Raw genomic sequence first — 288,358 nt, 5'->3', positions numbered from 1 at the left:
AAATGCACAAATGGCTAATCAAGTGGAGACACTACCAAAACCCTCCTGTTGGAGTAACATCAGAAATTATCCTCAGTTACATTATGTATTTTCAGAATAGGCCCACATCTGCACCGAAGCCAGCATTAACGGTCTCCAATGCCAAGGCAGAGCTGCCACTGCTTCAAAACTCTGTCTTTAATTTGGCTTAAGCGCAAATCTCTGTTCTGTTAACTACAACGTCTGGCGGCTTGGTGGTGAACCAACATTTCTCTGTACTTAAGTGCCATATTGGACTGGGATTTGAAATTTTAGTCTGTTATTATTATATAGGCAAGATGAACCTATTTGAGAAACTAGTTTACCCGTAGAGACAAAGATGAATACTAGCTCATTTCAGCTCTAGAAGATTAATTAAGCAATCTCACATTAGTAAGAAGGGGTGTATTTTCCACACTGGTACCACACTCACTATCTCAGTGTGCAATACTACAAGTGAGATGATGCCTTGGATCTTTCCACAGTTCTTTGCGTTGTAAAAAACCACACTGTTAGCTAGACTAAAGTATCACCAAGTCCACTTCATTCTTTTTACTACTATTATTCTTCTGAAGAAATGTATCTTGGCCACTGTGCATATTAATCTAATCTACTATGAGCTAGGTAAGTGAGCTCTGTATCATGATGACTTCAAAAGGCTTTTGAGAGATTGAAGAGACCACAGCATAACAGTGCTGACTTGAACATCCACACTTAATTCTTTATATAATGTGTAACTATGACATCTGCAGCTGTGAAATTGTCTGAATAACCACCAGTCTACATTTTAGGTGCCTTTTATTGATTTATTCTCTTCTTAGTATCAAATTTTATCCATTTTCTCTTCTGAACTTATCACTGCACTTAAACTAGCCAGCAGAACTAACTTTTCTCTTTGTCCGTTATCTCAATTTCATTAACTGTCATTCTATCATTCCCCATATCATCTCTTTTCTTGCGGAGTTTTAAAGTGTTACCTTCCGAACTTAATATAGTATTTCAAGCAACGTAAAATCCATGAAGACCGGATCTTAGCTGCCTATAACAGGAAAGGTACTTAAATCCCAAATTGAAACTCCTTACTGATGTAGCCCATAGTCCTCAAGAGACCTTATTTCTCCCAAACTTTTTCTTTTTAGATGCAAAATAATACTTCAAATAGAGACTTCACTCTCCAGTGAATCTAGGTTTTTTTCCTCACAGTCTCATTGCTTTGCCAGTGTTCATCTCCACTCACCAAGCAGCCTAGAGCTTGGTGAGAGAAGAGTCTTTTGACAGAAGAAAAAAAATACAAAGCAGGTTTCTCAGCAGCTCCTTTAGTGCTTGACCAAGTGAGCTATCATGCCATCTGTCACTCGGAGGAGAAGAGGATGGACAAAATATTAAAACTAAATTATTGCTGTCCTGGTAATTTTCCCTGGGGCAGAACCAGCAACCTTTCTTATCCCTGAGGTTTCACAATTCAGCTACTGAAGCATTTAATGTCAGCTATGAGATGTCTTCTCAGAAGATGTTTTGGACTCCTGACTCTGAAGCTACATCTATACTACTAAATCAAACAGTGCCCAAGGATAGTCATTCCTAAGCAGTCATGTGGTCCTGGGCTTGCTTTTGGCTAATTAACACTCTCCCAAGCAATTCCCAAACATCATTCCCAACAAACAGCAGTGTACCCAGAGCCTCTGCTTTGGAAAAGGGAGCATCAAGGTGTACTCCATCCCACCCTAGTTGGCCCAGGGCCATTTAATTTACCAAAGTGTAAATTACGTCCTTCAGCTTACAGGTGCGGCCTAGATGGAAAGTTCTCGTCTCTCCTATGGAGCAGAGAGGGCACCAAAAGCAAATGGTTTAAGATTTAGTGAGGAAATGACCACGAGTGTGCATGGAAGAAATTTCTCACTCTCTCACTGGCCAGGCTACTCAGCCCATCGTGAAGCCCATACCTCCTTCCAGCCACAGTGATGTCCAGCACAGGACGCAGGATTATACTGAAAGGGGCAGCAAATATCTAAGAGTTTGCAGTGTCTACATCTTTTGTAAGGTCATGCTCCATCAAGCCCCATGTAAAAAGCTCCAAAGCTTAATTATCTTCACTTTTAAATACACTCTTATATCTAGTCTGAATCTGTGCAACTCCTTGTTTCCAATTATTGTATCATATTATGCCTTTGCCAGTCTAACTCACAAACCAGTACACAGAATAAATACTCTAGCAGGAGCTGCTATAATGAGAAACTTAGGACTAAACTGAGATAATTTTTTTCTGGAAACACTTAACAATTCTGATTTCCACTTTCTTAAAGGAAAGAATCAAAAACCCACTAACACTAGCCAAAATGTGGCTAGTGCATGAATACTTCAGAGGATTTTTTTTTATTTGAATAGAAACAGCTGATTATTACACTGAATGCTATGAGCAGGAGGAACTGTGTTTTATTTTTCATAAGCACTGACTATGGATGAATTTGGTACAGTCAAGCAACCTGTTCTGCTTTCTCTGTAGTTCCTTTCCCAAAGGAATTGCCTTTGGGAGTGCCACATCTGGTAGCAAAGACTTCTGAAGAGGCAGTGAGCAGGAGTTCAAAAAGCGTAGTAGATAAGAGACCCAGCTATCTCGTGAAAAGGTCTCTAAACTAAACCTTCCATTTTTATAGGACATAAAGAGGACAAAGCAGATTTATTACGATTTGTAATTTGTGGTGAAAAATATCACAGAAAAAAATTAAAAAACTTGGAAGTAGGAATAAAGCTAATATAAGATACTGACTTCACATACAAATACTGTCTAATTTTTCATCTTGAAAAAACTGAATTTATGCATCTAATGAATATAATCAAGTAAAGCAGGTCTGGCTAATTGACCATAGGTTGCTAATACCCATGCTGTTACACAGTTTGCTGCAAAGCATCAACATCAGAGAGCTAGCGACTAGAATAAGAAGGGCCAATGTGCAGGGAAGGGGAAGGGCACTGAATTTTTATCCTACACAGGGAACTATCACACCTAGAGAAATGCAGAGGCTTCATATTTGTAGTCTGAAGAGAAAAGTTTAAAGAGAATTTTCTATGACCCCTTTTTCTGCTCTGCTTCAACCTGCAGAGCAGGCTGTCCTCATGGTGAGATGCAAAAATCTCCAGCAAGTAAATTCCCTATGTAGATTTCTAGTCTGTGGTCACAGCATTTCTATAAAATCCTCAGCATACTTGAAAGGACTTCTATGAAGTAACCAATTCGATGTCACTATGAAATGATTTACAGCCTTTCAGGCATAATTGAGGGTGATGCACTCAAAGGGTTGACTATATTTCTAAATCCGACACATCCCTATTACACTGTGAGCATTTCCATTGAACTGGTAGCTTTCAGAACTTTCAGTCCTCATTAGGGCCTTACTGGAGGTACTACGGAGGTATGCAATCCCTTTGCGCTTCCCTCAACTTACGCAGCCAGAAAGCCTTAGTTCACCAGTGGCCTATGGATCGTCTGCAAATTAGCTTCCCTGCTGGAATTAAAACAAAGGCCACATTCTTAGAAGACGTCTGTATAAGATCTCTAGAGCCTTTTTTTCCTTCCAGATGAATACGACGATGTTAGTAGGAAACTTCCCCTTTGGAAACCTCGATAGGAGTTTCCCTTCTCCTTCTCTGCTCCTTCTATCTCCTGCACTCTGACTGCTCCCTCCGTTAAGGCTTCTTGCAGGACTCTTACGTCTTTTCATATACAAGGGGTGGCACAGGTTGCTAATTTGCTGGACTGAGAGATCCTAAGGGGCTCCTAACAGTTTTACAGCAGCATATGTTTTACAGTAAGCCAAGGAAGACTGTAAGCAAGGGAAAGAGCTTGGCAGGTTTTGCACATTTTTGTGTTTCATCATGTCTATTTCTGTCTTTGCACCACTTACAATAGCAAAAATTTATGGGACCTAGGAGTAAATACAATGGGAGCTGTTCAACTTTGTGCCTCACATCACCGCAAGTGTTTGCACTTAAGTGTGGGGCTTTTAATGTGAAAGGTAACAACAAAAATTGTTTCACCCCTTTGTGTTTAGCCATCATTTTGACACATTTTTGAGTTACTTGTTTAACTAAAATGGCCCTTGTCTGTAATCTGCAGGGTGTACTGGATGATGAACATTTTCAAATTACATGGTTTGCAGTTCCTAGTTCCACTGAATTTACAGCTGCTTTCAGACTCAGTGAACTGCATTTGATAAGGCTGTATTCAGTCCAGAACCTTTCTTTAGGTACATAATTGAAACTATTCTACCAAATCTGTTTCACTTAGACTATAATCATATTCTGCCAGCCACTCAAAAATCCCCCATCCTGCCATGAGCAGTTAGTGGTGGGTGTATAATGCCATTTAATCATTTCTCTCTCAAGCTCTGGCACACGTGAATTTCATAATGATAGTCAGGTATGCGTCCAAGCAGAGGCACCGGGTATCCCAGCACGTGCGATCTCGTGGTGTGGCAGTTATAAATTCAGGGACACAGATGTCACGTTAAGGGACAGTCCTGACTTTCTGCTGCCATTTAGACACAGGCAGGTGTCTTGTAAAAGACTCAGAGGAGTCCTCCATCTGTTTGACCATCTACAGCCTGTACGCTGAGCAGCTCTCCCCTTCTAACAGGGGTATTACAGGGTTTTTAAAGTCTTTATTGCGATAAAAAGGGTCTACAAACATAATTTCTGCTTATACATTCTCAAAGGGGGTTTTGTTTACGTATTCCTCCCCTCTGTCACACTATAGAAATGCATTTAGCTTCAAAGTTTACTGTGGTGCTATGTAAAAGATACATCTACCCTAGGTGATGTCCAGTTCTCTTCCAGTAACAGTTTTTAGCCAAAAAAGAAAAAAAAATCCACTGCTATTCTCTGTATTATAGAGAAATCAATAAAATAAAGCTTAGTAGGTGTTTCCTTTCCCCCCTCCCCCATTTTGTGTGATCTCCTAATTAAGATACATAAAGAAAAGTGGAATATGACTTTATAGGCAATGAAGAACCTATGAAGCTATCTTTGGATGATGATTGTTAGAAATATTATAGCAGAACAAGGAACAATCTTCTGAGTTCTAAATGGGAGTCCTAGAAGCCTAATTCTGCCTTCTATTTTAAGAACACTGATACTGCTTTTATTCAATTTTAAAAATATCCTTTTATTCATAAGTGAGTTAAAGCAGCTCAGCTGGTCTACTACTTAAAAGGCAAGGACACGAGACATGTTCCTGCAGCACCACTAGTTTTATGCTCTTACATGCTGTCATAACCAGAAAACATTTATTGTTTAATCCAAAGTCATTTGAGTTTATTGTTTTGTGGGGTATGGAGGGATTTGCAAGAATCCCTAACCCATTTCGAACCTAGCTGTTATGTGGCAGACCTGTTACCAGCAACAGCCATTCTGCTGGTGGCGGCTTTCTTTAGGGGAGACCTGAATGGTGCTGAGCTCCTCCAAAGAACAGCTGGGCCTTTTCCGCAGGAAAAGACGGTGGCCTAGATTCTGGATAGATGAATGTGCCCAGCCTCTGGGGACAGAGGGACTTATTACACCTTCTGCTGAGTAATGCCAGAAGATGAGCAACAGGTTACCGACATATTTGAGCCTGCTGTTAATATGAACTTTACAGGACACCTAGACATGTCACCATGGTTGATGATGCCACTTCAGGGTATTAGGCACTTAAAAGTTAGGACTTCAGGCACAAGCATCCTTTGCTGGCTCTATTGCCTGTTAGTGAATTTCTTCAGTGAAGTTGGCAGGGTCAAATAGCCCTTGAGCACTGCGTGCACGTGCTACTTAGAGCTATGATTTCATGTTCTTTCTGTTCCTTGGCTCCAGTAAGTAAACGGAGCAATCAGAACAACAAATGATGTAACTGAAAGGATAATTTTCCATTTGCTTTTTGCAAACATGAAAATATTTGATCTTTAAAAAAAGATTAAATCAAAAGATCTTTACCACTATCTCAGAGTATTTGGGGTGATAAAGCCTAATTGTTGTAATAGTTGTGGAAGAAGAGAAAAGGTCTGAAAATCAATTCAAACTGAAATTTTACTTTTATTTTTAAACACACCTCTATATACTAGATGGCTGGTCTGGTACCACTCCAGCTAACAGTTTTCAGTCTATGAATCACCAGTGTTCTGCAAAGATTTTCATTCTCTCAATAGCAAGCCATTTTGAGATAGATAAAACAGAAGGTTGGAAAATGAAAGGACCTTTTGCAAATTTGCTCACAACGTTAAAATGTCATTCCCCTTAAACACCCTCTCCCTACTCCATTCACTGAGTTGTATCATGTTGATTGTGTTGTATCATGCACTGCCTTTCTCATGTGTGGTATACAAGGAATAAAGCCCCGTCAATTCCCCTACCAAATTCCCTAGGTCCTATTCCAAACATAAGTGTGGCTCAACATAATTCCTGCTGTAGTGAGTAAAAGGGTAGATTAGTATGCAGAAGAATGCAGCAGGCCAAACGCAAAGGCAGAGAAAAAGTGCACCCAAAAAAAGGTTTCTGCAATGTAACCACACTGGGGAAGAGCAAAGGCAGGACTAGGACTCTCAGAGGCATCAGCATTTCCTGGGGCTCCTCTGGACTACGATCAGCTTTGTGCCCATTAATACAAGGATTAGACAGTAAAAGTAGATATAGATAGAAAGACACACACATATGCACGCACACACGTTTAAGCAACATGCAATTCTGAGGAATTTCTTACCAAACCTTTTTTTGGTCAATCTTAACAGGAATACCCGCTGAAAGGAAACGTAACAGATCTGTCAGATGCTTCCTTCCACAGCAAGCAAAAAAAAAAAAAAAAAAAAAAAATCAGGCCTTGGATATTACCTTTTACATAAGTTTCACAAACATTCCCATGCATTCATTACATTATATCACAGGAATGACATCTACAGACTTTGGGGCAAGGGTGAAGAAGGTGGCAAAGGGCAAGGGAGATTGATTGAGCATTTGGAAAGTGGGAAGTAGGATTTGATTGTTTTACTAGAGAGAAGGTTAGGGGTTATAAGACAGGGAGAAGAGATAGTTCCTCCGATGGGAAATGAAGAGCCACAGAGTCAATTAAGTGTGTGGAGGAATTTCCAGATGGGAGGTTGAGCAGCAGAGGAGCCTCATGCTATAAATGGGAGGCAAAGGAGGGCGAGGGCTCGTGATGAGCTCAGCAGCAAGAGCGAGGAATACAGTACTGCAAATCACAGGCATGGCCTTGCTTCCATAGAAAAGTAAAAGAAGACAAGGTCAGTTGTTTGCTTCACTTGGGGTTACACATGCCCTGTTACCTTTGGTTATCTGTTGGATCTAGAAACAAAGCAGCTGTTAGAGTGCAAACTTTGGGACAAGGCTATAAGGCCAGCTTTTGCTCTGACATTAACGGAGAGTAGGCTGAGGCCAAGAGGAAAAGCGTAAGGCACATACAGGGCTCATAAGAATCTTGGGAGAGGAGATGCAACATCTCCTCTTTTTAATAATTAAAAACCCAACATTTTCACTCAGATTAAAAAAGAACCTAAGATATATCTTGACTCGCTAGCTTTGGGAGCTTCAGCCTTAATGTTTATAGCCTTCGTTTTATCTTTTAAAAATGGGTCTATACAGGATACAGCGGGGAGCTGAAATAAATCTGAATAAATAAATAAATACAACAGTATAGTCATGATCACCTGTGTGTGTTACTGCCCCATAGGGAGACTCTGTATTTTTGGCAGAGCTCCTTGTGTCTGACAGTGTTACCCCTGTGGAGCAGTAACGTGTTCAGGTAGTCATGACTATACCTAATAAAAAACGCTAAAAAACAACATTATTTCTGAAAAATTAATCCTGGCCCCAACACCAAGCGGAAAACAAAAATAAAATATACTCCTACTAATAAGGTGAGTCTCTAGCTCTGTGTGTGTTAGGAGCATCCCATGTGAATATGAATCAGTTTGGGAAAACAACCACCAGGTTAGATACCCTTTGCGCATTAGTATAACGTCAAAAAAGCAATAATCTAGAAATCCTGGAAAGGTCAGAGCCTGTCTTCTTAGGCTGAAGGTGTTTCCCCCCAAGTTTTTTAACGTCTGAGCAACGCCAATATGCTTCTGATTGCTCTGAACCTCTAGAGGCAAAGTATCAGCTACCAGTTCTGACTACTTCCTATGTAAAACCTCCCTCCTTTGGGTACAGCCATTTAAAGAGAACAGAGACAGGCATTACAAAAATACATGGTCTTGATAAGAAAATACTAATAAATTAAAAATAAAGCATTTATTTAGGTTAACATATGGAACCTCTAGCTGAGATCAGTGAGTCTAATGTTAATTCAAACGCATTTCTGGTCACGTGAAGTAGAAAGCGTTTGGGACTGGTCAGCATAGATTTACCTTTACCATACTTGAACAACCTGATTGCTTCTGGGATAAAATGACAGGATTTGCAGACAAGTAGAAAGCAGCAGAAGCAAAGCTTTCGACACTATCTCCCATAATACTCTTGTATCTAAGGTGGGCTGTTATGGTCTGGATGGGTGGAAAACCAGATGGATGAAACACTGGATGATCGGGCTCAGAGGGCAGTGATTAACGGGGTTGTAAAATGCCTGGAGGCTGGTAACAAGCGGGGTACTGCAGGGCTCTGTGCTGGCATATGCCCTGTTTAACATCTTTGCGGGCTGGAGGAGGTGAGGGAGTGCACTCTCATCAAGAAAGTAGATGACACAAAAGATAAGAGGGAGACCGTCAATAAGCTTGAGGGCAGGGCTGCCACCCAGAGGGACCCGACAGGCTAGAGGAAGGGGCCAAAGAAATTCTTAAGAAATTCAGTAAGGACAAATGCCAAGTCCTGCCCCTAGGAAGGGATAACCCCTGCAATGATGCAGGCTGGGGACGGACTAACTGGGAGCAGCTAGGCAGGAAAGGCCCCAAGGGTCCTGGTGGGCAGCAAGCTGAGCACAAGCCAGCAGTGTGCCTTGGCAGCAATGAAGGCCAGCTGCCTCCTGGGCTGTATGAACAGGAGCATGACCAGGTTATCAAGGGACAGGATTGTCCCCCTCTGATTAGCACTCATTAGGCCACGTCGAGATTTTGCATTCAGTTTTGGGCTCCTCAGTACAGGAAATACATCCATAAACTGAAATGAGTTCAGTAGAGGGCCACCGAGACGGTGGGGGCTGGAGCCCTCGCCCTCCATGGAGAGGCTGAGGCTGGTCCAGCCTGGAGCAGGGACAGATCTGAGGGCACCTAACAGCAGCCCCCAGCACCTACCAGCGTTATCAGGAGGAGAGAACCGCACTCTTCCCAACAGCCTGTGGTGGGAGGGTGAGGGATGACAGGCAGAAGCTAGGACAGGAGAGGGTCAGCCCGGAGCAAGGAGCCCTTCTCCCTTCTGGGGAAGCCAGGCGGGGCGCAGGCAGCCCAGGGAGGCTGGGCAGCTTCCTCCCTTCTCAGGGGCTTCTAGCCTCGACAGGACAAAGCTTTGAGCCACCTGGTCAGGCCTCAGGGCTGACCCTGCAGTGAGCAGCAGGTTGGGCCAGAGACCTACCGAGGGCCCTTCCTACATGAGTTATCCTGTGATTCCTAATGCGGCCACAAAATTGCTCATTTCTTATAATTTAAAAAGCTTGGCTGAAGAAGGTAATTCTGTAGAGTTAGTAGACTTAGACTTTAAGTGTCAGGCTTAAGACTGAATGAAATTCTGATAAAATATACCATGTCAACACAGTAACAGTACACGGTATCAGTAAATAACAATCAACAGCCATAGATCACCTAACTGGAAGGGATATTAGCAACAAAATAATTTCAATAAAATCCAGTGAAAAAACACTTATCTAGCGGAGAAAAGGCACTGTCATAAGAACGGGCAGCTATATTCTTGAAAGCAGTGATCTGAAAGGATTTAAAGGTCATAGCAGACAAACAGCTCCACGTGAACTTCTACAGCTTAAAGTCTAAGGTGATATTTGGATGTACAAGCAGGGAAATAAAACTAGGAGGAATAAGAAAGACGTGTTAACCTCTCTGTGTGGCATATAACAGTACTGTCCAGGATTATTATAAACAGGGCTTTCTCCATAGCTTTAAAAATATATAGAAAATTGGAAAGGGCAAAAAATTATTCTCCAGAGCCAGGGTAAATGTGTTTTGGCAAGAAACTTGCAGAGCTTAATCTGTTTGCTTTACCGTATCAATGAAGAGACAGCTTGATTATGCTACATAAATGTTTCAGGGGGGACAAAATACCTGAAACTAAAGAGCTATTTAAACTAGTTACGAAGTGCATAACAGGAGCAAATGGCTGGAAGTTAAAGTCAGTCTCATTCACATGACTAATATGGCACATTTTTAAATGACACTGATTATCCATTAAAATAATCTACTGGGAAAAGTTACAGATTCTCTATATTTGAGTGAAGAGTGATGCCTTTCTGGAAAAATGTGTTGAGTTTATTAATCTGATTGCAGATGTGAGAGGTAGGAGAAATTTAGAGAAATCAGCAGCATTTGCCTGGAAGGTGTACTGACAGTAACTAAGCCTGCATTCAGGCCAGTTTGTTGCAAATGTGAAGTAAAATGACTAACCTAAGGTGCTGCAATGGAGAAGAATCATACACATATTTTAACTGAGGGGATGATGGCTTCTTAAAATGAGCTAACTCAAACATTTGTAACAGTGTGAGCATACTCTCAGTTAAACACATCTTTAATAGCTTCAGTTCAGTAGGAATCAGATGAAGTGTAATGGACAAGCAGCCAGATGGTATAATGATCCCTTCTGGTCTTAAAACTTCTGAATTTGCAAAAAATATACTACAGTACCTATGCTTTAGCTTAGCCATCTGTAAAAGCACGTTATGCCTAGCACAGGGATGTAAGATTTATTTAATGTATGTGAAGTCATTAGAGAATTTGGGATGAAGACTAATGCATCAGTATTATGGTTACCACAAATGATCTATCTGGGCCAAGCAAATCCCAGATGACACCATGCAGTCACAGTAGGAGTTTGCTGGTTTTCCGAGTCTATTTTTTTTGTTCACATCGTTACCCAGAGCATCTCAATAAGCAAATCACTCCTGCTAAGGCAGCAGTTTTCCAGGCAGGCTCGTGCGAGACCTCTACAAGGAGAAGAAATAGGAACTACACAGCCCAAGGAGGCTATTTGTCACTAGCCATCCTTGAGAGCTGTGGGTTTTGTGCTGCCAAGCTTGAGAGGGAGCACCATCAGCCCCTCTGGCTTAAGGATCTGTAGCAGCACTGCTGAACATCACAACAAGAAGGCCATGACAGAAAACGTATTTGGAGAAAGACTGTTCACAGATTACGCTTATTAATCTAAGAAGTATAAGCTAATTCATCATTATGGTACATTATTTGCATTGGTCAGATAAATTTTACCAAATAGCAGGAAAAGAACTGTGACCCTGTTATGATTTAAGAAAGAGGGAGAATGTCCAGCTGTGATAACAAGCATGAGGACTGGAAGGCAGAAGCCACAACGGAAGTGCTAGAATACAAAGGCATGTTTGGATGTGCATTAAAGACAGAGTCTAACTCCAAGACCCAGGAGAAGCTCTCAGCTGGGCTCCCAGGTAGCTAAAACATTGGTGTTTGTGCCTTCTCTTAAATCCATTCATATCCTTTCTATGGTGCCTGCTTCAGGCAGTGACATCCTTTGCCATTTGGAAAACTGATACCTTCTCGTTCCCACCCCACACTTTTGTTTTACATAGTCAAACATTATTTACTGGAAACCGCGCCATACATGGGCACAGAGCTGGTAGGAGGGCTCCTGGTGCCTCACACATCTTTGCAGAGAGCAAGGCACAGTACTAATAAAGGCAACTGCCTGATTTACAGCTTGTGTGTGAGACCAGTGCAAGTTCTCATTCCAGCTGAGAGAGTTTGCCTGTCCCTGGTAATAGTGCCCAAGAGATTTGAAAACCTAAAGTCTGTTTCCAAACTCCAATTTTTCATTTTGCTACAGACTTGCTGGCTTGTTATGTGGGCTGATCTTGTATTAAGGCTACTGCTTTTGGTTTTTGTTTTTTTGAACTATTATTTGTGCTGAAATAAACCCATAAAAAATTTAAAAAAATAAAGCCATACAAATAAATGATTTTTTTTTTAAAAAGAACATTGGGACATTTACATTCTTATTATAGTTCTGTTTTATACTGGAAGACTTTTACTCAGTTTTGCCCAACAGAAGATCTTAGTTAAAGTTGTACCATAGATATGCTTTCTGCTCAAACCAACACTAAATAGCCATTGTAGAAATATTTAGGATCAAGTAGAGAATTAAAGAAAAATAGTTTCCAAACATCACACTTTAAACAGCAGGTATATTGATTTTCCCCTTGACTTCTATTTTGTGTTACTAATACAAATTTACAAATGGTAGAGCTGAATATTTTACTACCAGCAGAGTGACTTTACTGCTTCTGCTAAATAAAAGGAATCAGAGAGCCAAGCTACGTTACATTTGCAATTTTAAGAAATTCAAATTCACATTTTGACCTTTTAGGTACTTTAATGCCCTGGTTAACATATGACAGTGATTATGTTTCATAGGATGTTAAAAGTAATTCACAAAGGTTATGTAGATAGCGCTTTTTAAAGTAACCTAGTGGATAATACTCAGCATATACGACATTTTAATCAACTTCAGCCTGCCTAATGGAAGTGTAACAATGTCTGCCCCTTCTGCTATTTGAATTAGCAGAAAAAGGGGGAAAGTGCTAGAAGCACTTTGCCATTCGGCTGTTAGCTTCCCTCTCTTCTCGGCTAATGCACTTGAACCCTAACCTGCAGTAATCGCCGGGTGCCCGCTGAGAAGGTAATGGAGTTTCTCTCCATTCAAGGTCACTGTTCATCCCTCGTCCTACCTGACATAACCTGGTGTTTTAGAGGTGCAGACACATGGCTGTAGAAGGCAAAATGAAGATGCGATGGATTTATTGCTGGTGGAGTAAGTTTCCTCCGTGAAGATTATATCATACATTTGGATTTAATCATAAAAGGATTTAAACACATTGAACTGTTGTCGTGATATGGAACTATAAACCTTCTGATCTTTTCAGGAAGCTGAAATGGCTTTAGAGGAAGAGAGCAGGGCAGATTCCTGCACTCAGACAAAATACCCAGAGAACATACTCTGCGTTTCATAAGAACATAGCCACCTCACTTAGCAGCTGGTCAGTGCTGCAGCTTTGCTTTCTGAATAGAGCCACCACAAAAAGGAAAAAAAAAACCCACAAACCAAAAAAACTCGACACCATTCATTTTTAAGGAAGCGTTTTTAAAAAAGTATTACTGGGGCATATGATAGTGATGAAATCTAACATATTGCTAATGAAAAAGAAGAGGAAATTTAGCAACAAACACATAAAGGAAGTTTTAGATTTTTCCTTCTCCTCCTTGCTTTATTTCTAGAGCATATCACAGCGTGAAGCAGCCATACCCTGAAAATGGCACAAAGAGGTTTAGCGGTGGCATTTTAACAAGCCTAAATGATTTAGAGGCTGTACTGCTCTTGTTATTTGATTGGACACAATTAGTATGAGAGAGGCATGCTTGAGTGCACTGAGTTGTGAACTCTAATGGTCTGATCCGTTAAGGGACTTCGCTAGGTACTGTATGCTGCTATGCTGTGGGCAAACAGGGCAGTCAATGATTTCAGCTATATCACTGGAAAAGGCAAGAGGTAGGAGGTACCCAGGTGACGCTGGCTTTCCCTTTCCCCACTGTGACTTTAATCTCTTCTGACTGTTTACATGAAATCCATGAATAGAGAGAGCTGGCAAAAACACAGCTGTAGTCAGAATCATGAGAAAAGGTGAATAGAGCAGCTTATAGAAAACCGTATCATTATGCAGCAGATAGAAACAGGAAGCCAGCTTGGTAAAAACCGGAATTCTTCTTCCTTGATTTCATCCTAGCCAGTGCCTTTTTCCCCCCCTCTTTTTGTTTTGAGAAGTCCAAAACTGAAAGCATTAAAATGTATCCAATCTGTTTTCTTTGCATTGCATGTCAAAGGCCAGAAAAAAAAAACCAAACCAGACTTACTGAGCAACATGAATCTTATGAGATTTCTCAGCCCAGTTCTGTGGATTCCGAAGTACAAACAGTTTGCTTCAACTGATAGGTGGTTATTGCACTGAAACAGTTGCCTGCTCAGAGTCCTGTGCTCCTCATCAGTCTCTATCAAGTTCCTGTCTCGTGAAGATGAGAGCGAGCCAATTTAGGCAAAGTCTGGTTTTTAATGAACTTCCGAAAATGGTATTTGAATCAGCCAAGGGTGTAAATTTATATATTCTGATATTCTTATTGATCATCTGTGGCTTCCAAATACATTTAAACAAACAAAATGATGCTCATTATTCTACTTTTCTTAAGCAACACACAAATGTCATTAAAGACTATAACAAAGGTTTTTCTCTGATTTGTACCATAGAGATCCCTGTGAATAATCAGAATTACTCCTAGCTTATATTGCTCTTAGTATGAATAGCATCACAGCTACCGGTCTTGCTGCCGCTATTCTCCTTAGCACTTGTACTTGTGTCTGTGTGTGCACGTTTCTATTAAGCTATAGCTGTAGGAGGCATTAACTGGTTCTTCCCAAAAGCACCTGACCAAAGTAATTACAGTGCCTCAGAGCCTCCATGGACAGAGAGAAATATCCACTGTCATGACCGTGATGCTGCTGGATTGCTGGTTTAAAGTAATCAAAGCTGGGGGTTGGTTCCTTCAACTAGGATCACTCTTGCAAATTATGAGCAGTGGAGAGGGTGGAAAAAAGTCAAGAAACAAATCCCTGAACCTGAGCCAATTTCACGATAGTCTAAAAAATGAACAAATAGCTTCAAATACTGACTTCTGAAAGAGCCAGAATTAAACCTCATCAGAGCAATTATTTTTCCAGTCAGAAGAAGTCATTCAGCTCAAACAGAAGTTTCTGGAAGGCGACTACATTCTGACATTGCTTACAGCGAGATCTCAAAATGCTGTGAGAAAGGAAACTTGCTGTAGACAGCAGTCATGCAAAGTTTGTGGCTGAATTTTAAAAAAAAGGGATATCAACTAGGGCAATCCAAAATAATTCCCAGCTCCTTGGAAAAGACGCAGGAGTTGTGAGGGATCAGTACAATATGCAAAATTTGACAAGGTCGCCCACACGCGCTGCACGGACAACCACAAGCTGGGATGAATTCGCCACAGGCACGCTGGATAAGTTTACGACAAAAGGCGATTGGACCGTCAGCCTAAAAGCAACTGGCACATTTATTAATTTTAAGATGGACGCAAAACAGCACGTTGGTAGGAAGGCATATTAGCGTTGGAGAAAAAGACATTGTATCGGAGGGCAAACAGGAGGGCAAGCTAAGTGAAGGAGAACTATAAGTATGAAGTAATATGTTAGAAAAATTTCAAGTATGTTAGAGATACAGAAAAGGAGGGGGGGTGGAAGGAAAGGGTTCATTTAGAGCTTAAAAACCAGCTACTCTCCTTGATCTTGTAAGACTGCATTTTTAGGAAGAGCAGGAAGCCAAGACCACTGAGGAAAAGTTAGAAGATGCCTTATGGGAAAGGACCGATTCTCAGGTGAATGTTGCTAGGACATTCTGCTATCGGAATATTTACAGGACTTGTAAATGGGGGTTTTATTAATAACATGCATTTACATGACTTGTGTTGATAGGTTTTGGCTCAGAAAGTAAGATGTGGTAATGGGGACCATGACTTGAACGAGCTTTCCAGAGAACGCCTGGGCAAGCGCTGCTGTTCCGCTCAGCCAGCTGGACACCGCGGCCGTCTAGGTGCAAATCCCTGCCAGAGCACCTGGGAATTGCAGGGAAAGTACAGAGCACCCCTCCGCCCAGGCTGGTGGGGGAGTTGGGGGGGGGGGGTACCATCAAGAACCTCCTCGGTCTCCTCTCCTGACTGAGCCAGCAACAGTACACAACCGCAAGCTTTTAATCAGGGCATACGGGTATCTCAGAACTGAGCTTTGTGTTATGTTGTCAGGGAAGCAATGAAACAGCCAGATGGAGCAGCAGAAAAATATCCATTACACAGATGTGAAACAAGCCAAAATGAAAGGTCTATGTACAAGAAAGAAGAATAAAATAGGAAAAAGCTGGCAATTAAAGGAAAAAAAGAATCTATAAAACTTAATACGTCACAGCAGATACGTAATACTGAGAAACCATGCCAGAGTCTGAAGAAGGTGTTTGAGAAACAAGTGAGAAACCAAAGTGACTGATTTCTGAACCTGATAGAGCTTTAAAGTATTAACACATTTCCATTTCATTTGTAGAACTCTTCAGCACCGTTCCAGTGATATCTGTGGAGGTTTGCCCAACAGAGAATGATATAATTCAGAAATTTGCTTTGGTAAGACTATAGTTATTGCTTGGAAGATTCTGAGGGAGAACTGGAGGGGAACTAGTTTTAATAAGATATCGTAATTACCACAAACATTTTGCAAAAACCTGGGCCATGGGTTTAAGCAGACCCTGTGCACCCTGCAGACCTTAATGTTTCCCATTATTTGAAGGGGGAATATTACTTTGATTTGTTTTTGATACATTTTTTATAAGTAATTACTTTGAATAGCTTTGCAGTAGGGAACTTTTATGGATGGTGACTCATTTGGATCCTGAAAGTCTCCCCTGGATCCTACGAGACTCCTAGGGGAACATGAGTATCTGGTTGGTTGTGTTATTAATATTTGATTTTTCTCTATAAAATGGTAATGCTGGCTTGGGTGATTTCTATGAATATTTGAGTCCTCAGCAGAACATAAAAAACAAATCTGTTATACATGAATTAGAAGACATTTTCTGCTTTAAAAACCAAGCAGCACATCAACCAATTTATTGCAAAAAACAGTTTTCTAACCCCCATTGTACTTTCCTTGTCCCTGCATCATACCAAAAGGAGCAGTGTTTATTCAGGCTCTTAGATTCATCATCAATTAAAAAAAAAAAAAAAGTCATATATGTGAAAAATTGGGTATACTTTGAAGTAATTGCATCAGGCACATTTGCTACATTCCTATTGATACAGTAACCAGCCCTGTGTAACCATTTAACAAATTATCCATACATTTTTTTCAGCTGATTCATCTTACATAGTTCTCATATAGCTCATATATTAAAAAGGACAAAAGACAGTTGATAATTTTATCTATTGGAAATGGGAAGTAGATCGCTATTTGGCAGGGTGCCTCCTTTATTCCAAGGAGCTGACAAGATGCCAATACTGAAAGCGCACCTTTGCTAACGTCCCTGCCTATCCCATATGTGTCTGCAGAATATCTATATTTCTTCTGTGCCTAGTTCACTGGAAAGGACATTTTCACTGAAATATTCATACAGTAAAGCATTATTTTCCCCTTGCAGTTCTGCAAAGCCCCAAAGTCATTATAATGCTAATGCATCCTTTCATCATTGCATATGTAAAACACTTAAATTAGGTCCTGGACAACTTTCACAGTGGCAAAGCAATGCCATTAATTTATGGCAAGAAGAGTTATGTAAGAGAGTACCTACTAAATACCCACCACGTTGACCTATTCATTTGTTCTTTGGAAGAAAAATAAAAGCTTTATAAATGCCCTATTTTCACACTATGGGCCTTCTTCTCTGATAAGCCAAACAATGTCAGAGAGCCTTTTTTCATGTGGGCTACATTAAGAGTCCATAGGTAATATCAGTAAATACTATCTAGAATCATCCCAGCTAAAGTAAAAAGTATCAAAACGAAGCCATATGACTCTCCTGACAGAGACATCTATCTCACGGATGCTTTGACAGTTCCTACGGGTCAGTTATCTTTAAGTCTAATCTCAGCCATTTTGTTAATCATCTCAGGGTTGTGAATACATGCTGTGGTGTCCATCACAACTGTCTTCTGTTTGACATTCCTTTGACAGAAGGTAAGACAGAAAGTAATAACTCTTCATTTTTTGATAAGGCTTAACAGCGTCAGTTTTCCCATCTAAATTCATCATTCATGCATAAAAAATAAAAGAGGCCTTTATTTTCTGAAAATAATATGAAATTAAATGCGCAGTCTAATATTTATATAAGCAATCATGCACAAACGTCTTTCAGCACCAAAGGCAACATAACCCCAATCTGTTCACAAGGGCACACAATTGTAAGGTCACATCTGCATGCCCAGCGGTTGAAGGTGTCGTGCTCCTCTCTCAGTATTAACCTGAGCTTTTTCGGCAGTTCCCCTGCAGCTGACACCTGCCTGGAAGCACAGTAGGGCATTTTTGGAGGAAAAAGGAGCACCCCTGGACCTGCAACATCCACAATCACTGCTTCTGCCCCCAGCTTCAGCAGATCTGGCATTCCCAAAGGACCTCGCGACTATGCGACCTACCAGTTACGTTCCTTATTTTTAACCTACTGTTTCCATTAAGTGTTTGAGTGCATTTGGACTAGGATTTCAGGTGCAATTTCCTTTGAAAACAGTATGTACCGTTCCTGTCAAACTTTCAAACTGTACCACTTTGAAAGCTGGTGTGTACCAACCAACACATGGTAGGTAGCAAGATCTGGAAAATTGTTACAAAACCATATTACTCTGCTAAACTGAATGAAGCCAATGAAGTCCACCAGGACCAATTACACTCAGCCTAACCCAAAACTCATTAAAGGATGAAGAATGAAAACTCTTGCGAGTTTTTTGTTGTATCACAGCATCAGCCATTGACTCACTGGCTTTCGAGCGCTCCCAGTTGCCCCAGAGAGAATTTTTTCTGCTACTCAGCATCAAACAGAGAGGGAAGTAGCAACCTGAGTGTCAATGAAGGAAAAGCAAAATAAGAAATAAATGGTGTGAAACAAAACAGATACCTCACAGTGTATACTGCAGTTGTACTGCAGCATATGAATTTGTTGTCCACTCCCATCAGGGCACGCCTTGGCAGCCAGGAGACTGATCAGCTGTCTGGCAAACAGCCTGTCCACAACCTGCGTCAGGAGTGAGCAAACACTGAGAAAAATTTTTCCTTTACTTCATATGAACCCGGACCTTTAAGTAGACTTTTCTTTTTTTTAAAGGTACCTTTAGTCTACTCCATCATTTAGTACTTAATAAGCAGGTTTCCTGGACACCTATGCTCTGTGCAGTCATCAGAAATTGTAGGGAAACAACCTAGAAGAGGCTCGAGCCCCAAATCCAATAATCCGATCAGAACGCCTTTTGGTTCATGACAGAGTTATAAGCAATTGATGCCGTTCACAATTACTGAAAAACGGCTCGGTGAAAGGCACGATATTGCTGTCCCTACATACTCCAAACAGTAGTTACCAAGTTTAAAGCCTGTCTCAGGTGTTTTCTTTTCCGCTCTTACTGGGGTTTATCATCCCACAGTAAAGCTTGTGGAAAGGTCACATCTCAAACATTCCCAGTCAGCTTCCGATGTCTCAGAGCTCTGGCTATGATACACTATGGAACAGAATTAGGCATCTGCAGCAGCTCCTGCCCCAATCCACGATTTGCTGAGTTACCCCTGCCTAGGCATCCTTTTAAAGGGAGAGACAGCTGACTTTTTTAATGCACCGGATTCACCAAAGCTCATCTGTCAAGGGCCTGATTGCCATGGCAACCAGTATCATTAATAACCAAGAATTAGAAAAACGAAAAGGGTTAATCCAGTTGGAATTATTTAGTGCTTGCTGAAAGATTAGAGTAGGTGCAGAGACGATTTCTGTAGATCAACCAAAATGTAGTAACCAAGTTCATTACTTCTGCACAGCCCTCAGCAAGGGACCCAAGGAGCTGGGGTCCTACAAGCTGTCCTGGGACTTTCAAATAAACCTGTACTGCCCAAGAGATTTTTACTTGCCCTCTCATTTTTGCTTTCTAGAATCCAAAGGAAAAACACTTTTCTAGTTGTCACATTCCCTTCCATTTTTGTTCCAGACAATGAAGATCAAACTGCATACAATTGCATTCAAACTTAATCAAAGGTTGAATATTTCTGAAAACACTCAGCATTTCTGTAATCGAAGTTGAGGAAAGTGAAACTGAAGAACATCTTGTTTTAATAAGACATCTGGCACATTGTAAAAGCTTGAGTCAGTTTATAGGATGTGAATTCTATGCCTATACCTATTTTATACCTACATCTAGCATATTCTGCCTTCCTAAAGCACATGGCAAAAAATACTAGATATGTAGTCTTGGCTATTTGGGGGAACATGCCTTTAGACTTACCTTCCCCCCCCCCCCCCAGCAAAGGTATTAGATGGGTAACAGTGATGAACACCACCACAACCAGGATGCAAACCAACAAAACTCCAGAGTTTAGGAAAGTCTTTTATTTGTTGTTGTTGATTTAAAGCTTTAAAGGGGACATTATGATGACCTTGTGTCTTCTGCAAAGTGAGAATTATGTATTCATCACTGGTGTGCAAAAACACCAACTCAGAAATGAGTACAGTTGATATTTGTCCTTAGTTTTGATTAAAAGTGTATAAAAATAGCTAAATATATATAAATATATATGCATGCATACACAACTGACTGGCCTGAAGTATTTTGGCAGAAATTGTAAACAGATTCAAAATATAATTGGAAATAGTCATTCCATCACAATTCCTCATTCTGTTCAATATGAGGTTTGTATCTCAAATTACAAACTGATCTACCCTAAACTACATATGAATATGATGCATTTAAGAAACATGACTTTTCACTAAGAAATGTATTCAACAGCAATACATATATGCTTTGCACTGTTTTGACTGACCTGGTAAAGCAGAAGGCCTTTCTTTCTCTTCATGCTCCTCTCAGAGCTTTCAGCAAGTAGTAAAAAAGGGTGTAAAGCTTGCTTAATACAGCTAACCCTGTCATCACCTTATGGACATTGTCATGAAAACCACACATGATCAGGTTATTAAAGCGTGTGAAAAAACAAATAAAGGAGACAAGAAATCCCTCGGTGCTCTGGTTACATTGCTGCTATTGTCCCGCTGCACTGGCGCAGAGCATTTGGGTGCTCTGAACATTAACCAGACGCTCTAGCAGACCCACAATATTCTCTTTCAGTCTGATTTTGCAGACAATTGTGCTAGCTGCGAGAGGGAAGAAGGGAGAGTGAAAGAGAAAGACAGACACTCTACATGCTGTCATCATCTGTTTTTTCTGTGGCTGTATCTACAGAAATGTAGAGCACTAGTAGCACCTGCTCATTTGATTAAATTCATCCTAATGCCAACACAGAAACACATGCAATCTGTTTGGCTTCAAATACAGATATAGAAACTAAGCCCTGACAATCTTAACTAACTTGGTCATTATGCACAAAACATACAGATATGGTGAAAAATAATTGTCTTATTGGAAAGCAAAATATTAGCACAGCTGAAAATTTCCAAAAGCCAAGAAAACCAATGACATTTAAACTGAAATATTGCTACAGACAGGTTGATGATGTATTGCTCACTATTTTCCAGATAACAAGGTATACCTTGTCTGCACCTCCCAGGAAGAGAATTCTGCCTTCTCAATATTTCTTATTTAGGTTTCAAATTATTTCTGTCTTCCATACATAAGGTATTGATGCTAATTGAATAGCCACCCCAAAATATGATGTAATAAACAGATCTGTGAAAAGCATATTATTCCCTTCCTCTAGTATTAGCTGCAGATTCTGACTGGTGTATATGAATGCGTGTGCATTTATTTTACTGGATCTAAACCAATTTCTAGCAGCTGAGGAGATGGCCCCTTCTTCTCTTTCAATACAAGTCGCATTATTTGGCCATTCAATAACGGAAGCAGAAGAGCTATCATCCAAAAAGCATAACCAGATATTTGATATGGATGATTATGCTAGGAAGTCCAGATTAGCAACTCATTTTCTCTCAATGTGTGTGCACAAAAGCAAAGTGTAATTTTCCCACATGAAAAGCTTTGAAGGTCACTCACTTTTTATAACATTTAATGCCTCAATAAACTAAGCGTTAAGTTTGCCAGTATTCCCTACATCTCTCTTTTATTCCCCAGAAATATGCATTACAGCAAAATAAGAATGAATTTTTAGAATTTATATATCAAAAACAACCAACTGAAAAGTGATAAGGATGAAATAAAAAAAACTCTCTCTATTAGGGAAAAAAAATCTCATACTTAAGGGAGAAAGAGATGCTGACACAGCCTTATCAATCCTGTTTGCCTGGGGATTCTAACAGCCATGAAATTTTACTTGGGTTGAAACATGGTTTGTGAGGATTTGCAAGCCAGTTAAAAATTGAGATTTGAAATTTTAAGCATAAGTGACCTGCTGACAAAGCCCTGAACACGCCTTGAGGAGATTCAGTCTGAATAATAATGACCCCTGGTAAAACAAGGCAGATCCGGAAAGCAGACCTGCTCCCATTACACTGCAGCCTGTGTTTAGTGGAAAAAAAGGCACCATCTGTATCCCTGTGAAGCACCACTGAAGCCTGGAGACTTCGCATGACAGGAGAACTAGCAAGAAGCAAGGAAACCGGGTACGGGAGAGCACGTGAGGGGAAGGGGTCAACATCGACTGAGGAACGAGGAGGGTTTGTCAGGGCTGCACCACACCAACGAAGGCCATAGGGAGAGGTGAACAACAATTCAATGTTTGTTTCAGCAACATTATGTTGCTGAACTAAAAGGCGTGCAAGGCAGAAAAGAAAAGGACAGGGGAGCTGTGATAGCTTCCCTAAAAGTCTCTGCGTTCCTAAAATTAATTCATATGTGGATATTGCTCAGGTATATGTCTTAAGTTAATTCTCTCTGTGAGTAGTTAATAATTACCGAGCTGACCATGATTACACATGCTTTGTAACTTTTCTCAGTGTTAGTCTGATAGGATGTTTGCTGCCTGGGCAAGATACTAATATGCAAGAATCCTGTTACATGACAAAACAGCATATTCTTAGCTATACTCTGCATTTGAAAAGCTCATTGAGATATTCGTCTATGCAACCAATAAAGTTGTAACGATCTTCTGGGCAGAGCAATGAAGATAAACTCTTACCACTGATGAAGCAGAGAGGATGAGGACTTTATTTTCATAGATTGAGGAAGAAAAAAAAAAAAAAAAAAAGATTTTAAACACAGAATTTAATCCCATTCCAGCAGAACTCACTGAAACATTTTTACATGATTAAAATGTTTTGATTTGCTTAATTTAGGGGGATTTGGCTATGAAGAAGCATTTTTGAGGTTAGTTAACTTGTATAATTAAAAATAAGGGCACCTGGGGATTTTTTTTTTCCCCCAGATGTAGCTATCTCAAACTTACTCATAAAGAAAGAAAATAAATTGTTTAGGCGTCACCACTGCAGAGAACTTGGACTCCACTACTACTGCTCTGTTGGACCCCACACGCTTCACATTTTGATAGGAAAGGAGGAAAAGAAAGTAAAATCCAACTGTGACAGCAGCACAGCATTTCTACTGCAAGACATTATGACGCTGCTGGAAGGCGGTTGCAAGCCTGACCATGGAGTCAGCATAACCAGAGCAAGTCATTTGGGTACCTATTAGGGAAATTAAGAACGTATTTATCCACGGTTACTAGCACTTTGGCATCCACTTTCAAATACTGAATGAGATGAAAAATGAGCATTTGGAATGGGTAGCAGATAACTAGCTCATTATACGACAAATATTTGGGACTCTCCTCTTATTCTACTGGTTGTTATGCAGGAGAAGCTACTAATTATGGTGGTCTAGATAAATGAATACTGTCTAGCGTTCAGCTCCAGACAGCTTATAGGAGTATTTAGAGAGATATTAATTCACTCTCTTCAGAAAAAAAAAAAGTGAATAAGACAGCAGACTTACTTATGGATATATAAAAACAATTTACCAAAACACTATCTTGTAAGTTCTATCTTTATCGGAAGCTCAGCGTGAGATCCAGAAAACTGACAATTTTTGAACCTTATTTAAAACAGTACTCCAGACTACTACCTTATTAAAATATAAGTTGTATTTCAGTCAATTTTCGAAGACAAAGAAGCCAGCTGGAGGTTTACTCACTTACTAATACAGCCAGTGGAAGAGTGTGTTTCTGAAAATTTTTACTCAAACATTTTATCCTTTTAGGAATCATGCTATTTTTAAAATGCCATTTCCCATCTATTGGAAAGTCCAGGAAGCTATTGCATTAATTAGCTCGTTTTAAAATTAAACCTATTCCTTATTATAACCTGTTTTCTCTCGAGAGTTTCATCTGCAGTTCAAGTAAAACAAAGAAATCTTGGTTATAAGACAAATAGGGAACTAGTCAATTGTAATGAACTCAGACAATCATATAGTTACTATTTTTTTTCCTCCTTGAGAAACTATTGCTGACCACCTAAAACTCTGTTCTCATTCTCTCATCCAGAAGTGTGTAAAGCCTGAATAGCTCTTCTCACTGAACAAAAACACCAGCTGTGGCTCAGCTTGTGGGATCTAGGGTCCAAAATACACATGGCTGTGTTGGCTGCTGCTGCTAGCCTGTATAATTGGACATGGATAAGTTCCACAAATTTATGAGCCTTGCCTCACTGATGAAAAGGAGGAGGAATTAATGGCAATGTAAGAATTTCCCATGACTAATCAAAGTTAAAAATAACAAATTAATAAAAATTAATGTTGCATTAATAAAATAAGGAAATGAGCAGCCTTGAATGTTTTCAGCATCATGTCCCTCTGAACGTACACAATTTCATAGGCCTATGCAAATGGAGTGATGACTGGCAGTGAAGAAGGAAGTATCTGGCTTGTTTGTCCTGCATAGATGGATAATAATGGGGAAAGCTATACTGGAAGACTCAGTCTTCCTCATTTACAGCTAAGCCTGGAAAAGACTTGAATTAATGATGCTCATGCCCTTGCCTTTCAGCACACAGTAAATGGAATATACACTTCCTTGCTTTTTGAGGTTTGCATGTACATATAGATGCATGACTGGGATATACCCAAGGATGCTGAGGGAGCCGATTTTATTGTGAGGTTTCATCATTGAAAGGGCATGTGATCAGCAGAAATCCCAAGTGAGTGGAAAGAGACAAATGTGAGAGAAGGACCTGGGACCCTACAGGCCAGTCAGTCTCAGTTTAAGCTCTGTCCCTAGGAAAATTAGTAGTCCTCATAGAAGCCATTTCCAAACACACAAAGGACAAGCCTGAACTTACCAAGGACATACAGTGTTTGACCAACCCGATTGCCTTCTAAAGATAAAATGGCTGGCTCTGTGAATAAGGGGAGCACAGGATGTCAGTTATCTTCCTTTTAGCAAGGCTTCCAACATAGGATCGTGGTAGTCATTTTGAAGAGATGCAGCGTACAAGGTGGGTGAAAAAACTGCTGAGCATTTGAGTCTAAAGAGTAGTGTGACTGGCAGCTGGTTATGGTACTGTTTGGCATCTTCTCCAATGACCCGGACAAGCATCAAATTGACCTCATCAAATTGACACCAAATTGGGGGAGGAAAGGAGCACTGACATATAAAACCTTGGAGCTACTAATCAGTGGGGCCTCAATAAGCTGGAGGCAAGTTCAGTTACAACAAAGTGAAGTTCTCGACCTGGGATGGAGCAACTCCAACCATCAGTACAAGCTGGGAAAGTGATTATTTCCCTCTATTTGGCATTGACAAGGCCGCATCTGTGTCCAGTTTTAGACTTCATTGTGCAAATAAACTGGAGTGAGTCCAGTGAAGGGCCGCTATAACGGTTAGGAGTCTGGAGCAGATGGCATATGGGGAGAGGCTAAGGGAATTGGGCTTGTTTCACCCAGAAAGCAGCAGCAAGGGGGAGCTAATTGCAATCGTCCTTTACCTACAGCTGGGGGAGTTGAGGCTTAGAGAAAAAATGGAGCCAGACTCTTCTCAGCGCTGCACAGCAAAGAACAAGAGGCAATAAGCAAGTTGTGACATGGGAAATTTTAAATGCATTTAAGGAAACACCTTTTACAGGGAAAGTGGTTAAGCATAGAAACAAGTTGCTCAGAGAGGCCCTGACATCTTCATCCTTGGAGACTTCTAAGGCCTGACTGGATACAGCTGGGGCCACCTGCTCTAGCTTTGATTTTAGCCTTGCTTTTGAGACAGGACAGCTGATCTCCAGATGCCCCTTCCAACGTAAATTTTTCTGTGGTCTTATTGATCGACAGTAAGATGCGTACATGAAGTACATTACAACCCAGTTCTCTGACCACAATGTGTGCACAAATACTTGCTCCTGATGAGCAGAACCCACACCAGCTTATCAGTGTGTAGGATCCACCCTGGTGATGCTACACCATGGTGCAGGGTGAGGTTGCACAAGGGAATCTGAGGCGCATGACCCTTTGAGAAGTCATTTCAGTAGGCTTGGGTTTACTTGCTCTCACCAGCTCTGGAGTTGAACCACGACAAGGCAGTACCTCAGAAAGGAATGAGAAACAGGTAAGAGGGCAGAAAAGATTGGTGGTCTCTAAAAGGGACTGAGACACTGAAAGGAGAACTTCTGTGAGGCATAGGACATTGCCAAATTTGGCTCTCTCCAGAAGAGCTGGGAACAGGCACAATACCTGCTGCTTATTCATATTATAACAACTACTTTTGAACACTAATGTTTTGATCATGTGTACTTTACTGATACTTAAATATAGGAAAAAAGTCTGTAATGTATCTGCACTAACTGCTAACAAAAAGCTATCTTTTGGTAGGCCCCTACCAAGGAGTTCACAGAAACTAGGTGTTTTTTTTTTTAGGTTCTTGAAAAACAATATACATTTTGTTATGGTTCCCTTCTTTTCTAAATCAAGTACCTGATTGTTAGATTATGTACTAGCTTAATGCACTTTTAGAACCGAAAGGACTGCGAGTAAAGTGCATATAATTTTGATTATGAAATGGAGATACTTCTAAACTATAAACTGGATCACATAGTATAACATGCTGGTAATATCATGAACTTAAACAAATAACATAGCTTATGCTTTCATTTTGTAATGATCAATAAGAAAAGATAGTGTTTAGAAGGTTGGAAGTGGAAAAATGAGTAATTTAAGTTTGAGTGTTTGGGGAATAAACAAGAAGTTCATGTCATAATGAAGTAGGTCACCAAATCAAGACGCTGTCTATGACAAAGATGTCATGACCTCTAAAGTCATTAAATCTCATTTCTTGCTGTTTGAGATTGAGATGAGAAACACAAGCTGAAATAAACTAATGAGCTTTGAAAGTTTCTCTGGAGGCTTAATGAACTCAAGGAGAGGAAAGGACATTTCAGAATTTTTATAGCTCAAGTATTAAAGTTTATATATAATACACTTACTCCTTTAACCAGAAAGCCCAATAAAGAGTCCCAATGCACAGCAGAATTGTAATTCTATTATATAGATAAACTCAAATAGTACGTCATTTCGATGATAAATGGGCACTTCAGCAGACTAACCATTCCAGAGAACCTCCTCGTGAAGGAAACAGATGCCACAGAATCCTTATCTCAATTGCTTCTTTAAGGTTGTGTTCCTACCCCAGTCCCTCACCTGGATAATCCCCGTGTACACATGTGTATGCAGCATGCAGCGTCAAAGAACTCGTTTAGTCTCCAGTAACCACTTCACTAGAGGTCTACAGGGAACTCTCACTGTGCCCCTTATCTGGGTTTCAGCCACACAACTTTTTCTTTTAATAAGTTAAGGGTGGCTTTTTTGTTCTTTGCTGCTTCGATCTGACAGTGCCCCAGCTCACATAAGTATGTGACCAATATTTATCATCAGGATTAGGTTTCTTTCCCTGAATCTTCATCTGCCCTGAGCTTGCAGGGTCCAAGATAAGCATTAGCCTCTACAGCTGTTAGATCCTCCACAAGACAATCCAGACTGGACCCAGCATAGAATCAAAATTACGTTTCTTCTTTCCAGAACTCCAGCATTGAAGCTTTCTAATAGCCTCTGGATGTAAGAATCAGGGATGTCTAAACCACTTTTTTTTTTTTTTTTTTTAAATCTACTATAGGCAAGACTTACTGCAGCACTGGACTTTGAGGATTTTATTATGATTAGAGCTTCCCTTCTTCAAAAGCTATGGAATTCAATATGCAAAAGGTTTCTATTTTACTTCAATGGGCTCTGGACAAGGCTCTCCAAGATGAAAGCGTTGTTTTTTGTTTTGTTTTTTTAATGCCTTAGTCCTAGCTAACGTTAAAACAAAACGCTTCATCCAAGTTGTTATCGGATGCTGTAGTTAGGAGTAAAAGATGCAACACAGAAGATGCCGTTTTTATTACTGACATTTTCAGGAAGACTGATGCCTTTCCCCCGCCTTTTTCATTGCTTTCATCCTTTCTGTGATGGCAATGCCTTTTCCTACTTCTATTCATACCCTGCTCTAGCCGCAGTATTTGTTCCCTGCTTTGTCTAGATTGCAACATTTGCTCTTTCCCCTGTTGTGCTAATAGTGGAAGAGTGTTAAATACTGTATGCAGCTGCTGCTGCTCCTATTACAGCATTGGCTCTGACCTCTTTTGTTCTTTTACTGTATCTGATGGTCACGCTCTTGCATCTTCTGCTGTCACCCTTCCCTATGGCTGTACCATGACAATCTGATCCTTCCTCACCTTCTGCTATGACTCAAACAAAAGGATTTGTAGAAAATTAAATGAGACTAGCAAAGAGGTGAGAAATTTTCCTGTACTTCGCTGCTCAGCTTCCACTTCCATATAGTTTGAGTGCCCTGTGTCTAGCACAGGAATTTTATAATTTTTTAAAATAGAAAACCAGATAGTAACAACCCCAGCTCCCTTTTCCTTTGTTTAGATATACATACATACGCATATATATATCACACACATATATAATTTCAACATTCAGTTAAGAGTTTCTGAAAGTTCTTTTAACATTTTTATGAAAACTAAACTCTTTAAAGCTTTTCAAAACAAATATTTCTTCCAGTGAATCAAAAATTTTGCAGAAACATTGTGAGAAACTTTACTTGTAATTACAAGTCTTCAATTCCTACTGGCATATTCACGTCTTATTTTCACTTGCATAACCCCAACTGAATTAATGACGTTGAGCAGTCACATATGAGAGCAAAATTCAGCCCAATATGTTTAACTGGAATAAAAAAAAAGCAAGTTAAGATTAAACATATTCAGCTAATTCTACTTTCTACCTATGCTCATAAAAACCCTGTGGGACTAATAGGGTTGAACAGATATAAATAGGAACAAGAATCGGTCCAGTATATTTAATTACAATTTGTCACCTTTTCCTAAACATCCACCTGGATAGTGGGGAATCAGAATTAACTGAGAAGAACACCCTGCAGGGTTCCTGTCTGTTACAGGTCTATTTAGGCTCTGTTGTAATATTATACTGCAAGAAGAAGAAAAAGGGGGGAAAAGAAACACCCCCAAAAAACATAATTGCTGTGTGTAAGCCATCACTCATAAAATAAAGACTGTTAGATCTGAAAGATCTTCTGTGTCATAGATTAGTGTCAAAGACTGCACTATCTTTACTGAAACACAGTTCTTTAAAAAGATTGCTCATATGAAAAAAAGTTCACGGGGGCAAGTTTTGCTTATAATGTGAATTCACCAGAACTGAAGTTAATTGAATCTGAGAAGTGCTAGACACCACTAAATATAGGCAAGACCAGCCATTGAAGGCTTTTCAAGCTGAAAATCAGCCTAAAGTTAAAGTGGATTCAGTTTATAAATATAGGCATTTTAACTTGCAATATAAAAAACAAGGAAAGGAGAAAAAGACGCTTCAATCAGCAGCTGGCTTAAAGATTTGATAGGCACTCATTGCATTAAACTGAATTATGAAAACATTGCTTTCCTCCTGCTTAGAGAGTGCCATGAGAAAGAGCTTGAGTTAATAATTAGTATAATACCTAGAAAACTAATACTAGAACATAAAGGAAGTTTATTAAACCCTGTAGAATTCTCTGAATCTTGTAGGTCTATAAAATAGACTTTCTCTGGTTTTGACTTGTGATTTTTCCCGCAAATCAGTGGGAATTCTTTGCATCCTGCAGGATGCAACAACTAATAGGGGAAAACAGCGCCAGCCAGATTCATTCTGTGGAAACCTTTTTCCTTGCGTTGAGTTTTGCCTTCCGCCTGAGGTTGTGCTGAGTGCCTACACATTGATTAGAAGTTAACACAGCTCCTGCAGAGTATTGCACTGTGACAAACATGAAGCCTGCTCCTCTTTTCCATATTAGTTCACCACACTCTAATCCACCCACCAATCTCTCCTACCTGTTGTTTAGAGCAAATGGGGATGGATACAGAGACAAGAGCACACTTAACCAATGAAAGTTTACGTAATATAGATTTGATATTGCAGCAGTGGAAGCCTTCAGTTTGGATGGCTGGATTCCATGTCATTTGGTTTCAGTGCTATAAAAAACATCCATTATGGAAGGAAGATTTTACCACATATAATATTTTACATATATTGTATTTTTAAAACAGGGAAGATAATTTCAAAGTGACCAGGAAACTAATTCAATTTACATATTTTGCATATTCTGTTTTCCTTCTAGAGCCATATTTCCTACTAGAACAATATTATCGTAGATTAGCAAGGCCAGCATCAACTAACTTCACAGTACATGAATTTCAAAATGTGTTATTACAAACCTGCTACGTCATTCCCTGCGAGTCAATGCGTTTTCAGCATCATGGGTGGATTCGGTCAGAATCTTTGGGATGCTAAAAGCACCTGGCTTATATGGTAAACGCCCTAGGGTTTTTTGTCAGGTCTGAGAGAAAACGATTGTAGTAAGGTAAGATGTATTGCAAACCACTATAGATAGAAGAAAGTGATTAAGCAATATCAGAAAGATATATATTTTTTTACGTCCTAGTGATTCACAACCGCTCAGACCTCCAAGTCACATAAATCTGATCACTATCTCGCCTGCCTTTATTTTCAGCCTTGACCTAATTTCAGCAGAGGCTGTCTCAATTTGCAGGGAGCAGGTTAACAGCAGTGCTCCCTCCCACCTTACAGAAAGGGATCGCTCTCATTCCTATATATATAGGCCAGGGACCCAACTATTAGCATATCCATTAGACAATGCGACCAACTATAAACACACTTGTAAGAAGACACCTTAAGAGAGGAAAGAATATTTTCTTTTACTTAAATCAGATGTGTATATACATAAAGCCAAGAGTAAAAGACTGTGGAAAGACCAAATCTAATGAGCTATATTTATTGCTGGAACAAATGTTTCACACACTTCTAATATATGTTAGCAATATGGCAATAGTAATGTAGTGATGAAGGAAAGAACTGTGAGATTGCCTAACCTTAGCGCTCATCACTCATGACCTAATCAGATGAAATTCTTGCCCTTGCCTGTATCATTGAATCCTGACTGAATGGTTCACCTAGCCCTGTGCTTGCACAGCTATTTCCAGCTGGTTACTCAATGATACGTGAACCTAGAGGAGGCAGAGGAAGAAGAGCAGCTATACATTTTGAATCTGATCTCATATATAAGAAAAGCCTGTTTCAGGGGGAAAAAAAGAATCATTCAAGTATATGCACTACTTGTGAGAATCCCCATTAAGAGCCAATATAGGAACCACGATGGTCTGCAGGTCTACACAAGTAGGTTGGCAAGGACTTCCTGTCAGAGCTAACTCAGCTGGAAAGAGGCTTCATTAATTTATGGCGTTCATAGACTTTTGAAGCCAGGCAGACCATACTTTCAATATTTTCTGCTATTCTCTATCGTGACTAGTAAACTCCCCCCTATGACGATATTAGATTGAAGTCTCTCAGGTTAGGTCAAAGATCTGCTGCCAAAGTGTTCAATCTAATATCGTCATAGGACTTAATCCTGTTAATGTTTTTGTTTAACTCCTATGAAGGACGACTACCACACATCAAAAGATATGATACACTATCACTAAAGAATAAGGTTGACTTTGAATCTGATCCTTCAACTCTCTTCGTGTAGGAAGGCAGAGAAGATTCACTGTTAAATCATTCCCTTCCTTGTAACGCACAGAAGCCACAGGGCCAGGAGTCTTGAAAAGGTACTACTTTACTACAAGTGTCTCGTAACACACAAACAGGGAGTAAACACCTCAGTCTTGACAGCTTTTGTAAAAAAAACTCCACTGCAAAACTGTTCAAATATTAGATTGTGGAGTCTACTCTGGTAGAGATTGCCAACAGCTTGCAATCATTCCCAATTGTCTTTAGCCTATGACTTGCATTGTATTATTCAAAAAGTCAGCATAATCTGGCCTATGAAATAAGTGGGGAAGGCATCAGTGACCTTAACCATCTGGACATATCCTGCAGTAGTTTGCCAAATTCCTCTGAGGAGTACCCTTAGAGATGTTCTTTGGAAACGGGGTGCTTGATAATTAATGGCTTCAGTGTTCACATCAGAAAAAACTTCTTTTGCACATATAATTAACCTTTTCAATGTTCATAAATGAACGGCAGTAGTTTGAAATACTGCTGCTGGAACACCATTCCAACATCCGGGAAGGGAAAATGTATAGGTGGTAATTCGGAAAATAAGCACACCACAGAATGTTAACTGAGCAGCCACAGTTTTTCAAGCAACCGCACAGAGCAAGACATGAAGATGACTCATTTCAGCTAGTTTTGAATGGCCACTAGCATGCTTCATTACAACTAGGAAATGTGCATGTGCACAGAAATATATTGGTTAAATGGCTATTCAAGACCTACTGAACTAAAGCTAACTTTTAACTGATTAAAAAAAAAAACATAGCCCCATAGGTATTCTTTTTTAAATTAAAAGAAACTATGGAAAAAATATGCTTTTTGGGGAGAGACGTTTAAGACTTCAGTCATGAGTTTCTCTTATTTTCCCGTCACATTTTTCCTAGAACCAGACAATTTGAATTTTAAATATACCTTAAAAAAAAAGTTAAAACCCTTGAAAAGTTCATGAAAACGCAAGCTCCAGTCTTTTCCAATAGCTCCAATTTTAGGATATGCTATAGCTAGGTTCCAGGGAAGTGAAAATACTTATAGTTGCTGATGATCCTGTATCCTGGTCCCCACTTTTCTTTGCTTCTAAAATTCCTTAATAACTTAATCTCACCACCACTGACCCATTTACCTCTCCTAATTAATCTAAGTTAATACATTATCACCTTTCCCGACTGCTAAAATAGTTTTCTGAACTCACTGGAAAGAAAAGCTTTAGAAAGTTTTTAACTCCGAGATTTCACTTTTGTCCTGCGTGGCTATCAGCCCCTTAAGGCAAAAAGACAGAGTTTCTAGATGGGAAGGTTATGCATTCTCTTACCAGCCCTTTCAGCAATTTCCCTGTTTCTGCTTCGTAGGCGAATAGCAGGAAGGATGCAACCTTGCTCTGTGACATAGCTATCTACATGCATAGACTGTGAAACTCTCTAAGCGACAGCTGGAAGTAGAGGAGGCTAGAAAGGCTAAATTCAACAACACACAGGTTTGTATTACTTCCAGGTCTCTCACTGAGCTACTTTCCAGCATACTAGTAAGAGCATGGGTGAATGCCACGCACAGGTCCGCATCCCTCCTCTCTTCGGTGCCACGAATATGGCACCGTGCATCTCTTAGAGCCTGGCTCACAGGACGGAGGGTGGCATCCGGTGTGACTACTGAACAGGCTCAGAGCACGCAACTCAGAGAGGGGCTACTGTAAAAGCTTTTTGAATTACAGATGGAGGAATAAGATCAGAACTAGTACTGAATGCATTTTCTTCAGTTTTTGTGTAATCTGCATCACCTGACGTATTCAGATGCATTAGCAGACTATTGAGTCCTAAACTTCTGGTAAATGGAGGTCACCTCTTTAAATCTCTGTGTACAAAATATGCTTTGTCAGGCATTCCAATAATCCAAATCCCTTAAACTGCAGTAAGCTTAGGTTTATTCCAAATGCAAGAGCAGAAAAAGTAAAATTGATTTTTCTGGACATTAGCATTAAAGGGACGTCAAAGAATGAAATTTGTTTGAAGTTCATGTGAATAACAATTACAGCATCAAGTTTAATCTTTTTTTTTTTAAGCCCATTTACATGGAAAATGAATTTATAACAAGCTGTTAAGTCCCACAGGATAAAATACATTATTGCTTTCTCTACAGTTTTGGATGTTTTCTCACCCTCCCTTGCCTTCCATATATAACACTCATAATGTAGAGCCCCTAGTAAGTTACAAAAAGTGTAATTCCATGAAAGAAAATATTAAGTGCTGTGCCCTACGTGGGTATCAAAGGGAAACATTTTGTCAAAAATTGTCTTCCTGTTTTAGAAAAAGAACAAAGAATCATTCTAATAATTCATGGAAATGTCCCCTCAAAGCAGATTTCTTTTAGCCATCCAAATGGATGCTGAGATCAAAAGGTGAGTTGCACGCATTACAGGCAGATGTTGAGTCGGCAGCTCTTGCTTGGTCCAACAAAGGCGTATTCATGAGTGTGGGATGAAAAGGCCATTTTACACATGATTACAATCAGCGGTGGTTGAGAGTTCTTCGCATAAATAAGGACTTCCCCTCAGGCTGCATGGCAAACAGCTGGACCTGTCCAAAACAAATTTCTGAAAACCTTTCCAGAGCACTGGAACACCGTCCTGAATGAAGGTTTCTGCAGATACTGCTTTTGTCCCCTTGCTTTCTGTTTAATTAGCCCTACTGAGACCTAGAGTATACTAATCCAGGAAGAGCACCGTGTTAACATGCTGCCTTGTGATATGCAGGCATACCACAGAATAGAGAAAAAATGTCTTTTCTCCCTAAAACTAAATTCTCTGAGCTATTCATGTTCCACCGTGAATTATAAATAAGGATGACCAAGGAAAATCATGCACTCAGAGGAACACTGAATCCTTTCGGTGGAGGTAAGGACAGAGGCATTGCCCTTTTCCCTACATCCAAAAGGCCATTTAAACAGGAAGGACATGACTCTACAATTCATTTACGTTTAATTGAAAAAGCATGTTTATACTGTTTTTTACTTCTATTTGTGTTTGAAAATGCTGATTTACAGACATTTGTTAAACCAGAAGCTGCTTATTTATCTATATATGGTAGTTTTAAGGAGCACAGCAGGTCAGAGCCCCATTCTGCTAAGCACTATTTAAACTGATAGCAAATGACATTCCCCTCCCTGAAGTCGTTAGCCTCTAAAATAAATGTTAATAAAATAACCTTCTAAACACAATTTATGTGCAACAACTCAAAGCGTTCTATTTTGAGAGAGACATATGGGAAGGAAAAGATCGCTAATAAGGTTACATCTACACAGAAGGTTGCAGGAAGAGATGCATTTTCCCTGCTCCCGCTCTCAGCTGGACGTTAGCCAGCTCTGGTCTGGAAGTACCGCTCCATGCGAGCACAGTACTGCAATGTGGTAAAAACCTTCAACTCTTAGCAGGACTTACTGGCCCTGGAGCTACTGCATTTATCCAGTGCAAGGGCTGGAGCAAACCTACTCTGAGTGCTGATAAGGGCTGATTCAGGAGCTATGCATGTAAAGGTAGATTATCATAAAAAGGCTTCCTTGATATTGCTTTAACAGGAACCTTCTTACTGAAGCAGAGACCTTGTACCTGTTGTTAGGCTAGCACCAGAATACCCCCAAACTATATAATCCTATCTTCTGAGTTCTCTTTAGCAGAAGAAACAATAGTCCTCAGGAGAAGAGAATTCAGAAAAGAACATCAAAATAGTCTTTTTTTCTTTGGCCTAGCTGAGTAGTGCTTTCTAGACGGATACCTGTCCTGCATTTTTTTTTATTTTGTCTAGATACAGGCAAAGGGTTAAAATTCTGATAAATATCAGCATAATCAAAGTTGGGACTGTGCAACAAGCCATGCCTTTCTTTTCCCGGAGACATAAGAATGAATGGGATGCTCATGAAGGACAAGTTGCAGTGTCTGAGACTCTCTGCTACCATCCGTCCTCCTCCAATTCTAATTACAGATAAGGGAAAAAAACAAGGCAAAAAGGCATAGGAAATGTTCAAACAGGTAGAATGAAGCAACTGGGCTCACTACAGGAGATAGCATCCTGTGGAGATCAAACACTCAAGAAATCTATTACAAAGGTAGCAGATTGCAAAGAAATTTGCTCCCAAGGGGTCAGCAGTCCAGTACCATCATATAATTATTATTGAGAAATGTAGTGAAATGAAATCTAAAGTGACCTAACTTTACTTAGCTACAGACTTATTTGAATAGCCTGAGATCAAAGCTAATTCTAGTCTTGCAGTTCACTGAATTTGTGTCCTCCCTAGGTTAGGAAAAAGGGAGAAGGGATGCTGGTGAAAAAGGGAAAGGAATAATTTTGGTGGAAAAGGAATACAGTATATACAGGTCAGATGTTTCCCCTCCTCCTCTGCTCTTGCTCCCACAAAACAGGTGCCTTCATGTCTAGACAGAAGCAGATGCGGGGCAACACTGAGTGTAAAAAGAGAGAAAGCCAGAAAGGAAAGCACAAACACATGGCTTGTCCTTCTCTTTCCCAGTTTCCTCCTCTACTTAACTCATCATCCAAGTCTGAAGTTCTTCCTTCGGAAAATGACAAACCTCATTGCCACTCTGGGGAGTGTATCTCTCTCTTTCCTGTCATTTATCCTCCTCCTTTCCTCTTAATCCTCCTCTTTCTCTTGTGAAGACCTCTGAGGGTGGGAAGTTTGCCTAGCTGACTGTCAGCATAACAGCAGGTTATCTTAGGAACATTTTGTATTAGCCAGTGGCACCAGGCTGTCCTCTGTAACCTGGGTGTCCCTGCTGCCTTGAGTGGCAAATAAAGGTCCAGGAGGGGACCTAGATGTTATATACCCAAAACCCAAGAATTTAATCCTGATTTAGGGACAGAAGAACAGATGGATATGTTTCAGTTAGGTGAGCAGTAAAAAGCTGAGTACTTAGGCATGCAGAAGGAAACCTACTTAACCCCTCTGTGTCAGTGCTCTTTTGGGCAGTGGACTAAACCCCACCAGAAGGAATTGGGGAAGATCACCATGAGGCTTGTATCAGGATACGTTCCTCTGCACACCAAAAGATACTCTTTCTCTTACAGACACTCCCTTGCCTGCTACATCTCAAAATATTAGGAGAAATATTAAAGCAGAAAATCTAAGACAAACAAGTAAATTAACTATAGAGAAATCATGGTGCATTTTCACTGCTGCATAAAGTCACTATTGAGATTATTATCTAGAAGATCATTTGCAGGAACCTGCCTCTAAGCACCTACCTTCTGCTGAGGCAGATACGGCTGTATTCCTGGGTTTATAAGTCCAAATTTCTTCTTTAGAGACTTAGCCAAATAGGCTGTAAGTTTGCCTGATTTTCAAATGTGGAGGTTAGACCCAGAAAACTAATTTTTCATGTGCATGATCACCTAATCTGGCCATGTAATCAAAAACCTACTTTCTCTCATACAAAAAATTATCAGGTCTAGGGCCAACAACTTCAGTTAGTAAAATGAGGCCTTGCTGTCACAAAGTATATACATGATTAACAGAGACATGTCTTCTTTCAAAATCTAATCTTCAACTTTCATGTGGCCACAAGACTCAAGGGTTCAAAGAAGCTGTGAAGCCTTTTAGACACTGCTAACCATTTAGTAACCCACTCGCTCTTTTTAGTACTCACAGGTTCATTTTAATTTTGCCCCTTTCAAATTGCCAGATGACTTCACCCTCAGTCATCATGAATGCTAAGCCAGACGTAAAAAACCCAGAGATACGTAATTATTTAAAATGGTCACATTCAGCTCGAACAATTGATGGCATCAATACAAAAATCAAGAGACTTCAACTAAACAGTTATATATCATTTTTCATTTCTACTGCCTTACAGCAAAAAAAATAACATGGCAAGAGATACTGAATAAGATAAATACTTATCTTCTTCAGTTCACATTAAAAAAAGAAATTAAGTTTGATGCTGCATAGCAGTTACCTTCCTAGGTGAAAAGGTGGCAAACCACTGTTTTAATACACGGAACAGCATGAGATGAATAAGGCTGGTTTTCGTTCCAAATACAAAGATAGATGGATATTAAAAAGAGACGTATCAGACTTAGTATAATTTACTTTTCTTGAATGAAATTTCAGAAAAATATCTACTTTCTTTCACAGGAGCACTTTCATGGAAATGATGTAGGGACAGATCCTGAAATATCTTCCACAGAACCTGTTTCAAGATGCTTCCACGCTTTGCATAGTAAACTAGATTACCTCTTTACTACTACAGCATGCAGAAGCATACATCTTAGTGGCTTTGAGTAAGCCTTTTTTACTATCCTGTGTACAACAGTTAGACCCCTTACGCTATACTTTTTTTTTTTTTACTGACTTACTATGCTGCACCATGTGATTGAACTTTCGACACTTTTTGATTTTTTGTGCAAAAGGTACAAAGCAGGGCTTTTTCAAGGCCAGACGCATTTAGCTGGATAGCCATGGTTCTTGTGGGTGACAAAAGTGTTGATTTTTTTTCTATAACATTTCTAATTCAATTAATGCAGTTATGACTGAAGGCTTGCCCTCGGCATCAAAGACAAAGAGACTTTGCTCCATTGTACCCATGAGACTAGATTCTGGAGTCACTAAACACACGCACGTACATACAAAGTGTATTTTTTAATGTGTACATTTATATCTATACACACACACACCTACACATGGAAATATATATATACACACATCCTATATATACACACATGGTGTAGTACAGGTTCTGACCTATCCTTTACAGTGCACTCCAGACTAGTGTTATTTTGATATAATTTTTTTGTGACTAGGGATGAGTGAGATAGCGCGTAACACTGGGTTCATTAAGTAGTCTCAGCTACCAGTTAAGCATACTGAACAAGTGATTTACTTGAGCTGACCCTAAGGCTTTGATTAAATATCCTGTCTTTGAATGATCCTGCATGATCACAAACAAAATATGTTTTGTTATGTGAGTATATCACAAAGCAAAATAACACTCTTAAAGGGACTTTCTGGTATCTTTTCCTCCTTTTTATGAGAAGTTTAAATACTAAGAAGTAATAATTAGTACTCTCCATATTTCACAAACAATATGCAACTGACCTTTAACTGTCCTTCCTAAGTAGGTATCATTATCTGAAATGCTGAACTGCTTTAGGAACCTTTAAGGACAAACATGCCATACAACGTAGAATAAAGGTAGGTAGCTCAATTCATCTTTTTTCTCTACCTAGTCAACTCTTTTCAGAGGTGATAGCACCACTCAGTGATACATACTTTCAGAATTAACCCATTTTTCATGATGAGGCTAAAACATAGATTAAGGTGCCAAACTTCAGGGTTCTGGTTTTGTTGCCAGGTGATTCATTCCAAGCCAGAGGAGAAAGAGAGAGCGTGCCAAATGAGAAGCCCAGAGAGAAACAGCCTGGTTCCCGCTGCTGCTCTACTACCATCAGACCAATTTTTTTCTCCTGGTCTCTGGCACATAGAATTGCAACTGCTTATCCATTTAAAAATTCTGAGGAAGGAAAATACATTTATATTTGCAAGTCAAGTACAGGTGAATATTTTAGAAGCCATATCTGTGATGAAAGAGCTTTATTAACTGTTCTGCTATATACACACATGCAATGAGAAAGTCACCTTCAACGAGACAACTTGTGATTTGCTTAAAATCCTACTGGCTTGCACACTATGAAAATAAAATGTCTTCTGTTCCTCACTAGTTTATTTTCTTCTATCTTGCTTTTGTTCCCTTTTTATATGGAAATCACATTATAATCAATAGACAATGACATTTCTACAGTCACATTTACACAGAATGTGTTTGAAGCATACACAAAAAAGCTCATAACACATCAGGCACTCTAAGTACAGAAATAGCTTGGCATCAAAATAGTGAAAATAGACTCAATTCTTACATCTGTGCGCAAATTTCTAGCTGTGCTATCGCAGGCTAACTGGCTACCCAATGTCTTCTAAAGCGTGCAACATGCCTCTGGCTCAGAAGCAGAGCACTTTGAGGCTCTGCCTCTCTCAGCATCTACTACGCACCGCTGGATTTGAGGGTTTATGGCCATTATTTTCTAGCGACTCCAAACTTTTAAATAGCCCCTGGAAAGAAAGGGTATACGGGAAACAAGTTTCTCTGACATACTGTAGCAACTAACTCATCCCTATTCAGCACTGTGTTTTTCCTCTGCATTGTCTTTATGTTCCACATCAACTCCAGCAGATGTGAGAATCAATGGCTGCGTCCTAACTTTATATGCTGTCATGAAACAGAAGAAACTGTTACTTTAGTGGCAATTTGGAAGTTACAGAGAGCTGGTCAAAGGTAACAAACAGGAATTTTAGCGATTTGATCTTAACTCTGAGGGATGGAAGTATATTTAAAGGGATTTTTTTTTCCTCTGAACTCCCTCCTCCGTCTTCATTCATGATATTTCTGCACTAGTATGAAATAAGTGAGTATTTATAAAATTGTTTTCATCCAAATATTCAAGCATTGAAAAAACAGAGGCCATCAATCTATTCATTTTAAGGATCAGGCAGATGAAACAGTTTTCCAGTGATATTCTAGAAGCCTGATGTTATTTCTACTTCCATCTCTTTGAGCACATTGCCTTCTGTGCTCAAGGGACAGCCTTAATGCTGGAGACTTCACCACATTGTATGACTTTCTTTTGCGTGAATTCAGAGCTGATACAGCTGCCCTGCTCATACCTTTTAGTGACTCCCACTTATGCACGCAACACTATCATGGTACATCCCTACTGCAATCTGTACAGGAACAGGACATTTTAATCGGACAAAAAGGAAGTCTATTCTGTTATATGTGGAAGTGGATTCTGTTATAATGTGGATTTCTATTGCAGCAAATTTTTTGCAGCAAGTAAAACTTGGTGACAAAAAGGAAAGCAAAGTGCACATTACTGAGTTACGATATAAACCTACAGCACCTGTAGTCAGTGGGATCCATAAGATATCTCTGTGAATCTAGTGCTAACCAGCGATAAAACTCATGGCATTAACATCAAAGAGATTTCTCGTATCTGTGTATGCATGCCAGGTAATGAAATCATTTTAATAGGTGTGATTACTCTATGAAAAAAGGTACTGTAAAATATCACAAACTCCTTCCCTAGTTATGTATTTTATATAAGCAGGCTAATAAGTTTTTTTCCTCCTCTTCTTACCACTGAATACCAAGAACTAAAAGTGAAAAAGTTAATATTGCAGTTTCCAAACTATTCAAAAACTAGGATTGCTTAAGTGCCATTGAGGGCATAATTACAAGGTAAAAGAACTGCATAGGTGAGAATTTGTCTGGAAGCTGTTACAGCCTAGAAAAAACACACAGCTTTCTATCCCAAGCTGAATTTAACACAGACAAAAATGTGCATTTTTTTTCCTTGCTATATATCACTGTTATATATATAACAGACCAGTACTGAGTTTCATAATGTATTTGCAAGATTGTATTTCATCACATCAATGAGGATTTATGTTTGTGTGAGAGTAAGGCTGCTTTTCCTCTCATTTTGTCTTCCTAGAGAATCATCTTAAACGTATTTCTGATTTCTCTCACATTAAGGAGTCACTCCTACAAGTTCTTATTGTGCTACATACTACAAAGCTCTTCCTGCTTCATATTCTAAATTCCTTGGCCCTTTTTCTCCTGATCCCTGTAACTTTTTTCAAAAGGCTAATACTAATGAGTGTGGAGTGGTTTTTTTTTGTTTGTTTGTTTTTTAAAAAAAAGCTGTCCCAGAAAGCTGTCTTTCTGTTACTGGGCATGCTACCAGCAGTCTGGACAGTCCCTGATCAGAAGGAAGGGGAAATCAACCAGACTGTCCAAAATCTCAACCCAGAGGGGACTCAGAAGAAGGAAGAAACATTTTCTCAGATGAAAGTATACATACGCTGACTGGAAAAAAAAGTCTTTAATAAGGAGTCCAGAGTAAAAATGGGCAGGGAGAACTACTGAAAGCTCTAAAGAATAATTTCTCCCATCTACAGAAAAGCAAAAAAAAAAAAAAAAAGTAGCTTGCCAATACAGAGAAGCTTGATGAAAGAGTGAGAATATTGGTTTAATTTTTCTTGTTGTTTTGTTTCAGCTTCTCCCACACTAAGCAAGGAAAATGCAAACCTGTGTCAACATTACATCCTCAGTTTCAGCTTCTGCTGATGACCTGGAATGACAGATTAAGTGTATTTCTAAAGACCTTTTACAGAATGACTTTCAGGGCATAACATCAGTTTTAATTGGAATTCTTATGGTGTTATAACGAGGACAACTTCCCTACCTTGAAATGTTACTGGGGGGACCCTACCGATGACTTTGTTTGTCAACCGGGGCGGCTCTCCTGATCGTCTTTCACTGCAAGCTTTGATAAGCACTGACCTGCAAGTTACTGATTGATTCCGTTGAATACAATCATAAATCAGCTCTGAAAACAAGCTAGAACTTGGTGTGATTTAAATGAGACTCACTAAAGAGAGATAACGGTAGATAGATAGAAGACAAAGATAATAGCAGCTCTCCAGCCAAGTTACAAAAGAACTTAAAAACCATTAACGTGATCGTTCCTGAAGTGGTTTGCGGGAAGCCCGCATCTGTATTACATCTGCTCATTGCAATACAAAGTGCTTATAAAGCTAATACCTTGCATTTTGATAGCTTACTAATTGAAGAAACCCTTCATCTTTTAAGAATACATATTACAGCTTGATGCTATGTGCCTCATTAAACAGCAGGTGCCTGGAGGACAGTTACTTAACAGAAACCCCTTTTTAATCTCACCTCACTCTTAAATGAGCAAGTTTACACAATCTTAATGTACCCGAATGCTATAATTCTATAAGAGCCCTTCATCTGCTGGCATGACAAATTGTTTATCAGCACATAATAATTTTAGTTTGAGCATGAGCTGAGCCAGCTAGTTGACTGCGTTTCCTCAGTATGTCTAATCATATCATTTCTTTGAAAGTTGCATGTTTCACGATGTGGCACTAATTGTTCTAAAATGGCTTCATTTTAATTGCTGGCATTTCTATTTTAAGGTTAAACCAAACTATTTCCATCAGTACAAATAGCAGCTCTGTAGAAGACAATAGGACATCTCACCAAATTAGGTGAGAAAAAAAACAAACGCAAAGACAGACAACATAATTATAACAAAATAAGTTTTATGAGATACTTTAGTTTCCTATTTTATTACAGCATACCAATTGCACCTGACTTAGTGTGCCAGCTAAGTTTTTTCTTTTCTTTTAAAATCAGAAGTTAAATATATTAATGACAAAAAATGCTACATGCCAAATGAACTTACCAACCTGCTCTTGTACGCATGACTGAACAAAACATATGATCAAAACCCATAAATTGTAATAACAAAACTGGTTTTACTTCTGTGCCATAGCATGACTGAATTATGATTTCCCCCTGCAGATACTGTGGAAGTGAAATCATGTTTCCTGCTTCTCTTTCAATGAAAAAATAAGTTATATAACAAAGAAAGGGAAGTAAGATTCTTGAACACAGTTTTGAGGGTTAGACGTGTTGAACATCTGGCAGTCACCCATAGTTCACACAGTGAGAACTTCCCTTGGAGTTATATTTTAACTACATTAGATCACTTCAGTATCAGATCACTTATATTATATATTATGCTTAATGTGTGTATGTATATTTATAGTAAGTATTGCAGTTGGCTGGAAATTTTTGAACTTTTCTCAGACAATGCCATTCCATCAAAATCAAAATTTTCTACTGCCTGTTACTCAGATTAAGTGTGTTGTAGAAGGAAAACATGAAACAAAGCATTTCAGTAAGATCTTTTTTTTTTTTTTTTTCCAACCTCAGTGGAGTGAAGTGTCTTGACATCCCCCCCCCCAAACTTTCTGGAATATCTTTCTTTAAACATGAAATTATTCAAAATAGGCTGGAACTGATAATTTATGACATCAAAATGAAAAGTATTGGTAAAATGTTCAAGTGAAAATTAGCAAGAGTTTGGAGTGGTGTTCCTATTGTGTATGAAACGGAGTTTTGCATTTTAAAACAGTCTAAAACGGAAAACAGCTTCAGCTTACATTGACTGGGAATATAAAGCACGAATCCAGCCCTAAGACTGCAGCATTGCAAAGCTACCATTTTGGACTTGCAGTATTTTAAAGGAACGAAAAAAGGAAAAGGGACAACTAGCAGTAACTTTTAACTGGTTTTCCTGAGCATACAGGACCCACAGGAGTATTTTCCTCTCTGAGCTGGTCTTCCATAAACCAGTTATGCTTCAGTCTCACACACTTGAGACAGTGTGGAAAGGCCTCCTGGAATCAACATGTGGAGGAGCTTCTGCATCTCCCTTTCCAGCTGTCCAGGGGCTTTTCTGACACATTATGTTCCTTCCCACACCGCGTAGCAGAAGGATGAATGAACGTGGGGTGTTCAGTATGCCTTGCTACAGAATTGATTGCTTATTTCTGGATGTAGCGTGCCAGCCACATAATGAGGGGAAAAGATGCCCAGAAGTCTGGCATGTAAGAAAGTTCAGCTCACTGGTATAAATAGATATATGCAAACTGAAGTGTTTTATTCAGCACATCATTGAAATATCGGAGAAAGGGAACATTTCTCAATTTTAGAGCTAAGACACAACCGATTGTAAATATTAAGTCTCCTTTTACTTTGAGCTATTCATAATGGAAGGTATACAAATCTGAAGGCAGAATAACAGATTTGTTTGTTTATTTTTTTACTCAAAAGATCACACAAGGAAAAAAAAAATCTTACCATGCTCCGTTCTCCGTTTCCTTGCATTAAAAATGAATGTTCTCTCACTTTGGGGGCCAGGGGTATAAATCAGAGGAATGAATTCAACATTACACATAAACAGATTTCTAACCTCCACTTGGAAAGCGGCTCCCTGTGTGGAGGGGAACTAAAGCAATGTAAAATTTTAATGTGCACATGCTGGTGTCTTGCAGTAAAGTGCAAGTGGGAGCTGCCTTGCTAAGAGTAATAGAAGGCTGGGGGTTGAGAAGTCATATTTAATCAAAATTAATGTCAGCAAATGCTTTTAGCATGCAGGACATGTAAAAGATGGGGCACTAAAGTTCAAGCTATTTCTATTTCATTTGGGGGAGAAAAAGGTGATAGTGCATTAGGCATAAGAAAAGTTTTACGCATTTGGGTTATCCACTGAACAGACGCCGACCATGAACGTGTTAACCTTATGCTACTGTTCCCAAAGAGGGAGTCCAAGAGAATCCTACAGGAAAATAGCATGGAGAATATAGCTGGAACTGTAGGGTGTATGTCAATACACTAGTTGTAATGATAAGTTAATACTTTTAAGTCAAATTTAAAGAAAGATAGGAGAAAGTTTAACTCACCACCTAGCACTAGAAGAGAATAAAAATTTATAGCTGTGTTAATTTCAAATGCCATTACAGAACTGAACGACATTATATGTATTCTTAGGTTCCACTAAGGCAAAATTCACAACAGCATTCCTTTTGTCAATCCAAATTAAAGGACTCAAATGCTTTATGACCACCTGCTTGAATTTTCAAATTGCTGCCCTTTTATCACAGGGAAGGAACACTTTAGTAACATGCTTAACTTTATCATTGTTCACCTGCTTACATGTAAGCTAATTACAAGTTGAAAAGGCCAGTCATATAAAACAATAATTTGCACACCTCTGTGGGATCACATATTAGTTTTTCCTAATACTGCCATCTGGTCTGAGCTCCTGTAAAGTATGTCGTGGCTGATGCTGGGGTTTGCTTTTCTAAATTACTTGAAATATAGACATGAGAAGGGATCAGTAGCACTGAGATAAGGCATTAAATCATTCAAAGCCTGCTTCAGAAAGGTAAAATGGTATTACTTCTTTTCAGTCATGCAACTTATGCAATATGCAGCAATTTTACATTATAAAGCTATCTTTCTGCTAAGAGTTGCACCAGGTCAGACCAAAGGTACATATTGCTCAGTTCCCTGCCTCCAAAAGAGCTTTAAGCAACTGCATTAGAAAGGATAAGAAAGGGCAAGTACATATGATGCCTTGTTGTAACTCAGCTTGCTTCCATCGCCAACAAGTTTCAGCAAAGGAGACTGCCCGAGTCGTTCAGGAGCCTGTTTGTTTTGTAACCATGTGTGGATCCCTGTTATTTAAACTGCTTTCTCTTCCATGAGCTTATCTAGCCTGTCCTTGCACTCATTTACATAGTCTTTAAGCCTCTGCAATAATCTTTGGCAGATCACACTACCTGCTATCTATTCAACTAAGAGCCACCTTCTTTGGCTGTTGCCTGCACTGGAAACAGTGAGGGGAAAAAAAGAAAAAAAAAAAATCAATTCACTCTCCCCATGACATGATGATCTGTGGACCTGCCTCCGGAGTTCCTCCTAATCCCAGTTGGAGAGTCCCAGTTTACTCGGCCAGTCCAAATACAAAAGTTGCTCTGCACCTCTGGTCTTCCCTAGTCTCCTTTCCTAAAGTTTTCCCACTTCTGCTATATTCTCTGTTTGTTTTTAAGACAAGAGGATTACAACTGCACACACTATTCAAGCTGGAAAAATGAAGTTCTCTGTTTTGCTCTCCAAGTCTTTCCTCACAATTCCCAACCTTTCACTCTTTTTTGATCACAAAGTGGTTTTGATTATGGATATGACATTTTCATGAAACTAGATGGTATTTAGTACCTGTAAATACACATTTTAAAAATCATCTCCACGCTATGTTAAAATTTAGATTTGTTTTGAACATTCCATTACTCCACATTAGACAGCATGTCGTTAGACTGTCATAACATTTGAGCACCACATTATCAGTGTATCTATCCTTACTAATCCCTCTTAGATGGGGAAAAAAGTGTATAGATACTAGGCGAGTCATACATAGCGTTTGTAGTGGCATGCAAGATCAACACTGGATCTCTACTCTGCTGCCATGGAACTTGGAGGAAGCATTTTATGTGCACAACAGTTATTTCTTAGCCCATCTAGAACCACAACAGGCTTGCCAATGTTTAGCGGCTCAACGGCGATGTTATTTTTAAGTTTTATGGAGCTATGCAAATTATATGCTGCCGTGTCTGCTTCTCTCCAAAAAAGCAAGCAGTTCAAGGAGGCCGGCAAAACATAACCAGGTAGTGATGTGCTTTTACCCAGTATGTCAACATTTATAACAGCAATCATTCAGCATGTGATAGCCTGGAGATTATCATCTCCTTCTAACAGCCCAGACTACCTGAGCTCCCATTCTCAGCACTACAGTCAAATTATAAAGAAGTGATGGACACAGTATCCTTCAAGGACTGGATATGTGAGATTCTTACCAAGCCACTTCTGGCACAATATTACCCTGCCCCCCTACAGATCATACTACCTATGGACCGCGTGCCAAGGACAAGGGTTGAGGGCTGAAAGCACACTGAGATACAGCTATGTTTTGAAGGCATTCAGAAAGTCTACTTTCTGAGGACATGGACTCTTTAATGAAGTATATTTACAATTTTGCAAACCTCAGAGCCCCGGTCATTGTCAAGCCATGTTGTTTTAATTGCTCAATGAAAAAATCACCTCTTTCCTTCTAGAAGAGGGAAGGATCTTGTTATCCTGTTGCTTTTATCAAATGTGATGCTTGCCTTCCCCTCAGAGCTTCCCACAGAATTTCCTGTAAAGAAAGGATATTCTTTTTTTGTTTGTTTTCTTCTCTTGGCCTTTCTCTCCTTTGCTCTGGAGGCCTGACAAGCAGTCCCTAGCATGCAGTCCCAGGAGAGGACTTTGTCTCTGTGAATCCAAGCAGAGGCTTCCTCTGTTGCCCCTAGGAAGGTGCACAACCTCCAGAAGGAGCTGAATTTTAAAACAGTCATTTCCACTCAGCATTATGCTGTGGTGATTTCAAAGATTTCCTTGACCTAGTGCTAACACACCTACATTTAGGCTTTATAGCCCCATGCAATCTATTCTTGTCTTTCAGAACTGTTGATTCCAGCAGATGCTGCAGCAGCTAAACCTGCAATACTTCACACTAGATCAACCATCTTTTTATCAGTCTAGCACAACACACAAACTGTTAACCTCAGAGTCTCTTGTTTTATGCTCCAGTTATGAACCTCCTGGATGAGGACCATCCTTCTATTTGTATGGCAACCTCTGCAGGGGCTTGGGGTTCAACTGTCAGAGGTCAGTATAGACAAGAGATTAAATAGGTGCAGGGCACATCCTCACTGCCATCTGCCAAACCAGGCTCTAAAACATATTTTTAAATAATCTGTTATTTATATTCATGTTTCTGAAATACATATTCTAAATTTTTCTTCAATTAAATAAAAGCGTTGACTTTGAATCATAAGTTGGTCGTCTTCTTCCTCAAGTTTTCCTTCAGCATCCTTGTATAGATCTATACAAAGGTCAAGGAACTCTCTTTAATAAAAGTATAAATATTTATTTCTTACTATATTCATTAGTTTGCAGCATTTTATCTGGGCATCTCCAAGCGAGCAAAGGAAATGTTATTCAACTTATCAGCTAGTTTTCTTTCATAAAAGCACTGCTTTAAAACATAGCATATCTCAAGTTTCATGCCATATTTAGTTTTCAATTTAACATTAAAGTTTAACTGACATTATTACAGCCATTCTAACAGGAAGCTTTCATGTGATGTGAGGTAGCAAGAAAAATTAATCTGTTTTTATAACCTGTTTTTCTTGTAACTAATCATAATTTAATTAGTCTTGATTTACAGACAGGAGATATTACCACATGAAGTCCTATGGTTACATTCCCAATAACATTTTTTCCTGAAGCCCTAAAAAGCTGCATTTCAGGGCTTCGCTATTCAACATTTTAAACAGTTTGCATTTCTCTCTAGATTTGTATTGAGGACAAGTTAGTGATTCCTGATGTTAATGATATTAATTATTGTACATAAGAGTTTTTCCCTCCATGGCATCTTAAGCAATGGAGGAGTGTTAATATGAGTTTATGTTTTAAATTAGCTAGCAGATCAACCAATAAAGCATTTTTATGGAGAGACAATGGTTGCTGTCTCAAATTCCTTTTCTTTTATGTAACTTAATTCCCCTGTAGTGCTTTCTTATGCAAGTTTTTGCTTTGCTAAGCTACCAAACTGTCATTTATGATTAATCTTAAATTAATTTTATTTCATGCATCTCATGCTCCTGGTAGGAAAGCAGTTCAGTATTTCACAAAATCACTGACGGTCTGTACTCTGCCCTATGCCTCTCTCAAACTAAGTCCTCTACTTTTTTTTATTGGCAAGACAAAATTAAAAATAGCTCTTTACATTAGATGGTTTTTTGATGTGCATTACCACTTCTAATGTTCTATCTGCTCATTTAATTGCTTAGAAATTCAAACTTTTCTGAGCTGAGCAAGCAATCTACAGTGAACCCAAGTTTCATATTCTTAACATACATGAACTAGTAGTTTAAGTCAGAGAAGGGATAGAGCAAAAGTGGTTGAAGAAATGGGATGCAAAACATGTGACCTGCATCGCTTCAGTTTGGCAATATCTTAAGGGCAATAGGAAGGGACCACTTGGGGCCTTGAAACCAAGGGCAGATAACTTGAACTTCCTTTGGAGGGCTGAGCACCCCAGACCCATAGGTCTCCTCCTTGCGGGTCCCCCATTCTTAAGAAAGCCTTGAGATGGCAAAATAGTGTTTTTCGTCCTCCTGGGGGCCAACAGCTCAGTACAAAGCAGCCCAATCACAGAAAAACATTTAATCAAGGAGTCACCTTTCTTTGACAAAAATTACTCAAAAAAAAAAAAAAGGCTTTCCTTCCTATATTCAAAGTCCAGGCTAAACAGCATCATATGCTAATAGGATAAGGAATTTTCTGAAAGGAGGAAAAAAAACTGGCTCTGAAAGCAAATTTTTGATATTTGCTTCTGCATATGAAACTTGTTGATTAAAAAAAGCCAAACACCACCACAGGTAATTTCAGTTCTAAAAGCAAGAATCCACAAGTCAGTGATTTCCTTAATGAAGGAGCTTTAACATTTCTTGTGGGAATATCAGGCACTCGAGCTCTATTGAAACAGAATGGAATGCCACTTACAGTTTAAGGAAAATTACTGTCAAATGAATAATGGCTGCTCAAGGCACATGTTATCTATTTCTGCAATTAGCAGAGAAATCCCATTGTAGGACTCATTAAAAGCATCAATTTTACAGCTACAGGAAAGTATCAATGTGTTTTAGTTGCTTTTGGCAGTGCTGCAGTTAAAGACCTGTCAGAGTTACTGTTACAAGGCCTTATTTTGAAACTGCTGCAACTATGAGATACACATTTCCTCCAGATAAAAGTCTACATTGAGGACTTCTGCCTGGGCAGGAGTCGTCTTGCAAAAAAAAAAAATCTGTTAAAGAGGATTCTTCATCTTAAAAACAAAATTCCAAAACTTAGTATGCAATAAACTAAGCAGATGTCCGCATTCTTTCTTATATAGCGGATATTAGACATAATGACCAGACTCAGTCCCCACCTATGGTGAGCTATGTCCTGTACACTCAGTTTATTGTCTCCTACCATGACACATGCTAACAGTACCATATGCCTTAATGCTCTGCTGAGAGGTCTTCCCATAGAGAATTTGAATAAGGGGCTGAAAGGGCATAGCTGTATGTTGCAGCCAAGTATAGACACAGGTCCCCGAAAACAATCCCCAGAAATACTGGCTTTCTAAAGTAGTGGTAAAAACTGCTAGGATATCTGCTCTACTCTGATCGTTTTAGCCTAGAAATGGGAACCACCAGCATGTGCGAGCAGCATTTACATGCCAACAGCCCTGGCCTTCATTGTGCTCTTGAAAATGCATTAGGTTTTAAAACCTCTCCTCTATTACTGACTTATATATATGAAAAGAAAAAAAAAAACCCAAATCTAATGGACCTCAGAACCAATTCACAGGACAGAAGAAAAGAAACAGCCATGACTTGAGAGAAGATGTAGTTACTAACCTAAGATGCCACAGCAGTATGCTATGTCTAAAATTCTGACTCTGGATACCAGCTCAGCACCACATTTCTCCCTTCCTCCTCCATAGCATCTCCAGAACGAGTCCACAGGACAGGCATCAGTGTTTTTCCACCATGTCCCTCATCTGGCTGACTCAAAGACCAAAGAGCCAGGACATACTGCTGTCACATCAAATCAAAACCACAAAGAAAATCTGGTCTACTAATCCAAAGATTCTACCTAAAAATGAATCTTCCCCAAACAGAAAGTTTGGGGGATCTTCCTATATTTTTTGTGTGTATACATGTTTAGAGACTTCCTGAACAAGAAAGTCTCTCTGGCTTTTACCATAAATTAAGAAACAGATATTAACTTTTCAGTGTAGCTTGCAAACACCACAATTTGCTGTTTTAATGGCATTTAGTACCTGTCTGTAACATACCTAACCCAAGTCAATGCCAAATGCACTGCACTGTCTGAGAACACCGTCCAGGCCACAATGTCTTCTGTGAGCTAGCCCGGATGGAAACAGAATGCATTTAACTTGACATTATATATAATGAATAAACCTTAAGAAACGCACAGAAAACAAACTAACCTGATTGTAGAGGCAAGGTCTCCCTGCTATCAGGGCAGACAATTTCCTCCAAAGCAGTACTCTGCATACTGACATACTGTATTTCTTGTGTAATGTGGCTGACCCTTTTATCCAGCGCTCAGTGAATTACACACGCTTTTGCTTTCTTACTGTGGTTGCTGAATTGGTGTTAGCACACACTGTGCAAGCTGTTTGGTGGGACGGAGCGTGTTTGTGAGAGGCAAAGTGAGGACTGGGCATGGAGGAGAGTCTACAGCTGCGTGTTTGTACAACATCATCTTAGACATAATAAGATGTGATGTGACTTTCCCTGGGAGAAAGTCTACTGCAATGCAATGTTCTCATCTTATTAACCAACAGTATATAGTATTAGATTTTCATACAATGATGTTCACTGGCCTGGCATCAAACATTGTCTCGTATTAACTTCAATACAAATCAGATATACAGTAAGAAGAAAATCTTAAATGGTACATTTTGTCCTCTTTAAAATGAATTTCTAACATTACTCATGTCATGTTTCCTGTTCTACAGTATTGTAGCATATTCCAGCTGAACAGGCAGGTTAAAAATCAATAGCAAAATCTTTGTATATATTCCATGCATACATTCCAGTGGAATTCCTCCCCCACCCCAACAGAAGGAAGAATAAAATGCTTGCTGTTATCGTACTAATTGACTTCGAAACTCTTGCTTGTAGAGTCCAACATAGTATTAAAGTTGGAAACAGTATTTGTCACTTATTCTATAACTTGCGCACTTGTGCCACATCCTTGATAGTCGAACTTGGCATATTCTCATGGCAGAGGAAAAAGGAGAAAGTATATCAGTAGAGGGATTCAGCCCTGAGGCAGCAGAGACAGTAACTGTAAATTTGAGCGCTTTAACATGCTTTAGCTCATTTAGTACAGGCCTGGGAAGAGAATATAGACCCTGAAACAACCATAACTGTCTTTTAACAATCTCATCCCTGCAGTGATGATGAAACCTAAGCTGTCTTTTCTCTCATGGTACAACTGGCCCAATTCCAATCTTGTTTATATAAGAAACCTTTAATAAATTGAATACAGTGAATCTGAAGTCACCTTTCCCCCCTCCCATTCTTCAGAGGGGAAAAAAGTCCTTGGAGCGTGGACTGTGTGCAGGTGACATGGGGATGCGCAAGGTATAATCTTGCATTCTCTGGCATTCTCTGAACTTTTACCGTAGGCCATACGTGCCCCTCTTCCCTGCTATTCCTAGTATAAGACTGAGCCATAACAACAACCGCAAGGCTCTGTACTAATTGCACAGAAATGGTGGCTACTCAGGCCATTTGAACATTAAAACCATACTCATTTTTCCAGTATCCATTTTCTCAGCACACATTTTCCTCTGGTATCCAGGGGCAAATGAAGTATTGCTTCTGGAAGTGCCCAGCAGCGAGAACCTCTGGGGGCTGGAGACCTCACGCGAGTCCTTCACCCCAACGCAAACTCTGCCTGCAAAATCTGTGTCAGCACACAGGGAGGCCCTACATACATATGCAAGCCTCCTTCGCACAGGTCACAGAGTTATAGCGCCTGCATGAAAGCCAAGTGAACACAGAAGGAATCGGAGAAGGGGGAAGGGGTGAGCTTAATACATCTATAGGGTCAAAGTTTATGTTGTTGAAATCCCTTGATTGTGAATAGTTTCAAACAATGAAATCGCTTTAACCTTGTTTTTTGCAGGTCAATAATGGTGGGTATCTGTTGCTGCAGTTTTGCTTACCAGTTATGTATTTTTGCTAACAGGATTGGTTTGTTAATCCTGCCCCACCTCCCTCCGCCAATGAGCTGATCTACGTTGTCGGATTTAGCTTCAGAATTAGCTGAAAAATGGACTTATCAGATTGAATGTGTACTTGTTTCAAAGATATTCACTTATTTTAGCACTGAAGGAGATGAAATTAACTATTGCAACTAAGGCATTAGTTCAAATTTTGACTCTGACCCTAGCTTTTTATTTGCTGCAGGGTCACAAGCTGATCAGAAAAACAGCTTCGCTGAAGTGTGAATCTGAAGACGTATGAAGTGACACCTGTTTATGCTAGACCCCTCTTAGCCTCCCCGTTCTTTTACTCCGTGAAGTCTTTCCAGTCCAGCAAATTTGAACAGCATTAAAAGAAAAAAAAAATGTATTCTTCCTCGACAAGTGCTTTCATTTACAGGATAGCTTTCAAGTGCTGACAGGTATGCCTTTGTGCACAAATTTATTTACCCTATTTACATGCAAAGCTGCACACTGCTGCTTGGTGCTGTCTCAGGTTGAGAACTGAAAGCACGTTACATCTGGTTATTGAATTTTGACGTGGAGCCATCCATACCAGCTCAGCTTACAGACCAGGGTCCCAGAGTATCCTTTCTTCTAAGGGCTGAATAGGGCTTAACATCAAGGCTGTTGTGATTTGTACACTCCTGCTCCAAAAGCAGGAAACAGGCCAGGCTTTAACCGAACTCTATTTTTTGCAGAAGAATGTTTCAGGAAACTATTTCAAAACTCTTGTTTTGATATAAAAGCAACTTGACTCCTTGGTACTTGGAGTTCATAAACCCCACTAGCAATTTTATAAAAGATTTCCAAAATTGTCTAAGATAACTAGCTTTCTAAGAAACATAATAGGACACAGTTTAGAATACTTAGCTCTTTGTATCTTCACTGACAATAAAACAAATTAGCGTTCTCTCCACGGAAAAGAAATATGTAAAGCACATGCTTTTCTATTCTTAAAACTGTAACATAGGAATGAATTTTTCTCTTAGGGTTAGATAGATCCACTCCTGCTGAATTTCATTATATTGTTATTATAATAGCTGCTGGAGAAGGCACCAACTTCCCTGTTTATCCAGGCTGTGTCTTAGATAGAACCAGGTCATGTTTTGTTATAGACACTTTCTGCCCATTACTTGTCGCCATTGCCAGATCTTTATTCTGCCAGCCCCTATTTTTCTAACAACTCCTCCACCCCCAAAATTTTAGTAATCTTGCTTGACCCTCAGGGCACAGTAATCTCAAAAACCTTAGTCCATGTACTAGGACTCCCATTCAAGATATTTCATTCCTCTGTCCCAAAAACAGAAAACCCAAACTACTACTGTAGCTCAGGAAGGTTACATACAAGACATTTGAAAACAAAGTGAAGCTCTCAATGAGAAAATGTTTTGAAATGCTGTTGTTCCCTGTTGTTGTCTGTGATATTTCATGCACATACTTCCTTTCTAAAGGGTAATATAGAGAGGAGCCTAAAATTTCCGCAAAAAGCCAGTGAGACCCCCCTGCCAACACACAGAGCAATGTTCACGGAAAGTAAAATAGCTTATTTTATCTTCCTATCTTCCCCCTCCTTCCATTTCACCCAGCAAAACCAAGTTAAATAAAAGATGACAGAGACAGCAAGACAACCAGGGCAGAGAACAAAGAGAAAGCAAGCAGAGAAGCCTCTAAAGGAAGAACTGATGGAATAAAAAAAAACAACCACACACACAATATACCTCTCCTGAAATACCTTTCTCTAATTACTTTATCTGGTGTGTTCAGGGAGGTATATTCATTTGTATTTAGTATTTTAGGTATTGTTTTATATTGTTACCACTGTTGACTAGACACTTTTTTTTTTTTTTTTTTTTAAACTGATCACCCTCTCAGCTCTGCTATGCCGAGTGACTACGAATCAGTCTTCAAGTGAATTTGGAAGAACAGTATCATTGTAAGCAAAATGACAGGGTGCCATATAAGCCAGAGGACCGAGGAAAGTCTGTGATGAACTCTTCGGTAGTGCAGTGAGGTAATGCTACGATAATTGACACTGTGCAAATAAAAGTTCACTTTATTGTTCCAGAAAGGTCAATGGCCTAGCAAGAAAACCCACTAAAATGATCCCACTTTCATAAACTGAAACGTGGAAGCGTGATTGTAGAATTTAATACCAATATGAAATGTTCTGTTTAATGTGAAACAAAAGTGTGTTCTATTTTCAAGGCAAGATGGAAGAGTCTGCTTACTACTCTTTATAACCTCTCATTGCACATGAGCTTCACTGCACATGAGCTTCACAGTAAAACCTACTCAGCAATTTAAAAAACAACAAAAAACAAACAAAACACACACCCTTTCCCTGAATCTCTCTCCTCCTTTTTTATGGCTAGCAGTATAAATTGTCCAACTTAGAGGTGAAAAACGCTCATCTCTGGTGCAAACGCCCTTGGGAAAACAACCTCCAGAAGCTGTCTGCCTGCATTTGCCTATGAGTTGGCCAAGCATCCATCCTCAGGGTACAGAGTGAGCCCACGCTGCTGTCGTCCTTCTTCCCACTATTACTGCACAAGTGATACTGAAGGGCAACCAGCCAACCTCAAGTCAGCAGTAAGAAAGGCAAGAGAGCAGCCCCCCGCCCCCAACACACATCCTGAGTCCATTCACAGCTGCTGCAATCCATAATATGCACCTTCTTTCTCTAGCAGGTACTGGAGGACATACAATACAGAGTGAGGATTTCTTGTGTACGTACTTTTAGCATGGTCACAGCATATACTTAGTAAATCATCTTGTCAGGTGCAGGTAAGTTCGTTCATGAACTCTGCTCTAAGATTTGTGGATGCCCTCTAGCTCAGCACTGCTTTTTGCCACAATAGCTGCCCTGTGAGCACAATATTCCAGTGAGATTGATGTTCAGTGTCCACAACTCAGGACAAGGACATTGTTTTACTTTAAAGAAACAGGAAGCATTGACCCTTCTTGTGGGCAGTGACAGTCTCCCTGAAACACAAGACCATTCTTTGATAATAACCAAGGTTACTAAGGTGACCTTTTCAGCATTTATTTTTGCACTTCCTGGTCTTTTTATATACCCCGTTTTAAGTTTTCACGTATCATTTCTCCTCCTCCCGTCTCCTGCTTTCTCTGCTTTTTTAGCACAGTAAGAAGGACTTGAGCAGAGAGTACATTTTACTGCTAGCAAGCAGTTCTGCACAGATTCTGCAGTCAAATCCCAAAGTATGTTTTCATCTCTGTCATAGTATACGTTGTTCTTAGCAACCTTGTCTGAGAGGCACTGTAAAAATAAACCACGGTGTATGACATGAGACCTCAATACATTTGCAGAGGAGCAGTACCACCCTCTAGCATATGATTTCGTTCTTTGTTTTCCAAAGGCAATCAATCACACGTCAAAGAAAAGCCTCCCACCTTCCTTGATTTTGTCCTTTGTAGAATATATTAGTTAAATCTTCCACTTTGACAGCCAAAGGGAAATCTCAGGCTGAAATGGTGTGCCTAATTGAAACACAAATTTGTTATACCCTTTTAATCCTATAATGCTTATCTCCTTCACCACCTTTGGGTGGTACAGACTTTCACTATCATCAAAGTCCCAAGCCCTCTCTCCCTCGTTTCCCCATTATAATCCTATAAATAAACATTTGAAGAACAAAAAAAAAAAAAAAAAAGGACTAGTTCGTTGAGGGAAGGGGAGAGGAAGAGGAGGGGCTCCTGGATGACTTTTGAAGGGACACTACTAAGCTAATCATTTGCCTTGCATATGTGTGCCTATCTTTTTGGGCTTGCCAAAAGTTTCTTTTATTTTGTATGCTTTCATTTTGTGTCAGATTAACCCAATGAAGAGATCTGACAGCCAGATTCGGATCCAGAAGAGGCTTGTTTCATAGCCTGCAACCTCAAGTTATTTCCAGGCTTTTTCATATGTCAGCCTTTGTAAACATGCACTGAGATAACAGCAAATATCAGAGTTTTGACTGAGCAGGCATTGCAGCTCAGCACAACTTCTTGAAATGTTCATGGTTAAGGTATATGAATAATGCAATTTCATCTCCCCTCTTCCCCCACCCAACAAAACTGGTTTCATGCCTTCCAGGATGTGAAAAAAACAACAGAGGAAAAGACTTTCCTCCATGATCACTAGCATGAAGCACTGGTACTTTAAACATAAAAGGCTAGTGAGGCATATTTGACAAATACGAATCATAAGGAATTTCAAGTAGCAATTAATGTTTCCAGTCTTTTCTGTACCCTTTGTCTTTCACACAGATTTCCTCCAAAATCCTTGTTCAAACTTAGCCATTTCAGACACCGTACAGAGATAGTGTTTAAAGGTATATGCTGAGAGAGCTAATTAAGGAACTAGGCCAGAAGCTAGTATTTGGCTATTTTCAACCCAAATCCACTTACTTTCATTTTTGTGAGCTAAGCCTAGAAAAAAGTAGGAAGGTTCATCTTCTAGAGATACAATCTCACTTGAGAGATCTTTGGACTAGGCTCGAGTGATCTTTGGATTAGGCCCTAATTTTTTGAGAAACCAACCATTTGTCACAGATAATTCTAAACGTGCAGTTAAACCGCCATGAGACATCTGGTTCATCCTCTGCCATTCGTAGGTTTGGTAAAGCAGCAGATCCAAGCTGAGAATTAAAACAATAGTGCCAACTGTTTCTTGGTCGATTTGCACCAAATGCCCATTCGCAGCAATTGAGAAATTTGTGTCTGGAATTTCTTACTTAATAAATCATACTGCTAACATTGAATCCTAGCAAAGCTCTTCAGAGACTGTTCACTTGTGCACATGTGTGCACACACACATACAGTCGTATGGAGTCATCTGTGCCTGACTCAAAGGAAGAGTCGGGAAAACCAGGGCTGCAGTTGCGCAGTGAAATATCATTTAACATTACCTTACATCTTCCTGCGATACATTCAGGAAGAAGTTCAGCCTAAAGCTGTCAGTTCAAATAGCTCTTGCAATCTAATATTTCTCTATTATGGATCACAAGCCAAATTATCCCAAGAAAAGAGGGAAGAGACAAGATATCATTTATTAAATAACCTAAGATCTTCAACCACATTCCTTCCCAACAAGCCTAAAAGCTTGATGATTAGCCACCACAGAAGAAAAATACGTTAGACCAAAAAGAGCTACTTCATACACGTTTCTCTTTAACTGAAGGGAAAGAAACTTTAAAGGTGGTATTCTCTCAGCATTCAATGCTTCGCTACCAAAAGCTAAAAGGAGAATCAAACAAGGAAGCTGACCTACCGAGTTAAAGTGTGAATTTCTGAGGGAAAGTCTAAAACCTTGAAGGTTTTAGTTCTCCTGGGCATATTTTCATCATTTTCCAAACTATCAAAATAAGAAGTGTTATGTATTTTTATGGAGAAATTCTGTACCGTGTTGTGCGTTCTTCCTGTTTAAAATCTTCAGCACCCCATCAAGGGCTGAAGTATTAGCAAATGCCAGAACCAATGTCACAGTAAGCCCCTGCTTGATTAAAAATCAGAGTGCTTTGGCTGAAAAGTCAGTTTAAATAAATGTATAAACAGGATGGCTGGGCAAGATTTAAATTAGTCTCTAATTTCCAAAATGTTTATTCTCACTGAAGCCAAATCTTTTTCAACTAAAGGTGGCACTTAAATCCGAATAGTCAAGAGCTATAATAAATGAAGTGTTCCAGGTTTTACAGACAGAAGCAGAATGTATATATAGTAAAGCTGAATTTGTATTCTTGCTCTAAACACTTCTGTCTTCAGCACTTATCTCCATTTGAATGGCATTAAATTGGAATCTGGTACATGAGTCCAGATGTCTGCGGTGGTTCCATTATTTTGAAGAAAAACAATTAGGAGGGGTTTGAAAAGGTTGTGCTTTTTCATTTAATACAGTACAGCATACAAATGGATGCAATTTTAGACTTCTTGCAAACGCAGGACTGGATAGAGAAAGATCATTAAACTTACGAATTTATTAATTCATGAGTTGTATTAACATGAAATCTTTCCCTGGCATTTTGAGATGCTGCCACAAGAAGAAGTTAAAATATATAAAGTGGGAAAAGTTAACATCATGCTCGTTCATAGTTATCCTTAATCAGCTTTCTGAATCTCTAATATCCTGTTCACTTTAATGGAAATCGACATCGCCACAATAGCCTCAAACTGAGTCCATGCTAAGCCACAGAGGTGACAGACCACATTCATGTCAACAGGACATCTTCATATTTCAGTGACGGTCTTGTGACAGTACTGCAAAGTTCAAATATTATTGAGCACTGATAAATTCACCTCCTCGAAGATATATTTTGCAATAGCTTGAGTCCAAACCCACGGGGCTGTATCATAACTTTCAGGTTTGTATTTCACTGTAAGCCTAGAAAGCCTTGTGATGTTAGACTTGCAATAAAGCATCTTCTGAGCTGGTCTTTTGCTAAACTTTTGTTCTCAAACATATTAAAAACAAAAGCCAAGGCTCAAGTGCAAGCTGAATAGAGCTGACTGAAGCACTTAAAGTCAAAACCTGTAGAATGACTCCCCTCTGAGGCTAATACATTGCGGTTCTCAGAGCAGTTCCAGGTGGAGAGCTTCCTTACTACAGCCACACCGCATTGGAGCCCAGAAGGTTGATTCGCATACTTTCCAATATCACCTAATTCTGGAAGCACTTTATGGACTACAGGGTCCTCCCAGTCTTAAATTACAGAGCACTTCAATACCTCGACTCATGCGCTGCGTATCAGCCTCCTGGGGCTAAGTACCATTGGGATGTCTGCATTAGCAGACCAAAGATGATGTTTCCCAATCACAACGGTATCCAAACACATGCTTAGTTATGTGGTTAAAGTTTACCAAACTGTAATAGCGCTTAAGTACGTAGTTAAGTTTTAATGTACTGAAGTGCTTCCCTTGATAGACACATAACACTGAAGCAGGACTGTATGCAGACAGAGAACTTGCACTCCGGGGTCATTTGGAAGAGGTTCATTCTTTGGAACGAACTTCTTGGAAGAAGCTGAATTTTAACATCACATCACAACTCTGTGGTAAAGGCAAGGCTGGATCTGTGCGTTCCATGGAGGGAGATACAGATAGTGCAGACCTAAGAACATCATTGACCAATTGTATACACCATTACTCAAGAGTAGTCTTACCATTATTAAAGAGAAGTTGTTTAAAAGGTCTGAACCTATGCCTTGCATGCTTTGGAATGTAAAAAGTACATCTATTATACCTAATTATTACCTAACTTATATTCCTTTTCAATTGCCCGAATATGACAATTGTTTGTGAGCCATGCACTAAGATGTATACTCCAAGAGCAGCAGAACTTACTCTTTTGACCTAGGAAGAACAGTAAGAAAAATTGTTTTTTTTCTTCCCTGCAGTAAACCAAGAAGTTGTGACACAGGCAACACACAAGGGGCACATATCAGCAGTAACATGGCACAGCTTTCAGTCCCAGTTCTGCCTTAGCCATGTTTTGTAAGAGGCTTGTGAGAAAATTACGCCTCTTAGCTCCCCTCTTCTTTATTAAGAGGCAAAAAATGAGAAAGGGAGCAGATTCATAACAGGAAATACCAGATTTAAACAATCACTTTTAACTTTGACAAAAACTCCTGTAAGATTCTCAATTTATACTCTCCTGGGTCGGAAAGACCAAAGCGTTCACGCAAGGATTTGCAGCAGGCAAATAGGCCACAGCATTCAAACTGGATGTTAAGAAAAATGACAATAGGCCTAATTTCTCAGATTTTATTCCAATGTGTACCTAGCTAACTTTGCACAGCTTAAGAGATTTGTGTCCTAATCTATAGCAGCACTACCTCAATGCAGGTGCTGTATCCTTCTTTCACTTGTTTTGTCTACTGTATACATCCCCACGCTTCTGAACACCCTGTCAGAAACAATCATCTGCAAGTGCTTCACCTCAGCTAGCTCGCTTTCGGCCAAGTACAGTGAAAGAGCAGTCTGGAAGAACATATATGCAATTTGTCCTTCTTGTGACAGATGAATATTGCAGAAATCTCACATCTGCAGTGTTGCCAGAGGATCCTTTTTCACCTCCCGAGGTAACGCAATGCTACTGTATATTTTAAAAAGAACAGAGATCGTACAAATACAGTAAAGCAAAAAAAAGTATATTTTTAATGTTATTAACTCTAATCACTGTTACAATAATCTTTTGTATGTATTGCATTATCATATTCAAAAATGAGTAATAAGGCATCTAAAGTTAATACTAACTAAGCAGTAGTCTAGCCCAGTACTTAGATTCTAGGACAAGAATATTTTCCTAACACGCTCTCTATTGCAGAACAGCAATAGCTAAAGTAGTCCTGCTACTTTACATCCATGTTCACAACAGGCAAAGGGAGTAAGAATATATTTGTATCTCGTCTTTCCAAAAACTCTTTTAGACTGAAGTCATGTTGTAAATGGAGACAAAATAGATTTTTAGTTCTTCAGATCATTTCAATAACTTCTTCAACACCAGCTATCTACTTATGGATATGCCTTAAGTAAAGCCAAAAGAATTTGTCTGCCCCTCCAGTATGCACTCCACGAAGAGGTGGCACTCTGCAGAGCAGGGTCAGTGCTGCCAGTCTCTTGAAATTATATCCCACAATAATTAGTGGTTCCAAGCCTGTCAATGCAGCTTTCTTCAAAAGGATGAAAGGCAAAAGACCTCTATTTGGATAGACTGGTCCTATATAATTTAGGACAGTTTATATGCCGAATTGAAAATGAGGTCTCCATCCTGTTTGAAATATTGAGTAGAACAGTATTCTATGGCCATTTCCTCGTGAAGGACTTTAAAAACCATGATAAGCATTCATTCTCTAATACAGCTTAGTTCTAATTAAGACCTTAAAAATATATACCTTCACATAAATCAAATATTTTAAAACTAGGTTAAGCCTGACTGTAGTGTAATAACCATTATAAAATTTTGAGCTGAAAAATGGAACTTCAAATTAAGGTCTGACTGTTAGCACTCTCTTCTACCCCTATCCTTCCTGAAAATACAAACAATTACAAAGAGATGCCATTCTACCTTAGTCAGCATTTGCTGGGAAGATACTTTTCAGATTTATTTTGATAAGAACTTCTCCAAATGGTTCATATTAACCACCAGAACTGCTCTGAACTTTGTGTGTTTATTTATAGGAGCCCAAGGTAATTTGTTCCCTGAAAGCACTGGCTGAAAGACAGCTTTAGTGGTAAAACTGGAGTCAGGCAGCCACCTGAAAGAATCCATTACTTTTCTGTTTTCTATTAAAGGTCCTCCATGGTATCCTCAGAAGCAAATATTCTTCACATTTGAATAAGAGAAGTAGCATTGGATTACAACAGCAATAACTTTAAAAGAAAGCTCACCTCGCTGTTTTCTGCGGAAAGATTTACCTAGTTACCTTGCAGAACTGACATTCCTGTTCATCTCTCCCTTTCCTTCCCCCACCCAATTCCGGCATAGATAGAGCATCAATAGCTGTAAAAGGATTTAAAGTATGTTGGCATGCATTCTCAAAAAAACTGTTGTAAAAAACACTCCAAACAGTCCACAGATCCTGTCTTTCCTTCCAAAGTATCACAGTTAAAGAAACACAGTTTCTCTTCAGATCAAGACAACACAAGATCATCCATATAGCAAGCTATTTAAACATGCGTTTAAAAGAGCAGCTTAACTCGTAGAAGCTGCATCTAAGCACAATGGAGTAATGAAAGTCTGCCTAAGATCTGGCCTGTGGAAGACAGATGGAAAAAAGACTGAGACTTCCAACTAATCTTTCTACAGACTGCCAAGAAAAAAAAAATTACCTTTGAAGTTTCCTATCTAAGGTCAGAGGTCAAGATTAACAGATTTCATCTTGTTTCCTGATAAGGCTTGCGATTTCTGTGCTTTCAATGGGAGTTTGGTAATGGCTCAGAGCAAGCAAACACAAAGGTGGCATTCTTGAACTACATGCATGACTCAGACATAGCCAGGTTCAAGTAGTCTCTGGTACTAGCAGAAGTGGGTAGCATTGCAGGAACACCTCTGTTCTTAAGAGCAAGATTTTACTATTAATTACACCCTGACCAACTTGCTCTCAGAGTGAAAATTCATACATGGAGTCACAAATTTTGTCTTCCTCCACCAGCAGCCACGAGTGTAATCAATCACTTTGGGTTTTCATGCACAGAATAATCCAGAGCATGAGGATTTAGAGCAATCTGAAACACATATTTTGCTAGATAAACCACTATCAACAGCCTCCCACGTAGCCCTCTGAGAAGTCACCTTAGGATAGAGCTGCAGTGATACAAGGTGTTCATAAACCTCCTTTTGTGTGCTTGTCATGGGAGTATAATGGCAAATCATATAACTAAAGTCATAGCAAAGTAGGATTGCAATGTAAAAAAAAAAAAAAAAACCACACACACTTATTTTGTCTTTCCCAAGGGGTGTATCTCTCCTCCCTGCAACCCATCTTCCTGACCCCCTCCCGTCTGCATGAGCAGAGACATGAATATTTGCAGCTGTGTGCAGATTAGTAGGAACAGCTCACATTCTTGAGAGCTTCCAGATTTTGCAATGACTCTCACTTTGATGATTTTAAAGATCTCTATTTTTTCTAGTTCATTCTGTTCTGAGCTATTATACATATAGAATGACTAGAACATAAGAGATCACACCACACAAAAAACATTTGAGAGAGCACAATCTTTGTTCTTTCAGCCTTCACTGCAAGAAAGGGCTGGTTTTCAGAATAAATTAGTTAAGTGTACCACACGGAGTACCTTAAAAAGTACATTTTTCCGTTACTCAACACTTTCAAAAACATGAAGTAGGTTTTTGGTTCATAATTAAAAACTTACTGTACAAGCAGAATATTAAGAATGTTAATACAGTGTTTTCAAAACAGTTTCATTGGGTTCTGTTTGAAGAAATGATTGGTTCAAACAAACTAATTACACTTACACAAGACCCAATCACCTCTATTGTCACTTACTAATTGCATTTAAGTTTAGAACAACAGGAAACACTAGGAAATGAAAAATACAGAATTGTTTTTTCTTAAGGCTCACTTCAGAGTATATGTAATCACCAATCTTAAATAACAGGTAAAAACACTTTACTTCAATAAGAATCTGACCGAGAAAGAAAATAAATGCAGAATATTAACCAGGGAAAATTCCATCCTCAGATAACTATATCAATAATTGCTAAGCCATTATTTGTCAGGGCAAGACATCACTGAATTTCAGAAGGATTTTTCCTTAACTTACAAGTTTTTTCTCTCCCTCAAACTTTTAAGATGGGTCAATGACAAAAGCTTCAGGATTATTTGACTAACTGATTCTAAATTCCTGGTATTCCGCTCCAGAGTTCCTATCAGCTAACTATCATGAATGTTTTTCAGGTTATTACTTGATACGTCAACAGTTTTTAATGATTTCTTTGGTCTCATTTTAAAACACGGAGGTATATCAAAATATTAAATTGATGGAGGGAATACTCTGGTCTGTACACTGTCCAAATTGGGGTTTTTAATCCCTCGGGTTTTGTGCTGCAGCATATGCTCACCCTGAAGAGGCATAAAGTCCAGCAATTGTTCTTTCACTGAAGCTGTTCAAAGCATATCTAGCTTTGTACATATTTATAGCCATAGAACAAGTGCCGATGGACTGGTAATGGTGAAGAAAATGAAACCCTCATACACTAATCACAAGTAATGGACAGTTCTTAAGGTGACTATCTCCCCATTACAGATTTGCAAGCTCAGGAATGACACCGAACGTCACCCCACACTGCTCAGGCTTATGGATCAACTACTGAACAGATTTTAACTGGGAACAAAAAACAGAGAATGTTTTGAAATGCAAATTCAGATCTCATATTTTCCTTCTATACGCACTATTTAATCTCTCAAAAATGTCTGAATAAAACCACAAAACATCACAGCCCTGCTTAATTTCAAAGCACTAAATTCCTTTAATTTAAAAAGCAGCTCAATTGTTATTTGTTTATAGGGAAGCTACAAAGACACACATTATAACTGCTCACTGATTAAGTTCCAAGCATATAATTTTGTTTCTATACTTCAAAATGATGAGTAGTCCTTTCTAGCTATGGAGAATGTATTACTATTCAGTGAATATTCTCCCTTGTTCAGTATTCCCTTTTCTAGCATTTACTTAATAACAGCTAGTTAGATTCAGCTTAGTTGTGGGCTGCATTTTTTATGATTATTACTGCTCAGTTCCATGCCAACTTGCAGCAAATGTGCTCATATACTACAGATAATTATGTGTGATTTTTCTCCTTTAATGAAAGATAAATAATTTGGCAGTCCTGCCTCATGTATTTTTCTATTTCAACAACACTCATTGTTTGGACATTATCTTTTTTTGGTGTGGGTTTGCAAGCAGAATGAAACAAGTTTCTTAGATCAATTACATAGCTTTTAACGTAAGGTACTGCTATTTGTATTGGAGGTTTGCATATGATCATTAAACACAAATATTACATTACGATTTGATCATAATGATATAGCTCTTCGTTTACAAACTAAATAATTTGCTATATAGGCAGAACATTTTCAAAAGAAAGAACAGGAGGTACCCTTATAGTAACCAAATAGAATAAAAGGCACTACTCAGTTCTAATTTCCATTAGACCTTATTTCTTCTTGTCAACAAGCTTTAATGCAAAGAGACACAAGTCAGGGCAGGACAGGACTAAACAAGGACACAAAACTTTGTGTAATAATTACCATTTTCAAATCAAATTGGATTTCAAGATGTTACAATAGCTTCACAAATCTCAGGTAAAACCATTGCTACAGTTCTGGAAAACACAAAGGAAGGTTTGACAACAACAAAAAAAAAACCATTAACAAGCTCATATGTGCAGATAAATACTGTAGCCTAACAGTATTCATCACTTCTAATTTTTTAATTGCTGGGAGGAAAGTTGATAGTCTGCCAGAAGAGCCAGCCGGTCCTACTCCGGTGTTCTCCAGTGACGCTGAACGACGCACAAAGATGCTGAGAGCCACCCACAACAGGCACAAGGGGGGGAAAAAGAAAACGAGCAGCTTGGCAGTTTGGGTTTGTGCACTCCAGCAATTTCGCTGCAGAAGTGGGACACCACAAAACGAAGAGAACAAATTGAGCAGAGGGGCTAGGGCAGGGCAGAGAGCTGCCTTATGGGCCTTCAATTCTTTGACCACCAGCAGAGAGATTTATGCTGGAAAAACAAATACTGAAAGAAGGGGGAAAAAGAAGGGGAGTAAATGAGGTTCCAATTCATCTTTTGCTTAATAATCCTTGATAAGATAAATTCAGCAAGAACAACACTGGGCTCCAGTCAAAAGCGAAATTGTCACAATTAAGGAGTAATATGAGAAAATGAAAATGCTAAAAACAAGAAATTAGCTATCTGCAAGTAAAACTCATTTGAGAGGAAATGGTACATTTTAATCTAAAATTCTCCTACTTAGAAACCTCCATGAATGCAGTCTATTTTGCGTTGGCTGCTTGTTTTTCTTTAGTCTGTAGCAACTGAAGCAGGTATCACAACATTTCTGGCAGCAAAAGAAACAAGCCTACAGGTGACAGAGTGGATATGCAGCTGAATAAACCACTGGATTAGAGCACTGCTGTGCAATAGTTTTTGTACATTAAGTCAAGCTGTGTTACTCAGACTAGGAAAAGGAAATTCCAGACATGAAGCTGCCTGAGGCCACCACTGGAGTAACACATTTAGGTATGAGAAGGTCAAGGAAGAGTCAGTGAAACAAAAGCAGGAGTAACAGCTGAGGACTTGACCAACTAATGTCCTGCCAAGCTAAAACTCCTTGGCCCTGATAGGCAAGTTTAAAGCAAAATTTCAAGGAGGGCAAGACAATAAGATCTGGCCACATAAGGGAGAAAATAATTAAGTCTACAAGCCAAATTAGGATTAAAACTAGCTTTTTTTTTTTTGCCAACAGCCAAGATTAGGTCTGTCAGAAGAAAACCTGTATCTATTCTAAGTATACTTTTTAAGCAAGACATGGCTGCATAGCATGTTGTACAGGAGGAGGTATATGAAATTGTTAACAGCTGCTCTGTATCAAGCACCAAGCCTAGCAGTGCCCAGCGTGCATTTCAAACCACAGTGAAGAATGAGCACAGGTAAGTTACCTGTACGGCAGCTCTAAAGTTAAGGTAACTTACTCCAATAAAATAACGTAAATAGAAACTCTTAATTCTAATACAGCATTTGGAAGATCATATCTGTCCAGAATAATAGACACATGATAAAGACATTATGCAAATCCTATAGCATATTTTACATATTAGAGTTTGGCAGATCATATACTGACTTCATATATGAACTTTACAGGAGAGCAACTTGTATATTACACTCAGGTGTAAAAAGATACTGTTTACCTGCATTACACGGAGCATGCATGCTCTTTCAGCACAAGCATTTTGAGCATTTATAAATGAATAGAAGATACTAGCATTTCTTCACTACTATTTATATAGTTTGTTGGGAAATAATTGGAAAAAGTAGAAAGCTAGTAGTGAAAGCTCTCCTGGGGGCCCAGAAGGACATTAAGCCATCTGACTATTACAGAACTCATTAGTATTAGCCGAACCTCAGGAAAAATAGATAGACCATCAATGAACCTAACAGCTAAGAAAAATGGGGGATGGGGCTAGGGAGTAGAAAGTCAGAGAAGACTTGCATTTTCGGACCTACTGTCTCCAGTAATTTTGTTTCTCCCCAGCGTAATAAAAGTGAATTTCTTCATAATCGCAAATGCTTTCCTGTTGCCCTGAAGTCTGGAACGCTTTTCAAGAAAGGCTCATTACATTCACTTCATTGTGCCCTCTGCAAGACTGATGCTGTAGCTTGCTTCAGGAAGCAAGACCTCTCATGTTGCACAAGTTCCTGCTTTCACTGGTGTCACTATGTTACATTTCATTACTTAGACTAAAGTTTCTTATAAAGTTGCCATTCTGCTTATGTAGAAAAGTTTACCACATTTCTTTTTGCCGTATAAGAAGTGCCCTTTAAAATCATTGCAAAGTCTTATTATGCCTGAGGCTGAAGTTAGGACCAAGGAATTACAGGAAAAGATCTAAGAATAAGTACATTCAAACAGATCTCTATTTGATACAGTAATGCCTTGGGGTATGCAAACGCGATTTATGTTTTCATTGTGAACCAGAGAGTACAGATGAGCTTAGACCAATTCTGTCATATCAGTGAATTGAGCAAGTGGATTCACTGTTTTCAGAGGTAGTATTGTAAAAGACAATATTATTCCAAACAGTGTCACCACTTGTTCCTTCCATCCTGTCTGTTTCATGCCATCTTGCATCTCCCCCACTCCCAATTTTTCTTGAAAAGCCTTCCCACCTGCCCTTACCCTTTATCTTTCATCCAACAACATGTTCCTGCGGTACTTCACTACAGTAGGTCTTAAGAGCCCTGGATGGATGCTAATCCCTTTGCCACAGCTGACAAAAGTTGCAAGATGCCTGAAGCAGCTGAGCACTGATTTTGACTTAAGCATCACACTGCAACAGCAGCTGCACGGGTTCCCCTGCCTCCGGTCCTGATCCAACATGAAGTCGAGACAAGAACAGAAAGAGCCATAAACATTTCCTGTGATGAACTAAAGGTACAGAGGACTGCAGTAGGCAATATCTGGGCAAGAAAGCTCATGCTTTCAAGCAGCATTTAAACAGGACTTGGATCTTGTGCCAGTTCTCTCCACAGAAGTAAATTCTACCCGCAACAAAACATGAACAAAGATTGTGAAACAGACAGGAATGCAAATTTCTCATTATCACTGTGACACACAGCTTTCAAAAAAAGAGTTAAGGTTCCAAAAAAAGTGAATATGTGTTTCTGAGATGCAACTTTTCATTTTACACCTGAAAAGCCAGAATGTGAAATGGGATTTGCTATACCAGGAAGAATCATTTTTCTGATACTCTTAAATACTTGAAACATCCTATGTAAATTCAGGAATCATCTTGCACGCTGTAGGCTGTAATCTACCTAATAATATAAAAGAATCTACTCCTAGGCACAGCAAGGTTGGATGCATCAAGGGGGGGAAGAGGGGGGGAGGAAGGAAAGAAAGAAAGAAACCCAAAACGCAATGAACCCAACCAGTTAGGAAAAGCTGTGCTAGCAGAGGACACTGGCACATATCCTGTAGGCTTGTATAGGAAAGACGATGTGCTCCGTTTTGATATACGCCAAGCAGATTTAAAAGGACCGGATTGTGACTTTAAGATCAGGCAGGCGTGGTGTTTAAGAACATCACCTCTCCAGTACCTCAGGAGAACTATGGCTCACAGACTCCTTTGACTCTGTTCCTCTTACATTTGAATGGACAGCTTTTTGTCTTCCCCACTCTCTCTTCACAGGAGATCAAGTTCTACTTCGAGAAACCTAGGATGCAGGCAGGCAAGAGAAGCTGGGTATGTCTTTGCACACCTAGGGCATCTACAGCATGAAGCAGGAGCACTCCAAGATCCAACTCTAAATGGCTATAAATCCATCTTCTAAACATTTTACTCATTCAGTAAATCTGACTCAGAGTCAGGGTTTTGAACCCATAATTTTCCGTGACATTTGAAATGGGTTAAATAGACTTTCCTCTCAGTGAAAACCTGGCTCCCAATCATAGTCTTTAAATAAGATTGCTGTGATTATCTTTTAACCTGTACATCCACAAATTTCTTAGCATAATTTTCCACCTATTGCTTGGAAGACTACATAACACTGAGGGCTCTCTGTTCACACAGCTTATTTCAAGTTCAAAGACTTTTCAGCAACTGTTATACTGAGAATGCCTTTCCTTAAAGATTTTCATGTCATTGTTAGCAAGTGACAAGATGACCTTGAGAAATTTCACATGGCAAGGTGGTACTTTGAAGATTTACTATATTGTAGAATAGAGATTCTGAACAGATATTTATAATATTATTTCTCACACTCTCAGGCATTGAGAAAAGGAAACTGAACATTGAAAAAAAAAAAACAGTCGGCTTTCACAATCCTGTTCTTGATCACAAACTGAGTTTTTAGAAATGCTTAGGTCAGCGCGTGCTGAATTGCTGTAAACCTCTGCATGACAATGCAGATAGGAGCAAATAGAAGAAAGGCACAGTCACAGCCCTTGCGCTTGCTACAAACAGCCACCGCTACTGGATGCGCTCGCAGGGCTGCTAACTAGCCCCAACGAGAGCAGGGAGTCCTGAGGAGAAAGACAGCCACAGTTTCTACTATATCAAGCTCATGAGTCCCATCCTGCGTGGCCAAGTTCTCCCCGCAAGGAGCGCTATTAGCTCAAGAATATTAAAAATGCCAGATCCGATGACATTTTGTAAGCCAGAGGGGAAAAATAAAATTTTAGTTTCTAAACATTGCAGGAATCCCCCCAACAATACTACAATACTGTGGTGGCAACCCAGCTGTGCCACAATACATTACTATCTTAGAGCACATTCTTAACCGTCTTACTAAGTAATTCAGTGCCCTATTCCTCTCTCCATATACTTGCTCTAGATTGTTTCAAGAGTTTAGCCCTCAAGCCCACCCTACCAACCCCCCCTTCTTGTTTATAGTGCAAACAATGCCCTTCTTACAAATACAGGATGGAAAAAATCTCAACTATGTGCTTAATATGTTGGTTTTCGATTAAGTAATTCAAATAAATCAAAACTTCCTTCACAACAGCGTAACACGCAGCTTGTCGCTAATCACCATTTCCCTACCAGGTTGTATTTTTCAGTATAGCTGTGTGAGGGTTTGCAATAAAAATAAAATATTTTAGAAGTAAATGGGAAATATATATATATTATGCCTACACACACAAACACTGAAAAATATTTTCTCACCGTTCCTTGACTCAGCAAAAATCCAAACTGGTTTGCTCAGACAGACGCAAAGGATTTTTTTTTTGTTAGGATGAGGCTATGAACAACTACAGAAAACACATGGAAATCCTATCAAAATTCTGCCAGCAGAGCTGTCCCCTTAGTCCATGCCATTCAAGCAGTCTCACTTCCTTCTGCATGTTTCAAGGAAGGATTTAGCTGAATGAGTCTTCTTATTTATTATAGCCATCATTTGCAACTGAAGTGATTGCTTTTCTCCTGCTTCTCAAAACAGTAAGAACTACTTTTTCAATAATCACTGTTGCATTTTGGCTTTCTAGCTGCTGAAAAATACAACACAATAAATCATCTAGATAACACGCAAGATGAGCAAATAAGGCATTCAAAATGAGACAGGATACCAAAGTTGAGCAGAAAGCATCTTGCAAGACTCAAAGCTCTTGCAATAGTTTGGGGGAAGGTAGTGGGGAAGAAGGCAGTGAAACCTTAAGCTGAAATCCCTCATGATTTATATATACAGTATTCAATCTAAAAAAAAAATAGTGACGATTTAGCCACAAACCATGAATTTAATTAATATTTAAGGGCAGCATAAAAGGACGTGTAAGCATGGTAAACTTGCCTCTTTCAACTAACACATGACTTTTCACATACTCTACCAGTCACATTCAAAACAGAGTACAAAGCTTCCATAGATTTAAGTTTCTGACAAATCTGATATATTCAGAAGCTAACTGATGCAGGGTTATTTTGCAGATTTTTGCTTATCAATGCATGATTTTTTCCATTTAGAATTCCTCGGTCTCAGAAGAATTCTTGTCTCTTTTTCCTGGACAGTCTTTATTCTTTAGAACAGGCAAGCACTCTCCAGCCTAAACCAGAGAAACCACGTGTTTCCAGTAAGACAAAATTCTCTTTTCTATCAACTCCAGGCTCCAGCTGGCCCAGATATGATGTGATGAACCCCCAGCCTAAAAGAGGTCTTGCTGAAGGAAGCACGTTAGTATTGGAAAGACATGGCCAGAGTGGGCTAAGTTCCAGCAATCCCTAGGCAAAGATTAGCATAGGGCATGTTACAGTAGTTGCAAAAGTGCTTAAGCTACACTAAAGCACAAATTGGTGGGGGAAAACAACAAAAACACAAACGAACAACAAAACAGCACAGCCTTAGGAAGTTACAAAGAGCTTCTCTGTGGAGATTCCCTCCTATTACTCAGGTGGCCCATGTTTCCTCTATGCCATGAAAGCTACAGCTTTGACTTTAATGGGAGAAAGACAAGATCTAATTTCCTATGAAAATTTCCTCTAGTTTAAATTACTTAAATGTTCACACAGCAGTTGAATGAAATATGTTGTGAAACATGCAAATGAAACTCAGCAGTTTCCCTCTGTGCTTTTCTCCACTACACATGGTGCACTGAAATGGGTTGGGTTTTTTTTTGGTAATTTTTGGGTGTAGCTTGTATATTAGATCACGAGTTATACTGCTTTGTAATTATGTTGTGCAAATATATATGCACCTCATTTGCATTTACAATTGCAATGGAGTAAAATGTAGACATGTTTCTGATCCTTTACGTGTTCTCCCATCTCTGTTAGAAATGGAAAGCATTTTGCAGGGTGGAAACTGCATGGGTCCCAAGTAAAGATCACAGTTGCACAGCAGAGCAGAAGCAAGAGTCAGTTATTGAACCCTAACCCCTCATTACTAATAACATCTTTTTTGTGAATCTAAAAGTTATAGCTATGGGAATCAGTTTCACTTGTACAATTTTAAAGAGAAAAATTCTTTAATTCCTCTTCATAAATTTCTTGAGACATAAAGAAAACCATTCTCCACACATCAAAAAGCGTTGATTAAAAATGCTCACACTATTTTCTTCCTCAGGAGTGACATGGGAACTTGTTTTCATGGGAATATCTGCAGATTTTGTATTTCCTGGACAAAATCCAGCAGATCAGGGCTTCATATGTAATTATCTTCAATGTTAGAATAATGGTAAGTGAAGAGAAAGTTATGACAAAAAACAAATGGTTAAAGTCACTTGCATTTGTGTTGCAGAGCTCTCTGACCACTTCTCCCGCATAATGCTCCTTCTGTTTTTCATCAGAAGAACTTTCAGCATTATGTTTTTGCACAAAAGAGATTAAAAGTGTTCAGACTTCTATCTTTTTTTCTTTAAATATTTATGGAAGTTGTAGGAATATACCTATCTTTAAAGAGAGTGCTTCCCTTGCCCAGGCTCAGAGGAGCTCAGCATATTTATCCCTGAGGATTAATAAGCTCTATCTATGAATGCAAAACACAAACTCCAAGTTTAGCAATAAACATATTTGAATATAATTAAAGCATCATCTGAATCATGACTTTTCTATCTGCATACGAAAGTGCTTCAGTAAAGTAAGTTCTGTAATGCAGGACAATATTGAACACGCACACAAAAATCAAAGCAAATCTCTTTTTGCAGCTTGTGATGCTCTAATGGATCTTTCTTGCATAAAAAAGTATTTTAAATATAAAGACTAAGCCACAACAAGAAAAGCTTAGATTACTCTTATCTAGGATTCTTCTACTGCAATTAAAATCTCAACTTTGAATATAAGAGCACCGTACAGCTTCCAGGTGGCCAATTACAAGAAAATAGCCCAGGCTCTTGTCACGCTGGACAATATTAATTGTCTTATTTATGTTGTTAAGTATTTCCAACCTGGAAAAGTTTATCTTCCTACCTAGAGGTCAGTATGAGGTGAATTTGCACAGTCAAGTCATCAGTTATTTATATGGGCACTCTGACTATTGTAATACAGACAAGGCAGGATCAAGATGATTTAGTCCTCCAGTAATACTAATACAGAACTTGACTAAGCGTTTCATTGTGCTAAGGACAGAAGTAAGCCCCTCAGATTTCAGAGTCCAAGTAATACAATGTTCATAATAGTTCTCATCCATTCACAAATCACAAGACGGAGCAATAAAAGATCTAGTCTAAACCACAGACCGAGCAGCGCACTGAGGTGAAACTAGAGCTGATAGTTTTTGACATCGCTTACTCCTTACAGATCATGCAAAGTGAAGAATTCATGGCAGGAAAAAGGCAAATAAATGTTCAGTCTTACACCTTGAGAAATAGCTGGTTAAAAATTCACAAGATAGTAGCATGCTTAGGAGAATATGCATATTTCTTTCAAGTTATGAGCATTAATCAATCTGCACTGATACTGTGAGCAAAAAAAAAAAAGAGTACATTTGTCCCATTATAGAGAAAATGCGCTCTTCCATATTTAACTTCATTTCTTTTAAAACATCTTCAGCTTTGCTAACCATTCATGGAGCATACTTTTGTGAAAATAAGGTTTATTAAAACAATTCAGAGGTATAAGTGTCACTAGCTATCTGCTGTAGTTATAGGATGGTAGACAAATAGAGTTGAGGAAGTTTCTGAAGCCAACAGATGGCCCAGTCCCTACCTTAAAATTAACATCTCTTTAATATCATTCAAAAGCAGAAGGATATCAAACAAAGCCAGATTATATCTGACACAGATTTTTTTCCCTTAAGGTTAATTTGTAAATTTGCAGCTCGTAGAATCAGAATGATATCTATTAATTAAATCTACATTCTTGGCAGCGTCTGTACGATTAAAACCTCTATTGTACAGTAAAAGATATCGTGAAAATAAATGTATCACTATGCTGTAGGGTATTATCTGTCATCGATAATTTATATTTGAAGAAAGCTTTCAACAACAGAAGTATTTCACAAGTGCAGTTCTCAAACTACATGCTAAAACTGGCACCTGGATTACAACAACACGCGTTTGTTAACTGTGTTCATGGCATGTAGAATATTTGATTTTTATATGCATATATATGTTAATACACGTATACATGCACACCCACATGGCAGAGGGGTTTACAAATCCTCATAACTTTGGAGTAGTAGGACACTTCTCCAATGAAGGCTATGCAGATATATCTGAGTCAGCTTTAACCTCAGTAACCTGAGTACAGACAGTAATGTAGATATGGTAAAGGTTGTAAAATTTCCCCCAAAAAGGTACGTTATTTGGCTCCACGCAGGTTAAGGTATAATACAAGGAATACCCAGTTTAGCAACAGAAACATAGCTCCATATGGCTCTTCCAGAAGTCAGTTCACACTCAAATATCTCAGAGAAATTACTACACACAGTAATTGTCTGTCATTGATTTATAACATCAAGTCTACTTGTGACAAGCAAAGAGAATTGAAATAATAGATACAGTGATTCTTTCCTTCCTTATTCTCTCCTTTCTTCAAGTCTTCTACTGACTTCCTAGTCTGTCTACCTTATCACAAAACTGATGTGAGCACAAAGCTTAACCAAAAAAAAGTTTGCTTAAATGTTTGTGATGCTGAAAGTTAATTCAGGAATAGGGTAAACACCAACAGCTTCTTAGCAAAGGTGCTCGCTATCCAGTTTGGTTTAATGACACCCACAACAGCAGTATTCGCTATTCCAGAAGGGCTGACACGTAGACAGACTCTGATCTCTTTCATACATTCATCAGATTTTTTTGTCTTAGGCTTGAGATATCAGCCTGACAACAAAGGATGGGCAGATACCGTCTCTAAACTGTGCTTGTAAGCAAAAGTAGGTCAGAGTAGGCTGCTGTTATCACAAGCAGAAATACAAATCCAGCATACAGTACCAGAGCACAGGCAAATAAATCCATCATTTTCACATTTCTCTTTAAACATTATTACTAGTCATAAAACAGCATAAATATGTATAGTCTTCATCAAAAAAAGAAAACATATTTCCCAGTCTGAGATTAGAGAAGAAATAAAAGGCCAAAAACTAGAAAGGGGAAAATCTGAAAGACATGGAGAGAGAAGAAAGCAGGGTTGGAAAACAGCACTTCCTACTGCCATTGCTCTCTACTCTTGTAAACCTCAGCCACTTGCCCAGCTGACACACACCTGTGTCTTGCTACAAGCATATTTTTCCACACAGCTTATCAGCCACATTAGAAATTTTATCGCTCAAGCACTTTTACACCTCTTCTCTGTTGTCATCTGTACAACTGAACCCCATTAGAATGGTCTCCTACACAATTAAAAAAAAGACTTACCTGTTGCTGGACATAGCCACCACCAGGCCCGATACAGCACCTTCTGAGGTGAGCTGGTCCACACACCTGGGGTAAATTTCTAACTACAGGTCCAACAGGATTGGCTCATTCAGCTCGAGGGGTGGGAAGCTTCCCTGCAATATGTTAAGGTCCCAAGGCCAGCTGAAGATACCTGCTTAATGTGATCCTATATGGGTCTATTGCAATACCAATTTTCCACTTCTGGCTGGACAGAAAAGTTGTTAGGGTTTTGCTAAATTTCCTATCCTGGTTTTTTTAGCTCTCCCAAAAGTCCCTGTTACGTTTTTACTCCCTTCTTAACTCTTCTGGTCTTAGCACAATTACTACCTTTTTTCCATAGCATTTCATGATAAAAATAATCAAAATTTTTGCATAGTGGATGAAAAATATGTAACAGAGTATTCTAGATTAACAATATCTTTGATGATATCGTATGTCCCTGTTCATCATGAAATTATGTGGAAAAGGGCTTTTCTTAGACACACCCATGGTCTAACTGCTTCAAGATTAACAGAATAAACATCAGTAGAAAGGTGGTAAAAGAATCAGTAGGTTTGTCAAGATGGCTTAAACTCGGCTGCACCTTTCAGTAAGCATGTAACCTGTCTTCTTAGCTTTTCGGTATATATCGAAATATAATATCGGATAATGAGCAAGGCACAATATGCTTTTGATAGATTTGAGTCCTGGCAAGCGAAGAAAAATGCTAAGAAGAGGTCTGATGCCTGTGATCCCTGGTGCTACTGAACCCTGCTTTTTACCTCTAGGGAAGGTGATGAAAAGAATGATGACTGAGTGCTCTAGAAGATCAGCTGACATCTTACTTTATAAGTTGCATTCTGGAAAGAGTCTCTGAATGCATAGCAAAGAATAATTCGCTGAAGACTATGACTAAACGAAAAACAACGAGAAAATTGCAAAAACTTGTACTTGCTAACTAGATGCCATCTAATGCTGCTCAGAAAGCAGGAAGTGTTCTGACTCATATCAGTTAATGTTACACTGATTTCCTTGGAGTTTTCAGTTAATGCACACACAATGAACAATAGCAAGGGAGATAATGAAATGTATCTATGGGGATAAAAGACAATGCAGCAAGCCTGCTATGACTCTGTTCATTGACTACCTGGACGAAACACAAGAGACGTGCAATGCGAAGAATCAAAGTGGAGCAGTTAAAATGTTTTGAGTGGAAAACAAAGACGACATCTGGATTTTTCTTTTCCAAAACCGCAGTTCTGTGGTCCTCTCTACGAATGCTGTGTAGGGCCTGAGAACTGTGATTCGTGGCCATGTCGCATTATCCATAAAGGTATGGAGCCAATCCTCCTCAAAGATATGTGAGTTTGGAAGTGCAGCACAACAGAAGAGAGTGTAATCACAAGTGATGTACTAAGCTACAGGAAAGCACCACTCAGCGCTTCTCATCTTCAGCAAAAATCACTGACATTAGAAATATGCAGATATTATAAGCAAAAAATATTCAGATTAGCTTCCCTTTATTTTCCAATATAATTTTTCAGCTGACTGTAGGTTAATGTTTCAAATCAGCCTCCTATTTTGTATACATCATAGGCTAGAAGGCAATTCCAGCATTGGGTAAATGCTATGTTTAAAAAATCCAACCAAAAATATTAATATTTAGCAAATAGACTGAATTGCTATAGAACTGTATTGGCAATTAAATACATAAGATGAGCACTTTAGAAAGACGTCTAGGCGCCCTATACCTATAGTCTTACCGATCTCTCAGTACATGAAATGAATTCTTCATAAATGAGCCTCTGGGATACATAATATACAATATAATCCTTTAAAAACTAGTTCTCTGTATCTTTATCTAGTAGGAAAAAACAAGTCAACAGGAGTTAGCTGATTAGTATCTTTCCCCTTGTAGAAGGAAAATTTCAACATCTGCATCTGTTCCAAAGTGAAGACAATTAGTCTCTTCTCAGCTTCTATGCACATTAAAACACTGGTGGTCAGTGAGATATAAATGTCAGCCTGCTTGGCTTTGGTATAGTCAAAGAGTAAAAATATAGACCCAGAATACACGTGGCAAAACAACCTTTACAGGACAGACACCTCTGCTTTGCTGTAGGCAAGACCTTACACAATCAAAATACAATAAAACAGAATCATCAATTGCATACATAGTTTAGGACTGACATGATTACTGCCAATTAAGTAAGCAAAGTAAATTACGTCAGTGAAAACTGTGTGATGTAAACAAAATAGTCAAACAGCTTTCTGAGTGGCCAGCCCCAAATTATAGAAACTAAACATCATCATACCACTGCTACAATCATACATATTCTTTGGTTGAAACATGCTTTTCTGATCCTGTTTGTTCTTATATAGGCAGATATTTGTTAGTTTCTACATACAAAAATGAATATAATATTTATCATGATTCAAAGATACTGCAATATTATGGTGATGTGTACAATATACGAATTTAGAAAACAAACCAGCAAAACCCCAAATGTGAACTACAGTCACTTTTTTGGAGCGCTTTTTATAAATAAGGCTTTTACTGTCAACAAAGCCAATATATCCATATGGAAATAAGATGCGAATGTTGGCTGTTGCACATATATTTTCTGTGGATCTTCAAGAGAACATTAAATTTTACCAAAAAAGGGAGCCAAAATTGTTTATTAAAAGCTCTTTTGTCAATTTAATATATTATAAAAATACCTAGCTTTTATTTGGACTTGTCATCAACAGATTGCTACACAATCCTTTTCATTTAACAGAAAATGATGTGCATTAAATGAACGTAAAATGCAGTATTGTAGAAATCCTACCTTACATTTTTGAAGATAAGGCTTTAATTGGGTTCAAAGCTAACAACATCTCCTCCGCATTATATTGCATGCAAATTGCGGTGCAATTTGACTGAGAGAGCTTTACAGCAGTGTAAGAACACAGCAGTGAATACAGACAGAAGTGAGAACACACTTCCAGGCTTGTCCCCAAATTTATGATCTTCTGTCACAGCATCTTGTGAAATAAAATTAATTAAGGGGTGACTGAGATGTAGAAGATATCTATGAATAAAGTCCAAGCGCTCACACAAGAAAGAAATGTACAGGAAAAACTTTCACTAAAAAAAACTTTAAATAGATAAAGGTCGTGCCATGTAGGATATGGAGTCAAGTGAAACCCTCAAGGGAAGAGAAACTGTACTTGTACCCTGCATATGTATCTTATAATAGACATGAGGCAAATTAGAAATAAAGCCTTTTTATAGTAGTAAAGAAGTTACATTTCTGCTTGTTTTTATTACTTTTAAAAATCAAGCCAATATTCAGATCATAAAAGAATACTCTGAACAGTAACAAGCAAGTGTTGTGATTGTCAGTCCTCTTAAACATATTTTAGTAGGTCACATAGCTGTATATTAGAAAACTTGCAAAATGAATTGCAGCCAAAAATCTTTCAGTTCAGATTTGCAAAGAATATTAGGTACAAAGCTAATTATGTTAGCTAACACCTCAGTGACAACCTACTTTAAATATTTTACTGTTAGCCTTCTGGTAGCGGAAAATAAATAAAGAGAAAGTGGGTTGGAACAAAAACAATCCCAGAAGGAAGTTGAGGGCAAAGGCAGATCAGATGAGGCGTCACTTGCCATCATCTCACTAACCAGTGAACCTCTGTAGCATAATCATTCCTAAAGAAAGTCAAAGTAAGCTCAAACCCCAAAAGAAAATTATGTTATACACAAGATATAAATACCAGAAAATTGACCATTGTAGGTGTTTCAGCTCTCCAATATTGACCACTACTCATAGGAAGTAGCTGGAATTTGGACAAATTATTCAAGACAGGGCTAGCTGGAAAAAATATCTCCTTGACATTCAACACCCCCTGCAGTAAGACATGGAAGAAAGGCAGAAAAATTACGTAGAAAAATAAAGACTAATCAAGTCATTCCTCCATTGCAGGCTGTTAGTATTCAGCTCTCAATATTTAAGCCTTTGTTGCAAGGCAACATGTAAAGGCTTACTGGCTAGATGTTAGTTTATCATAGTTGAAATGGCCTACAAAAGGGCTTTATAGTTATCATTTTGCTTGGAAGAGGAGATGACTCAAGGAATAACAATAGCACTTTGGCCGTACTAAGACCAGATATAGGAAAACCTTTTTCCCCATGAAGACAGTCAAGCAGTGGAGCAGGCTGCCCAGCACGCTTGGATTAGAGACCTCCTGAGGTGCTATCCAACCTGAATTATCTTATGACCCTTTCACCCTGTGAGGTTCTATTCATTGCACGTGAACTGTCCGATCTCCTACTCTTCAACAGGCATGATCAGAATCCTACACAGTAAATGGTGAAAAACAAGTGCAAAACAACCACCAGTGTGACACAATCTGAGTGTCTTCTTACCAAGAGGCAGAGAGAAAAATAAAAGGATCTTCTCGTGACCTTTTATAGAAGGTTGCCACTCCATGCTAAACATTCTGGAAAAAAAATAGCTACGGGGTTAGAAACAATGATGCTGAACTTGAAAAAGCGAAAAGACTCTGGAAAAAGAGATTTTTACAGGGGCTTTAGTCTTGAACTTCCATGAGTTTTATGAAGATTTTCCGCAATTAGATTTTTTTACAACTATCTCTTTCTGATAGACCCGACTTTATTTCCTTATTTCCTTCTCTGCTCCTCTTAAAAGGCATGCAAGTTTCTAGCCCAAAAGGGTAGCTGGTTCTATTATCTTTAGGCCTGCATAAATCAATTTTATTCTCATTCAGGTTCATGGTCTTTTGCGTTTTATATATTCATGTGGATTGTATCATTCTTAAATATATTTTAACTGAAGGGTTTTATACCCAGTAAAATCACTCTGGGGTAAACTGCATTGGATGCTAGCTAACACATTAGCTTAAAGACATGTAAACGATTTATCAAGCCGATGTAGCTAACACTTTTAAAAAGTTACTGTATTTTGAAAAAGTTCAGAGAAAAATGTGTTGACAAATATATAGCCCTCCCTCCTCTTTCTTACCAGTCTTCTGTTGCTAGCTTAAATGCATACACAGATAGCTTAGAGAGACCACAACTCTTCCAATATGGTATTTCCTAAATTCACATCTGTCTAACCCAACACCTTTTTCTACAAGCGGATTGAGCCTAGCTTTATCATCACTATCAGAACCAGGATGAAAAGCAGTTGTGCCACTAGAAGAGTTACATATCTGAAAAAAAGAAGCTGCTAGCCACCAATCAGTTGCATAAACAGTTAATTTTTAATATTATAGTAGTATATAAGTATATGAGTAAGTATATAAGTGAGTATATAAGTATATAAGTAAGTATGTAAGTATACTTATAAGTATATAAGTAAGTATATAAATATACTTGTAAGTGTACTTATAAGTATATAAGTAAGTATATAAGTATATACACTAGTATATAAGCACGGCTTTAAGTTCTGTTGAATATGAATGCTCTTGTCTTTTGCTTTTCCATTACTACTGCTGCTCACCTCGTGACCCTGTCTGGAAGGCTTGTCCGCTAATACATAGTTCAGATAGATCCCTCACGTCCTGCCCCGATTGGAAAGAATGGCAAGGGAACATCTGAGAAATCAATGTAAAGGGAAACAGAAAAATAGCTAAAATCTGGACAGAAAAAAAAAAAAGTCAAACTGCCTCTTCAGGTAGCAAACCAGCTAAACTGTGGTTCAACAAGCAACCCACAACTATTCTCAGGAACAAAGGCCCAGCCACAAAACGAGAATGAGACTGCTGCTTTGGAAGAGGCAGTAAAACACAAAATGTGCAAAAGATCTGGGAAACTCCTGCTGATACAGTTAAAGGAATGAGTGAGTTTTTCCTTTCTTGTAGTTGTCTCTAGGCCTTCAAAAATGATATTATAATGCTTAACAAATGCTTACAGTAAATAATGTCATATTACGATTTGCTCAGCGCTGAAAAATATTCTAGATACATTACTGAGCAAATAAAAAGAAATGGACTGGTGCATGACCCATAAATTATGTAACCCAATTTTAGACATGATGCAGCTAGAAATAATAAAAGCCGTGTGGAGATGCTGATAGGATAGGGATGGAGAAGTTTTAGTAAAATCGCAAAGGCTAGGTCTATACCACGGGTCAGGCTTCTTCCATAGGATGTGCTGTGGAAGCATGTGCTGCAGTTTTGGTCTCTATTCACTGGGTAAAGGGAGGTGTATTTCTGAGGTCACATCCTCACATGAACCCATGACCTTAACTGAAAAACTGAAAAGATTCCCAGATTCTTACCATATAGACAGAACCATGACTATTCACTTTTTTTTCTGTGTGATGCATGAGATGTTCACTTTATCAGAACAATTAAATTTCTATGAGTACTTCAGAATTAACAGTCAAATCCAACAGACTGTAGGTGTGTGTTTCAGGGCTGCAAGATATTCTTACTACTGGTGACAGTCATGGCAAGTTTCTACTGCAACAAAATGGAAATTGTTACAAGTGACTTAAGTCACTGCATTTGGCTCAATGCAGTGACTTCCAATATTTTCTTCCAATATTAAGGAAGCTTCTGGGAGCTGAGCTGTGGTGGTCAACAAACTCAATCAATACTCAGCTTCTGTCCCCATTACCAAACTGGAAATGAGCTGCTATATCCTGGCTATTCATATAGCTTGCTATTCATTAGTTAGTACAGCTTTTACGTCTTCAGTTCAAATCTGCATGTGTCATTTCAGGACAAGGAGTAGAAACACTGGCAGTCATACTAAGCAAACGATTTTTTCACTCATTATGATTTTAGTGTAAGATGTATTTTGTCCACTTTCAGGTCAATGCTTTAAACACAAAATCACTTGTACAATTAGATATGAAGACTTCAAAAATTGTAAGATAGCTTATCATATCAGAAAAACTTCAGTTCTTTAGAATTGCCTTAGTGCCAGAAGTATTGAAATGTAAAGTAAGGAATGCCAAAAAGTTAGCTGGAGCCTTTATCTGTCATTTGGAATCAGTCTTAGCATCAAGTTTCACCAAGAAATTAAATGGCTTTGTTTTAATAGTTGAATGAAGCCCAGAGGCAATTTCTCATTTCTTCTAAGTAACTGTCCCAGTATTTCAGAAGACATTGGCTTCGGCTGCTACATTTCTTCATGCTTCGTATCATTCAGAATTTCCTTATTTCTTCTGCCAATCAAAGAGTTGCTTCTGGGGCAGCTGGAAACCCTGGCCCTAGGTGCACACCCTTGTCAGGGTGACATCCTGGCTGCATATTCCTTCCTTTTGGAAGACAACCGTTGCATGCAGGCTAGACTCTGGGAAAGAACTGTGGCACATTTCAGTAATCCTGGTTTGGATTATCAGGGGAGAAGAACTGCACAAAGCATCAGAGAGCACACCTTCACCCCAGTACAGATATCTTTAAATTCATCTCTGCCATTAAAGGTCCATATTCATTTGCTACTTTTCTCGTGCTTAGATATGGCAGTAAGAAGTTTCTAAACTTGGCTGGTTGTTAAGTGTAGATAGAAAACAAATTTTAGACTTTTTGGCATTCATCGGTTGGTAGTATGAAGTGGATGGGTGCCAAGTGCAAGGGCCTGGCATGGTGCTGAACATCAGTAATCTCCTTTTACACAGATAAAGAGTAATGAGTAGCATTATGTACCACTGTACTTAAGCTGCTGGACTAAAGAGTGACAAAGAAAGAGAGAGAAAAAGAATATGTATCCTGTCTTTCTACCTGCCTTGGTAGGCTTGCTTAATGTGGCTAAGACCTGACTTACAGTTGTAAGAGACCCAACTTACATTCTATTTTAAACAGGTAGGCATTGAACTAACTTCTGTATAGGTGAAATTGTAATGCTTGCTATTCCGACACAAAGTGCTGATAGCACTGCTGGAGGGAGAAAGCCCACGTCAGTCCTGGTGGAAATGGAGTTGGACTCAGGAAGTCATTAAGTGAAACAGTAAATGCGTCTGAGCTGCTAAAAAGAGGACATTAAAGAGACATAAGGTTTTTTTCTTTTTTTTTTTCTTTCATCTTGAGGGCTGCTGAGCAAAAAACTTGTTTAAGGTAAAGACATAGGCACGGGTCATTTAGAGAGAGGAGTGAGCTCATTTCTTGTAAAATACAGCATCCTTCTAGAAGGAATCAGAGCAATACATTGGTGTATAGACAGGTGACCTTGACTGGCAACAGACATGACCAAGAGAGAGCATCTGAGCCTTAACATATGAATTTAAGCAACTTTTCATATTCTGACATAAAGTTCCTTCCAAATTTGTCCTATTTTAGCATTTCTAGAGTGTTTTTTTTTTCTTTTTATAGTCTTCTGAAACAAATTTACTTACCATCAACGCAAACTGAACTAATTTCTTACCATCACATAGGTCTGGACCAACCATCCCTTACCAAGGCTAACATATTTAAATTTTCCCTATCAGATTCGCTCTTTTTTTTCCTCCCTGGATGTTTTCTAAGAAGTCTGGCCTAGATTTAGGTTTTGGCATTTTGGGTGATTTTACCATCCCCCTCCTCCCTATGCATCAGGCCCAAATCCATGATTTGGCTTCTGTGGAAAGAAACATTTGGGCGGACGGGCTTAGCTTGCTGTAGCCACTGAGGAAAACAGCCCCAGGTAGCCTGCAGCTGTTTGGGCCTGGAGGAGAGCAAAGGCAGGAGGGAGGCATAAGGCAGCAGTGGAGCACTGCCAGGAGGCCAGGGAGGCTCTCTGGATTTGTCCCCTCAGACTGGAAGGGCTCAGAGAAGGGTCCTGCCCCTCGCCCCCCTCCGTTGCAAGACTTCTTCCTCTTTCGTGTTACTGGAATATAATAGTTCCAGCCCCGAGGTTACAAATAAACCTGAAACTGTGTGCTTACAGTTAGAACAATAAATTGTCTTTGTAGATGTGCAAATCCAGAGATATGCAAGTTTTCAGTAAGATCCAATCCTATGTTCCACTAGTGAAAACAGTGGTGGGAAAGATGCATCAAATTATATGTCCTTAGAAGGCCAGGAGAGGTTTGTACAGCTGTGACACTATTTTATCCGTAGGTCTGTATCTGTACTACAGACCTACGGATTCTTGTGGGGAGTTGAGACTTAGTGTGTTCCATGATTTCTTTTTTATTACTTCTGTGCATTTAAGTTTAATCTTTTGTGATACTGTAGATGTGTTACTCAGGGGTGATTTCAGGGTAGCTACAGGAATTTTCCCATACTTGAGAATTAAGAAGAAAAAGTCATCCTCCTGTGAGATAAAGAATCAACTGTCAATCTGGCTTTTTGTACAAAAAGGCTACTCAGGTTGGTATTCATAGAATGATCTTCATCCAGTGCAAATATCTTTCTTCTCAAAGATGTTGACAAAATGAAAATTAGTTTTGTTTACTTTCACTAAACCTTTTCTTCAAAAATTGTTTTTTCTCAAATTGGCAAAAATATCCACTTAGTTAAAAGCCATTCAGTTGAAATAAATGGAGCATAAATCACGTAAATTCCATTAAAGTCACTGTAAACACTGAAAATATGGTCAAATGTTGTTGGTATCACATGGCTTATGTTTTTATAACTTAGCTAATATTCTCAAAAGATAGCAGTTTCAAATGCATTTTAAATAATTTATCCCCTATTTAAAAAAAAAATAATCAGAAAGCAGCTTTTATTTAAAGTCAACGTTAGGGGAGCTATGCAAAACAGCAAAATATAGGACTGAATGACCTAGAAAAAGATAAATGATTGCACTGGTTAACTCTGCTGTATGATAAATAAGGTAAATGCAGCATTACAGAACAGTGAAAGTCATCAGTATTCAACTTAACTGTGATAGTCTTAGAAACAGCTTCATTTACAGCTCCACAATTGCTGTTTTCCTTGGAAAACATCCTTCTTTATTTTGGAAATATTTTTAAAGAAATATTTATTCTTATTCAATGTGGGGGTGCCCAACAGACATATTTTCATGCATCTGACCATAAACCAACACGGTGTGTGTCAGGGGGGCCTCTCATTTTTCTACAGCAGTAAATGCGTAATAAACAGCCAACCAAAAGGGGGTTCTTATGATTTTTCATTCATTGCTTTCATCCTTCCTGAGTGTGTTAGATTCTAAGATGAACTAATTCACTATCATGCCTCACAGACTTAAAATCTTTCTTCTGAATTGCTCTACCCACTCCCTCCCAGCTGAATATCACCATAGAAGCCTTGTCCTCTTTGCATGGCTTTTTTAATACTCATATAAAGAATACATATTATAAGCTTTCTTAACTAAACAGATATTTCCTGTGGTCCCATCTAAACATGTTGGCATCCAGGACAGATGTCAGTTTAATGCCTTCTGTCTTCTCACAGCGTCCCCTAGAGCAATGGTCATGGAGAGAGCCTATATTTGTGGCCCATTGTCCGAACAGAGATTAACACAGAAAAATCAAATTCCATCAGTGTATTTGACTTACCCCCATCACAACTAATCGCTACCTGCTGCAGGGACATTCAGGTTAGCACTCTAATCCTTCCTGTGTTCTCACATGATCATGTTCTGATGGAAGTAATTTAAATTAAAAGAATTCTCAAGCATAAGCTGCATATTATATTGGATCAGTCCATTTGGGGAAGTAGGTCTAAAAATCTGATATGCATTGGAAATGGACCCCACAGGACCCTTTGGTCATGAGTGTGGCAGAACAATGCCAGGGCAGAGATGAATCTGAGAAGAAGAACTGGAAGTGTTATGGCAATGCTGTTCCAAGTTTAAACTTTTCTTCACTTCACATATATTTATTTTTATATTTATATTCCCATGCAACATACACACATACATATATAACATACTCTTTATTAAATATATATATATTTATTTTATTTTATTTTTTAATTACAGATTATCAGTTTGGGTACTCTGTCATGACAAATTCTTGTATATTGGGCATCGTCTGTTTGTATCTGACTCAAAAATACTACTAGGCAAAAGTCATTGCTTATCTAATATCAGGTTACTTGAAAAAGAATTACAGCAGGAATTAAATATGTTAGCAGAAAAATAGGTTAGTTAGTAACTCACTTCCTAAAGTATAATATTCTCAAAGTATCTAGTAAACAATTTTAAGAAAGATATAGTTGCTTGTATTATGCAAATTCAGATTTATTACTGTGGGAAATTAAAATTTAGATCTTACAGGAATATCAATTTTAACAGGTTCTGATGAAGCCTGAATAACGATATAATAGATGGCAAAATAACATTGAATGCCATATTCAAATGTGTGCCTTGGACTTTTTATTTGCTAAAGGCAGAGGGAAGAGTTTCCTAATTTTCTTTCCTATTTCCCTTGTTTAGCATCAGCTTTTATATAATGCCAGATAAATTAAATGATCTGTGCCAGCTTTTGTTATTGAACATCCAAAGGGATTAAATTTCGTATATTCAGCAATGGATTGAATGTGCCTGAAGAAAAATGTGAAACCAATAAACGACTAGATTATAGTTTATGACACCATATGTAATGTCATCAAAGTGGGTGAACAGCACTCTCTGAAATACACAGTCACAGTGCAGCAAAAGCACTACGTTCAGATGTCCAAGAACAAATGCTGGCTTTAAAACTCAGCATGAGCATCACTTCCTAGCCTGAAATCAGTCCTGCCCACCTTTTCTGAGGTCTTTGCTTTGATATCAAATAAATACAACAAAAATGTCTTTTAACATAAGCTTACTTAACCACTTATTGTTCGAGTCATCAAGACAATGATGACCCTTTAGCACCTTGGAAACAATGAAGGGAGAGTTCAACTAACGGGTATTTTAATACCTGTTACACCTAATATAGCTTACCTATACACAAGTAATCCCCCAAAATACAAAACTCCAGTAATCTGCCTCAAAACTAATGGGAATTAAACCAGTTGGACAAAACTAGGTACATTCAATATCCAGCTCAGCACCGAAAGAGAACACGGGTAACGCTTTTCCTTCTTCTGCCACAAACGATTGTGTTTTGTCCTTAGACACATGCAAAACAACTTCATTCTGTCTGCTGATCACATACGCTTCTTTACTACACACACATGAGAATTATGTTCCACATGCCACTGTTTACTTTTGTGATTTTGATTTGTCATTTATCCTATAGATAACAGATTTGCCTTTGTTCCAGAGCCATTCTACAAAAATGAAGGCAAATGAAAATGCCAGCAGTAAGGCCTGTGTAAGGGAACTGCATTAAAATGTTCATGACTTTTGCAGTCAAGTTGAAATCACTCTCTCGTTTGTTTTTTGCAATGTGTTTATTAGCTACTACTGACAGATTGTGAAATGTTTTCTTCTAAACAAAAAGGTCATTTTTCAAAATATTTTTTTCTTTAAAGGAATTTAAGTAAAACACTGACTCATATACTCTTTTTGTGCATTAGCTTAGCTAGTATCTCCAAATACTGCAGCACAACCACATCAAAGGCAGGATTAGGTTTATCCGACCTAAACCCGAACTTCTCATTCCACTGAATAGAAGGCCTAGATACAGTCAGGGATTTGATGCGACTATCCTGTTTGCTATCCATTTAATGCATTTGCTTATGCCTTTGCTTTATAGTCCCCAAATACATTTTCACTCTCCGTGGCATTCCAATTTAAATGCCAGACTTAATGAAGGAAAGTATTTATATCTTGAAAAGCTGTTCCTAATCCTTCTCTTATTCTCTTTTTTTACAGTCCTGGTAGTGATAGACCTACAGCAATACTTCAGATTATTTCCTCAAGTCATTCCAGAAAGAAAGGAGGTTGTAGATGTAGCATCAATCAACTTCTGAACTCCCCTCTGAAAATTTCGGCACTGGAATTTAGACTAAAACTGTTAGTAGAGCCTAGGAGAGCTAGATGTTTAAATCTCCCTTAGATGTGCACCTACAGCCCACGAGCATTTGAAATGCACACAGGCCTGAGCCAAACAAAGCGGAGTATGAAGAAAAGCTGTGAAGGCAGTTCTGGAAACGTACCTAACGGTGGACAACAGTCGAGTTATTATTGTAAAGGGAAAAGTCCCAAAATATTTGTTGCAGAGCTATGTTTATACTGGATTAATTATCTATGAATGTGACTCAGTTCATAAGGTCTTAGGTAAATAGCAAGAATGGCCAGAGGCCCGTGGCTTTTTCATGAGTGATAGGTCTCCTCCTCTGGCATCACTCTCTTCCTCCCTTTGACATTCTTTCATAAAATGAGTCCCTTCTTGGTTCAGCCCAGAATGAAAATGAAAGCTCTTGTTTTTCATTAAACAAATGTATTTGTTCATTCACAAGGTCATAACTGGGTTACTGACTGTGCTATCTGTCTGTTTGTTGTCTCTCATACTTAGATGCAGGAGAGACCTCCTTTTTATTAAATCCATGAATACGATAAGGGTAATGAACTTGTAATCTGATTGGCTTTCCTAGGCAGTACCAGGATATATATATAATAAAAAGTGATAGAAAAATAAGTATTGAATATATAAAATCTTGGACTTTGAAAACTGTTCAGACTAAGAACTACTGCCATGTGAGCATATTTTATACTATTTGCTGTACACTGGGATTTTTATTAAATGATGGAATTGGGATTTTTTTTACTATTAAAAATATTTTTAGATGTTAATTGAAAGTATGAAGAATACTTCCTCCCACGGAAATGACTGAAATATTTAATTACATTATTTCCCCAGTTATGTAGTACTATAAATGCACAAATTGTCAAGCAGTGGGGAATGCATCAAATGTAATGTCTGCCTTAGGAACACATCTGGACTAAAATCTCAAGCACAAGCATACCGTCAAGTATCAGTGACCAGATTCTTACATTTTAGGTACTGGCTCTGAGAGCGCTGAAGCCTTTACTGGCTGTACTTTATGTGCAACAATTTTTCCCATGCTAACAACTCTTATCTGAAGTCTTTTTTAGCTTCTTAACTCAGTTATCTAACGGGACTTTTTCATTTCAAACTTCTATGTCTTAGAGTAATGCAATTTGTAAAGGATAAGATATTAACCCCTCAGTATCAGGGTTCTTAGAAACAATGTGAGATCCAGCTTTCAATATATTGGCTGTCTTGAAAACTTATTACTGAAACCAAAAGACAGAATCACTGAAAATTACGTTCGCTAGTGACATTGAGGATTTCTTTCCAAAAACATGGAGATTTTCTGAGAACTGAAAATGATGTTTTCTTTCATTATTTTATCAGCTGTACCATTCCCCGCTATTAAAAAGAGAAATTATAGTTAGCCCATTATCAAAGCTGGGCTTGGACAGAACAGCTGAAATCCTGAAGCGGGTGTTCAACAGTAATTCCACCTCCCTCAGGAGAATATTCACAGAAAATTCTCATGGGTTATCTTTCTGGTACATTAAAGAAAAAATGGCTTTGTCCATAGGTTTGTTCAGCAGAACTCAGAACACTAGCAAGTTAATAGGCAGATTTTACTCAAGTTCAGTTTAAAAACCTGCAGCAGCTTCTCTTTACTGAAACCATTGTCACGTCCTCATACGGGAAAACATTCACAGGTAATACTTGAGAAAAAAAGGGTCAAAACACGCAACAAATTTACCATGAATTATCAAATAATTGCTGAAGATGAGTGACATAGCTTTTGATTTTTTCCACGTCAAGTTCTGCCTTTATAACAGCGATGACCCTCTGAGCATGGAAATACATACTTAGGGACATTTCAAAGCACTTGGATTAGACTTGCTAGCAGCAAACTGTTACGTTAACACATTGGCAGGGTTATTTTTAAAATGTCCTATAGCCTTTCCTTTTCCTAAAACGGGGACTTTCACCTCTGCAGGGAAAGCCTCTGGCATTTCTGAAAGAAGACCATAAAAAAAATTATATATATTTTTAGAACTCAAATATAACTCTGCAAAAATGTTACTCAAATATTTCTTTGTTTCTGATCAAACTAGAGTAACTGTTCAGATTCTAGCAGTAGAAAAGTAGAGAAACCTACTTTACAGTCCACCTCAGAGTAAAAAAAAAAAAAAAAAAAAAAGAACAAAAAAACCCACCACTTCTTTATACTAGCCAGGAAATACAATACAGTATCATTGCTTCTGGGCTCAGTTTGAAGTGTGTCCAGACCTGGTTCTTTTTCAGGTTTCTGGGTTTAGAGATGGAACAATGGCATTTGTAGTATAGTCAAAACGAAAAAGGCCATTCATAGCTATCATTTTACAGATTTCATTCACGATTTCTAGTCATTATCCCCTCCCCTCCACAAAAACATTGTTCCCGAGGTTTCCATTTCCTATATAATTAAAGGACCAAATTTATTACGTAATCATCTTTTCTTTGGACCTGTATCTGAAAACACAAACCCAACACATCATAGGAAAGAAAATATTAGATAGGCAAGGGGGGGATTTGGGAAAAGGGGGGCAGAGATGTTCATTTTGGGGAAAGGGGGAAGGAGGCTTTTCCAGATGCGTAATAAAATAATAATAGAAAGAAAGTGCAATAACAAATTTGAAAAAGTATCTTCTGGGTGACTTAACAGATTATAGATAACCTATGGCTTTGTTAGGAAGTAGGAATAGATATTTAAATATTTTCTTGTCATTTTCAATACTGCATTTGACTATTATTCTAGTAACTCAAAAAAAAAAAAGAGAGACAAAGAATAGGGAGAGAAAAAGGAAGAAAAAAGTGAAGATGAGAAAAATGCGTGAATAAGAGCCGAAAGGGAATAAAATTTGACAAAATTGCATGTTTGAATAGTTTAAGGACTAAAGAAACAACTAGGCCCTCTGCTTATCATGAGGCCGGTTTTCACTTTTTGTATGTGCTCAGGTATTACAAAGATGAGCAGTACAATAAAATCATATTGACAGACAAATAGTTGTATTTTGACGCAAACTGCAGATCATGTACAGAGTACCACTTGAATCAGTAGGAATCCTTTCTTACAGAAGATGTGAGATTTTTTCGCAGGGCTGATGTGATTCTGGTGTTAGCAACTGGAAAAAAAATGGTAACTGGAACTACTGAATGACAACCAACGGTAGCACTTCTGAGCAATTTCAGTCCATCAGCTAATGCATTTAGGCAGCTCTTTAAAAACAAGTACTCCATTATGTGTATAGTAACAGAGCAGAACAGCTCAGAAGACCCTGTCAATTAAGCGAATGTGCACATGTTTTTCATAGGATATACTTGGTAACTGCAGTAAGAAAACATCCTGCTGTCCGCATAATATCCAGTAGAAAGGAGAAACCTCTTCCTGCATCTCCTTTGCTACTTACAGAAATAAGAGAAATAAGAAATCTCTCTCATTTAATTCACATAAAACTCTTCTGGATATCTCAGGGGCTTTTCTCCACGGCAAGTAAGATTTGTCCTTGTATCTGTAATTGCTGGTCTTGCAGATCACATTGCATCTTTCCTTCTGTAGATAAGCTGGGATTTTATTTTGCTTTTGAAGAGCAGAATAATTCTCCTCATCCGCTAAACATCTGTAATGTCATGACAATTATGTCTGGAGGTTTTAATTCACCAACTAAAGAAATTCTCTCCACTTTAGTCTTTTGGAAAATGAGAGAGTGTGAATAACAATGCAATGCCAGCTTCAAAAAATCAGTTTTACTACTGGGCTAACTTCTATAAAGCGTTCTCAGGGTATTGATCCATAAGAGTCTGGAATTCTTGGCAAAGATAGATAAAGAAGCTCTGGCCCTCTACCACTCTACATCATGCCTTCTCTTGGCTACAGCAGTATAATTTCAGAGAGGCAGAAATTACAACAGCAAACAGCTCAACCAAACCAAGTCAAACAATCCAACATTTTCTTGGCTGTTCTTTTCCCCCCCATCTATTTTATGACGTAGCCTCACAGATAGTTGGGTGGACAGAAGTGTTGCATTGATGACATATTGCATGGGAATAGTTCCAGAAATTCTAGGGGTTATTAAAGCAGCTTCACCACTGAAACCAGTGTCTCATGAATTTTCTGCCTCCTCCGGCCTAGAAGGCCTTTGCCAGTTACCCTATTAATTCTAATGAGGTTACTTAGCAAGTCTAGGCTGTAAAAATTAGCATTAAATTATACTCTCAGCAAGAGAATATACGTTCCAGCAATATCATTTTTCACAAGGCTAGCAGTCAAAATATTTTGCCTCATAATCTTCATTTGTTTAAATATACCATCTCAAAGGGACTGGTTTTTTCAGACTTCTGTTCTGAAAAAATAGAAAGCGGTCATTATGCATTTGGATACAATCAACAGTTTCGATGTCTGTGTGAATAGAGGTTTATGTGTTCACAGGTTTATGCAGATATACAGTGTAAATATAGACACGCAGACTAATCTTAGGATAATGTACAAACAAGAATACTTCTTACAGTTCCCACTAGTCCTGCATCTTAACAATGGTTTTCAGGGATAATTTCAAAAAGCAGAACCTTGAAGTATCATAATAAAGTCATAATTTCTAGTCCAATGCACTTATCTTCCAGGAAAGCATACTCAACATATGTAATTTCCGCATAAATTGTATGAAATGTGTATCTGCAGCACTGCAGAAATGGCAAAGGCCCAGGTTACTGATTCTTTGCTTCACTGCTTTTAATACAAGTCATCTAACAAGGTAATGAGGTAGACGACAGAAAACTTAATATTAATTTTGCATTCAATCCTTTTTTCATAAGTCTTTTGTGGTTTTACCTAAACTAATACCATCTAGTCAGAGACATCGCTACCTGGATCTATGTACATGGAACAGTCTAACCTACTGCAGCACAGAACTTATCATATCCAAGATTATCCCTTGCCTAAAGCAAAACAATAAAATCTTGGATTTCTAAAGCAAGAGTCTTTTTATGCAATGCTGCACTTGATTTCCTTTTGTACAATTGATTTTTATTATATTCCATAGTCAAGCACTTTCAGTGAATTTAAAGATTATCTGCAATATGTATTCTTGGAATAAAACTGCTGTACTCATAGAGGGAGTTCTGCAAACTATCCCTGTAAACGCCTCTTACGATTTAACAACCTCAGATTGAAGACCGCATCACAGCATTTTATATGCTGAGAGAGGCAAAATTTTAACAAAGGATAAATCACTGATAAACGTTACATTGAGGTTTGAGAGACTACTCTACATTCAGCATTGCAGGCAATTGTACTGAATCAACTCAACTTTTTTTTTCTGGAAACCTCTTTTGAGGATTATGCTAGGGCCCTTGATTTATGCTAGGGCCCAGTCTTTATCATAAAAGCAACATTTTCAGTGACCCTTTGTTCTGCATGCAAGAGAAACCATGCGTGAACGAGGATAAGCACCAGCATTGACAGTACTTAATTTCCCATTTTAAAGCACTAAAATAGATAAATAGACTGGCATCTTGTCTGAACAATGGAAATTTGGCTAAAGTTTATTTTTACACTTCCATTCAAGCAACCACTGAAACAATGACATTTCCAGATAAACGTCCTTAGATCTGGGATAACTGTTATTTGCTACATTCGCGAGTTGCACCATAGATTTCAAAAGGTACAAAAGTTAAAGAGCTGGACAGCGGCACAAAGAGCTTGCCCGTTATAGCATAACTATTCTTCAGTACATTGCCTTGGGCTATGTTTATTTTACTTTCCTCTGAAGCTAAAGATGAAGGTGCGAAGAGGGGCCTCCTCACCATAGCGAGATCACTCACGTTCCCTGGTGGTTTGCTTGCCCCTGCCCTGCCAGTAACAGCAAACCAGTCACCCCATGCGGGAACAGCAAGGACTTACCCTTGGACTGCTTATGGGAGGCTGCTGTGCTTTCTTGCTCTTTTCTTTCCTCCTACATAAAGCACATTTCTCTTTCTACGATTAACAGATGGTGTAAATGTGGTAAAAGGACTGTGAATTTGAACCTTTTCAGTTGTATCACCTGGGCTACTAAAACCTACTACTTCACCTTACAGAGTTAACTGCTTTTATTTACTGAGATCACCGCTGCTGCAACCAAACCCTTAGTAGGATGATGTGGGCATTTTCACCTAGCAGAGCTCCTGTTCTTGCACAAGCCTAAGATGCTAGTTTAGCTGTCTTAAGACACTAGCTTAAGACACTGTCTAACACATTGGCGGCCTTGCTCTCTGTCAGTGGCACCCCACACCCTGGGGAGCCTTTTGGTATTTTGAGCCATCAAGTCTTAAGCTTGCCATAGGTCGTATAGTTGAGCTGAGGCTGTGTATTCTTGTTGGCTTTTCTGGTCTAAGCAACGGTGATCACTGAACGTACTCAGATGTATTCTAAGATGTACTCAAAGTACATACCAGATGTTTACGCACCCAGAAAAGGTGCATTCGTTTTTCGTATACTTTTTGGCACTGATGATCACCTCTTTGCAAGAAAAAAAGAAAGCACTTAGAAGATAGTTTTTTTTTTTTTTTGGAAGAAGTTTATTTAGGTATTACATTAATAATTTAGAAAATTTCCCTCATTACTCTCTTTCTGCCAGGAAGCCAAGCTTTTGCATTTATATTAATTGCAGAGGTGCTGTTTTCTCAGTTACTCAGTTCATTAGCAGTGCAAAAGACTTGAAGCTCCACCGGTTTAATTTTTTTTTTTTTTTTTTTTTTAAAGAGAGGTTCACCTTTCTCAAGGAGCAATGAAAAGGGCAAAGTCATGACATAATTTCTCATTTTATAATGGGAAATTTATGCAAGCATATTTTTGTTACCATTTATCACTAAGGACACCTTAAAATTAAATGCCTTCATTTGCACATAAGTAGCCCAGAAACTTCTTAAATTTCCATGGATCTCATTCTAGATTTTTTTTTCCTCCCACTTTTTATTTAATCTCTCAAGTCACTGGTGCAACTAGAAATATTCAGGCCCACACAATTAACAGTTATATACTCGCATACTTGAGGAATCTTTAGGTCTTTAATTAGGCATGTCAAAAGTGTAGACTAAAAATAGTCTGCTTTAAAGGTATGTTTGAGACCCCAAGGCTAAAATTAGCTTGCAGGTTGGAAAGCAATCAAACAATCCATATTTTCCTCTCCTGAATTCTTAGCAAATGGATTAATTGAAACAATTATTTTCCATTGCATGGTCTACAGAAGATGGACACTGCTTAGAATCATGAAGATTTGTTAGTGGGTGATACACAGTATCTTAAGGTGCACAGGACAGTTTCCCAGGCAGCCAGACAGACTCCATAGGCCAAATATGTTAGTAGTGCCCATATTTATATAAACATGAGCTCACATTATTGGTTGTCATATTAAGCCACTATCATAGGGGCGTTTCATTGCAATGCCAACATTAAAATGATCCTATGAAGGTGCTTTTCATTGTTTTACACATTATTTATCTGCACACAGATCTTTATTTTATAATGGCCTTTTTAAAAATAGAAACCAAAATCTATCCCTGTAGTGATTATATTCTTCTACAGTGGTTTGGTAGTGCACAGCTGGCCATAACAAGAACTGAACTATTGGCATATTAATTATAACATGAAGAATAATGATGCATTTGAGTTACTGAAGAGCTATATAAAAAGTTACTATACAGGAACATCTCAGCTACCACTAAATAGAAAAGAATGACCATAATGGCAGTCAACACCTTTACAGTCTCTGCCAGCTACAGACACGTACATCTTAGATAGGAGTTGCTCTGAATTTAGGCTCAGCAAAGAAGTGGTGGGATCCATGGGCTAGCAGCAGATTTCTTCTTTGCACCCCCTCCTTACTGCGCACAGCTGGTATCATAAATCTTTCAGTGTCTCTGTCCTGAATTGCTTTTCTCCACCTAGTTCTCTACAACAGGAGCTCCTGACTTGCCCTCAAATCCTACTAAGTTCATCCAAAGCTGAACTCGTGTAAAGGTGATGGCGATAATGGAAACTGGTGGGGGAAGAGCAAGAGAGGAGGCTACCGTTTTATGCGTGTATCTGCTTTGCATCAGCCAAAGGATCCTCAGGAGGAACGGGTTTATCACTTCCTGCCATGCATTCTAACATCAGAGTGCTTCACAGCCACCACTAGCTTTTACATTTGTGACAAGCTGTAAGGAAATCTGTCCCCCTGTGTAGCCCTTCTATATTGTATTTCACCCCATATTTATTGGGTCTATTTCTACTAATTCCCATCTGCCTTCATTTTGAAACTTTGCTCAGTGTTATGCATTTATGTCAGGCTATTGGTCTGGGTGATGCCCATTGAATCTTGCAGTTACTGCTCCATGACATTAACCTGAAGAGATGCTGCTCCTCTGAACTTTCTGAAAACTTGAGGAGGTTATAGAATTTATAATGATATTGGAGAGCATTGTGGCAAGCACATTTTTAAGTATTGATGGCATGGTGCATACTGGGGCACTGGTAGTATGTCTTTGGGTAATTGGCTCAAGAAAATCTGTAACTTTAAAAGGAATTACATCCACAGCTTTCACAACAAACCGCCTTTTGAAGCGTACACTACCTATGCACATAATTCAAAAGTATCTGCAACAACAGATGGCATTACAATGTGAGGAAAAATAGACTGAATCTTTTCTCAACTCAGAAATTAATAAGAACATAAATTCATAGGAACATTATTAAAGTAAACACTGAATCACCCAGCTCAGGAGCCTGTGCACTTTGGGGAAATGGGTGATGATAGGGGAAGCAGAATTTATCCATTTCTACTCATCTACCTCAATCATCGATGCATAATCAAGCTCTGTTTATTCAGATTAATGTCCTACTTCGCATAGGAATTATCACAGGCTTTTGTAAGTGCTGGGAATTATGTTCTATAAATCACACTAATATTTATTCTATTTTGTTAGTAAGCTGGAGCATATAACAAAGAAAAAAAATAAAGAGGAAGTGTGTGATTAACAACCAGGTCACTTTTCATTAAGACGAGCAGGCAGGAGCACTGTTATGAGCATGCAAGGAATGCACTGCTTCCCACTTTACACTCTGAGCACCAGTGGAGGGATTCACTCCACAAAGCAGGAGAGTTTCTTCTAGGAAAGTGCAGTGTCTTTTATAACCATATTTCCTGGCCAGCTGCACAATACTCTGCCTGGGAATGCCTCTGCATATCCCACTTTCCCCTCTTTCATGCCAGCTGCCCTGGAGAAGCAGGGATGCTAGCCCTGCTGGCACAGCATGCTGCTGCTCACACACATGGCTTGCCGTGGTCAGGCTGCAGGAAGCATGGGACCCCACTGTAGTCCACACAAAACTGGATTTATGCAAGGGTGGCTGACTCCAGATGCTTCTGCCACTGAAACCAGTGTGTGTGTGCGTGTGCGCGCGTGTGTAGCAGGGGAAGTCACCTCTGCTTGCCCTCATGCTTCCTTTGCGCTGTTCTCCCACAAATGTATTTCCTGGCGTTCTCCCACACTGTTCCTGTACCAGCAAGGTTTTTTTCCACTTTCGTTACACAATTCTGATTTCTTAAATCTATCTTCAATATCTATATCTTTCAGTAGTCCTTTACAGTAGGGAGACACTTCCATCCACAAAACTCTGCAGAAGGCAGCATTTTTAAGGAACTAATACAGCCTGGCATTTGTACTGTATGTACATGATGCAACTTGAGAGATCTTATTACCTTTAATTTTCTAATATCTGAATCTTTTCTTGACTTCATTTCTTCTACTTTCACACTTAATGTTGATTAACTCACTTGTGACTTGAAATGAGAAAATAACTTTATTTTAAAAGCTAAAGGTTGGATTCTGTTCTCTTTGGAGACAAAGGATGCTGCTGTTTCTAGGCAGCTTTTTGTAACACAATAAATGCAAAATAACAGTGCATGTTCTAAGTGTGAGGTTATTTTCCTTTGAGGAAGTGAATGCAGTTTGAATTTACAGATCCAAATACTGATTTTGTTCTATCTCTATAGGATCGACAGGCATCTGTCTCTTTTCTCAGAGTAGCTGCAGCTTGCAGTTCTTTTTAATCCTCATACAAATAAAATCCTCATCCAATACATTGGCTGGGTAGTCTACCGTGTCACTTGTCCCCGCAACATTTGCTTCTAGAGACCTAGATGCAAATAAACATCCTTACTCATTTCACTTGTGTATCCTAAACTCTGCAAGTGTCTGTAGAATGTCGTATCTCTTTAAAAGTTGTACTGAAATCATATCAACTTGCCTTGCCAACTTTGTGTAGTTTATTACATTGCTTATCTGAAAAACACTCCAGGTTACTCTGATAAATAGGGAGAAGATTTGTAATATATCCTTCCCTAAGTTAGCATGGCTTTTTTGTCATCATGAAAGAAAAAGGAGAAAGTAAGAGAGAAATATCAGTAAGAAAAATACATTTCAACAAGGAGCAGAGAGTTTTCAGCTGTGGACTGGAATGTAATATTTTAATGCAAACAAAAAGCAAAGGAATTTCCACGTAGGTGTAGGCAAACAGTAGCAATGCCATGACCTGGTCTTTTTTGTTTCACATGGGAAAGAAATACCAACTGTGTATATATAGACATCTGAATCTACTTACTAACATAAATAAGCATCAACTACTACTTAAAAAAAAAAAAAAAAAAAAAAAAACAACCACACACACAACCCACCACTACGTTCTTTGCTAGATTGATTTTCACAGAAAACAGTAATGGCACGTTATCTTTTAAATCCTGTCTTGCACTTCATATTCTAAGAACAAGTAAAGTGTTACTTTAAATAGCTAATTATCAGCACTGCAAAGGGATAAATTCTAAATTGACGTTTGCCCGAATGTGATGATCCAAACTGGAGCAACCTCTGCCTATGAGCCATTTGTAAAGTCTTCCCCCAAGAAGGGCAGCTGCATGTAAATCTGCTTATTAAATCAAATTGCTAGTCTAACCTGGGAACTTGCCTTTAGCTTAGAGGAGACCTCAGTTTACATCAGAGAAAACTCAGTTCCAAAATACATTTGCATAAAAGCCCACTGAGAAGTCTAGCTTGGAACTTAAAAGAGATACTCAGTGGTATACATGGGTAGTCTGATCCCCATGAAAGAGCCTGTGGCTGGATCTCACTTCAGGTTGCCACGTGCAAATTTGTAAAAATTATATTTACCTATTTCTCTTTTTATTGCTCTTCTTCTGGTTAAATAATAATAATTTCTTAGAAGGCTTAATGTTTTTCTAGTAAGAAAAAAGAAGATAAAATTAAGTCTATAATTTAAGATGATTAGGAGTTGGGCTTTTTTAAATAAAAGACTTAATAATTTTCTAAGTGTTTTCCTTTTCTGGTAGGAAGCGCTAAAATTACAATAAAGTATTCTTCTTCTACTTTTACTGTTTTCTTTCTCCTCATAATTTTTCCAATATGGAGAAAGGATATGATGATGGAAAAAAAGTAGCAAGGGTAAGAGTTTGACTATTGCAAAACAGATCAGATTTTTTTTTAAGTTAAAAATTATCTTTAAAACAAAAATATTTGTTATGCCAACTGTCTAGTACAAAATAGTACTAGAACATACTATATAAAATATACTTTTTAGAAAAATATTTTCAAATGTTTTGAGTTATATCATGATAAGTCACAAACCAGGTAGCTGAGGAGAACAGGTTCATCACAACAGCACACCGAAAGCTAGTGCTAGAATTCCCCCAAAAGAACCAAAATTAGTCCTTCTTGTTTTAAATACCTGCTCTCTTTGTACTCCCATTAAGAGACTGGAGGAGTTTTACCTACCAAGCTACTCTGCCATCCAGCATATTGAGAGATTTTTGCAATGCAACTGTTGTACTAACATACCATAAAGATGAAACAGGAAAGTAACATCCAAGCAGGAAATAAATAAATAAGAGTTTCAACACTGAGAACATGAGCTGTACAGGAAAACCATGCATTTATCTTAGCAATTCTGTTTCACTCCTTCACTTTGCTATTGTGCATTATTATACATTACTTCTCATAGTTATCATGTGATCTGAGAATTATACTCAATCTAGCATCAGTTCCCCATTTAAGGAACTTAATACCTAAGTTAAGATATCTGATAAAAAACAACACTTGCATCTCAGAAGTACTGCACCTCAGGTAAAAACCTCATCAAAATCCCCAGTATATATCTTCTGTCTGGAAGAGCAAACCTGCCTGCGCGCAATAAGTGTTTCTGACCCAATGCCACATTCCAGTAGCACAATCTCCTGTCCCAATCTAACACCTTTGGCCACTCTGAAGCCTTGACAAAATAAAAGATCAAAGCTCTGAGTCCCAGCTCCCGACAGAGATTTGTCCCAAAAGGGCTGTTTCTGTCTAGATTGCTCTGCTTCCTCCAAGCTGTTTGCCAGGTCTTGGAAGCTCTCCTTGCATCTCCTTTCCTGAGCAGGGATGACGCTGTTCCAGGTTTTCTATTTCTCTTCCACGGTAAGGAGATTCCCCACAGGACGACACTGTGTCTGGTCTGCTCGTTTTGAACTGATAACTACTCTCTCCAACAGCAGAGACAAAAATTTCTTTTCCATTGTGTGTGATGTTGTTTCTTATCACTGAAAGTCAGTTGATTGAGTGACTTTGAGACCCTGTTCCTCAGAGGCTAATACAACTGGTCCCACAGTAAAGTGGGAAGACCGGTGCTCCTTCCTTTCTTTATCTCTAACAAACCTTTGCTTTTGGAGAATGACCTGTGATACTTCACCCAAGCCCAAAAAATATTCGTATAGTCTGCTAATCATAGAGGTAAAGTAGGTAAATGCTTACACAAATCAGTCCATGCACAAGTTTCCACTTGTTTACAGTCATTGTTTCGAGCAGAATTCTTGATACAGAGATGCACCTACTTGTACCAATTTAGCATTTCAACAAAATGTCATAATGTATAAGCAATACTCTGAGAACACAGCTGAAGTTCAACTGTACAGCTCAGTGACAGCAGGAGAGTTCAGGTCATTTGTTGCAAGGCCTAAAACTGACATTTCTGAAATGGCATGGCATGAGTAAGCACCATCAAAAAAGAAACATGATTACTAGTCCCTTTCTCCCTCCATTCTTGTAAAGGAACACGAGAAAGGTAAGGGAAATGAAAAGAAGGGATATACAGCTCATTTAGAGCTTAAATATCTTGATGCATCTGTCAGGATTTTATGCATCAACCAATAATCATTGATTACACAACACTTTATTTATATTTTTACTTCATTAGAAAAATAATTATTCATCCTCTACCCTCACGTTAAAGCTTGAAACTTATTAAACACTTAGAACTAAAACTGAGATAAAAGAAAAACAACATTATGATGTTTAATATTCTCTGCTACTGTCAAAGCCTATAACTTTCATTCCTACAGAAATTGCAGAAGTGGAGGTTTGCTGCTGAAGGATTTACCAGCTGCTTCTCTTTGGGATGACTGTATTTGTAACAATTTGAAAGGAAAAAAATATGCCTTTTAGCGAACATGTAAAGCACTGTTGATGACCTACAATCATTTAAGGCACACGCAGAGCTGGGATCTAGCACCTATAAGCATCTTGAAGAGCGATATGATTACACTCTTGCGCTGCAGTTTCTACTTATTTCTAAGATTTTTTTTTTCTAGAAAACACTTCTACAGCACAGATGATGCAGAGAGGCTCCATATCCTGCAAACGAGGGCATTTAAGCTTTGAACACAGTGACTTGTGCAGGTATTGGCACATTCCTTACTTTCCAGAGCTCTTTATGCTATTTTGGCAAGTCAGAAAATACTACCTTGGTTTTATTACTATATATATTTATATACACACACATATACACACCTCTTGTACAAACATACACACACTGTGACCTTAACGGGTTAGTGTGCCTGCTGCCCATCTCAGAAGACAGAACACGGGCACCTGTGGCTCCAAAGCAAGAGTTTGCCTCCCTCCGGTTTTCTCTCAGCTACAATTTTCATGAACCTTGCAAGAACGTGATATCTTAACTTTCCCACTTTAGTTTAAATTGGCATATAATATTAGAAGTATTTGAAGACTAAACAAAAAAGATGGTTGAATAAACCTTGTTTCCTCAGGAAACCAAGAGGATTTGCCCCCCTTTGAACAGAACATAGCACAACGAAACTTTTGTTCCCTATAAAACTTTACTGCAAGAAGTAATACTCATCATAACTATGACTATTATTTACTACTGTAATTCCTCTCCTGTACAAGGAATTTTAACTCAATTTTAAATTACTATTATAACCATGTGCCTAATACTATCTATTATAAACACCTTTCAGTTCTGCTATAATTTCTCATTTTGCTTATCTATCTTTTCTACAGTAGATTAGAGAAAATATCTCAGTATATTTAAGGATAAATGTAGGCAGTCTGTTTTCAGATTTCTTCTAATTCCTTTCTGTATAAAATTTGAACTCCATTGCATAAAACCTGAATTAGGCTAGAATTTACAAAGAAAAGATGGAGGTAAATAGAGGCTAATAGAACAAAAGTTGCTTTCATTTTGTTTTTAAACACTCTTTACAAAGTGACATGAAATTTTGAAAAATCTGAAAGCATCTGAAGGAACTTCTGAAAAATCTCAGTAGGCATCCATCTATTTAAAAGTCTGGCCCCAATTTTGCATTTAACACCTTGTTGTTAGGATAAGATTTTATTTTAAATTTGTGATCTTAAATCATAATTTAGTCTATCAGCTTAAGTTTTTCTGTTCAAATGTACCTCTTATATTGTTTTTCTACACGTGTGTTTCTTTTTCAAGTGACCTACCGTGTCTGTAGTCTGAGAATGGTACTGAAAGCAGTTTTCCATAACTACACATACAATCACTTTCCCACTTAAAACAGGGAGTGAAATGCTGCTATTTCAGATTGAAATCTAACTACCCAAAAGGCAGTTTTACCCTGAACAACAATAAAGACAGACCTCCAAGACTAAGGGTGTCATTTGCTAACATTAGTTTTGCTATCAGTTCTGGCCTGAAGTATTCCCAGACCCCTGGCCTTCTCTTTCCCCTTCTTCTCCCCCCTACCAGTTTCTGCGTTCTGGCTATCGTTTCCGCTGTGCCTATCAGCGCAGGTATATTTGAGGCATTGCCTCAAATGTGCTGTCATAAATGTGCATGGGAGCCATTTTATAAAATATATATACAGCTTTTCTGCTTTTAATAAGTACACTTAAATTGGACAGCTTTTCTGAGCTCATTTGAGAAAGCAGTACATTACAGAAAAACAACAAGTGACTAAGACTACCTAAGGTCAGTACCATCATAAAGTCATCTATCATCAAATCATGGCCTCAGATTTGTTTTCATGAAGATGTTCCATAGACATGTCTGTCCACTTTATCTTTAACTCTGTACTGAGATAATTCTTTACAGAAATACTGTTAGCTTAGGGTTCTACATTGAACCAAACTTGCCTGCTACTAAAAAGAAACCCATATCTAACATATTTCTATCTCACAACAATTAATTAATAGAAATCTATTGAATGTAGAAATGACTTTATTATTTCTATGCCAAGCTTTATTCAGATTTGCAGTTTTATTATTATTGCTGCATCTATAACTGCAGTGCTGAAATCCTTATAAGCTTACAAAATAGCTAGATGACTCAGAATAAAGTAGTTCCTTTGTGCAGTTTCTTACCTGGAGCTGTTGTATTTACAGATAGTATACTTCCCTCTGCAGGATCTTCAGGCAAATAATCATTAGGCAAACTGAACTTATTATTTCATTTCAAGGCAAGTCAATTAAACACCATTACTCCAGAATACTCCTACAGTGTTATGGAAGCTTTAGTGTGTCTATGTTATCACTCTCTTAGAGGCCAACACCCTGGTCTGGGCTGCAATCTTACGAGACATTGCAGAAACTCAGGGAAACGCAGACTGATACCCAACTGATCTGGACAAACATGAAATATTTAATGCAGAAGACTTCCCTGAAACATTTCAATCTGTAAGTGTCAAATCCTTTGCTTATTTGTTTGTTTCTATCAATTTTTGCTTTCTTCATTAATACTTCATTCTGTGTAAAATGCTGCTAGTCTCTAGGTTTGGAAAAAGCACAAAATAGGTGTGCAATTCTTCCCATAGTAAAAACAAATACTTGCAAAATTAAGCTACTTTATTAACTTGTTACAGCATCTTTGTGTGATATTCCTACACAAACTTTATAGACAAAACTTTCACCACCATCAGAAAAACATACTCCCTTTCATTTATTCAAAGAATAGGAGATAGGCTTCAAAAAAAGTGTTCATGACACCATTAAAGCTAGTTGTAAATTGTATCTGAAAATACATACAGTATTTTGTGTCTGCTAGGGCAAATACAAAATGGTATTTGTGCTGTTGTATTATGCAACACTCAGCTAGAAGGTAGCTTCTTACACTCAGTAAGAAGGTAGAAAACACCTCCTATTGCTGGGTTCTGAAAGAACACTGACACCAAAACTAGACCCATGTGACAACATATTTGTTTTGAATCTCTTCAAGAAAAAGTCTTTAAGGTACTGTATCACAGGAGTGTCACAAAAGGAGAGAAGAAAGGCATCCTTGACCCAGACAGAGAAACTTCTGAGGCAATAGGACACGCTCCAGTAAACCTCTCCTGTGCTACACAAGCGATGTGTTACTGTAAATCACCATTGAAATTCACAACCTCAAATTCATGTAAAGAATTATCATACAGGTATGATAAGAAACAGGTGATATTTTTGCATTTTTTACCTCACTAGCTTAATTTTAACCCAATTATGTGATAACTTTCTTTTCCCCAAAACTGATTAGCACTAACTAGTCTTCAAATATCAGTACGTGCTCAGATAATCAAAAGATAATTTTAGAATAATATATGTTCCCAGTTAAAACGTGCGCAAACACCTACTAAAAGATGAAGCCTTATATAGTGGTTCCTAAAAAAACATTAGTAGCTACAGAACTATCCAATACCAAGAGGAAATGACTCACTTAAAATCATTTGTTTTGTCCGTAAGCCAATACAGTTTTATAACTGATCTTTTAAACTATACTGCTATGCATAATTATTGGATTATTCCATTCCATTTTGGGAACTTAATCCACTATTAAACAATTAAAGAAAGTACTTGCAAAATGAGACTGAAGTATTTAATATCTTGAAATGCTAATTAGTTCTCTGTAACATTTAAAATCTAAAGAAAATTTGTAGGGCAGTTTCTTAATAAAGATTAACCTGCTGATTAAAAACTGAAGATTACTGTTGCCGAGTGAAGTGTACTATTGCCAACCTCTGAATATGGAAAGAAAGAAGAAACGAAACAAGACATTGTTTTCCTGCAACAGACCCCTAGCATGACAAATTCAGGAAGGTGAGCGCAGGAAGAGGAGTAGACTGAGGCCTTCTCTGCAGAACAGAGTCACCAGGGCCTGCGAAGTTAGAAGTTGTAACTACCCCTTCAGGAAAGAAATATAGTAGAATACAGAACATCCGGAAAGCTCTTGGAAAGAGTCAGTGACGTATACAGCTTAAGACACAGTGTTTTTAAAGGACTGTTCTTATGTTTGATAACATAATTACCTGATTATAACAGATAGCTTAATAACAACGCTAGAGAATAAAACTCATGGTTGATTTTCCCAATTCCTTCTTTCTTTCTCTTTCTTTCCCTGTTTAAAGCAAACAAACAAAAACCACCTCGGGTCTTGTGATGAGTAAGTGATGGGGGAAAAAAGGAGAGTGAGAAAGAGTCCAGTTGCAGTGCAATTTCTTTGTCAATCATTATACTTAGAAGGTCAATATAAACAATATGTGTTGCAGAAATCTAAAATGAAAGTGAATATATATACGCAACTATATATTGCGGAAATCTCATTTTCACACCTGCTGTACTTCTAGCTAGAGTACACTGCATTCTTGTTTACTACTTGGCAACTGATTATACACTGTGCTGTACTTTTAAAAGGAAGAAGTTACATACTATGGAAAGAACTTGAAAACTGCACAGCCCACTTTACTTGCCTCTTTTCATTCTCCAAGCAGAGACTAGTAATGGATTCTCTTCCTCCACGAGCAAGGGCACCCTCACAGAAGCAGGAGTTACTAACTTAATCAGTTAGTAAATAACCTGATTTAATTTCTTCTTCTCAACATTTTCAGGATAAAATTGTTCATATTGCCATCACTATACCAAAAATTGGCAGGTTTGATAATTTTACAGACATTTGCTAAATACATTGCCAGTAAAACCACATAAGCATCTTGCGGTCAGCAAATACAGGCACAAAAGAGCTAATGCCGATTTGTGCTGGAGATGCATATATCTCTAAAGGTACAACGAGCAAAACTTTGCTCCTAAGCAGTTTTAAGCAGATGAGTTTGCTGTTAGCAATTGATTCACTTTCTGTAGGTTTTTGTTTTTTTTTTTTTAAATCATGAATCACACAGAACCTATCATGATTATCTTGCCTGTATATGTTACTTACAAATGTCTGAGTCAAGATATTTTCCTAGAATTCTTCACAGCAAAGATTTCTTCAGGTTGGGAAGGGAAGCCATACAAAACACATTAAAAGCCTGCCCCTTTACTGGCCTAGTATTATTAACTGGCCTGATACTGCCAGGACACTACTTGCTGCCAATCACAGGCCTGATTAAAGCACATAGCTACACTAAACATCATTCTTTCAGGTTAAAGAGGTAGAATATTTAAATGATCCTTAGGGCACTGATTGCTGAAAAGTAGACGCTCTTGCCACCAGGGATGGACAACCTGGCACAGCTGACGAGTACCTCAGCAGTGTGAGGAGAAGGGTTTCCCTGGTAACTGATTAAAAAAAGGTGGGAGGAGGGTTACAGAATGAATGTGTTCCAGCTGCGCATGCCTGTGAGTAAGAGTCATGGGAGAAAGCCAAGTAAACAGTAATCCTGGGATGAAGCCAGAAAACAGAACTACCTTTGAGCAGGGTTCTCGCTGGGGAAACCGAATGGGGTTTCTGAACAGGAAGCTGTCTTGTAGAGATTGTTTTTCCTGCATTCAAGGAAACAGGACTTTGTGTACACTCACTGCAATAAACAGGATAGTATCAAACCAGTACCTGTCTCCCACCATCAGTTCTTCTCCCTAAGAGAAATAAATCAGCAAAAGGAACAAACCGCTGTCTATTACTTAGGCCAACTAGAAGCACTTAATGCACAGGAGACGTTCCTGCAGATGTTATCGAGGGCGTTACATTTGAAGAGAGTGCCGGCTTGCAAATGACAGTTGCCACATAAATAAATCAACTATATTAATTCTTTCAAGCATGTAGTTGTTATTATTAATAAATCACACAAAAGTTATGAAAATACTATTACAAGTGTTAACAGCATTTACTTGAAAGGTGAAACTTTGAAAATTGCTATTGCTATTGGCGTGTCGACGTATTGTCATTCATACTGTAGCAAATGTACATAAGGACTAGAAGATTTAACAGAAATGTTATATTTAAATAATTCATTACAGTGTGGAAATTCAATGAGATTAGCAACAAGAGAAACTATTCTTAAGAACAGTGTCTCAGGCTTCTTCTTAACATAGGTCTGAGTCTTGGAAGAAGAAGAAGTTAAAATACTCAGCTGCTCGAATTTCACTGACAGTTTTGTATAACGTGCTCAAAGTAAATAATAGAATAAAGATTATGCTCAAGCAGCCCCAACAGTATGGAAGAGATGACACCTTAGAGACACCTTTTAAGAATGCTCAGTAACAGTCTAGCTAGACAAGTATTTCTATGGCAATCCCAGGGCAGGTTGTCACCTGAGCAAAATTCCTCGCTAACACAGTTATAACAGATGCAGCTGAACAGAAAAGATTTATGGAAAAGGAGTACGGAATAAGGAGCCTTAGTACACCTTGACTTTCGACCTGCAAAATATACGGAGACAATAGCATTTGCAAGAAGAAACCAAGGAGCCCTTCAGGCTGAGACATGAGAATTAAGGAGGTCAGAGACGTGTAAGGAGATTTAGTCTATTTTCCTTGTCCTTTCTACAAGAAAGCACATTGTATTTTGCTGTCTGTGTAGACTTCAAATGCAAGAATAACAGGGTCCTTTCTCTGACAGAGTGAAGGAAGATGATACGGCAGACTTACTGACAGCATATTTCATATTCTGTTTTCTCTCATGTGTTCCTACCAAGTGATTAGATGCATGGCATAGACATAACTAGAGCTAGTATTTTTGGCATGAACTCATCATTTGCACTTTATTGTGAGATCCCTAAGCCCATATACAAAAAAAAATAAAACCAGTTGCTCAGAAGTGTGGCGACAGTTATATAAAAGTAAAAATGTAGGCATAAATGAAACAAAAAATTGGATTTGACAACAACTGTCTTAGCGTTATCTTTTCTATTCTTCAAACACTCTGCTCTTGAGAATCTCTCCTATCAATGTCCCCATGCTTTACGTTGTATACTGCCCAAGACAAACATGCTTAAGTGAGGCAGAGAGAGAAGGGCCAATATTCCTCCACGCATACTTACTGCATACAATATCTGCCAGTACCTCCTAGTCAACACATGAACAAGGTACTGGAAACTTTGGGAGCTGTTTTTTTGAGCCAGAGATCTACTGTGGTCACTGTCAATCAGTTCTATTGCAGTAGCTATTACAGGCATGGAACATATTTTACTAAGCACTGCACAGACATGCAGGACATGGCATACAGTGAACTTGACAGATTATCTTGAGATCCTTTGAGTCATTAAAAGTGGGGCATGATCAAGTGGATGCACTGTGCTGCCATCCACCTGCACCCAAATTTATAACTGTATGACAGTAAGTCTTCTCCCCAGGAGGGAGCGCTCATAGGTCTTGGTAGACACTTTTATGGAGAAATATCTTCTGAAGTAAGCGCACACATACATCACCCACAGGATATACCTTTTTTTTTAAAAAAAAAAAAAAGAATAGTACTGATTATTTGTAAGGAAACTGATTTCCTGCCAGGTATCAACAGTTTCCTATGGACTTGGACTTTAAGTATAACGAAAACTAAACGCATATACATATGGGAGAACTGTTCAACAGGGAGCACGACTCATAATTCAAGGGTTTGGGATTGTTCTCTTCACCTTTTTTTCAGACAAACTAAAAACTTTTCTGAACCACTGAAATTCTGATAATCAGAGACAACAATTAAGTTATATGAAAAAACTTGAAATTAAATGCTAGTTACTTTATATAAATGTTACCCACTGCTCCACACTTATGTCCCTACATTTACCTGGTTACACCCAATACCTTGGGTCTTTTATTACATCTTTTATTACTTTTGCTGACTAATCCTTTAGTTAATCATATATCTTAGTAAAGAAGTAGTTTCTAAAAGGTATTAGACCACAGCCTTTACAGATACTTAATTCTTCTGTATTTCCTTTATTGAAACCTTCATCAGTTCATAGAATAGCTTTGTGTACATCCCATTTAACTAGTCACCATGAAGGCAGAGAGTGATATGAAGGATTAGGTTTTGCCTGTTGCAAATGAGGGAAGTGATAGAATCCTATTAAGCACAAAAAGAAAAATTTGCAGTGGCTTTCATTTGCCATATTGCCTAGTGCCTTATCACTTGTCAAATTACATGATGGGTTTTTTTTGTTTTTGGTCTTATTGATTTCTGTCTTATTACTTGTTATATTAATTGCTTTTATCTCCCATATTGACTGCTGTATTTTTTGCTGTCTGTATGTTTGTCTTTTAGCTCCCATATTGACTACTGCCTTATTACTTGTCATAGTATTTGTCTGCAATATTGTTTACTGCTGTCTTTCTACAGAATTATTTGTTGCTTTCGTACTCCTCCTATTGATCAGCTGCTATGTGTCTGATTCTGCTCTCTTTCCCCTTTGTCCTTCCACTTACCTCACATCTTTTTGCTCTTTCACTTTTACATCATTCAGGTTTCCTGTAGTTTGGCACAATGCTTTCTGGTCTGTTGATCCTTTGGGCCTATCATTACACCTCTCTACATCACCTTCCTAAGTTTCTCATGTATTTCTCCCTTTTTCTTGTACACTTTGCACTTCTCTCCCTCCCGTTTTCTTCTGTGGAGGGAACTCTGCTCCTTCAGCTTTTCTCCTAGTTTATTACATCTTCTACCTTACAAAGCAAACCTTCCTTCAGATCCTTCTTTCATCTCCACATTTTCATCAATGTCCTCATTGCTGTTCTAATAGCTGTCCAAACAATGTCTACCTTTCCTGCCTATACTGATCGTGTCCCCTCCTCTTCCTTGTTCTCCCCTTCTCCATACAAGCTTCATAATGGTCAGCTATGTTCATATTTCGGACACTCTACTTTCCAGCTCTTTGACTGATGCTTTTTAGCATTAACCTACAAGGTACTCAGGCAAACTGATGAAATCTTGCACAAGGATATTCAGATGGTTACTCTCTGTGCCCTGTTGCTCATACCCTGAGAAAAAAATACAAATACACTAAAAGTGGATAGTGACTTTATGAACTTGAAGCAAAATTAAGAAAAAGGGTAAAAATTTTTTTCCTGGGAACCCACAATTGTAGTTTTGCACATCCGGACCCTGAAAGCTCATCTGGAGAGCTGTGTGTGTGGCTCATAGAATATGGATTGTCATGAGCCCTACAGCTGGCTAATGAAGGTGGAGAGGCTTTAATCTGCCTTTGTCTGTGAGACAGCTCAGCAACACCATTTCTGTGAAACAATTCACCATGGACAAATCAGATCTGATTTTCATCATTTACAGATTAAAGACTGAAAAGTCCCTATTCTTGTAATTAAGAAAGATGTTTTAAATGTTGCAAAAGAGTTGGAAAGTATTCATTTGTATTATTTGCTTTGGCCATTTATGCCTCATTACGTTCTCTAGTTCTGGCTATACACAGCGAAATTTGGAGAATGACTATTCCTCATATCTATAATTGCAAGAATATAATATGTGAATAAGAGCATTTGCCATTCAGTATTTGTTATTCTCCTATTTAAAACATTCTATTCATCTTGGCGAGGATAGAAAGAAAATCATGTGAGTTAGGTGGCCAATTATACTCTATGGCTAATGAATAGCAAAAAAAGTCAAAGGGGAGAGTTCATAAACCATCCATTGGCTGAAATATGTTTGAACAAATTGTTCAAAGAAGCACAAATAATGAATGCATTCATTAAAAACATGATCCAAGAACAATTAACAAAACTGAAAAGAAAAAGGTTACATTCATCAGATAATGCACTGGCAGGGAAAAATTCAACCAGTTATAGTCATTGTTCAGGTCTCCCAGGCTTCTTCGTTAACTTCCTGAGAGTCTAGCATATGTGATTAGAGCAATCATTTCTCATACACTCTGTAATACCTTGGTTTGTAGTTGCTTACAAAAAAAATGTGCTTGCTTTCATTTGCGTATGTTCTTGAGATCAGTTGTGTCATTTTGCTTTGTTTATCTTTGTCATTTCCTGGCCTTTTATTAACTGTATCTTTCAAATTTGGCCTGAAACGTTTCAGTTTAGTTTCAGTATAGCAGTATGAAAGTGTCCCTTAGAATCTTGAACAATTTGAAATCACCCTGTGGATGGTGTAGTGGGGTGTAGAAATAAATCTCTGAGCTTGATTCACAAGTTCTCTAGCCATCACTTTTTACTCTTCTGAATTCTATCTGCTTATCCAGGTAATATTTCTCACAAACTTGCCATGCACTTGGCTGTATAGTGATGATAATCTGGTATATTTTTGTATTCCAATAGTACTTGTGGAAACCCTGGCACTGACCTGACCACTATGTGTTCTGATTCTGTGCAGAAGGTGGATAATAAACAGAAAGGCTTTACTTGATAAAAAGTTTAATTTAAAATGCCCTCAAATTTGTCCGTCTTTTTCATCTTCTAATTCCTCAGCCTAGGGAAAATATTACTCTTAGACTGTTTCTTCTCTTTGTGTCCATAAGAATTTGTCATGTGTCTTTGAATGCCTCCATTCACTTTCTCTTGCATTCACTCTCAAGTTCAAATCCTCATTGTCACTTTTTAACGTCCCACTCACTTCCCTTGGTCCTTGAAACAGTTTCTGCCTTTTCTTCTTCTGAGTTACCACCTACTTAGCTTGTGCTTCTGCAGCCTCCCATTCTCACCTTTTCATAGTGTTTTCAATATTTAAAACACCAATTCATTTTCTTGTGTGCCAGATTTCCATTATTTCTGTTTATCCTTTCAATGAAATAATCCATTGCACCAGTTCCTTTCTATATATGCAATATATTGCTTTTGAAATGCTAAGGAAGATCTAGTATAAAATAAACCAGTAGTAAACAATGAACAATACTAATGCTCATTTTATAATGGTAATATTAGGCACTGAGGTTTTAAACTCAACATCGTCCCTATTTAGGAACATAAATTTTCAATAGTCTTATGGGACACCAACCCTGTTTGCCACTTCACAGCTGCCTACCACATATGCAGGCTATTAGCAATCTACTGAAAAAAACTAGCTCTTTTATTTCTAAGGTAAAGAATAATCTAGAGCTCATGTTGTGAGCAGAATGATTCTGTTTACTTATGATGAAGCTTGAGCCTAAAAGCTTAATCCTTTTCTTCTAACTATGTATGCTCTATAATAAGACCTATTTCCTTGCCATATTAATCTAGGCCCTCTGCTCAATTACAAAGTTTCTTTGATCAGTCACAAACATATACAAAAAATACAAAATGATTCTGAATGATGTAGCATTGCAACATTTCAAATGATTTTATTTCTTCACCACTAATTTTTAAGTTGTTGGCAAGTTATTAATCTCAAATAACATGATTACAGACATTTGCTAAAATTACTATTTCGCTACAATCACATTCAGGGTATACTTAATCTCTATCAGACAGTTTCCTGCTCCCCTACCCCCCCCCCCATGTATGTTATTCTTGCTTTTTAGAAACATTTGAAGATAAGTGAACTCCTTAGTTTGCTGTAATTTTAGAATTTTTAGGAATTTGTATCTGATACAAATCAGGCCATGGTTGTAGTCATATACCTTAGCCTTTAGACCAGTAGATGCAGTTTAGTTTAAGATCAGGAATTACTTGGTTTTGAGAAGGTTCCCAGCAGTCCTTTACTGATTTCTGCAACATTATGCAAGACATTGAAGCCCTGCTTCACTTTTTCTGTAAATAAAATTCTTCTTATCTAACTGTCATGACCAGCTTGAAATTCCTTGTCAGTACCAAAGCATCAGTGTTGCACGGATTAATTAGTTCATTTTTGTAAATGGTTCTGAACATGAAATGCTCTATGTGTTAATCTTTTCTAATTACAAGAATCTCAGCTATCATATTATACTCTTAAAATATAAAGCTTAAGAAATGCACATCATGCTTTTATGGCTCTTTGACTTTAACAATGTTTTAATGCATGGGTCTCAGTTGCGTTATGCTGTGATGACTTTATTCTTATTATCTGATAGTTGAAGGTTTTGTCTACAGTAACGCTCATAAAATAAGGCTGATTAGAGTACGTCCTTGCAGTTTAGGATTTAAACCCATTGAGTGACTTTTGCTCTCTCAGTTACGTTACTATATGTTTGGCACTAAACAAAGAGCAAGCAGCCAAATAGCTCTCTTGCCCAGTCACTGATAGTTACATGAGGTTACAGGAGAGCTCGTGCTCATATAATAAAATACATTATTTTCATTGAAAGATTAAAAAAGGCTTTTGATCAGTTCCCCCCACTTTGCTCCCAGAGCACTGGCACTGGTGACACGCTAATTGACAGCAAGAACCAAGGGAGATCAAAGAATTCCCTTTCTTGTGGCAGGTAACAGACAAACAATTGCATTCAAATATTCAAGCACAGAACAATTCTACCTGGTCAAACTTTTTTTTTACTAGAAATATCCTTGAGGACTTGAACTCATCAAAATAAATTTGGATTTTGGAGAAAAAAAAGATACAAATTCACACAAAGAAAGCGTGTTTCCTCAGTTTATTCTCAGGCTGGCAGTCCGAGGCTTAACTCAAGCCTTAATCCCTTTTAGCTGAAAGCTCCTTTAGTTGGAAGCTCATCTGCCAGCACTCCGTCAGCCCAGCTATTTCTCATGTCAGCTGGTGATGAGCAATTACTGACATATTAATCCTGTATCACTGCCTCACTGACTGACCTTTGGCTGAGTTTCAATAGAATTAGATGAGATATATCAACTACTTTGGACTACCTGAAAAAAAAATCCCCAAACACTGAAGGAACATAAAACACTAAAAAGGACTCCGGCCTTTTTGATCATGATTTGTCAAGATCAAAAGAGACATAAACATCAACAGATTTTATAGTTTATATTGAAAAGATGGAGCTTAGTTCAGAAAATAAAAGAGTGAAAGTGTAATTTTAAAGAAAGCATTTGCAGCTAAATGGGAAGAATTATTCACAGAGATGTTCATTTCAGAATTCCATTTGCAACATTACTGTCATTCTGTCTCAGGTTTGCCATAGGTTTTCCCTTATTCTAAATATTCAAATTAAACTTGTTGCAACATTAAGAAGCATTTGTGAGCCTCAGGTTGCAAACACATCTGTACAGCTCATAAACTGGATCTTGCATTTAATTTGCAGTTATTGCAATGTTTAGGTTTTGTAAGGGATTTAATTGAAGGTGACGGTAATAAAACTGTCATCTAAAAACTGTAATGGGAATGCATCAACTTTTTCTTATTTTTTGTTCCATTAAAATGGTTAACCCACAAAATCAGATTAATGTTGTGCTGGTTATTAAAATGAGATATCAAAAATTATAGTGCCACATATATTTTATAAAGTAGTAAGGCAATATACTGCTATGACCTTTTCAATATTCTGAAATATGATTGGTTTCCTATTCCTTTCCTTCCAGTGACAAAGAAGGAGAATAGCTGAACAGTCAATATACATAATGGGTAAGGTCAGATAACAGAATCATAGCTCCAGCAAAGTGATTCTAAACTTCTACTTTGAACTAAAGATAAATATGAAGAAAAAAAGTAAAACTATCTTTTCTGGTGGAAGATACAAATAAAAATGCATTTAATGTGTTTTGGTATGTGCTTAAGGGTTAGACATGGGTAATCTTTCTTTCCCACTCTATTGTTATCACTTAGCTGCAACCACAACCAACTTTGTAGTTGACCAGCGTTTTAGTGGTATAGGTCTTCAGGTTGATTCTTTACGCTGAACAATCAAGTTATCAGCTTACAGTTTAAGACTTGATTTTCAATTGCTGTAGATCCACCAGAATCAAAGGAGCTAATATATATTGACAGTCAGATCTGATCTAGTCAATATTTAAACTACAATGGACCACTGAGAGGTCTGTCATTGTATAGATTTGGACATGTCTTTGGTGTCTGCTATGACGACGGGTACTTTCTTCATTGTCAAATGCTTTGAGCTATCTTTAGGTACTCTATGACACCAGAGGAAGATAGCATACAAGAATAATTTAGGCACCTATGATCAAAAACTTGATGAGTAAGTGGCACTGCTATAGTGACTGTTTTCACAGGGCAGGTAAAAAAATAATTTACTTAGCTTTAAAAACAGTCATATTTCTATTTCTTGAAAAGGTATGCCTGCATGTTGGTAACATTACACAATATGCTTTTATAGTGTGCCAATAAATTTATTTTAAATAATTCCCAACAGACTGGAGGAGTTTTCAAGACTTTGACCTCAATTGTGCAAAGACTTATACATCTATTTAACTTAGAATATTTGATTGGTCTATCTGAGACTACTCCTAGGCTTAAAGTCGAGTATCAAAGTAGATTAGTAGATATTTTCAGATGAAAACTTTGTTTTCTCATATACTAAACAGAACTGACAAATCAATCTCAAGTCTGAAAAGAACAATTGGAAAAAAGTTAATGTAGATTGCGCTAGCGAAAATATTTTCTACTATGGAAATCAAAATCGTGTATATAATTCTTGAAAATCTAAACAATTCATAACATTTTGGAACACTTTTCTTGCCCATTCACCCACTTTTTATTGCTTCTTTTTAATTAATGAGTCCTACTTAAATAAATATGTTGGTAAATCATGACAATCATTGCGGATAAAATTCACAAAGAGAGGTAGTCCAACATCTGAGAAATGAGCTTAAGTACTTAAATGAAAATTCAAGTGGAATTGAGGTACACAAATTCAAAATAGCAATTTTGGAAAAAGCCACACCCTTCCAACTAGAGCTAATACTACTAAGTAATAACATTGAAGATATCTGAATTTATTTCCCTGCTCAATATAAAACTCTCTTGGGTATCTAAAGTTTTATTTTTCCATGTACCAAGAACATCCTCAGTATGAGACAATATGAGCCCTGGTACTTCTAGCATAGCAGTGCACATCTGGAATTGAGGTACCAGGAGTTCCCCACCTACACACCTGGAGAAGCAGGCACACAGAGACTACGCCTGATTCATGTGCAGGCAGGAAACGTAGAAATATAACAGTGCCAAATGTCCATGCAGTGGTCACATGTCTACACTGCCCACCCCAAAAGTGGAAGACTGGCAGGCATTTATTAAGACTTAGCTACATTTCATAACTTCTTCTATAGTGACAGGCAACTTCAGACAGGCTGAGACTGTAATTTCTTCAGGAACCAAAACTGCATGCTGTAAGAGGACAAGTATCTTTATATTACATATTTACAGCCTAAATCCGCAATTCAGAGCTCTAATCTCAACTTTGGTGCCTGAATGTCAGAAATTAAACAATGCATTGCTATGCAGACCAGCAAGACAACAGGTGCTAAAATGGGATTTCTTCACTGCTACGAAGTGGAGATCTACCTAAATAGCCAATAGAGAATTCTTTAAGGCTGCACTCTCAGCCCCAAATGTAGTTATGTGCTTAATGCTGGCCTGGAGGGAGGTTTCAGTTCACTCAAGTTGCTAGCTGTAAACTTAACCATGGAATTAGGCATGCAGGAGTACCGCTCTCTTCTATTAACAGCTACAGAAAGCAACACACAGAATACAAAGAATATTTATTATTTTTTCAAAAAGTAACAGCTTCAGCAGGAGACTCTTAGCAGAGAATAATACATAGCTTAATGACTTCACATCTAGATGAGAGGGAAGTACAACCAGTAAATCCCCAGGCACTGGCCCCCAGAAGATCTTCTGTGCAAGCGCCAGCTGGTAGGACTACATTCACCTGGCCTTGCTGAGAAAAGAGACGGGGAATGCTGGGTTTGGGCCACTTCTGAACATCCTGAGATGTTCAGAACAACACTAAGAACATCCTGAGTTGGGCTGGGTTTCTTTGTGCTCCCCAGCAGAGAAACAGCTTTACCACAGGTGTAAAGACATTGAAAGATGCTCTGAGAAAATGGTAGCCATAATGCTATGTACACAAACTATGATACATACCACTGCACTCAGGTGTTTGTACTGTTTTCAGATCCAAGCTATTTTATACTATTTTGTAGTGTTTTCAGTTCTGCCTTATGTAAGTTTATTAGCATGGGTGAGGAGGTCTCTCTCCTCTTCCTCCCACTCTATTGCAAGGTATAGATAAATCTTAGTCAGAGACACAGAAAACAATTCAGCAATGTGTCTTGAGGAAGCGATGCGAGCTTAAATTTAAAAGTTAAAGCTGTAGGGGCAATTATTGTCTTATTTAGCTTTTTTTGACATCATTACATTCTTCATGACACTGTGTGGGACACCAGCAGTGGGTTATGCTTTCTGTTTAGGATGAAGTACGAAGAAGAATAGAGTGAAGAGAAAAAACAGTTGGTCACCCACAGCTCCAAAAGGTGAAAGGCCTGAGGACTCCTCCCAGAATAAAGTGCTCTTTATACATCCTCTTCAAAGAGGATGCAGCTGCATGTAGCCTATAACTTCACTTTTCTCAGGAAATATGCATGCTTTTGATTTGATATGTGGGAGTTCTAGGATTAACAATGAAGATGCTTTGCTGAAATATCCCATGAATTTAATCTTTTCAGTTCATTAATTTTAATTAAACTAAATTACTGCTCTGTGTACAAGGGGGCAAATTATAAGCCCCTGTTTTTTCTATTCTAACTTAATATTATTTTGTTTTAATATGAAAGGACATACAGGTTGAAGCATCCTAGCAGAGTGTTCTCAAAGTATATTTTAGAGCAGTTTATCGTACTGACTACTGTAATAGTTTAATCATGCATAAGCTGCAAGCTGTGAAATGGTAAAAAAATCAGAATAATTGAATATCAATAGGGATGAAAAACATATGTTTTCTCCCACATCATCAATTTACAATTTTACGTAAGAACACAAACATCAAAATTCATCTAAACAGACTGTGTTCTCAATTTCCCAGCATTTATTAGGTCAGGCATTTATCCATCATAAATATCTCAAAAGCATGCGGATCCTTCTATATCACCCCTTGCCTGCTTCCTCACATGAAAATGACATTATTCAGTGCCATAAGAATGTAGGACCACATGTTCACCCTATCTTACACATTGCTGAGTACCCCCTCACCCTAACAGCAGTTTTGTCTTCAAGCAGATCAATCGGGTAAGTAGCTGCCAAAGGTCTATAATATTACTCTTAATCAAATTTATCATTCCTTTTCTGGAGATAATTCCCTGGTACAGGTGTTTATGCTTGGCAAATGTTTATGATATAAACAGAATGTACAGAGGTAGGGCTTCTCCCTGCAGCAGAATACCCAACATATTTGGTATTCATCTTTGAATCGTTTTGAACATAAGATGGTGGCTGTGCTACATCAGCTGAAATTGTTCTGTGAGAAAATAATGCCATGCTCTCCCCTGTGCAAAATGAAATGTGCATTTTGGGGACGTAAGTCTGCGTAATCCATTTCCCTGTGAACAGAGACCTCAGTTCTTAACCTGGATATATTGCTTTCCATATGGCTCCCTGAACACAGCAATTTTTTTAATTCAGACTTTATAATAAACAGTATTCCACAGTTTGATGACAAGTGTTCAATTTGTTATGCAATTTAACTTGGAGGAAACAGTAGTAAAATTTCACATATCTATAAATAGAATCCTAAGGGAAATGGGATGCTTATGAAAAGTTTATCTTATGGGCCAGCACAGCCAGGGAAAAGTCAGGCAGCTTCATTAAATATAGCTTTGACATGTGTAAGAATTTCTTACAGAAGCTTTTTTTTTTTTTTGGAAGTTAGCATTCTCTCTGATTTTTTTCTTTTCTATCACAAGATGTTCACTGCAGAGTTCTCTGATTTTGAAGTCTGTCTAGCTCTGATTAGGTTTCATTTTCAGTATATAATGTTTCTAATACTAAAACAGAAAAAGGGCAAATAAAGGGTCTGGATAAAGGTTCAGCAGCCTGTGCATGGGAAATTCATAGGCAAAGAGTTCACAGAGTTCACTTATTCTGTTGCTGACAACAGGCTGTGAAGTTGGAGAGTCAGTGCAAAACTTTATGAAGTTTTAGGCCACAGCTCAGCAAAACTTTTCTATTCAGGACTGTGCAATAGGAACACATTTAAGTGTTTTTCTGAATTCATTTTAATTTCAATTTGTGTTTCCAAATGTCAGATCTGAAGATTTCATGGTGGCAATGTTGTGTATCATGTGGTATGACCATCCCATTATGTGGTATACCATCCCAATAATATCTCTGAACACATTTTATACATTATTTCAAAATATGTGATACAAACTGGGAGTTCATTCCATATAATATGTGCTATTCATGTGCACTATATATTACATAGGACGTATATTATGATATTATGCACTCATATGAAAAAAATTAGGGCTGTGTAATTCTATCAGAAGGCAGTTTTCTAGTAGATTTCAGGAAACTGCATGCATTTTAGAGCAACAGCTATTAAAATGCCAGCATTTTCAAAACCTCTTGAGCTGCTACAGTTCAGTCTCTCTCTCTCTGTGTAATTCTTGTAAAGATAGGTATTTTAATGGTAATCATTACCAGAATTTTAGCTACAACCCTTTAAAGAGGGCCATGAAAATTAACAAAGCAAGAATTACTAGTTGTCCAGCAGCTCATTTATCGACTATATTCAAGGTAGATAGTTAAGTCTGGCCTACTTTCCACATAGAATTTGCCTCAGAAGATATTCTCTGTGTGTGATCAAGCTCACTAAAAAAATTGGCAGCTGGCAAGCCAGAAAAGCTGCTGAACTGCACAACAAAATCGAAGTTACCAGTTTTCCCGACCATCTTGAGACCAGTGGCTGCAGACTCTGTGTGCAGCAATAACCTAGAAACTGCCAGGCCAGTTGGGTACAAATGCATCCATGGACGGCAGCAGTAAATGGGTTAAAGCCTATAATGATTCTGTTCCTTTTTTTTTTCTTTTTTTTTTTTTCCAGCTAGCTCTCTATGTGAACTGTGAATGCTGCACTACAGGGATGTCCTGTTAGTTATGACCCCATTTCAAGGACTATAATTATTTAATAACATCACAGATAACATAATTAGTTCTTCAGATCTGGGTTAGTTCCATGGCATATTTAACAGACAGCCCCAGACTAACTCTCCCCTCTGAGACACTCTGCCTTAGAAAGAAGGGAAAACATTACTATTGGGCTAAGAGCATGAATAACGTAATGCAATATTAATACAACAGTTTCTCTGGAAGTAAGTAACATATTCTAGAATTATAAAGTGTTTACGTATTGTTGTTTGTGGAATAAAGATAATTCATTAAACCAGAAATATCTATCCAGTGCAATTCATTAGTGACTTACTTGTTATGCCCTTGTTACATTCATTATACACCAGTTTCCCTTTGCATTTTTTTTTCATGATTTGTTCTTGTGGGGTTTATTAGTGTTCACCAAGTGGTTTGCATTACTCACTTTTTCTTCCCTCATTAATAAAGAGGGAGGGCCAAATTTGGCTCTCGGAAGTCAGTCACGCGTGCACCTACGCTAGGGAAAGCAGGGGAGGGGTTACTATAGTCAGGTGTATTGTCACGGCCCCACGTGGCCGGTGGCTCCCCAGGGCCTGGCAGCCTGGGCCCATTCCCCAGCCCTGAGGGAGCAGGGCCCCGGGGGCAGCCAAGGCAGCCCCAAGAGGGACATCGGGCACCGCTGTGGGTATTGGACGGGGCTGAGGCCAGGGTCGGGGTTAAGGCCTGGGCCTGGAGCTGGGGGAGCCCCGGGGGGGCAGGGACAGGCAGGGCTGTCAGTGCCCAGGGCCCTGACTATTATAATAGCGTTTATTTTGCTTTTAATGCCCTTAAATAGCTCTAGGACCTAGTTTTCCATCGCCTTTTCCATTGTCCTTTTTTTTTTTTAAATGCATGCAGAAGTGGATATCAAATGTTTCCAATTTGATGCGAGGGTAGAATTTTCTTTACCCAAGTGTATATTAAAACTACCCTGGTCCCATCATAAGACAGGAAATGTTACAAGATTCCATGTCTGCCTATCTGTCAACAGAAGGTTAGAAAACACATTGGGAAATAACATTCAAAAGCAGGTATTTATTTGTTCTGCAGGTTCAATAAAGTGCATTGTTTTGCAGTGCAAATACATGCCTTAGTACTGTTCTTCGTAGCACCTGCTTTAGAAGTTGTAAGACAACTGCAAATGAGGAGTATAACCAATGCAAGTGTTATACAAAAGATGAATAGAAATGCTGCAGGTCCATATTGACATCTGAGCTAAAATTACTTCACAAAATTTTAATAGGCCACAGCAAGTGATCCAACAAGAGTTCCATTTCTCATAAACCACCTTTGACAAAGTTACATTCCCCCATGAGAATATAGAAAATGGAACAGAAAAGCTTTCACTTAAATATATTGTACAAAGAAATTAGCATAAACACAACACACAACATGCAAAAGAGGTTTGATCTCCTTTATCCATATGACAAAACAAGTGATCTCTAGTGGGTTTTCAAAAAACAAAAACTATCCAGAAAGAGGAGAGTGTCATTCGGAAGTTACAATACCCTTTGAATTTACTTTGAATTTACTTTTAAAATTAAAATGTTCAAATTTAATTTGCAGGGGAATATAATGCTCGTGGCTAGAAGCAAGTAACTGTACAAGGTATAGTATTTATCTAGTGCAGTTAAGTGAAGACAAAAATCTCTTTGGACAGCTCACCTGGGAACCTTGTCTAGCAGCATATCTATTATGTCATTCCTGGCTCCTTGCCAGATATATTACGTATTGCCAGAGCATACATAAATTACACACTTTAAATAAATGAGAATACGTAAGACCAAACTGTTTTGTGCTTTGATACAATCATCCAACTAGCAATTTGGAAAAAAGAAAGGACAGAACATGAATATTAAAAAAAAAATCTTTGCACCCCTACAAGAACATTCACAATGTTGATCTCTGCCCATCTGAATAGCCAGTCCAAAAATCAAAAGAAAAAAAATATAGTAGAAACTAGTAATAAAAATATATGATGAGACAAAAATATAACTTCTTCTGGTTAAATTTTTATTTTAAGACAAAGAGTGTCAGGCTCCTAAAAATCTCTTTGAAAAATAGCTATTGTTACTGATCTTACACAAAAGCATTCAGATATTGTAGTAATAACTCAAATTTTAAAAAAAGCACTTATAGATAAAATGAGTTTGTGACTAATCTTCCAAATATTTAACCACAGAGATAGCAAAACCTGTAGAGAGCCCCCTAAACTCAAAAAGCAATTGTGGCTGTGGTTCTTGTGTTTTTAAAACTGCCCAAGTGCTTCAGTACTTTGCTGTCCAGAGACCAAAAAGTGAAGCTACATGTTAATGTGACAACAATCTTGTATTGTCGAGAGTGTGACCTTTCTCCTACATAAATTTAAGGAAAAATATCACTTTTTACATGAGACACACCAGTCTTACGAAGACCTAACAGGAACAGGGTTTTCTCTTTTGCCTGTGTATATGAAAGCCAGGCAAGGTATCATTATAAAACAAAATTTCAGCAGTTTCATTTTGCATGTAAATATTTAGCATATGAATCATTTTTATCATTTATACAGCATCCATGTTGCTCAGTTCTAAGTATTGTTTTGTAAAGATAACTCTTATTGAAAAAAGAAATCTCAGTGAATTTATTTAAAACTTTGTATTACATTTTTCAAATCACGGCTGAAACGAAGCAAAAAAACTGCCAACAGACATCAGAACCTGCAGGGTTTCAGAAAAAAAAAAAAAAAAAGCAGCTGCATTCCTTAAATACTGGATTACACGTAAAATAAATGCTTTAGAATATTTCCAGTGTCTTTCCAATCCCTAGGTTTTCTCTAAATATTTCCAAGCAATAATGGAAATAATTTAGTACCTTTTCAACTTTCTTTTTTTCCAAAACAGTTAAACAGATTTTTACTAGTTCAGACCAAGGGTCCACGTAATGCATTTACAGTCCAGGCTTCTCTCTTTAATTATAGATTTAGATGGATACTCAAGAAAAAGGTGGAGCAGGCCAAGTGCCGATGATAGCACCCTTCCAACAACTTTACATTCAGGAGATCTCCTGAACCTGTTAAAGCTTGTCTGTGTAGTAACCCCAAAATTACTAAATAGTAAGTACTTAACTGAGTGTCCGCTTGAACTCCTGTAAGTTTTTTGCATACACAGCATCCCTGGGCAAGGAGTTCCACCAGCTCTTATTACCTTCATTTGATGGCCCCTAGTTTTTATATTGACATAGACGGTGAAGAGTTAATTCCTATCCAAATTTCCTCATATGGAGGCTGTCCTTTACTTCAGCTCATCGTTCTTGCGCCTTTTCTGAATAAAGGTGGAGTTTAGTGACTAATGATGTCTATAGTCTTTTAAAATGTTATCCTGTTCAAGGACAAGGTCTACTATATACAGGACAGGTGCCACATAGTACAGGTAAGAGGAATTTTTTCTTGCCAGTAGCAAAGCTAATCTCTTATATATGACTCAAGGCTGAGAATAAGAAATCTGCTATGGAGAAAGAGGAAATAAACATATGCAAGATAAGTGGAGTTTTATACAGAAGTGCAAGCTCTTTGGGAAAATGGATGAATTTATTTTTTCTTCTGGCTAAAAAAAAAAAAAAAAAAAAGAAGATGCTAAACTTTGCATTGGAGTTACCCCAAAAAGGTATGCCCAACCCAAAGGAGGTATGGAGGTGTAAACAGTCCTTATTATGACTGCCTTTTTGTAGTACAGTTCTCATTCACAAACAAGACTCCTTTTTGCCTGTCTATGCCCAGAAATACTCCCTTCCGTTGCAAGTGCAGTAAACACCACAGCAAACTTATTTTATGGGAGATTATACGTTAAGCAATCTGGAGCTCTGGTTAAATATCTTTGTTATTTGAAATCTTAATGGATTATTAAGATGTGCATTTTCTGTCATTGTAAGACTTCGCTAGGAATATAGCTTTTATAAGGTCATATTATAGTACAAAGGTACAAAACTGCCATAGGCGTGTGGAAGGGAATACAATGTTGGTGTATTATATGACTGTTTCTATGTCAACTGCCTATGCCATGATTTACTCTGTGACCTTATTGATGTAAACACAGAGCTATCTGTTTCTTTTTATATATTTATTAGAATACATAATGTAGGATGTTGCACCTATAGCTATTGTTAATTTTCAAGTTCACAGTGATAATTCCTTTACGAACCCAGATGTTTCAAGAGAAGTGCATGACAATATTCTGACAATTTTTAGACCTTGTCCAACTTAATCTCACTGTTATCTTCAGCCTTCTAAACCAGGTAGAAATCATATGTTGAGAGCTACTGTTCCTTGTGTATTGTGTCTTCTTTTGGAGCCTCGCAGGCTAACACATCATCTTTTATTATTGTCCAGATTCTTACTGGAACAATCTATTTTTTCCTTTGCTTACAGTAAAGATTGATGCAAAAAGGAAAGTGAGGGAATCTCCAAGTAAATGTAGAACTGCCAGAATAATCAAATCTATTTCAATAGATCTAAACCACCTCTTCAACAAATGAATTTGATGGAACTTTACAGGCAAACATTAAAAATTCTATCTTTTAAATTCTTCTGAGAGAGAGAATAATGTGCTTGTTATAAACAGTGATAATTATATACACACTAAAAAAGAAAATATTATTATATTCAGAAACAATAAACAGCATTCACTCTATTTAAATCTAATTATATAATAAAAATGGAGCAATCTGATACATGAAAATTACATCATATAGCGCCCCATGCACTTAAACATTTAGATGTTCTTTGGAACAGACAGACAGAGACAGATAGTAATACTGATTTCCAGTAATTTCTGGCATAGATAGCTTTAAAAATTGAGGAAGTTTTCTGGAGGGAGAAAGGGAAGATAGTACTTTGTGGGGTTTAGCGTGCTCCCATAGGAGGTCAATCACAAGGCTGAATTTCTTATAAACATGGCTTTATACATTACATTACTCAATGGAACATTAACCGCATCAACACAGTTGTTTACGTTATCCACCACTTCCATAGGAATGACTGGCTAATTGAACACCGTTATTGGAGATTTGCCAGGGTACAGACTGCACACCTTACCTGTGTAGCGTTACCTTTGCTACAACCAGCTTACCTGTGTACTAATCTTGCAGCTACTTCTGTCTTGCCTTGACAGAAAAATGAATGCATATAAAAAATAAAAAGAACCGAGTGTTGCAGAGGAGCATTAACACTTGCAATGTTAGTTGTTGTGTTGTAGTCTACACAGTTTTAAATATAACACTTGTGGAACACAGAGTTTTTATTCTTTAAAATAACAGAGCTAAAATAGATGATACCACTTTTTTTTGTATCCATCACAGAATCACAGAATAATTGGGGCTGGAAGCAAACTATGGAGATCATCGGCTCCAACACCACTATTCAGCTAGAGTCAGCTAGCCCAGGTTGCCCAGGACCATGTCCAGTTCAGTTTTGAATATCTCCAAGGATGGATGGATCTCCACGACCCCTCTGGGCAACCTTTTTCAATGCTCAGCCATCCTCACAGTGACAAAGGGTTCTTATGTTCAGATGAAACTTCCTGTGTTTCAGTTTGGGTAAGGTTGTTTCACAAGGGTAAGGATTCTCAGGATCAGTTCCAAATTATAAGCAATTCTGCATAACTTAAGAATCTATTTTGCAATAGTGGCCTCATCTAAAGCAGCCAGAACAATTGCAGTTCCTCTTTCTTGTTTAAAAAAAAAATTATCCAAAGAATAACTGGGTTTGATTTTAATCTTTCAAGGGGTAGTACCCTGAAAGAAATTTAACCATGGATCCATCTTACAAATAGAAAAACTTGAAAAATTCATAAAGCAGAGAGAATCAGAAAATGGGTCAGTGTCACTGATGTATTAATTTTTCAACATAAGAATGTAATTCTCCAGCATACCCTTTTCAGGACCCTTTGAAGTAAACAGCAGTAAAACTGGAACGAGTTTGAGTTCATCATTTGCGTATTACACTTTTCAATGTTGCTGCTTTTGAGTACAAAGAAAATTAATGAGTTCTTTAAAACTACACCATTTTATGTTTTGCTTTGAACATGTGGTTACACTGAGCAGGAAGGTTTGTGCTAAACCGGAATAAACACGAAAGAGAGTAAGCGGCAATGTTTCGGCAGTTCAAAGGAATACCATGGGGAGCCTGCATCAAACCGCAAAGTCCCTATCCTTCATTACCATCATCTTTAAGCAGCTATTTGGGGTGTGTAATTATGAAGGGGGGGATTAGCTTTTCAATTTTTTAAATTATTTTCCTCTATTTGAAACCCTAACTGCATAAAGATTATGCAAATATGTAAAACCATATTTAACATTAGCTATGAACTAATTATAAGCAACCTGACCTTCAAAAAGTCATCCAAACTACAACTCGAAGAATCTTGAGATTTATAAACACAAGAGCACTACCTTCAGCACAGTCATTCTTCCAAATCATTTCTGGAAGAAGGCTACTTCTGCCCATTTCCTCACAACTATACAGACGAAGGCTCATTTTCACATACAATTTAAATAATACTGTATTAATTGTCTACTAATATTGCTCTTACAATGCTGAACACAAAAAGTCCACTTGTGGAGTTGTAAAACAACTCACGTCTGATCTGTGACACTCTTTTCCTGACCTGGAAGTGTTTTCACAATAACTGATATAAAATTAATAAAGTATTCTTAAGTTATTGGAATTTGGGGAATCAAAGAATCAAAACCAAACTAAATGTTTAAAAAAGCCTTTTTAAGAAAGCCTTTTATACATGTTTGTGAAGCAGAAAGATGCCCAGGTACAGTAACTCACTAAAGGAGACTAAAGAAAATGAAAAACGTATTTTACCTCAAGTTGCATATATTTAGTGGACAAATATGGTAACAAAAGCATCCTACAAGTAATCTCATGGAAATTGATGGATGAATAAGTAGCATGATATTTATCGTTATTTATTCACATTAATTATATACATTTAACGTGACATTATAATGAGATGTAGAAGATATTTGAGATATATTTGTATGCCGTTACAAGTAAACAAATATGACTTCATTATAATCAGTATTTCCCTTTTCTCAAGACTTTCTTGTTTATATGTGTTCTTTTCCAAAAATAACTACACTAACATCCATGTAGATACACTTTTAAAAAATGGTATGTGATCAAACCAGGACTAACAGTTTTCGCTCTCACTTTTTTTAAATCCTATTTGCATATTCACACACAATAAACAAAACTTTGGAATGGATACATGATTATGATCTGGTTTTTCATTAATAGTCACAGTGGATAAAAGGGTTGTGAGCAGATCTTACATTTCAGGCAGAATACTGTCAAGACAATTTTTCATACATGCATACAAACGCACAAAGCAGAAATATGCATATGCTTCACTAACAAAGTGTGTTAAAAGTAGTTATTAAGCTTTCCTATAAGGTCAATTTGAACAGTTTCCTGAATACTTAAATGACATTAATTTTCAACTTTCAAGAATTTATTTTTTCTTTAAAAAAATATTCCAAACCTACTTGATCACACCTTAGTATCTAGATCTTTCCCTACGTCTGTGAGCATAATTCAAGCTCAAAGCTGATATATATTTTTGCTTCCCACCTGAGGTAGCTAGTCCTGATGCCATTTAATACCAGGACTTGCATTGACTGGGTTTATTGTGTGCAAGTTGCCAACTCAGGACTAGAGAATGGACTAAAAGAGGTTTCACGGCCATCAGCCATCACTTCTATTGATTTGAGCTCACTGTGAACATAAATCTGACTCGACAGCTGATCTATGGATGAAGAACACCATACATCAGTACAAATCTCCTAGCCGTCCTCTTATTCTTTTTTCACTTATGTCATTTCTCAGGACACATGTCTTTAGACTAAAACATGGAATGGATATGTGTTGTTTACAACAACACTTTACCATGGCCTAATAATGATTATACCTTTTTGATGTATTTAACCACAGAGTAATTATATACTATTGTAATTTTTCTACAGTGTATGCAAATCCTTCCTTAAAGCTGGTTACTCCACTGCGATCTCCCAAAGGGCTATATATGTTGGATTTCATAAAATAATTCCGTATATGACAACATATCAAATATTAATGAAATTAGAGGTAAATGGTATCAAGTGCATGTTTTTCTACAGAGAAAGTAAGACCAGGGATCAGGACCTGACATTCAATTTTTTGTAGTTGCCTTTAAGTTTGTCATGCTCTTAGGCCTATAGCTATAAATCTGCAGAAAGCTGAATCACAGTTCCTCTATTTCTACAATAATTATTAGCACTTGCAGATTCCAAGTCCACATTTCACATTACAAAATTTTATACCCTAGAAACTTCATGTTGGTATGCAATGAGATATCTTTTTAATTGGTTTATCATAAAAACTCTTTAAAGTGTTGTTAAATTGTTGCAGACTAGAACAGACCAATTCACTGTTCTCTCAAAAAGTAAAAATCCAGGCCTATTGCCACTAAACACACAAACTGATGATTTAGGTAAGGCTCTGAAAACATACTAATGACAACAAGGTGGGGGCAGCTTTGTCTGATTGCTTTCTATGCTTTGTTGGTACAGCCTCTGTAGAATTGAAAGGAATATTGGTCTCCTAGGAAGAAAATCTTGACTCAGTCAAGACTGTCCTGTTCTCCCAAATGCTTAAACTGCAAGAAAAGGAATTAAATATATCACTGTGTTACCATTAAATGAATTATGCAGCATCTGTGATAAGACAGAATTTAAATTGACTGTCTTAAAAATATCTTGTCAAGTTTTGATTCTCTTTTCATGGTATGATGATTGTGAAAATAAAAGTGTAGCATATAGACCCCAATCTAAAAAGAGGAGGAAAGAGAGAGAGAAACTTTGCAACTGCACAGCCAAGGTTTGAGGTTGGGAGCACTTGCTGCAGTGGCTATGGTGGGCTGAGAGAAGAACTAGCCCGGGGGAGAGACAAGAGCGTCTCTATTCTTTTCTCTCTGTGGCTAAACTATGCCTAAATCATGCTTCACTACATATATGAATATGGATAGTATAAAGGAAATATTTTGCCTTTTTGGCAAACAGATTTGTCATTACCGTATATTTTTAAGACTCTTGGTACTTCTACCAACAACCTTATTTTCAAAGATTTATAACTTGGCCATAAAATCTCAGTCTATAATGCAATGTAATAGCAGGTAAAGCCTGCTTTTTAATCTAAGTGGAAGTAAGCAGCAAATGTTTCTAATTTTTCCTTTAGGATGGAAAATACTAATACTCTTAGAAAATTATACTTAGTTCATAATAAAAAGTTAAGCAAGCCAACATACATCAGAAGGATTCCGCTCTATATTTTATAAATTGTCTTTCCCTTCAACAGCCAAGTGAGCTTTTCATCCTAATCTATAAGTCTAAGGGGTTTACTCCAAAGGGTTCATGCTTCCAAGTCTCAGAAAATCCATATCTTGATAAGATTTACCAGGACAAAAGCTCGTTTTACAGTAGATTTATTTAAACCTTATCAACAGCTGTAAAAGAAATGTCTGTGTCAGCCAGAAAAGGAAAACAGTTTCCAATATGCAGTGAAGTGCACACAGCCAAATGTAGGGAGGGTCATAAGTCACACTTACACAACCTACTTTTTAGAAATAAAATAGTTCAAGTAAATGTGATGCAAACTCTAAGCAGTTCATACTTTGCTGTTTATTCAAGTCAACTCAAGTATTTCAAAGCCACCACCAAGATCAAACTACCATGTGAATATTGTCTTTTTTTCTCCCGTTATCCTACTTCAGAAATCTCATGTTTAATACCTTTCGTTTTGTTTATATTCATCATGTTTTTAGGGTGTAGGTAGGTATTATTCCATTTCACTAAGGCACAATGTCCAGAAGTTCATGTATGTAAGGTCTATGTGGCATAACACAGTGCCACTCTGAGTTGCTATACTCTCTGAAGCTAAGGGTGCACAGCACTGAATTCTGTTGTGCAATCTTCTCCAGAAAATTGTCATCTTAAGTTATTATCATAAAAATGGAAGAAATAGCAGTCACTTTCATATCTGAAGAAACATAATCATTCTCAACACTGCAGTATCTATGATCCTAGTTCTCGAGTTTGTAAAGCCAGTGTAGAAATTCCCATTAATTTTACCGGGAACAAGATTAGTGCTTTGTCATCTTTAACTAAATGAAGTCTAGTGCTCTACTATCACATCAATTTCTAGTGTGAGGAAAAATTAATTAAACAAATATAATCTAGCAGAAGGCCAGATGTAACTCTACAGTCAAGAAATACATTTAGACTATTTTGGCAGAATTCACACGTCTGTGAATGATACAAAAGACACTGGATGTACTCAGAAAATTATGCGCTTGGATTGTACAATGACTGCATCTCTAGCCCATTAGGTAGAACTTTTATTCTGATATTTTATGTACTTCAGCACTCACAAACTATTACTAGCAAGTCATTCTAAAAAATTAAAAATACAGACAAGCATGTTTCTTGTGCATGCAGAAATGTACTTAAGATAGGCATGAAAATAAAAAATAAGAAAATCAGAATGGACATGCTTCTGTCAGTACTTTGCATCTTTTTATTCTCAGAAACACCAATCTCAATAAATCGGGCTTTGCTTTACTATTCTTTCTGTTACCTCCACTGAGATTTATTGAGATTCATCCCACAGAAGAGACGTTATTAATTTTCAAATATCTTTCTTTCTTCTGTGCAACAAAAGGCTGGGTGCTATGCTAGGCGCATATAAGAAGTTAACGTTAATTTAAATAATGAGTGAAAAGTGGTTTTAAGATGTTCTCTGCAGAGCAGGAGACTTCATGCTATATGAAAGTTTCATATTAAAGTGTGAAAGGAAAAGGCAATGGTGACTCATCTGATGAGAGTTTCTGTGACTGTCAAATACAGTCATATTATCTCAAAACAGCAATTATGTCAACAGCCTTGTTCATACACTTTAGGAACAGGTTCCAATAAAAACATTAACATTCATTGATAGACAACCCTAGGTTTTTTTTATGTACTGTACAATACACTAAATAATCCTATTGCGTTCTTCGCAATAGGATTATTTAGGCACCCAAATCTTTCTTACATATTCTAGGCACCCAAATCTTTCTTACATATTCTAGAAGATAACAATGATTAATACACTAGAGAATCCAAGAAAATAGGTCTGTAGAGAAACCTCAGGAAGTCCAAGGAAGGATAAATGAAACCTATGTCATCTCCAGGTAGGATGTTTTCAAAAACCTCTGGTGAGCAATATTCAGCTACCTGCTTAGGCAAAGTCTCTCAGCACTTACCATCTTTACCATGCAGAAGATGGTTATCATGTCTAAATCTTCCTTCTGTAATTTTAACTTATTTTTTATTGTCCTATCCTCAGTGATCATGAAGAACACCATATATGCTTCATCTCTGAAACTATCATTATATACTTGAAGATAACCCAGACTCCTTCAATTTTTCTTCAGATATTCTATGGCCCTCCTTGGGATTCACCTAGCCCACATCTTCCCTGAAGTGTAGTTTTAAAAAAAGGCAAAAATATTGTATCTTTGGGCTCCTTGTTTTTTTGCAACAGCATGAAATGTCTGAATCACGTTCTGCTTGTGATTCACCATAAAGTGCAGATTTTCTGCACCACCTTTCTGTCTGTGTAGCAGATTATCCTGGCTAACTTTAGACATTTGCTTCTACTCTTATTAAATTTGTGCATATTTTATTTTGATTTTGCATATAACAACTATTTGCCAAATTATTTTGAATTCTAATCCTTTTCTCTAGTGTTAGCCACGGGCCCTGCATCAGCGTGAAACAATCTGCAAATGCAATATATGTACTCTCTGTCTCTCTGCCATGAGACTCGATGTCTCTCAGACTCACTGTTTGTCTCCAGGAAAAATGAAGATATACTTTATACTTATTTTGAGAAATATACTTTTTTTGAGGTGTATATAGTACCTCCGTTTAGGAAAGACTCCCATGGAGCCTTATTTACTGTATCTTTCATTTAGCAACGATCTTGTACACTACCACTCTATACTAGTTTTCATCTAAATAGTATTTTCCTGGTTTCCCCATGTGAAGAAAGCTCCTCGCCTGGAATGGAACAGAATCCTCATTTTCCTCAACCAGGTATAAAGCCATTGAAAGTTAATTGACTAAACTTGTGTTTGTGAATTCATTTCAAGGACAGATAAAATCTAATTGAAAGGGCTACTTTCCATATGACGGAGGAGAAAGAGCTAATGAGGAAGGTGGGAATGGCCTAAGCTCACTTACTGTTAAATCTACACTTACATTTTTTTATAACGTATGTTCACCTGGCACAGCCAGCAAACATACATTTTGTAAGTCAACCTTTATGCATTTTACAGCCCCTAAAATGATCATCTGGGAGTGAAACACACAAATACGGGGAGTTCACCGACAAAGAGCTGCTGAAGCAATTCTGATTTACAGAACTACTTCCAAATACAAAGTCTGCATATTACCAAAATGCCTCAAGACACTTGCATTTCTTTCTTTACAGCCTCTTTCAACATGTCTGGGTACCTCTAACTGGGCCTAGGTGGTTTAGAGAAGATCAGGGCATTGACAGAGGAAGCTTTACCATTTTAATAAATAGCATCGCTTGGCATATCCCACGATGCTCTGGAATAATTTCTGTTAGGAATATTTTTCTGAATGTTTCCACCAGTGAAGTTTGGATCTGTCCTTAAGGAACTGAACGAATCATAATTTGGCTTAAGACAACTCCTTTTAACATGGCCAGGTGACACCCCCACATAGGCAGTCCCATACAACCTTCCTGAGATAACGGATCAGCCTTATTTACTTTATTCTGTGAACGACATCCAGGCTTTTAGGAAAGAAAACAAAAAACTCTGGACTCCTGAGGCCTGCCTGAGCATCAAGCAAAGCATGATGTATCATTGTAGTGAAGAGCGAAGGGTAAAGAAGAGGTCACAGTTACCTACCCGGCTTTAAACAAACACTTGCCCAATTGCTGCCTGAGCAGCATGGTGTAACAGCAAGGCACATAAGCGATGATCCATTGCCTACCGCTTATAGTAGAAGAACTAGCTTTATTTCTCATTATCGCTTTCTCCCCAGATCCTTACTTTCACGTCTTTCTCAGAAAGAGAGGCCCTTGTACTTGGTAAAAACGAACAAGGAGAACATTAACAGAACAAAAACTAACGTCCTCCGAACGAAACACATCGACCGAGTGTGTGTCAAGGACAGCAAACGCTCCATAACCTGCATTTCCAAGTCCAAGTGCCTTCAGTTTTCCGTAGAACGACGTTTTCAGCCGAGCTACTTTAACTGGAAGCCGGGTTATGTTTACTAAGCTGTTCTATAGTACTAATTCTGAAAAACAGGGAAATACTCTACACCGCTGCATTTACCTTTTTAGAAAACGTTCTATAAAATGCCCAATTCCCAGGCCCGGGGCCCAATCCGGATCTCACCTCCGCTCGTGACTCTTGCTCCTCGTCCTGTTTGGCTGAAGCAGTAACGGCACACCTCACTCCGCCGTCACGTTCGGCCACTCTCCATCCTCCCGCCTTCCTCCTTCGGTAGCTATCGGTCGTCACCGAGACATGCAGGCATCAGGCACCAATGAAACAGTTCATTAAAACAAAACAATATCTTTCTTTGCACGCGTATTGCCACTTTCTGCTATGGGATTAAAAAGTTCAGTCAGGGCAAAGAGTTTGGCCAAACTCTTTGGTCAGAGAGTTTACGTGATGAAGCCGGTGGTCACCAGCATGAGCACAGTTTTTCAAGATGGAGTAGGCAGTAGGAGCGGGAGCTGTTCCCGAGATCTACAAACCACACAAAATTAGCAACGGGGTTTCCAGAGATGACTAAAAAAGCACCAGCTTTCCCTTTCTTCCAACTACGTGACGTAAAGACTCGTCACAGGGCCGTCGGCATCCCGCTGCTTCTGCCGCCGGAGGCGCCACGGAACGTGCCGGAAGGGCCCGCAGCCGCCGCTGGCGCGTCACCACCTGCAGTGCTCCGAGGCTTTAGTTCAGCGAGTTTGCAGTCCTTCGGCTCTTGCCGATTACGTAGAGAGACTTCATGGCTGTAAGACATGAGGGGAGCTAGACCGTCTGCCCCCGCCGGACGCCTGGCTGGAGGTCGTGAGCACGCGCGGCTCCGCTATTGCCGGGGGCTGGCTGCCTCCGGCGGGCGGATGCGCCAGGCACATCTCTTCTCAGAGACACCTACGGCTGTATTGGTAAGAACGGCAACGACTCTCTCCAGAAGAAGGGAAGCCGCTTCCAAGCTTTTATCCATCAAATTACACATATATATGGTTTGGGTTTTTTTTTTTTTTCCTCACTGTTTGGTTCTGTCTTTCTGCATTTTCAATGCTATTCGACTGGTGGTTTAGGTCACGGTGCCGCACAGCCAGTGGCTCCCCAGGGCTGGTAGCATTGGCAGCCCAGGCCTGTCCCCCCACCCCGAGGGAACAGAGCCCCGGGGGCGGCCAGCGCCGCCGTGGGGATCAGCTGGGGCCATGGAGGGCCTGGAGTGGGGCAGGGACTGACGGCTCCGAGATGGGGCCGGGGCTGGGGAGGAAGGCTGTCGTGGGGGGTTAGGGACCGGCAGGGCTGGCGGTGCCCTCAGGGCCCAGACATGTTCGAGCACGCATATAGTCAAAAGCATTTCGTCGGTGTCATAGCTGACATTCTGCCTAGTGGAATTATACGAGAGAAAGCAAGTTAACTTTACAATTTAGTAAATATATATATATTTTTTAAATTGTGAAGATTTTTTTAGAGTGTTTGTGTAGCTTTAACAAAACTGACATACCAAAATGAGGATCGCTCTTTAAGCAGCAGGGAGAGAAAAACAGGCAGTGGGGCAGGGAGAGAAAAACACAAACAGAGTCAATTCCTTCCTTCCATGCCCTTACAGTGAGAGCACTTGCTTGGTCACGGCGACTGAAAATATTTCTGTGTTCTCAACATCCTCCTCATTCACGCCACCAAATTATGAAGTAACTACCTGAGAGAGAGAGATCTAGAGCTGACAACACGTCAACATGTTGAGAGGAATTTGGGAAAGACAGTTTCCATAGTGTGTCTTGTATACAACATGGCTACTTTAAGATGTTGATATTAGCCTTTCGCTTTTATTAAGGCTGAAGTCATTCACTTTATAAGAGGAAATTTTCACTTGTATGGAAGGCGTGTGCTTCTGCAGGTACATTACCTTTCTTGGTGAAGCTTATGCCTTTCTGATATCACACATGGAGTATTACTAGTCCAAAATAGCATAGGTCTACTGGTTTTAAAAAAAATAAAACATAGTAGACCTAAGACCATAACAGACCTAAAATACCGTAATAGACTTAAGACCACATGAACGTTACTAACTCTACTAACTAGCCTCAGCATAGTGGATGAAAATGACTTTCTAAAGATTTCTGTCATGGAAGAACAAATGATAAACCTCATCGATTTAATTTAAGCAGGAAGCAGAAAAGACTTGAGAAGAAGATGATTTGCAATCATTTGAGTGAAGGAATCGAGGGTGTCAAAATATCATACGTAAATAAGTATTTTTTAAATAATTTATTTTATTTCTTGCTTTAAAGGAACGAGATGGTGTATTGGTAATTCCAAGTACTATCCCTCAGAAAGAAACTTTATGGCACAATTCTTCTAGATACAGAAGGCAGCAATTTATTCTTGGTTTTTGCAAACAGTAAAATACTGTATTCTATGTCAGCCAGTGAGCTGAGCTGTCGCTTTGCCCCTGGGACTTCTCAACCATCTCTTTAAATCTCAGCTTTTGGAAATACTGCTGTACACTGCATGCTGTAGTTTGGATAGCTAATACATGCAACATGAATTCTGATGGCAGTAGATCAACAAGGTAACAATCAATCTGAGAAAGAAAATAGAGACCTCTAATTTAAATAAGTATCATATGAGCTATACTCATATGTGAGAAATAAGACTATTGACAAAGTATCTCCAATCAGTTTAGCTTCATAGTCCAAGCTATGGGAGTCCCATGATGACTTGTTAATAAAAAACTGCTTTGGGTCTCACGGCTCTGCAAAAGGCATTTAAAGTATGTAACATACACTTAAGTTAAATGATGTATTTCTTACAGGTTGGCTTAATGTTTATTTAAATGACAGGACTCTATATGGTAGCTTATCAGCATTATGTTACCCTCCTGTTGTAAGTTACCATATTCTGAAATTCTGAAGGATTTCATATGCTCAGTGTGTACAGGAAGAAGCAAACAATAATTTGTAAGGATTTGAGGCCATTTGGAGTTTATATTTTTATAGTGTAGATATGTTTTGCTCAAGAATACTTTATCCTAAGTATTTATCTATGTGGATAAAATTAGACTTTGCAAAAAAAAAAAAAAAAAGAAAAAGAAAATTTCAATATATTTACACTGATGCTCTTTCCATTCTGCTTGTATACGCCATATAGAATTTTGGCTCTCAACAGCAGACTGATAATGATTTCTTGAATTGCCTGTGATATTTTCTAGAATAAACAGTAACTGCAAATGTTTTCTTTTTCAGCAAAAAACTTAGCTTATACAAATCCCAGTTAAAGTAACAACAAATTGGTTGACTTTCCCTTGTTAACAGATAATGAAATTCTTTCTCAAATGGAAATTTTGCTGCAAAGCATATGTCTTTTTATATGACTTGGTTTCTCATGATTCTTTGGAGCAGATAAGTAAGTGTTTTTGACTTTGGATGAGGAATCCACTTTATACGATGTGTTAATAGGCAAGAGCATATGTAAGTAGTTAGAAAAGTAACATTTAAAGGAAAAAAAAGGGGAGCTATCTGTCAACTGCTAACTTTATCTTTTAATGTTCTTATTAGATTTCTTTGGTTAAAATCAATCAGAAGTCCATGATTCATAAATGGCTTGTGCCCATACGCAGAACAGAGACAATTTGTCTCCACAAAGAAAAAGCAAGAGCACTAAGATGCTAACATTTTTACTCTCCATTACACTCTGTAGCGTTAAGCCACTAGGGAAATAGAATTTGTAAATGCTGAGTTAAACTAAAATAGAATCAATACATGCATCACTGTATAGGAACAGATTGGCTAACTTTTACATTCGTGTTACCTAAATGACATTCTAACATTAAAAATGCTTTGTAGTTGTTTTGTACCTTCCTCCTCAACTTTAGCTTTTTTATGGGGGAATGATTTCTAGTTATAGCTTGCATTAATTTTCAAGGTAATCAGCTTGCCAATTTACCATCAAATCAAAACACCTGCTCTTCATCCATTTAAAATCCCTTAAGAAGGATATTTCAATTGCATAAAATCGAGACTCCAGCCCCTTGCTACCTTATACTCAGTTTCTCTGTTTAAAAACCACAAAAGCTCATTCCAGAAATATAGTTACCACAGAATTTAAGACAAGGGATTAATACAAACTTTCCATAAACGATTTTAGCATTACCTAAAATAAAATATATTCAGAAGAGTTCAGAGGTCAGGCTTTGCTTTGAAATGGATGCATTTTATTCTCAAAGGCAGGAGCATCAAGTTAATTTTGCAAATGAGGAAAATAACGCTTTCAAAGCAGAAACGCAGTCGTATTTTCTACTACAAATAGCATTTATTGGTTTTTTATTATAGTAACTCGCATGCATAAATGCACATCCACTCACATATATCTCTCTCCTACATACATAAGGGGTATATTGAAATATGTATTTGGAGAATTTTGAGATTAGAACAAAAATTCATTTTTGATTGAGTGGAACACTTCTTTTGGCCACCTTTCACTTTTCCCTGGCATGGAGCGGAGAAATTGAAAGCTTTCCCCATACTACCTTGGAATCTGATAGAGATTGATAGTTTTTGCAATGAGACGTAAGAAAAGGAAAGCAGACTCTGAAAATCGTCAGTCAACACATAAGGAGAGCTACCTCACAGCAATCAAAACAGCTCTGCATTTCATTTTCTAACTAAGAAATTCTAGAACAAGGAGATAAGTTTTAATAAAAACAGTGGAAACGTTCTAATGATACACTATATAAAATAACCACTAGGCCAGAGCATTCATGTCCTCGCATATTCTAAGGTATAAAAGGAAAGGAACGGGCTATAATGAATAAAAGTAGACAGACACATAAAAACCATGTTGCTTATCAAGTTCTCACTCATTAGATGCCTGGTCTAAAACTGACTACGTCTGCTAGAACATTTCCACTGATTTAAAAAGTTTTTGACTCAAGACCTAAATTGCCTGCAAAATTCTTTCTGGAGTTCATGCAAGCCTTCAAAATAAAGAGTTACAGACATCGCCCAGGCCTATTTTGTATGTGCTTCTTCAGAAAGAGATTGAGGCTCTAAATAAGTATGAAAACTTTGTTCTTTGGGACTGGTGGGGGGAAGGAAGGAAGGTGCTAACTCCGTTGTTCTCTCATTAAACGTGGGGCTGAGGGATATTTGTATATACTGCGCAGTTTAAATTTCATTCTTTCATTTGGAAGGGTTTTAGTCTTTAACTGGACCTCATAAAGACATTTGTCTTTTTCTCATTTTCAGATCATTATAGCTAGGTAATAAGCCATTTTTTGAATAATTCTTTTTTTTTTTTAAGCTCTAGAAATCTCCAGATGCTCCAGAATGTACCTGCTTCAGAAGGTAAGCTGTATTTACAGTGAAAACCTTACATTACTGGGGATTCCAGGCATATTCTAGCTGTTAAGATAGTCACCATTTTTAGAGCTGCTTTTTGACAAAATTCTTTCTGGAGTTCATGCAAGCCTTCAAAATAAAGAGTTACAGACATCGCCCAGGCCTATTTTGTATGTGCTTCTTCAGAAAGAGATTGAGGCTCTAAATAAGTATGAAAACTTTGTTCTTTGGGACTGGTGGGGGGAAGGAAGGAAGGTGCTAACTCCGTTGTTCTCTCATTAAACGTGGGGCTGAGGGATATTTGTATATACTGCGCAGTTTAAATTTCATTCTTTCATTTGGAAGGGTTTTAGTCTTTAACTGGACCTCATAAATACATCTGTCTTTTTCTCATTTTCAGATCATTATGGCTAGGTAATAAGCCATTTTTTGAATAATTCTTTTTTTTTTTTTAAGCTCTAGAAATCTCCAGATGCTCCAGAATGTACCTGCTTCAGAAGGTAAGCTGTATTTACAGTGAAAACCTTACATTACTGGGGATTCCAGGCATATTCTAGCTGTTAAGATAGTCACCATTTTTAGAGCTGCTTTTTGACAAAATATGGTCAAACTCTAAAAAAAGAAAAATTTCACAAAAAGTATCTGAAGCTTTTTGGAATTTGGAAGAAGGATGGGGAAGGAACATTCCATAAAAATTGTCACGGTTTTAACCTATCAAAATGAAAAAACATCTATGAAAATATTAAATCGTAGCTTCCATTCCTTATACATACCGCTCATATGTTCTTACCTCATACTATCTGACTGATTTTCCCTGTTGATAATCACTTTTCTTCCCTTGAAATTCATCTTTCCAATATTTTCAGCCTCCATCCGCTCTCGTTTGCTTTTGACTTGACATCTGCAGGGCTTCATACTCTCAGGAGTCCAATGCTATTGATGGTTAAGCCTCTGTATCTTCATGGGTCTTCTTTCTCACTCCTAGAAGAACTTCTTTTCTGTCCCTGGAAGCGACCTTGCCTAGCTCGAACTTGGTAGCTTGGTAGTTTTAAAATTTAAAAAAATCAGCGTGGTAGTTTGAAAATTCTTCATAAAACCAAACTTGCATTTTGGCCTCTCTCAAATTTATTTCCAGAAGTAGATGCAGTTTTTACAACCAAATAAATCACTTGTAGATATTTTTCCTTATAAGTTGTCATGACACATCTGAAAGAGCTTTTTTCAATATTGGCTCTGAGATGTGCAATTAGCTAATGTGTATATATACACACACACAGAGACCACAGCCCTAAGGTGGATGATAATCTTTCTGCAGTTAATATTCTCTTTTATATCCAGCAAATTTCCAAAAATAAAGCAACTCTTTAGAAATAGATCATCTATTTTCAGGCTATAGCTTCCTATTAGCAGAGTGGTTTCAGGAAACTCAGGAAAAGCTTTTAACCAGAACTATGTTCCAAGTGAGGACTGAATCTGAAGCTTATTTCCAGAAAACTGCCTTAACACTCCTTAACCCCTGCTCCTGTGAGGTGGATCAACCAAGTGATTTCCCACAGGGAAAAAAAAAGTCCTTTATTAGGAAGTCTCTGGGGAGGATCTGGAAGTTGAACTGACTGCCCTTACAGCTTTGCAGTCCCTATTTTTTTTGTAATCATAGTTTCCTGAAGCTGTTGCTATTGATCCTGAGGTGGAAACAAATGACCTTAGTAGGTATTAACTCAGTGATACTAAGGTCAACATGGAAACATGGAGGCCTCTCACGCAGACTGCAAAAATCACCTGTTTTTATTTATGCATTTTGGAATTTAAATGTAAGCTTTAAGCTTTCCTGTAAACATTAGGGTCTCTATGACAGGATTGTCAGTTGATAACAATGGAAAAGAGTCTGTTTTAGTTAACAGGCAAGTGAGTAGTGTTAACGAATGTATTTTAGGCCCCTGCCATACAGTGGAATTCAGTTGTGGTGCAACAAGCCAGGACTGCATGGACAAGGGTGCCAGCATTGCTTGGTAGATGAGTGATGAATGGAGCAGTGATGGTATACCAAAATCCACTTAAATCAATATATCATCACTTACCCTTAACAAGGCTGTATCAGTCTTGTCTGTTCCTCTTCCTGAAAGCATAGAAGTCTATTCTGAAATTCAGACTATTTTCTGGATTGTATCAGTAAATATGCAGTGGCAGGTTTACATTCTTCAATTTTTTCCAGTAACATGGAGAATGTAGCTGGCAGAATTTCAAGCTTACTAGAAGGATCTCCCTAGTTCAAAACTTGCTTGCAAATATACCCTGGTGAAAAGCTCTCCATTTCAAAAACGAAACTTTTTCAATGCTCGTAGTGGCACTGGTGCTTTCTTCATGACGCTAATTTTTCTGGTGCCACAGAAAGTCATCAGAATTGCAGGCTGGATACGCGATTCAAAAACTCTCATCTCAAGGCAAATGGTGTTGAAAGTTACAGGGCAGTGCTGAGTAGAGATTGTAATTAGTGCAGGGAGAAATAAATTTTGGTAGGTCTAGCATAAATTGTGTCAGTTTGTCATATAATCAAAAATATTGAATAAACTTTCTAAGGTGTACATTGTTGTCACCTACATGCTCAGGTGGAGCAGGCATAAGAAGAATAGGACCAGAATCTAAGCAGGAAAAATGGAAATAAAAGGGGAGAGGAAAAGTATGTGTGTAACCACAATGAAGATATCATGTCTGGAAAAAGTCCGGCAGTAAGTCTGAAGAAATGGAAAGAAATGGAAGAGGTACCTCTAACTTCTCTTAGAATATCCTAATCAACAGTAGTCACTTAGGTAAGAATTTTGATGCATATGATATTTTGTAATGGATCTTTTCTTGATCATCTTGTGGGGTTTGCACAGTTGGAAGCAGATAAAGCATGGAAGTTGACTTCAACTATAGGCACAACCAAGTCTAAATCTCCCATTTGCATCAACAGCCAAGTTTCTCTGCACACAAGTTGCTCGTAGCTTGCCATAATATCCTGTAGAGCAGGTCCAAGAATGTTTACATGTCATACTAATATAAAACTTTCATTGGTCATTGTCAGTACTGCAAGAGTGAATCTTAGCCAAAGTCCATAAACCCTGACTGCAGCCTTGGCTTGCCAATATACACCAAACCAGACTATGTTTCAACGGATTAAAGATTTGTTCCATTATAGCACTCATTACAAACATCTGACCTAAAATGTCAAACCAATTACTAGTTTGGAGAGATACATCTATAAAAAATATATTGAGAACTACCTCTACATTTTGCAGTTGTTAAATTCATCCTTTAATATTACATTCACATAATACATTTCTGTGTTTTAATTTTGGACTAGACTTGGCTTTATTTCGAATAAATTTCAAAGACCTTTTTTGTTAAACATAAACACAAGCTAAACTTCAATTTTAAAACTGAACTGAGAAAAGTCTATTGTATCCAAATACATTACAGTGGTGCCTACCACTACACAGTTACAGTTAACCTTGAGTCAGAATTTCTGTTGGAGATTGGTTGGAAAATAAGTATAAATTTTCACAGTTCACTTAAAACTTTATAAGGTAATCTACACTGTACAGAACAGTATATTAAACATTTTAAACCAGTTGACTGTTGTGTTTTATTATTTGGCCATATGTTTTGGGTCAACTCTGCAGCATCATGCAGTTTATTTTATTTTTTTAATAAAGTCGAGAATGCAAATTTTTACAGTTCGCTTGTGAAGGTGCTGTGTGCACAACATGCTTTATGCACAGTGGACCTGCAACTATTCTTCTGGAGCTGGGTGTGGAATGTACTAACCCCACCAACATCACCTCTTAATATCCGTCCAGAGGAAAGTAATTTTAAATGCTGTCTCCTACTGTGCTAAAGTTCCTCACAAAACAAATAGTCTTGGGTTCCCACCATTGCTGTAAAGTTGAATATTTCAGACTTCACTAAATTGCCTGTGTGTGTCACGGAAATGTAAAGGTTTCCTTTGGGTGCTTATGTACTGTTGATGCACTACAGATTGCTTATTTCACTGCTTAAGGCACTTTAAAACATACAGGTCTCTGTAACAAGAGATTGGACCCCAGTTCAACGCACAAGGGTTGTTCAAACCTCCAAAATGTGAACTGAGGTAGGAGAATTCTATTTATTCAACTTCACTTTACATTTGTTCTGGAAATATGTCCTTAAAAGCAGAGCTTGGCTATAGGTACCAATCCTATCACCACCAAGTCCATGCCAAGACGTTCTTTTATATACTGGATTCTGTACCAGACAATTAAGTTTGAGCTTGAAGTAAACTGGCAAAATCTCAGTTTTGTAATGGATGAGATCTCAGAGTGATTCACTTCAATCTGGACAAGACCAAAGGCTCTGGTAGCATCCCAGCCATAACTGACCACGTTCAATTCACTCAGAGCAAATCTTGTTATGCTGCAACCCTACATTGCTCCATCTCCAGTGTGTTCTCACAAGCTTCACAGACTTCTGTTTCTTAGTACAATGGCAAATTTGTATGAGCTACCTCTGCCCAAAAGGATGTGATACAATTTTTTTTCAGATTTTATGTACTCTTAAGAAATATCAAATTTAGACCTCAAAAATACAAGAGAAATGAAATAAGAAATGCATCTGGTAATTATGCACTTAAGCCTTATTATAAAAATAAGATAAATAACTTATATGCTACTGATAATCAATACACACATCTGAAAATAGGGAAGTGACCTGATTCTTCCATTGGAGGAATACAGGCTACTACAGTTCAGTTTAACAGAGAACTGCCATAGCCACTAAAAATAGTGTATTAAATTGGCTTCTTTTAAAAAAAGGTACAGTTTGAAAGAAGTTGCGCATTTGCTTCTTTCCTCTTCCTCCGTCATATCTGGTACTGCCCACTCTAGATGATAAGACAATAAACTAGGTTAGGCTGATCTGATTCAGTATAGCAATCCATAAATTCCTGTGTGCTATACCATCCCTGTGGACCAAAACTGCAAAGTAACACACGCTCAGATAATGCCATCTATGAAAATATGGATCACTGCATTTTCCTTTTAATCATATCTATAAGCTATGGAGGTATTAATTTCATCTCAGTGTTTCACATTCCAAAAAAATTATTATGGTGCAAACTGAGATGAAAATGTGGAAAAAAAGTACGTCCCACTTCACACATTTCACATATCCTCTAACGTCTTAAGCTAATGCAATAAGTATCTGAATAAATATTAGGGCTGTAATTCAGCTGAGATTTTAAAACAGATTTTTGACTTTTGTAAATCTATCTCAAAAAATAACATTGAGTTTCTTTTTTATCTGGTAGAAGAATAAATATTAGCAGATAACCCTGGAGGTAAATCTATTTGGACTGTCCCTGGAGGCTTTTCTGCCAATTGTAAATTGCCTAAACTGCAATCTTGCACTTTTGAACATGAAGCAGAGGCTCTGAAGAGAGAAGCAGACTCTTGTGTTCATTCCAAATTTCTAATGTACATTGCTAAAGTTGATTCCCATAACCTGCTTTTGGCTTAGGACTACCAGATAATACAGAAGAAAGCTCAACAGCGGTGTATATTTTTCTGAAGAATACATTGCAACATTTCTCTTTGCGCTGAAGTTATTTCCCTATTTTCATTGCTATGCTTTTTTTTTCTTTCCAAGTTACCTCATGATTGGCTTCCTCACTATATTCATGCTGTTAGCTGAAATGTTTTGACATCATTGAACAATGAAATTCAATTCAGGGATTTGAGCAGGCAAGTTTATAATGATCCAAAGCTGCTTGAGATTAAAAAAAAAAAAAAAAAATTCTAACCACTTCAGGCTCTGTACCATCACCTCATCTAAGATTTTGCATTGCCTAAAGCTTCCTTCTTATAATTAGCATACGATACTAGACTATACATCAGATTAAACTCTGGCTGGCACTGCACCTGATGTGAAATGACTGCAGAATATTATTGATTTAAATATTATCTCACGAAACCTTATTATTTCCTTACGCTACCAGCAGTTGAGATGCCTCTTTTTGGCAAAAAGGAGGAAAAATATAATTTAAATATAAGTATGTTGTTAATATTTTATTACACATATAGGGCAAGTCTAAAGAAAAAAGTAGTGTGTGGAAAAAATATATTTGTTGGTTTCAGTTCAGACCAACTGTAATAGTCAAAAACTACAGTCTGCCCATCCCAAATGGGCTACTGATCCACATCTCTGTACGTAACCATGACACAACCATCAGCTAAACACACATCAGTAAAGTACTAGACTCTCACTTTAATAATGTTCTGGATTTTCACACAATTTTCCATATAGGAGAAAACAGAATTTTGAGGATTAAAACATATATATACATATATATATATGTGTCTGCATCCAAAATTAGCATCTCTATTTAGGGCTAGAAATTAAATTGTTTAAATAACATCACAAAAAAATGTATTCTCATGGTATTCTTTTTTTTCTTAATACGTTCACAACTAGGAAGTATCAGCAGTTACACTGGAAAGCTTGTTTTTGTGAGCTAACTTCCCTAATTAGTTCAGAAAAGTACAACCTTGAGAGTTGATCCAAATGAGAAAGATGTTTTTTTCAGATTTACTCACTACTACTTACAATATTCTCGTGCTACATTATGACTTCACATTACAATAAGGCTTTTCCTCTCGGGTAATGTATAGCTTGTAACAAGAACTTTATGAAAGCAGATTGTATAACCTTTTCTTAAAATAATCCACTAATTCTTTAAAAGGATCATGTTGCTTAAATAAAAAAATTTTACAAGTAAAACATAATAAGAATAATTAGCAGCAGGAGTATGCCTTTTAGCTTTTGTATTTATTTGTATTTATTTGTTTATATTGACTCAAGGAGGTTCAGCTGAGATGTAGCATCTGTTTTATAGTGGGAACCTGTTAAGGCTCTGTGTTATAGAAGACTGTCTGTGAAAATGTTAGTCTCTCTCATGTGTTTTAAAACGTTCCTATAATTCCTGTTCCTCAACTTATTTCCCTTTTCCTACTTTTTACTAAGTATATTCTCTTTTGTTTTAGTACTTCCTCACCTACTATTTTCTCTTTCTGTTTCATTGCCCACTGAATTAATTCCAGTTTTAGATTCTTTCAGGGAGTATGCTCCAATCCTAAATAGTATGACAGAGGTAACAAAATAATGTTATACAGAAGTAGCAGGAATATCTTTATTCCTCGCTCTACCTCAGATACGAACTTCTCCAAAGGAAGTGGGTGATCAGATTTGATGTTTACAGAACCTGTTTCTTCACAGGTTGGTCCAATTGCTTTAGTCTGTAAATAAAGAGGAAGATTCAGATAAAATTAGAACTATGTTCCAAGCAGCATTTCTTCATAAGCTGAGTATAGGTTCAAGTAAGTTTTCTCCCAGGGAAAAAAAGATTGCAGTCACTGTCACATCGGTTTAATACTGCAAAGCTTGAGGTGTCAGTAGGCCCCTACTACCTGTATTTTCACAAATGGACTTTCTTTTGCATTTTTTTAAAATATATAGATTCTACAGCTAGTAACTATCCAGCTCTCTTCTTTTTTAATCATATTCTGTTTTTTCTTTAAAATTCAGCTTTTGTTTGTCTTTCCTCCTATCCCAGCACATATTCCTTTACAAACAAGCACCATTTCACCTGTATTTTTCCAAACAACACAAGATGCTATGAAAGAATCTGTGGGCTCATATCTAAATTCCAATTTGGGATCCAAGGAACAAAATCTGGATGTTGCTGCAACTCTCTTTCCTAACTTGCTGAAGTTATTTAGAAGTTGTCCCCAAAAGTCTAGCTATTGGCCAAAGTGCCTAGAAGGAATTTTTTTTTTTTTTAATCAATCTATATTTGCATTATTTCATACACTTGTCAAAAAAGTGAATAATAATGCCAGGAGGCCAGAGTTAAAAACTGCAGCACCACTGAGCTAGATGCCGCAATATCGGTATAGACATAGATCTGCCTAGAAGAAAATTCCTCTCCTCTAAGCTGTTTTCTGCACAAGGCAGAATACAGTGGGCAGCAATCTTTGCAGTGCACAACTAAATGCTGCTAACTCATGTCCACATTTAATTTTTCCCATATGCATTCCTTGCCTTTTTATGTTACATACTTTTTCTGATAAACATTTCATACATCAGTTGTTAGGGCTGGATGGGTTAATTAAAAAAACAGCTTAACATCTGCCTTCCACTGAGGCTTTCCAGAAGAATAATGGACACAACTCCAAACTTGTTGCTCCCTGCCTTTATTTAATAGTCTTTCTCAGAAACCTTGCCCACCTACCTAACCCAGGAGCTACTATCCCTTTCAGTAATGTCACACGAAAACAAAAAAAATACCGGCAAAGCAACAAAACACCAGACAATCTTTCATTTGCCATGCGTAGCGTATGATGTGTATCAATAGCAAGCTGGGATGAGATCCTGACACCATGTTCCTCCACATCCAGAACACTGACGTAAATAGCAGAACTCCTACTGACTGCAAAGTGGATAGGATTTCAGCATCATTAAAAGCTCTAGAAACTCATCTAGCAATCACTATTTTGAAATACTCACTGCAAATATGTCACTAAAAAAAAAAACAAAATTTTAAACCTTTCACTTTATCCTTTGATAGTCTTCCTGTTTACCACATCTTAGTTCTTCTGTTCTGCTTCCTTTCTTTGTATATTTTCTTGCATTCAGTAGGTACAGAATGACCTTTAAAGAACCAATTCTGCATGGCATAATAATGGTAGAGACGAACAACAAAACAGTGAATGAATTCAGTATCAAAGCAGCTACAAAAGAGGTTCTTTACATTGACTATATACATTTATACCCTAACAGTTGCCCTAAGAAACTGGAATTGATAGTGTTGCCACGGGCACCTTTATTACTGAGTTACAGTAATTCATTAGTGATTCCTTCTTAATTTTCTCTCAGAAAAGATCAATTCTGTTCTATACCCTTATGTAACACTTTCCTCTGTATTCAAATTTATGAGAATATTGGGCTGTAATTTTTTATTAGCTGAGTTCTGTTTTCTCTCCAAATATGGCACTGTTTTTTTTTTTGTATCCATTTCAGATGTGTTTCAGTACATGTTTTTTAGTTGGTAGGAGGTGCAGAGAAGGCAAGCATGCATTGAAGATGCAGCCTGCCTGTTTCTTATTGATTATATTTCTTTTCTGACATTGTTAAAAATTACAAAATCAAAAGTAAACTGAAGAGACAGATGAAAGTAGGTGTGTTTTTAGCTTCCACTGCATTTCTGTAAGGCAAAAACTGAAGATAATGGGCATCTGAATCAGGTGCATAGGAGCAGAATTAAATTCTCTGTAATGTAGTTCTCACGATACCATGTCACTGTAATAAGATTAGCCTTGACTGTGGAACTTATCTAACACGGCTTAAAAGCCTTTGGTGTACAATTAATTTGTGCTAGCTAGTCTATTTTAAAAATCATGGGCCAAATTCCTCCCTGCTGTTACTCTGCTGCTTTCAGCAGAATGCCACTAGGGATTAATTTGGTACTAGCGATTTACTTTATAAAGCTTCTATTACCTTTGCTTGTGATATTTACAGACTTTATGGCATTTTAAGTATTCTTAATACTTAGGATACAAAAGCATTGACAGTGCATGGCTAAATAGGGTTTGGTGTAAGTTTGGAGCAAGGACCAATAGTTGGCATACAGGCAGGGAACTAGACTTTTGTTCAGGTTCACAATCTAAGTATTTCCTTGCTGTGAGAAGGGGACAATTCACTACTTCTGGTGCATCAAAGCAGAACTCTTTCGTACAACACCAAAACAAATCGAGGTATTCACTCCATAGAGCCCAAGAGCATAAAACAGCTTCAGAAAGACAAAAGTGAAATTCGTGAAGGACGAGTCCATCAGTAGCTTTTCCAAAGCAATGGTCTAAATGTAGCATCCAACTCACAAAGTCCTTAAACCTCTCACTGCCTCAAAATATAATGGGGGAAGGACTTTTCCATACATCCTCTCTTTCCATCCTTATATTCCTTCTTTTGGTGTTCACCATTAGAGACATTGCAGCAAGGTAGACAGGGTCTCTCCCTCCCCCCTCAGATATCATGGGTATCTGTGTATTACATACATAAGCAAGGTACTGTATAGATGTATGTGAGTTCAAAAGCAATAATTATACTCATTCATGTCATTTTAAGAGAGCCATTAAAGCACTTAGTCCCTTATTTGACTGTATCTAAATAGTTTGGACGCCAAGGTGAATGATGGCAACTCTCCAGATCGCTCTTATTTTTAAGTTACCTTCTAGACCCCATTAAGGAGGAGAGCACAGTGGTTTCTGCACAGACCAGTTATATGTTGCCAGATAATCAAAACACAAGGAAATGTGATGCTATAATGTTACATCCTACTGTAGATGCCAAAGGCACCTGGATTGTTGTTGAAGCAGGAGACAAATTGTCAATCCCACATGCATTGCTCTTTAAATAGTTCACTTACTTACAGTGAATTTTATCATATGTAGCAATCTTTGCTTCTGCATGACTAAGATGCTTAGATCCAGCAAGATCCATTATTTAGTGCTATAAAAGCCAGTGGAGCTCATTTCTTCTGCCCTGCATTTAATGGGCAGCTGTAGTTGGCTGAGTTTTGAAAAAAAAGAAGATAAAGCCATGACCTATACACAGAGTAAATTTCTCACAAGTAGGCAAGGTAAATGGACTTTCAAGTAGAAATAGCTAATTCATTCTTAGTTAATATGTAACAAAAATTACAAGAACCCCTGATTATTAGGGAACAGCCATGTTAAGATTTCCTTAAGATGTCAGACTAGAAAAAGGATCCATAAGATACTGAACGTTTCACGATAAATCAAGTAGTTTTCACATACAGCAAGATAAGTGTGCAAATATTTCAAAACAATTTATGTTAAAATGTACAGCAATTCAGCTGATATTTCCCATATCATATTTGCAACTTAACAGAAACCTTTAAGTCAGTGACTAGCATAACAGAGTAAGTGGCACGGACAGAAAAAAATAGACAGTCAACCAGGATGCCTGCTTGGAAGAACAAAGTACTGATTGCTTTCTAGATTCTCTGGCCTCTGCAACTTACATAAATGAAAGTCAGCTTCCCTGTAGTAGCTCAAACACAACACAAGCAGCCCAGAATGTCCAGGGTTAAAATGAATCTCCTTGTGATCCAGCATCACTCTTACTTGCTTTATCATTTGCTTCAACCAGAGACACTGTCGCTATCATGGTAGCCACAACCATCACTGATAATCCATGAACATCATAAATGCATATACATGATTAGCATAAAAATAAAATGTTAAAGAAATCCTTAAAGGCTTGTTAAAGCAGAATGTGCATGTGTTTTTATTGCCTGGATCAGGGATAGCCTGAGCACGAGCCCCAGTACCCAGAGCAGTTTTATCTGGCAAGCAAAAATGATAGCTACTCAACAATTCAACCACACTAGGAATTCCCTATATGCACTGTCACCAAGGATTAATAAAATCAAGGTCTGGCAAGCTGGCTTTTCTAGATCACAGCAGCTGTCCAGAAAAATAGTCAAGAAATGGCTGGCTATTTCAAGCTGCACCCTGAATACCTGAGTGGAAAATATTTGGTCTTAAACATATAGGAATTGACCTGCCTTCAACCCAACAGTTTGCTGCTCATAACTAGAAATGCAGTGCTTAGTGAACTCTCAGAACAACAACAATTATCACGCAATATGTTGAGTTTTACCCATTACATGCTTTATAACAAACAACCACCTAACTAAGCAGGAATCCTTAAAGCCAAAGAACTGTAAATTTCCTTCGTACGCCCTGAAAAGAGGCAAATTTATACTCCAATTATTTTGTGATGCTGCTATGCAAGTAATACTGCTCAGCTTCAATCAAGGAGAAGAGCTGTTTTTAATATGCCAGAATTCCTGCTGAAGTTTGTGTTGCAATTGTATTGCTGTAAATAAAATAGTTAACACAATCATAATGTGCAGAAGTGCTCATGCTGCTACAGTCCCTACCAGCGATGGAAACTGAGTTGCTTGAATGCGTGTGTTCCTGCTGTTTGAAATCAGAAGCATAGGTCATTAATGTTTTATTGATGCATTTCATACAGTATCCTTTGTACAAAAGGTCTTCAAAGAAGCTGATTATAAAAGCTGGCTGGCCTCATGATTTAACTGTATAAGTGGGTGTTTCCTCCATAAAAATATATAACTACTGCACAGACGATAGGAATTTAAATTCCAGACCATGTGAGAGAGTTGAAGAAACAAAGTCCCAGAGCCATTATAGATAAAAATGACATTATGAAAAAAGGTACCCAAGACTTCAATAGGACTTTGGCCTATTGAATTTAATTGCTGTGTCATGCTCTAAAAAAAAAAAAAACACACTCAGATTCTCAGATTTTTCTATACATAAATGCCTAAATTTTTGTAGGAGTGACTGAAGACAGAGATACTCTTCTTGCCTTCCTTGTTTAGGCTTATCTGAACACATTTTGCGGCTGAGGTTGTGATGTAAAGTCCTATGTAAAGAACAGTACTTGAACAAGCAATCTAATGAGATGATTTCAAAGCACTTTGGTCTGTAGTATGACTTTAAACTATGCCCCTCGGTGTCGAGCAGGAACAGTAGGAGGGCACTACACAAAGCTCCATTTAAGAAGATGCAATGCCTTCCTCTGCTGGTTGGTAGAGCTATGAGGCTGGATCTCATCTACTTCTCATTACTTGCAGTCACAAGGCTTGTAACAAGGCATGCATCCAAGACTCCTCATATTTCATAAACTGCCTTATAACCTTCATCTTCTGCACAATTAAGTCTTTCCCATTCTCTAACTGTAAAGCTAAGAATACCAATTTTAATAAGATGCAATGTATTACATACATTGATGATACAGTCAATAGCCCCAAAATTCTCTGAACACTGTCTCATATGACATTAATCAAAGGGAATATGCAAGTGAGCTTCATTACCTATAGCAATTAGAAAATTTCCACAGGGTAACCATTAAGATCTGAAAGTCTTTAAAGTCTTTTCCAAAGAGACCAAAGTATGTTTATTCAATTTATGTATACACACAAGAGACTGTGTTTGTGTTTGGATGTGAGAAGAAAATGAATGACGGAATGAGAGAGGGCAAATATGGCTAACCTGATAGGAGATAATTTGCTCTTACATTCATTATTTATCTAACAACTTCAAATCTTTCAAGTGCTTCAGATAAGCAAAGATTCTGAGGAGCAAAGGTGCCAAATAGTTGTGAAAAAGCATTACTCCTCCTTTGTAGTTCTGGCATTTCCTGGAGTTCTTGGTAACATTTGCTAGGCAGTTCTAAAACTATAGAGACTACAGTCAAAGTCTTACCAAGAGAGACTACTTATTACCTGTTTTTTGGTTACATTCATCTATTTTTTCAAAGATAATCACATACTGTAAAAAAATCTCTGCCCCACGGTTGCTTTTGGTTTGAAATAGCTTTTGAACACATTCCTCTGAAAACTTGGCACGCAACCACAAATGGAGTTAGGTACTTGACTGCCAGAGCAGAATCTATGACCTCAAATTAAATGCTCCTTAACATAGACAGCACCCAAGAGGATCCGAGCATAACAAAATGGTATTCACAAAGCAAGTATGCTTGGCACAGACCAATTTAAATGTGTCTCATCGAATTCAGAGCTTCCTATGTTAGGCCATAAGAAATATATAGGACAGCTAAGCAAGTCAAACCTCATTCTTTTCTGAGACTCGGGTACCTCATTCACTGTTACTAGAAAGCACGACACTCACTCAGGATTCACAACTCTGTTTCTTCTCCAAAAAGAGAGTAGCAATAGTCTTTCTATAAAAACAGTCACCAGTCCTCCTAGCCTTCATCCTACAGCTCAGCACTTGAGTGCTCTGTGCTTGAGAACTTTGAGTCACGCAAACACAAAACGAAAAACTATGCTCACTTCCTTTCTCAGCCTAAAATATTTCAATCCTCTCTCTCTCTCAAACTTTCATCACTAATCTACAGGCTAACTAACTTAAAAAAAAAAAAAAAAAAAAGACATTTCCATTCTTCCTGTTGAAGCTGTAACTTCCATTTAGCATAGACTGGTTAGGCATTTGTTGCCTGAACAAGAGACGGGATACAAGAAGCATTTGGTTCCTGCAGTATTTGGTTAGCCATGGGATGACATACCTTCCAAAACCTGCTCTGAGAACTATTCCAGGGTTATTATCCAGTCATTGCTTAATGCAAAATACAGTCAGCCTCCAGAATAGGAACTGGATGAGCAGTCCAGCTATGGAGCTATTATAAAAGTAGAACACTATTTACTCCTCTGGCTGTGTTTTTTTCAAGTAGGGGGTCACTGAATTCACATCCTGCTTGCTGGTTTTGAGGTTTCAATAATTAATTTCAGAAGAGCAGAGCAGAGTCTTGGAATTCTATTGCCTAGAATGACAGCCATGGCATCTTAGTATGAAAAGATTAATGTCAAAATTAGCTAGTTATTTTTATAAATAATACTAAATCAAGCTGATATGCTGGGATAATCAGACAAGATTACTATATGCATTTTGCTAGCATATTCCCCAGAATATTTTCATATATTCTAAATAATCTAAAATTCTAAATTTTTATCCCCATCCTACTGAAAAATTAAGCAATGGGCTTGAATTCCATCTGAGGGGTTCCAGTGGGAAGATCTCATAGACTGAACAGAGTAAGTCTGGCTTTTTTTCCCCCTCCTTTTCTCATTTGGTTTATAGAACATTACCATTTCTGGCATGCACACCAGATGGGCAGTAGGACATAAATGGATAAATAAAATCTCAAATGTCTGGAGCCTTTAAATTGATTACTATGTTAGTTAAACTTAAATACCAAATGACTAATTCACATGTGCATATTTCAACTGAGTAGAATTTATTTTATTTAAAAGTCTCACATATAATCAAGTTTTGTTTGTCATACCCTTTCACGCCCAACTCTTTACACACAGCCTAGATTGTAATAACACATGCAGCTGGTAAAAGCAAGGCTATGGTAATAACACAGTTACCTTGTATTCCTTCTCAATTCAGAAAGAGCTCACACTGCTTGCGTGATATATTTCAGTATACTGAAATATCACAAGGAAGAATATCTACTCTGATAACATTCAGAGCAGAATTAATTCTGGGTCATTTCCTGTTCTGTATTATAGCACAAATTAGGTAGATTTGACTTGTGAAGGCGTGTAAAAGAATGTGCTGAAGCCCTAGCACCCTATAAACCAGGCCCTTTATCTGTCAGTCTCATTCTATGCTTGAAAAACTTCTAAGTTTTGAAGTATCTTCTCTATTCACATGTGTACAAACCCCCTTGATTTCTAGTACTCTATATCTCAAAGTGACTGTGACCTTGTATAAATTGTTAAAGGCTGCATCATCTTTTTTTTGCATGAATCATTGGTAGTCATACTTCAGGTGGATTTCACAGACCCATATTACAGGTTTTCTAACAGAAGCAATGAGGGTGGGCAAAAGACCTGCCATCACGAAGAACAGAGAAAAGCAGGTTATTCTACATCCACTAATACCACTAACTAACGACACAACAAATATCTTGTTTCACAGTTTATTTTCTTGTTAGAGGAACAGGGATACTGTGACTCAACCTTGTACTGGGGCTGCTCTAAAGCAGCACAATGATATGCTGCCCTTTAATTTAGCTCAGCTGAATCTATGGCCAGGACAAACACTAATGCTTCTGTAACCATGCTAAAGAAGGCATCACCGAGACTTTTTTGGGTGGCAGTGGTGGCCTGTTTCCTCGTCACACCAGACCCTGTGCAAGCGTTTTTCTGTGTTCCCCAGGAGACCTCCAACCTTTCCTCTAATGCTAAGGTTAGCAGAGGGCGTGGGATCTCAGACCTCATGGGTCTGGCAGCCCACCAACATCATTATTTTAATTTTCTGGAGATAAGGTGACCAGTGGTGGTAATACCTTAAGAGCAATCAGAAGGCAGAGTCTGTGGTGAGAGACACAGTACAAGCCTGTTGGAAGATTAGGCCTGAGCCTCCAAAACAGCTTCCCGATCAGCTATGATGTCCCTTCCTACATGTGCATGTAAAGGGATTTTTGAATTGGCTGTACTGAATGCAGTTTTCTTGCACTTGCTTTAGGACCTCTTTTTCGTTCAGGAACAGCATCAATTGACTTTAGTGTATGGGAGAGTCAAGCCAAATATCTTTTATTTTGTATGGCTGATTTCTTCCACGGTGGCCTCATAATCAGAGCAAAGTGATAATTTTGCCTTTCAGTCAAAACAGAGGTAACTATTTTACTTCATTTCCAGTTCTTAGGTTGTTACTTATTTTTCTTGCCCTTTTTATTTTTTCCAGATAAGTTGTTCTCAGTTATTCAGGCAGTAACAACAGCCACCTTTCACCTCCTACTAACTTGTGCTTGTATCAGAGAGAAAATTCATAGTTTAATACCGTAAGGCCATTTAGCTACCCATGTAATTTTGCTACTATGCAGCCATTTGCTGCTTATTTGAAATAAAAAGCAGAACCAAAACCATTAGCCCAAGAGGCTACAAAGATACATTTGCTTTGCTGGTTATTTACAGTTTTTTCAAAATGACAAAATATTCAGCTATGAATACTTGAGTTTGGTTGCACATTAATCTCAGTAGGTATATATCTTCCCATTTGACAATCCAGGAGGGGAAAAAAAGTGAGATTACTGAAGCTCTAAAATTCAAGGTTTATTTTAGCTGGAGTAAGTGCACCATGATTCATCTGTCTTGACACAGTACTAGGAGAGAAGCAGCAGCAGCTCATAGCAGGAAGGTTGAAAAGTTTTATAGCAGGCTAGCATCATTCTGGTTCAGAAGCTCTTCAGCCTAACGCAAATTTGTATTATAGACAGTTTTGCCTCTTTTCTGCAAGACCACTCTTATGTTCCTTTGCCTCTACTTTTGTCCCCGGAATTGTTAGGTGCCCCCTTTGTATTTGTTGAATTTTCATGGCTGCTCTCTTTTTTCCCACTGCTTTCTAAATATCATTACTTATAACACGCTTTCTTTCTAGTTTCTGCATAGGTGCATATTTTTAATCGGGATTCTGGCTTCCCAAGGCTTTGGCAGCCCATCTTTAAAATTACAGAAGGTTTGGAAGCCCTGCAGATGGCAAAAGTAGTTGTGTGCTTTGGTTTGTTATGGGTTTCTGCCCTTTTATAACAGGCAGGGAAAGTGCCAGAGCCAATTTTCACTGCCCATTCCTGACATATTTAAACAGAACTGCAGGAAGAACTCACAGGCTGGCTGTTTCTAAGCTGTGGATATGCTCTACTGCCTATAACTTTGGAAAATGATTTACTTAATTTCAGTTAATATAATGGTTAAGCCTCAGCAGAGCCAAGCACTCAGGAAAACTCGGTGATGGGAGGAAAAGACGACAGAATTGCTCTAAGCCATTTTTCTTCTCTCTTTTCCTGGACCCGCTGGAACGGCCTCTAGTGCGGCTCTGAACATAGTTAGTCGAGGGTGGGCTGAAGCTCTGCTGGCTGCAGGGAATCCTCACCAGCAGGTGAAGCAGAGCATCAGGACTCCCAGCCTGTCCTCCTACAGACTGTTGTTGATGCTTCCTGCTACCTTTCTGCCACACACCTGACAAATTTAACGCTAGCCTGGATCACAACACTTCCTCCTTAAAAGGACACCTTTTGCTGCTTCACCAGACCAACCAGATGGGACAGTCGATGATACAATGATGCAAAGGAACAGGCCTGAAATATTTTCCTTTACTGTGATTTTCATCCTTCTTGCTATTATTCCCTCCATTTAACTATGAGATTAACTGAGATACCTAGCTAAATAAATTTGCTGCTTTCCTTTTTTTCTTTTTAGTGGAAAGTTTTCTAATAATAAATATTAGAGGCTATTTAAATAGATGGCATTTTGTATAAGATGTTCAGGACATTTTAGCAAAATGAATATATGAAATGTGCTTTCGTGCCTGCCTAAAACACACAATTGTATCATCAGGTTTGGAACTCCTATTGAATTAATTCTACAATGTAAAAAAAAAATAGTGAGATTATATATACATTATTATTAACTTCATTACATTCTCGAACACGTACCTCCCCAGAACAGGAAAATCTATATCCTTTATATTGAAAGGATCCCCATTCAGATCAATGTGATGTGATAAACGAGTGCCAGATAGACAGGAAACTAGAAAGACTATATATAACACAAATAAGATCAAACAGCATTTCAGAAAGAGTATTTAAAATTTCACTTTCAACAGCAAAGCAATTGACCTGAAGTGTCAAGTGACAGAATTTAAGCTATTACAATTAGGCAACAACCTTCACCCAATGTGCTTTTTATGGGATTCTCTAAAAGAATACGGAGTTTTATAGACTACCCTTTTTTAATATTTAAAATAAAAAATACTTATATTGTGTTAATGAGTTGATCACAAAAACATTTTAAGAGCTTTAAACCTCACAGCATAGCAAGACTGACCATTGTGTGCCTTTACCCTCTTCTTATACATTGCCAGCTATTTAACTGAAGCAAATTAAATAATAAGCTCAAGAAACGCAGCATAAGGCTGTATAATGGTTACTCCCCCTTCAAACTACCAAATTAAAAGAGGAGGAAACAAAATTAGTAGCCAGCACACTGAAGGACAGGATTCATAGACGCCTAGATAAATGGCTTACCTCTGAAGAGTCAACATGACTTTTCTAAAGGAAGATCCAGCCTTACAAATGTCTTAACATTTTTTGAAGAGCTCAAACATTTTGAAAAAGTGATCCAGTTGTTATATTCTACTTGGATTTCCTAAAGGCTTTGGACAGAGCCCTTCCCAAAACTTCTTGACAAAGATTATTGTGAATGCAAGACGTTTGCATGGGCCCCAAGGAAGGGGCTGGTTCAGTACTTGGAAGACAGATCCACTGAGGTTTATTAAGTAGGCAAACCACATCAGGCTGAGGAAATGCCTTCAGCTGAAAAAAGATGGAGACTAAAAAATTACTACAGTAAAGTATCAGATGTGATTGGTCTGTTTTTACCCCTTCCTGGGCATCCTCTTGCAGCCACCGTCAGAGACGAAATACTGGGCTCTATGGGCCTTTAGTCAGAAACAATATGGACATTCCCATATCTTTATGTTCTTAAATAAGAACTCACGGTATTTTAGCAGCACCTGTTACTACGTTGTGGTTTAGTGCCCTCAACAACAAGTGATGATACTGTGATGTTACGAATGGAGTGATACTAGTACACTTTTCCATTAACAGCAGAATAATTAGGATAATACACGTGAAGATCATATTTATAAGTGGGAACAAAGAGGAATTTGGTGGGTTTGCGTCTACATGCAATACATACTTAGATTCAGGTTTGGGTTTCTAGGGGTTAAAGATCAACTCAAGAGTCTTAAAAAAAAAAAATTGCCACTGGATTTTTGTTACTTAAAGATAGAGTTATGTTCCAAAGATACAGTAGGAAAATGGCAGGGAGCCTGGGGTCTCACGTAGTGCACAGATCCCAATTTTTTTCACCTGAGATCTCGCCCAGAGTCATGACTCAGAAGAGATGCTGAGCAAGTGCTGCAAATCAGTGCATCCAAAATCTGGGAGACTCTACAGTATTTCCTGACGAAAGTACAATATTTGTTAACATAAAGGTTTTTGCTTTATATTGCTTCATACTATAATGTCATCCATGTATCCATGCATGGATACAGAAATTACTCAGCAGCTGGTTGCTTTACTCTTTTGTTACATTCTGCATTGTACGTTTAACCTTTCCGTGCTATATGCTGTCGCTGGGGCTTGTAATTGCATATAAGACTGATGGTATATTGTTGTACCTAATGAAATGTAAAATTGGCTTTTGAAATAAATAAAAGAAAAATGTTAAATCATAAAAAAGAAGGATGTTGACTATAGTCTTCGCTTTTCAGGCTAAGATAAAACATATTCTTCATGATGACTTTTCGCTCATTACAATAGTTGCCTGGTGGCAACTTCAGTAAAGATACCTCGAGACTTTTGAGATACCACTACCACAGGGAAGGGAGCATTTTTGAAACTGAAGTTTAATCTAAATAGTCTCTCTTATTTGTGAACTTACTTGAGAGTGAGAACAATCCCTTCAGCCACGAGTTTCAAGATTTTTTCCAATCAACGACTTCAGCTGACTAAAGCCTTCCAAATTTAGTGTATATTGCCTAGAGTGAAATCATCAAAATCACATAAATAAGTATGTTTAGGAGCCAGATACTCAACTGGTTTAAATCAGCAGACACTAATGACAAGTTTTTGTTAACTAAAGATCAGGCCGCACATTATACATGTTGCACGGTAGTGCTACATGTTATGCGCTAGTACTATTTCCACCTTTAGTTTTCATTTTCTCCATAAGTTTGAGATGTCAGTACAATGTAGTACCTTGCAAGCACACTCCAACCCCAAGACAGAGGCTATAAGACAGAAATATTATATACCTTATTTTATAAAAGGAGAACTTCAGCAAAGCAATTTTAAGACATTACTGAGTTTCTGCAAGACATTGAAACCAATTGTTGAATTGCACTGATGCTACATAAATATAAAAGAAGGCTTGTTGTTTCTCCCCTCCCACTTCACTTACTGGCACTACTTTCCTGTCATCCTATGAAGCAAATATAAATATTTTTCAAAAATATTTTAGTTCTTAAAGATGCAGATAAGGACAGGTAAGGACTACAGAATTTGCAGTAGCGTACAGACACGTAACCCCTTTTATTCTGATGCCTCAAAGCCAAAGAAAACTCCAGCAGAAATCTCTCTGCATCATAAGGCGTGTAAACAACATTAAACATTCTTTCAGAGCTTCTTAAGCACAGAAATGCAACAAAATTAATTTGAAATTCAACTCATGGGCAGCTTAAAACAACCCATTTTGTTTTGTCATGAGGTGAGTTGCTCTGTTTCACCACGCAGACAACAGCTTCTGATGCTGTGCTCCCGCTCTGCCTTGCAAGCATGCGAAGAGATCCAGACAAGGCAGATAAATGAGCTGGAGCAAGAAAGCAGTTAAATTTCCAGGATAAATTAATCAGGTTGCTCATCCTGTGATTCCACTATTTAATCACATAAATACTACCTATATCTATACACTATCAGAAATAGATGCCTCTCTGCCTTCAATATCTATTTTGGCACAGTGCCAACCAATCAGCATAGGATTCAGCTATGTTGTAAAGCAGGTGTTAATCAGAACTGATTGCATATATATTTTCCAGCATTTTCACCTATGCCAATCTCTTTTCCTTCCATGTTCTTACTGACCATCTGCTTTCCATAAATGGGTTGTTCATGCAATTTAGCAATACATGTCTCGTCTCTGAGCAGCATAATCTTACCTGTAAATGCAAAATGACTTGGCAGGACTCTGCTGAAATGGATTTCTTCAATTTTAGAGAAACGAAGCACCTCTTCCACTATTATACTACTCATGAAGGCTGACTTCACCGGGGGAGGGGGGGGAACCATCATTCCTAATCAATTCTTGGAGCCTATTTTCAAGTTTTCTTTGTACAGAATGGAGAGAGCAGGATTTTCTTAGAAACTAGCTGCAGGAAAATAGAAATCCCTTATTCTTTCAGCCATTCTCAGTTTGATCCATGGAATTCAGGGAAGGGGCTCTGGGATGACTGGAAAATACCTTCCATTTGACCATAAATGAAAATAGAAAATATTGATTTGGCTCAACTTACTGTACTCAAAGCCATACATTAGATGTTTAGATAATTCCTTAAGATAGCTGCATTTCAGGAGGGAGGTAGAAAAATGCATAGTGAGGACAGTGTACGTCTCATCTGATTGCAAATGGGTTCTGAACATATGCCATACAAATTCAGTGACACTAAAACACATCCAACCTGTGGCTCTTCTTACACAGTATTAAGCTGCAGCTTTATGTCTACAAGTGATTTCCGATTAAGACGATTTACAAGAGGGTTTTACAAGGAAAATGTGTGAGTAAGACCTAAACGTTAAAGTCTGACACTTTCTTTACGATAGTTCATTACTTTCTCCTTCCTTGGAGTCCAGCTAAAAAACTCTGGTGGAACATTTGTTGGCATGAGTGATTATTTCCAATAATTTAAATAAAAATCTCCAGTCAAAAGTTTCTACTTACCCGGTGATCCATTTTTAACATCAGCTGAAGCGGAAATCAAAGGAGCTTTTTGTTGTGTTTCTTCAAACCAGCATGCTTTCTGATGACACTGAGAGAAGAAACAAAGTTGTGAGTTTTACCTTGTTAGACTATCTTACTTAGCTGATGTACTAAAAGTAACATATAAAACATTCAAACTAGTGTTAAAAACTCTATAAAAACCACAGGAGGAGCTGGGTTTTAGGATATTTTTAGAAAAAGAAAGCCACTACGGGTCAGTATGTTCCAAAGCAAAGGCAAAAATAAGTGTACTTTTTGGAAGTACTTGTTTTCAGTTCAGAGATAAGTGTTTTCTGGCTGGAGCAACACAACAGTATCTGAAAAGGGCTGAATTCCGTCAGGGACCCAGAAATTATCTGAATCTCCTTTGTGTTTGGTGGCAGAATTTTAGTAAGAAAAGGGCTTTTAGAAACTCTCATAATTCCACCCTTCAGGGCCTTACTTCCGTACCCAATACCAACGTTCAGTAGTTTTTAAACACAGCTAATGGCACCCTAGGTTTGCAAGAACTTTACAGTGGAAAAGAACAACTATCTGAATACTTTTTTAAAAGATTTATAACACAAATTAGCAATCCTGTTGATGATTTTTACTGTTATCCATTGAATGCATTATTTAACATTAAACAGTAAGATGCAATGAACAATATGTGACTAGGAAGAAACAAGCGTGGCCTGGGACATCCTCCAGCGTTTGAAGCAATGTGAATATCTAGATTTATTTTCTAAGTGCCCAGAAACATTTCATATGGCAGGCCAGGTAGCATTTCAGGGTTCTTTACAGCCTCAGATTGCTTCCTCTGATGGTGGTCTACAGAGATTTCACTCATCTCCCTTCATTCTATATCTTGGTGGAGTTGTGGGGTTGGTCTTTATACCAAAGGGGTTCTTTTCATTTTAGAATAAATCTCCCAATGCCAATTTTAGTTTTAATGAGCCACTGCATATCTGTTTCTTTTCCAGCGATAGGATCAGAAATTTCTTTTCTGCCTAGTTGCTATGTAAATGGACCAGGCCCTTGATAATTCTAATGGAAAAGAAAGCCATAGTAGATGCCGTGTGTCAGCCTTAGAAGGCCAAGTATACTTTATATGGATAGAGACCTCAATCTTCCCCCCACCAGGAGCTTTAATGTGCATGTTGAGGAATGATTGCTTCTAACCATGTCTCAGTAATGGCTTCCAGATGGAAAACAGACTTGAACATTTCTGCCAGCCTATACAGGTTAACAAGAAAGATTAAGTTTAGTCTAGAACAGCCTAGTAAAATCTACTCTTGACCATCTTTATAGCTGTGTTCTTTGGTGCATAAGCGTGAATGTCATTAATTTAGAATTATGTTTCACTATCATCACATGAAAAATGGAAATGGTATTGGTGGGGATGGGGGGAAAAAAACAGAAGAAAAGTTGAGAAAAATATAAAGGATACCAGTGTAGATACTATCATTCAGTTCCAATGAACACGATAAATGTGGATAGATCTGAACTCTTTCAAAACTCTTTCAAAGCAAATAAATATCCTGTAACAATTTGTAAGTTCAAGTCTTTTTTTTTTTATCCCAGAATGCACATCTTAAAAACAATCCTTTTAAGTATCTCAGCAATCCGCATTTACAGGAGATAAAATATCTCTATTTAAAAGGTGGTTGATTAAATATGTTACTATTCAAACTCATATTCAAGTATGCAGAAGAATTGCAAACCATACTAAAAAAATAATAATAATCAGACATAAATAAAAGTCTAACCGTGTCTGTATATAATTACAAAGGAGATTTTATTCCAGAATTTAGAACCGCTCATTTGGAATTTAAAGGATCTGAAACATACATTGAAACATGGATCATGATCTGGCACAATTCAAAGAATCGGAGTTATGTAAGACAAACAGAGGTTTGAATCTGATTCCAAGTGAAAGAATCCTGAGAGTCTGCAGAGTGTTTTTCATTAAATAAGAAGAGCAGCACATTTTTCAGAGTAACCAAATTGTATGTTTATTCCAGTAAATTGATAACTACCGTATGTACACACACACACACACACAGGCAAACTGTTCAACATATGGGCACCTAAACACCCACACTTACTAATTTACACACACTCACTCACACACAGTTAACTCACCCTCTTGCATTAGCCAGCGAACTTGCAACTCTCGTTAATCGTTCCCTCCTCAACAAAGAGATTGCAACATTTGTTGGAGGTAATACTTACCGTAGACACACGAGTTTTAACCAAACTTCACAGCAATCTACCTTTACTTCATGACGCTTGACTGGCACAAACAGTGCAATACACATTCAGAAATACAACAAACCAGTATGAAAAGGAATTCCTGAAAATAAACCACAATGCAGATTCATAAATTAATCCTCTGAAGTGGTTCACCGTCTCTATAATACCTCCTAGTCCAATTTTTGTGTCAACATTTTAACATGCATAAACTATTAATTTTATTAGACCCAGACGATAAAATTGTCCATTTTTGCTGGTGAAATGATCCACACACTATCTGGCTCTGAAAAAATTGCTACATGTGTGAATGCAGCAGACCGTCATGGTATTAATAATTTCCTGGGACAAATGGAGGAAAATATAAGAGACCTTTTAATGTGGAACACTTTTAAGCATTGGAATGATATTAAGATAGGAACATGAGTAAATATCAGGCTACAGTGGGTGGTCTGTCATACTGAATTTCAGGCTGAAATGAAGATGGGGAAGAAGGTTTGAAAATTCTTTTCCTGGTCACAGTGGATGAGAATGCCATTGACCATCCAAACCTTTCTGAACCATCAGAGAAAATCAAATGGAAGTATAAGCTTTTTGGTTTTCCCCTTTTCCTGAATCCCCAGCGTACACACACATGCCCCCTCGTACAGGCAATTCGCCTTACAATAGGTCTGCTGCAGTTTCTAGAGTGTTTTTGTTTTGTTTTACAGTATATTATGTTTAATGAAAGGCGCGTGGATGTGCTGCAGACACAACTGATAAAGGTACTTTTTAGTCCCGTCGCATACATATCACAGATTGCATTTATAATACTTTATATTTCCTAGCTATTCAGTGTAGCACCTTAAATTTTATTTCAGTGTATAGTGAGTAGGATTTTATTTCCATGTTTAGGTTCTTTCTTTCCACACAGACACACAGATATTCCACGAAGACTATTTGTTACCCTGGATGAACCATTTCTACATCAATAAAACAGGGTAACACATTAGTTTTAAAAAGAATATATACATCCATAAATATTTATAACTTAGCAATTATGAACACCTACAGTATGCTCCACAGAACTACAAAAATATTGAAATCATAACTAACAAATCAGTTTCAAGTAAGGTAACTATTATAAATAACGTGGAAAGCATAGCACTGAGGTGACAACGCTGGCATGGAGAGTTATGTAACATTGCAACCCTTCCATACTGCTACTGCAAAAAAGTCTTCAGTGGCTCAGCACCTGCAAAAAAGTCTACAGTGGCTCAGCACCTCCTTCAGTGCAGTCTAGGAGCTCCCTACTCTTCCTTACCAATTTTCTGTACCTGTAATTTTAAGTGTTTTGAGAATACCAGCTAGCCCTGTTACCCAGGGGTCCTTGAGGAGACTCTCATAAACAGCATTCATGCAAACAATTTCCATCCAACAGGGGACCAAAGAATATAAAAACAGTATGAAAGCTGATCTACAGCAGCTTTTTTCAAGTGTGTTCCAAGCAGCAAACCACAGAATTGAGGAAATTAATGCAACAGCCAAATTTTGAGTCTTTCTGAACCAAGCCATCAGACAATTACGGTGAATTTAGAAAGAGCAGTTGCAGTCAGTAAAGAAACCCATGAGAAACTGCAGCGGATTTCATTCTATGAGGATGTCACAGAAAGCGAACTGTATCGCTAGATGAGTTGTTGAAAGAAAGAGTAACTTTTAACCGGTCATCTTTTTGTGCCTGTTTCCTTCTCTTGACTTTTTTTAAAATAATAACTGAGGCTTAGCCACAGGTCAGCTTGGATAGCTACCGAGAAGAAATATCTCATCCCTCAAAATCACATAATTCTCTAACCAGGCAGTGCCAAGACGATTGACAGCAGTGTTTCATCTGTTGGAGGAACAATAGGCGTCCCTATACAAAAAATAATAATAAAACAGATAACAAATCAGTGTGTGATCCTTGAAATAATCTACAAGATCCAGAAAGGCAACGGATATAAAAAAGTTCTTTCTTTAACAACTGCAATATCATTTCCATTATTTCTCCAGGCTCCCATTCTGAATTCAAAGCAATTTATCTGAAGTTCAGACACTGTCAGTGTGATTTAGTTTCAGTTTTATGGCAACTGCAGGTCTCTAATAAGTATGCTCCTTTCATTGATTTTGTTCCCCTTCAGCTGCTGCTGTAAATGTAATTGAAATTTTTGTTTTTTCCTCTGACCTAACTTTTTTTTAACTGACAAAAGAGCAATCAGTGTAGTGTCCTATGAGTTTTATATACCCTATTAATAAGAAATACAGTTTCTCCTAGAAATGGACTTCCATATGATCACATTTTCACTAGTAGAAATAACCATTATGACATTCATATTAAAATATCGTCCAGTCCTGCATATACAATTTTACATGTTTTCAGTTTTTCATCAGTATAGAAGTAGCCCAATGTCCAAATAGAATCTGAATATTACACATTTGATTTATGCACATGTGATAGTAGGTTTCCATCTACTTGTATAATCTGTCACCATTACTCTATCTTATAATTTCCCAAGTATCTAAAACTAGCACTTGAACACTCCATTTTCAGCTATCTTAGTGTATAGGTTGATAGATATATAGGTATGTTTTTATGCTTTGCCTGTAAGTATATGGGAGTATATGTGGTATATGACTCATACCCATATATAGGTGGGAAGGGAATGAAAAATCTTGCCTAAGGAAAGCTTAAATGAAAGAAAGAAATTATGCATTTAGTTCTTAAAATGGTCAGGTCACTCTTACTTCTCAGAGAAGCAGGACCAAACAGAGAAGCAAGACCTTTCAGGACCAGGATCCTATGAAAGATTTTGTCTTCGGCACTCACAAGCATCCTAGGCTGCTCAGTCACACTGCTGATCTCAGAGGACATCACTGTCATGGGAGGCCGATGCCCAGGGGAGATGAACAATCTCTCATCGACCTAGGACTGATCCTTTGGACAGCTTTAAAAACTACATTAAAATGTATCTCAAATACAAGGTAAATGGAAATCTGATACACAGAGCAGTGCCACAGGTTCATAGTGGCAACTTATGTGGCTAAGCAAACAGCCTACTACAGGACACAACTACAGCCTTTTTTCAAATGTGAGTCTTCAGTCCTAGACATATGTAATGCAACAAGAAAGAAAGGCCTCATACCCTTAGGTTATCTTGAGAAGGCCTGCACTGATATGCAGGCAATCTTCAATTACATAGCAATCCTAGCACTGATGAATTCAAATGAACTAGAAGTCCTAAGTTAGACACCGGGAGAATAACAAAAGAGTAAAGATATTCAAAGTATTTCTCATTCCCTGCCTAGACTGCCTCTGTCCATCTGTTAAACACATTTATCTAGAGTTTATTGTAGCCAGGCAGCAAAAGAGAGCCAGTGGCATTCAAGCCTAGCACAGAAGGTACCCAAGAGGCTGCACTTGTGCTCACTGGAAGTATCTAACTGCACTCTCAAATAATTGAACAAATAATATAACAGAAGAGAGGACTGAGCCTTGTCCATGGCTACTTTCGCCAATCATTCTCCATTTAAATGTATCAAACACTTTCACTTCCCTTGAAGGAAGAACCTATATTTTTTACAACTAACATTACCTGAGAGCTCCAGTTTGGCAACTGCTACGCAGGTCTGAGGATAAGAACAACACATAACCAGAAGTGCAGGTGTTGCCTTCTCAGCCGTGAACCAGGGTTCAACAGACAATGATCCAGAGCATTAGCAGCTCTACGACTTGTGACTTTTTTCACTCCACCTCAGCATCTGAATATTTGGGGCCCTTTAACCAAATGGTCAGACTTGCAGGTGGCAGCTTGGATTCCTGACAGTCTTTTGCTTTACCAGGCCCTCACGGCAGACAGGAGCATGGGATTGCCAAAGAGGAGATGAGAAGCCCACCTAGCCTTCTCTGTGGTATGAGGGCATGAGGGAGGTGGAGGCTCGTTACTGAACGAGGCACACCTGGGCATTAGCGCAGGGCAGCAGGCAGGAACACAGCCGCAGTAGCACAGCAGAGCACTGGGCCTTGGTGTGAGACCTTGGGCAGTTCACTGAACGCTAATGAAAAGCTGACAAAAATCTAACATGGTATTGCAATATTGTATCAGATTCTTCACATTACAATATGTTATGCACATCAGGCACTTTTATCTATAGCACAGCACAATTCCTTACGTGATTCAGTATAACCGTGTGATGGGAGAAGCCCAATAGTTGAGTTCTATAAAACTGCATTATTCCATTCAAAATCCTGCAAAACTATTCAATAGCCTCTGAAAGATGATAACATACAGTTTTCCAATACTCCCACGTTGTTTCTGTTTCTAAATTACTAGCGGGTTTGAGGATTTTTCCCATTGATAGCGGCTTATTATATTGATTTCAGGCTGGCCTGCTTTGGGTGCTGCAGTTAATTAGAAATCTCACAGTGTGAGGATGCAACTCTGGCTCTTCAGTCGCTGCTTCCCAGGGAGATGCAGTTATCCTCGACACAGGGTAGCCGACAAGCCTGTCTGTTATTAGCCAAGCCGCAGACATCTGTGGTTTCAAAAATCATAATCCTTGGATGCATGGAGTCAAACTGATAGCACACGGAGTGGCAGTGCCAGCAACATTTCTTTTCCACAATAGCTGTCAAGCCTCCTGCAAAAAATGAAAGTATTACGAATGAGTAAATAACCACCTCAAAAATGTGTTTGGGAAACAAAATTTATCCAACAAATATTTGAATGCAGATTAGCTAATGGTCCCTTTGGTGCGGATTCTTAGCTATAATGGATATTAACGCTTTTTGATGTCTCCTTTCCCAACCTGATGGGAAAAAGCAAGTGAATCAGCGGATTAGACCCTGAAAGAATCAGTGACTGGAGATAATCACTTTCAGAACACACACAATAGGGGCCGTGGTTTCCTCCAGCAGTGGAAAGCGAGTATGATCCTCTTCCTCTCCAGTTTGCCTTTTGTTAGCATCCCTTTTTCTCATTTTCCTCCCTTAATCTCAGAATAATATCCTGTCTTGTCTGCTGCCCTGAAGGTTTCCTTAATATAGTCATAAAAAGCTGCCAGCTTATTTTAAAAGGGGCAGAATAATAAATGTTTAAAGCCATGCTGGGGGAAAGCTGTAAACTGTCCGCACTGATATTTATTTAAACATTTGTGTTTAGTTTAAAGGTGAAACGAAGTAAGATCCTAAAAAAACCTCAGGCCAACTATACATGTTTAGATCCTGATCCTGCAAAGTGACCAGTGTTGTCTGATAGGTAACCCCATTTCCTAGGAGTTGAAATACAGTGTGTTTTGCATTCAGAATGACTGGGGTCTTTGATACCAGCTCACTAAGGGGAAAATCTGTCTAAGGAGTAAATTGGTGCAAGATGGTTCCCTGCAGTAGCATGTAATAGGAATTCGGCCTCCCACGTTGCACGGAGGATGCATGGGAAGTACACAGTGTCATCTGCAGAGCTCGCATCTCCAATGCGTAGAAAGGAAAGAATGAGGATAAATCTATATGATTTGAATCTGCTGGCCCTCAGCACAAAAATCGTCCTTTGGTCAGAAAGAGGCATCTGTGAATCTCTGCCTAACGACAGGTCCCTACCCTTGACATCTTCATTCTCAAAGTAACAGATCCTGCAAACCTCCAAGTATCTGTTTTACTTGCTTCGCTAGCATAACACAGCCTCCAGGAGAGAAAGGAAGGCAAAGGCATGCACAGACTCATATTACTGTGAAAACACAAATGGAGGCAAGATGAGAGGAAAATTTCAGGTGTGTTTGAGCTTGTCCTCTTTTTTTATTTTCCTTACCTGACCAGCTCAACTGTGCTGTGGATGGACAGTAAATCTGAACCATAAGCTACTCATAATTAAAAGACAATGTAAAGCACTGAAATAAAGGAGGACTTTCTTCCTGGGATGCCTGAAAACCACCTGACCCTTGAGGACAAAGGACGCGAGGGATTAAAAAAAACAGCATTATCTATACCCACAGAAGGATTGCCCACAGCACTCAGCTCAATACAGCCTCAAGTAGACCTATCACCTGACAGATCCCCTGCACAATGTTCTGCGTAATGAAATTGTATCTTTCAATGTTTCCTAGAAGTTTGGAAGCAACCAGAAGCAAAAGTTTCTTTTTCAAAATAAAAACAAGGTATGCAATATAGTTTGCTCTCAGTTCAATATGAATACAATAAACAGATTGCACTGCCTTCATTTCAGCTTTCATTCTATTAAGTTTGTATTGTATCAATATATCTTTATAGTCTTAGTGTGATTTCAGCTGTTATGATATCGGTAATATTAATTAAATATCAGGGACTGTACCAGGTTCAGTATAATCACAAAGTGATGCACTTTCGTATGAAATTAGTGTCTTAATATTTGATTCCCTCTGCACTTAGTGTATATGCTTAGCAATTCTTTGCTGGAAACAAATTGGCTCATCAATTAATTATCCTCACTAATTCAGCGAAAAGATTTAGTAGAAATCTCACTTATTGAATAATAACAACTTCAAAGTTATAAATTCAGCCAGTCTGCAAACTCATCAGAGGTATATATAGGAAAGGACAAAAACAGCACAGAGTTCACAAGCAATTTGTTTATGCAGTAAATAACCCATTTGCCCTTTAGAGAAATACATCCTAATTATACTCTGGTGTAAGCTAAAAGTCAGTTTATGGACATGAGTAGAAGTGCAACAGTAGTGAAAAGTATGTCCAGATCTTGTCTGTAACAGCTAGTACTAATCCTGCTAGCTAGATATCAGGTATTTGTTGTATAGTTAAAAAGATAACATGCTGATTCAACTGAACACATAGAAATGTCCTTTACTTGTTCCCTTGCTTACTTACATTAGCTTATTAATTTCCTCCTTTCATCACAAGTTCCCTTAATTTTGGATAGTTAGTTCTTTTAGATACATATTAGCGAAACAACTTTGATAAAGAGCAGAACTTGCAAAATACTAAATGTACAAATATATTAAAATATATTATTAATGTTTAATAAGTCATATGAGAAGAGTTCTGGTCCCAGACAGGAGAAACGAAGATGTAGCTGAAGAAAGACAGGGCTACACTACAAAATTGTCAAACTGAGTCAAGACCACTGACTGGTTCATCTTGACCTATACCTTGGCTCTGCCTATGATCATTACCATACGTTTCAGAGGGAGGTATAAGAAATCTAAGGGGGGTAGTTATTGAAAGAGTTTCTTCCTAACCTCTTAAATTGGCTCACAACAGACATTTCTGGTGCAGGAAGTCCCTGAGGTGCTAATCCTCGAGGCTGAAAAAGTAATAATACTAGATACCCGCGCTGTTATTGCAGGCTGTCGCAGGTGCCCCCTGTGGGCCCATGTTTGGGATGGGACACGAGGGACACCAGGCGGGGTGGAGGCTGAGCTGGCCCAGCCCAGGGTCTCTGAGTCTCGTGCCACAGCGTGGGGGCTTCTCACCCTTCTCGAGATGCAGCAAGGCAGATTGGAAAGGAGAGATATACGCAACCCCTGAAACGCAAGAAAATGCATCAGTCATCGATAAAACACTGATTTGAGTTTTACCCCACAGTGACATAAGCAAACGTTTTAATTGGTACTTCTCATGGATACATGGCCCCAAAATTTATTTTGAAGGTCAGGCCAGGCCATATTCAGAGACTTAGAGGGAACTGAAATTATAGCCATCAGGTTTTTTGTCAAAAATATGCAATTCTACGTACTGTCCATTATTTCAAAACTGACTCGTATATTACCTGTTCACTCATAGCCAGGAGCTAAATCATTCAAAAAGGAATGAATTTCCAAGGATCCCACTCTGTGCTTGAATTTGAAACAACACTTGGTTTCAGGAGAGTTGCACACAAATCGAGGGGAACCCGGTCTCATGGGAAACGTCTGTCATCCATGTATCATATTGTTTATGTTCATACTTCCCATGATCTAGTAATTCCTACAGACACTTTTAAATAGGGTAAAGGAAAATACCGCACAGCCAAAGCTCAACAAAAAGCAACCTGATGGCGTTATCCAAGACCCATCCAATTCATTGCACTGAGTTCTACAGTATGAGCATTGCCTAGTCACCTCTTAATCAAAACATGAACAAAACACATACAGTGCAATTACGTAAGTGGTCTGCTGGGCTATAGTACAAGTACTTAAAAACCATTATCATCATTCTTCAGTTTTTATTAAAAGTCACTGAGAATGATATTCATTTCTTTGCGGTTTCCAACAAAGAGACAGTACCAGATAATTTAATAGCTTGTTGAAAAAATGTAGCGTAATAGAAACTGCCCCAAATGGGTAATGCTTTGACAGCTTTAGCTAAGTTAGCACGTATCTGACACCACCTCCTGTTTCACAGGCAGAGATCGAGGAGCTAGAGAATAAAAACCTATTTAAAATAATTACAAGGAGATGATAATGGTTGAAATAATGTAAGAAAGCACCAGGTGAGAAAGTCCAATTTGAGACAGTTATCACAAAAGTGCAGAACAGCTGTCATTGCCTTTCAGAAAAATGAATGAAAAATAGCAAATATACCACAGGGATGAAGCCGTCTCCAGGTGCTACCCAGTAGCTTCCTACCCAGAAACAAATCGAAGCCGCAGTTCAGTAGCAGGCTGTGTGCCAACGGACAGCCGGAGTCCCGCAAAGCCCTCCTGGCCTCACCGAGGGGACATAGAGGGGCCAGTGTCCACCTGCACAGGCAAAACTGTAAGGCTGGACATTAATTTGGGTGCTCTGGTAAACTACGCATTTGTGATTTAATTTCTCACAGTCTTAATTTTATGACATTGGAGACTCTTCTCTATACACAACATGCCATCAGCCAGAACAGTAAGTAATCGTTCTTGGCTGAGAAAAGCAAAGGAATGGTATTGTGAAGCGAGAAAAACACTGGCTAATCCTGTGCAGAGTGTGTGTGTTTGGTTTTTTCTAAACAACAGGGGAAATAAACACATCGTTTTTCTGCAGGATCACAGTTCATTTAAATCTTAATTGCCCAGAAAGTCAATCACATAATAAATGTTTCCCTTCAAGTTATTTAATACTGTCAGGTGTGATGAGCAGTTCTAACTACTGAAACAATAATAATATTCTGCATAAACGGCAAATAAGCATGTGTGTATATGTATATATACATACATATATATACACACACACATATATATACACACACACACACCTTTTTTTCCTCCAAATTGTATACAGCTTTCCAAACAATGAGTCAAAACTGTAGCAGCTACAAATCAAAATGATTATAATTACTTTTAGCACCAAAGAACTTCAAATTCATTTTAAGAAAAAGACATCCTCAATAAAAGGTTAAAACATATATATCTATACATATATAGATAATAATCCCAGTCAGCAAAAAAAAGCTGGTGCTTTGAAAATTTCCCTTTTCTGTGACCTAATATAAGATTTTACCAGGACCATTTCACACCCAAAGTGGACTGCTAAAGTGAACTATTGACTTTTGAGGGCCATTTTCTCTGATGGTCAAAATCTCTTCTGGGGAGCAATTTAATTCTTAATAATAAAATCTTTCTTAGACAGGGAACACTAGTTCTGACAGAAACACTAGTTTTTATCAGCTGGTTGTATCACTTCTGAGATGTGCAAGGCCCAGGTCAATCTCTTTGCTGTTTCTGCTTGGAGGAAGGATGCAGCCTCTTTTGTCCGTCTTTCTTTCATACGAGTCCTAATGTAATTAATCTCACCGAGCAACTTCAGTTTCTTTTTCTTTAAATATATAAAGTAATTTCTGTGAGGTCTATCTCCACCTAGATCTTAGGAAATTTTGCCCAAAACAGATCCATTAGTTGTTTGTTTGTTTTTTTCCTCGTGAAGTGTTTGACTTGTAAGCTGGCATTTTCCAATAAAACAAAATAAAACCAACAAATTCTGCTAAAACTGAGCTACTAAATATCCCTTTTGTTCCTGTTAGGAGTTGCATATTCTGGAAGAAGTTCAATCTTGTGCTGCAAATCCATATTACATACATAACCCATTAAAATCATATTTTTAAGTCATATATATCAAACTGGATGATTTACAGACATTCTAAGGCTTCTACGCAAGGACAAAGTTTAGGGGAAGTTAATGCACAACAGCCATTTCACATTGCTCTTGGCAATGTACTTTAATACTAATTTTAGCAGGAAAATTCTTGCTCCTCCTTGAAACAAAAATTATCCAGTTTATGGTTACGGCATAACGAGCCCAAACGGATTCTACGATTGACATTATAACAAATTTGTTTTCACGGGTGACTTAAGCGGGTTTTGAGCCTAAGCCTCAAATACTCAGAATCCATCTAAGCTCTCCGTTGTGTAGTACAGTTTGAATCATCCTTCCTTGTCTGCTTTTCCACACTCAGTATGGATTTTTCTGGAGTTTCAGGCTTTAAGGCACGGATGTGGAACCTCCTCTTTGCCAAAAGCTGAACACCTCTTTCAGTCACGTTTGGCAGGACACACATTAAAACCCACCTTGCTCTTATCCAGTACTAATGCAGGAAGACCTCGTGGCTGCGTTAAGTGAAGTCAGGGATGTGATCCAGCTCCCCGGGCTGTGTATTTCTCACTCCATCTGTAAAACAAACAAAGACTGCAGAGTGTTTATTTTCCAAGCTGAATAAGTCATCCAATAACACCAAACTCATAAAATCATCCCAACACCTGAAAGAGCTACAAACCACAAAACCTTACAACTTTCCCTAAAATATCTTCACTCTGGCTTTGGGGCTTAGTGAAGAAAAACGTCGCCCAGCAGTTTAACGTCTAAACTTTAGAAATCAGAGTCTGGAAGAGGGGACCACTGTGTTAACCTTTCAGTTACTCCCCCACAACTCTTCCTACATTCTCTAATATGTATTACGTATCTCAGTCCCATCTACCTACTGATCAAACAGCATAAGCTCACAGATTTCTCAGCTTTTCAGGCTTGCTTACAGTGTATTACCTAAAACTTAATTTATGAAATTACGAATATATTTACTACTCCATACCTAAGTTAGTATAACAGCCCTATAAGTTAAATAACATATGAAAACATTTTTAAAAAGAGATTTGTATGTCTGCTTTTTGGTTAACATTTTCAGATATTTGATGCTCATCTTGATGGACTGGATGATATAGTATATGACACTGCAGTTTATTGTAGTGACCGGATTTCCTCAGGCCTTTAGTCAGTGGAATATAATTAGAGCAGAGTACCCTGGAAAAGCAGAGAAAGGACGGAGTCTTTCAAGTTCAGGCCATCAGCAGAATCTCTCTCATGCTTTGGATCTGATCAGAAAAGTCACAGCTGTTAAAAGGAGAATTTCCCATTATAGTTCCAGCCAGTTTCATCTTCTCAAGTGTCTTTTATGTTCCACAAGTCTTTTTACAAGGGCTAAACTTTAAAAAAGAAATAGATAGCTGGTCTCCTGTTAGATCTCTGAAAGATAGAGGGAAATTGGTATAGAACATTAATTTAGTAAACTTATTTACTTTTGGAAAAACATTTGTACTTTTCTGTCATCACAAAATGTATCAAAGTTTTGTTTTTTCTGTCTAAGACGACAGAGGTTTCATTAAAATATGTCTGCTTCTTTGAACATTTCAACACAAAGGTCTCAGAAAGAAACCCTTGAATAGTAATTAGGGATTTCCCATCCAGGAGCAGAGGGACTTGAAAATGGCGGATTCTAGTTTTTTTGGATAAAACTGGATATTCTGAATTGTATCTGCCTTGACTGAGCTCCCCTTTAAAAATAAATGTGGAAATTTTCATTTTAATTCCATGCAGGAACACAAATTTTTAAAATTCTGAATTTTTCACAACCCTTTTTCTTTTCATCCCCAATTTTCTGCATATTGGTGACACAGGAGCAGACATTGGAGACTAAATTTCAACATTATTGGCTCAGAGCTAGTCTAATTTTAAAATTAGCTAAATTTGTTGAGCCTAAGGTCTTAAATGAAGACACTCTGAGTTCACCCAGGATAACTCAAGTGCTGTCAGATAGTCCAAAGACACTGATACCATAATAGCATACAAGTTAATGTAATTAATCTGCATAGCACTTATTTATCCACCAAGCAAAACTGTATCATGTTTGTTTCCATCATTCCTGACTACACTGGAAGGAGATAAATGCGGGAGAGAGCTGGAATCAAGCCACTCTCCATCTATCAGTTCCCTTACTAATTAGGCTGCTCCTAAAATATACGATTCATGGTTTTGGTCAGTCTAATTTCAAATAAACAGAAACCTCTCAAGTCAAAACGCTAACATATTCTGTTGGTTTCCATAGCAGATTACAGAGGGAACAGAACATGAATATTGTCTGGTCATCCATCTGCTGTTAGATAGACAAGCTAGGTAATAAAATGTGTGAGGGTTACGATAGCTAAGACATAGTGCTTTCTGTTTAACGTGTGAAATTTTTTTTCCTATCAGAACAGACTGGAATAGTTCGGTTATGAAAATACCAACACAGAAGTTTTAGAAAAAGCTAAAAACACTGTTCATGAATAATTCAAACTTGATTTGCATTTATTTGTACTACAGCATAAGACAGAGCGTTGGGAAACATATTCTTGTGTTTAAGTAATGCTTCATTTTGCCTGATGGAAAATAGCTGGTAATTCCAGGAAACGTTATGCCTCTAAGCCAGAGGCTATTGCTGAGCTGCATCTGACAGATTAGCTGAGATTGCAAAGGTCACAGAGGAAAATTCTAGGAGAGTAACTGGGCACGTTCAGGAGGCAAAAGTGCAGCTGAGAAGGCCGTTGAGTAGCCCAGAACAAGGAGATTTCCCACAGAAATCCAGTCTAAGATCAGCTTGCCAAGAGCCAGGGCCAGGAATTGCAAGAACTCATTAAATTACTTTCCACCAAGAGCTGCTCATGAAGGAGAATTGTGGAGCGAAGCAGCTCGAGGAAAGAGCCAGATGGGATTGCTGATAGATCGCGTTTACCCTTGAGTGAAATATGTGTCAGTGTCTCTATTTAATGACATATAAAATGGTCATTTTTAAGAGCAGGTTTTTAGCTAATGAACAACTGAAGACTGGAATGATCCTGTAAGCCCAGATGGACCCAAATGGCAATTTATAAAATTGGCCTGAAACCCAGCTGAACTTTAGCTATGTATCTGTTAGTAGACTTCAGAAATATTACTGCTTATCAATATGGGGAAAAGATAGCACTCTCAAGCACGCGAGTCAAAAATCCTGGCTGAATCCTGGGGAAATTAGTTGAGGAAAGGGAGGGCTGAATCCTTTACTTGCCTTCACGGCCTGCTATAGAGCAGGACTCTCCATCATTTGACATAGTTCCAAAATCCTGCTCCAAAACATCTTCATTCACTTTGTGTACTGACACGGGATTCTCCACCCCCACAGAGTGAAAGTCAAGACCTGCCTCACTGAGCGTATTCCATCTGTCATAAGTAGATTTACAGAGCAGCAACACCATCTTACAAATCCCATTCCATAGTGAACTATCTATCTGTCACAAGGTAAATTAATGCTTATCTACCTCCCCAGCCTGTTGTGAGCTTTAAATAACTAAATATTTGTAAGGTACTTTGAGAACCTAAAATGAAAGGTGCTATGTCAGTACAAGGTGTTATTCACTGTTATGATTCATCACATTTCTCTGGTACAGCATGTGACAGACTCCCTAAAATTAGCATCTGACTGTTTTTCATGAGTTATTAGAGCTTGTTTCCAATGAATCAGACATTTCACCCTTGTGTCTTGCAAGGTGTCTTAGCTTTTATGTCAACTAAACGACAGACAAGGATGCAATCCTGTGGTAAATGGTCCCCTCTCATCTTACTTTCAATACTTTGAGAACAAATATTCCTTCACACACAAGCGCAAAGAGCTCTACATCCTTGAACATCAAGAGTAAGTACATAAACACACAAGGATGAGGGGCTACATAGACCTAAATCTGTGTAACAAGCTATAAGAAGCTACTTGAAAGTCACCCAAAAAAGTGACAGGAAAATGTCAAAATTACAGCTTCACCACCGATCCAGCTGGAGAACGGCACATATACGGACATTAATGTTCCTTGAGGACCACATGCTCTCCCTTGTGCCTAGCTCTGCCCTTGCTGAGACAGCCTTGCTGCACGCTTCTCACATAAGGGAGCTGACTAGAGCCGCAGCATCACCAAAGATACAAAAGGTGCTGGGCAGGAATGTTGTATAAATTATAATAACTGTCCAAACATCAGCTATTTTCATCCTGGGAATCTACAGGCTATATTTTTAAGCAAATTTCAGGTAAAGTAACTCATTCATTTCCAAAGTTAAGGAGGCATTGTGCGACTTGCTGTCATTTCTTCTTGATTTATTCCTCATGGGGGGAGGAGAGTGAACAAACAAAACTGCAAAACCCCAACATCTGCCCATTTGTTGGAGGACAAATTCAAACTACTGTAATTCAGGAAAATGTCTTCACAGAGGGGTTTGGATTATTTGTCTTGCAATCATGGCAAGATTAGCATTTTTCTTGGAAGACGAGTACACTATATGTTCCTGCAGATGGGGACGTTGTTTTCACCAAGTCATTTTTTGATTTATACATGTTTACCTAAAAAATAAGAAATGTGCTTTGCAGAACAAGGACTTCCTATTATTTATGAGCTTGATGGAGAAAATACTACAGGAAGTAGTATGTTTTGGTTTAAATGCTTACAGAGCAGATGATAGACTTTTGTTAAAAGTCGGTAGGTAGTAAAAGTGCCCATAAAAAAAGCAATGGGAAAGTGACTTGTACCTTTATGATATTCTTGTAAAAGTCTTCCAATAGTAAAATTTAAATATGATCAGAATTTGACATACATTGCAGAATATTTACGGAGTCATTTTATCAGGAAAATGAAGGGAGAAATAGAAAAGTAATTGAATATGACTCCAACTCCCCTTCAGTTAGGAAATAGCATCCTTTAATACCATGCATATGTAGATTCCCAGTCTTTGCAAGAAACAGCAAGGAGAAGGAACTTATTCTCAGCAGGTCTGCTTTGCCTTTTAGTAGGCATAAGAGCAGAAATTCTATAGTGAGTAATCAACCTCTTACCAATAGTTCTGCCAGAGGTCATTGACAAGAATTGCTGCAAAAGCCATTTAATGTGCACAAAAGTCATAAAACTCCCATCATGCTTGATGCTGACTGTCTTTTATTTGAATAACCTTAGATGACATATTGAATTCTAGAGCCTGCAGATTTGATTGGAAATAATGAGTCCAGCAGTTCCTGAATTAGGAACAAACAGGCGGTTTGCTAGAAATTTGATTTTCTTATTATTGCTTGCGGCAATAATCACATGAAGGACAACAAATAGGAAAGAAAACCTCAGGTCTGAATAAAAGTAGGAACCTGCATATAATACGCTGTTCTCAAAATAATCTCATGTCCAGAGTAAGTGATTTCCTGTGCTAATGGTTAGTTATATATTTAAGCAATCACTTCTACATATACCAGTGGGATTTGCAATAGTCCTGGGAAACACACAGTTTTGCAACTGTGAATACACATTTAGCGCTACACTGGTGGGCAGTTTTTCCCCCATGAACTTCAAAACTACTTCTTAAAAAACCATGGTGCAAAGTGTTGAGTTAAAAAATATGAACCATCCACACTTCATATTTAGAAATTGCTACTATTTTTTGTCATATTAAATAAAAATATTGCATTTTAGATGATCTTGGACTCTAAGATTAAGTTTTATTAAAGGGACATTGCTAAAGCTACTACAAAAGCTACTACTTCACTGTGAGGGTGACCGAGCGCTGGAACAGGTTGCCCAGAGAAGTTGTGGAGTCTCCTTCCCTGGAGATATTCAAAACCTGCCTGGATGCGATCCTGGGAAATATGTTCTAGAGGACCCTGCTTGAGCAGGGGGGTTGGACTAGATGAATTCCAGAGGTCCCTTCCAACCTCAACCTTTCTGTGATTCTGTGAAGTGACAATGTCTCTTCTACCATTGCTTATGGAACTTTTCATAAACACCTTCATTTTTGTAGCACTACTTTACTTAGGCAATCTAATCTGGTTTTGGCAGATAATTTGAAATTTACATCTGAGCACATTTTTGTAGAGTTCAGTATTCTCTTTTCTCATGAGCAGACATTTACAGTAGAAAAAAGTGTATCCTAGCCCACAAAAGAACATGCTGTGCCACCTTTTTTGCATAAATCTGAGGGACTGTACATTTTAATCAAGCTATCCTTCTTAGAATTGTTAACAAATACAAAGAGACCTTTTTCCTTTACACTTAAGGAAAAGTTAGAAGCAGAATCTAGATTTAATATAAATCAGGTAGCATCCTATATTAAATCTAATATGAATCTATAATAATCTATTACTTCATAGTAATCGACCACAGGGCTACCATGTAGTCATACGGTGTTAAGAAATTAGGTTAGACTTTAGTAAAATTGTTTTATCCCTTAATATGAATGACAAACCCTTCAATAGCTAGAGCTCAAGAAGTAAACAAACAACATCATGAAAGAAGAAGTTCTGAATCATATTTTTCCTTGTGCTCCTCTGATCTCAAGGCATTTTAATTTCACACTGTTTCCAGACTGGGTAGAGTGAAACCCTGAAAAACGGTTGCAAATCACAGATATTATATTGAACTATATATACTTTCCTAGATTGCCAATGAATTTGGCACTTGAGAGCTTATCTGCATAACATAGGATACATGGCCAGCAGCAGCCCTATTTGCATTAGAAATCTCCTCTTCATTCTTCTCACCCCCAAATGCCTGAAATAATGTTTACTGGAAATAACGCTCAAGTGATGAAAAGATATTTCTGCCTTCAAGATTATCCAGCTTATAACCTTTCTTATGAAAGAACTAACAAAGGGGGGAAACACACCCCATTTTAATAGTTGTTTTCATGTCCAGTAGTTGCAGTTCACGTCCAATAGGAACCATACTTCATTTCGCATATACATCCCATCATTGGGAACAGCAGCTTTCAGTCACCGCAGCCAGAGAAGAGTTCAGTTTTGCTCTTACCCCTAAGGGAAGTGCTCTTTGAGTCTGTGGGAGGAATATTTTGAAAATGTCCACTCTCTGGTCAAAACATAGATAGAATATTACTAACTACCAAGAAAGCAATACAGAAAACAAAATTATGCATCCACGTCTTGAATTCTGTGCACAGTACCAGTCCCTCCAACTTGGATGGCAAATAATAGAAAAGCTATACATAAGGTGACAAGGATGATTAGCAATAGGAAACAGCCTACAGAAAATGAAAGATTAAACAAACAGGGACTATTCAGCTCAGAAAATAGAGAAGTGGTACAGCAGAAGTATATAAAATCATGAATAACAGAGAGAAATTGAATAAGGAATACGATTCACCAGTTGTCATAATACAAGAATTAGGAGGTGATCAGTGAGATTATCAAGTAGAAAGATTAAATTAAATAAATATAATTTTTTTTTTTTACACCATACTTGTTGAATTACTTGTAGCCTTTTGATACTGCGAAAGCCAGGAAGTAAGTGGTTCCAAAATGGTGGAAGAGGTTCCACAAATACAAAACCACATGGCAGTTTAGGAGCTGCATGATTTCATCTCAGGAATTCGCTAGCCCTCATGATTCCTAAGCTTTGGGAATGAGCATCACTTGATACTTGCTTTATATTCTTGTATGCTTTTCCTTTCTGCTACTGGACACCGTCAGAGACTGGCCTTTGGTGCTGCCGAGTAACCTGTACCTGCTACTCACATCCCTCTAGTAAGAAGAATCTCTGCAACACCATGTGCTTCCTGTCATGGTTATCCTGCTTAGCAAACTTAGGAATAATATTCATCTACCACAATAATGCCATTCTACCACCATTACAGTCCAGATTTCTCTTGCAGTGCATACTCAGCTGAACAGGCTCATTCTCAGATTGACTGCTGTGATCCCTAGATATATTAACTTACCTTTTTTTTTCCTTTAATGATTTTTCAGAGCACATATTTTATTCTTGTAAATCTCCTTTATATTATTGCTCTGTCTTTGCAGGCGTTTTCAGCTCCTCCCTATTTATTATCACCTACAATTGACAGAACTGTCGTCCACATTACAATTGAGGGTTTTAAAATAAGACTTCAACTAATTCATATCCTATCATTCCCCATCAGACCCACAATACTTTGCCAGTTCTCATTAACTTTCATTTATGGTCTTTTAGTCAGCCTGCAAAGCACATTATGATGTTCATACTCAAGCAGCTCCAAATCAGTTGTGAGAGAAAGGTTTCATCACATTTTAACAACGCATTACTGAAATCCATCCGTATCCACTGCTTTCCTTTCATCCCCTAATTTAGTAATTACGTTAAAAACAGGGAGCGTCTGTTAAGATCTATTCTTTATAATCGGGGTTAGTGGCATATAGTTTTGTTATTGTTTCTTATTCTGTTTGCAATAAATTACTTTCACTGAAATGAACGTTCTTTGTACATTTCAGGAAAATCTCCAACCATACCATTTTAATCTAAACTATCATTTATTTCTAATATTAGCCCTTTTATAATTTAATAATGCTCTAAAAACATCCAGCTTCTTCCAAACACGTTGCATCAGCCTATAAAATGAAAGAATAAGGTGAAGGGCTTTTAGCAGAGGATAAAAACTTAATGTTCTCAGAGCTGCTTGTGAAATGCTTCTAGATGCTTTTTCTGCTGTTTCTTCTTCATTAAATATGAATTATAGCTTTTTAAATGACGATGATTTGGAAATCAGAAGCGTTTAGTTTTATTCTCTTGCTGCATATCTGAAGGCTATGTAAGTCTATTGTAAAGCCGATTTAAGAAGGTAACTTGGAAAAGCAAATCTGTGGTGATTTGATCCTTTAAATCCTTCTATGCTGTGTAATTAAAAGCAGGTTGCACTGAATCTGGGAAATGCCCTTTCTCAGCGTACCTGGAAAATATATTTAGTCACTTATCAAGAGTTATTCAAGCTTGGCTCTTTATTCAGAAAATAGCCGGAGTTTGAGGCAGCTGGGTGCAAAAGGCAGCGGTAGGATACCAGTTCCCACCTGTCTGCTTCCTTCTTGTCAAATTCCATTTGATCTGTTGATACAATTCATGCTCCCTCAAAAGAAAACCATCTGAAAGGGAACAACCCAAAGAAGCAGAACCTTACTGTTTTTAGGACAGTTAATTTTATTATGGGAACACGCTAGAAAGTGCAGGACTGCCAGTCACCGGCAGTAACACTCTGATGTAAAGAGAGTACCCAAAAGCCACAAGATATTCGGTGCCCTGCAAAGGATCTGCTTCCTAAGTCCTATAACAAAACTGGGGCCTTTGATACCACCATTATTTACAACTATCAGGAGAAAGTATTATGCGATCCACTGTTGGAAAATATTTATTTTTTCAGTGGTAACTGCCACATCAGATATGTCTGAGGTATTACAGTAGAGTTTCATAGACATTGGGCACCTACATTACTGTCAGGTTTCATAGCAAATATGCATGCTCGTTAATGTTACATTTAAGCATAACTCAAAGTACAGTACTAGGTCATTGCTTCCCTTAGTTGCATTGCATATAGAGAGGCATCATTTAAGAATATTTTTAGATTGTTTTATACTTTCTGCTATTCAGAAGACAAATGTGTTGGACAAGCCTATCATTTGCCAATTTCTCCCGGGTCAAAGTAAAAATGATTCATACGTCAATCATTTTAGGGGAATTACAAAACAATAACATAATATCCAACACGACATCAGAGTTGATGGAAGGGAAAGGGTCGTACTGTATTGACAATATTATTTTAAACTTTCCTTGCTCTCAGCAAAGTGGCATAAAGTGATTTACCTTCCATTTGCCTGTAAAAGGGAAATTGACTTTCGAGGCGCAGTGTACTAACAAGCAATAACTCTTTCTAGCTATATGTCAACTTAAATGGCACAAAAATAGCATTCCTCCTTGGTTTATTTATGTAAAAATTACCATGAATGTTAGACAAAAATAGAATATTCCAGTAACTATTTCACTTTGGTTTAATAACAAAAAAGAGGGGGTTTTTAGACCTGAAAATTTCTCATTATATTTCCAACAGACACAGTCTAAGGCCGACTTCTGGCAGTGTTTTCAGTAGCTTCCCTTTAAGAAATGACAAAGTATCCTACAATATTGTGTTCAGATCTGTATAAGAGTAATAGAAAAAGGTTTACCGATTGGTGGGAATTCAGGGGAAAAAATCTACAATAATTCAGACACTACTGCAGCTGATTTATCAGGAGCATCATGATACATCTCTATATACAGCTTAGAGAAACACCAAACAAAGGAAGGAATGAAACCTCCTAATGAGAATTTTAAGACTTCTCCAGGGTGAGCTATTCAAACATAATGAATATGAAGAAGGTAATAAAAGGGAAATTATATAGTACATTTCAGAGAAAATTTCATCAGAATTATATTTACATGGAGTTGTCTGTGCAAGTGGGGCAAATCTGAGTGATTTAGTATTGGATCAAATATTCAGGACAGTAGATTTAGAGCTATTTGGGACCAAACTAAATGTTTAAAACTGGGCTGTACACAGCAGAGAATCAGAAGCTTCTCTCTAGTGGTTGCATAGCTCTGAAATTCCTCCCGTCTCAGCTTGTATTTCTGATGATTTCTAGCTCATGCTGCTAAATTCTTCTTTTCTCTTCAGGCTTTTGAAAATGAGAAGAATTTGAAGAATGGGGACGTTGTCAGAGGGCGAGACAAATAAGTGTTTTTTTAGTTGTCTGATATATTGGTGTTGCATTGAATTTTACTGTCACATTGTAGTCTGCTTTGAGTTACTCATTTTGTTCTATTTTTGAATTATGAGAAGGGCGCTGAGAATACAAATTCTCAAGGGGAAATTGTGCCCAATTAAGGTCAGGGAGACTTTGCTTTTTTACTTCAATAAAACCACAATTTATCCATGAAACTTCTGTTAATATTTGTGTGAAAATGGAAACGTTAAACAGTAAGGCATAATCCTACCCTACCAGTGAAACAGACTGAATTTCTTCAGGCTATCAACAATTTACATAAAACAGCTTGACAAACACTTGATTAGAAAACCTCTGAGGTTTCTCTTCCTTTCACATATACATTTAACTCACCCTCATTAAGATTATGTATTGCCAAAGTCTCGGAAAGTTACGATGCTTGTTTGAAATGACTCTCAGTTGAGTTATTCAATAAACAGTTGAGTACCACACTGCATAGGGACACATTTAATTTTATTTTATGAACAGTGTAGGATTTGCAGCGCAATGTCAAATTGTCTACCCAACCAGCTTTAATATCCTGTCTCCCACTGTAGGCAGTAGCTGCTGTTTAGGATAAAGAGACTATCTCATGCCAAACAACCTACCATAACTCTTTTTTGTACTGGAGGACAAAATTTCCCTAACAGCTCTTAAGAAAATTAACTTATATTTCTGAGTCATGATATGTGAGTATTCCTATCTTAGGCCCTGATCCAGAAAAGCTCTTAAGCATGAGCTTAACTTTAACCATGCTCTTAAGTAATTTGTTGGATTGGGGCCCTAAAACACATAACTACAAATCTTAGTCATCTGATGAAAGCAGTACTTCTAATTGCTGTCACTCAGCATTAGCCAATGTTTTCTATTTTTGCGAAGGGCACAACAAGAAATGGATGTCAGTCTCATTAACACGGTAGTTGTGTAGATGCAAGTCAAGCATTGGCTCTGAACTGCGTTGTTCATATTTAAGTTATAATAGCATAAATAGAAAAACAGTCTTCACATCCACTAATAATCTTTAGGATTACCACTCGTTAATTGCTGTTAATGTAATATACAACACATACCTATTAATCTGGGCTTCTAACCAGCTGGTAAAACTTAATCTGTGAATTATCGACTTTGTCATTGTACTGTGCTAATGAGTTTGTGTCCTGGAAGAAATACTTTGAAGGGCTTAAACCTGAACAGAAGAGGAGCTGAGTAGCGCACAAGCGAGCAGAATCAGGAGCGCACAGAATCATGGTAAGGAGCTCACCTTTGCAGGCAAAAAGTTGCTTGATGCCAGAAAAAGGAAAAGGAAATTATCAGATTTTGTACCCCTCGTGTATAATGAAACTGCATTTAGATTCCTTCCTGAACTATGCCGCATTTGAAAAGAAAACTTCACTTACAAATATTGCATGCATCTCTACAGTACTATATACTGCACATTCGCATCTGTCTTTTACTATATATTGTATCTCACTGTCCTCTTGAAAATAAGGAAATCCACAGCATATCTTCTATTCAAAATGTATGCCCATGCTTCAGCAATGTAAAACATTATGCTTAGCTCTCTGTGAAAATGCCTGGCTCCACTGAGCGAGCAGAAGGAAACATGCTTCCCACCGTTTGATGAACATTAGCAAACAGGTATAGAAGGCTCTATTTTAACCTTACCATATCAAACTTCCTATTGGAAAAACTACAAGCACACTAAATCTGCTCTTAATGATTATGTAAATATTGGAGCGGCATTTTCAAGGCCAGACACTTTCTTCTGTGATTTAAGGGTTTTAGTACCTATTTTGCCTTTCTCTCTCCCTCTTCATCTCATTGTACTCCAGGTCTTTGTCTTACTTCTGAGCTGAACTGCTTCGGAACAATCTGATGAGCTACATAGTGCTTTTTCTTGTTTCTTCAATTGACTGAGCTAACGTCATCTAGCAGAAGACACCACAGAAGCCATTTTGACTCATTCTAAGGCAAAAAAAAGCCTATCTGCAATTCTATATGCTACTAAAATCAGTTCTGTATGTGCTGAGCAGTTGGCATCTATCTACGAGCTCATCAGGAAAATGATGCATCTATGGTTTTCTCCCAGTCAACATAACAATATACATGCTGGGAATTGTTTAGCATTTATTACTGTATGCTGGAACTGATTTGATATTAAGTCCATCGATTTGGGTTATTTACAGTTTAACAAGAGAAACGTACAAGCAGCCCAGGGTCTGAGAAAGATCAAAGACGCACATAGTCCTAGAGGCTATTTTGCCTTGTCTAATCTCTTCATTTAAACAGCGAGGGAGCTGTGCATTTTCCTCTGCTTGACATTATTTTATATTTCTTCTTCATCACATTATAGTATAGCATGTCCTAAGGGCAACCATTCTCGGAGATCTGAGGACTTGCTCTGCCTGCTCCTCCCTCCCTACAACCTCCAGTGAACACACGGCACGATTGGAGCCTGACTAATGAGTAAGGACACCAAATGTAGGCCACAACGCGGTTAAATCCCTTTTAATTGCACAGCTCAGAAAATGACTAGATTGTAATCTATTTGACATTGTATTGAAGTCTCACATTAAGTTTATACTTTGAGACTTGCAGCAAAGCGCCCTCAGAATGAAAACTTACCCAATTAATTCAGGGAGCTGATGAGGGAAGGGGTCGACTGTGGCAACACAGTGATTCTTTTTCTACACATATACGTGTACGTTAATGTAGGAGAGGAGCAACAGCGTTGTCTAGAAAGAAGCAAATTCATACTGGTGAGAGAAAAACAGCTTGTAGATGTGGAGCCACAAGCACTTCTTCGATCAGCTCTTTCTTTTTGCAGTCCTCAGAGTCCACATGTCCACCACAACAGAACAGCAAAACCCAAGAAAAGTCGGGGGGAACGGGCTTCCCTGAGAGATGCAGTGGTATTCCCGAATGAGGATATACTGAAGCCTTATGTGGGGAAAATGGCAACATGGAGAAAAGGCTGGAAGATAGCAAGGGGAAGCAGAACTAGCTGAAGAGCTGTAGGAGAACGTTGCTTACCTGCCGCACTCTTGCATCCACAGAGGAAGAAATAGCTAACGTCAAATCTCATCATCCCTATCTAAATACAAACCTTGTAATTGGTACAAAAGTCAAGATGACCCTATGCGCAAGGGTCTAAGACAATAGTACTTCTGACTCTGCTTGCTCATGTCTTCTACAGTCAACAACCACAAAGAGCAATGAGCATAAAATGTACTCTGCTTCTGAGGCAGCCAGAGAGGCAGCCACAGGTGAAGAGTTTCCACATGACACTGTTGACGTATCATGAGCCACACTCATTATATCAAAAAAAAATTGTTTCTCATGCCAAATATTTCCCCTCTTTCAAAATAAAAATGAATACTAGCAGGATATTTCCTTCTCAATTTTCCTTCCCAGATCTGTCGTGTTCTCAAGCAAGTCAACACAATGACCGTTTTACCGCAGAAAAGGCAGATCTGTGGGTTCCTCGTTATTATTCCTCTTCTGGTGATCATCAGATCTCTACTTTGTGGGTCTTCCTTTCTCACCTGGTAACTGCTTTCTTTTTGAGTACACACTTGAAGTTACCTGAACTGCAAAATTGGGCCACAGACCATAATCACACTGTAGGTACATTGTTTCACTAATTTGTTTCAAATTGTAAGCCATCTGGATTTTCTGTCAATGTGGTGATCTAAACATCAGCAATGTATCAGATTGTTAGGCTATTTGTAATCCTTTGATGAAGTTTTCCAGTAGGATTGATTAAGCTTAGAATATTAAAATCCAATTTATGTACATCCTCCTAGTATGTCATTTTCACAAATATTTTTGCCAGTAATCCTGCATAGAAAACATTACAATAGTCAGGGAAATGATACGTTAAAAAAAAAAAATCACGTTATTTAAATACTTGATGAAAAGTCACAGAGATTTTTGTTGTATTTTCCCAGACTGTCTTACACAATTATGGCTTTGTGCTCACAAAACTCTTCACCAAATCTGAAGTCTGGCATGGTTTCAGGAACAGCAAATATTTTCTAGTTACAAATCAGTTCATTCATATCTATGTAGTTTTTCTTGCCAGAAAACCAGGGGGAGAAAATCATGTTTTAATTTAAAGTTTGTAACTACTTCATTATTTAGAAATTATTGAATAAAATTTGTAATTAAAAGCCACTGAATATGAATTAAATTGCAAGTTAAAAAGGGTTTCATTTAATACATTTCAAATTGCAAAAGAAACCACACATTAGGTAAAATATGTCCATTAATGGATAATAGGTCTACCTAGGAAGATCTTTCTGTGGGAATGTAATGAGTGGAGAAGTATTTTAAGAGCAGGTGTAAAACCCTGTTTTCCATTTTATTATTGGATACAAGCACTTTCACTTTTAGAGCAAATTTCTCTTTGCTAATATTCACTGCTTATAGTACATACATGGCCCACAAAGTCTAAGGGTTTTGGGCCACCTGTGGTAAATACTGCAAACACGACTAAACTCGCAAAGTGCTTACAAAGCACCTTTCCAAGCAGCAATGATTTCTGCTGAGAGAGCTCAGCCCCTTGTTGGGCTGTGCCAAAAAGCTGATTAGATCTTGCGGCTGAGCACCTCGGTGTCTCATTAGTCCATTTTCGCTGGGATTTTCCTGGAAAGCTATGCATAGAACTTTGTACGAACAAGTGCTAAATTAACCTTCTCTCATTCATTTTCTGTTAGTAACAGAGAAAGCCTCTCTTTCAGAATCTGTTCCCCATGCACCGCTATCAGCCTGATTATTCAAGAGAAGCAAGATCTCTCTCAAGCTTCCTTTGGTTACTCTTCTTTGTTTCAAGCGGCCTCACAGGACGACCCTCTTGGCACAACAGATCAAGTGGTGCACTCTGATCCAGGGTCCAGGCCACCACACACGCGGCGAGCTGGCCCCCAGGGAGACAGGGCTGTGTATCCTCACCTTAGAGACAGCCGTTAACCAAGCCTCGCTGTTGAAATATGCCGTTCTTACTATGGGTGGTAAGGGAGCTTCATATAATCCAAAATCCCTCGAAGCCTGTAGATTACTTAGAACATTCAAGGCAAAGCTCCCAGCCTTCACGAGCGCTTTAGAGAAGTAACATTTTAAAGACATTCATGATCAATAACTATTCCCTTTAAGCCTTTGTTTAAAATGCAGGTATAAACATGATGAGAGTGACTATTTGGAATTGTTTTCAGATCGTCAGAATTTGGGTCAAATTGGAGAGATATCTATTTCTTACCACCAGTGCCAAAGAGTAAATGGAGAACCCTAAGATAACACAGACCTTTGTTGCACGCTAGGAAGAAGTGGGAGTCATGAGACAAAGGATAAGTTTCTTCTGAGATTATTTAACGTATTAATATTGTAAGTTAGGGTAGACAACTAGAGTTCTCTCCCTAGTTAAGTGTTCAGCAAAGAAAGAATGAAACGCTACTTTACCTGCTAGAAGCAAGTTTCTGGAAATTGCCCAATACGCACTAGGACCGTGGCTTGCAAGTATCAAAAGGATACTGTGAAGGGAAATTAAAAATAAATTAAAAAGAATAGATCACAGGCCATTAAGCCTCTGAGTTTACCTACAAAAATCCTGCCTTCTCAGTTGTTTCTCTTGGAAAACAACTTTATAATTTTGCATTGTGCTCCTTTTCATGCCCTAGAGTCAGGAACTCATTGTAAGGACGGATATCCTTCCAGTAGTAACAAGGAGGGCAGAGAAAAACTTGAACTGGTCAGCAAGGGCAAAACACTGGCTGAACAAAAGGGAGTCTTGCCATGGACCCTCATGAACCAGGGTCCTCAACTACTTAATAGCTGTTACAGTATTACTGGGAGCAGCATGGTGATCCCAACCATGGGGGGCTTTGTAAAACGGAAACAGAACTTTATTGAAGATGACTAGAGTGGGTGGAAGCAGAAAACTGGACACGTGCTGGGGACAAAGCTTTGCCATGAACCCACACAACAACATACTTAGGTGGTTTCCAAGTCTAGAACCAAATTTATGAGATGTGAAGTTAAATTTATTGCACAAAAGAATGTAAGGTATTTGGATAAATATTAAAAAAAAAAAAGAAAATTGCAGACTAGGAAAAAGCCTCATGTCACTGTGAGTGGCCATACTTTTCACTCAAGCACAGTACAATGAATGCTGACCACAGTATTACATTACGAAACGGTCTCTACCTGTTTTGGAAGTCTATACCTAATTGTAACAGCAGCTCACTTGTAAATGTAGTTTTGAATGCTTCTGGAAAAGTAGCACTCACGCATTTTTCCCTTAAGGCACCAGTAATAGGTTGTGTCTTCAATGTCTCCCAGTACTTGCATTTTCAGTACATAATATATATTGTCAATGGAGTTGGGCAAATATCAATTAGGGAAAATGCAAGCATATAAATGCCACTGCAAATTAATTATTACAAGTAAAAATATACACTGCCTCTGTCAACAGTGTGCATAATTCTGTGCTCTTCCCAGAGATTCATATTACTAGGATCATATTTATGCATATTTATTATTCAGAGGAATAGGTAAGTGGAAAATTTTTATAAAAGTGTAATCTTGAAGCTGAAATATTATACACTGAGGAGCTTTTAAATATGCAACTATAAAAATCTTAGAGGGCTTTTTTTTTTTTTTTAAATATAATTAAACATTTTTGTTTTCACTATTTAGAAAACCGCACTGCCAGTGATTGGGTCTGATTACAGCTGATACATGGTGCATCAACCACTAACTGAGAGCAGACATTTGTCTGGCAGTGGTATCTGACTTTTAGGCAGATGGCTCAGGAGGTTTTCATAACATCTCTGCTTTAGCAGGAATTATCATCATGTGATAGGGCAATTTAAAACTTGAACCTTTCAGGATACAATTTTTTGGTATTCTGAAAACCGCGTACCTATTCCATGTGCAAAACGTACTCTTTTAAGTAAGATGACATTTTTATGTATGCCATTCTTTCTCCCTCCATCTAGAAAATCCCTAATGCGAACATGGTGTACATGGTGTTTACTGCACAATTCTATTTGTGTCTAATGTCTCCCTCTGCTCTCCTGTAAAACTGCATATGTTTGAGTGAACTGCTGGCAGAAAGCAAGCATCTTTGTGAACCGGACTGTAACTGAAATGAACTTTTATTCCAGAACAATGATAGGAAAAAATTAATGCTATAATAAAGAGTAAAAGTTCTTTATTACCGCTTCTTGATGGCTGAGTTAATAAAAGTGGAAAAGGTCTTTAAATTTAAAAAAAATGCTATTAGTGGGTAATTTTTTAAAAAGTCATTATATTTTAATTTATCAAAGCTGTTTTCTAATATTCATCCTTCACCTTAACATAGTCTATTTAACATACACTACTATAAAAAGGTGAGCCATAAAATATATTAAAAAGTAAATTAAAGTAATAAAACTCAACTTTCCCTCCAATAAAGGAAGTTTTGGTTTTAATAATTAGTCTGAGGAAAAGATATTAAAACACTTCTAGGAAAACAAATACTCTGTTAAAGATTCAAAGCATTGCCATTTCCTTGTTGATCAAGTTATAAACTAATTTGAAGTGTAAAATGTAGTTTGGGGATTTTATGCCTTATATAAAACGTAGTGGAGTTTCATTATTTTTCTGAGTCATAGCATTTTAATCTTTTCTAATTAGATGTAATTACCAATCTTCTACACCGCAAGATGCCACAGAAGCAGTAAAAATGTAGTTACAGAAAAATACAGGAAAAAAAATCATTAGTAGATTGCATATTGTTTAGGTGATATTATAAGAAATTTCCTGCAGGAGAAAATGTACCTTTAGAGAGAAAGCACACTGCGTAAACGCTACTGTAATTGGGATATTGTGTAAAGTGACATATAATACAGTTATGCTGCCCTTTCTGCATGCTGTCCCATATATTTTCAGGGGCATAAGAGAGAGTTTGTTTCTTGTCAATAACAATTATATATAATTTACACAAGATGTTATATTTCACACCCCAGAATAGCTTTTATTATTTTCTCCCAGTTAGATGCAAGAGAGCTCATCACAAAATTGCTTAGCATGAAAAAACATTTACACTCGGGTAAAACAAAACAATTTAAATAATGCTTATGTATTCTTAAATAATATATTCACATAGAAGATACATTACCTTTCAAATAAGATGCCTGGGAAATACAAAGACAAAGATAGGACCGGCAATGAGAATCCAGTTTTGAGGTCTTTGCTAACATTTACTTACCTATTACACAGCTATTCTCTTTCTGTACTCCGTTGTTTACACAAAAATGCATGACTCTCATGTGAACATGTCTATTTTCTAATCAAAACTAGTTTGAAAATTTTCATTTCTTTTGGCATAGTCAAACACTTCTGCTTAAGCAACGCAAAGACCTATTTTTGCGAAGGGTAGCAGCTCTTCCTTCAGCTGCTCTCTTCATGTCTTTATCTGCCCAACCCAATCCAGCTACTCAGACCTCTCCTACCCGCTGCAAACCCCCTCTGCCATCAATAGGCAGTAACCAGGTCTACTTCCAATTTGGGGCTGGAACATCCTGCCCATTTTCTCCTACTAATCCTAAATCAAAGGGTAGAGTAAAGAAGGGCCTAAATTCTTCAAAAATTACTAGATGTAGTTTACTTTATTAAACTTTCTTCAAAGCTCACCATTACTCTTTGAGAAACGCATTTACTATCATACTTTTTCAACTTTAAAGGCTGCCTTTAAAGTACTATTTGTGAGTAAGCATTTAAGATATTATCTTTAAAATAACAGTACATGATAGAAGCTAGATATAACTAGAGAGTTCTTTGAAAAAAAATCTTTGCTGTGAGGCACAGCTGCAAAGGAAATTTCAAAAGATTTCCATAAAGCCATAATCAGACATATTTAAAGATGCCAAAAAGTATGATTCAATTTTTTTCTTTACCTTGGTAAAAAATGATAGGTTATTGCTATTGACTCAAGTGAGTACTCAGCATGAAAGGCACAAGCATTTGTTTACTCCAAGGTAAATTTCCAAGGTAAGGAAATTCCATTTAAAATATTTTTTCACAGTAGCTTGCTACATGTAAAATTATAGGGAAGCCTTCTAATGTTAAACCATGGCATTTTCCTCAGACAGACAGAAGTATCATAGGAAGGTTTCATCATAATTTGTTTTTTATAATACTTTCATTTTTAATATTTGCTTTCCACTTTATGAGTTAAGATTCTTTCATAGGAAAAAATAACGTGGATAGTCTAGAGATATGAGGTGTAGTACTGTATGTCAAAGCTTGACTGCAGATTCATTCCTCTCATCAGAGAAGAGAACAGTGAAAGAAGTCCTGATAAACACACTAGAACTTTACCCATAGCATGTAGGTTTGAAAAGACAGAATTGCTTCAGTCAACAACTTTGCGGCTTAGATTAGGCGGTACTATGGTTAATAAACTCCTTATAAAACCATTACCTGCTCCTTGCTCTTGCCTTAATCCATGGTCTACCGATATCACCATAAGCATTCTAGTACCACCTTTCCCACCACAGAATGAAATGGGTAATAGACTAATCTGGCATTTTACCCACTGGGATTTTGTGATGGGCAGAGTAGGAGAATGAGGAAAGAGCTGGGTGTCGAATTAGGAGACCCTGCCCACAGAAAGGCCCTTTAGGGTTTTGTTTTTCTTTCAAGTAAATGAGTGTAACCTGAAAATCTTTTTGATGGTATACAAAAATAGTACTATCAGCTTACCAGGCAAATCAACTCTGGTAAAACTTATGGCTGTGTTTCCTCACACATTCGCAACAAGGTGTTTCATCTACATACCATGGGTCTTTATTTGTTTTAATTTGCAAAGATCAGATCTTCACTATTCAGCAGGGATGTTATTAGAGCCATAATGGACTACGAGAGCACTCATGTTTTTCACTATTTGCTTTTATGAAAAGCCTTTCTCTTGCTTTGACAAATCAACTTAAATTGCATCTTCACCAAAAGAGCTTATTGTCACATTATTTTGGATGTGAAATTAGCAGTACAATCTCACCTCCTAACCAGGCCAGTTTCAACCTTTCTTTATTTATCAGCAGTTCCACATCACTATGGGTGCAGCTGGATATCCACCACATAAAATAGGAAAGAATTGCACTGCATTAGCAAAATTCCTGAGCAGTTTGTGATGTGTAATATGGGTATAAAAGAATAAGTCAGCTATAATCCAGCTGCAGTATTTCCATCCTCTTTTAGGGAATGAGCATCACTATAAACCACCACATTTTTAAACAAAAATCTACTTCTACAGCAACAACTAAAGGTAGTCCTAGTTTTTTGCCTTAAGAGAAATGTATCAAGTGGCCCAAAACAAGTAGCATTTGGAAAAGCTGAGAGAAGACTGACTTGTGGCAGTCCCATTAGCAGCCTTCCAGAGAGTAGCATTCCTTGGCTTCTTGGAGAAGACATCCTGGAAAATGCATGACAACGTTAAGATTGTAAGAAACATATACCTTATATCCATGTCTCTACATGAAGATTGGGAAGGACTCACAGATACGCACATCTTTCTGTTGGAGCGTATCTTAAAGAGTTAGCACTGTATGTGTTCCAGTGCAGACTGGAATTGTGGCATGTGAGATAAAAGCAGAAAAAACATGCAGCTCAGCCCATGAAAAAGAGGATGAAAATGCTGACTGACAGTAGTTTGAATCCCTTCCAAACCTTCCTGTGGTTAGAGATGCTGCAAAGTGCCCTGCCTGAGCACCTAAGTACATACAGGGGACTCAGTTGACTCATTCTTCTGCTCACCACATGAGCAGTCCAAAGAGAAATTGAGGGCTGCAGCACTCAGTGGTAATACTTCAATTTGTCTCTTGCCCTGCATGCTCCCGTTTCCACCCAGTCCCAACACCGCACTTACATGGCATGTCTAGAGAAAGTTTGCAATTATTTTCTGCATGCTTCTCTTTAATCCTGCAGATCCACAAAAAGCCTCAGAGAAGATAGGTTCAAGGAGCAGATGTCCCCAGTCAGGCGGCCCGCTGCCACCAAGCCCCGCAGCGCTATGCCCTGCATACAGGGGAGGGCTACTGCCACTAGAGAGGAAAATGTGGTGTTAGCACGCTCCTGAGCAATCCCAGCCAAAGCCTGGAAAAGTGTTATGAACGGGTGGGAGGCAGTAAGTAGGTGCAAGATGGTGATGGGCTTTTTCGATGACGAAGGTTGGGAACAAGAAGCACTTTATTGATTTCTGCAGTAAGGAAAAAGAGTGAAGTAGTTTGGGTAGCAAAAATGATTTTCTTTTGCCTGCAATAAGCACGTAACATTTTCTCTTATTTTTATTAAAGTTATTAAATCTAACCTATCATTGATTTTTAGGCAGGTAGCCTACCCTTATCATACTCCAGAATATCTATCAATTCTCCAAAAACTGTTTTGTGGGAGTAGCCAGCAGCCGTAAATATCTTTCCCTTTTTAATGCATTTCAATATCAATAATTTCAAAGACTGTTCTAGAAAAACTACAGAAAAGTGCTCCACTTTTTTAATGTTACAGTACAATGCCCCAGTCAGCATTAAAATATTTGTGCGTATGTTATGCCAGATATCTTTATGGAGCTATTTACTTAATTTTTTTTCTTTGTAAACCCTTTTCTCTTCATCTTTCGGTAGTCAAAACTATTTTCCTCAACTGGGAAAGATATTTGCCTCTTGGGAAATTCCCCACAGTGATTCTAAGCTCTGCATGCAATTCTGGAGCTTTATATAAAAGAGTTTAATTTCCTCTCCATTTATTTTATGCTTTACTTTGGTCAGCAATTGCACTGCCTAAGGGACAGCTCTAAAATTACCATCAAATAATGAGCAGATACAGGGCTAAGGTAAGTTGCAGCACCCCACCAAGATTTTGAACGAGGCCTGTAACCTCATAGCCACAAAATAACTTAATGGATTTGAGTTTCAGTCTGTTACCAAATGTTCAAAGATGACCACCTCAGATTTCAACCTGATAGTTATGTTAAATACCAAAAAAGATCATATAGGCAACTATATTAGTCCAAACTAGACACTGTGATATATACATCTGATCATATATCAAGGAATATTAATACAATACTACAATTTCATAAACCCAAATCTGAAAAACAAATGCAAACAGCTCTATCAACTTTACTTAAACAACAGTAACAGTATATTTCCTGTGATATATGAGATGAGATTCCTTAGAAGAACCAATTGCTTTAAGACCTCTTCATTACAGAGCTTATCATACCTCATATATATCATTATAGTTCAAAAGAAAGTTTAAATCTGGTTAGATATAATTCTTAGCAGAGCTCACTTGACATACTTAAACATCAAGAGCTACAGATAAATGTCTAGGTAAGTGAGAAACTTAATTTTGAAAATGAAAATAGCCAATAAGAGACTTTCCATGTAAAAAATTCCATCTCCAATTCTCCTTCTCAAATAAAATTATTCACTCTTGATGCATGTTCTTCCCTCAAAAGAGTAATGTTTAAACCAAACTGAAATCACCTATTCTAACTATTCCTAGAAAGGATGATGATTAGTCAGAGTGATCTTTGATTAAAGTACTGCATTTGCTTTTAGGGTTTTGTTTTTTGCTCTTCAGCTTGTATTACCATTCCCTTGGCCTTTATCAGCCGCCTTCTTCGCAGAAAGTCCTCAGAGTAAAAGTCATTCTTCCCTATAAGGGATCCTTGGGAGCTGAGTAACTCTTTTTCCTTAGAACAAATACAAAAAAATTTATAATAACCTGTGTGATATATTTCAGGTTTATTTCCTGATTATTCAATTTTATTGGGATCAGCAGGATTTAATGAATTGGCTTCTATTAGAAGGAAAAAATCCACTGCACAGAACATCACATGAATACATTTTTGCTATGAATCTGGCAGAAAAATCTCATTTTCTGTTTTCTCTGGCAAATTACACATAAAAGTGATTCAGGAAATATGGGTCATTACCCTTTCATTCAGCCTTTGGCATATATACATCATTCCTTTTCTCATTCTTTTGGGTTTATTTACTTCTGAACACATTCTCCTAGATGCTTACTCCACATCACTATTCTTCCCATGATGCAGATGTGAAGGTGGGTAAAGGATGGAAATTCTATATTTCTTCAGCTCCAAAGCAGAACTACATAATGACGAGAAGTCCTATGAATACCAGGGCTTTGCTTTCATTGTGAAGAATGAAAGATCGTTCATCCAGCAATCAGAAAGATAGGCTGGGCATTTTAAGTCACTTGCAAACTGAAGAGGAAAACTTATCCTCTGCGGAAGTCAGCAGATCTTCTGCCACTTACTACATTCATTTCAGACAAGACTGCTGCTAGATACTATTTTCCCCCTGGTGACTCTCATTCTCAGTCTATTTCTGACCTTACTACATGATCAATTCACAAAACAATCATTTCTTTTTATTCTATACGGAGAATCCCTGTATAACAAATTCATAGGGCCAGCCCTGGACAGGAGAAGCTCACTACCCTTCTTAGCCATCAACATCTCCATTTTGCTGTTCTTATAGACAAGAGAGAAATGATTCATTTCTGCCTGATCAACGTATATTGATGAGCCTGGTCTATTGCACAAGTCTTCAGCTACTTTTCCATTCTCAGCACTCCATAATCAATATGAAAAGAAAATCCAAATGTGTTTTCTTAAAATCCAAGCCAAGAGTTGAAGTTACGATGGGAATCAATCCACCTTGTCTTTGAAAATCAGCCTTCTATTCTAGGGTATTCGTCTAACATCCCTAATAAATGTGTTTCTAGAGGGAAATTTCACCCAACTGAAGATAAATGACTAAGACAGATGGACTAACCAGCCCTCCTCAGATATTGACTTCTGTTCATTGACTGCAGAATGAGTCTAGCTAGCCTAGACAAAGCACCCAACTTTTAGGCAAGACAGACAAGACTCTCACCCAAGTTTCAGGGAGTGTGTGACATAAAATAACAGGTTTATTTCTCTTTAGAATAAAATAATACACATTTAAAATTTTAGGAAAGTGCAAGTTTAAGGCTTTTTACTCCCCATACCATGGACACATATATAACAGTCCTTTGTACTCCCACGATTTCATGTCATTGTTCCGTACTATTTCTTCCCAACCTTCATCTTTGTTTTACCTCAGTTAATGAATTCAGAAACAGGAAAGAAGTCTTGCAAAATCCATTTGCACCTCCTCTTGATCAACCTTCAACTTTAACTGTACTCTACACCTCTATACTAACGGCTTCTATTTTATTTCTCACAACTCAGGTCTGTATAATCCAACTCTAAATGCAGAACTTCTGAGCTCAGTAGTCGCTTATACTTCCCTGTAGGACACTTCCATCACTTGAAAACACACAGCAGCATTTGTTCCAACACCTCATGATGAAAAAGCATCTTTACCACAGTAGTTATCAATATACAATTATTTATAAGGAAATGTTTCCTTCTTAATTAATAAAAGAATCTGTGAATTATCAGATCAACTGACAGCGTCAGTCTGATCCAGATCAATGAAATTAATCAGAGTACCCAATATGGAGTTTATGCTAGCAGTCAGAAAAACTTCACATTGAGCAAAGAGTGCTTAGTATACTTTTATACTTTACAAGAGAAAGAAGCTACTGCAATTTTAGTGAAAAAAACAACTCAACGAAACATTACCTGCAAAAAATTAATTTGATTCAAACTTACGCTTTTCCAACAGCTTTACACACTTACTTGAAAATTTAGCACCGTTCCACAGTCATAAGTGGCATCAGAACAACAGCACAGTCATAGAACTGTCAGATTGTAATGTTGCAAGTTTAAAAAAAAAAAAAAAAAGGCTTTATATAGGGGCAGGGGACTGATAATGCTTCCGACAGAAGAAACAAATGTCCAGTATGTCATTTTGTTTAGTGAGGTTTGCTATATTTAAACCTATGATCCAATTGGTAAATAAATAACATTTGTAGTTCTCTTGCACAAAATTCTACGGAGTTAGACTGGATGGTTCACAGATGGTTTACAAAAAATGTCATAGACTAAATAAAGTCTTGCTTTTGGTTTTTCATTACAGCAAGGTCATTTTGAGGACTCTAACTCCATGATATGCAGTGAACATGGATTATCTTTCCTTTATTCCTCAAGTTACTGTCCTACTTATTCTACAGTCTCCACTCGTGAGTGAATATACATACAGGGTACCCCAAACTGAGACCAGTCAAGCTGCAGTAAGGGGTGACTCTGGTCCCACAAATCACATTCATTCTTCATCTTATGAGATTTCATTTAATACATGAAAGTAAACCTCAAAAACTAGGAAGCTCTTTTTAAAGGCCACAAAGCATCTTTAATCTAATTAAAATACTTGAAAGTTCTACATCGTTTTCCCACACCAGAAAACAGTGACGTCCCACATCTTTTTTTAAAGCTTGAGTCTCATTCTGATAATGAAAGAGCTAAACTGGAAAAAACGAGGAAAAAAAGGAAAAAAAAAGCCGAACAAAACTGCATTTCTGTGCAGTGTATTTAACCTGCCTGGACCATATTCATTGACGTTTCTTTCAACTACATTCACTGATCTTTCCAATATAATATTACATCGCTTATCTACAAACAATGCTGCATTTGTTGCTTATTAAAGAGGACTCTTCAATGAGCTTCTAACTGACAGATATTATTTAAGAAATCTTTTAAAATTATTTTTGATAGTCACAGTTTCTGTCATTAGTAGGGCAAACTGACAAATTATCAATGACATATTTATGCTACGACTGGCATTCCCTGGCAGCCAGGGTGTAGGAGCAACATATTTGGAAGACAATATATATAGGATACACTTGTTTGCCATCTGGTTATTTACAATGAGTTTTACATTAATTACATGAGGTTTGGGGTTTTTGGCTTTTTTTGTAAATTGGGCTATTATTTCTGTTGTAAGCAGGAAGTGCCAAAGATCTGTGCTATTTTGTACATTGCTTCTCATTATGATAACAATTTCATCTTGTGTGTTTTTGAGTCTCAAACATGGCTACACTCCATCACTTCTGAACTGTAATTGTATCCGCAGTAATTGCATTTCACTGTTTTTTTGGAACTGCCACATTTTAAAGGAAAAGCCTTTTCATCTTTTCCCAAAATTAAGTCACCAAAAAGGAGGGAAGGAACCGTCAGGAGCAGTGGGGCTTCCCAGCAGGGCAGGATTGGGCCTGGCAGCCCCAGCCCTGCGGGGCGTCAGGAACCACCGCAGGGATGGGGACGGGTCAAGGCCTCACACAGGAAGAGGTCTGTGTCATGAAAGACTTCAGGTGACCCTCTGGATGGTAGATATTCACGGTACGTTTCATAACATGGCAGCTGTTAGAGATATCTAACAGCTCCTTGGGAAATAGCAAACAGTGGCTCAGTCACGGGGAAACTTAAGCGCACCAACTATCCCAGCTGCTTGCACAGTAATATCAACATTGGTTACCGAACGGACCCTAGATTTGAGCACGCTTGTACCATTTATTCTAAAACAGAACAGTCACTCTAATTAGCTATAGCAAAGATGACTCTCAGCCAGTATAAATACTGCACTTCCTTTCGAGGCAATGGAGCTACATCCCATTTTAATTCAGCAGAGGCAGGAGCCCCGCGCTCTCTGCTCTGTCACATAAATACTGCACAGTCCGTGCGATGTCCAGTAGATTCCTGAAAGTTGTATTAGAAAATATAACCAGTGCCTGGACTGTATCAAACCGCCACAAATCATGGCATGGAGGGCCAGGCCCGTTGGTGAAAATGCATCTAGTTCTACCGAAGCTAACGCAGCCATTAGGTTTTCTACTAGGAGATCCAGAGTATGAAATGCTTTCTGAATAAAAGGCAAATAAAGAATGCAAATGACTGGTATCATGATGAAGTCGTAACACCTAACTATAAGTACTGCGCAACTGTATACATGATAGCATTACAGCTGGAAGCCAAAGAAAGTACAAAAGTATGGATATACACGTAATATTTGTAACCTATCACGTTCTATAATTGCTGTAATTATATACTCTTCCCAATATTGTACTCTGTGTCATAGTCAAACATCATTTAAAAGAATATTTATGTAGCTTCCTTCTCTACTACAGAAACAATTTCATAATGTTTTGAATAAAGCCGGAAGTTAAAATCACTTTCTTCAAGAGCAGTGCAACTCTGAAACCCCAGCAGACAAACTACATTGTCTGCTGCATTCAAAAAGCAATGAAAATAAAAGCACTTCATTACATTAGCTATGAGACTTCAGTTGTGCTAGTACTTTTAATGTTCTCAGTTAGCTCTAATAGGTACCTTGTTAACCTAATTGCATGTCTCCGAGTTCCGAGTGTTTGATTTTCTTTGTTTTTACTCTTGAGACCAACTCAGAAGGGTCTGCTATCAACTAAGTGGGGAAAATTGGCAAAAGCAAACATTAGACCCTCAGAAACTCTTTTTTTCCCCTCACATGAGTTTTTGTTTAGCAGTCAAACATAGAATTGCACTCTTACTTGATCTGAAATCAATGGAAAGAGTTCAACGGGCTTGCTGTAAGGTCCTAGGTTAATACTCCCTTTTCAATGCCTGAAAGTGTATTATTTGGAAGAAGGGTCTATGGTCTGACCCCGTCTTTCTTAACGCTTAGCAGAGCTGACCGAATATCCTCAGTACCTTGCAAAAACTGAGAAAACCTATACAGAAATGTAGACTTCTTGCCCTATACTTTTTATACCTCTGTCACAGTGCTATATATTTTTAGTGTTATTACACACCCTCATTCTCCAACTTTGTGCTTATATATTAAGAATTCAAACTCCAACATGCTTACTGACAAGCTGGTGCAAGTCAGATTCATTCTCCCATGAAAATTTGGCCCAAACTCCTTTTTGTCATCAGCTCATAATCATGAAAACCACAGAAACTTCACTATCAGTGTACCAGTTTTAACATATTTATTCTCGAAAATATACGCAAGAATAGAGAGAATAAACCTATCTACCGCCTCACTATGCATCTCAAAAGTCTTCTTTCATGCCAGAATTTTCATGCAGTTCTGGTAACCGTATCCAAGAGATGTGGAATAGGGAAATGGAAAGGTGATTCAAAAAGAGCCATCCAGATGACACAGACTTCTGAAAACAACCTTACAACTTAAAGAACTTAATCTACTTAATTTATCTATATAATTTAACTGCAGACTAGTAGGATCTCTACAAAGAAAAGACATAAAGGATTATTTAAATGCAGCAGATTAGAGCATAAATACATCTAATGTTCAGAAGCTGCAATTAGTCAAAGTCAGCCAAGGAAAGATAGGTAAGTACTCAGAGGAGCGATAGGTATGTTAAAGCGTTACAACCCACCCATTTGTTCTGAAGGGGTACTTTGGCTCAACCATTAAATTCTGGGCTAGCTGCAGGAAGTAGAATCACAGATTACATTGCTATAAGGAGAGCAGATTGAAATATTATCACAGTGGCTTTATACGATCTTAAAGTTATTATCTATTCACACAATACATATTGGCAGACTGTAGACAATGTAAATATTATTACTGATGAGTTACAAACACTCTTGTTTTTATTGCGAATAAAAAAAAACTTTGCAGTGTGTAGCAATTTTGCTTTAAATATCTCAGTGATATGATAACAAAGAAAAATTGGCAACAAAGGAGGACAAAAAGGACTATTGATTTTAGCAAGAAAAATGTTACATAACTACTAAAGGTATTGTTATTCCCTTGAAAAGTGCCAGTTTCCAAAACATTTGAAAACATGCCATGGTTTCTTTCTACTTGAAAGCATTTTGTGAATGATAATTACCTGCAGCATAAAATCACTATATATATATATCTATGTGTATATATATATATATATAAATGTGCGTGTGTGTGTGTTTGCGTGTGTGTATATACATATATATATATATATATATATATATACACATATATATGAATGTAAAATCACCCATATGACACCAAAGAGCAAGTTCAGAGAGTATGGTGAGCTTATCTGCTAAACGTTATTCAGATCAACAGTGAAATCAGTGCTGATCGTATCATTAACACCTCAAACCACTTATCCATCCAAACTATCCCTAAGGACTTGTCATTGGAACTGATCACATTCATTGTTACGTTAACGCTTTGAAATTGTTTGAGAAGAGAGATTCCGTTATCAAAAAGAAATTAAGCTAAGTGTTTGTTGTAAACTAGTCACTAATATGCACTTGCATGCTTGATATTCATTATTTTCATTTTCTGCTTCATTTAAATTATACAGAGGTGTTTCTTTTCCCTGCCCAGATGACCTAACTGTGAACTATTTTGGAAGAAGTAAAAAAGAAATGGATAATTTATCTAATTTTTTATCTTCCAGAGACAAGATGAAGACAACTTGCAAGGCAGAGATGACTGAGTGATACAATGAGAAGAGAAAAACAGATCCAGGGAAATTTATAGCATTTAAGTTCATTCTTCCTCTTTGGCAAGGAAACCTGACAACTATTTAAAAATACATAGGTTCTTTCTTGACAGGAAGAGAGACAGACACATAATTACCTTTCTGGACAATCAATTCTGCCTTGTCATATCTTTACAAAGTAATTGCACTGATGTGTATTTGAAAAGGCATGTATGTAATATCATCTTTTATTCTGACTTTGACTTTTTAAATTGTATTTTATGTTTCAGTCACCAAAAAAGAGGGAGAGACTGAAGGAGGACAGAGCAAGAGTCTTCATAGCTGCAAAAGGAGTGGCTGCCAATAGCAGTTTTTCGGTTCCGCTGTGGACAGTGTAAGTAACAAGCTTAAGAGATTTACTTTAAGATATCAAACAAAATTTTCTATTCATGAATAACCTCTGGAATAGCCTATGTAGTGTGGAATCCCTATCACTGGAGATACTTAAGATTAGGTTAAACAAGCATCTGCTAAGAACGGTTTAGAGCTTGCCTTAGTGGAAGAAGTTAAAGTATATAATTTTTCCGAGTACCTCTATAAATATTTCCAAAAAAAAAAGAATTTGAAAGAAAATCAAGGAACTTTCTGTTCTATTAAAACAGAACATTTCAATCATTCTGACACTCAAATCTTTTTATTTCCTCTAATGAAATTTCAAGTCAAAATTAAAAAAAAAATTTGAAACAACTTCCTGCAATGTAAAATTATCTATCGAATATCTACATTTTGACTAAATTACGAATAGCTGAAAATGGGGTGTGAGGAGCAAGATCTGCATAACCCCAACCCCTGTCCCTTTACCAGCTCACCTCACATAACCAAACCCCAGGGTAAAAATTAATTCTTCTGCCATTCACACTGTTGTCATCATAATCAGGGCAGTAGCTGCATATGAACTGCTTACTCTTACTTGCAGATAAAAGCATTTGTACGAATAAAAACCACCCCCTAAATACTGGTGCAATCAAGAGACACACCGTAAATGTGCAGAGAAGGTTTTCACATAGAATAATGACGGGAAAACAGCTGTTATTGAAGCTTTCCATATGGTAGTCTCATATAGTGATATAAAATTAAATGGGTATTTATTATGACATAATCTATGGATATTTCATTTATCAGCACTATTTGTTACATTAGAGGGAGAAACTCAGTTTCGGAGTTTTTGATCACTGTCCAGTTTTCTTTGTAGATACCCTGCTCTGGGTGTCTTCTTACTGACATACTTCTAGATCCCTGATAATCTTTAAAACATAAGAGCCCCTTTGACCCTCTGATTTGTTTATTCCACACATTTGTTTTAAAAGTTAACCTTTTCTATAATGCACATCCAAATTTCAAAATGTAACTGCTCTTCTATCGTATTTTTATCTTCCAGAACACGTAGATACTTTTGAGAGCAGCACTTTACTCTCAAGATGACACTCAGGCCCCAAAGTGTAAACAGTTCCCTGTGAAAACATCATATTTGGAAATGAATTTCTCAAGGTTACTTTTCTTAAATAGAGGTTTCACCTTGTGCTAATTGGTGAAAAAGAATTGGTGGAAAAGATGTAAATTTTGTTTCTTAGGGTTGATCTTCAGATGGGTCTTTAGACAATGGCAAACTTTCAAACTCTTCTTATGATACGTGTTATTCGAGCTAGAATTTTTAATCTGATATTTCAATATTGAATTGCTAATGCCACTCTGTTTAAAATGTAATAGTCTATAAGATAATATAGGGATTATTTCATGAACCAGCTTCACTTCTCTTCTGCAACTACAGTAATACAAAGTAAGATTAGGAGAGTTTTAAGTGAACTGAAGTTGTCTGCCATCAAAGAAAACTATTGTCCTTTTGAAACAAGTTAAACACATCTCTTCTAGTCCTAAGTGGTCTCAGCTTCCTTTCTTTTAGTTGAAAAGGCAATATAGCGTGCTTCAGCTCCTAAGCCCATGGCACAGAGCACATATATATATACTTAACATAGTCCTGGAGCCTTTGTCCACAGTTCTATACAGCGCATCTGAAATACTATCACAAAACATCATAAGATGACTGGAGAAACAATTTTGCAGTAGTCAAGCAGGTGATCGAAAGACCTGGTTGGTAATTTCTTACAGAAAAAATAAAAATGATGAGGCTGCAATTCAGGAACAGCCATGGTAGTATTGAATCTGTAAATCACCTTTAAGAAAAAGCCCGGGGTGGCGGGGGGGGGAATTTTCCCCAAATTACTGCATGTGTGGAATGGTGAGTTTTTAGCAGAACATCTGGTCAGATTCCTATGTATATGGCAGGGTGATAAACAATATGTCTTAGCAGCATTCACCAGCATGTGCCTACACAAACTGAAGTGTATTCCCAACAGATACTGTTCAGTAAGTCAAAATAGGTTAGAGACTGTTAGGTAAAGAAATAACAGCTCCTAAAAATACTAAAACCACTAAAAATAGTAACTGCTTAAAGCAGTAACACAGTATACGCTGTGCGTGCTCTATATCCTTCATTACACCAGGGAAAACAGCAAAGATCTCAAAAATAAAGGTGTCCAAGATCACCTTCTCTTTTTGGTAATGCTATTCCATATAAGTTCTTTATAAATTAACACAGAACAATTCATTTACAACTCAGTGTATACATCATTCATGTATAAAGTAACATTTACTTCCTCCCACCAACAAGCTCCACAAATGCATCTTGATTAAAAGTACATTTTGGTCTCCTCCAAAAATTCAGTGATCTACAGCATTCTTGTATGCAAGGTTCCACTTATGCTTTTTTATAATGTTTACTTTTGGTTGTCATTATCTCTGCAGCTGGCTGATTAAATGCTATAGCTCAAAAGTCTGGTCCAAAACCACAGCATCTTGCAGGAACTGCTCAAGAGCCATGCTTTTTAAACACATATGAGATAGTTATATGAAAACTGAGACATGCTCAGACTGAAACTGCTCACTGATTTCTGTGTTTTGGGCTTCCATAACGCAATGTGGAAATGTGCACATCAACACACAGAAAAGCAATTCATGGTCCTTGTCTTGGCATACCTAGCAATGCCACTACAGAAATCTCCTTTGCACACGGTGCAACTCACCGCGTAATACACTCACGCATGATCCAATTCACACTTACCTATTTGCATAATCTGTTATTTAGGGTGTGCTGGTCTATTCTCAACTTTTAAATCTTTTCTAAAATCTTTCTTCCTGCAGTTAGACAACGAGCACAATCATTTTTTCTGGAGTCAGCTAGCAGGTAACAATGATGTGAGATACTATTCCATGGACAGCCCCATAAGACAGCTCTAAACTAAGACATTTGCACTTAGGTGTCTACCTGCAGATGCCTAAACTCCTATTATAGTCAATAGCAATATCTAGTCTACACAATCAGTGGAGCCAAGAGAGCAATTTCAACTTATCCTAGAGTAGATGCCTACCAGTGTCTAGTGCTTGCATTGGCTTTCTCACCTCACTTCTACACCACTGCCTATGTGTAGGCACCTAAATATAAGTCTTTCAAATTGAATATCATATTTATTATATGAATACAGTAGGATCTTAGGTCACATCATTTCTTTTTATAGCCTAAATCATCCTTCCCTCTGGTTACTGCATCTTTTATCCTTAAAGGAGACTTTTATCCTTAAAGGAGATCAATATTATTTGATTTCACATTGCTGTCAGTCCTTGTCACCTATATGAGACATTTAACAGCAGATAGCAGAAAGAGAAACAAATAGCAATGGCAAATAAGACATAAGAGCATAAACTTTTGTCCTGGCTTTTGCCTGAGTGCTTCATGCCTTTAAGTTTGACCCAGTTCTGAGTAACGATCAAGATGCAACGTAGCTACGTGCATTTCATACCAAGCCTTCTGAGAACTCTGCAGCACTGTCCCCTCTGTAAAAGGAGGCTTGCACCTCACACCAGAGCACATCGCATGAGAGACTTCTCTGCTGAGAGTGGTTAGAATAAAAAGAAAGATAGTTTCTTGTGGCATTTCATGATTCTGTCTGCTTTCACCAGTTCTCTCATATTTCTACGTCTAATTGGCTTCTAAGGAAAGGGGAGACATCACATACCCTCAATTGCTAAATGACCTCTTCCGGCACAAAAGAATTTAAGTCATGTCTAATCCCATTGATCTATTGAGCGCTACCAATGTGATATACAGTGCAAAGGGTAGGCCTAATTATCACAGGGGTCATTTAAAGAAGACCCGTACAAAAATACACCTTTTGCATGCTAGAAGATCATCTCCTGTGAATGCTAAGTTGCACATACTTACCCCACTGAAACAAATAATTTTAGTTTGCTTTTCCATCTACCGAGTCCTGTATAGAGCTGACTATGCTATAAGAGAGATTCTGTTCTTCCCTTTATTGCATTAAAATTGACATACCACTTCCAATCAGTTACAGAAATCCAAGGTTCATCTCCCTGTTTGAGGACTAGCAGTCAGAAGGAATACAGTTTCAGCTATAAGATGAACACATTAATATGGAAATTGCATGGTACAAAGCACAGAAGTCACACTATGCTGACTTTACAGAGTCTCGTTTCAGAGCAAGATTCCCTCATTTTGTACTGGCCCACCCAGTGATACAAACCAACGCAAAACTCTAGCTGACTAGGAATGACTTCTGAAGATCTGGAGAGAATTAGAAAAGAGACACTAAAGAGCTCATTTGTAATGAGAATTTAATTCAATCCAGGCCATAGAAAGGAAGCAAAAATGACCTTTATCAATTTGCTTAAGTTCCTCACAGATGCAAATAAATAAAAGTCCACTCCAGGGAGTTATTGAGAACACGCTATCCCCATTGAGTCACTGGGTATCACAGCACCTGAACAATATTCCTTACCGATTTTCCCTCATCGTGCTGAGAAAAATACAAACCACTAAGAGACATCTGTTTAAAAAAATAAAATAAAATATTCTGAATGCCTTCAGAAATGCTAACATTTCTGATGTCTGTTGCAGTTTTGCTATAATCTGTAAATGGGATTATTTATTACCAGTCATATACACAGACTTTATCAGGTGCCCATCACCACAACTTGTCTTGCAGTTGTGTTACGTAAAAACCATTCCCCATCACTTCCTTTCTGAAATGCAGCAGGTTTAATGAGCTTTTAGAAGAGAGTATATTTAAAATAAAAGATACATAACTCTGGGAAAGCAGTAACTCACCTGAAAAGCTGTTTGAAAGACACTCTGAAAACATCTTCCAGACTTTGAGGATATTATCATAAAATACCCTGCATAAGGCGGAAACCATTCAAAAATCTAATTCATAAGTGAGAGCTGATTTTAAGCAGCATATACTCCTAGTCTGAAACAATGATCATCCTCAACTTCTAGTTGCAGCTTCAGCATTCAGTAACAGAGGCTAGGAGGAAGGTCACTATGATATCCCAACATTGTTTGAAACACATTAAAAATGAGAAAGATTCTTCTTTTTTCTTCTTTTGTTACCTGAGAAATACTACCTGACCATTATCCTCACTTTCCCCTCCTGACATTGCTTGTTCGTGCCTTTGTGCCCCCATACACTGATTATTACCTGTACGAGATAATGTTCCTGAAGCTGTCCTGGATCAAAGAGAAATAAAGGTTCAGAACTATACGGCAAGGTTAGTTACCAACACAAAACACTATCATATTTCATGTATTCCTTGTGAATCATTAAACTGATTTCCCATAAAGTCATAAATGATGTTAAAAATTTGCTTTTAACCTACAAGGTCCTTCATGGATATAGCTCATCTTATTTAACTGATCTCTATTCCCCTTGAATTCCACTTCAAACTCTGAGTCCCTCTAAAGCTAGTTTCCTAAATGCTCATAGTCATACTTTGAATTTTATAAGAGGAGAATCAGTACTGAATGGGAAAGGGGTATACCATATGGATTTATGAGTTGCCAGGGTTGCCTCCATTTAGCTGGCACACCAGCAGATACGCCTCTCAGTTACACACCCTCCAAGTCTGCATCATATGGTGTATGCTAGCCTCAGCTTAGAGACGTACCACATCAGGAAAGCCTCTATTAACTATACCTCCCAAGAATCTTAAATTCTCTGTTCAGTACCTACCTCTTTATTTCCCTGACTTTATGAAAACTAGGATTAGCAACAATCACTTTTGCATAGGTGTTTACATCAATCTTACTTAAACTCTCCAAAACCCTCTTCCTTTGGAGAGCACCTATTTCAGGGGGTAGTGAATACAAGCTTCTTTGTACTCCCTGGAGCTAAGGTACAAACATACTTCTACAGCCCTAACAGAAAAGCTTTAAATACTAATTTATAACAATTTAAAAAAGTTTAAAAATAGTTCCCAAAGGAATAAGTAGATTTCTATGTAATACCTTAATCCAGAACATTTATTTATAATTCTAGTTGCAGGCCCAGCATTTAATAACAAAGGGGAGGATCCCAAATGTTGTCTGAGACACACTAGAACCAGGAAGAGAAACTAATTATTAATTTGTATTGAAATACAGTTATTTAGGAAATATTGGGATTCACTTTACCTTCATGAAACCCAAACATGTCAGGTCTAGCTGGGTGCAATGTAAACAGTCACAGAGGCAAAACTCCACTCCCAGTTGAGGTTTAGACATGACGGAGCTTGCTTGCAGCTTCCACTCTTTACTATTATCACAACAACCTTTTTAGAGAAAGTCCAAGCTCACACTTATCTTAACTCTGCAGCCCCAGTCCAGTCATTTGACATTAGCCTGCCATCAAGCACTGGACACATGCCTCTGAAGGGTCTCAGAAAGAATCTTACATAGGTTTCACACTTACTTGAAACTAGGCAAAAACTTAAGGATGCAATCATCTCATTTCCAGGAGATACTGTGCAAATAGCAAAGAAAAAACAAGAGAGTTGGCAGAAAAGTAACTATATTATGTAATTTATTAACACAGAGAACATAATTAAAACAATGGAGAACTTTTCATTGCCAACAAGTCAAACCTTTCCTTAATACACAGTGAGTGAGAGGTTGTAACGTCCCACAGATGATCTAGAAGAAAGAACATTCTTTTCCAAGATAAGAAATAAAATCATTTGGACCATCCATCACTCTGAAGACATACTTGAAATCCCAATAGCTCAGAAAAGTGCTGTGCTGTGCCCCGGTGGACAAATGCAAATAATTCACTTGTATTTGGTTCAGTTCAAACAGCCTTTTTAAGGAATTCACCCTTTTTGCTAACTGTGAATTGATTGTAAAACAATCACAAAGTTCCCATCTTTAAAATATTATATTCCTACATTTTTTTCAGATTTTTCTTCCAATCCATTATCACTTAGATATATATCACTAGAGGCATGTGCAATTCTCTGTTGGTTAATTGATTGCCATGAGGTTGAGGAGGTTTTTTTCTGCTCACTGACTGGGTGAGATGCTGCTGTATTTACCTGTAGATGAAGCAGCACTTTCATTCAGTTAGAATGACTCTTATTGAGAATGCAAGATTAGTAATGTAGAAGTAGAGCAGCAAGAACAAGACCACAAAGAAGTAAATAGCAGGAGGCTTTATTAATAGACCGAATTTTTGCTGAGTGAAAGCTACCAATGAATACTTAAAGTGTGCAGAACTGAACCAGAAATAGCATCTCAGGAATTAACCCTTAGGTCTGCTCTTTGCTACAGGCTACATACTGGATTCTAGACACTGGAGGTTCTTTCATGTTCTTTATCACCACTCAAACATACAGAGAGGAATTTGCACCACCTCCTCCAAAGAAGAAATTGTAAGAAGAGACAGGATCTCTTAGCTGAGGTGCTGGACTTTGCCACTACCTTTATAAAGGTTTGGGGACAACAGCTTATGTCATCACCCCGCAGTATGTTTAGTTAGACCTGCTGCACTACACTGGGTGAAACTCTTAGCTCCAATTTCCGCACTGTGCAAGTGCGGACATATGCTTCCTGTCTTCATGTCATCTTTTGGGGCAATTTTTTTTTTTCCCACCATCACAGCACTGAACCAGTGGATCTTCTTTAAACAGTAATTTTGAGCATCTGCAGAGCATGTGACATGTCCATCATCTTCAGAGAGATCAGCTGTGAGACCTTAACATTTAGGTACTGCATTTTCATTCCAGAGAAACTATATCACTTCAGCATAAGAATCAATAACGCAATAGCAGAGCCAAATTGTTTACAGTACTAACATTTATGTGCTGGCTGTGATGGCTGATAACTTTGGAAGGACTTTTCATGGCTCTATCAAAAATGCAACAAATAGCGTGCATTTAAGTGCCAGGCTTATGACAAGCATAAAAGACATTCTAACTCTGTCTCTTATGACCATAAGATGGACAAGAAATTTAGAGACTGCACACACATTACTTTGCTTTTAGAATTCTGTCTTTGTTACTTGATGCATATTGATTTATTGAGAAGTCCAGATGGTTACTATCCACTTGGATAAGTCAGTTCACACAAATTTTAAAATTCATTTTGAAGTACCATATGGACTGATTTGTTGCTGAAAAGCAACCTGATTTAAAGGTTCTGTTAAAAAGAGAAATGAATCCTTTTTTTAAATGGATCGAGAGAGAGAACACATTAATATTTCTGGGAAGAGAAATCAGTGTGTCAGAGTGTGGCTCCTCGAGTTCTGTACAGGTTCTGTGACCATATGCTCGATAGTGAAGGCAAGGTCTGACACAGGCAAAACTGCAGTTATATTTTTGTCTGATTGAAAACTGAATAGTGGATTTCAGGATCTAGCTATTATTCACACACTCATGCGAGCAGAGTGAGCTGGTTTTAGTTCTCTCGGTTTAATCTTCCAAAAACACTCATCCTCTTGGTGTTTTTCCACTTCTATTTAGTTTTGGTTTTATTTCTTTCTCAGCTGGATCATGTCATGAAAGTCAATGTTAGTCAGACAGACAACAATTTTGCAACTTTGGGACTGTTTCCAGCTACAAGATTTAAAATTGGCAGGGAAAATAGCCATGTTTCATTTTAAACTGTACTCGGTATGGAAAGAAATTCTGCACAATTATTAGTGATATAACTTTAAGACTTTATGCTACACACTGGTAATTTTGATAATGGAATTTAATGGGGTGAGAAGGAAAGTCTTGCAGATTTAATGAAATGTATCTGTATAAGACTCAACTTGATATAAAACATTTTAAATTGTACATTAAAAAAACATCATCTTTCAGCCACTAGAATAAGAACACTGTATAAACACCCCCTCAAAATGTTCTTTTCCCTGCCTGTTAAATAAGAGCTGTTTGAAGTTGCAAATGCCAGCAACAGAAAAGGCCACTTCTTTAATGGGCAGATATTCTCAAAACATAAAGTCCTAATAAGAAAAAGATGATGGAGTTTCACTCTGAAAGCTGAGAAGCTGTTAATTGCGATACTAAAAGGAAAAAAAAAAAAATTTGTTGCTCATTTCCTAGCCAGACACAGTATAATGGAATGGGCCTGCAGAGTGCACACAGGAATAGCTTTTTTTCCCCCCTTTTACCAAACAAGCCAAATCCATGTCATTGATGTTTGTCACTTTTTATAGTGAAGTGAAACTTTCTGATGCTTTCATTTTCCCCAAGCATTTTTTGTGTGAACAGAAGCCTGAAGCAAAAGCACAGGTGATGCAAGGACTTGGCAGCGCTTCAAAGGGGCTAGCTAGCAGACTGATGCTGACAGGCTGGTGCTATTATGAAATGCATGTTCAAATGAAAACCAAACCTCTTCCAGAAGATAACCGGTTTGGGAAAGGACTATTTCTATTCTCTTTCCTATTGTCTTTACTCTTCCCCACCCTGAGCTGTTATTACTCATCAAACTTAGAATCTCAAACAGCATGAACATCCAGAGCAGTGACGGGTGGTAAAATTTTCTGACTGTGTTTGTGTCAGGTGAGCTAACATTTGGCAATTCAGCACTGAGAGAATGGTGGGATATAAGAAGATATTAATAAACTAATTAAGATTGCCACACATTTGAACTTGCTCTCTGGACTTTGATTACACTGCTATGAATGCCTTTACAGACTACAATAGAACAGCCCAAACTGTGGGGCTGGAAGAACTATTTGCTTGATTACTTTAATAAGGAAGTAGAAAGGGGAAAAAAATCGTTTTCATTCATTTTTTCAGGTTTTCCAGCTCCCAGGTTTGTGCGAGCCAAAGTCTGCAGTTCATGCTCAGGAGTCCTTCCCACGTTACATTCACCAGTCAGAAAGCACAAAGACCATCTGCAGCCATTTTCAAATTTTTTCAAGGCAACAAGTCAAATGATGGCATCTATAAAATATTTTTACCTTTTTCTTATTGTATAGGGTATAAATCTGGATGCCTTTTAGATGAGATGAGATTACTCTATCAAGCTTTCTCTGAAAAAGATTTGTGAAATAAAAAAAGCTATTCCCCCAGAACACCACTGTATTTTTTTCACTATTTGATTGAAATGCTTAAACAAAAAACCCAAACAACCAACAAAAGGGAAAAATTAATGGAAAACATTTAGTCTAGATTCTGCTTTTAACAAGCAGCACCCTGCTAGAAAGCTCCACAAACGCTCATGTGTGAACACAGGCTCAACGTGATCAAAATCAGGGTCATTTAAATCTGTTTGCAGAGCAGGATATAAAACATCACCTGTGGATGCTGTCATTAAAGCCATTTTATTATCTCACTTGGTTTTCAGAAGCCACATTCAAAAACTTAACATCTGTTGGAACATTTTCCTTCTTTAACCAATGAAGGTGTGTGCCAGAGAAGGGTCCTCTATGTACTTCACAGTGTGCCTGTAAATTCAGGCCTGAAACTTCAATTCAATGACTTACGCACTAGAAAGCTGCCACCAATAGTGTCACACAAAATAAGACTGTTTTCTTCTTTTTCTTAATTGCCTTCAGGATGTTTTATGTCCCCTCATCAATGCTTACTCACAAATCAGCAGCTTGAACATAAAATTAATATTAAAATATCTCTGCTTATCTTTACAGATTATGGTCTCAAATACATCTTTCCTGTCTCGTAGCGAGGCACAGCTGGAACCGTGCACAGTACAAACAGCAGGTGGATGAGGTCAGCCCACAGAAAAGGCAAGAAAGATTCCTCCCTCTTACTGTTGAATCTGGGAACACAGTACAAGGTCAAGGAGAAGCGAAAAGAATATGGCTATGCTGGGAAATATGCTCTCTTCCCCTTCTGTGATCGGAGACACCCACTGAACACAAACTTGGGAAAAGAAACAATCGGAAACTGCTCGCTGCTCTTTTTCTCTTTAGCAAAGTCAGCACAATAGACACTACACCCTGCATGGAAACAACTTTGATAAACAGAAAAAGGTCTACAAATTAAAGTGCAAATACCCAGCAGACAAATTCTGTACTGCTAGAGAAACGCTTAGTGCATCTGTGCTGCAGCCAAGACCTCATCTGTGCTGTCCTCACATACTTCTGGCATACTCATGACACGTTGCAGTCTTCCACTCATATTTTTGAACTCCCATTTCAAACATACCATATAAGCGGCCAAAAACCATCTTTAACTGATATCTGGCCTAGAGCCAGCCCTGCACTGGTTTTGTGACGTCCTATCGTGCACCTGAGCACAAGACTCCCACTCAGGTGCAGCGAAGAGTCAAGCCCTAGAGGTTTAAATGCAAAGCATTAAGTTACTTCTCAGTACACCTATCCTGGCACAAAAGAGAATAATCCTGTCCTGTGCTACATCTCTCTCTCAAGCTTGTGAGAAAGGCAGTTTAGTCTCCTCCCACACACAGCTTGTTCTGCAAATAAACCCTATGCTCTAATCCAAGTCAATGAGAAAAGGAGCCTTTTTCTTTACATGAATGATTCCCCGAGAAACCCAATCCATGCTACAGATATCTTGTTGTTTGCATATCTGAAGCTACATCAGCTCATCTGTAAGCCTCTAGGCACCGTTAATCTCAATTAAAAAGTACAATTGTAACTTCAGCACTGACAACTCCTATAGAGTGCCAGCACGCAGTAACCAACATAAAACAATTTTCATTCTCACCGCTCTCTCACCGCTAGTTACTGTCATGCTCTAAGACCCCAACCGGAAAAGAGAGATCTGCATTGAGGGCTCACATGCGAAGTCCCCTAATGCACACACCTACTTCCGTTTTAAAAGAGTTTAAGTATTCACAGCACTTGCTTGGTGTCAGGTGGTTTTCTCTCCTTTCACCAACATCACTTTTTCTTTTCCTTCTCCTAGTCGTTGTCTTCTTTTTAATGCAAGAAATTTTAGACAAACATGATAACAGTCAAGATCTTGAGAAATCCTGATGTGTATTTTAGAGGCTGAAAATATTCAGATAACATTTGCAAACGAAGTAAAAGTTCCAGTCTGACAGATTCTTCTATGTTCTGAAAACATGTACAGGACATTTTTAAATGGACTAACTTAATGGGTATTGCAAAGTAAGAAGTACAAATCAGTTTTCTTCTTCAAAGACTGTCTTTAAAGTTGCTTCCACAACTGCACATAGGAATTTTATTTTTAGATGAAATCATCAATTCTTTCTTAAAAATGGCAGTTTACCAGTAAAGTTAAGAAAAAAATGCACTATGGATCATCATTCGGCTCAAGCAATTCCTTAGCTACCTTTGGACTGTATCTTAAAAACTACGAAGCTGTATGCAAGAACACTAAACAACAGCATTGAAGGGAGGAAAAGACAATAAATACACAGAAGTACATCTGTACAGCTATGGAAAGGGGTTGCGAAAGTGTTAAGAACAACCTAACGTCAGATCAAATTCTTCCGTAAGTCCATGTAAATCTGCTTTGCTCAACCTCTTTCATCTACGCTACCGCGTTATGATAAAAGCTTTCATATGACAACAATGGAAGAAAACAACAAATGTCTTCACATCTGCAAACAATCTAAGTTTACAGAGGAAAGCACAGGAGCCATTATAGTAACAGTTGTAAGCCCAGCTATCAACAGCTACGAATTAGTTTTTGTGAATGTATTGCTCCAGCTGCATATGAGACTATACAAAATACTCTTCTTTGCCCATGACAAGTTAATGTTGCTCTTTACACTTCATCTATAACTGCTTTTGTTGCTTAAAATGAAGTAAGTAGGAAAGCATGACAAAAGGCAGCCGAAAAATAAAGCTTCAGAGAATCTGAAAGGTGTAACAACTGCTTTAACAACTCCCACACACATTCTTCTTCTAAGTGATTTGCTAGACTGTACACCGTTAGTTAAGGATGAGCCAATCTCTCCCCTCTCCAGTGAAAATGGGTTGCACATGCTCCCTAACATGCATCTGACATTTCAGTGCCTGGATCTCTTCCACATATTCTAGAAACTGTCTTGAACACAGGAATTAAAAGTGGGCAGGCTGATACAGGGTAAAGAGTTCATATACATTGCTTGTGAACTTGTCTATGTATACAAATATATTTTTATGTGTGTGCATGTTGGTGTGTATGTATGCACCTACTTACATACGCATATATATTATATATAAAATACAATACATATATATCATTAACATACAAAAAAATATATAATATGTATGTTTTACCTTCATTTCATGGTGAGCGTTAGAACTGTCAACAGAAAACTACACATAGTTTGACTTTGCCGGAAATCATGAAAGGAAACTTAGATGCCAGGAGTGTTGCAAGAAACAAATAGGTCTGGCCTTCAGTGAATCTGTGATATCTCACTGGACCTTGGGAATAGTCTTAGATGAGTCAGTTTCCACAGGGATATTGTGGCTTTCTCTGCCTTGATCCTTGATTTTCCAGCTTAAAGAGTGAAAAAAAAAAAAAAAAAAAAAAACAACCAAACTGCATCATCTCAATAGTAAAATAAATGCATTACTTCCCCTGGTAATAGCATTATCTTCCATCAGAATATCTGAGACTTAGAGTTATCAGACTGAAACCGGACTATGCAACTCATTTCCTCATGCTTTTCTTTTGAAGAAGTCATCTTAGGTTATTTTTAAGTATAATATTGGTCCATGTTCTTATACTAGACTATATGAAACTATAAAACATATACTAAGTCTACACTAAATTTCTCAGGTATTCTAACATGGAGCACGTTCAAAAAACCTAAGTGACAAAAACAGTCTGCATTTTAATACACTAAAGTACATTGCTAACATATCAAACGCTTCTAGCAAGCTATGCATTGATGGATGAGATTAAAGAACAAAGAGCAAAATATATGCAATATTAAAAACATACAAATGTTTTCTTTTCAAACAATTAGAGAACATGAGAAGCTCTCAACTTTGTAAATACATAACTTACATTGCACTGACATAATTTTTTTTTTTTTTTTTAAACTACTAGAACTTCATTTATAGGACACACAGGTTGGAAAGGATCTCTTGAAGCAGGTGGTCCTACCCTCTGCTATCCTAGCAAGCTGCATCACATAGTCTCTTTCACAAATGCATCCAGTTCCCAACACCATTGGAGGGACATAAACAAGCTAGTTTTTGGCATTGCTTCACCCTCTAAATTTCAGGAATAAAGAAACACAGTCCTAACTATAGGTTAAATCATTTTCTTTTGCAACAAAAACAGAGTGATAGAAAACAAATCAAGATAAGTTTTTGAAAACTGTTGTGTTTCCTGCCTTTCTAGGTGGAAAGATGTGGGACCATACAGACTCAAAGACCTCTGCTTTGTGTGGCACTCCTTTGGTCCTCCTCTGGTCCTCCATACTATTTGCTTCTCTTGGCTTCACAAAATATAGTTGAGAATCAGAGAGCAGGGTATAGCAGAACAGCTATTTTCATCAGTGCCTCAGTCACATTTGCTTCTGTTCAGCAGTAGCAGCAGACCAGAATGATAGGATCTTTTTGCAGAAGGCTAGAATAGCAAGGCTTCCATAAGTGACATTATTTTTCCCTAATGCAGCAGGATTACACATTTCTCAGACAACAGAGTACAGCGAATTTTATGTGCACGTTCCTTTCCAAATGTAAGCGAGCCACAATATCTACTTCAGTAACTCAGAACTGAATTAGACATTATACTGTTCATAAACCAGGGGATGATTACAGTTTTTCTGGAAAGTCTGGTTTATGGACCTTACTAGGCAGGATTTGGGAAACTGAAAAAATGATAGTAATCCAGCTTCATAAATAGGCATATCATACTGCCATATATATTTAGCTCTTAAAAACATGATGTGATAGTATGAGCTATGCCAGTGATTATCTGTGGCACAGACATAGATTGGGTCGTCTTTGTTTCCTGCTGCTCGCATTTCTGCAGCTAATTGCAGCCACATGTTCTTCTACTGAACATACTAGAGCAACAAAATACAGATGATGGTGTCACTGGGACAAAATTTGATTTCCTACCGATTTTTCATTTAAAAAATGGACAAGATATCCCATTGACTGAATTACTGGATATTAAATTCTAATAAAAAGCCAATATCCTGGTCAAGTGACAAAGAACACACATTTCTATAAAATATGATTGCAAAAAAGTACTACGCTATGTCACAATCTCACAACATATCTGTTGGCTGACATCATCGCAAAGCCAGGCTCTATCATCTTTGAAGGGTCTTGGAGATAAAAGAAAGTCCTGAAGGACTGGAAAAGGGGAAATATTACAGCCATCTACAAAAGGGGCAAAAAGGATGATCTGGGAAACTATAGGCCAGTGAGCCTCACTTCAGGCTTTGGGAAAATTACGGTTCGTGTCCTCATTGAACCCGTTACCAGATGCACGAAGGAGAAGGTGACAGGGAAAGTCCAACATGGATTTACTGATAGCAAATCATGTTTGACCACCCTGATCACCTTTTGTGATGAAACATCGTCCTCAGTGCGTGAGGGGAGAGCTGTGGACATCGCTTACCTTGACTTTAACAAGGTGTTTGACATGGTCTCACACAACATAGTTGTTGATAAACTGATAAGACACAGACTGGGCAGATAGACTGCAAGACGAGTGGAGAACTGGCTGAGCTGTCAAGTTCGAAGGGTGGCAGTCAATGGCACAAAGTTAAATTAGCAGTCGGTCACAAGTAGAGTTCCTCAGGGTTGATACTGGGTCTGATTAGTATCAATATCTTTATAAAACAATCCCAATGACAGGACTGAATGCACCCTCTCCAAGCTTCTGTATGACACCGAACTAGGAGAAGTGGTGAAAAAGGAAGGGTCACGCTACAGAGAAAATGGGCCAGCAAGAACTGTATGAGGTTTACCACAGAGAAATGTAAAGTCCAGCACCTGGGTCGGAGGAATCCCAAGCCACAGTACTGGCTGGGACTGCCTGGCTGGAAAGCATCTCTACTGAAAAGTCCCTGGGGTCCTGGGGGCAGCAAGGTGAGCGTGAGCCAGCAGCGTGCCCTGGCAACAACAAAGGCCAACTGCATCCCGGTCCACAACAAGCAGGTGTATAGCCAGCAGACCAAGGCATATGGTTACCCCCACTTGGCATTTTTCAGGCCACATCTGGAGTACTGCATCCAGTGTTGGTCCCCAGTTCAAGAGAGAGACTGAAAAAAACAGAGAAGGTCCAGCAGATGACAACCTCCAAGATGATTAAAGGGTTGGAGAAGTTGACATAGGAAGAAAGGTTGTAGGAAGAAAGGTTGTAGAAAGGGGGTTTGTTCAATGCAGAGAAGAGAGGGCTCCGAGGGATTGAATCACAACCTTCCAGTTCCTAAACAGTTGTTACAGAGAAACATGGAGGTGCTCTCTTCACAAGGGTGCGCAGAGACAGGGCAAGTGGCAATGGGCACAAGCTGCTTCAAGGGGAAATTCTGTCTGCATGTAAGAAAAGCATTCTTCACCCTGAGAGCAGTTAAACATTGAAACAGCTTGCCCAGAGAAGTGGTGGAGTGTCCCTCTCTGGCAAAAGTTAAAGAATTGACTCAACAGAGGCCTGGATAACCTCGCCTAGGACCCTGCTTTCAAGAGAAGATGGAAGCAGGTGATGTCTAGAGGCCTCTGCCAGCCTAAATATTTCCATAAGATAGGTAGATTATATAAATCAGGAGAGATGAGAGATACAAATAATTTTTTAAGTGATGTTCTGACCCTGGAGCGGGCCGTGTGCGGGATTGATTTCAGGCTCTGACAAAATAGGTTACAGCGAGTCATTAGATGTCTCTACCATGGAGTCAAGTGACTCAGAATGAAAAGGTAAAAGCAAAGATGCTGTCTTTAACTTCTTTACCACCTGTGGCTCTATACTACTCATTTTCAAAGCTTGTCTTGTAGACTGCAGCCATCATTCTGCTTTGTGTTTATTCTGAGGGACTTAAATCTGTACATTTATATGTAAAAATGGTAGGGACGCCTACAAATATAGTTTGAGGTTTGCCTGTGTTTACTCAGCCAACAATTTTCAGGAAAACAAGACAGTTTCATCAGATTTTCATTGAATCTGTCACAAAATTAGAAGACTGGCTCATCTCTAGTATTTTAAAGCTCAAGCTAGCAGACTAAAGAAATTGAAAAGGCTGGGAGTAAGCCATATATCCACAAAGTGCACAGCTAGCCAATAAAGTTATTATTGAGCTTGCCCCAAAATAGACACAGATCTATAAATCCTATCCACAGACCCATTCCCTCATTATGATTTTGGGAATTCACAATAAACTTTATTCTGCACCACACAGTGACTCAAGATTCTTCCTATTTATTATGCTTTCCCAAACTAACTTTTCTTAAAGATCCTTTATGAATTCAGACAAATGCCAATTTAGAACACTTGCAGACGCTAGCATTTTGTTTTACTTCATTTATAAACACCTCCCCATAACAATCCTCATTATATTTCCATCCTGAAAAAGGGTTAGTGATAACACAGCAATCTGAAAAAGGGAAGGTAACCTAATGTAGCCTTCCTTCAAGCAGCCAACTTTGCTATCAGTGGAGTCATTCCCAGTAAAACATGCTAAGTCCTTTGAACCTGTACATCATACCAAAATAGGCTATTAAATCCAAGACGTCACAGTAAAGACATAAAACTACTTACAGACAGAAATGCCTTTTACCAGTCTTAATGTCCCAGGAATTTTACTGTACGTAGCATAGTGTCCATCCATCTATTCACTTTGTTTAAGAGAAAAAAAAAAAAGAGGAAAATTGTGCTAAATATTCACTGTTAAACACAGAAAAATTTTGTGCTGTTTAATCATCAACATAACAAGCCTTTGATTTTCAATGCATTCATACATCGTTAGGTCTTATTTACGTATGAATGAAGACTTTGAGGGTAGTTTTTGGAACTCTGTAACAACTTGTGCCAAAAAAAAAGCCAATATTTATAGATACCACAAGAACAAGGGAAGAAAATGAGTTGCATCCAATTTAGCTGATGCAACAAACCAGTTAGTACTGTTTGCTATGAATTCCCTCATGGAGGTGGTATTAATTAATTAGCTTCAAATGAACCTCATTTAAAAAATGGAACTTTCAGTTCCCATTTTCTCATCACTTTCTCTTAATGGCACAGCTTTGATTAAAAAAAGAACAAGCAGAGCAAAATGGCACAACACTTAACCAATAAGCATTAATTTTCGACAGTAAAAAAAACAGGCAGTGTATACAATTCAAGGGAAAACAAATTATGAGCAGTTTCTATAAGCTAAAATTTATCGAATGATCAAAATTATCTGAACTATTTTTATTCTACATGTTCACCTAGTGTTCTCATTTTTCTTAACTTTTATTTTGTGTTTCAAATTATTCAGTATTTGCAAATTATCGCAAATTATGCAACTGTGAATACAAGAAAGTCTGATCTAATAAGATTAGATCTAGGCAGTCCTTCAAAAAGTAAAAAGTAAGTGAAACAGAATCCCTGGACTGTGTGCCTGCAGTCTTGCATCTATCTTCTAAATAAAGGCAGCAGTTTTATTTGAAAGAGAAGTAAATTACTCTAACATGAAGTGACACTCTCTAAGTAAAAAGGCCATATTCATTCTCAGTTGATTTCTTTGTCTCCACTTTAGGAAATTCAACAGCCAGTTATGTACTACTTGCCTCATATTGTTCTAAAAATATTAAATTATTTCCTTCTGAGATGTATGGTAATGATTATTTATTTTCTTTAAAATATTCTTCTAACATTGCATTTTGTTCATCCCAAATAGAAGGGAAATCTTGTAGGACCATTTACAGGATAGATACACCAGACACAAAGATTAGTAATAAAAACATAAAATTTCATTGCAAGCCTTCACAGGATTTAGCTGTAGCAATAAATGCCATTTTCATCCTTCAACATACTTAATGGACAGAACATTTTGAAAAAGGACACTTTTATGGCATTTTGCATTTAACTTCTCTATTTTTGAAAGTCTGAATATTTTTAAAAATCATTCATAAGGCAATCAAAAATGAGACACAAACTCAGGAGCTGGTGCTACCTGTAAGACCTTGTAGCTGCAAACTAACCTGTACAATAGTCTCTGAATTACCTGGTTTTTTTGATCCAGTGCTCAATTTCAAAAAAATATCAGAGTAACTCAAATTCACTCAGATCTTCCCATACTGGAAAAATACACCAGCATGTTTAAACTTCTTCAACAAGCCTAAAGAAAGGGGCATCTTCCAGCAACTCATACATTACGCTTGACAAACTGACAGTGATGGCTTTTCTGTATTATACGACGTTCTATAAAAGCCAGGCGCTCATTCACACATGCACACAAACCACCACACATTGACCGCCAAATACGGTGCGTCATTTCCCAGTGACAAACACAAAGCACCGATGTTCGGAAACTACATAGAAAAGGCAGAAAGCTTGCTACTAACCATCTCTTGGCAGTAGGAGAAAATGCAAATATAGGAAGAAGAGTTCTTTGACAGCATCTTTGTAGCAGGAGAGGAAATAAGGACAAGGAGATACTCCATAAGATGCTTATCCAGAACTCCAGATGGATAAAGTTTCTAGGAAAGATGTTCTCCACCACTGTCTCTCAGTGAACAGGGGAACAGCTAGCTGGAAAATTCATCCAATAGCTCTCTTTTTGGAAATGCTCTGGTTGACATTATAGGGCAGGGAAGGAGGAGATGTCACTAGCACACTGTATGCAAGTAGTAAAACTGAACTGACACCAGGAGAAGGGAAACCGGCTGCTGCATGGTATCGACTCCCTGCCAAGAGGATGTGATACAGCGGTGATTTTTCACTGACAGATGACCCAGAGGCAATGCTGCAGAAATGCCTTCTTGGTGCACAGCAAGGTAGAAATTGCTTTCACTGCATTTTGCTGAAACTGCAGAAGAAAACAACAGACGCCCCAGTAAGAGCTGCAGGCCTACTAAAGGTGAAATAACTACAGTGGGGGTTGCCTGGAGAGCCTCAAGTTAGGTCAAAGCTGCCTAAGTGCACTGCCCGTGCCCTGCACCTCAACCAGTAGCTGGTAAGAGCGAGCAGGGAGTAAGTACCCCATGATTTGTTAAGAAGTTACATGCCCACAGGATTTTCACACTGTGGGTAGGAAACTGGCTTGAGGGACTATTAAGACACTGATGGTGGGATATTTTTCTCATTATTTCTTTTTCCCAAAAAGGTATTGCTTTCTTTCTCCCCTAGAAAACATCTTCCTTATTCCGGGTACTGATTCATACCCCACAAACATTAAGGGCAAGAGAAGAGCAGTTAAGCCTTCCATTTCAGACTTCAAGTCCGATTTCAAACAAACCTACAAGGGAACTTTCATGAAAACTAAATTCATTCTTATTCCACCTACCTCCCCTGTAACTGAATGCAAGAACTTACTTTAAAAGTCTACTGCCCATGATTCGAACAAATCTAATTAGTCCATTCTCCCCTAAATACTTCAGAACAACTTACACAATCAGTGTTAAAGAATTTCTCATCTGAAAAAACCTGGGAGTAAATGACTGCATTTCAGCTTAGCCTTTACAGTCAAGGCAAGGAGATGTTCAGCCCCTTCATGCTGAAATAATGCGGATAGGAGGGGATGATTTCAAGCTTGTGCGGAGATCTGAAAGCACTAAAGTGTTATGATTTGGAAGCCCATCTACCTCTTACGGTAGGTACCTGGGCCCTTTTTAGCTCTGACCCACAGACCACAGAGCCAGTGAGATGTATGTCTTGGAGGCTTTTTAATAATCTTATCCTTAATTATTGTACTGGAAACAACCATTCAATGAAAAATAGGAAATAGGTACACTCTGGAACATTAAAAAAAAGAGTGGAAGAGTTATCACTAAAAGAGTGAAAGATGGACCTAGTCTTTAAACAGGATAATCTATGGGAAACTCTTTACAATCCCAAACTGCTGCGCTAGTCCGTGCTAGTAGTACTCTCTGGTGGCTACACACCTATTCTTCTCTCTTAACTGATGCTATCCTTTAGCTTAGGTGAAATTCACTCTCCCATCTCCAGACTTCTAGAGTTGCCAATAAAACACTTTTTGTTTGTTTAAGTCAGTAGAATTCAATGTGCAAGAAGTCTGCAGTTGCACATACCCAAATGGCAAAACTCGTGCCTCCTCGTGGGGGAGGAAAAGGTAAATGCCTTTCTGAAGGATAACAGGCACTGTGATAGTTCTAACTAACCTTCTCTTCCTGCCGAAGCAGCGTTTCCATTCCTTTTACTTCCAAAACAGGGCTAATTTAAAAACGTCAGAAAGCCCAGCAAGTCATACTTACACATCAAGAAAGTTACTGCATTTATACTCAGTAAATTCTTAGTTACAATTTTTTTCTTTCTTATTGAATTTCTTTTGCGAGCATTAACAGACTAGAGAGACTATATCCAGAGAGCCGATTCATTATGTTCACCATTTCAGATTATAGACAGATTTTCTATTTAAAGAGCTACACTTCTGTTTTTGCCAAAACATTTATAAAAGGAGGGGAAAAAAGGTTTAGATTTTCACACAGAGGTGAATGTTCTACAGGCTGACAGATCCACCTTAATACGCAAAGTGGTAAGCAGAATCAAGTTTACCCAATCTCAATTTTCCACCTAATTTCTAGAAGCACATGGCTTTGCCAAGTCTTTGATCCCTTTTAATAACGCCTGAAGTGTTCAATATTTTCAATCCAGTTCCAGAAATAAAAAGATAAACATTATCATTTCTTAAAAAGCTTCTATTTATCATGGCTATTGGAAAAAAATAAATAAAATAAGAAAGAAAATATTCCCTAAAATATTTCAAGATGTAAGGTAAAAACATTAGAAGACTCAACATTTTAACTTTTTAAAAAATCTCCAGCATTTGCAAACCATTCACTTGCTTCCCCAGGGCTTGTCGTTATTTTGGAGCACTTGGGACGGACGATCCCAATACAACAAACTTTTCATGACAAAACCATTGGAACTTTTGTTAACCTTCCCCCCGCCACCCCAGTCTTCAGAAATAAACATGGAATGCATTTTTCCACTAAAATTGCTGTAAGAGATTTAGAAAAACAGCTGAAAACTATAGAACGTATCTATAATCTATTAGAATGAACTTACAAACACAGAAGTACTGGATTTTAGGAATCACTAAGCTAATACAACAATCACTCACTTACTACATGAAGATGTGCGGTAACATGACCGCACTGCTAAGGTACAATTCAGAAACGTGTCCAACACAGAAACAGATGTATAAGTAACTCAATCTTAAAATTTGTTTCTGCACTAAACTGCTTACTGGAATCTGGAGACTTTCTTTTCCAGCTTCATTGGTCGACTTTTTAACGAAATGGCTGGTAGGCCAGTTTCAGAGTATCTTTTCTTTCTTTCTGGACCCCAAATCTTTGACTAACTTCCTAGCTAACTATCTGCAATTAAGTTTTCGCATTCTAAATTTTTAAAGTAAACTAGAGGGAATCTTTAATGATTTTTTTTAAGACCTCTATCTAAAACAACTATTTATCTACTCTTGACCTAGATTACCTACTATAAAGCCATTTAAGATTATATTATCATTCTTTTTAATGTCATGGGTTTGTTTGCAGCCACCAGAGCTTACATCACAACCGTAAATTCTTGATTAATACTGACAGATATTGCTTAAAATACACAGACTGTCAAACGATCACTGACTAATACATGTTCTCAGTTAGTACTTTGATAAAATCTAATCGTACCAACAGATTTGAGGGTGATTTCTTTAGATAACTCTATTTATGGGGTTGTTACAGTCTGCACACCGAGCTGACAGGATGTCCTTAAGGGCCTGCCAAGTTTATCTCAGTATTCATTACTTACTCACTAAATAATCTTATAATTTATGCCTAAGCAGTTTTAACCACTGTACGTCTTCCTAAATGATGAAAATATATATTCTACTTCTGCTACTTTTAGCTTTATTTAAATTCATATAATTCAGGAACAGAAATGCTTTCAGAGCCAGCATGACCCCTTCTGTAGTACTGCCATGGCACTTGAACCATACAAGATTTAGTTTCAATGAATAAAAAATTCTAGCTGAAATGTAAAAGTATATATATTTTTCTTCTCTTTTTTCACGCTGACTGTCACTACCACAATCCCAAATTTCAGTCTGCTCCTACACACCCGAAGAAACACTTTGGGGTTTGTTGCTGGGTGACATGCTCTGTTGTTACTATACCAGACCACTCTCTCACCAGCGTCAGAATAAGATTTGTTTCTAGTACCACAACGCAGCCTAGCTCCTGTTTTCCTGCTCAGTTATTTTATCCGCAGTGAATCCAAGGGTAGATTCACTACCTGAAGCTGTTCACATGGCAATACTAGACAATTTATTGGAAGAAATCCTTCTGAGATGCTAATTAAGGTTCCCAAAGTGCACTGTCTTTGCCTGAAGGTGTTACATTAATATTTATATCAACACTGCATCTGCTTTACCTCAAATTTAAGGACTATTAAAATGGATATATTTCTCTCCTTAGTAGCATTCCGAATGGACTCTGCTGAGAATTTATACGTGGTAAAAATCACCCTGATGCTTGCTACATAGCTATCTGAAAAGCCAAGTCAGCCGTTCCTACACATTGCAAACCTTTAAAAAGTAGGAAAAAAGTCAACTCTTACAACCACTCATTTGTAGTTCTGTAACTAAGCAAGCTTGGGATTTCAAAAAAAAATCTCAATCTTTATATTTGTTTGATATTTAGGAACAAGTAAAGTACGAGAGGCTGAAGAAATGGAAATTTTAGATTAGCCTAATAAGAAGATATGATCTTTCCCTCACCATATTTCTTCAGAAGCTTTTGATTAAATCTCAAGAGAGAGATTACTCTAGGCAGCAGTGATATCAAAATGGCTGTCAAGGTGTCACTGGAAGAAACATATTCTTGAGAATTATATTCTTTAACCCAGGTGATGAGAATAAATTGAAGGGAACGCACTGCACCGTAACTAACTGCAGCTCTGGCACGACCGGTTGGACGCCAGAGGGGCCGAACCCTGCTACCCAGCTGCCCCAAATCATGGAGACACCAAGGAGGATGCCAGGGCAGTGCCGCACCTCCCACCGCCGTGGCCCAGGCAGCAGGCGCGAGCTCCCTGCTGCTCTGGCTTCTGGGTCTCTTCCACCTGGGCTCCTTTGAATGTGCTGCTGCAGTCGTAGCTTGGCCAAAATATATGAAATTGCTTTTTCTGCTTGCGCTACTTTCGTCTCTCTACATCGCTCAGCTACTTCTCAACTGGTACGTGACAAACTATCAAAGTTGCTGTGGAAACTGTCATCAAAGCCACCATTGAACTCTTGTGATTTATATTAGGTTTTGCCTAGGTGCACCCCATAAATATAGAAGAAACTTTAATCTGCACTTCAGTCCTCAGTGAAAGTACGAAAATAGAACATTTTTTATTTTGAGAGTATCAAACACTTTAAATGCCATCACCAGCAAAATATGTACTTGCCGTTTCTGTGTCATAGCTGCTGCTTGTAGAGTCCAGAATGCAAGAAGAACTTCTTATTAGCCCATCCGCAGTACATAGGATTTATTGTTTTACCTGTTCAGAATTCCAGTGGAGTTCACGCACAGCTTGAAGAGAGGGACAAAGGGGTCTTTTTGCTTTGTCAGCTGTAATCAAGCAAGCAAACCAATCCCTCCCCTCCAAACCCAACAAACATGAACCAAAAAGACACCCTGCCTCTGAATAAGGAAAACAACCTTTTAATTTCCTCAGAGAAGGCAGAGGCTTTAGTTCTTGAGAAAGAGGACATCGCACGAACAATATCTTGTAAATGTCTATGTAATTAGCATACCTTTGCTCTGAGTGACTTCAAAAAAAATTGTATAAAAGGAGGAATACGGAAAAAAGTTAAACCTTGACTCATTTCTTTGCAAGAAAGCAATTATTTTCATTCACAGCAATAGCTACTGTAGTATTCTTCTGGTGGGAAAAAAAACTCACTGGGAATTAACTTTAGAAAAGCAATCAGATCCTGCTGGGTAGCTAAATGAATCAACCTGTCTAAATTTTTTTTTTTTTTTCCACTTGAAATATATCTGCATTCCAGCATCTTGAAACTATTGTGGAAACACACACACGCACAAAGTAAAATTAATCCCCAGGGGACTGTAATGGTCGCTGTTAATAATACTCATCTGAACTTAAGGCCTCAAGTGTTGAATATCTGTCAAATAAAAAAGAGAGACAGGCAGCAGGGAAAGGACAAAACAAGGGGAGCATTTTCAGCTTCAACAGGTACAACTTGTAAATGGGAAATAGGTTGTTAGAAAAATAAATTATTTCCTGCCCTCCTCTAATTTTTCACAATCTGTGTGGCGCAGCCTTCACCATTGACACAATTGACGTAGTCTTTGCATCTGCATTCATTTACCGTGACCTAGTGGGTAAAGCAACCCCAGTCTCCCTAATAGCTTAATGCCAGAAGCACTTCACATAATGTAAAACATCCCAACCTCCACAACCTTACCTCAAATTAAAAGGAGAAAAAAATAGTTGGAGTAATGGCTTGCCTAATAACAACAAAAAAGGTGGTTATGTAGTGAACAAACCTTTTATGAAGCTCCTTCTTATTCTTAAACTTCTGTTTAAAATAAAACCGTGCCGAGCTCCAAAGCAATCCTCTGAGGAATATTTGCAAGAAAGGTAATTTCTCCCCAGTGCATCATAATTCCTTCAGTAAAATTACTTTTAACAATAAATCCAGTGACTGCCGCAGCACGATCGTGTTCTGGAACGTTTCTGTGTTGTCATTGAACTTAATGAAATCTTAAAATATACCAAGCATAAAATAAAGCAACACGTTTCGTACCTGGCATGCCGTTAGCATAGATGACCCAGTACAAAATCAACTGTTTTTAACCAGGCAGTGTATGTCTTGTTTGCTGTGGGACAATGACGCTGCAGGTGAAGTACAAGCCCCAGCTCTTTTGGTGTCCCCAGCCGATATGCAAGCAAATGAGACATCCTCAACAGTTACCTAAGACTACAAGGCACACATACGTAGTTAGTTAGTGTGAATTACTGGGACGATGACAGAAAGCTGGAGATTATCAGTGTACATATCAATACACTTGTTCTCTATTATGCGGATAGGAAGCAACTTATTAAACTAGAGAGAAAATATGACTCTCAAAATCACTTGCTATATATCCTTTCACGGAGCTATCAACTGAGCCCAAAATGGATCGCAAGCTTTCTCTTTGCAGAAAGGACCACAGTCATTTATATGAGGAAAGTTAAATTTAGACCCTGGACCTGGGGCAAACTGTGTGCTGCTTCGAGCAAAGTCACTTCCTTACTTATTTGTACAAAGCCTAGGAAAACGGGTCCTAAACATCGCCAAGGCCCAGTTTATACTGCAGTATAAACAAAGTAATAATGATAATAAGCAAATAAGTCTTAGAGCGAGGTGAACGAGCAAGGCCATTGTACTGCAAATGCAAGTACTGAACAATCCTGCCCGAGCAGAAGGATAGAAAAAATAGCTCATCGCTTTTCAGCATGTCTTCTGCTTATTTTTGCTTATTTTGCAAGTACACATCAAGTTTTAAGCGTCTGCATATAGCTCCTGTGCCTTGGAGGAAACCAAATGCTCTTTGCATCTTCCATGACAGACTCAGCACAATCTCGCAGTTCAGCTGTGTGTTAAGTGGGCGTTAAAGGCAGAATTAAGGCTCTGTCCAGTTCTCGCCCACTTTCAGCAGGAAGACAGCGAGGGGCTAAGCTCCACAAAAGCATATTCTAGAAACTGTGAAGGCTAGTTAGGTTAGCAAAAACAGCTTGCGCTCCTTGATTGCGAAGCACGTCTGTGCAAAACAAGACATTATCTTGCACGAAGGCTCCAGGACCGCTCAAAGGTAAGGAGCGGAGATGAATGGTAATGTTTGTTCAGAAGGCAGGTCCACTGAGGAAAAAGCGTATGTGTTGTTGTCACTGAACTTTCACACATTTGGATTAGAATAATCCAAAGCAGCAATATTTTTATAGCAAATCTGCAAACAGCAGTAAGGTAAGCCTTCTATTTTCCATTTCCTACGTGTCAACATACCCCATAGACAGAGTTATACCTCTGCTGAAATTTGTACTAGTAAAAAACCAATAATTATTATTATGATTTTTGATATGGCTCAGAAAGCTCTCCAGCAATCACATTTTTACATAAGCACACAAATCCTTCCCCTACGCAGTTACAGCTTTCCTAAAAACAGAATAAAGAATGTAATGCGCTATTATTATAAACCCCCGTAGATGGTGAGTCTTAGCCATAACCATGGTGGAATACAGTCAGTAAAACTAACCAAGAATATGATCAGCATAAACTTATCAAGCTGCATGCCATAAAAAGTCACATGGGTTAGCCAGGAATTGTGAGCTGAGACTTCCTACAGTGCATGTGTAATTTTTAAGCATAAAGTGTGAACATACCACACAGCTCTCCTTATTTCAGAATGTTAATATACCAAAGTGTTAAAAGGGAAAACAAAAGAAAAGTTCAAACCATCAGCTAAATAATCATTTTTTCCCCCAAACAAAAGAATACCTAATATTTGAAAATCCGGATCAATGATATACTTTAAGATACTGAGTATATGAGGCAGGATAAAGCCGCCTTGTTACCATAACTCTGGATGTAATTAAGGCTGTCATGGTCTGAATGAGCGTGTCTTGATCAAAGCTTCGCAAAACAACGCCAGCTTTTTAAGCAGGAAGAGATAGACGTTTTATGAAATACAAAAAGACATGGGCTAAAAGATATTCTGCGAGATGAAAATAGATTTTTTACGAAGGCTAATTTTAACCTATTTCTGCAATGAACTAGGTCACCCACTGCAAACATGCAGGAGCTGAAATTTTTATAATTTTTTTTTTTATAGTTGACAAGCAAAAAGTCATTTGAAAACAAGCATAAACATCTGCCCAGTTTTTGGAGAAGAGAAAAAAGCAGATCAAATGCAGATTTTAACAGGCAAGAGAAGGAAGCAGGACTTTAATAATGCATTCACATCACTGCAGGACTTCAGATTTTTTCATGATGCTCAGTTAAGGCTGATTCTGAAGCCCACTAAAAGTAATGAAAACACAACAGCGGGCTTTGGATCAAGCTCTTACAGAACACACAAACCCCACAGAAATTTTAGGTGTTGGGTTTTTTTTTTTTGTTTTGTTGGATTTCTCCCCTTTTTTTCAATATTCAGCATGGGTATAACAACAGTGCCTTATCCCAGCTGCACTGCAACACTATTAGGTAATCTGCGTATCTTTCATATACGAGAATTGCACAAGAAAAGCAACATAAAACCTTTTGGTTTAATCTCAAGTCAGACCTTTGGTACCCTGACAATCATGTCTTTATATACTGTCAGCTCCATCAGAAAGGGCCGTTTCTACATCTATGTTCCTGTATTTTGAATAGTATCCTGAGTCAAGATGTCTAAGAACAACTGCAACATAAAATTTTAAATAGGTTAAGTACCTTTAAACCAGTGAATATATGTTCTTCTGATTTTCTTCTGAGAACGGCTGCATGTTTTCACTTCATTTAAAGGGTTTCACTGAATGTTTAATTGCTTATTAAATCCTAAAGGGTATAAAGGTTTCTTCTCCTCATCAAAAACATTCCAGTTACGGCATGACACAACTAAACACACACCTAAAGCACATTACAACTGCTGTAACTATACTTGTCCCTGCAAAACATGCTGTTCAACACATTTTATCATTTCTTAACACCTTGTCTGTTTCTCAAGCAACACGCTTGCTGTTTGAGTAGAGACTGTCAGAGCATCAGAGCCATAAAACCAGGACCCTCTGGGATCTGGACGGCAGGAAAACACAGACTGCCAAGGCCACAAGGACCGAGCGGCTGCGAAGCAAGTCCAAGACCCAGGACTCCTCACCGGGTCTACCTTCACATCTGGGGTCAGGTCTTCAAGCCAAGGGCTGGGGCCAGGGTTTGATGAGAGCAGTAGATACGGCAATTATTAATTCTTCTCATTCATTATTAAGGGCCAATCGCTTGTGCTGCTTCGTCTTAGAAATACAGAAATAATACTTAGGAACGCCACTTAGAACCTTTCAAAATTAATCTACCAAATAAGCCCAGTTTTACTCAGGCAGCTCAGCAGATTGCTGCCCCCTTTGGTATATTCTGCAGGTGGCCAGCTGGTCCAGCCGGCTCTCCGAGAGCATTGCTGGGCCTGCACCCTGTCCTGCTTTTTCAGGAGCCAGCTGGTAGGTCTCCGCAAATTCCCCTCGAAGCACAGGGGCCTGGCAGCAGTTCCTGCACAGGGCCAGGCAGGCTGCAGCAGATCCCAGCAGGCCCTGAGTGCTTTAAATTCTTAACCAGCCTGAAGCACCAACTGGTCTGGGATGCCAGAGGGGTGGTTTGTTGCAAAGCCTCTCCTCAAGGAAGCTCACTACAGTGATTAAACAAATGAGGAAGTGGCTGGCTCTCTCTTCAGGAATATTTTCGAAATCAAAAATATTCAATCGGTTCAGACTCAAGTGTTATCTTCAGATTCAGTGTAGGAGGGAAGAGGGGGGTCTTATTTTACCAATACTGGTTCATCCATACTGAAACACGATTAAGATTTGACATATGCTCTTTTATTTGTGCACGATTTATCTAAAGAAACAGATTAATGTGTTGGCGGCACAGCATCCATCAACAGCATTGAAAAAGCCCACAGTAGCGTATCAGCCTCCAGGCATAGCTGGGCAAGCCATGGATTTGTGTGAAAGAATCAAGTCTGTCAAAACAGGCAAAAGAAATTCTATCTTTGGACCCATTAGTAAGCTGACATTATCCACAGTTATTTCTGTTAACTAAAAATAAGTTTAGGTAATCATGTAAGAGATGAGTACAGTTCAGCTTTGCAGAAAAGCACAAATGAATTACAGTAATGCAGATATTCTAGTATCTGTCTTCTCGGCTGGTCACACTCTACTTCTTTATGCTGTTACTAAAACAGTTGCCATTTAAGCACATCTCCTCCTTGAGCTGTCTGGGCATGACACATAACCTGATTTTCTGCCCTATGAAAAGGATGCAATGGGACAACGGGTGCATTCAGGGGTTTCAGATGTCAACGATGACAAAATCATTCGCTGGTCCCAAAGGCTAGGGGCAGCGCTACTGCTGCAGAGATTTCGGGAGCACCAGCACCTGCTCTCCAGCATGGCAGCTTGGAAACGAAAAACAAGCAGCATTTGATGAGACCCATTCTGTTACATCTTATCTCTTTATGACAGCTGTACATCAAAAGTGCTGATATGTTTCTTTTGGGCTTATTAACAAGGGACTTAATGCTTTCAGTAGAATACTGTGACTGGTAAGGTATTTTTTTCCCATTGGCTATTTCAAGTTCCCCACTGGGAAATAGGCCTGGCCATTTAATTTGCATCCCACTTGCACCAGGAGGATTCCTCAGCTTGGGAATACTATTCCAGTAATTCTTAGCTGCTAACTGCACCTCCAGTCGTAATGAAGTTAGGCATATTTAGATGATTTTTCCAAAGGTATTGTCATCAATGTCTGTCTTAATTTATTAAGAATGTAGTAAAACTCCACATGCCAAACACTTCATTGTAAAACACTAAGACATTCATGGCAGATGGTAAAAGCGATTAAGCTTATGATGTAAAGAACTTGGTTCCCCCAATTACAGCTGGATAAAGCAATCATTTCAGTAATCCTATCTGTCATTTCATAACAACCTCTACTTTCTCCCTTCAGTATTTCTAGGTGAAGTCAAGTCACAGGGTAAATCTTCCAAGCTATAGGAGCTCACATGACAGTGACCAGCACGAATCTGGCTCTGATGACAGTCTTTATGCTTAGTCCACCAAGTTTCCTGGAGCATGCAGTTCCTTGCCTCCCTTAATGTCATTTCAGTCACACCTTCAATGCCAAGGCTTGGTTTTGGAGGGGCAAATTCTTTTTTAAGCCCGACTTTCTTAAGCTGCTGCACTCCAAGATACATACACTAACTCAGGAGCATGATGAGCACACTCCCACCAGCTCTAAAAGGGTGACCTCCATGCCCCTTTTTATTTCTAAAGGAAGAGTCCCAATTTGCCTAACTACTAAATAGGAGTCTCTGCTAGCAAAAGTACAAACACTACTCGATAAAATTATTACTATCCCCTTCCCATAATTGTAGCTATTGATGGATCCTCATGCTCTTTTAAAAGCTAAAAAGGTTTAATACAGTTATTTTGCATCACATAAGTCATGTTAATATTAGCAAAGACTCCTGATGCTTGCTTTGCATCCCTTTTGAGTAAAGTCTGTGGCTGACCACTAAGTAACAATTAGCAATTCATTTGACTGAAATGTCTGCACTAGAAAAAAAAAGATTGGAGATTATGAAAAAGGCCAAATACCATGTAGGTAATCCAGATGCTTATATGATACAATGAGTACACAGGAGAAAAATTGTTTGAGCTGTCTCTATCTCTGACGATAGCACTGTTTCAGCCCTCTCTGTTGTTCTTGTTGGCTTACAAAACAAACAGTTCTATAAAAACAGACTAATTTTAATAGGATTAAAAACTTAGAAGTACTCTATTAAATGCCTAAATAAGCCTCATAATTAGCAAATGACATCAAGAAAGGTAACTGTGATCTTCAAAAACAATCCTCATTTTCCTAACAAAAAGCAGATCAAAAGAAAAGGACTTCCTAAAGACAGTGGTAAAACTCCCATAGTTCTTCACAATCACAACAGCGGTTTGCATATTGCCTTTCTTTAGGATTGTCCTTCCACAGAAGACTCCCATTCTGTCTACATTACTGTACCACATTACTGCAATTTTATAGCACTTGGACATATAAATACTGATTTATGAATCTAGGCTTGCAGTAAAGTCAGCCAAAGCTTCAAAGAGTGAATCAGCCAGAGAAGTGACCAATGCTACCTAAAACATAATCAATCTCCTTTCTGTCCCATTTGAAGGCCTAACTGTCTTTAATGGTACACAGGTTATTTTTCTTCTTTATAAGCAGAGGTAGAATTACAATAATTCAAGAAATCATGAGACAAGGCTCTCAAAAGCATACATTGACTTAAAAATCATGAGATAAAATATATGCATGAATTTGAAGTTGTATCTAGTTGCCTCCCTGTGAGGGATTTTTTTTAAACATACATAGATATGTATGTACGTATCTCAATGTCTTTAATGTGTACTCAGTGAGAAAGGTTAAAAATCACTGCATCTCAGGCACAGGGAGAAGTCAGACATGTAAAAACCTGAGATGAATGAGGAAGGCCACAAACCAAATAGGATGCCAAACACCATCTTGGCTCAAAGCTCACTGGCACGGCATAGAAACCAAAAATTCACCCTTCTCATCACTAAAAGCCAGTGTCTACACATACATACTTGCATTTATTTCCATATACAAATTAAGTCTCAGGATCTTCGGAGTCCCTTTCCCTCAATGTATTGCCTTCCAAAAACATGTGAGGAGCGCTACAATACATACAGTTTAGAATGTGCTACGAAAACCTAGTCCTATTTCTCCTTTCCTAGTGGATTAAACTCTTGTGTTGCTCTACAAGTAGATGATCTGCAAATGCCCTTCTTAACTACGAAGATTTGGAGATCACAGTCCCTGTAATCATTTGGTGAGATTAATAGATTTCGGTGACAATTCCAGAAATTGAATCTCAACAGTTGTGACTAGTACCTTCAAGTTTTTCTGACTATCTTGTTCAAATTTCAAGCTTTCCAGCAGGGTCTTAGCTAAATTGTCAGTTATTTCCCTGTCTCAACAGATGCAGTGGAAATATCTAAAGACGACAGGAAATGGAACAAGTGTTCTTATATAATTTTAGCATTTGAAGAGTGGATGTTGCCGACAATTTTATGAATGCAGAGATCTCTTGCATCTAGATCCCAAATGCCTAGAATACCATCAGGGTCTATTTCATGAGAGCTTGAGGCTATATTAAAAATGTCTGTAATGGAGAAAGACCAGTAAAAAAGACCAGTGCTTTTGTTATGAAAAATGTAACTGCTAATATATTCACAGCTTATTAGCTATTACTTACACTGGCCTTTGTGTTAGTTGCAGAATGGTGGTCAAGGGTAATGGGTCAAAGTTTGATTCTGAGACATTTTAAGGCAATTAAGATTTTTATGATGGTTGCTATAAAGAATATTGTGATTCGATGTTATAGATTCCATGCAGCTGCTTTGAGTTACACTTTCCAGAATAAGAAGCATATATGCCACTTTTAATTTATAGCAACACATTTGTTCCACAGTCACAGAATCCCATAACAAATGTGTAAAAGGGAAGAAAAATATCCTGTGGCTAATTTGGGGGGCACAGTATAGAAGTCCAGCATCATTTGCTTCAAATGGATGGTTCAACTGGACCCATCAACTCAGAATAGAACATGTGAAGTCACTGCAGTTATATCGAGTATCTGAACTGCAGACTTGCTTCAACTTCTTATTGTCAAGCAAAGTCATAAAACATAGAAGAATGTTAATTAGTATGGGAAAACAACTGAGAGAAAATACACTTTCCATTAATAATTAGGCAGAATATGTATGTTGTGACAAATGCTTCGTATGCAGCCTACTCCTCAGTGACACACTTATTGGGGTATAACTTGTCAGGAGCCTGCTTTCATACCATGAATCATATTTGGTGTCAAAGGGCCTCTTCAAAGACGAAGGGTATAAAGATATCTCCTCTTTCTAGTGTCCCTGCTGTGTGTTCACCACTGTAATTAGACACAGACTTTTAGTGAAATGCTCTGTATGAGCACAATTAGATTTTTTTCCCCTTGATTTTCTGCTTGAATATGAGTGGACATAGAACCAATTATCTTCCAGAACGTTGCTCTTGCAAGGACGTGGAAGTTTTTGATATGTTTGACGACAACTTCTGAAGACAGTGAATTGTCTTTATACAGAGCAGTAGGAGAAGAAGAATGGCTTTTAACTAAGGAAGAAGCCAACTGGCTTCATTTCTTTAAGTGTAGAAGATTATGACACTAACTGAAATACCTGGGGAAAGTATTAGGAAAAGGAGAAAGTAGGAGAGGGAGAAAAAGATGAGAAAACAGAGGGCTCAGTTACAGATTTGCCTGTCTTCAGCTTCACAACAAAGACAAAAGAATATTAGTCATCAAAGTCTTTGCAAATCGTTTCTGAGAAGGGTTTCCACAGAGGAAGAGCAGCTGGCATGCCGGGAAAAGGGCGATCCAAATGGTGAAAAAGGTAGCTTCAAGACCACTTCAAAGTGATGTAAGCAGCTGCTGTGGTAAGCAGTTTGCAGGACACAACACAATTTCTTCTCCCCTACAAAACCCAGAAACAAGCCCCCAGCCACATATCTGTGAGTATTTTCCCTTCAGAAACAGGGGAATTGCCATCAATCAGAAAGCGTCCACCTAACTCCAACAATCTGTCTCTGCTAATATCAGATATTCCACAGGAGAGTATAGGAATCCCAAAAGCTATGTAACACGTCAACATTGCACACTGCTCTGGCCTTAATTTGGTCTCCGATTGACACACGATGAAATCCTAAAACATGTCCTTCAATATTTCTTCAAAAATATTTCATCATAATTCAGGATTTTCTTATGACATGTATCGTTTTATATCTCATTAAGTATAATGCCACTTCACAGCTTAATTACACATTCTGTAAAATGAAAATTGTTTCCATCAGTATGAAGTGTCCCATTTTTTCATTTAATTGAGTCAAATAGTTCTCCCTTTTCCTGCCATGTGCCACGAAAACAGAAGTGCTAAGTCCTTCAGGTGCTTCGTCCCATACTTTTTATAATTTCCTTTCAAGGGTAAAGATTACAACATTTTCATTGCCAATGTAATTGTTTGGATTACGTGTTCCTACCCTCCATTTCTTCCGTCAGCAGCGTGCTATCTGAAGAACCTAAATAATCCTAGCCCTTCTCTCCGAGTGGAGTATTCACATTCATTCATTATTTTTACCGGCAACCCTCTGCTAGGCAATTTAAAATGAAAGAGGGTAAAGGCTTCTTCCCCTACGCAGGCTAGTGCACAGACTGCACTGTTGGCTAGTGCTGTCAGTTACCCCTATCGATGCCGTATGCCTTAATAGGAGGAGATCTAATGATATCTCCTACAAGAGCTGTGTTGAACAGACCATTTAGTGCATTTTCGAAAACTGCATCAAAGATTGCTAAAAACTGCACTGCCTATTACAACCAACAGGTACTGATCTAAGATCTGCCATCCAAGTAGGGTTGACGAATAATTATTTTACAAGCCTGTGTGATAACCTACAGAGAGATTAGCTACCTTTTCATTAAGGACAGTTCCAATTACAAGAGTCACTGTGTAAGAAAGTACGTTGATATAGCAGTGGATTAAAGAGGTAGGCCATAAAACTTCTATTTATTGCTTTGATAACTGCTGAAAAAGTATAATTCAGGAAAGTAATATCAAAATAAACTAGTTTTCTTCACATTATATAACCAGATCTATTTATAGTGCTCCAGTTCTTTGCAGGAAGAGGACAAAATGCATGAAGCTAATGGTACAATAATGGGGAAAAAAATCAACTATTCCAAATATGCATAGCTTGATTTAGCAGAGCTTATGCTGCATGATGAGATTACAGTTTAACTCTCCTGGTTTACTAACATTTTCTGGCATGAAATAAGAATTGGATTATGAACTTCTGCAGATGCTTTGTTTGCAGGTTGCTTAGAGAAAACAAAACCCAAGAGATGCTAAATCACCTGACTGTTGAAAAAGGCTATGTACAGATTCAAAACAAAAGTAGGACAGGTTAAGGCATGGATATAATTGGAAGGCTCATCTATTATAGTATTATAAAAAATGCACATGTCTGAAAATATTACATAACAGAAATGCAACACATTGTGTGTTAAGTAACACACTGAAAAAAAAGCCAGATACACTGGTAGTCACTGTTTAGAATATCCGATCTAACCTATCTCGGGATACCGTCACATAGCAGACTACCTAATAAGTCTACCAACTAAAAAAAAAAAAAGAAAAAGAAAGAAAGAAAGAAGGAAAAAAGCTCATCACCACCATTAGAACGAAAGGGTAGTCCTAAAAACCTCCAGTTTCTTTCCCCCCGCCTTCACGTACCTCACTCTATGGAAATCATTAGGCGAAGCATTAACAAATGTCATTAACAAATGTGTTAACAAATTTACAAGATCCTTTTGGCAGAGGCGAGTGATTGCACTCACGCAGGAAAGGCCCCGTGCGCACCCAGCCTTGTTAGACTGACCCGGGCCACGGGCTCATGGGAACCACGTCTCATCTGAGCCTGTGAGCAGAGAGGTGGCGCCCAGCAGAGCCTCCCGTGCCGCAGCCGTCATCGAATCAAACAGAAACCCTAAAGAAAGGGACACCTTTAACTAACAGCCATGGAGCTGCTACAAAACGCAGCATTCACAGGAGATTGGTGCTTTATGCCAAGATCGCACAATGTCCTTCTTGAGAGCTTCCCTCACAGGACAGAGAAAGCATTGGGGACACAGAAACACGTTCTCCATCCACCCCTCCGCACCCTCCCTTTTCGCAGCTCACTAAAGCAGCTCAGCAGTTTATAAGAAAGAATAGGATAAAGCCGAGTTAGTTTTGAAAGGCTCACAGCCGAGATGTGAGAGCGTAAGGGGATGCCACCAAGCAGCAGAAACTGCCCAAACGCAGAGCATCACCAACAAATGAGCTGGGGAAAAGAAAAGCGTGCGCTGGGTAGGAGTCAGGCTACCGTGAATAGATATTTGCCAGCTGAGTGATGAGCTCAGATAACGCGAGTTGCTGCATCTTGCGTATTCATTTCAAGCCTAAACTCGCACCTCGTAATACCCACTCTGTACATTTGCTGAAGGTCAGGCCTTAAAGAGCAGCCGCCCGTGAGTTACTGAGAGCAGAGGGAGCGCTGCCCAGCCTCAGCCCTGCGCTCCCTCGCAGGCTACGGGCCCCGAGCGCACCGGTCCCACGGGCTTCGCAGACGGGTGTCGCGGGAGGCTCCGCGAACACAAACACAGAACAGCACCTCAGGGCAGAACGAGCCCACACCAATCTCCATCCCTTTTCTTAACAGCAGCCAAGCCTATATTTGTCCTTTGAGCAGAAGCAACTATTCAGCTCTAAATAAAAAGTCAGATCACGATGTTACTCAGCGCGACTGAACACGGCAAATTAAAAACTGCTTTTGAAGCAGTGATTTTAAATAATCTTTAAAAATATGACACACATTTGAAAAAGATTCAGTAATACACAAAACATAGACGGTTGCTGCCTTCCAAGGCCTAGTAGGTGCCACCAGTTCCAGTGCAGTGACACTAACCTCCCTCCAATTGTACAGTCCTGCGATTAAAACAGGAAATTTGTCTTCAGATTTCCTTCACCATCACTACTAATGCAATGGGCCATTAACTTTAATAACGTGAACGCGTTACACTAGCCCATTCGGTGTAATTTGTGTACAAGATAATATTTAAAAGCACACTTTGCACAGTAGTAACCAGTGCATAATGGACCTTTAAAAAGCTCTAAGCCCTGTACAGGCTACAAACCCCCCACTACCTAATGGCACTTAGGCCCACTCCAAGAAGGCAGCGATACATCCAGCTCACCCACAGGACTATGTAATCTTAGATCAAGGCAAGCACCCTTGAATGACTGCACCAAAGGGTGTTTTGCTATCTTAATACCCTAAAGGCAATCTTTCAGAGCCACTAAGGACTTTTGCAGTGGTAACAGAAGGGTGTATCAAAATTATTTACACTTCCTCAAACTACTTCTAGATCGGCAGTGCATAAATCCAGGTCATTATGCAGTATTTTATTTTCTACTTACTATACAAGAACTACTGCAGCATATACTTTCTCCTAGTTTTTCTATTAAATAACTTGTGCTTATGTGTTTTTGTAGTACTTCAACACAAAGTTAAATTGACTAATAGGATTTCCTGTACTAAATTGCACTATTTATACATCAAGTCCAATGTCTTGCCTCCAGCAACAGCCAGCATTTGGTATTCAGTGATTTAGAAGGAAACTAGGAAACAAATACAGTTCCTCAGCAATTGCTTTAGATTTGTCCACGAGGGAAGTGTCTCCTGCCTCCTGAAGCAGTCATTTTGTTCCTAGAGCTCTGTAAATCTGTTTGTGCCAAACTTCATTCAAGACAAGCACGTCACAACCTTGCTAACACAAACCCAGGGAACATTTCCAGACGCCATCCAGTGCAGATCTGTATTTCAGAAGGCATACCTGCCAGCATCATCTGACCCTAACATGAAAGCCTCTCAGCTTCATACTTATTTCCTCGAAACAAGCTTCTTGTTCACTCTGCTCCTCCTTCTTGAGACCACCTTTTCCATTTCCCAAGCACCGAGGTCATGAAAAATTACACTACTTCTGAATCGCTGCTTCCAGTCTCTCTGAATGCCTGGGAAAGGGAAGAATAACCCAGCGCTTGTACCCAGAGCAAATTAAATAAAAAAAATACATGAAAATTAAACACTTATCACTACCAGCATCTCTTGCTCATCTCAGAAGACTGGGTGCAGCATAAGGACCCTGCTTCCATCTCCAGTAAATAAAGACTAGGAAAATTCATCTGCTTTGTCTCCAGCAGTATAATTGCTTCCCCCACCCCCAGAGGAATCAGGCATACAAGAACAGCACATAGCAGAAATGCTTAGGGTCACAGAGAAGCTATCCAAAGCAAATGTATCACATATAATCACTGACACAAACTGACTAGCATTACCCAAATATTATTTTTGTGTTACTCTATCTATCGTTAATCTGTCCTAGGACTAAGGGACGGAAGTGTTCTTCTCATTCTTATCATATGTTATTCATAGCTAAGTTTTTGCCTGTTGGATCTTCTATCAGTTTAAGTCACTCCTTTCTTTTCCTGAAGTTTATATCCTACCTGTTGCTACACCCAGCAACCGCTTCGAGCTTTTCTTCTTGGGCCAAGCTCTTCTCCTCTTCTGTATATAGACGCATTTCAGCGATTCTAGCAGCTTCTCTCTGCACTCCTTTCAGCCAAAATTCATCTTCTTGGTGTTACTGAGTTAGCAGAATTGTGCGTACATGGTCAACCTGGGCCTTGCACAGCCGTGCTCGGTATTTCCTTTCTTACATCTCTCAGTACATCCAAGCATCACATGCACCAGATCCTTCACCAGGTGACACTAACAGCTCAAAGACACTCTGCAATCCATGTGGTTTTCTTCTTATCACTCTGAGTAGTACTGTTCCCATGTAATCCTTATAAAAGCAAAATGCCTATTAACTTCAAAGTGATTTCTCCCTTTTGTAAAAATAAGAAACAACTGCAGATCTTAAAGTTAACTTTCACAATTTATTCAGCTTAGATCAAGTCACTCCTGTTGTTTTGCAGATGACAATTGTTCCTCTCCCTTATAAGTCACTGCCTGTCTCCTCTTGTTTTCCCTGCAGAGGAGCACTAAAATACAGCTATACATGTCAACATTAATTACTCCAGACCTATAATTGATGGAGCTTTCAGCATTTTAAAAATTTGTTTCCCAGGCCTTCATAGATCTACTGATACACCTTCAATTTGCAGAAAGATATGTCACATGCTCCTTTTTTTCCTTCTGATATGCTTCATGTTAAGCTACAGTTATCTATAAATTCAGCAGCATCAATCATATCTTCATTCCATTGACTCATATCTATATGTTATAAGGAATATGTTATAAAAGGGACTCTTGAAAACAAACTCTTTCTGTAGCTACTGCGTTCTGCTGACAGCAGTGTCATAACTCCTAACAAACCGTCAGAAAGAAAAGATACTAGTCTTTCCTGACCCCAAAGCATCGCCAGGAAAGGTGTACAAATGGATTTTACATAAAGTAAAAACATTTAAGAAAAAAAAAAAAGGTACTGTTATGATATGCAAACTAAATGTAAAACAAGCAGCAGATTAAAAGGGAGATAAAAGGAAATGTTAAATACTTTGGCTTAAGGAAAAATTCTAAGCAATTTAGACATCAGAAGATATTTTTAATATAGATCGAGTCTGAGTATATAAGCTTTTCCATAATCCAATAGCTACATTAAAAGCTATCATTGGTCATGGCAGGGAAGGGGAGAGGGAGAATTTAACTAGATGTTAACATCTCTCCTTAACTCTGTATGTTTGATATACATTCAGAACTGCAGCCAGTTTCTTATCCTTCTAAAATCAAAAAAGCATAATAATATTATTCCTCAGTTATTACGTTGAAAAGAGTATTGATACTAACCACGGAAAGATTTTCTGGTAATCAAGTTACAGAAAAGTTTTTATTAATTCATTTTGATGGATTTTTTGAGTATCCATGAAATTTAAAGGAAAGCAAAACTTCCGAAGATTAATCTTTATACTACCTATTGAGACTGAAATATGTTTTAATATTCCAAACACAGCGAAAGAAGCCTACTGAAGCAAGTAGCAGGATCACGTTAGCACATTCCCAGTACAAAACTAGGGCTGATAATTAACCCATTTCTTATGCTCTTCATAAGAGCATTTCACAACTAAAATGGCAACCAAACAGAAGCTGAAAAATATCAACCATTAGGAATCTTGATGTCTCCTTTCAAATCACTTATTTGTGTGCTATCATCACACTAATTCTGGTCCACTTCAAAAAGGCTGCAATTCCTACTCAAATAGAGAATGCAGTTTAGGGACTTGGGGTTTTTCTGGGTTTTTTGTTTGTTTACTCGCTTTTTTGATTTTTCCCCGTAAAACAGCCCATATGTGGTATTTCACACTGACACTGCAGGTATTTTTGTTGATTAAATATCTTCCAAAAGACAAGATAAATTAAAATCATTATTAGCGTTAAAAAAAAAAATCCTAAAGGCCATTAATTTAGAGTGAAACAGCTTACAGAGTTCAGAAGATCCCCAAGGTCTTTCCGTTCCGTAGGTTAATCAAAATTCCAGCAAATACAGTAAATCAAAAGACTTATTTCAATAGATCTCTTATCTCAGTATCTTTATCTCAGTATCTTTAGGGATGTCTTAAATGTTTTTAATATGAGACAAACGCATGGGTTTATTACTTATGCTATCATTCCATCTAGCAGCCCTAATTATGGACTGTTTGATGTTATGTAAAGACAGAAAATAAATGATCCCTGACTTCAACCAGATTAAAATGGCAATTTAAAGCAAGATAGAACCAATGAAGACACAGGCTGAATTTCTAAAACTGTTACAGCATACCAACAAATGAACAATTGTGAAGGGTTGTGTAGACATCATGGGAAAGGAGAGTTTCACAGAGTTAAAGAGGATTATGCAGATCATGCTGGAAAAAATATTTGAATGTTTATTCAGTGATGAGAAATGCTGAACCAATTGCAAGCAGGTCAATTCCTACTAACGAGTAAGACTCGTTAGTCCAGCTTGAAAATGGGGGAATCTGGATTTAATGGGTAACAGGGTAATACAAAGAAAGAGGAGACATGGTTAAAGTAGCAGGGTAGGAAAATGATCTGTTCATTTGGCCTTGAACAGAGGCCAGATGAAGAGGTGAGCGTAAAGAAACGTAACAAGCAAAAGAGAAACATAACCAGGGTGCTGCTTGTGCCATCTGCATGGAAACTGCAGTGTGAGATTGCATGTGCTAGAGTTTGTGTGAAGGACGGAGAGAGAGAGAGCGAGAAAAAAGCGTGCGCTAGGTGTCAAGGCAAAAAGGGGAAGGGGACTGAGACAGCCTTTCAGAGCGCAGAGAAAACCTGCAGGCAGCGTTGTTCAAAAAGTGAAAAAAAATAATGGTGGCAGGGAAGGGACTTTGAATCACAGCATGGAAGAAGAGAAGCTCAGCACATGTAAAAGAGGACACCAAATGCCTTCATTTGGAAGGAAGCTGAAAACCGAATAGGCAGGAGACAAAAGAAGAAGGTACAACAGGTGTCAGGTGTCATCCCACAGAAACTGCTGTGCATGGACAGGAGCAATGCAAAATTAAAGAGCGCAATCCAGATCAATAAATCACAAATTTTGCCATCAAAGAGACATCCAGTTTCAGCTAAAATCGTATTTAGCCACTCCAAGCCATATCAACTTCAGTTCATTACTCATCACCAAGAACAACAACATGGACTGCCCAAGACACCGCTGAAATAAGTTTAATTTACAGCAATTAAACCTGTGCAATTGACACTGTATCGTTCAGGCTGATGCATGATATGAATTATAACGAATTTTCTCAATAGCTGGAATTAAGTGTTCAACAATTGGTAGGTATGCCCTAAAGACATACTAACAATGGTTAATAACATGATTTTACGAAGTGAGGTGTTTTTTTTCCTTTCCTACAAAGACTTACACATCAAGTGAGAGACACTTATGCCCCTAAACTGACAAAAAATGAGATCAATCACACTCCTCAAATAAATCAGTTGAAGCTACAGGACTATCACAAATGCATTAACTGTTTAGTATATTTGCAACCAGGCAGATGCAGCAGCAAAACTTTCAAATTCCAGTAAGTCATTGCCAAGACAATGGCAAGGCTTTTGCCTTGAAACCTACCAAAACAAAAGATGAATTCCTGATATTGAGAACATCAATCATTCACACCATGCAACAGGCTAGGTAGGTCTATCCTGGAGTTAGATTTCTCTCACACCGAAGAATATCCTGTCTATTCAAAAATATACAAGTCATATTAGGCCACCTGCAACCCACACAATCCTGCCAGTATTTAGCAAACTTGTGAGCTTCTGTATTATCAAACTGCCAAACTGAAAAACCAATAGTGTTTAATGTAGATAACCCAGATTATATAATCTTGAGTTCTTCTGGAATTAAAATAAGTTACCCATCCAGTTTCAATCGCAAGATACTTAGAAGTAAGGGCTAGAGCATATCTCAGAGGCAGATGCTATGCCCACTGACACCAACAACAGGTTACAGCACCCCTTAAAACAAATAAGCAAGAAACCAATAGTAACTCAGCTTAGAGCAAAACAGAGTTGTGAGAGGATAGAAACACTCACAACAAAAGGGAATGAAGGGAATGTTGTCCTCAAAGTAAAGTATTCATACCACATTAGACAACAGGCTTTCATTATCATTATTATTATTGGCTCTTCTTGGGCATTTTCATATAAACGATGCTGTTTACAGAATACTTATTATGACTATGCTGATACAAATGGGGACTGAAAACACTCTGTAGTCTATATGCAAACTTGAACACTTATAATAAACAATTTACAAACAAGATATACATTAGGAATTATTCAATGACTGCAATAAACTGCAAATACACCTGAGAATTTTGATCTGCTTATGAATATGTTTTAAACAGAAAAGAAATGATTTAACCCCCAAAAAATCTGCTAGGAAATGATTTGTTTGCTTCTATAAATTTTTTTTTTCAAGACAGTCTACACTACAGAAATATCACTTGTTCTGCAAAATGTATCAATGCAAACAGCTTTTTGTTTTTTAATTAGTGTGAATCCTATCATTTTTCTTCTGTTGGCTCCTTTCCACTTTTATTAGTCTACAGAATTTATATATGATTCTACAAAATAATTGACATTTCCATCTCTCTTATCTAAAAGAACATAACTCTTAAAAAATTAATCTTGCATCTCCTCTCTGGGTAAATAAGTATTAATCCCAGCTCAGTTTTTTCCTGATTAGTTTATTGTTGAACCATTATGAGACATAGAGGCTTGGGGAGTGTTTTTTTTTTTTTTTTTTTTTAATAAAGATGTGAGAAATGTGGGTTATAATGGAAAAAAAGTGCAAGTAGTACAGCGGATGAGGAACCATGGTACTAAAGAGAAGTCTTGGTCATGTGCAACCATGGCTAGGCCAATCAACTGGACACCCTGACCAACAAATTCACATTACACAGTAAGTATATTGTGGGATGTCAGGTCCGTCTACGTACTGTATAGTTAATCTTCTTTATTTACATTATTATAACGGGAAATACGCCTAATTTAATGTTCAGCATAAAGAACTTAACAGTTCCATAGTCTACAAAATCTCCTATGGATTATCTAAACATAAAAAACAGGAACCTCAGGCTTCTAAAACTGCAGGGCTTAGTCACTGGACCCATGGGTACTGTTGAAATTTTTCCACAATCTTGGACTGCTGTCACCATCTGAGAAAACAGCATCATTAACTGGGACTGTACTAAGCATAAGCTGCTGTATTTAACTAAGCTGCCAGATCTTTTGGTAGCGTTGCAACCTAAGAAAGGTCAGTTTTCTGAGACAGCAGATCTGCCGATTATAGAATATTTTGTATTAGGAAGGGAACAAACAGGATACTTTACAAAGCAACATTCTAAATTTTTTCAGGTTTACTTCCTTTCTTGGCTTCCCTCAGATGGGAGGGCAGCAAACAACACACAGCACTTAAAACTCCTGCGCTGTCAACCTGGAGGTGCTCCGACCAAGCACCTTCCCAGAGGTGGGCATCTTCTGCTAGCCAGAAGTTGCAGGTAAATAAACCGGAGAATGACGACGCCGGCACAGCTGTAGACCAGCTCGGTAGCGCACCCTCGCCCTGGGGAGCCAGCAGCACAACCCGCTAGTAGAGTTTTAAAACTCCAAGGCCTCTGTTTTGAAAATCATGAGAGATCTGGACATCTGGAATTGTAAAGCTGCCAGAAGCAAACTAATGCCTTTGCTGAGCAGAAGGCAATTAAAAGGAAAGCTTTCTGTGAAGCTGCCAGCCTTTTGAAAGAGTTCAATGCCAACCAAACAGTGCAGAGGTCTTCACCTTGACAGCGAGTTTTGATATCGCATTACTGATTTCACTGGGTGGCTGTGTCCTCAGGTGCCTCCAGTCTCAAATATAGCATAGATTATCATTTATCAGGGTGTAGCCCTGGCTCAGATGCTGGCTTAAACAGAAGTCTAGGGCACACCTGGAGTCAAGACAGAAGTAATACTTGGGAGGGATGTTCATGCTAGTAACTTAGTAACTACAGGTAGAGATATACAGTTATTGCTAGCCCTATCGAATTTAGCGGCTGTTCCACCTTAATTGTGCTGTCAAAATGGATAAGACAGACACGTCAAAAAGGCCAGGCTAAATGCAGCACTGAATCAAAGACACAGTTTCAGGGTGTTTAGAAAATTCAATATATATTTTGTTATAAAACACACAAAATGAGTTACAGCTGTCACTTTTAAAGCATCAATTTAGCATCAGTTACTACAGACCAGCATGTGAAATAGGACATGCTTTTTCCCTGCCCTAATTGCTCTTGATAAATCAGGTTATACTAGCTATGGGACCGTAAAAAAAAAGTTAAACTGCCAATTTTTTCCTCTTAAATACATACTAAGTTATATTATGCTTCAAAAAAAACCCTTTGATTGCATCATTCTTTGCCAAGAACATAAGAAAAATAGTTTAAGGTAACCCATTTTGTGAACCTTCTAAGCTTCTCTAAACAAACAAAAAAAATTCTTGTTCTTCCCCTAGTCTTGTTTCCACACAGTACGTTTTAATTCCCTCTCACTTTCTGCTCTCTAATGCCTTGCCCTCATTGGAGTCGCTCTTAATTTTCACTAGAGAAAGTAAGAGAAAAATTAGGTCCATTATATATATATTTGCATTAGCAGATGGGATTTCAGGTGAGACTCAGGGCTATACAGTTGTATAGAAAAACTCTGCAGAGCATTCAGCAGCCTCAGACTTAGCAGGAGGACTTTAAATCACCAGTGCCCTCTGCTGCTCTTGGGCTGTTCTTCTGTTTTGTCCCTCAAGCCTTTCTTAAATACATCTTCCTCTTGAGGTGACTTATGGCTGCTGCTGCACACACTCTTTGTTCCCCACATGATACCCTCACGTACCTGCCACTGGTGCTCCGCTTAACCGGGATGAGAGAAGGGGTTCCAAAAACCAGATTTATCACTGCCTCACGCTACGGCTGTGCCGAGACTGCTGTTGCCGGCCAAAAGTAAAAGCTTGCAAGGTTTTGAGGGAATTTGACAGTCTACCCCTAAAGAGCACAGATAGAAAGGGAAGGTTGTTGCTGCTTTCACTTGAGAGCCTTGGAGCTGATGGAAAGATCCTATATAGCAAACAGGCTAAATCTAATAAGATGAGAAATGAAGGAGAGAGAAACATGAATAGTTACAATTTCATCAGCCGCACAGCTTAATATCTACCGGGGGGGGGGGGGGGGAAGAAATCAATCAGCTAGTGTCTGATCAGTGTTTTCTTGATAACATTAGCTATATGGCTTATACACCCTCTGAGGAGATGGTGCTTGTTTTTCCTTACTTGTGTAATTCATTTATTAGCCTAAATTCACAACTGTCAACATAGATTTAGAACACTAAACCTAGGCTAACACACAATCTGTAGGTTTCAAGGACATCCAGCTGAAAACCTAAGACAAGTGTAACACTGAAATTTTCACATAGAATCGCTAATTAATTCCCATCTCACTTATGTCACCATAAAAATAACTGAGTCTCTAATAAAGAGATTATCTGGTTAATAATTCTGAATTTTGTTTCCCCTTCCCTGCCTTAGTTACGCTCTGTCTTTGCAACCCCTCATATGATGCAATAACTCTCTCAGTCCTCAGAACCAGGGGAGCGAGGGGAGGGTCAGCTTCAGCCCAAAGCAGGTTTTTGTGACTGCAGGCTAAATTCATATACACGTCGGGGATATTCCTTTTTCATCCACTTCTCTAGGCACATTGCCACATGTGACACAGGACACTGTGGTCCAGTCTGAAGGACAAGTTTTGTCAGTTATGTTATTTACGTGATATGACCTTTAAATAAAGCAACATAATAAGCCAGAAAAGGTTGATGTTCCGTTGTGCTAAATATTGGGCCAACTCATAAAATAATATGGTCCCTACCGCAAAGGGCTTATAAGCTAATTAAGACTTAATTGAGAAAGACAGATAATAGGAGAGGGAGCAGGAGAAAGATTGTGCTAATCAGAACTCTAAGGGATCAACAGGTTTTTATATAAAACCAAGAAGCAAATATTTGACATGCTAAAAAAATAGGACCTGCGCAAACCACTTAAAAATCATTATTTTCTAGTGATAATACAGTCTCATAACTTCTCTCATGTTAGGGCACTTTTCTTCTCATTCACGGATAAAGAGCAAAGTAACAACTCAAGGAAGATACCCAGGCCTAGGCTGTGGCTGAGCAGCAGGCTGCTGAGCTCAGACAGATGAGACATCTCTGGCTGCCAATTAAATATGTTGCCCTTTCCTGCACCTTTGTCATCTCCCACCCTTTCCTGGTGGAGCAAAGGCAGCTGCCTGGGTCTCCGATCTGCCAACCCGCTGGCTGGATCTGTTAGCCCCCGGCACAGGGAACGGGACACTATCTTGCACTAAAAATGCACAACATACATCCTAAGCTAGGAAAGGAGCCAGTCATCTCGGTCCCCTGCCCAGAGGCTTGACAGCCAGACACGGGCTATGCTTAGGGTCTGACATGAAGCATCCTGGCAAAACATAAACGCATCTCTGGCTGAGATTCTCTATGCAAGAGCAGGAAGTTTCCCGACCTGTTTGAACTTGAAAAAAAGCTATCAGTAGAAATCCTTGTCAAATAAGCTAGAACCAGTTTGGGGCAGCTGTCTGCACTCTTTGAACAACCTTCAGGAGTAGTCATTTGGAGCCTTTTTGTTTTGCTGGGGAGGGGGCGATTGCTGCTTACAGGCTTATGAAGAGCAACATCCACTCCTGTTCTTCTTGCTCTTTATGCTGGAGCAGATGCTCCAGCGCACTGCTCAGGCTATCCTCTGCAGGGATCCGACTGCCTGCCACCCAGCCTCCAAATAGGACTGAAGCTTGAGTGATATTCTGATTATAACTAATCATGGAAAGCATCCCTGTGCACAGTTGACTGTATCACAGAACTGTAAAGTGGGATGTTTGGGTGGTTGGTTGTGCTATTATTTATTTTGATCATTCTATGCCAAGAGACAAACAATCTCCTAAAATAAAGCTGTTTCACGCAACTACTCTCAATTTTCTTATGAAAGAAAAGATTTATTTTATTCATTCCCCAGGACTGAGATGCCACCTCTCCTATATGTTATCATCTGGTCCTTGTGGCAGTGCCAGACCATTGCAATAAAAAAGTAATCAGGTTACACAGCACAATACGAAGTCATAAACTACATTCAGTACCAGCAGGAAGTATAAAATACCAGGATTGGTATTCAGTAACTATGCCATATGGAGAAAAGTAGTCTCATAAATGATCTTGAAAGGTAGCGAGAGGCTCAGCTCCTTTTACTAAAGTAAGCAAGTTACACCAACAGACAGCATAGTAAAAAAAATAGCACTTAACTTCCATTCCAGCAAACAACAGGTGGGTAATAATCTCCATGTTGGATAGACCTAGTATTAAGTGAATGAAAGTGAATAAATCTCATTTAGTTCTTTGATTACGCATTCAAGTAACATCTTTTTCTCACATGTGAATGTTTGAATGGTTGAAGACAAATCAGGTTAGACTGGAAACAAATTCCAGCGATAGGTGAAATGGTCACATTTCCTGACAAATCTGACTGCTCAGTTACAGGGTGCTTTAAAAAGAGCCTTTCAGCAGCACAGATCACAGTTCTGTGATACTCTTGCTCAAGTGTCAGGATTTAACTGCCAAAATCAGACCGCTCGTGTCAGGGCCATCAGAATAGCCTAGAATTTGGCACCAGCGCGTTCACAAAGGTAACAGGCTCTTGTCGGCAAGAGTATCGTAACAATGCTCCTCTCTTCATTGATACTAGCCAGTACTGTGCCTACTCGGTCTTGTTGAAAATCACCTTAATATTAAAGCATTGTTTGTTTTCCCACAGCTGAGAAAATCTGCACTCTTCCAAAGGAGATGAATAAAGAAAGGAAAGCACATGAAGGAAAGAAGGGCAAAGGATGGAAAGCAGAAGAGAAGTTCTGAAAGCACGGACAAAAAGTAACGAGTGTCTTACAGGCTTCAAAAAATGAAGTCCCTCAGTGTTGGAAGAAGTTCCCCCTACTACTTTGGCAAAAAAGGGGTGTCCTGGGGCATTTTCAGTTTTTGTCTCCATTTTATCAGATACACGTTAGAATTTGCAGCATGAGCAAGACCTAAAATTGTTGTGATCAAAAGAGTCTCCAGGTCCTTTTCCACCAGTAACACTCCAGTCCTCTCATGCTGGCCTTCTGAATTTAATCTGTCAGTGAATGTCACAGCAAGAGGCAGAGAGTTGCAGAGGGAGAGCCACTCAGAAGTCAATGTTTCACTACACAGACAGAAAGCAGAGCTGTAAGTGAATTATAGTGTTCACTACAGGGCACTTCAGAAAATTAGAGTGCATTTCAAAAGACTTGGGGGAAGGGTCTCAACCCCCTGCCCTGCAAATAGCTTTCCACTTTAAAAAGAGTTTTGAGGGATGTCCTTCAATATACTAAAACTATATGGCCTTTCAGAAGATCCAGTGTCATGCAGACTTTGCAGGGATTTTCTTGAAAGGACAAAGGAGACAAAGATTGATCTGAAACTCAAGTGAAATGAAAGGTTTTTATCACTTCCATTTCATAAGAGAAATGAAAAAACGAAATCCTCTAGGGCAATTATGACCTTCTATGCAAAGCAGGAAAGCTCTCAAGGTTTCTTATAGGTGAAGCAGCAGTTTGTTAACTTTAGTCATATTTTATCTGACTTGGTTTCAGCAGACAAATGCACAGGGCAAAAAACAGGAGGCTTTGATGGAGGTCTTGTCTATTTACAAATGTTAAAAGCAAGAATTCTACTTCTGTCAAAAGATCAAATTTGCTTTTATTCACAGTATTTTTAAAGATATCAGCAATTGTTATTTCATGGAAGTGAAGCACGACCTCCACTATCGCTCCTTTGCTAGCAGCCCCCATTCATATCTTTGAAGGATACTGTGACAACTTGCACTTTGCCTCATCTCTATTTTTTCCAGCGTGGTTTTCTTCTTGAACGCCCACCTTTTCCTTCTCAGTAGCTGTGGAAGACATTCCCCTACTTGAAGCTGTTTGTCCATGTCTCACTACCTTCTGCCCTATCTTCAGCTTCTTGTTGGGCTGAAAGTCCTTCCTCAAAGCTTCCTCTTGCGTTCAGTCTGTCTTAGACCATTACTTTATATCGACTCACAACATGGTTGCTCTAAGCTCTGCACCTGCTCCTTCGCTACATTGACAACAAATTCTTACAAATGACCGTTCCCAGTGGAGACTCAGACAGAAACTTAAAAACAACAGTTGAGCACGCTGCACGGTGCTGACTCTTGAGCCTACATATCCAACTACTGCCAATAAAAGTTTCACTTAAAAACTGTAGCATGGAGTCACTGCCCTAAAACCTAAGCATAGCTCAGGCTTCCTCTCCATAGGCAAGCCAACACCTGTACAAACAAAATTAGCCTATTAGTAACTATGGACAAGTTTAATCCTATGTTTGGCCAAACGCACAATAACTGTTTAACAATTTGCATGCATGCACGCAGAGTGCCTGTGTGCTACATGAGGCTAACCCTTGTTAAAACCAAGGTGAATATTTTCCACACAAACACTAAAAAAAAATTAGAAAAGATCTCATTAAGAGAAATTTTCCAGTTTCCCAAAGAAAAGATGAAAATCAAAACCACAACCTTCCCCTCTTCCTCCCAAACTATCAAAGTTTTGTTGCCTCTTGTTAGATGAGAGACATCAAAGAAGGGAAAATGCAAAGAACTTTGTAGGAAAGGGCTCCCCCACCCCTTGGATGAAAATCTTTGAATAAAGGACCAGAGAAATATCAGCTAGGTTTTCTCTCAAATCTAGACAGGCGTACCTTCTTGACCTCTCTCACATGTTAGTGCTATAAGAAATTAATACAGAACAACCATTTTCCTCTACCATTCTCTGTGGTATGGCTCCAAAACTTGTAAACACAGCTATAATTCATCACTATTAGAAACCCTGCCCGAGTTATTGCTCAAAATTTGTATTAACTGTGTGATCATGAATGCAGACAGTCTTAATTACTTTAACAAAGAACAGCTGTGCTGTTGTGGGGCTGTCATTTGCTTCTCATTAATAATTAATTTTTAACATTCTCACAAGACCAGGAAATTAATAAAAAAGTATTAATTATTGGTTGATAAGGAATGCTAATAAAGGAAACCTTTTTAATATTTGGCTTGTATTCTATATTGTTCTTATGCATGTTATTTATCTGTTACTGCGCATTATGTGAGTGAAAAAGCACTTAGACAGCATGCTGGAAGAAATTAAACACATATTGGATAAAAAGCAGGTATTTTTGACATTATAAAGCATTGGCCACATTTTAGAATAGCAATAATTTCTCCAAATACCTGCTTTAACTATTGTCCAGGCTGTTAAAGAGTTGACTGAGCTGCAGGTACGGATCGATTTGCTCCAGATGGTTAATAATAGGTTATTTTAAAAACTTAGAGCTGTTGCTTCCTTCCTATTCCCCATTAATTCCTTTCATAAATTGCACTCTTAATTGGCGACGAGTCAAGGCATTATTTTATTGCTCAAACCTTACTACCACTTCTACTTCAGAAAACTCTTATGTTTTATTAAGGGTTTTTGAAACTGGATCCTGGACTTGTGCGTGTTGCTAACTGCAGTCCACTACCATGAAAATATATTGAATATATTGAAAACTAGACAGAGATTCTTAATACCACATCTCATTTGTAATAGAGTACAGAGACTTCTGCCAGTAAATACCTGCTTTGAAGCCAGGGCAGGTTTGAAGTGAGCAGTAATCTAATGCACTAATGAAAGTGCAATGACACGAGACAACAGTTGCACTTCTTTTTCCCCTCCCTTTTCCTGGACACTGATAAGGTGCTTAACTTCAACCACATAGAAAACTCCATCCGACACAGGCAGGTACACTGGCATGTTAATTATGGAAAGGCAATTGGTACCTACCCAAGCCTCCAGATGTTTTCATGATCCTGGGGAATCGCTAAACCGGTGTACTACCAAGTACCACCACTGTTGCCCCGGTAGCCTGAGCTCCCAGTGACACACCAGGGTCAGAAGAGCTTGCAATAGACAGTCATTCATCCAAGGACACGAGGAGAGATATCTGTAACAAAACATACATCTCCGTCGGAAAACGCTAGGGAAAATAAGAACTCAAATCTCCTGAATTATAACCATGAGAAAGCTTCGCATTATGTGAATACTTCATTTTTATTTTTTCCACAGAAACTGAAATATTTCAGCAATATCCAATTTTACTCTGTAGAAATGACACTTCAACTGAAAGTTCTCGACTGCTTTTTTTTTCTCAGGCTGTAAATTAATTTAGCCTTCAATCAGAAAACTTTCAGACTAAAATTTTCTGAGTGTCAAATTACACACTCCAGACATCACTTCTAACAAAGCTTGTAACCTGCAACATTTGGGGGGAGGTAAATCAGCCGGAATTTAGGCTTTACCCCACACTTAAATATAATGTGTTGTTTTTCTATTAACTTGTACTTATTGCTTGTGATAGGAAGTTATAAAAGATGCAGACAAAAATATAGTTTTGTTTTGAACTCATAAAATGGCAAAAAACACAATAAGTCCTTTGGATAAAATCATCTGTAAGGGTAATGAGACTCTAATAGACATCTCACGCTAGACATATATGACGAACATATGGAAATCAATCTGAAATAAATCTGTGCAATAGACTCACTGGGCATACACAGAGGCCAGATTCCTCAAACTGGTAATTAGTCATTTGTATTCTTACCTAATGAATACCTATACTCAACCAAAATGACAAAGCATACTATTTTCAAATTCAGAGTTAACACTTAATTTGCAGACGTAAAGCTGGAATTCTATCCTTGCCAAACACTATTAAGTCACTAACCTGAAATAACGGTAAGGGCATGAAAACACTTTAAAAGTTGTGACCAAAAAAAGGTAATGTGCAACAGAACGGTATTTAAATGCACTGCTGATACATGGGAATCTCTTAAGGATATCAGAGTATCAGAGAGCCTTATAAGACTTTTGAGGTTTACAAGGTCAAAATGATTAAAGATAACGCAGCGAGGAGACTAAAGAGATGGCAAAGCAGCTAAGTGATTTATTTGTTTTGGTTTTCACAGTGGGAGCAAGGAGGAAATATCTAGTTTAGTGCTGATCTGTCAAGATAATGAAGGTGAAGCCCTGTCAAACACAGAGACAGAAAAGAATAAAATAGAAGAACTCCAGAAATCATATTGAAATAAATTGCTCCAGCATTACAGCAGAACTCTGCAGGAACTTCCAAACATTCAGGCTCAGGATCCCTGGACAATATCTGGATGCAGAGCGAGGGGTCAAAGCCTCCAAGACCTTACCTCGTTCTTTTCAGCTGTCCTCTGTGAATGAAACTCATTTCATCTGCTATAAAAGGGATGAGTTCTTTGCGAACTACAGCAAAGTAGATTCAGTAAATAAAAGCAGAAAGAAAAGCGCTTTCCTGGCTTAAAAACCACACATGATGACCCAAGCAGGATTAAATGATCAGTGCCCAGCTGAGAAAGCAATTTGGTGACTGGAAGAAGAGTTTGGTCAGTACTGAAGACAGTTTTCCACAGCCATTCATTTGGTATCTGCAATGAGTTTGCTTCAGCTGTGCCAGCACCTTTCAGAGCCAAGCTTTTATTTCCTGAATGTGAACTGCATGGAGAACAGCAACTATTAACCTCATGGTCTAAAATCCAAAAGGAAACATCAAATTCACTTTCTAGGAGCGGTTTCACCAGCTCTACTTGCAGAAAAGCTTCTTGGCAGTGCAGAGACCGCCCACCACCACAAAGAGCAGCCGGCAGAGTGCACAGCTCATGCTCCTAATGTCCAGCCCCAAAAATCACACACCGTGCCCCAGGTGCCTTTGACACGGCAAGAGCAGCCGGTGCCCCTCGAAAGATGACTGTAGACAGTCAGCAGCGCAGCTGGGGCGCGAGCAGCCACCCCACCTCCAAGCCACCACTTTGGCCAAGGCTGGGTTTGGCTGCAGGCAGGCAACAGAGTGCCGCCGCCTCGCTCATAGCCCCCGGGGTGGCAGCGCCCTCCCTCCTGCCACCACCCTCAGCAGCCTGCTCCTCTCCCCCCTGAAACACAGCAGCCTCCTTAGGCGGCTCCGTACAGAGGTGGGTGCAGCTTCAGCCAGTCAGGTCCAATGGCTACCGGTGGTTAGCTAGGTTTCGCAGTGCAAGAACCAAACAAAATCAAACAAGTTAAGACTACTGTGTGCTAAACACTTTTGCAGGTCATCTTCAAAATAAATTATAGGGTTTTTTTTTTTTTTTCCTATTTAGTCACAGCCATTGCAGAAATTGCTCTTTCGGAGAATTATACAAATGGCAGTGGAAACTCTGCTTGCAGTAAGCGACTCGTGAAACTCGCTGGCCATCATAGCTTTTGAAGCAAAGAGATTCAGCCAACAACAATTTGTAGCAGCGTTTTGCCACCATACCCAGGATAAACTTAAAAGGCTCCGCAAATACTTCAGAACAACCGCCAGCCGAAACAAGGACAGGTGCCTCTTGTGACGAGGCCATTCAGGGCGTTTGGCTTTGGCAGCGTCGCGCAGCCAGCAGCGCCAGGGAAAGACCTCAGCTGCAGCACGCTCCCTCCGCCCCCGCTAACCGCGCGCGGGCTGCTTGGCTCACTCTCGACCAACGCCACCCACGCCCCGTCCACCCTCTCAGGGCTAAGAGAGCCTAGAAACGTCCCCGAGCGCTGCACAGCGGCGGCCCCCGAGCCGGGCGCCGCGCCAGGCTCGACACCTCGCTGACACCTTCGCCCGCCCGGCTGCATTTAGCGCTGCTGCAGCGAAAAGACGCCTCATCAGCCAACGTCCCCAGCAAGGTGACGGTGGGGTCCGCAGACCCTGAGCTAAAGGGCCCGCCAGACTCGGTCGGTCGCTTTTACATACTAAAGGCGCCGATAAAGTGGCTCTTTCCACAACACGTCATCAACAGCCCCCTTGCATTAAACCTGGGCAGTCTGATGCGCTGCTTTGGTGATAGGACAGGACAGTCCCGATCTTCATCCCTCCTGCAGTTAGGGATTTTAGCGCAATGACACCCCTTGATCCTGCCTTAGGTTAGCGATTACCCGGTCAGCCTTTATCTGGAGAGCGTTACTCTACCCATGTTAACGGCAGCGTAGCGATAAACTTCCTTGCTATAAAACGCAAGGACGTATTAACCTGCTTAACGCGGTATAATAAGCACATATTTCTGCTGCGGGAAACAACTGTTCGCCAGCGCTGCACATTAACATCAAAGGGGGTGAAGACGGATTAAAAGAGTATTCATTCGGGTAACAGGCACGGATAGGCGGTGAGCCTGGGGGCAGGTTCGTGGCCAGCAGGGCGGTGCTGGCAGGCCGGGGGGGGGGGGGGGGAGGGCACCTTCCAGAACCTTCCGCAGGTGCCTGGCCACCATCCCGCTCCTCACCTCCCAGCCACCACCCTCGCGAGTGCCACACTGCCTCGCACGAGCTTCCCTTTCGGGGGACCTTAACCCTCAAAATTAACCCCAAACAGAGACCGCATGTACCTGTGTACACAGAGGCGTAGAAAAGCCAAGGTGAGTACCACAGCGCCAGCATTCATCATGGACGTCGGGTGGACTGCTGGCTCCTGTGGTTGGTGTTTTTTTTTTTTCTTTTTTTTTTTTTTTCTCCTCCTTTTAAAGAATAAATACACACGGCTTCAGCGTGCTTCAGTCGGCCACCGCTTGGCCCTCACAGCCGCCCCACAGCGACCGGGCGATGGCCTGCGCTGCCTCACTATTGAACCCACGTAACAGGCGCCTCCGTGTTTTAGCCCTCCAGTCTGTTTGACTCCTGAAACATATTTTTAAAGGTTGTGTTTCTGCACCTCTCCGCCTGCAGACCCTTTCTCTGGGAACAGCGCGGGTGTCCCGCACCGCTCCCGCTAGCGAGGCCGTGACCCAGCTGCTTGGCAGCTTCGCTCTCCAGCTTCCCCTCGTCCCCGTTACACAGATGCAGTAGGTCGACTTCATATTTTGCAGGGTTTCATAGCGTTGCTCAACCTTATAATGGTTAAAATTAGTCCCTCGTTCCAGCTTAGCGATATAAATAGAGAAATAACGGCTCGGCAACGTCCTAGGGGGATTGTGCCCAGAAATCAGGCGAGAAATACAACCGTCAGAAAAAACACGTAGTGATTTTTCTTTTCATTCTGTCCCTCGGTTCGGTGCTAACCTCAGATTAGGGTCATTTGTCACTGCTGGAGATCCCCACCCTCTACCACACACACACAAACACACACACACAGGCCAAACAGTCCCGTTTTGGGGAGGATCTGTTCTACCTGCACAGCCATAACAAAACTACTTGGATTTGGCCGATTAGGTTTTGCCTTTTGCATAAGCTCTGCCTTTTCTACTGTTTTCTCTGCAAAAGAGACATAAACCAGACATAAGAATATACACTCACACAGCTAGATTAAGGAACCTATGTAGTACTGTGTCTAGAAAAAACGCTGCACCTCTAGGGACTGTGTTACAGAGAGATTTCAAATGAGGGCTAGACCCTCACATTGCCCAAGTACCATCTTAGTAATAGCTCTTTGGACGGGAAAAACATCCAAACATGACATTTATTTGGGTAGAACAGCTGTTTGCACCAGTATGTCCTAAAGCTTGTACCATCTTTCAAAATACGTTTGTTACATTCTGTCTATACACTTAATGCTAACTGCAATATTTCATTTGGATAGCCTGGCTTTGCAGTGCATTAGATCTCGCCTAGTTGTTCAAAAAAACACTATGTGCATGACGAAGCATATTATAAAAATTTTTCATTCTTGTTGATGGTCAAGCTTATTGTTTCCACATGTCAACTGCAGGTTTCATATATTTTTCACCATCAGATTTATTGAGTCATTAAAGCTATTTTCATGTCCTCTGGGTATTGTTGTTTACTCTACCAGACAAAACAAGGGCCGCAGGAAAATGGATACGATGCCATTTCCTGACCAGAACACAGGCATCTCAAAGCTAATATGTACCACGGATGGTTTGCGTGAATTAGCTACATCACAATTCTAGGCATACTTCACATTTTATACACTAGCTCAATGGGGAAGGTACATCTTCTCTAGTAGTAATGCAGTAGTATACAATCTGCCCCCAAAAGAAACAGTTACTAGCCTCCTGCAATGGCCTCGACTAAATTTTCTATATTCTACATTAATATCCCTTTTGCTGTCGGTCAGTATAGCACTAATAGATATGACAGCTGATAAATACTAAGAAAAAAAATCATAAAATCACAATATATTTGAATAGAGCGTTCTACTCTTTTTGTTATTCCAGTTAAAAAACTTTTACTGGTACGAGAGCTCATAGCACTGAATAGTAGGGTTCAATGATCCTGTAGTTAACAAAATTTAATTCTTACTTGAACAACTAACCAGTAATGAGCCTTTCAAAATTCATAGATTCATAAATTCATAAATTCATATATAGAACTATTAGCCAACAATAAAGCATTAAAAATCCCATGGGACTTGAACAAAGTCATCAAAATGCTGGAAATTTCCAGCATTTAAGGTCAGTCACTCTCAATCTGCAATATTTTGGGTTGAAAGTATTCAGACATAATTGCAATCAACAGATACTTGATAATATTTCATTCTATAATATGCTTTCACTGGCATTCATAAACAAATTTGCCTGTCAATTTGTTCATTATGTTGTATTTAGTCAGCTTAGTCTAGTAATACTTGTAATGCTGGTGCATAACATAGCATAAAAAATCTTGGTAGAAAAAATTATACTTCTGAAATCCCTTATTATCTTATGTTTCCTCAGATGATAACGTTTTCGCATCTTCCAATATATATATATTTTTAAGAAAACTAGAAATTCTTTAAGCTGTGACTGCAAACAGTTTGCATTCTCATCTGCTTTCAGGACTCCTAAGTGCATGTGTGTGCCTCAAAAAAAACCCCAGAACTGTTTTACTAACTCGAGTGTGCTCCCTGTTTCCTGGCTATATGAATAGCCACAACCCTTCCATTATCCCTGATTTCCACATTTTAAATAATGTCTTAACAAACAGCCTAGTCTTGGCCCCAACAGTTTTTTGTGTAGTATTCTCTACTAATCTGTCTTTTTAAAAGAAGAGTAGAGCTATTCAATATAGTGCTAGCCGAATGAGTTCATGTCTAGAAATTCTTCATTCTATTGAATGTGGCACTATGCAGAAGCTATGCGTTTATGCAGTAAATAATCTCAGCCTGGAAAAGTGTAATTTTCATTTGATTTTCATGCCTAAGTCATTTGCATGCAAAGGTACACCTCTATGTCAATAGGACACCTACTGGAAAACAATCTCAAAGAATTATATTCAGATATCCAGTCACGCACTGTTTCTGAACGGAGGGCGATTCTGCACTAACAGCCTATTACCGTTTAACTTCCAAAGGTGAGATCTATGAGGACATTAAGCCAAAACAATTTTCACCGTCCATTTTGTCATTAAAACTGCCATCACCTCACAGTACAATTCTGATTTTAGATATAAGCACTGCAGGGCGTTCTTTGAAGTCTTTAGTAGCATCGGTATTTCAGGTCTTCACTGCTATGTGCATTGCAGAATGGAGGTGTCATTTTTTCATTGAAGCTAAAATGCAAATGTGCAGTAATTGCAATGAATCTGTAGTTAAAATAACACTGATCCGTCACCATTTATTCATGCTTCCAGGTTTGAATAGCCACAGTACTAAATTAGTCAACCAGATTATAAAATGACATAATTATACAGTATTTTACTGTTTCATTTTGCCTTTCAGACATGAGATATTCAGATCCAAAATGATCAGATTTTTCTACAAAAAGAGATATGAAAAATATCAGACAAACATTTGCAGCCTTCGCAGAGCATTGGGTACTCAGGCAAGGCAAAGGGTTGTCCATGAGATTAATTTTTATCTAACTAGAGGAAGCAAAATCCTTCTTAATCATTGAAGAAAACAGATGATATACGCAAGAAGTAGGGAACTGCCTGAATTGCAAGGACGGAGAGCCACGAGAAGGAGGTCATCAGCAAAGAGCTGGGCCAGCAAACAAATATCTGCACAGCATCCATGACCTGCTCCTAAGTACATAAAGTCTATCAAAGGCCAGCTAACACAGTTTTTAAGTTTCGGCAGCTGGACATCGATTTCAGAGTATTACAATCAGAGCAGAGGAGTGGTAGGACAAGAAACAGTTCTTTAATAATTCTTCTAAGAATAGTGCACATGCTAGTATTGGGCAGAAAAATCTCCAATTAGGTAGCAGAGTGAGCACCCACGGATACAAATGCTACTCAAAAAAAAAAAAATCATGGTTTAAAACCCTGCTCCTAATAAGAATTATTTCTGCCACAGCCTTCCTTTGCTAACCTGTCACAAGCACACACCTAAGATGCTCCTACTAACATTCAGACAAAAAAAAAAAGAAAAAAAAATAAAAAGAATGACAACTCCCCTGCTGTACCTAGGTAAAAGTTCTTTAAACGTTCTTACAGAGGCAATTAAGACTCTCAGGATGTATTTTTGGAATCAACGGTTATTTGATTTTTGATAACAATATTACTCATGCTACGACCATAAACAAATGGAGAACTGTGAACTACAGCACAGTTTGTCCTTCCCTTCTTGAAAGGGGACAGGACCTCCCTGACTGTAAATTTGCTTACACTTCACAATTTCCCAGTAAGTGAACCGAGGCGTGTAACCATTATGCCTCATGTGGTACCACCTAAACTCAGGGACACCAAAGTCTGTGAAAGAAACGTGTTGTTTCTTTGGAGCTACAGAAAAAGCAGATGACGTTGAACTACACAAAGTGAGGATTTGTCCAACAGAGCTTTTTTTTTTTCCTGCAGCCATAAGTTACAGGGTATTGCTGTTAGAGGAAAATGTTCTGATACTACGAACCTTTTAGTTGCCTTTTTTGTTGATCTCAGAATTCTGGGGAGACCAAAGGACACAGCTTTTAATTTTTCCAGGAAAAAGGAACACAAAAATGAATTTTGGAATCGGAATGTACAAGAATATTGATGAAAAGAAAAGAAAAAAAAAAGTGCCCTGTTCTTTCTAGAGGTGCAAGGATTATGTGAACTACATCATTACAATAGACAAGCATGCAACTCCAAAACAACACAGGTTTGAAAGACAGTGGAAATATAAATTGAATGGGAACCATGTCATAAATGCGACAAATGTGTTGGCATCAGAAGAAGAAAGATTACCATCTGCTAAAAAGCCTGAGATCCCCTTAATGAGAGTATTCTCAGCCATGAGAGTACTGAGGTTCTCAGTATTTTGGGGGGAGGGGGAGGATCAAGAATTGACTTGGTATAGCCTTCTGAAATGTAGTAACTGTTGTGTGCCTTTGAAGGAAAATTCATTATTTACTCAGAATGAAAGGCTAGCACTTTTCTAACGAAATTCAGCAAAAGCAAATCAATGGTGAGTGAGGATGATAGGATATACAGGGGTTATCTAAAATGCATTCTCAGGCTGAAAAAAATCTGAGAAAGTACTGTGCATATGCCTTTGTGTATACTATTGAAGTTGCAGAGAAAAATTAATATTCATATATTAGATTCAAATACACAGTAAGTATTCAGAGGTATTCCCTATTTCTAATTTTTGATTTCTTATATGAAAAAGGAGATATTAAAACAAACGCACATAATCCTACAACTTACTTAAAGTGAAATAATCATAAGAATTACAAACAGCCTCTGGCAGTTAGACTTGTTGAATGCAAATAAATTAGTTATCAAATGTCACCAGTTTTTAGATTTCAAAGTGTTCATGAACTTGCATCTGTTCATCATTTAACACTGAAAATAAATTTGTGCCTTTTCCCCTTCCTAATTAGATAACAAGGATTTGAACCTAGGAGTTGGTATTTACTATTTACAAAGTCATACTTGTATGGATAATTACTGTCTGCATTTCTTTTGCTAGGGAAACAGGCTGTTGTTGACATGGGCCAGCAGATAGAGGTAAGTTACCTCCCTGTACTCAGCACTAGTGAGGCTGTACCCGAAATCCTGTGTCCACTTTGGGACCCTTCCTCTGCCCTGACCCAGTTCCAGAAGGGGGCTGAGAAACTGGAACGGGTCCCGCAGAGCACTGCTGAAATGGTTAGTGGCCCAGGGCCCACGTCTTACAAGAAGTGGCTGCAGGAGCTGGGCTTACATCATACATGATCTAACAAAAGCTTTTTAGCCTCCAAAATAAATATTTGCAAGCATATGATTTTAGCCCTGAGAATTGCTCTGTGTTATGTTTGAAGCAGAGCATCACACTAGGAAATCAGCAAAAGAAGTCTAAAAGAGACTCCAAGGCAAAGCTAACATTTTTTTTTTAAAGATAGTGTTCTTATAATTTAAGTTACCGCTAAGCTAAACAGAATTTGCAGATAATAGGAAAAACAGTACAGCAGGACTTGACAGGTGGAGAGAGCTCTTGACAGCAATAAGTCAGAAGGCAGGCAAGCATGGAGAAGAACAAGCTTTGCAAAAACTGGCCACACAATAGACCACTCTGTCTCCTCCTAATAAGGAGACCTGGAACTGTTGTCATGAAGACATTCTTCCTCTAGAAACTTTATGCTGGTTTTTCTTCACCTGTGGAGCTCTGTATCTAACTGCCATGTTTTCATATAACATTGAAACAAAATACAACGTAGAGAAACTATACCTTATGTGCATTTAAATAACCCGATAAGTCACAATCTTCAGCTACAGAAGCTATTCACTATGTACTGTTTATAATTTTTTCCATTATATGATGCGAACGGTGCTTTTTTTCCCATCACATTCGCTCTTTAGACTCTCTTAAATACTTCTTTTAAATACACAAGCAGTGATTTAGTTGTCCATTTCATTGAGGAAAATATAATATGTCAAGAGAAGAAGAGTTCTCTTCTAATTTGTCTACCAGAAGATCATTTTAGCCATCAGTGCCTGAACCCTGCTGAAGTACAGTTTCAATTTCCCTTCTCAGCCATGGATAAAACAAAGTTGACAACACATATTTTTCTCTGTCAAAACATTTCACTTATTTTTCAGTGTGCAGACAGCTTAAGAGCCATAACTTAGGCCAAGATTGTGGCAGCATTCTTCTTGTTATCTTAATATTGGAAAGTTACATGCCCTAGATCCTTAACAGGAATATGCCAGCTTAAAAACATGTCATAGATAAAAAAAGGGATTTCCCAAATGATAGTGTCAAAAGGGCAAAAAAAAATAACCCAGATAGTTATCAGATTAAAGTGGAAAGGGTTCGGACAAGACTATCTGCTATCTCTAGTCAGATGCACAATGTTCAGCTGTTTGAAGAGTCATTCAAGCATATTACACACCGAGTTTCAGTTGGCTGAAATGCAGTTTGCACATCTTATTTTTCTATCTGGCCTGTTCCTATTTTAACTTTTAGAGAATGGCCAAACCAGAGGCAAACTGCTTACGCCAAGCCTACTTGTGTACAAGATTAGTTACTATGTAGCTCATAATGCATCTCCTAGATGTATTTTTTTCTGAGGATTACATAAAGAAAATTCACAGTAACATATGAAAATCCCATACAGATAAATCATTCCGATTCCCAAATCGGAAGTTGATTGTAATATAATTGTCCCTCAAATTCTTACTGCTCAACGTAAATAGCAAGAACACCAACAAAATTAAATACTGTGCCTAGAAAACTGCTGCAACAGAAACCCAAGCCCAACCAAAGCAGTTTTAGACTATTAACTATTTAAGCAAAAATAATGAATCACAAGACACCATTACTTTATTGCTCCTAAACTAACATTTAAACAGACAAGATGAACCCAAAAGGCCAAGGAAAGGTTCTTGCACCTTTCGTATCAACAACAAGTATTTCTATACAAGTAGAAATTAACTGGCAAAAAAAGTCTATTACATCCCAAGTAAAGAACTGAACACCTCTACAAGGAGCAAAGGCCAGAGAAAGCATTTTCCATCTCTGGCCTGAGAGCAGGTTTAGCCACAGCACAGAGACAGAGTCATCGCAAACTATGCACAGCTGCAGGGACTCCTCTAGCATAATGCAGGCTCACCTTCCCTCACAGTATTTTGGTGTAGTTATGCTTCTCCCTTGCCTAGCACAAGGCTGCTTCCCTGGTGTCGCAAGGGGCCTTACAAAAGCAATTAAATAGGCTGTACATAGGATTGTGATGCACGCGCAGAAACTGCAAAGCTGGGGGGACATATGAAAGGAGGCATTTTGGCCAGATTCCAGTCTTATGCTATCATCGTTTATACCTTACCTGCCTAAACCACATTGAATTCATCTCAACATAAGTATATATTTCAGATTAAGAATGGGTTAACATGTTTTCCTTAACTGTAGTCTAAGGTCCGCCGCCCTCCATGAATTCCAGTCTAGATCCATTGGCTAGATACCATTCTAGAGAGTTTGACCAATGCGTTCCCTTTTCAAGTATAGTGTAGGCAATTATTGCAGGACACATTTTTATGAAAACAGCTTGCACAGGGAGCCTAATAACTGCCTCCTAATTGTAGAAGTATTTCTTATTTTTTCTCTCATTTTAATCCATAGCATATTGTTGCAGGGCAACATTAAGCAACGGAAAGGTTTCTCCCATCACAGAAATTTAGACCTCGCAAACGATCCCATTTTATTGGAACAGAGGGGGATACAGGAATTTATATTCCCATTTTTAGGAAAAACCAATTTAACTTTTCAATGTTGACCAAGTCAGGTCTTAATTTTCTCTTTTAGCATCCACGTTAAAAAAATCACTTCCTTTTAATGGAGTAATTGTTCTACTCAGACCTCTCTAGCATATTAATTTCACACATCATCATGCTAAACTGGATTTGACATAATATTATATTTCCTAGATTAATATTTTCTTGTCTGCAGTTGCCATATTCATATTGTATTTTCATTCAGAAACATCTCACAGACAGTGAAAGCACCTTAGGTAATATTATTAAGATCACAGAATCATAAAATAATTTTGGTTAAAGGGACCTCTGGAGGTCTCTAGTTCAACACCTGTTCAGAGCAGGGTCAACTAGAACAGGTTGCTCAGGGTTGCGTCTGATCCGGTTTTGAATATCTCCAGGGACAGACAGAGAATTCAGAGTCTCTCAGGACAACTTGTTCCAATAAGTCACCATCCCCATGATGAAAATCTTTTTTCTTATAAGTCAGAATTTCCTGTGTTCCAAATTGTGCCCATTACCTCTTATCATATCACCAGGCACCTCCCAGAAGAACCTGGCTCCATCTTCTCTAGTCCCTACCATTAGGCCATTGTAGGAAGGAAGGAAGGAAGGAAGGAAGGAAAAAAGAGACAGAGAGAAGGAAAAATAAAGCTATATTTGAGATGAGATGTCCTGAGGTTTCCATTTTTTCTTTACAGTTCTGTGTGTGTGCTCTAACTTGAAAGCAATCAAAGTACTATTTGGTTAACTCACTTACCTTTGCCTTCTGCTTCTGTCAACCAGAGAGGTAAACACCAACTAACATTTGGTCAGGTAAAGATGCAAAATTTCTATTTTCTGAACTGTCAAGGCTCTCTGAGCCTACAAATTAGAACAAAGATCAAGAACAGAAATAACAAGTTTTCTCGTAAGATTTCCCATCCCTTTTGCTTGAGCTCAAGTAGTAAATAATGGCTGTTCACAAATGGTTTTTTGTATGCTGTTCTGGTCATACTTCAGGCTTTCACTTCAACCATGAAAGTAACAGAGCACAAAAATGAGAAATAAGTTTAAGGTTGAGGTTCAAGTCAAATTTGGTCCATTTTTTGTTTCTTTCTTTTTCTACAGGATTAATATACCTTCAAACTGCACCATTCTTCCTCCTGGATCCATGCCAAGTAAGTTCAGTGACATTTTTCCTTCTCCCAGCTAAACTTCTCTAGGGGTTTTTTCTTGGAGTGCACTTCCATTTTTTTCTCCAGTGTACTGATAACCAGCCCATTTCCCTTATACAAGACATTGAGGTGAGCACACCTCAATGGTTAAGAATCTCTTTACTGATGCTTGGTTCTTATATTGTTGTAGACTTCCCTTACGTTTCTGCTCTGATATTACCTTACTCTGTTATCACACTTTGCAATAACTTCTTTAGAGACTTGTGACACTGCAAATAGATTTCTGTTCTACAAGATTTCATTTCTCTTTTTGTTTCTAAATGGACAGATTGATTTCCACCCAAAAAGAATATTAAAATCAGCTTTAGTGTTCTATGTTCTTAGTTTAAAATTTTTAAAAAATTGCAAAAATGATGAAAAACTATCCTGAGGATAATTATTTATAGGATGAACATTAATTCCATGAGCAATCTGAAGAAATTAACAATAGCTAGAAGACAACAGGCAAATTTGTGACTATTCACCCACTGTATTGACAGCCACAACAGTGGTCTGTTCACTTTCTGGAAGTCAAAGCCAAATTGGCATGAATGACTACTACAAGTTACTCAATTTGGACCACATTTTTCATTCCTTGCTCGTCTGAGAGCAGACAGCAGCGCTTAGTGGCATCTTCAGGCAGTTGCAGTGGAAAAAAAGGAAACATAGATAGGACAACATGGAATCAGTCTTCACAGAAGCTGAAAGAATAGAGACTGGTAAAATGAGGCCCACAACGTGAAGACTGTTTCAAATAGCAAGCCCATTTAGAAAACCTTTAAAAATATTTCCAGAGGTATTGCTTCTTTTTGAATTAACAGTTTGGTCTTCCTCACTGCAACATAAGACCTTTCTCTTTTTCCAAAGATCACAGTCATCATATTTATTCCTATTAATACAGAAGAAACATATACCTAGCTACACGCTAATGGATGCCTAATAGTCATTTCAGGTGATTATATGCCTTTGGCCTTCAGCCTTACATATACATTGTACCTGAGGCATGTATTTATAGTCCATTAATGCACCATTGTCACGTTTTACTGCTATACTATTGTACGTGATGCAAATCTAGAGCAATATTCTTTCACAATATTAATCTTAAAGACGAGGGAAAGAATGCTGGTGAATTTCTGCTGTAGGCTAAGCATTTAAAGTAGACTTTCATAATAAATTTAAATTTCATGTACTAAGGAATATTTGCTGTGGCTTATAACTTTAATTTGAGTTGTATAGCGCTACGGTCCAGAAGAAACATCAATAAGATATGTAAAAGCAAAAGTTGCTTACTGCAAGACAAGTGCTGATCATTTATATCAACACAAATTCAAAGCAATTTGAGTAATTTCATCAGAGAATGAAGTCTGCCTTACTATAGTAGTAGAGCTCCAGATTTTATGTAAGCTCCCAACAATTCATCCTGCTTTTCCTTACCATATTCATCAGTTTGGCTTGGAATAGAAGCAACTGAAAGATAACTTTTCTGTTAGACATTTTTAAAAATCTGAGATGATACAGATATTACTGTAGTATTTAGGAGATGTTCCTGCAAGGTCTCTTTCTAGACAGAGCGCTCATTTTCACTCTTCATTCTCCCAAGCACAAATTCATTTGCTTTAATATGAAAGATATCTAGACGTAGCAAAGAAAGAAAGAAAACAAGTCATACCAAAGCATAAAGATTATCCAGTGCTTATAACCGACAAAGATTTTCAAAGGTGAGTTTTGACTTTGGATTTATTGGACTTGGCTGGAAACATGTTAATCAACTGCAGTTTTCAAAGTGCGACTACTCAGAATTTTCTTAAACAACCTCTTCACAAAACCCCTATTTATACCCTATTTTTTTTAGTAAGTCTTCACAACTATTATTCCAGTTGAAAATCTTGAGCAGTACAAATTTCTTAAACTGTATCCCTACAGGTGTGCCTTGGGAAACACGCTTTCTGAGAATGGGTTGGTCAGCATTACCCTCATCTCAGCTACATTAAGTTTCCCTCGTTATAGCCAGATGGTACGTAAACTAGGAGAACAAGAGTTTTCACATGTAACGAGATCATCTCTGAGAACAGACAAGTCTGAAATAGCCAGCTGAATCACAGCCTACAAGTGAGGCAACAGTGAGGACTCTAGTGTCTTTAGAGAGAGCTGAAAATGCCTAAAAAGTTTTTGGAGAAAGAGATGGGTGTAGAAGGAGCAACCAAACAGCACAAGGTAAGGCAAAAATCATAGGCTACGTGAAGGACTACAACATGCAAATTTACAAATGAGGAATACTAGATAGCAGAAGTGAACATCATCTTTGACATCTTAGCCTCTCTCCTTGTTAGCAGTATAGAGGCATCTGTCTTCTGACATACAGGGCATACATCTGCTGCATATGGGCAAGTTACAGGCATACAATTAGCCTAAGAGAAACACACTAGACTTATCATGCACAGAGCTGACATAGCTGTGTCAGTGTGCAGGAGTCATCTACAATGCCTGCAGTCCTAGGGAACACTCTTATAATCACAATAATTTTAATCTCACTTGGAAGGACAATCAAAAAGGATGTGCAATAGCAACAGTCCCAGTTTACAGGATGTGCTAAGCCCCCAGAGGGCTAGAGTAAGGGTCCAGATGACGCCGTTAGCAACCAGCTGAGTAAAGAGCTCGCTGCACCTTGGCCTTGTGGACATCTGATAAGGACAGTTGCCACCACAGGTTAAACTATTCAGCCAGAAGCTGAAATATTATTCTTTAGATTAGGAGAAATCTGACACAACCAGTGTCAACAGGGCAAAGCTTTGCCTCCCTCTTAACTAGGATGAGGGGTCCAAATAAGAGCTTCTACTATAGAGTTAATTGTAGTTCCTGGAGCAAGACTATGAAGCTGGCTGTTTCATATCCAGAAGTTAGCCATCCACTGTTGATCAGCGCACACTCAGGGGATAACGGAGCATATACAACTACATCATGAAACATATCAAGAGCCACTACGACACAGCAGTGCTGAGCTTTGCCAAGTTTTCTGGGTATTGCTGGTGCCAGATACAGCAGCATGCTGTCAGAGATGAATCCCCAGAGTGTCCCTAGGGGATTCTCTTTTTTACTTGCACAAAGTTCCTTCAAGTCTCCTCCTCCCTTCCTCTCCCATTTCACAATCCCATATACAGTAATACAATGGCAGGTGAAACAAGGACAAGGACTCAATTAGCGCACCAGGAAAAAAGGGCAGCCCTCAGAGCTAGCAGAACAGAGCAGTGAAGGAGCAGCGGATATGCTTACATCTCTTCTCCAGATATCATTTCAGACTGCTCGCAGTCTTGGGCAACTTTCAATTTGGACCTGATTGATATTTTAAAGATTATCTTCACAAAAGCAAGCAATACTTTTTTTTCAACAGAAAACTTATATTGTGAAGCCTGCAGCACAGCCAATGTGCACGACCAAGTCACTGAGCCACAACCAGCCAAATTATTTCACCCCCTGCTACATCACTCCATGATACTATACGATTACATGCACAACACTTTCTGCCAATAATTTAAAAATCTTATATTAAGAGGCTCTTACTCTACAATTTATTTTGTTTTTAGTAAAGTTCATTTTCTAATTTCCTGGATGAAGTCTTTAGCAGAGTTTATTTTTAATTTCCTTGGCACACCAAGTCATGTTACCCAGCTCCTTGTATGCTTTCCTATTATCAGCACTAACTTATTCTATCAAGAAAAGAACCTTCCAAACCATTTGATACCATAAAATTATTCTGTTCAACGCTTTTGATCAGAATAGCTAATGCTGACCTAATTATTCTTGAGTATTTTCCAGAACAATAAAAAGGATGAAGGAAGGAAATATTAACCTCTTACAGAGCTGCCATTATGATTATTAATGTGACTGTAGGTGTGAAGCCAATTTGCAGGGGTCTACTCAGCTGGAAATCCAGATGGGCAATTTTGAGGTTGTTTGCAATTTGCAAAAATACCATGATTGTTCATTGCCCTCAGTCTTCTTGTCCAAAAGAAATGAAATAGTCAGGAAAATTTTGGACTAAAGGTCACAAATAAACTCTAAAACTATTGACTGTGGTAGCCTAACTGTACTTCCTTGAGCAGTAGATATTCACACGAGTCCTCTGCCCCAGCCAAAGTTCGATGACAAACAGCAGTGAGTCACACTTCACAGAAAAGTTGATCAGAAAATGCCCACTAGTGACTTGTGCCTCTATTGCAACATACTTGCACAAAGGGGCAAAAGGTCTAGCAGAGAACACTTGTTGAGAAAGGGCGTCCAGTTAGCTAAGAGATGCTCAGAGCTTAGTCCTCCTCCATCTACCTACTTCTGTGCCCCTCTCCTTTCACAGGGGAATAACAGCAGAGCCCAGAGAAGAGTGGAAGGGCTCAGCTAAATTCTATTAATGTCTACAGTCAGATGTGAAGATGGAGCTAGATCTTAGGATCAAATCAGAAAAGCTGAAGTCACATGAGGCAGAGGTAGATTTCCTAACTGAGCGTGTATGTATTAATACTTGGCCAGACATTCACAAAACATACGCTAATTTTAAAGTCAAATAACCCAGTTCAAGCACATCAGCCAATAGCATGTCCCCAGCATGACTGAGTCCACGTGCTCCATGTTCCCAGTCAGTCACAGGAAAGGACCTAGGTCCACTCAGATTCGGGGGGGAACATACAGCACAGTGTTGTCCATCATGCCATACCCACCCAGATCACACAGATCCCAGATATACTGAGGACCTGGGCAAGTGCAAGACTCCAGAGACAATCCTATGAGAAGCTCAAGGAAAGTAACAGGCCAACCGGTAGCAACAAAGTGCTGCCCCCACAAGAACCTGGACTGGAGCCAGTCTTCACGCAGAGCACAGCACAGTGTGTTGAGGATGCAATGGGTGGGAGTCTGGGACTGCCATTTGTTCTAAGGGCAGTTAAAATTTTCCAAGGGAGACAAAGACACAAAACTGTACTGGGAAAGGAGGTCACCGGGATGCAGATGAAAGTTGATGGGTATCAAGATAAAAATGCAATAACCTGGGTTATTTCAGTTAGGGAGCCAGCATCGCCTCATGAACAGCTCTATCCTTTCCTTCATACAGCTCAAGAGCGAGCCTTTCCCACATACTTATTATACCCGTAGCAAAACAAAGGAGCAGAACACTTACTTCACAGTTTCTTTCAAGTGCAGCACAGAATAAAGTAGTTGTCTGATTCCAGACTTACACAGTGTAGAACATGAGTAACCCTACAGAGATTAGAATGAAAGCCACTGTCTCTAAAGGAGTAAAGCTAATTTAAAATATAGCACTTTTTCTCAACAACAGTTTTTGCATTGTGTTTTGCATAGATCTAATCACTCTGACATTGCTGAGCCTGCAGAAAAGAAACCCTTCTGCACACTGGCGCTGTTTGAGAATACATTTATGTCTGATAAAAACTGGCTCATACAGAGCTTTGTACAGGCACAGTTCCACAGAAATGTAACACTGTGCAGCAGCATTAACTTCCTCCATCAGCTAAACGAAGAGTTTTCACATGTGGCACTGTGATAGCCCTTACTGGTACTTCCTTGCTTTAAGCCTGTATACTGTTAGGCTTGTAGTAAGAGCATTATGGCGGTAACTTTGAACTGGCTCCATTTTCACTTGCCTCTGTTTTGCACAGGAACAATCACATGAAAGACAGTGGGCTTGTTAAAAACACAGTGAAAAAAGAATCATTATTGTGTACAGCAGCTCAACAGGTCAGCTGTTAAACAGTCCTAAGTCCACTCATCTTGCATGCTTGGAATCTGACTTACCTACATATATCTTATTGCTATGGACTATTAAAATAATTTTCATATGTTTTTCCTGGGCTAGCAATGCAGGTGAAAACATGAAACAACAACTCACTCTTTCCCCTTTCTGCCAGCCAAAGAGCAACTTCCTTTGAAAATAAGTAGTCAAGAATATGAACCAGTGCGTATTTGTGGTGCTCACTGCGAAAAGACGAAGAGATAACAGGGCTGAAGCACCTTTCCTGGTTTACCCTCAGGAATAGCTTTTTGCATTATTACGGTAGAAGAACAGTAGGAAAAAATTGTGCACGTAATCTTTTGCTTCAGAGAGCTCTTCGGCTCATTTTCTTGCTGCCTGAATATACTGCAAATGAGAAAGTGCCCAGCTGGCAACTTTGCTTCTGATTTATAGGAAAGGTCAGTTAATCCCAAGCAGGCATTTTGCTAAATATCAAGATATCTCCCCATGTGTTTTCTCTGTTTAGCTCAAAGGAAGTTGGAAGCTGAAGCATTAGCCAGGCCTACAGAATAAGGTGGAGTGATATCATCTGTAATCACTATCAAAGTAATTTTGCTTTCCAGCACTGAATAGTTTGTGGATCATAATTAAGATTATGAATTTAAATGGATCCTCCATTTGTCACAATACTTCTCTACAGACACACCGATTGAACAAACATGCCATTCTTATCTATTGCACGATTGCTATACTGCCAGGCAGACAGCACTGGGCAGAGAAAGCACACTGAGACCAATCCTGCAGTCTTTAACAAGCCAGGAACTCCTGAGGTCAACGTTGCATCAAGAAAGACCCACCTGAGAAAAAACAGCTCCCTCCAGTCATCACATTGTTGATTCTAAATACCAGTTTTTCAAAACATTAATAATCAGTCTTCAGAAACAGCATTCAGGTTTTTTTGTCTTGGTTTGATTTGTGTGTGTGCGCGTTTTTTGTGGGGTTTTTTTTAATCTTTTAAATGTAAACAGTAAGAAGGGTTTCCTCTGCGATGGTTAAAACAGAACAAAAACACACTAAAGCCATTACAGGGTGCACAAAGCAAGTGAGGTAATTTTATAAAATTAATACTTGTGCAAACCTATGTGTTTATCCAATGATATGAAATAAATGGAGCAGAAGTATTGACATCTACATTTGTTCAAGTAAAAGCACATTAAAAAGAATGCAAAGTATAAATAAAAGCAGATAAAAGCTTGGCAGTAGCCCTGAAGGAAATTGCTGAAGTGTCCAGAACCAACACTCCATAACACTTTCTATATTAAAATAGTATATCACACCTGCCAAGAGACCAAGGGGAAAGAGAAAGTCATAGAAGATCCTTTTTTAGTTTTGTTTTGGGTTTTTTTTTTTTTCCAGTTCTCTTTGGCATGTAGGCAGCTCTTCATGCGAGAACCTGCATCCTGAAATTTATACCAGAAAAAGTAGGTGAATCACACGTTTATTAAAATAGAAAACTATCATCTCTTTTCCCTTCAGTCACATCCACACCATGCTGGCTCCCGTGTAAATGGCATGCGAGTCTAAGCTTATGTTCCAAATGAGCACATACATATTGTATAGAATAGCTGGTAGCTTGCAGAGAGGGATCCCCCTGACTTAAGTTTTCCATTGCCAGAACCTGTACCTTTTGTAAGGTCACAAACACTTCACCATTACAGTGTGATGAGAACTTCAATGGGCCAGCAGAGCAACAATGATTCATTTTAAAGGTCTCATCTGAAAGACCCTGCACTGAGCTTCATACTAATCCTTCGTTCTTTTGAAGTAAGCTAAGTTGAACTCACTGAAATGTCAATGTGAAGTCCATAAAGGGCAGACATATTTTTGAACAGAGAGCACAAAAAGGTCTCAGGAAAATATAAGCTTCTCTTTCAATCCCATCTGCCTTATCTCATAAAATCATTTATAAAAAAAAATAGAGGGGTATCTCAGCACTTTATTGACAATGCAACTACAGCAATGCATAAAAATCACATGATTGGCCAGAGCTTGTATTCCAGGCATCACTGGGAATATTGCATAAACTCCTTGGTCGCCAGTGGGAGACCTGTCACAACACACCTGAAATCAAAGGCCCTGACTTGTTCAAGACAGAGCTTCAGACAAACCTCCTCTGTTGCAGAGAGCAAACACTGAACAGAGCTTAGGGGTTCTTCAGAGAAAGGGGGTGGGCAGACCCCAAAATGGAACCTTGGCCATCTCCCAGCCACTTGGAAACAGTGATGCAGAGAGTTTTCCCAGTGCGGAGGGATTACTTCAATAGCTATGTTGTGTCCAGGGGAAGAGGAAATTGTTTCAACTTCTGATCCAGCCACAGCACTTTTAAGGAGGCAAGGCTGCACCAAGCATGGGGAAGCTACTTTTATCTCCGTCTTTGGGACCTGCAGTAAGCCCAATTCAGCCTGAGCAGGATCAAGCAAAGATGTTACTTCACACAGTTGTTTTTAACCATCCTTTGAGTAAAGGGCACTATCTTTACAATCTTGTCAATTAATACTATAGCAATTTCACCTTTTCCTAGACACTGTTAATTGCAGACAGAGACCATGAGAGAGTATCCAATACATTTATTTCTAAAAAATTTGAGTAAGATGACATGAACAATTGAAGGGAGGGAGGGGGAGCGTTCTTGAATCTTGCTTGATTTTTGCTACTTTTAATCATCTCCTTTAAAGAAATAGCAAAGAGAAATGCCTCTAGGATGATACCTAAGATTTATATAGCAGTTAGTTCCAAAAACAAAATAACAGAAATGATTAATAAAAACAAAATGGTCAATTAACATCCACTGTGTGTGTACTGGGAACAAAGCTCTCAAGGCTCTGATTCAGTCTGAGTTTCCTAAACCAAATAATATTCAACATCCTTTGGTCTATTATTTTGTGCTTGAGGGTGGCTGTGAAAAGTTAATTCAGAAAGTTCTTCAGAAAGCCTTTTGCAGACTAAAATCTTTGTCTCCCTATCATAGAGCATATTTAACAGCAGCAGATTGGGTCTAAAGATGCTTTCCCTTCAGTGTTTATTAAAATCTTTTTGTCTTCCTCCGAATCCTGAAAGCAGAGGCATGCAATGTTGCTCATTACAGCAAATTTTCTTCTCCTAATTCCATCCCTTTGCCAAGAGAGAACACTTTCAATAAATTTGACAGACAGCTGAAGTTGATTTTTCCATTGTTACAACAGAAAACATCACTAACTTACAGAAGTTTAACAGACAGCAAAAATATTTTTCTTACAAGTAGTTTCTCTTTTGCCTCACGCAGTGTAAAAAATGGGACTTGGGCTCTATTTTGGCCATCCCCAAAAAATCCAGCAAAGTGTTTAAGCTATCATTTCTGACCTTTTTGTTACTGTTGTTGCTGAAGTTGATGAGCATATTAGCAGCAGGTAGCTCACACTGATACTTCACACTGAAATCTGAAGACATGAAATTATCAGGGCATGCATTTTAAGGACAAACGCCACACATCTTCCAATTGAGTTATGAGACCTGCATTTTACAGTGTTTGATGGCTTCCATAATCTCCAGACATCAACTCTTTTAAGTTAATTCAAACTGGCCAGTTGTAAATTTGCCACAAATTACTTCCAGTATTATGTAGTTGTTAGAAGAAAAGAAAAAAATAAAGGTTCAGTTCAAAGTAACTCTGAGCCTTTGAACGAGTTTGAGAAATTTTAACCCAAAATGATTTTCAGACCCCAGATTTTCAGAGCACTTTCAGAAAGTTCAAGATCCAGGGATTTTTTTAATTTTTGTTTCGTATGACAGAAAAGGTCAAATCATGGCCAGAGAAGCTTTCTAAAAAACATGCATCTCTTCCTTGCCTCTCCTGTGATTACACTCAACTCAAAAATTATTTAAGAAAAAAATGGGTCAGGAATTCATCACCTAGGTTAATTGAGTATATGACAAAAGGTCTTTCTCATGAATAAAATGATAATTGTTGCCTGAATTACACAAACAACACCACAACCGTGAAACCCATCGTTACTGTACTGTTTCCCAGCTGTTAGCGCAAACATTTGCTTCATAGTTCCCTTGCGTCCCTGTAGACTACACAGTCCACATGCTCATTTACAGCAAAACTCTCAGTTAATGTCTTTCTGTCTCAGCAAGATAAAACCACAAGAGTAAAGACAGATGAGTCGAGATATGCTCCAAAGACTTTGTAAAAACCTGTATTTGAACCAGAAAACAAAAATTGCATGACATTTTAGGGATATAACCAACATAAATCCCAAGGCAGCAGTTCAGGGCAGTATATTAATTTGGTTGGCAACTTTAAAAGCAGTTAAATTGTAATAGGCATTTATTTAAAGAAAATGCCATTGAACTGGAAGAGCATAACGGGCCTCAAAGATTCATTATCCTTTGGGGGAAGAAGGAGTCCCCCTACCACATAATACAACTAAAATCTCTCAACATGATGGCATGGCAATAGTTCAGTAACATTGCCTTTTTTATTCCACTAGCTGAAATGTGATCATTAGAGGGTCTGTGGGATGTCCCATTTTTGGCATGTCCTAGACAATATAAATAATAGGTTCCATTTTCATTTTAAAAGGCAGATTTTAAAGTGAGTTTTGCTGCTTATATGAATCAAATGTAAGCTCTGCCAGTTCACACCAGCTGAACATTCAACCCTTGGCTATGTGAAATACACAGATCAATAAGTGAAGTTCATTAGTGCACTTTTGCTAAAAAGCTATTGGTTACTCATGGCTCATTTCTCCACCCTCCCAGTTTTCAGCTCTGTCCCTTATACAAGCAGGAGGAGGGAGGGAAGGAGGTAGTCTAAAGGCCAACCTAAAGAAAGTGCAGATGTGCAGATATCAATAAAATGTTTCTATTTTAGGCTTAAATATTAAATCTATTGGGGGCTTGACCAAAGTCAACGTACTAACAAATTCCACCAACATCTCTCCTGCTATGCAAAATATTTTGCACTTATCTTTCTAAAAAAGATTACTGATCTAGAAAGCTCCAGCAAGAAAAACATACCTGAAAATTTCCAGTGCTATACCTTGTCAACAGCAGTCAGATTTGGAAAGTCATAGTGCTGTACCACAGTTTCTCTCTTGGGAACTAAGTAATAAAGCACATGTATGGATGTCTACCAAGTCAGATAGTCACATAACAAACATGGTTTTATTAGCATAAGTGCTGTGGCATTGTATTCTGGGGCATAGACTCCTGAGAACGAGAGATAGCATGCTACCTATAAATCAGCGTTCCCAGTGTTGAATGCAACACCCAAGCGTACCATCTTCCAGAGATGATGCTTCAGGGAATGATAGTAAGAAATATAATAGGTAGTTAAATCAAAGGGTGTCTTAGCAACGTATCTGCTGTCCAAGAGAATGAGTTGTACACTTGTTTGGGGAATTATCCAAGTATTTTTTGTGAGTTCAACCAGCTTTTTTAAAATTCATTCTAGGGAAAGATGAGGATTTTTGATCTATCTAGTACTACATAAAGTTGGCTGCTGTAAAGCCACTGTAACCCAAAATAAAAGTTCAGTATAAATATACCATCCAAGGATGCTGCAGGGAGGCATGAGGGTGGGGGAATAGCTTCCAAGCGTTGCTAATGACTGCTGTTCAATTCCCAGATCGAAAGTTTGATTCTTTGTTGGATACAATTAGAATTGTTTCTTCCACAAAACTTGAAAGAAATTACATAATTTGCATACCTACTTGTTTTTTTAAAACTTGTTTCATCCTTAATGCACTAATACAGCCTTAGCAACTGTGTTATCTTATAGCTCCATTCTACTACTTCATACCTCTCTCGTTTACCCCCAGTTTATATCACATCTGATACTCCCTGCAACTGGTGGACATTTTGTTACCTAAATGCTACATTCCTAGGACATCTTCGGAAATTCTAGGAAATACACTAACACTAATTCTTTGCTCATATAAATTTTCATTGCTTGCCACTGGACAAAGATGCCCTTTCTGGTCCACGGGCAAAAGGCTTCAACTGGGACACCTGCAGTTCCTAGAATCTGATGGCCATTCCTGTAGCACGTGCAGTCCTGCAACTGCATATTGACTTTTACTCATTCCTGTACTGAACCTGGTGGCTTTAATGCCCTGCCCCCCACTCCATCAGCCAGATGTGTCTGCTCACTGAAGCTGGCTAATTATTAAAGAAGCACCCACATATGGGAAAGCCGTGAATGCTCACATCTTCTGTGGGTGAGCAGTTTCCCCTGTGATGCCCAACAGGAATCAAGGCTTACATTTAGAATGAGGAGAAAGGAGAAGATGAAATTAATCTTTGGAGACCGATACTTTTCTCTTAACAGCAAAGGACTGCTGAAAATTGCCCAAGAGCATCAGTTGGATGGACACGCATTCTCATGAAACTCAACTTCCTAAAACAAATTTCTCAAAATTCAGATCCACAGATCATGGGATCAACTGGTCCTTTTCTATCCAAAAAGGCAGCTTAACGGAAGTATACAGAAAGCATACATTAAACTCTTTTTGAGTTTATTGATGTAACTGGAATGCAAACAGTACTGCAAGTTTTGCCTGTCAGTGTCACAGCTTGATACAGGCTTCCAGCTCATGTCTTTCAATATTAAGTATGCTATGAAGAATCCTTCCGGGCAAAGCATACGTTTCCAGCATTCATCCACCAGCTAAGCAAAGTGTATCCAGAGGCACAAGCATGCTCAGCAGGATAAAGCTATCACTCTCCTCCAAGGAAAGAGAGATAGGCATCTGTGGGGAACCATACCCTTTTATCTCATGGGGTGGGGTGGCATAAAGTAAAGAGATGATGTTCCAGCAGCAAGTGAATACTTCTGTTACCCATGCTGTTAAATGAGCTTCAGAAACAGAGATTTTAGTACCCAACTTTCCAAAGTTCTGCTGTATTCCTGACACACATCAGTTTGCATTATCTATGGCTGAAAGACTCGTAAATTACGAGTATACTCTTGTCAATGGAAAAATATGACCCACGTTACTTAGCATTTCCCATCGTACAATCTACTTCCACTCCGGGGAATTAGATTCTTGACATCCAAATTGTGGATTACTTACCATACTCAGTGAATAGCCCTGTCAGCCAAACAACATTCAGCAACTTCATAGTAGGATTGATACCAAAAAGATCAAAACAAACAGTATGAAGAGAAATACCTGTAAAGGACCTAAAGATGAAAAAAGCACAGTCCAATATAAACATCTTCAGGTATCCAGTATAGGGCTGGATGGCTACCAGCCAGGAAAACTGCAAACAGCCAGAAGAAAAAATAAGTTTATAAAAGAAATCTGAAAAATAAAATAAAATAGAAATATGTAAATAAAATTGAATCTTCCTTAAAAGACACACTATCCAGTCTGGTTTTCTAATACTCTTAATGTTCCCCTTCCTCATCAGATCAGAAACATCAGTTGCTTTTTTTTTTTTAAAAAAAAAAAAAAAGCTCAAACTCTGGTGACCAGATCTCAAGTGAGATAGTGAGATTGCAGCCACGTGCTGGCCCACAAGGGCTGGCTTAGGAACATACTGTGCAACACAGTGTTGTTGCTATGCACAGTATGACTGAGCAAAGCACTGTGAAGTGCAGTGAAGGTGGAATAGATGAAAATTGAGCACAGGTATGTTGGGTGACAAGTGAAAGCCATTTCACAATAATGGAACACAATTACTTGGAGGTCTTTTTTTTTAAAAAATCGGTTTCATTCTGAAGCACAAACGCCACCTTTACTAAGCTTCTCATGGTGACGGAAGTAAAATCGTCCCATTGAGGGAACCACTTGTGAATTTAAAAAAGTTACCGCACATCAAATTAAAGAGGTAGTTGTGTGTAATAATGATTAAAATGGAGAATGACATTGCTTCAGATCAGAAAACCTCTCTCAGTGATCCCTGTATGGCTCATAAGCTCCATATTCCACTATGTGATTTTGTGGCTTTTTCATAAGCATCCAGTGCTGGCCAGCGTTGCAGACAGGACTGTAGGTTAAATGTGCCCTTGATTAGATACAGCCTTCTACGACATTGTCCAGTGCCATAATTTAGTCAAATACCTTTGGGATTAAACAGCTAGAAACACTCTTTGCCTTCACCAGCTGAGAAATTATTTATAATGCGTAAGACTTAAGAAATTTCTTCAAGGATTTCAGAGCTTAAATCCCATTTTTAGAGTTATTTTTCAAAAGCAGCTTATGTAATATTCATGTTCCTCTGGGTCATACCAAAATTCACTTCTTCTGAAAACAGGAAATACTATCACTTATAGACTTTATAAATCACACACCATAAATTGCCTTTTACCTGATGATTAAGAAAAAAAGTTCAGTTAATCTTAGTAATACTGAGTCACCTAAACACCTGCATATATGTATCATATTTTTTACTAAATAACTACCAAGCAAGAGAATCTTAATGACAGCCTAATTACAAAAACAGAAGAGGAGCAGCAAGGCAAAAATAAAATCTGACAGAGAGAGCTCCTACAAACATTTTTTCGCTGGGTTCATTCACAGACTGACATGCCACCAGTATCTTGAGATAAGGTAACACTCTGCAGTTTGTCTGAGGAATACTACCTTTTCCTTTTTAAAAAAAAAATCTCCACTAACCATTTTCTCAAACTATTTATTTTTCAAAATCATTCACTGAAGTGTTTAAACACATTTCATTTTCTCTGTGGTTGCCTATTTAAAGTCTGAAGTCTAGGCTCCAATATTCTTCTCTGATTGAAACGTCAAATGTTTCTGACCCCCGACTGAATCAATGAAACTCTTACTACTTCACATTTCCAGAATAAGGTTGCTTACTGATAGTGCATTTAAACTTCATAGTCTGTAGGTGTTCAAGCACAAAAACCTAAACTCTATTTGCCACAAGCTTTTGTTCTATTAAAACTAGCTCATGTGAATACTTACAGAAAGGTAACACAAAAGAATACGAGTGCTGACATTCAGTAATGAAGTTCACTACAGGAACCTATAATAAACCTTGTTTGAATCAAACACGGCCAGCACCACTCATTTGGAAATGTAAATGAATGTTGAATTCACGTATATTTTTAGAGCTTTCTCAGAATCCTCAATTGATATAAAGTGATGCAGCTCTACTATAAAATACATGCTCTAATACAAAACACTGGTACAAAAGCATGTGGTGGTTTACATCATCTTAGTCAAGCAAGTAGGATCTAGACATGTCACACACAAGAAGAATTTTATTGACTATCTCGTGTCATCTACGCATCTCAGCTGTTCAATACGGGAGACTACAGACAATTTCTGGCTGCCAGCCAGCACCACCACGAATGAATATCCAGGACAAACACCTGCTCGCAGCCCTGTCATTCAAGCTACACAGTAACTAATAAGGAGAGGTCTGGAACAATGCCTTTTCTTCCCTGCCATCGCTGCGTAACTCAGGAGGGAGCTTCAACCAAAAGGCTAGCATATTTCAGTGAGGAAGAGCCTTTCTATCTCCCTGAAAACCATACTTCCAGCGTATTCTTCTGGAGGGAGGTCCTCGACTGACAAAACCACAGTGGCACAGCGAAACGTTTGCATTTCCCAAAGCGCTATGCGACTTGCAGCACCGCAGCTAGACCTGGCTGCTTCAGGTCAGTGCAGAAGCCTGAATGAATGTATGCATGCATGCAAGCAAATACAGACATGTAAGCACATGTTCGAAAACAACTCCAAAGCAAGCAACAACATTGCTAAAGAAAATAAACTAATAAACTCTTCACATTTATGTAGTTTACATCATACTCTCCCATTCACGCTCAAAGAAACTACTGCTGAAATACTTCTTTGTTATTTGCAGAGAAACAAGGTAGTTCAAGTACAGGCAAATGTTTCAAAGCTTTTGAAGAGATAACATTTTTGATGTTAGAAATAAGCATTGCTGCTGTACTTACTGGAACAATAGATAGATATTAACCAGACATAGCTGTCCACCAACCAGCGTCACCTATGCTGAGAAAGCATTGACCTTTTGACATCAGAAGTATTAAGTTCCTAAAATTGATACGTTTCACCTCATCTATGAGCTAATCAGGAGCTTTAAAAAGACGCAAACAAAATAACCCCACAAGCTAAGTCAAATCGTTATTATTATACTTAAGGCCACCTACTGTCCTGTGAGCACTAGCACACACTTACACATATGAGCACTAGCTATCTGTTATTATGCACCTCAGTGCATCGTAAAAAGCGTCAGGCGGTCATTAAAGCTATCAAAACAATGGAGTTTACTCACCAAAATCCACTCAGAGTTCTATTGCTCTTGTAACTCTCAGACAAGACATGCAGTTACAGATGTATTCTGCCTCAGGTGGTGTTATGGACCACTGCAAGTCTGATAAAGAAAAGGTTTTGGTGGAAAATAAGTGATTCATTTTCCCCTCCCCCACCACCCCCCAAATTTGACTTCCCCTCGAAATTTAATCCTTTTCTCACTTTCCGTCACAATGTTTTATTCGTTACTTAAAATTAGTAATTTTCACTTGGTTTACAGCAAACCATATATTTTCAGGTTTTTCTCATGGTGGTTGCAGTTTAAATGTTTCATACTACTCCTTTTCTGGATGAGATAAATCAGCAACAAGAGGGAACACGTCTCACCATAAAAGTTGTAGTCTTGACAATCTAAACATAAAAAATTTCTCCACAGTGTGTCCTTGATCCTCTTGCACTCATTTCCAAAAACTTTATCTCGGCTGTAATTTTTATTTGACATCTCATGTCTTATTTTCTCTGTCAACTCCAGATCCATCATTTTTCACATGTAAAAGCCAGAATAGAAAGCGAGCATCTTGCACAGAGCAAGGAGCCTCTAACTAATGATCTAAGTGATTTATTATTTAGCAGCATTTTCACTATTTCTGTCTTTATAAAGGTCTAGAGTAGATGACAGGTGAGGTAAGCCACACTTCATCCTACCTCTGAGGAGACCGGCTTTTATTAGCCAATAACACTGCCATAACTCCTATGCTGAAATAAGCAATAGCTAACTGCTTTTAACACACAACAGACTTTGTTCTGAAGGGACTACTGCCCTTGTTCGTCACGTGTCTTAGCACACACCTAAGGTATACAGTAATCCTTGAAAAATGCACTGCTGGACATGTCTTATTGCCCCCCTTCTTGTATTTGAAACCTCCGTTCCGATTTTGTGCGTACTGACGTTCAACATCCACCCCGTTCCATCCTTCTCCAGCGCGCCAGCCACAGGTGGAAAGGGTATCCCAGTGCTGGTCTAAATTTGTGAGCAGGACACTATACCACCAGATACTGTATCAAGCTCTTACTCAACTGCAAAGCTAACTCGGGGAAAAAAAAAAAAAAAAAGAGTCATGATTCCACATCTGTATTGTATATAATTTATAGCAAAACACGTATTATATATTCTTTCATATAAATGGAGCATACATCTTTCAACATCTGTTAAACCCATCGTGCTTTTAGAAGCAATAAAGTAGCTGGATTTTTATAGGCTTATGTTAGTACTGTACCTAAACGCATCAAGAACAAATAGCATTTCAGTTTCTCCCAGAGAGGCCCTGTCTGTAGTCTAATGGCAAGTGTCATTCAGTTTAATATCCATCTTCTTTCAAGAGCGTATGTCTTGCAAGAGAGGAGAATGATCTAATATGCCTTTCCTACACTTTACTACTATTATTTTAACTGAGGTTTTCTGGTCAGTTGGCTGGTTTTTTGGAAGAGAATTTAACCTGTCTTCAGGTTTGGGGATTTTTACAGATTTTACTTTCACGAAAGTGATAAGACTATAATAAATACCATAATGTTCTGGCTGTTCTCTGCCAATAAAGCACTAAAAGTATAGAAATCCTGTGTTTTTGATAAGAGATATAAAAATGGTATCTTTCAAACAGCTCTAAATAAATGATAGTGAAAGGTTAACAGTTAAAAAACAGCGTAAAAGATTCTAACACTCATTCCAAACTACTGACACGCTGTGGCTG

At 38.4% G+C, this 288,358-nt stretch overlaps 1 long non-coding RNA gene across 1 annotated transcript; it reads right to left on the bottom strand.

The window, feature by feature from the left end:
- Positions 1 to 169,278: 169,278 nt before the first annotated feature.
- LOC138064073 (uncharacterized) lies at positions 169,279 to 286,750 on the bottom strand. The gene is made up of 12 exons (XR_011137322.1): positions 286,633 to 286,750; positions 283,539 to 283,629; positions 257,569 to 257,728; positions 223,198 to 223,274; positions 218,754 to 218,979; positions 191,194 to 191,264; positions 188,362 to 188,471; positions 181,845 to 182,011; positions 176,168 to 176,390; positions 175,442 to 175,541; positions 172,254 to 172,448; positions 169,279 to 169,580 (listed from the first exon to the last, which is right to left on the bottom strand). It is a non-coding gene; the product is annotated as an uncharacterized lncRNA (long non-coding RNA).
- Between the last annotated feature and the right edge of the window lie 1,608 nt (positions 286,751 to 288,358).

Source organism: Struthio camelus, chromosome W (genome assembly GCF_040807025.1).
Source record: "Struthio camelus isolate bStrCam1 chromosome W, bStrCam1.hap1, whole genome shotgun sequence".
Lineage (NCBI taxonomy): Eukaryota > Metazoa > Chordata > Aves > Struthioniformes > Struthionidae > Struthio > Struthio camelus.
Note: the sequence above shows the minus strand (reverse complement) of the source record. Positions and strands in the feature narration are given on the sequence as shown.